This window comes from Sorex fumeus, unplaced genomic scaffold, assembly GCF_029834395.1.
Source record: "Sorex fumeus unplaced genomic scaffold, SorFum_2.1 ptg000098l, whole genome shotgun sequence".
Taxonomy (NCBI): domain Eukaryota; kingdom Metazoa; phylum Chordata; class Mammalia; order Eulipotyphla; family Soricidae; genus Sorex; species Sorex fumeus.
In genome coordinates this window covers 6,573,398-6,854,879 of record NW_026606155.1, presented here as the reverse complement: position 1 = coordinate 6,854,879, position 281,482 = coordinate 6,573,398, and the positions used below count along the sequence as shown (strand labels likewise).

Here is a 281,482-nt window from a genome sequence, read left to right as displayed (position 1 = left end):
CCGGGGAGGGGGCGCGCCGCCGCTGCCGCTGCCGCTTGCTAGCTTCTCTATTTATTTATTATATATATTTTTAAATTTAAATCATATGACCCGCTTCTTTTAAGATGGGTCCAAATCCAGCCAGGATGTTCATTTAAAAAAAAAAGAGAGAGAGGGGCGGGCCCGATGTCTTTCCAGGTAAATACGGGGTTTCTGCTCGGGTCCTTGTGCGCGCGGCTCTGGGAAACGCGCATTCCTGCGGGGAGTTTGCTCCTGGGCGCCGGGGCTTGGGCACGTCCTCCACGCAATTGGCAGGAGCCGGAGAACGCGCTGCTTAGACCCAAGTCGGGATAGATTGACTCGGTCGCAAACGGGGCCACGGATGGGGCTAGCTGATGCACGTGCCTTGCACGTGCCTGGTTGAATCCCTGGCACTTGTCCACCCCCCACCAATACCACCATCACCACCATACCCTGCTCCAAGTCACCGGTTCCTCTTGGGTGCCACTGCCTAGCTGGGTAGCAGAATCCCCGCTGTTACACACACACACACACACACACACCCATCCCCCAAAGAAGTTTGACGTGTCTTGCATCACACGTTCATCTCTAACAGAATGATATGCAGATGGACATACAAAATGCAGCTTTTAAGGGTGGGGGCACTGGGGTCAAGCTGTCCGGGTTCAAATCACAACAGCAACATTTACTAGCCCGGTGACTTTGTGAAACTTGCCTCATCTTCTCTGTCAGCTTTCTCTCTTATAAAACAGTAATGATAGTCTCTCCTCAGTAATCATCTCTCCCTAGTAACTTGTGAGAAATGTTTGTGAGGTGTTAGACCCTATTGGCAATGTCTGTTATTACACAGTATTGTTACCCTGCCTTGTTGTTATTACTGTATTATCATACTTAAGCCCAGGAATCAAACCCCTTGACCCTAACTGACTCCATTACAATCAAATATTTGATTTATTAATGGATTTATTTATTTTGGGTTTGAGTGTTCAGAGCTAATGTGCTCAGCGATCTCCTCGGGTGGTGCTGGGGGGGCTCTATGCAGTTCTAGGAACTGAATTCAGGTTGGTGGTGTGCAGATCAATGCTTACCCACCCAACTTTCTCCCACTAAAGAGTGGTTGATCTTTACTTGCATTTGGTTTTAAGTGATGGCAGCAGAATTTATGATGTAAATTTTCATTTGATTTTTTTCTAGATACCTCTGTTTCTGATTGCTGTTTTTTTTTTTATAATTTGGGGGTTATACCTGGCTGTACTCAGGGTTTACTCTTGGCTCTACACTCTAGGATCACTCCTAGTGGGCTTGGGGACCATATGTGATACGAGAGATTGAATTTGGGTCAGTGGTGTGCAAGGCAAGTATCCTACCCACTGTATTACCGCTCTGACCCCTGGGAAACTTTTTTTTTGCTTTTGGGGGTCACGCCTGGTGATGCTTAGGGATTACAGGGGTTATTCCTGGTTCTGCACTCAAGAATTATTCCTGATAGTCCTTGGATGGAACCCGGGTCAGCCTCATGCAATGCAAACACCCTATCCTCTGTACTATCACTCTGGCCCCCTGGGAAACTTTTTACATAAAGTTTTTACTTACGTTTTATTTTCTGCAAGAATTAGCATATGCTTACTGAGCACATACACCCTTAAATCATAGTTTCGGAACACAAAGGACTTCTAGTGCAGATACGGCCACACTGCTCATCCGTAGTACAAATAAGGACTAAACGATGAGGCTCATCACAGAGTTTTACTGCTGTGGGGAAACAGCCCAGATTGGACATGGGAGTCCGGAGGGATAGTACAGCAGGTAAACAGCGAACCGGGTTTGATCCTGAGCACCACATATGGTCACCAAGCCTGGCCAGAAGCGACCCTGAGAACATTCAGAGGTGTCCCCTCCCCTCCCAATAAATTACAAAAATAAAGGCAGTTAGATTATATATATATATATATATATATTTCTAACAGAAAAAGTTAGAAATATATATAGCACCAATAGGGTTCATAATTGATATATATGGGGGGAGGGAATGGGATAACAGCGTTAGTGCTCAGGGCTTGCTCCTAACTCTGCTTTCAGGGATCACTCCCAGTGGGCTCAGGGAACTATATATGGTACTGGGACAGAGCCTGGGTCGACTGTGCACAAGGTTGTTTAACCTACCCACTCACCTATAGCTCGGGCCCCAATAGAGCAGAGTTTAAATTGAGCACTCTGGGATCACTTTGTGTGAGGAAAGAAAAAGGAGGTGAGGTAAATCTGCTGCCCGAGCCCATGTGCTGCTTATGATGTAGCTGAACACATGTGGCACCCAAGCACATGTGTCCCCCCCTCCCCATCTCTTGAGATGTGTACTTTCATGCTTTCGTATCTAATGCTGTGATGTGTGTAGGGGCTCTCTCCACCCTTGGAGGAGCCCGGGTTCTCTCTTGAGCATGTTACTCTCCACTCTCTCCCACTTTCTCTCCCTCCTCTCCTTCAAAAGCCCTCCAAATAAAATCTGCTTCACTTAAAAAAAAAAAAAGAGGTGAAAATGAGTCACTTTTTTGTCTCCCAAACTAGGAAAATTGAAATCCTGTGTGACTTTTCCCTTTCGCATCTTTAGCTGATCAGGAAGAACGCAGGAATTCCTTCTTTCCTCCCTGCATCTCTCCTTTCCCCTCCCTGCTCCGGCCATTCTGATCCAGACCCTCCTCACTTTATGTGGGATCATTGTGACAAGGGTGGTCTCCATGATTCTGGTTTTCTGCTCTCTCTCCTTGCTAATGCTAACCTTACTTTTCCTATGGGGTCATCACTCGCTCCCAGTGGTCCCCCAAGACTAAGCTATTTTGTCTGGTCTTTAGGGTCTCTCTCTCTCTTTTTTTTTTTTTTTTTTTGCTCAGGGGTTACTCCTGGCTCTGCACTCAGGAATTACTTCTGGCAGTGTTCAGGGGACCATATGGGATGCTGGGAATTGAACCCGCATCTGCCGCGTGCAAGGCAAACACTCTCCCCACTGTGCGATCACTCCAGCCCCTCTAGGGCCTTTCTGAACTGCTCTCAGCCTCTCTAAACTGCCTTATTTGTCTCATCTTTATTTCTCTCTTCACCCCTGCCTCTCTGGTTTTATTAATTAATTCATTGATTTATTGGTGGTTAAAATAGGTTCACATTATTTTATTCATATATTCATTCATATATTTATTTTTAGTTTCAAAAATATTGTATTTGCACATTATACTCCAAAGTTGTTTCCAGGGGGCTAGAGTGATAGTACATGGAGCATTTGCTTTACACACGACTGACCCAGCTTCAATTCCTGGCACACAATATGGTCCCCCAAACACCCCCAGGAGTGATGTCTGAGCGAACAGAGCTCAGAGTAAGCACTGAGCACTGCTGGGTGTGCCCCAAAACAAAACAAAACAAAAAACAAAATTGTTTCCAAAACTGCATTGTGTATTTGTATCTGAGCTCCATGTAGAAAATCTTTTGCTAAAGTAGTGGACTTAGGGGGCCAGAACGATAAAAGAGCAGGTAAGGTGCTTGCCTTGCACACAGCTGATCCAGATTTGATCCCTGGCATCTCATGTGGTCCTCCAAGCATCTGCCAGTAATAAATTTCTGAATGATTAATTGAATAATTCCTGTCTCTCTCCCAGAGCCAGGAGTAACCCCTGAGCATTCCCAAGTAGGACCCAAAATACAAACAAACAAAAAAGTAGTCGACGTAAATCTTCAGAATCATGTGAAACTAATTTTTAACAAACATCACCCGAGCTACATGACTTAGAGGAAACCAAGAAGACTGTAAGGGAAAATTTGAAAGTTCTTTTTCCATAACATTTGACACTACGTGATATATTCTATATGCTACTATATTAGAGAGATTAAAACATATTCATAATACCAAATATGCGTGAAATTACTGCATACATAATAGATACACATGGCATTATATATTCATACCATTATATGTTACACTAATTTATTGTATTAGGTATAGCTCATGTAGCTATATCTTTATAATACTAATTCCTGGCCACTAGTTCCTTCTGCACCCCTTCCATTTGGTTAGGCCCTCTATTCCTCCCCAAGGTTTAATTCAAGTTTCTTTGCTTCCAAGACAACTTTCTAGCCTCCCCATTCCACAGTGATCTGTAAACTTGGCAAGAACTTGAGAATGAATTCATGAAGCCTTCTTTTATATCTCTGAGGATTCCTCAGACACCACTGGGCAAAGAGTAGGCACTAAAATAAAAGTGTTAATTGAATCAGGAAGAAAATGAAAGAATTTTAAAAATAGAAGATGATCATAAAACACAAGCAATGTTGGACAACTAAATTAAACTTCCTCCCTCAGTCCACAAGTGTCATTTGCTGACCAAGTTCTTAAGCTCCAGTTTCCTCTTTATAAATTTCACAGTAACAGCACCATGACAACCCGCTTGAACAACTCTATACTGTGTCAGACATGGAATGATTATGATGGGGGGGGGGGGCGGGAGGGCAAACTCAGCAGTGCTTAGAGGCGCCTCCTCGCTCCATACTTGGGGACTGATCCTCAAAGTGTTTGGGGACACCAGGGATCAGACCCAGGGCTCCCATATGCAAAGCACCTTAGTGGTCAAGCGGCAAACTAGCTCTCGGGCCTGAGATATGGAATTCTTACTGATTGATCATTGCAGGTAATTGATGTCAGTGATTTGAGCAGTTTTCCCCAAAAAATCTAGGTCTCCTGGGGCTGGAGCAATAGCACAGCAGGTAGGGTGTTTGCCTTGCAAGATTCCCAGCATCCCATATGGTCCTCTGAGCATCGCCAGGGGAAATTCCTGAGCGCAGAGCCAGGAATAACCCCTGTGCATCACTGGGTGGACCCAAAAAGAAAAAAAAAGATCTAGGTTTCCTGGGCATCCCCAAATGATGTCCGCAAAAGTAGGGAGGTACGGAGCAAGGGGAAAGAGTGTGTTGCCACCTCCTTAAACAACCTGCCTCAGTCTCCCCAGGGAAGTGGCCAGCCGGGGGATATTGGGGGCGAGGGCAGGGGGGTTCAGATTGAAAAAAGTTTGCTGTGAGCACCTGCTGCCCTGCGTAGATGCTAGTTACCACCAGGACAAGGGTTAGCTGTCAAGCCGCACTTCTGGCCCACTTGATCATCACAGCAAGAGTACTGGAGCCTACCACTCTGCCATGGCCTGAGTCCAGAGGGAGGGATTGCTCTTTGCAGGAAAAGGAAAAGCAGTTCAGACCTCCACCCAGGCATACGGGTCGGCCAGTATCCTAGCGGAAAAGAATTCCAGGAGGAAAGGAATGAAGTGTGAAGTAAAGCAGTTTCATTTAAAGATTATGAGAAGAGAGTGAGAGTGAGTGAGTGAGAGAGAGAGAGAGAGAGAGATGTTTTCAAGAGAGTACATAGGCTTTTCCAGAGAGGAGAAAGTCCTGAATGGCTTTGGAGACAGGCTAAATATTCTCCAAATGGCCTTGGACTGTAGTATTCTGTAGATACAAGAGAGTTAGTCAGGCCTGGCAAGATAGTATAGGAGAGAGAGAGAGAGTGCAGCTGTGACAGCTGTGACCCTGGTTTGAATCCTTGGCACCACATATGGTTCCCTGAGCACCGCCAAGGATTATTCTTAAGCACAGAGCCAGGAATAGCCCCTGAACACCACCAGGTGTGATCCCAAAGCCCAAAAATAAATATATAGTTAATCAGGCTATTGTTATAGAAGAACCTTGAACTTTTGTAATCTTCCTACATGTTTATCACAGAGGTTTTTTTTTTTTTGAGGGGGGGTGGTAGTGTTTTCTGTTGTGTTGTTTTTGTACCATAGTACCTAGCAATGATCAGGGTTACTCCTAGCTCTGCACTTAGGAGTCACTCCCGCAGTGCTCTTGGGACCATATGGGATGCTGGGGATCGAACCCAGGTCAAGCTTGTGTAAGGCCAGTGCCTTACCCATTGTACTATTTCTCTGGCCCCTCTCACAGCCTTTTGTTCCTTCTGAAATTTATTCTCTGCTGAGAGGATTCAGCCTTCCCCAGGGTCAGTGATGGCACAAGTTAGTCTTATTCACCTCAGTTCCTGTAGTCACTAAGTGGGTATGGCCTTCATGCTGTGGGGGGCTATTTTGAGGCTCAACATGGAGTACTTCTTTTCTTTTGGTGGGTGGTATGTTGGAGCATACCTGGCAGTGCTCAGGGGTTACTCCTGGCTCTGTGCTCAGAGGACCATATGGAGTGCTAGGGATCAAAACTGGTTATCTACATGGAAAGCAAACATCTTAACCATCGTACTAGCCTTCTGATTCCATCTATTAGATCTTACTTTTAACTGTTTTGATTTGGGGGCCACACTTGGCTGCGTTCAGGGTTTACGCCTGGTTCTGTGCTCAGGGGTCCTTGTGGCAGTGCTCCAGGGACCTTATGAAGTGCCAGGGATCCGACCAGGAGCTGCTGCATGAAGGCAAGGAATTTAAACCTCGTATTATCTCTTGGACAGAGTAACTTCTTTAAATCACATCTTGGTTTTATTACTTCCCGAGTCTTCATAACCAGTCACCTACCACCCCCATCAGGAAGTTATTTATATGGGCAAACCCATAATCTAGGAGCAACGTAAGAGAAATTTCCTTCCCTTTCTTGCCTGCTAGAAAGAGTGGCAGCTCTTCTGCTGGGCACCTGTGACCCCATCGAGGAGCTCCCACAAAAAGCAATCAGAGATTTCACCAACAAGTGGGTTAATTCTGAAACAACACCAGAGTAGTTTGGAAAGTACAATCTTCTGGTGAGCTAGCCCTGAGTTTCCCCCGGTCCCCCAGATCAAAAGCCAGCACCCCCTCACAGAGCCTTTGGAGTGGCTGCGCCCAGGCAGTGAAGGCTTTCACTAGGGCAAGGAATCCAGTCTGAGACACAGGGCGTGTCGGGTCCTGTTCTTGGCCCTTTGCAAGGTCCTCTCTTTAGCCTCCAGATCTGGTTGAAATAAGGCTTTCGTATGCTAATTTTTACACCGGATTCTTCTGTATTTTCTTAGAGATAGCTTGTAACCAAGCTATTGTACCCCAGAATCTTTATCTCCTGCCACCCCACCCCCAACCCCCAGTGGCGTATTAAACATTTCCTTTCATTGTTTTTTTGGGGGGGTGGGTGGGTGGGGGGAGAGTACCGCCCAGTGAGGTGCTTTAAGAACACATCTAGTCCAGAACCAGGCCTGAGGTACGGAGCTGGGGCTTCTCAATGAAGAGAATTTTGAGCCACTTTCCTAGCCCCATACTATATATTTTCATGTGAAGATAAGTGTTGTTAAATTGATTTGGGGACTGGAGTGATAGTACAGCAGGTAGGACATTTGCCTTGCATGTAGGCGACCCAGCATCCCATACAGTACCCTGAACACTGCCAGGATTAAATCCTGAGTGCAGAGCCAGGAGTAACCCCTGTGCATTGCCGGGTGTGACCCAAAAAGAAAAAAAAAAAAACATTGATTTTAGGCATGAACAGCAATGCTATACCTCTAAAACATATATGAGCTCTCTCTTGTTTATTTTGATTGGGGCTATAACAAAACAGTGCTGTGCTCAAGACTGTGCTTACTTCTGGCTCTGTGCTCAGGGATCACTCAGGGCTCGGGGGAGTGAACCCAGGTTGGCTGTGAGCAAAGCAAGCATATTTTCTTTCTTTTTTTTCTGTTGTACTATCTCTCTAGCCAACAGTCTTATGAACCATTACTTTGGTAAAATAAAACTACTAATTAAAATTCTGAAAAGAAGGCCTGAGAGACTGTACAGGAGGTAAGGCATTTGCTGGACATGCTACTCAGTGGCTGTTACCCTGATACCTGAGTCTCTGGTACCACGGGATGGTTCCCTTGAGTATCCCCAGGGGTCACTCCTGAGCACAGAGCCAGAAATAGCACCTAAGCACCAATGGGTATGGCCTAATCTCTATCACATAAATAAGTAGAATAAAAAGTCGGTCCTGGGCCTGTGGAGATAGCTTACGGGGCTAGTTCACAAGTTCCACCCCTTGGACACAACAGGTTTGACCCCCAGTACTACATAAGAGCGGTCCTGAACAAAGCAAGTGGGTCCTATCCCAAACAAAACAAAAGATAGTCCTGCATTTTAACAGATGCTTAATAAAAGGAGGTAATTATTTTTGTGGCCCTCCCAGCAACGCTCAGAAATCACTACTGGTGGGTCTCAGGACTCTATGGGGAGCCAAGGATTGAAGCTAGCTAGGCCAGGCACATTTAAAGCAACCTACCCACTGTACTATCTCTCCAGCACTGAAATTTTTTATTTTGGTGATGCTGATATTTTCTGCTATTTGGTAACTGATATTTTCTAAAAAGTTAGGAAAATATTTTGGGGGGCTGGGGGGTGGGTGGGTGAGATAGCACAGGTATTAAAAGTGCTTATCTTGCATGTGACAAACCCAGGTTTGATTCCCAGCACCATATATAGTCCCCTGAACACCACCAGGAGTATCTCCTAAGCATACACCTAGGAGTAGCCTTGGACCGCCACTAGCTACGGCCTCCAAACCAGCAGGAAAACAAAAAAGAAAAGAAATTCATGTGGGTCAGGAATATGGTTCAGTAAAAGAGTACATGTCACATACCCATGAAGTTCCAGGGTTGATTCCCAGCACAGGAAAACAAAAGAAAAACAGAGGCAGGGTGGGGGCGGGGGCGGGGTGGTGGTGTGTAGGACCAGAGGGACAGCTCAAAGCACTGACCACAAGTTTTGCATTCCAGAGGCCTGGGTTCAAACTCAAGCTCTGGGGCTGGCGCGATAGTACAGTGGGTAGAGCATTTGCTTTGCACACGGCCAAACTAGGTTCTATTTTTGGTGTCCCGTATGGTCCCCTGAGCACTGCTAGGAGTAACTGCTAAGTGTAGAGCCAGGAGTAACCCCTGAACATCACCGGGTATAACCCCCCCAAAAAATCAAACTCGAGCTCTGAAGTTTCCTCTGATCACTATCAAGAACAAACCCTGAGCACAGAGCTTGAAGGAGTCCCTTTGTACCACCAGTTGTAGCACAAACCAGGAACACATACTCCCCTCCCAAAAAGAGAAAGAAAATATAAATTGTTTTATTTTTTTTTTCTGCGTTTTGGGTCGCACCCAGCGATGCTCAGGGGTTCCTCCTGGCTCTGCACTCAGGAATTAACTCCTGGCAATGCTCAGGAGACCATATGGGATGCTGGGAATCAAACTCAGGTCGGCCGCGTGCAAAAAAAAACCACCCTACCCACTGTACTATCACTCTCGCCCCAAGAAAGAAATTGAAGGAGCTCTAAAAGTATGTTAGCTTGGCAAGCACTCACTATACTTCACTTGATTGCACCCAAATGAATGATGACTGGGGGGTTGGGATAGAGGAAGCCAAGTCTAGAAAGGTAAAATGGCTTTAGTCTTTCAATGTTTACTGTACGCTCTGTCTTCCACAATACACTAGGTACAGTACATTTGCAGCTGCCAAATAATGAGAATGTAGGCAATAATTCCCTAAACATCTGAGAGACTTCCTCAGGACATCAGATAGTGTGTGTGTGTGTGTGTGTGTGTGTGTGTGTGTATGTGTATGTGTTCAAAGAGACAAGAAAATGGAGAAAAGCCTGTCAGTTTCAGCAAATGTGACAGCTGTGACTATGATGCTCAGCATGTAGAAATGGCGACCTAGGAACCAGAGAGCTAGGTCAGGGATTAAGGCATTTGTCTCACTTGCACGCCCTATGTTGCCCCAAGTACTTCTAAGAGTAGCTAGTCACACCAACCCCCACTCCCAGCCCTTGAACACCTGGGGGGGTACGGCTCCCCAACCAAAGGTAAAGGTAAAGGTAAAGGCCCTCCCGTTGATCGTCGATTTACTCGAGCGGGCCCAGTAACGTCTCCATTGGAGACTTTGTTGTTACTGTGTCTGGCATATGGAATACTCTCGGTAGCTTGCCGGGCTCTCTGAGAGGGGCGGAGGTTGGCCATGTTGGCCGCGTGCAAGGCAAACGCCCTACCCTCTGTGCTATCGCTCCAGCCCCCCAAAATATTATAATATTTGGTCCATTCATCCCACATCTGGAAGCCAGATGCTGCAGTGATAACAAGATAAAGGTCAATGGGATGCATGACTCTGGAGGGTGGGGAGATAGCTCAAGGGTTGAAGTGCTTGCTTAGCTTGCAGGAAGCCCAGGATTGCTCCTGGGCGTCACGTGACTCCAGCTCCTCAGGCAGCAACACCCGGCACAGGTCTGAGCCGGGAGTAGCCCTTGAACATAATGGGTGTGGCACACACATGCACACACAAAACAAACAGAAGGGCATGACTGTTTCTAAAGACTCCTGTGAAATGGGCAGCAGTATTGTGGGGAGGGACTTTGCCCTGCCATGGCCCACCTGAGGTCGATCCCTGGCACCCTCTATGGTCCCCTGAGTTCTGACAGGATAGCACAGTCAGGAGTAAGCCCTGAGCACTGCTGGGTGTGGCCCCCAAACAAAACAAAGGAACAACAACAACAACAACAACAAAGGCTCCAGTGAGAAACAGGTAAATGTATAATTCAGTGTGTGGACCTACTTAAGAGTGTCAACTCTAGATAGTCCAGCGGGGAAGGCCTTTGCCTTGCATTTGGACGACTGCATTCGGTCCCCAGCATCCTATTTGGTCCCCCAAGCACTGCAGGAGTGATTCCTGCAGAACCAGGAGTAAGCCCTGAGCATAGCTGGGTGTGGCCCAAAAAGAAAAAAAAAAAGTATAAACTCTAGTCAGCAAACTACTATTGGGTGGGTACACCTGGTTTATCATTGTGATCACATCTGAGAGTGGAAGGATAAATAAAGTTCACCAAGCATTTAAGGAAAAGCAGCACTCCAGGCTGCCGGAAACCCTTCTTCAAATCTCTATCTTAGAGATAAGCCTACCCCTCCTACCTGCCCCTAGTAACCCACTCCCACACCCCTGGGTATCTTGCTAGCATCCTAGCTAAGAGACTGGAATTACCAGGCAACCAGGAGAAGACGAGAGGCTTGGAGGTGTCAGCTAGATTTTCAGAGTTCTCTGACTTCAAACAAATGTTCTTTTCTCTAGAGAGAGTCTAGGACCCTCTTAACAGCGCAATGGTTCACTGAAATCTATTTCTCATTCTGCCTCCTAGAGACTTCCCAAACTTAATTGTCTCCTTTTCAGGAAAAATAATAATAGTAATTATAATTACTATTATTATTCAGTGCTCTCTGTGAAAATCTACTTTTATTTATTTGTTTTTAAAAAGTAATTTAAGGGCTGGAGCAATAGCACAGCGGCCGACCCCGGTTTGATTGCCTGCATTCCATATGGTCCCCTGAGCACCGCCAGGGGTAATTCCTGGGTGCATGAGCCAGGAGTAACCCCTGAGCATCGCCGGGTGTGACCTCCCACAAAAAAAATTCAAAAAGTAATTTAGGGCCACCCCTGCCTATGCTGATGGTGAACCATACAGGGTGCCAGGGATCAAAACTAGGTCAATTGTATGCAAGTCAAGCACCTTATCCACTATACTATCACTTGGGCCCTAGAAGTATGACTTCTTTAAGAAAAGAAAGAGAATGTGAGCCACCCCACCATTGTTTCTAATCAATGACCATCCCTCCTGGATCATTGCAGTGTATCTACCCCACTGACCCACTCCAGGCAGTATTAAACAGGCTGGCTGCATGCAAGGCATCAACCCCTGTATTACTTCTCCAGTTCAAATCTCCTTTCTTAGTGTTAGTAGCACCTGTGACATCGACTGTGGCAAATATAAATTTTGCAGCTGTTCCAGCTTGGGGAACACACAAGCAAACTACGACATTCTTCTCAAACTGGAGTGCTCCTTCCCTGCATTAAGATAATTTTTACAGCCCAGATTTATCTTTTCTTTTGGGGGGGAGATTTTTTTTTAAATTTTTATTCAGCCATTGATTATGCCAATTGAATTGGGCATAAACTCCACAATACTTTTTTTAATTAAAAACATTTAATTGAATATCCATAAGATAGACCATTACAAAACTGTTCGTAATTGGGGTTCAGTCATACAATGATCCAGCACCCATCCCTCCACCAGTGTAGATTTCCCACCATCAATGTCCCCTGTTTTCTTACCACCATCCTCCAACACCCCACTCCCCCATCCATTATGGGTGGCACTTTCCTTCTTGCACTCTCTTTCCTTTTTCTTTTGTGCATTATGGTTTGCAATACAGATACCGACAGGTCATTGTGTTTGTTCAGGGCATTCCGTATTTTGATCAGGACAGTAAAGCTGAAGTAGTTTTTCAATTGGGTGACCGCTTTGAGGTATGGATGTGACTGCCAAGGCTTCCAGAAGCACAGCGAGGTGTTGGAGGTAGTCCATCCTAACACTCAGGAAGCCTGGAGATTTCAGTCACAAAACCCACTTGCCCAAATTTTCTGCAGATTATATCTTGGTGACTGGAGCGATAGCACAGCAGGTGAGGCATTTGCCTTGCACGCGGCAGACCTGGGTTCGATTCCTCCATCCCTCTCGGAGAGCCTGGCAACAAGCTACAACAGGACAGTGCTACAGTGCTACAGTGCTATATCTTGGTGAGGCCCCTCCTGAGATGGTGGAGTCAGGCTGCAGGTTTGGGGGCGATTTTGAATTGTGGAAGCAAGCAGCTGCTGGAGGCTCTGCTTGGGTGGGCACCAGCATAACCTGGCCCCCCTGATTTACCCCAATCTGTCTAGCCATGCAATGGTCCGAGATTAACTGCGGCTTTTGATCTCTTTTGAGCTTTATTTATGGGTCTCTGAAATAAGGCCAATAAATGAGCCTCTATAGATAAGCCGGAAGTGATTTGTGGGCATGGCTCCCACATGCCTAACTTTTGGCCATTTAATTTTTTGGTAAGCCTGGCCCCAAGTTGTTGGGGTCCAGTCAAAAGCACAGCAGCCATTTAGGGGTATCAGGAAGCCTGAAGGTACCATCAGGCTGCTGGTGCACTCGCTCCCGCAGGTATAGGTTGACCTGTGGTGGCCACCATACCCCCATAGCATTACCTTTTTCAAGTTAGAAAAGTCCTAGTCCCCCGATGGCTTTCTCTCAGGGTGTCATCCTGATCCTCCTCGACAGACTGTGACATAGTTTATGAAGCCACATCTCACAGGGAGCACCTGTAATAGTTTTAAACCCTCCACAACACATCAAATGATTGAGGGTTGCCCTGTCTGTGATCCATACCTTTGAATTCTTATGGCCAGGCTGCATCCATGTGCATTTGCTACTCCTTTTTGGTATTTTGTATATACAATGCCAGGGTTAGATCCTGGATCTCTAGCATACAAAGCTTGCAGCTCAGTCCATTGAGCTTATCTCCCCCAAATGCCCTCCTCCCCTCATTTACTATTTTAAGTACAACATTCCTTCAAACTTATCTAAATATGAAGTGACTTGTATCTGTAATGGCAAAAACCACATATTTTACTGTTGGCAAGTCAATAAGTGGGTGGGTCAGTCAAGTGGAAATGATGTGTCAATAAATACTGATGCCCAGTGGAGGTGAGTGTCTTGAGAGCAACGAACGAGCAAGGTTTGTTCATCTTTGAGCTCTGGCTCTTAGCACAGTATCTGGCTCTGGGAAGACATTTAATTTTTAATCAACACACAGTACTATGAACCAAGCATGGTACTAATTGCACCCTCTTGCAATATTAATTTGTCTCAACTTATGAAGGAGAAATTGGTACCACAGTAAGGTTGGGGGAGGGCAGGAGCTGCAAGAGAGGGGAGTTCAGCATGTTGCGGGAGAGAGCAGCAGAGGTGGGATTCAAATCCAGACACTCAGGCTCGTGTGTTGTTTGCTCTCTGTCAGCTGCCTCTCATCAATGTTGAATGAGTGTGTGACCATTGGAGTTATCCAGAGGCATGCTTTGTAATTTAAGTTGGTAATTTATCTTATCCTGAAATATTTAGTCAGCGCCAAATGTCTAGCCTGATGAAAGGAATTTTGGAAACTTCTGGGAGTTCATAGTATTGGTAGAGAGCATACATACACAAACACACACACACACATGAAATTAATATTACACAAGTATATACTGGGCATCTCACGCTAGCTAAATTCCCACATAGCTGTGATTGCAATTTAGAAAGAAAAAATAGTGGTTTATAAAAGATGAAAGGCCATTACACACAGATTTTTTTCACTTTATACATTTATTTTTACAAAGTTGTTCATGATGATTTATTACAGACACTCAATATTTCAACACCAACCCCACCACCATTATTTCCAATTTTCCCAACCACTCTTTAAGGCTGCCCCCGTAGCAGGCTCTCAATAATTTATTTTATATGATTGTTATAATTTGCTAAAAGAATGATCAAAAAATGTTTCCTTAGAAGGAAGTTAGTAATGGCTTTCATCTCCCCCCTCCGCCCCCCGCCGTCCCCCTACCTGCAACACACACGTGCAGCAAAAGCAAGCCAAAGGAAGCAAAAGCATGAACCCTTTGATTCCAAGACTTAGAGCATGAGTGTGATTGATTTTTCTCCCAGACTGAAGTTCATTCCTTTTTGTCCATTTGCATGTCCTTAAAAAAATAAAATGAGATAAAATAAAATAATTCTACAATGTAAAAGAAAAACGAGAAAGAAAAGAAAAGGAAAGAAAAGAAAAGAAAAGAAAAGAAAAAAAAAAGAAAGAAGTTAGTGAACATTGGTGTATCTTACCATGGAGTCATTAAGCCCTTGTATAAGAGATTACTAAAATGTTGTTACAGGTTAAGCGTTCTGTGTTTATATTTTGTTATTGGAGATTGGTTGCCTCCTACCATCGAATGTGGTATGCTACTCCTGATTTATCAGTGTTGCAGAATTTGAGATGTCCAAATTTTTTTCATAGGTGACACAGCTGGAGTTGAATTTTTATCTGGCTGGTGGCCTTGAAGGCCCATGATTCTTTTTTTCATGAACTTTGAAAAAATTTTTTTATTGAATATCATGAGATAGATCATTACAAAGCTGTTCATGATTGGATTTCAGTCATACAATGATCCAACACCCATCTCTCCACCAGCGTACATTTCCCAATTCCCCTTTTCCCCTCCCACCATCCCCCAACATTCCACCCCTCAACCCAAGCCTTCATCTATGGGGGGCACTTTTCTTCATTTTCTCTCTCTCTTTCTTTTCCCTTTTGTGTATTATGGTCTGCAATACAGGTACTAAGAGATCATGGTGTTTGTTCATGGCATTCAGTATTTTTATCCGGACAGTAAGGCTAGTGTAGTTTTTTAACTGTGTGGCAGCTTTGGGGTGTGGACATGACAGCTGAGCCTTCCAGATAAACAGAGAGGTGTGGGGCGGTAGCCCATCCTGACCCTGAGAAAGCCTGGAGATTTCAGTCACAAAATCCACATGCCCGGATTTTCAGCAGATTATACCTCTGTGAGGTCTGTCCTGAGACAGTAGAGCCTGGCTGGGTGTATAGCAGTGATTTTGAACTGTGGAAGCAAGTGACTGTAGGGAGTTCTGCTTTGGCAGACAGCACACTAACATGCCCTCCACCGATGTACTCTGGTCTATTCAGCCTTGCATGGGTCCAAGATTAACTGTGGTTTTTGATCCTTTTTCAAGATTTATTCATGGGTTTCTGAAGCAAGGCTGGTAGAAGAGCTTGCATGGTGGCGCTGGAGTTGGATCATGGTTTGATTCTCAATGGAGGTCCATGACTCTTGCCTATTTACACCTTGTCTAATCTCTTTCTCTTTGGTGGGGTTAGGGTGGGCCACACCTGCTGGTGCTGGGGGTTAGTCCTGGTTCTGTGCTCAAGCCAGTGTTCAGGGCACTATGCAGTGAAGAGAGGGAAATGAGTTGGCTTCATGCAAGGCAGCACCTCAACCCCTGTATTATTTCTCCAGCCCTAATCTCTCTCTCTCTCTCTCTCTCTCTCTCTCTCTCTCTCTCTCTCTCTCTCTAGTATCAGCAGCACCTGAGACTTGCTTGTATCTCATGACAGTGGCAGAGATGAAGAATTTCGCAGCTGTAATGAAGGTTACTCAGTTGACTAGGAGAAAAGATTTTGGGTGGTCCTTAAAGAATCAAGTCAAAGTCTTTTTAGAAAAGGGCAAGGTCTGGCTAAGCTTTTTGTTGTTGTTTTTGTTTTGGTCTTACACCATGAGTATTGGGGGCTACATCTGACTTTGTGCTCAGAAGTCACTCCTGGTGATGCTTGGGGGACCCTATGGTATTGGGGATCGAGTCCAGGAATACTACATTTAGAAGTGCTCAGTTCATTGAACTATTTCTCCAATCTTGAGGAATTCTTCTTCTTCATCTTCTCTCTTTTTTTTTTTGTGGGGGTGGGGGTCAGCTTTTGGGATACACCTGGTTGTGCTCAGAGGCTCTTCTGGTCTCTGTGTTCAGGAATAACCCCTGATGGTGCTCAGAGGACCATATGCAATGTTGGGGATCAAACCTGACTCAGACTGCACGCAAGCTAGTGCCTTACCTGCTGAATTATCTGCCTAGCCCTATGAGAGACTCTTTGAGGACTTCCTTAAGCAGTATTGGCAAAGCCCAATTGGCAAGGAACTGTTAGCCACGTCTAAGGTCCCAGAGTGCCTCCAGACAAGAAAAAAGTCCCACTCACAAACCTACAAGGAAGTGACAGCCTCGATGAACCCGGAAGTAGATTCTTCCTTACTCAACCCCCACCCCCGCATTTGGGCAGAACTCAGCTTGCCTGAATCCTCTACTGTGGCTTGGTGACACTGTGAGCAGAGGATCCAGCTAAGCTACTTTTAGATTCCCAGCTCAGAGAAACCAGATGATCAATGTGTTTGTCTGAAGTTGTCTTGTCCATGAGTGATCATTTGTTAGCAGAAATGGGTAACTTAGACCACTTCTAGCTTGATGGATACGGGAGAAGAACCTCATTCCATGTTTACCTTCATTTCAGGACTTTTTTTGTGATCTTATATAGGGAGAATCAGGCAGCTATTATTGATAGAGTTAGGGATGTCAGGAGTAGAAACCAATCTGGGTGAAGAAAGGCAAAAATTCCGAGTTCCTTTTTGTTGTTGCTGTTGTACCACACCTGGTGGTACATAGGGCTAACTCCTAGCCCTGCACTGAGGAATCACTTCTGGTTGACTCAGGGGACAATATAGGATGTAGGGGTTGAAATCTGAGTCAGCGGCATGCAAGGCAAGTGCTCGACCTGCTTTACTGTCTCTCAGGTCCCAATAATTTTTTCTTTCATTTCTTCTTTATGCACAATATTTTTTATTGAGTCAGACTTACTTAGAAAGATGTGAGGGGAGAGAAAGAGAATGTGTGTGTGTTCAAGAGAGAACATGGCCTTCTGGGGGGGGCGGCGGGGGAAGCAAGCCAACAGAGACATATAGACGTGTAATCGAGATACCAGGCCCTAAGAGCAAGCCTGAAGAATTCCTTTTTTAATCTTTCAGTCCCTTGCCTGACCAAGAGGACTCAGTGCTGATACCCTTGGTTGTAGGTTCTTGGGGATGGAGTGGGGTGGGGAAGGGGCTTCCCACCTTTGTTTGGGTACTCACACACTTGGGGTAGGGAAGGGGTATCTTAATTGCATTTGGTGGCCTAACGGGATGACACAACAAAGCAGTGCTGCTAGGAAACTCTAGGCCTATCCACCAGCCTCAGGACTCCGCCACTTTAAGCTATTTTCCTGGATTCTAGACTTGCCAACTGGGTGGTAAAGTTTAGGTGAGAACACAGCTCTGTTGAAAATGTGGTTATTAACACCCCAGAGGTAGCAACTGAAGTGTGGATAATTAATTCTCCAAAGAGGGAAAGAGGGGGAGAGGAAGAGGGAGAGAGAGAGAGAGGAAGGGAGGGGGGTAGAAGGGGGGGTGGGAGGGGGAGAGAGGCAGGGAGGGAGAGGAAGAGGGAGGAAGGGAGGGAGGGTAGAAGGGAGAGAGAGAGGGGGGGTGGGATGAGAGAGAGAGAGAGAGAGAGAGAGAGAGAGAGAGAGAGAGAGAGAGAGAGAGAGAAAGAGAATACAAGAACCAGTCTGGCCTGAAGCATGGATTAGTTGCGGCGTCAAAGGACTCTGATGAATCGATTCTGTTTCTCTGAATATTCCGCTTCTCCTCCAAGTGTAATTAAAAAGCATCTAACGAGTCAGTCTATTTTGCAGGTAGGACACCTGAGCCGGACCCAAGGGTGTAAATATCTGAGTCAAGACAGTCCAGGGGGCATGGCCCTTGCCTTGCAAGTGGCACCTCCCGGTTTGATCCAACACACCACACAGGGTTGCCCCCGTAAGCACCACCGGGTGTGGTCCTAGCCCGAACCCGCTAAATATAAGGAGGGGAGAAACAATACACCCGGTCAGGCGCTCGCTTTGCACGCAGCCAATCGGGGGTTCAATCCTGTGCACGGCCAGGTGTGACCCATAAACAGAATCCGGGTTCGGGGTATTTCGCGGTAAGCGAAGGCTCACTTCCAACTCAGACCTCACGCCAGAGCTCCAGGAAGCTTCCCGCGGAGTTTGTCCGGACAGGCCTTCATTTTCCCAAGGGGCGACTCAAACGAATGTGTGTGTGTGTATGTGTGTGTGTGTGTGTGTGTGTGTGTGTGTGTGTGTGTGTGTGTTGGGGGGAACGCGAAGAAGAAAAGAACACTTGAAAGGAAGGCAAGAGCTGTAGTACAGCGGCTAGGGCGTCTATCTTGCACGCGGCCCACCTGGGTTCGATCCACGGCATCCCATATGGTCCTCCCCTCGCCCCATCCTCTCCCTCCACCTCCCCAGCTCCGCAACTCAGGGGTAATTCCTGAGTGCAGAGCCACATTCATGACATCACCGGGTGTAACACACAAAGCCAAAAAAAAAAAGAAAAAAGAAAAAAAAATGAATAGAACAATGAGAGCTAGGGCGGGGAGGGGGGGAGCAGAGGAGGGGGAGTGATGTGGCGAGAAGCGCGCCCACCCGCCTCTCTCCCGGCGGCCAGCAGAGGTCGCCAGAGCGCGGGCGGCGCGGTAGCCGCAGCGCGCAGGCGCGGGCGCAGGCGCAGGCGCAGGCGCAGGCGCAAGCGCCGGCGCGCCGGCCGCTGGGGGCGGGTTACGCAGCTCGCGCGGCCTGAGTGGCGGCGGCTGGTGGCTGTGGAGACGAAGCCGGCGCCGGAGCCGCCGCCGCCGAGCGCCGCGCACTCTCCGAGTCCGTCGCCCGCCGCGCAACCATGGAGATCGGCACCGAGATCAGCCGCAAGATCCGGGTGAGGCCCGGCCGGGGCGGCGGGCGGGCGGGCGGGCAGCGGAGCGGGGCCCGGCCCGGCCCGGTCCGGACGCCGCGGCCTGCATTGGCCGCTGGGCGTTCCGGACAGGGCCGCGGGGCCGGCCCCTCACGGCTTCCTCCGCGGGGCGTCGCTGCGGCTGCGGGACCCCCGGGGGGCGCGGGGGGACGCGGCGGGGCCGGGGCTGGAGGGGGAGGGGGCGCCTCCCCGCCCCGCCCCCACCCGGCCTTGGCGGGGGGCCGCGTCGCTCACCCGCGCGCTTTCTCTCTCCCTCCCCTCCTCAGAGTGCCATTAAGGGGAAATTGCAGGAATTAGGAGCTTACGTGGGTAAGTTTGCTTTTTTTTTTTTTTGTTCTTATTATTTCTTTCCAAATTTTATCTATTTTTTTTCTTGGGGGGGGTCGTCTTTATTTATTTATTTTCTTCTTCTGGTCTGTGGATGTCGGGTTGGATAAGAAACGGCGTGCTTTCCTACCTCAGTTTCTCAGTTTGGATGTGGGTGCAGACCCTCCTTTTCCCCCTTCCCATCCTCCATCCTGCCTGCTAACTTGAAGCTCGCTGCGCTCCCTCGACCCCTTCCCCGCCCCGCCCCCCGCCCCCCAAGTCCCTCCTGGTCCCTGTCCCCATCCCCATCCCTGTCCCCCGCCACCGCGGCGGCGGCTGTCTGTGTCCACCTGGGGTTTTCCTGCCAGCGCTTCTGGGCCTTTGGGTTTTTCTCGGCGCCCTCCCTGGAGTCTTTTGTGGCTTTTTTTTTTCCCCCCTCAAATAAGGTTTTGTGTCTGTCATCCTTCCCCCCTCCACCCCCCCAAATCAATTCTTTCTTTAGCATCTTTGTTGCAGAATTATTTACGAATGACAAGTTCCAGCTTTTTCCGGGCTGTTTGCAAACTCCAGTCCTTGGGTCGGTGAGATTTTTGCACCGCCCCTCCCCCTTCCCCTCCCCCCCCTCCCTGTCCCCCTTCCCCGTCCCCCCTTCCCCTCCCCCTTCCTTTCCCTCGCCCTCCGGGTTCCCTCTTTTTCCCTTAACGTGTCCCCTTTATTGCAGTGCGGCCTCCTTTTCCCCCCTGGATTCTCTTAGGATTTAGGTGTTGAGTGTTTGACTTCTGGGCCCGGGCACCGCACTCAGTTCGGACGTGATGTTGGAGCACGCCCGGGACCCCCGGTCTCGGGTCAGAATTCAGTAGAGACTTGGTCTGAGGAAGGAAGGGCAGGGCAGGGCTGGGCAGTGCAGCGCAGCGCAGGTGGGGCATGGGCCTTCCCTAGCAGGAAGCCTGGGAAAGGTGAAAAACCTTTTATATTTTAATAGCTGGGGGTGGGGGGGGTCAGCGATGGATAAGCCCTTTATTTTGGGCCTCAAGGCTTGCATGGTGGGTGGCAAGTCTGGGGCTGGGGAAGGGTGGGAGGAACAGCAGGGACAACCCAGGGGAACACTAGGAGTGGGGATAAAAACCCCAGTTTCCCAGACTAAGGAAACTGAGGCTCTGCGTGTGCTTGCTTACTGAGGCAGATCTTAGGGCTTGAAGGCGCTGAGCATGTCCCCAGGGCTGGCACCTCTTGCGACTGGTACCTAACTGCCACTAATGACAGTGGGTCCAGGTGCCCTCGGGCCCAGGGTCTTCTTTCTCCAGGCAGGTCTGCTTGCAGAGAAATGTGGACAGATGCTTGATATTTGGGGGGGGGGGGGGAGTCACACCTGGCAATGCACAGGGGTTACTTCTGACTCTGTACTCAGGAATTACCACTGGCAGTGCTCAGGGGACCATATGGGATGCTGGGAATCGAACCGGCTCCGCCTCGTGCAAGGCGAATGCCCTACCCGCTGTGCTATTGCTCCAGCCCCAGATGCTTGACATTTTCACTGGCCACTCTTAGATTCTGTAAAAGCGGGTGTGTTGGGTATTTGGCAGACATTTTCTCAAAAGGGAGGAAGGAAAGTATGAATGGATGAATTAATTGTATTGACAAATTGACAAAAATGTAACAAAGTTTATTGCTATGGGGGCTGGGGGAGTTTGGGCTTGATTTGACCTAGTGGTGCTGGGGTGGGAGCGGTCAGAGTGGAATACACATACAAGAGGGGTTAAATCCAGAGTTAAATTATTGGTCCGAAGTTCAACGTTTAAGCAAAAATGAAAATTTTGTAATTTATTTATATATTTTTGGTCTTTCGGGTCACACCTGGTGGCACGTGGAGGTTACTCCTGGCTCTGCACTCAGTAATTACTCCTGATGTGGGTTGGGTGACCTTACAGGGGGGCCCGGGTTGAACCTGGCTCAGCCCCATGCAACGCAAACCCCCACTGTACCATCCATTTGACTTCAGAATTTTGGAAATTTTCTGTGTACCTTCATAATCTTGACACTTTACAAATAACTTTGAATTTCTCCTGCAATTAAAGTGATATTAAGGTGGTTCTACTATGATGTATAGTGAAATGTATCAGCATGCTGCAAACTCAGCCAGTATTTCTTTAAAGACCAATGCATGATGTTACCATTTTGGTTTTGTGCCACACCTGGCTATGGTCCTGGTTACTCCTGGTGGTGTTTAGGGGTACATCTGTGGTGCCTTAACAGAAATAGAACAGGTTTTGACTTCTTGCAAGCTACTGTTTTTGGACCTCACTCTGAGGTGCTCCTCTGGTGATGTAAAAGAGGATCATTTGGGTATAGGTATTGAACCCAGGAGTCTTACATGCAAAGCATGCACTTTAGCCCTTTCACGTTCTCCCTCACACCAACTATCTTTACTCTTTTGATTGGATATTAAACACTTATTCTTTTGTTTTTTTGCCTTTTTTGGGGGGGGGTCACACCCGGCGATGCACAGGGGTTACTCCTGGCTCAGCACTCAGGAGTTACTCCTGGTGGTGCTCAGGGGACCATATGGGATGCTGGGAATCGAACCCGGGTCGGCTGCATGCAAGGCAGACGCCCTACCCGCTGTGCTATCTCTCCAGCCCCTTATTCATTGTTTTTTCATAGGTATTTTTGGTTTAAAATTTTTACTATAAATTCTGTCAATGTAAATCGTGTAACATTTTAACTGAATTAAAAATTGGTATTTTTGTCTTTGTTTTTACACTTGGCTGTGCTCTGGACTTCTCTGCTCTGGGATTGAATCTGACTCTCCCACATGTAAAGCATGTTCTATTCTTTGTAACTATCTTCCTGGTTCTAAATTTTTTTTTTTTAATTGGATCGGGGAGTTAGTTCAAAGGTACTGGTGCTCAGGGGACCAGGGATCAAGTTCATTGACCACATTACAAGGCAAGCACTTTAACCTTTCCAGCCCCATAAATTGATATTTCAAAATTCAGTTTTAGTATCTAATATGGTAAATGGCAATACACATAAATAAGAATTTCTAGGAATTTTCAGTAACGTTGAAGAGTGTAAAAGAATTCATTCTGGTTCGAGAATTGCTTATTTACCACATGTTGGCCACATTTCATAATTGTCAGGATTGTTAGAAAATTTAAGAGATGTAAAACTTGAGCCTCAGAGATTAAAAGTGAAATAGGCTTGAGCCTCCTTTATTCATTCAACATTTGAATGCCAGTTGTGTGCCAGGAACTTGTTTTGGAACAAAATCTAATTCCATGGAAAAACCTTTTTTTAGAATTTTGTGCTTTCGGGAGTCATTGGTGGTTCTTTGAACCATATGGTGCCAGAGGTTGAACCCAGGGCTCCTGCACGTGAAGCATGTGCCCGGCCCTTTGAGCCTCTTTGCACCAGAACTTGAATTCTAGTTCACAGAAGTATGAAAGCATGTTGGTTGCACCTAAAGGTACTGGATAGTCACTGAAGCACAGCTAGAGTGACCCACCAGTATAATGCTGGGAGGAAACACCACTTAACCCCCACTCCAGGCATAGCCCCTGCCAAATAAAACTACACCGATAAAGCCTTGGTTACAAGTTACTGTAGTCCAGTGTAAAAATAATTAGTGAAAGTATGCATTTTATAATTTATAAAGTATTTTCATATATAGTCTAATTTATTCCAGAACACAGTGCGAGAATGGGGATGGCAGATTTCACTTTTTAATTTTTTTTTTTTAGTTGAATCACTGTGAGATAGATCCTCACAAAGCTCTTCGTGTTTAGGTTTCACTTGCACAGAGTTCCAACAACCCATCCCTCTACCAATGTACATTTCCCAGTACCACTGTCCCCAGGTTCCTTCCCATCACCCCCAACTCCCCTTTAATTACTTTTTTTTTTTTTTAAAAAAAGAAAGTGTGCCTGGGATAGAATCTATCTTAATAGATGCTCTCAACGGGACCCAGAATGATGGTACAGCAGCTAGGACATTTGTCTTGCACATAGCTGACCCAGCATTCCATATGCTCCCTCCCAATGCCCCCAGCACTGCCAGGAGTGATTCCTGAATGTAGAGCCAGGAAAAACTCAGCACAGCTGGTGACCTAAAAGCTCCCCACAAAATGCTCTCCACTGCTTGGCCACATCAAAGGGGTCCTGAATGGGTCAAGTAGAGCTGGTCAGGGAGCACATTTAAGACCCTTAAGAACTGGGATCTTCTGGGACCTTGCTTTTGGGGGGGGGATTGATTTTGATTTTTGGGCCATACCCAGCATTGTTCAGGGGTGACTCCTGGCTCTGCACTCAGGAGTCATTACTGGTGGCCTGGGGGAAATCATGGGATCTTGGGGATGGAACTAGGGTCGATGGCATGTAAGGCAAGCTCCCTACCTTCTGTATTATCTCTCCAGCCCAAAGTTTCTTTTTAAAAAGATTATTAAGTTTATTTAATTTGCCTTTTTAGGTCTCACCTGGTAGTACTCGGGTTACTCCTGGCTCTGCACTCAGGAATTACTCCTGGCAGTGCACAGGGGGCCATATGGAATGCTAAGTATCAAACCCAGGTTTGATCCCAGGTTGCAAGGCATGCTATCGCTCCAGCCTCCATATTTTTCTTAAGGCACCATGGTTAACAAAATTGTTCATTACAATTTCTTACATACAGTGTTCCAGCACTGATCCTGACACCATTGTTCCCTTCCCTCCACCATTGTTCCGGTTCCTTCCCATCCCATCACTTCCCAACCCCTTGGCTGGCATATAACAAATTTATTTCATATTACAAAACTTCAAGGAATCGCAAATGGAATTATCAGAAAGGAGTAAAGTCAATTAACATATGCACCTTGCATCACATGTTAGGAAGTTTGTCCTATCTTAAAAAGAAGCTCTGTCAATACTTATTGAAAAACTGGTTTCCAGGCTGTGAATCCCCCAGCCCCTATCATGTAAAACGAAACTTTGTATCCCTTCTTTAAATCTGAATGGATAGAATATCTTGGTGAGGTTTTCATTACTTTGAGCTTTTTACTATATCCTTATGTACTCTTCTGATTTACAGTCTTTTTTTGATCTACTGTATGCACAGGGCAGAGTGTTTGCCTTGCAGGCCGACCTGGGTTCGATTCCTCCATCCCTCTTGGAGAGCTGGGCAAGCAACCAAGAGTAACCCGCCTGCACAGCAGAGCCTGGCAAGCTACCTGGCGTATTCAGTATGCCAAAAACAGTAACAGGTCTCATGAGGGAGACGTTACTGGTGCCCGCTCCAGCAAATTGACGAACAGTGGGAGGGACAGTGCTACAGTGCTACTGTATGTACATCTTTTTTTTTTTTTCTTTTTGGGTCATACCCGCTAATGCTCAGGGGTTACTCCTGGCTTTGAACTCAAGAATTACTCCTTGGGGCTGGAGAGATAGCACAGCAGGTAGGGCGTTTGCCTTCCACGCGGCTGACCCCGGTTCGATTTCCAGCATCCCATATGGTCCCCTCAGCACCGCTAGGAGTAACTCCTGAGTGCAGAGCCAGGAGTACCCCTGTGCATCGCCAGGTGTGACCCAAAAAGCAAAAAAAAAAAAAGAATCACTCCTGGTGGTGCTTGGGAGACCATATGGGATGCTGGGAATCGAACCTGGGTAGGCCGCATGCAAGGCAAACGCCCCACCCGCTGTGCTATTGCTCCAGCCCCTGTATGTACATCTTTTAAGATCTTTGTAAGCTCCTTTTTTTCCATCCTGCTGCTTTCAATAGTCCATCACTTTGTTTTACTTCATTTTGAATTTAATATTAGTTTCTGAAAGTTTTCCTTATGGGGTTTTTGCGGGGATCCTTCAGGCCAATTAGACTTTGGTGCCTGTATTCCTCAATTGTGGGAAAATTTTGAATTAACTACTGTTTCTTCATTACAGCTGCCTTCCATTTCTTCAGGGACTCCTATGATTCTTATATTGTTCTGTCTGCTGTCTGAGCTCACTCAGTAGGTCTGATATTCTGTACTCTTTTTTTTTTTTTTCTTTTTTCTTTTTGCTTTTTGGGTCACATCCAGTAATGCTCAATGGTTACTCCTGGCTCTGGACTCTGGAATTACTCCTGGTGGTGGTTGGGGGACCATATGGGATGGTGGGAATGGAACTCGGATTGTCTGTATGCAAGGCAAACACCCTACCCGCTGTAATATACTATTTCTTCGGCCCCTCAAAATTTTTTTTTGGGTTACATGTGGCGATGCACAGGGATTGCTCCTGGCTGTGCACTCAGGAATTACCTCTGTTGGTGCTCAGGGGACCATATAGGAGGCTGGGAATCAAACACGGGTTGGCCTCGTGCAAGGCAAATGCCCTACCCGCTGTGCTATTGCTCCAGTGCCTCAATTTTTTTTTTTTTAAATTGAATCATAGTGAGATACACATTCACAAAGTTGTTCATGATTGGGTTTCAGTCCTATAATGTTCCAACACCTGTCCCTTCACCAGTATATGTTTCCCATCACCATTATTTTCAGTTTCCCTCCCACCTCCCCCCCGCCTACGTCTATTTTTATGCTGTACCTTTTTTTTTCAAACTTATTTTATAATTTCTTCTCTTTCCCAGTGGTTTCCTTCTCCTCACCTTGGAGCTCTTTGATCTTTTGCTCAGTTGATGCTAATCTACTGTTGAGCTTCTATGAGTTCTTTTGTTTTGGGGCCACACCCAGCAGTGCTCAGGGCAGGCTTCTGGCACAGGGATAACTCCTGGTGCAGCTCAGGTGAGATGGTTCCATGTGGGATGCCAAGGATTGAATCAGCAATACAAGTGTCCTACCTGCTATACTATCACTCTGGCGCCTTCTATTGGGTTTGCTTTATTTTGGTTTTTGGATCACACCTGGTGGTGCTCAGAATTAGGTCTTGGTTCTGCACTCAGGAATCACTCCTGGTGGCGCTAAAGGGACCATGTTGGGGTTCAAACCGGGGTCTGCTGTGTGCAAGGCAAGCACCTTACCCACTTTTATCTGTGGCTCCTCTGTTGAGTTACCTAGCATGCTCTTCATTTCTAATTATAGTTTTCTTAACTTCAGCTCATACTTTCTTGTGCTTTGCTGACTACCTGTGACATTGTTTCTTTGAGCTCATGAAATATCTTCATCTTGGGGTCAATAAAGACATTGGCCATTTACTGAATTGGTTGGTGGAGTCTTCAGTCAGTTTTCAGTCATACTGTTTTCGCTTAATGAGCTTGTTGGGCTACTAATGTGTTTTCCTCATCGGTTTTCTGGTGTCTTCATAGTTAGATCACCTGGAAGATGCTGAGGGATTAGGCTGGAGATTGCCCATCCTCACCAAATGCCTAGAAGCATTGTATGATTTGTTGAGTAGATCTGTATGCAACCGCATAGGCCACCCCAAGTAGGGAGGGGATCTGTCTGCAGTTCAGGAGTAGGCAGCCGCAGCTTCACATGGAGTGGTGGAGCTGCAGGCAGAAAGTCCTGGCAAAGTATCTTGAGAACATGGGCTTCACATTTGTTGTTCCCTAGTGGTCTCGCAGAGCCTGATTCCCAGCTCTCCTCCCTTCCTCATGTTGATTTAGTAAACAGAGGTCACCTTTACATTGTATTTGAAATAAAGGTGAATAAGGATCACAGCTATAACACAGTGGTAGGAAATGTTTTGAATATGTGCTGGGTTCCCGTATCAGCTTCAAAAAATAAAAGTATATGTCATACATTTTGGGCTGGAGCGATAGCACAGCGGTAGGACGTTTGCCTTGTATGCAGCCGGCCGACCGAGCTGGGTTCGATTCCTCCGCCCCTCTCGGAGAGCCCTGCAAGCTACTGAGAGTATTTCGCCCGCACAGCAAAGCCTGGAAAGCTACCCATGACACATTCAATATGCTAAACACAGTAACAGCAAGTCTCATGATGGAGACGTTACTGGGCCTGCTCGAGCAAATCGATGAACAATGGGAGGACAGTGCTACAGTGCTACGTCATACATCTTAATTTTTTGTATTTTGGGGGTACATCTGGCTCAGTGGCTACTCCTGTTTCCATCCTTGGGGGTTGTTCCCATTGGGGTGACCATGCTATATCAGGGATTGAACCTGGGGTTTCCATGCAAGGTTTAAATTCCTGGGATGAGCAAATAATACAGTGGGTACGGTGCTTGCCTTGCATGCCACTGACCTGGGTTTGGTCCCTGGCAACCCCTGTGGTCCCCCAGCATTGCCAGAGTAATTACTGAGTGTTGAAACAGGGGTAAGCCCTGACTACCACTGTTCGTTCCCCCCTTACCCCTCAGCACCTGTAAAAAACAAAGCATACATTTCATCTGAGTTATCTTCCCAACTTAAAATTAATCTTGTTAGAAGTTTTAAATAATGTAGACTTTAATTGTGGCCCTAAGTTTAATTGATGGTGTTGCAGTTTTGCTAAACTAAGCAGTTATAATCTCTTTTATCAAGCATAAAGGTGTGCTTGAGAAATAATTATTTAGAAATATAAACACAAACTAATTGAAAGTTACTATACTTGAGAACTTTTTTTTTTAAAATGTGGAAGCATCTCTGAATTAGTGAACTTTAAAAAACCCAAGACTCTCCCAAGTTTAGTATTATAATTCAAAATATTTAATAACAATTGGGCAGTTATTTCTAATTATTATTTTTTATAAAGCAAATTTTTTGTTTTGGGGCTGTACTTGGCAGTGTTCGGGGCTTACTTCTGGCTCTGCACTCATTGATAACTCCTGGTGGGCTCAGGGGACCATATGGGGTACTGGAGATTGAACCTGGGTTGACTGCGCAAAGCAAGTGCCCTACCTGCTGTCCTATTTCTCGGCCCCTATTCATAATTTTTATCCTTTATCCTTTGGAACGAAGAGAGAAGAAACTTGTTTGGCATAATTCCAGTAGAACTGAGATTTTTCAAGTAAGTGATTTCTAAGCAAAGGAAAGTATTGGGTAAAACCTAAAAATTTTTTTGTATACTTTTCCTTTTTAACTAGATGAAGAACTTCCTGATTACATTATGGTGATGGTAGCCAACAAGAAAAGTCAGGACCAAATGACAGAGGACCTATCCCTGTTTCTAGGGAACAACACCATTCGATTCACCGTATGGTATGTTTCTGAATATTTTAACTTTCAGCCCAAAATTTGAGATGTCAGAATAGGCATTTCTTCTGAAAAAATGTGGTGGATGGGCCATATTCAACAGTGTTCTGGGGCTGTCCTGGCTTAGACGTGATCTCCGGCAGTATTCAGGGGACCATATGCAATCCTGGGGATTTGAACCAGGTTCACGGCCGCTGCCACTGCATGTAAGGCAAGTGCCTTACCCATCCCAGACCATCTCTCCAGTCCTGAAAAAAGGTCTTGACAAATGAGTCAGGATCATTGTGGAGAGGCAGTTGTGGATGAGAGAATACACCTTCTGGAACTATACTGCCAAGAGTGCATCCTGAATCTGCTTCTTGACTTTTTTCTTCATCTGTACATTGGAAAGAGAAAGTCACCTATGTAGAATTGTTGTGAGGATTAAATCTACTAACATATGTAATATGCATGTAACCGTGCTCAGCCCATAATAGTTCTTTAGCATATTAACTATTGTTGAATTTCTTTTGAAAACCTTGTAAACTTTTGCATCTAATCCTTTCTCTAAAATCAGTTAGTTTTTTTTTTTTCCCCTCATCTATTCCTTTCTCTAACGAAAACCAATCACAGAAATTTTTATTTTGCTTTTTGGGTCACACCCGGCTATGCACAGGGATTACTTCTGGCTCTGCACTCAGGAATTACTCCTGGTGGTGCTCAGGGGACCATATGGGATGCTGGGAATCGAACCCGGGTCAACCGCGTGCAAGGCAAACACCCTACCCGCTGTGCTATTGCTTCAGCCCCAATCACAGATTTTTAAAAAATAATTTTTGGGTAGGGTGCTTTGGGCCAAACCCAACACTGCTTGGGACTATTTCCAGCTCAGTGCTTGGATGGGCAGTTTGGTGCTAGGGATCGAACTGGGGTAGCCTGTGTGCAAGGAAACTACTTTAACCTCTATTATTATATGGCACCTTTAGGTATATTTTGGACTAGATTGATGTTCTAAATTGCTTTCTCTGTTGACTTAAAGCTTAGGAGCAGCTAGGTTATTATGGTTAAGATTGCTTAGCAGTTGTAAAAGTGTAGAACTTTTTAAAGGCTTGGTATTTTTAAATTGGCAGCATTGGGGCTGGAGAGAGTCTAGGGGTTAAGGTATTTATGTGCCTTGCATGCTGCTGACCTTGATTTGAACCCCAGCATCGTGTGTTCCCCTGAACACTGCTAGGGGGTCGGGGTCCTGACAATTTAGAGCCTGTGTCCTAGTACTCTGTTCACTTGGTCAAAAATTACTGGGGGTGGGGTTACCCTGGGCAGCCTCTGCACTGTTTGGGAGACAGATTCCCTGCATATTAAAAACAAAACAAAAATAGGCCACTTTGGGGGAAGAGGCTGGGGGTCATGGAAGCAAGAGAAAGAGCAGGCTAAGAAACACATGCAAGGCATGCTTTGCATGTGGGAAGTCTGGGTTGATCCCTGGTACTACTGCAAGACCCCTGGACACCACCAGTGTGACCCCCACCTCCCCAAACAAAGGCAAGTAGAAATTAAGTAGAAATAAATATAATTTTCTATATTCTTTTTCAAAGCACATGTGCTTTTGTATTATCTTTCCAGCCTCCATTTAGTTTTGGGGTTACATCTGGTGTTCTCAGGGCTTACTCCTGGTGCTCTGCTCAGGGATCAGTCATGGCAGGCTTGGGGTACTTTATGGGATACTGGGGATTGAGCCCGGGTAATTGCTCTTACCCATTATATGATTGTCCCAATCCTAATTTTCTTTCTTTAGACCACATCCAATAGGATTGGGCCTCCTCAGCTCCATTGTTATAATGCTTAGGGAACCACGTGATTTCAGGGAGTGAGCCTGACCTCTCTTATGAAATGTCATCTCTTTCTTACTTATTTAATTACAACTGGCACTGTGTTGGAGGTCACTCCCTGCACTGCTTAGGGGACTATGCAGTGCCAGGGATCAAACTGGGGCCTTTTGCAGGCAAAACATGTGCTCAGCTTGTTTGCTATCTCTGTGACCCCTTTATTTAAAAATTTTTGGGGATCTGAGAGTAGTACAGTGGATTGTCATGTACTTGTTTTGCACCTGGCTAACCCAGGCTTGATCCTTGCCACCACTACGGTCTCCAGGCATCACAAGGAGTTATCACTGGGTACAGAGCAAGGAGTAAGCCCTAAGCACTACCAGATGTGTTCTAAAAATCAAATGAACTTTTAGGGCTGGAGTGATTGTACAGTAGGGTTTTTGTCTTGCATATGGCCGACCTGGGTTTAATCCCCAGCACACCATATGGTTCCCCAAGCACCGCCAGGAGTGATACCTGAGTGCAGAGCCAGGAGTAAGCCCTGAGCACAGTTGGGTATGGCCTAACCCCCCCATCAAACTTGTTTTGGGTTTTGGGCCATACCCAGCATTGCTCAGTAACTAGTCCTTACAGAGTTCTTGAAAGCCAGGGATTGATCCTAGGTCTCCTGCATACAGTGCTGTGCTCCATTCCGTTGTAGTCCTGTCTTCTGCCCGGTCCACTTTTTCTGGGGGGAGGGCATCACACACAGCGATGCTCAGGGGTTGCTCCTGGCTCTGCACTCAGGAAGTACTTGTGGCAGCAGTGCTCAGCGTGCTGGGATGCATATGGGATGCTGGGGATAGAACTCTGGTTGGCCGCATGCAAGGCAAACACCCTACCCAGTGTAGTATCACTCCGGCCCCCTGTTCCACGTTCTTTTATGACCTGACTTTCTCTGAAATCATTGCATTGGAAACTTGATGGATTATTTTGAAAAATTTCTTATACAGACGGCTAGTTGAATTTGAATTTAAATGATGCAAGTGATGGTGTCTGTGTTGTATCATATTTCTTTTCCAAAGTATTACTTGACACCAGCCCAAACTATTCTGTTTCTTTGGAGTTCTGTAATAATTATCCTTGGGGAATGGCAATTGACTGGCTTTTAATTTCCTATTGGTGGTGGGAGAGCCAGGGTTGTCACAGGCAATTCTTGTCCAACCTGACTGGTTATTCAGTGGAAAGACTGAAAGTTGTACTGTTCTACGCCCTGTGATGCTACCCAGCAGCTTTAGAGGATCTCCAGGGCGGTACCTGGCAGTACTCAGGAGACTGGTGTCATGGATGAAACCAATATAGCCACCAATATGCCTTACCTCCTTTACTGTCTCTCCAGCTTTTAAAATTCTTTTCTTGGCTTTTTTTTTTTGCACCCCTCTCCCCTTTTATTTTCCCTCCCCCTTTCCCTGCTCTACTCTCTGTTCTTGAGCTCAGCAGGGTATCATGTGCAAGGCAGGTACTCTTTATCACTGAGCTACATTCCTGGTCCTGTGACTGGGTTTTGAGTAAAATGTCATGATTTTCTGTTTTTTTAGGAGGCATGGCCTCTTGGAAGAACTATGAGGCAAATTTATTTTGTACATAAACTAAGATAGGTTATATTATAAGCAAGGTTGTAGTCTGTGTATCCTTATAGCATTAGTTTTGACAATAGTAGTACAATGAAGTGATAGTACATTTTGAGATGATCAGTTTTACACTTTTTAGAAATTAGTTGTCTCAGAAACTATATGATAGAATAAATATAAATTGTACTTATTGAATGGTTTAATAATAACGTGAAACTCAATACCTCTTAGGCATTAAGTACATTTTGTCAGTATATATCTGAAGAATAATTTGGAGTGTCATCACATTTAGAATGGCAGCTGAAATAAAATTTTTCTTTATTAAAAACTTTTTTTTCTTTTAGGCTTCATGGTGTATTAGATAAACTTCGCTCTGTTACAACTGGTAAGATAAAATCTGGATAGTTTGGGAATTTAATATAACTTATGGTTGTTTTCTTTCCAATTTTTTGGGGGGTAAGGGGGGCACACTCTGTAATGCTTAGGGGTTACTCCTGGTGGTGCTAACCCCAGGTAAGCTGTGTCCCTTGCAAACAAGCGCCTTACCTGCTGTACTATAAAGACAGAGGTTTCTAAGGTTTGTTTTTTTTTTTTTTTTTTTTTTTTTGCGTTTGGACCACACCTGGGAGTGCTCAGGGCTTACTCCTGGCTCTGTATTCAGGAATCACTCCTGGTGTACTTGGGGACCATATAGGTTGCCGGAGATTGAGTGGGTTGTCTGTGTGCAAGACAAATGCTTTACTTGCTGTACTACTCTCTGACTATTTTGATTTTGGTCCACATCTGGCAATGCTCAAGATTATTACTAATGATGCTTGGGTTGGAATGGGGGACGATGTGATGCTGGGGATCAAATCCAGGCCTCTTGTATGCAAAGCATGTGCTTGAGCTTGTTCAGGTCTCTCTCTTACTCTAATTTTTGTTTTGTCTTGGGAAGAAAACAACTTTGAAAACAATTTGCGCTTTAAATGAATTTACCTATTAAGATCAGTACATTAAACAAGAGAAGGGTGATTACATCTTTTTTGGGGGTGGTGGTGGGGGTGCCATTGGGCCACATCTGACTGTGCTCAGGGCTTACTCCTGGGTCTGCTCAGGGATCATTCCTAGCAGAGTTTGTAGGATCGTATGTGTTGTTGGAGATCAAGTCAGGGTTGGCTGTGTGCATGGCAGGCACCTTACTGTGCTATCTCTGGCCTCATATCTTAAGAAAATTTAGATGTGTATGAAAGGATGTTTCAGTATTCATATGCTTAAAATTATTTAGAAATGCAGTATTAGTAATACAGTAATTTATTCACCTTATGTATTACTATGTGTGGGGTAATAGTTAACCTTTTAAAATGCGTTGGTAGTACATGTGTTGCTTTTAAATTGGTGATAGTTTAAACATAAAAGAAGGTTTTAGGTAGTAAAAACAGCTTAAAAGTTCTCTATTTGCTTTCTAGATCCCTCTAGTTTAAAGTCTTCTGACACCAACATCTTTGATAGTAATGTGCCTTCAAATAAGAGCACTTTCAGTCGAGGAGATGAGAGAAGGCACGAAGCTACAGTGCCACCCCTTGCAGTTTCTAGCTCTAGATCTGAAAAAAGAGATTCCAGAGTTTCTGCAAGTTCACAGGAGCAGAAAACCACTAATGTCAGGTATAAAATAATGCCTGTGTAAATGAGTGTTGTGTTTGTGTGTGTGTGTGAGAGAGAGAGAGATTGAGAGAGAGATATTTAGTTTTTATATCTTTAATTTGCTGTATTCTGCAGACTTTGGAAGAATTGAAGTGAGGTTGAGCATTTTTCTTTCTTTTTCTTATGGGGCATGGATTTTGGGCCAGAGTTGGTGGGGCTCAGGGTTTGCTTCTAGCTTTGTGCTGGGGGGTTGTGGCAGTGCTTGCAGTACTTTGAGATGCCGGGGATTCACGTAGGCCTCTTATATGCAGTGTGTGTGCTGAACCTGAACTATATCTTTCTTTTTATTGTCTTGGGGAGGGGTCACAGCTTGCTGTGCCTAGGCCTACCTCAGGCCTGGTGCTTGTGAGTTGCTCCTGATGGTGCTCAGTGTGACATCAGAAATTGTGTCACACTTATGAGGGAAACACTTCATCACAGAGAGTCACATTCCTGGTGGACTTCTTATTTTGTTTTGGTTCACACTTGGAGGTGCTCAGTGCTTACTCCTTACTCAGTTCAGAGATTACTCCTGGAGGTGCTTGGGGTATACCATATGTGGTGCCAAGTATCAAACCCAGGGTGGCCACATGTAAGGCAAGCAAATACCTACCTGTTATACTAAGTACTTTTTTTTGGTGGGGGCCATCTCTGGCAGTGCTCAGAACTTAATTCTGGCAGGCTTGGTGGGGGGAACCACATGTGATGCTGGGAATTGAACCCTTGTTGACTGTGTGCAAATCAAGTGCTCTACCCACTGTACTGTCACTTGGGCCCCAGTACTCTTAATCTTGATATAATTTGTGTGTTGTTTCAAATAGACAGAGTTATGATGATGGAGCTGCAACCCGGCTAATGTCAACCGTGAAACCTCTGAGGGAACCAGCACCCTCTGAAGATGTCATTGATATTAAGCCAGAACCAGATGATCTCATTGATGAAGACCTCAATTTTGTACAAGAGAATCCCTTATCTCAGAAAAAACCTACAGTGACACTTACATACAGTTCTTCTCGTCCTTCTATTGAAATTTATCGACCACCTGCAAGTCGAAATGCAGATAGTAGTACTCATTTAAATAGATTTCAATTTCAACAGCAGCAGAACAGTATTCATGCTGCCAAGCAACTTGATGTACAGAACAGCCGGGTATATGAAACAGGACGTTTATGTGAACCAGAAGTGCTTAACAGCTTAGAAGAGACTTACAGTCCCTTTTTCAGAAACAACTCAGAAAAAATGAATATTGAGGTTTGTATGTGCTTTAAATTAGTAAGTTTTATTTACTTTTTGTGGTCCTGTGATTTGAACTCAAGGCCTCACGTATGCAATCACTCTCTGGTGAGCTATACCCCCAACTAAAATTAGTGTTTTTGTTTTTTGCTTTATTTTTTTTTTCTTTTTAAATTTGGACTATACCCAGTGTTACTCAGGGTTTATTCCTGGCTTCCTCAGGGATCACTCTTGGTATTGCTTGGGGACTGCTGTGGTACCAGGTATTTTTTTTTTCTTTTTGGGTCACACCCAGCGATGCACAGGGGTTATTCCTGGCTCATGCACTTAGGAATTACTCCTGGCGGTGCTCGGGGGACCATATGGGATGCTGGGAATCGAACCCGGGGTTGGCTGCGTGCACGGCAAACACCCTACCCGCTGTGCTATTGCTCCAGCCCCGGTACCAGGTATTGATTTGGGTTGATGGCATGCAAGGCAAGTTGCCTACTCAATGCACTGTCTTTCTGGTCAGAAAATTAGCAGTTTTTGATACTTAAATATACAAATGCTCAGTGTACTGTTCAGTAGGTCATCTCAACCAGATTTCCCTTCTATCACTGACTTCTACAGATACTTTATATCTTGATTAGTTTTTTTCTGAGCTATTAATATTTGAGATGGTTTTAATTCCCCATATCATTTTGAGAGAGGTTTTAGGTTGATCTTAGAGGATAGCACAGCGGGTACGGCGTTTGCCTTATACCCGGCTGACCAGGGCGACCCGAGTTTGATTCCTCCGCCCCTCTTGGAGAGCCCGGCAAGCTACAGAGAGTATTTTGCCCGCACGGCAAAGCCTGGCAAGCTACCTGTGACGTATTCAATATGCCAAACACAGTAATGTGTCGACTTTACTGGGCCCGCTCGAGCAAATCGATGAACAACGGGAGGACAGTGCAGTGCAGTTACTACAGTAAACTAACTCCATATTACTAATTTCCTTAGGAGTGTTACATGCTGTTTATAAGGGAATGGAAGGCTCTGATTGCCTAAAAGTTGACTATGGAATACTAATATTTTTTTGAAAGAAACTTGGAAGTATATGTATTTAAAATTTTACATAAAAGTGTATGCATTAGGGTTCCAGAGATAGTATAGCAGGCAGGTTGCCTGTCTTACATGCGGCTGACCTAGGTTCAATTTTCAGATCTCGTATGGTCTCTAGAGGATTGCCAGGAGTGATTCCTGAGTGCAGAGCCAGGAGTAAGCTGTAGGTGTGGCCCCAAATATATATATGTATATATGTGTATATACACATTAAATATGCATAAAGAAAATTAAATCACATAATGAGGGGTTGTGGAGAGAGCACAAGGGCTAAGGCACTTGTCTTGTATGTGAATGATCCTGGTTCACAGTCCTCAGTACCGTGTACAGTCCTCCAAGCACTGCCAAGAGTGACCCCTGAGTACAAAGCCAGATGAGGCCCAAAAAACAAAAATCTTAAATACCTATATACTTTTTTTTAAATTTTTGTCAGCCTTATATGCAAGGAAATAAACATTTTGGGTTTTTTTTTTTTTTTTGGCTACACCCAGTGATTCTTAGGACTTTCTCCTGGCTCTGTGCTCAAGGGATCACTCCTGGTAGGCTCGGGGTACTAGAGATTGAACCATGGTCAACTGTGTGCAAATCAAGTACCCTACCACTGAACCATGGCTCTGGTCAAAAATATAGATTTCTTTTCCCTTTTAATATTTTATTGTTTGTTTTTGGGCCATCTCTGGTGATGCTCAGGGTTTACTCCTGGTTTTGTACTCTGACAAACTCAGGGACCAAATGGAATCCTTTGGATTGAGCCCAGGTCGGCCATGTCCCTACTCTATACTTGGTCTCCAGCCCCTAAAAATATATATGTATATGTAGATACATATTTTTCATGGACCAGAAAGAACAGCAAGTGAGTTGCCTGCCTTGCTTTCAGCCCTCCTGGGTTTCATTCCTTGTACTATATATGGTTCCCTGAGCACTACCAGGAGTGATCCCTGGGTCCAGAGCCAGGAGTAAGCCTTGAGAATCTCCTAGCCAGGTGTGGTCCAGAGCCAGGAATAAGCCTTGAGAATCTCCTAGCCAGGTGTGGTGTGGCCCCCCAAATTTATTTTAGGTATCATGGTTTACAATACTAATGTATAACTACATTAGTATTGTAATTTAGTGTAATTACAGTAGTAATGTTACAGACTAGGAAATGTTTTTATAAAAAACTAGGACATCTTTATAAGAAATTATTCTCTTTGTTCTTAGTATGATTGGGTTTTCTATTTTTGTGGGATGAAGATCTACCTTGGTAGTGTGTAGGAGACTCAGTGCTCATCCCACCAATTCCAGTAGTCAGGCTAGTAGTTTGATCCCTGTAGTGCCAGCTGTTAATTTGGGCTGTGCTTAGGGCCTCCAGGGATGCAATTGGCAATGCTCAAGGGAATATATGGTGTTAGGCGTTCACCGTACTCTTAATACTCTCTCTCCAACTTGATTGGCTTTTCCTTAAAGAGCAGATATATTCTCTGGTAGAACCTGATTGTTTCTGAGTCTAGGTAAGAGTAAATTTATCTGATTGCAGGAAGAAAACTTTCGGAAGAGAAAACTGCCTGTGGTAAGTTCAGTTGTTAAAGTAAAAAAGTTCAATCATGATGGAGAAGAGGAGGAGGAAGATGATGATTGTGGGTCCCGCACAGGAAGCATCTCCAGCAGCGTGTCAGTGCCAGCAAAGCCTGAAAGGAGGTACCTGCCCATATCCATAAATTAGTCTTAAATTCCTGATGGAGTTTTCTGGGGTTCTTAAAGAGAATGTCATGAAAACAAAAAATATAGCAGTGAAAGGCTACTTTCCATTTGAGAAATACTTTCAGTGATGAAAGAAGGACTGCTCAAGAACTGCAGAGGATTTTGGAAATTTGCATGAAGTGGAAAGGAGTTGGATCCAGATTCAATATTTTTTGTAGTTTTTAAGTGGTCATGCCTAGGGTGCTAGGTGTCTTTCATTGATGTGGACCTGATGATTCTGCAGAAGTTTGCATTGCACAGTGTGGACCATCATGTGGCTCCCCCTGGCTGTACTCAGCAGGCCATGCCTTACCAGGGATAAAATTCAGGACTTTGCACATACTAGGTATGTGCTACACCACTTAAGCTGCTACTCCAGTCCCTAGATTCTTTTTGTTTGTTTTAATGACAGAAGTTTCCACTCTGGAGCCAAGTTAGTTTGTGCAAAACCTAAAGGAAGGATAGAATGAATGATTAGCATTTGAAGTGCCCAGATCTAAAATTTAATCACGGTACCTTGACATTTTTTTAGACCGTCACTTCCACCTTCTAAACAAGCTAACAAGAATCTGATTTTGAAGGCTATCTCTGAAGCCCAAGAATCTGTAACAAAAACAACTAACTATTCTACAGGTAAGTAAATTATTATGTTTAAGTTTCTGTAATTCTTTTTTTTTAATTTATTTATTTATTGAATCACTGTGGGAAAGGTTACAAAGCTTTCAGGTTTAGGTCTCAGTCATGCAAATATCAAACACATTTCCCTTTACCAATACTTATTTTTTACCATGAAGAACCCCAATAAAACCCCACCCCTCACCCCTCCCAGTCCCTGTGAGGCAGATGAATTCTAGTTAACACTCTATCTGCTTTGATTAGATTCATTGTTTCAATAAAAGATTCACCACTATTATTTAGAGTTTACCCCCCCTCCCCCCAATCAGACATGCTGAAAAAGCATTGTGAAGTGATTTGCTTTCTACAGCTGGGTTCAAGAATTAAATGTTGGTTTTGGATTTCTGCTATTTTACTTATTGACCCTGGAAGTATTTCTACTGAAAGTCAGATAGTTAAGAAATTGGTTTCTGTGCTCTGGAGTCGTGGCCATGCTGGAGAGCCGCTCGTGGGGGGCAACTGGTGGCCTCGGTAGGGCGTGAAGGGCGGACCGAAGTTTCTGTAATTCTTGAGTAAGCTATAATAATTGCTTTCCACTTTGGTGTGAAATAAAGATGCTGGCGAGATGTCTAGAAAGAGATGAAGTTTATTTTTGGTTTTGGAGTTACATCCTGTTGTGCTCAGGGCTTTCTCCTGACTGCTCAAGGATTACTCCTGGTGGGTCTTAGTAGGGTCCATATGGGATGCTGGTGATAGAACCTGTGTCGACTGCATGTAAGACAGCACCATACATGCTATACTATTGCTTTGGCCCTAACAGCAGTTTTAAAAGGAGATTTGAGCAGTTTGAGAAACTACAGTTGTAAGTGGATGTTCTGTGAATAAGGTATGATAACTATGTCCACTCTAAAATTTATATTTGCACATATTTTATTTAGCTTTTTTTTTTTTCTCTGGGGCTAGGGAGTGGGGACCTGGTTGTGCTCAGGGCTTATTCTTGGCTCAGTGATCAAGGATTAGTCCTGCTGGTACCATATGGTACTGGGGATCTATCCCAGCTCAGCCATGTGCAAGGCAAGCACTCTACCCACTATACTCTCTCAAGCCCCAGGTATTAAATTTTTTGTTAGAGTTTTCAAATTCTTCTTATTTGAATTAAAAATTGAAATTGTTATAGCAAGAAATAAAACTGAAACTTATTTGCTTCTTACTAATTATTGGCCTTTTTACTGAGATGGAGTATAGTTTTTTCTTACCAAGTTTAATAGCTGATTTGTCTAATATCCATATTGATATATTACTACCATACTGTTAAGTGGAGCTTGAGAGCAGGAGGTTGGAATAGGAGCTTTCTTTTGCCAGTCTGCTTTCGGTCTGGTATTATTACACCTCCAGGATCTGTATTCCCTTCCCAACAAAGAAAAAAATTACTGTGATTTAATAAGAGTAATAGCATAAGAGTAACAGCATAAGAAAAAACTAAGTTGCCACTTAGGGCTTTTTCAAAATCATATGTTTAGGCCAAAGGAAGCATATGTTAAATATGACATTCATTTTTGATTTTTGATGATATTAATTGCATTTGCTTTTTTTTTTTTTCCTATATAAGTCTCTCAGAAACAGACACTTCCAGTTGCTCCCAGAACTCGAACTTCTCAAGAAGAATTGTTAGCAGAAATGGTCCAGGGACAAAGCAGAAACCCCAGAATAAGTTCCCCCATTAAAGAAGAGGAAACAAAAGGAGATAATATAGAAAAAAGTCAAGGTAATAATTTAAATGCTTCATTTTCTATTACACTTTTTTCATGAGACATTAAGTATTTTTTAGTGGTATTCATAAAGTGTTATTCTCACTGGAGAAAGTGTGCAACTCGTCCCTGAAAATAAAATGAGAGGGAATCATGAGGAAGGCCTAACACTTTAGAATGAAAAATATCTTACTATGGAAAAATGTGTGCTTTTCTTTTTTTGGTGGAGAGAACCCTGGGCCTCATACATTCAAGGCATGAACTCTACCACTGAGCACCTATATTCCTGGGTGTGGAAATTTTGGGGGTTCTCAAAAGTGGAAAGAATAGCATAACATTCCAGTGAATCCAGTCATTCAGCTTTAATATTTACATTGCTGTTCTGATCTTTTAGCTCTTTCTTAAAGATGTATATAGCTCCCTTGTTTCTTCTCCCCCCCCCCCTTTTTTTTGATTAACCTCATCCATATTCTCTTAAATTTAAGATTTTTTAAAACTGCCCCTTTCTCAGTATCCCGCCTCTGACCTGCCAGACCAGCCTCAGTGTGGTAGTTGCCTTACTTTTATCTCCTTGTGCCTGACATTACAGCCTATCTTTATGCTTCCTCACCCCCACCTGGATCCCAACTCTCCTGCAGGAACATTCTCCTGTGTGTAAAGTATGGCTCATGTGATTTTTATATTGTATTGTTGTGTGCTCCCGCCCATCCCCTCGCATTGCCTGGGACTGGTTCCTTGAGCTTGTTCTTTTGGCAGCTTTCTTAGCTGGCCCTGTCTGCCCAGTTCTTCCTCATTACTCTTCAACCTTTCCTTCTGTTTCCGTCTGAAAAGATTTTCTTCTTTTTCTCTTTTGCTAGGACTTGAATTTAAAAGCCTTGCCAAAACTATGCTTAGTATGTTACTTCTAACATACTTTTATGTTTCTGGAATAACAATTTTTCATTCCTCAACCATCCCCTTTAAATTGTTTTGGGGTTCATCTCACATTTTCTTGTTTCATGAAACCTTCTTCTACCCTTTATTTTTCTGTGCTTTTACAAAACTAGTCTTCGAGGGAAGGAGCAGAGAGATAGCTCAATGGGCTTTGTGCATGCTTGACATGCAGGAGGCCTAGGTACATTCCCTGGCACTGCATGGTCCTCTAAATACTGAGCTGGGAATGACCACCAAGATTTGGCCCCAAACCAGGTGAAAAAAAAGGAAAAATCTTTGAGTACCTGCAGAGGTAGTTCAAGAGAGCATGTTTTGCATGTGGAAGGACTGGGTTTGATATTGGGTACTGCATGGTTCCCTAAGCACGGCCAGGACCAATCCCTGAGCTTTGAGCCAAGAGTAGTCTGACACCTCAAGGTGTTCCACTACTCTAGATCTTTGGCATTTTGCCGTATCAGCATTGTGCACAATTCCAGTCATTAATGTACCTGGGAACAGGAAAACCCCAAACAGCTGAAGGATACTAATTTTAAAAGACAAATGGATCAGTTTGTGAAGAGCAGCTGGGATCTGGGATTTGAGCTTCATATGGATAAAAATTTTTATAAACTTAAGCTCATCATATCAATTTTTAAGGGCCAGAGAGGTAGTCTAATGGGTTGGACACTTGCTTGTGGTTGACCTGTTTTATCCCTGACACTCTAGGTCACCTGAACACCACTAGAGTGATCTCTGAGCACAAAGCCAGGAGCAAGCCCTGACCACAACAGCCGTGTTTTTGGGCCCCAAAACTAAAGTTTCATGATTTCATGAATGTATTTTATGTATTTAAACCCTTTTAGCACAGAGGGTAGGGCATTTGCCTTGCACACAGCTGACTCGGGTTTGATTCCTCAGTCCCTCTCAGAGAGCCCGGCAAGCTACCAAGAGTATCCCGCCCGCACGGCAGCCTGGCAAGCTCTTCGTGGTGTATTTGATATTCCAAAAGCAGTAACAACAAGTCTCACAATGGAGACGTTACTGATGCCGCTCGAGCAAATCAATGAACAATGGGGAGGACAGTGCTACAGTGCTGTTGATTATCTAGAGTATAATACTCATTGTCCTGAAGACCAGAGTAATCATTTATGCTTTTTTTCCTTTTTTTTCTTCTTTTAAAGAATGTGTAACTGACTGACTAAGTAGTGCAAGTATAAGTACCTGCTCCCTCCTCCCCACCGTGTCTGTGTTGGGGCTACACCCAGTGACCAGGCTCAGGGCTTACTCCTGGCAGGGCTCAGGGACCATATACGGATCTGTCACAGCCCGGGTCAGTGGTGCTCTGTGTGCCCGCCCCATGCACTGTTATAAATAAAGTCTTACTGAAACTGAGCATGTTCTTGTACTACAGTCCACAAGTTATTTTACCACATTAATTATCATCACTGATAGTTGCACCTTGTTTTTTTTTTCCTTTTTGCGTCACAGTTGGCAATGCACAGGGATTACTCTTGGCTTTGCACTCAGGAATTACATCCTGGAGGTGCTGTGGTTGCGGGGGGGAAGGACAATATGGGATGCTGGGAGTCAGACCCGGGTAAACCATGTGCAAGGTAATTGTCCTACCTGCTGTTCTATCGCTCCAGTCCTGCACCTTGTTTTTTTAGTATACTTGCGCATTTAAAAAAAAAAAAAAGGTTTTGTGTAATGCTTGGACTCCATTGTTTTTTTAACCATATAAGAAAAAGTCATTAAATCTGTGATTATGCAGTGTAGGACTGTAGTTGTAAAATAATACGTTGTCCACATTATATAAAATAGTATTCTTTGTTGTCTTGTCTTTTCTTAATTTTAGGCCCACATCTGGCAGTTGGGATCACTTTCATGTTAGAATGAGGGAATTATAGGGTGTTGGGGGTTGAACCCCAGGTTTCCTGAATGCAAAGCATGCATGCATTCTGTCCTTTGGGCTTGCTTCCTGGCCCCAGGAAGCATCTTTTAGAGTTACTAGAGCTAGTTAAATTGAAATTCTAATGTTAGAATTACATACTAAGTGGTGTTTTTTGTATGTGTATGTGTCTCTGTGTGTATTGGGTGGTGGGGTGGGGGTACAGGGGGTCAAACCCAGGTTTCCTGAGAACAGGGTATGCACTTTATCACTGGGCCTCATCCTCTACCCCTGAAATGTTGTTTCAGGTCAGAGGGGCTCACACCCAGTGATGTTCACGGGACCAGGCAATGCTGAAAATAAGACCTGTACTGAGCTTACACAGAGTAAGCTTTTGAGCCCTTTGAGCCCCAAATATGGCCCCAAATCTTTTTTTTATAGTGGGAAAACCAGCCAGTAGAGTTCAGTAGAGCACATACTTTGCATGCATGAATCCTGGGTTTGATTTCCAGCATAATAAAAATAAAGAGGGAACCCAGTCATTTTGTGCCTCTGAATACTAAGTCTTGTCCCAGAGGATTTGGGCCTGAGTAATATTTGAATTTTAAATCTGTCATTCAGCTTGTTAGGAGTATGTAGGTTGAGTTGCACCAAGTATGGAACAGGCTAAATACAGTCTCTGGTACATTCTAGGTCAGCAGCCTGAGAATTCTAGATACGGTGTTTAAAAGACAGGAAGCTTTAGGGGTGAACAGCAGTTTGATTTTAATTTTTTTGGGCCATTCTAGGCTTAGTTCTTGTGGGTTATTCCTAATGGTGCTCAGTGTACTATGTGATGCTGGCAACTAAACCTGGATTCACCCTTGCAAAACTTGTGCTCCAGCCCTTTACATCTCCTTGGCCCAGTTGTTTTCTTATCCTCATGGTTGGTTTTATATGAGTGTTTGCCTTATAAAGGTTGATTACACCATAAACTTTTTATGTTTTTTTTTTCCCATTTTGGGTCACCTGGCGATGCACAGGGGTTACTGGCTCATGTACTCAGGAATTACTCCTGGCAGTGCTCAGGGGACCATATGGGATGCTGGGAATCGAACCCGGGTCGGCCGCATGCAAGGCAAACGCCCTACCCACTGTGCTATCGCTCCAGCCCCATAAACTTGTTACATCTTTTTTCATATCATTTTTAAGAGGTTCAAAAAAATTGAAAGAGTGTTAATTATCTTTACATTTGTTTTGGTGTTTGAGTCACACCTAGCAGTGCTTGGAATTTGATTCTGGCTCTGTACTCAGGGATCACTCCTGGTGAGACTTGGGGACCATAAGGTTCTGGGGATTCAACCTAGGCTGGTTTGTGCAAGGCAAATGCCATACCTTCTGTACTATCATTCCAGTCCTATCTTTACATTTATTTGAAATGCAAAGTGACATTCTTGCACACGCCATTAATTAACGTGTTTTTTTTTTTTACTTTTTAAAATTGAATCACTGTGAAATAGACCCTTACAAAGCTGTTCATGATTGGCTTCAGTCATACAGAATTCCAATACCCATCCCTCCACAAGTGTCCATTTCCCAGCACCAGTGTCCCCAGGTTCCATCTATCACCCCCCACCCAAAGATTTATGGTATAGATAAGGTCAGATAGTGGTCAGATTGTTTCTCCCTCCCTTTCTCCCTTCCCTCTCGTCCCCTTCTCTTCCCCCCTGCCTCTCCTTCTCAGGGGTTACTCCTGGCTCTGCACTCGGGAATTACTTCGGCAGTGCTCGGGGACCATACTGGATGCTGAGGGTCAAACTAGGGTTGTCCGGGTGCAGTGCGAACACCCTATCAATTCTGGCCCTTAATTACTGTTTTACAGCTTTGTGACATTTAAAAACTTTTTTCTTTTGGTTTTTGGGTTACACTGGCTGTAATCATGTCTTGTTCTGGTTTTGTTTCTAGTTTTGGTTTGGTGTTTGTTCTCCCCCCGCCGTGGGCCACATCTGTACTGTTATACCAAACTTTGTGACAGAATTTAAAAAATTCTTTTTTTCCTTTTGGTTTTGGGTTACACTAGCTGTGCTCATGACTTGTTTGGTTTTGTTTTTAGTTTTGGTTTGGTGGGTTTTTTTTTCCCTTTTATGCACTACATCCGGCTCTGATCAGGACTTGCTCCTGTTCATGCTCGTGGATTACTGGTGGCTTTGTGTTCATGGATCACTCCTTGTGGGCTTGGGCACCGTATGGGGTGCCAGGGATCAGACATGAACGTGTGCAAGGCAAACATCCTACCTGCCTATGCTAATGTTCTGGTCCCTGTGCTCAGGGCTTACTCCTGGCTCTGCACGTAGGGATAATTTCTGGCTTAAATTTGGGGTTTAAATTTGGGTCTGTTGTGTGCAGGTCCCTGCTGTACTGTTGCTCTGGCCCAAAATTCTACGTATGGGCTTAGGAGCTGTTGAGCTTTCAGTTTTCTCTTCTCTCTTTGGTGATGCATCTTTACTTGCCTATCCACCTCATGATACTTGGGCTATTTTTGTCTTGAATTATTTATTTATTTTGGCATTTTTGATCACACCTGGCGATGCTTGGGGGTTGCTCCTGACTCTGCACTCAGGTATGACTCCTGGTGGTGCTCAGGGGACCATATGGGATGCTGGGGAGTCAACCCAGGTTGGCTGCATGCAAGGTAAATGTCCTCTCCACTGTGTTATTGCTCCGGCCCCATTTGTCTTGAATTATGTCTATCATTGAAAGTTTGTTTTTCTTCTGGTCTTTTCAGTAAGGTTAGGGTGGATTCAAGTAAGGCCCTCGATTCAGTGCTTTGGGCTTCATGCTCCCTCCATTTCCACACCACTGTGCTTGGTCCTCACAGCAATTTAAAATTAATACCTAGTCTGACTTGATTGTCTTTTTTGTCTTTGTTTTCTGATTCATAAATTTTTATTTGTTTATTTTGCTTTGCTGTCAGGAAGGAATTGAACTGAGGACCTTGAACATGTAAAGCTTATGTTTTCCACCAAGCCAAATTACTGGTACTAGCTCTGATTTTAATACCTGCCCTTTTAAGTATTGTAAGCATTAATATTTGCAGTTATAATGAATATCTGTTGTCTAGAAAATTATCAAAGATGCAGAAGCATTTGTAGTGTAACTCATTTGTTTCTAATGTTTAAGAATAGTAATTTATGCTAATAATTTCATTATAAGCATCTTCTTTTCCCCGTTTCTTTTTTTTGTTTGTTTTTGGGCCCCACTGCTGGTGCTCAGAGGTTACGCTAGGCTCTGCACTCAGTAATTAATCCTGGCAGTGCTTGGAGATGCTTGGGATTGAACCCAGGTTTCCTGTGTGCAAGGTGAACACCACCCACTATACTATCCTTCCAGCCTTGTATTAGCATTTTTTTTTTATGTGCATAGCACATTTGGGCCACATCTGATGGTGCTTAGGGATTGCTCCTGGCAGTGCGTGGGAGATCATGGACTGGGAATCAGACTTGGGGTGTCTTGCAAAGTGTATATATTCCTGTCCATTCAGGTATCTCTCTGGCTAGTGCTTTTATCTTTTTTTTTTTTTTTGAAGTAAAGCATTTTATTTGGAGGATTTTTGAAGTGAAGAAGGAAGAGAAAGTGGGAGAGAGTGGAAAGTAAGAGAGACAGAGTAACATACTCAAAAGAGAATGCAGGCTTCTCCAAGGGTGGACAGCGCCGCTACACACATCCCAGCATTTGATAGGAAAGCATGAAAGTATACATCTCAAGAGGGGAGATGCGGGCGACGCATGTTCTCAGGCACCGCATGTACTCGGCCATGCGGGCACAAGCAGCACACAGGCTCAGGCATATGCGCCCAGTGCTTTTATCTTTGACTCTTGTTATTTGGCAGTGTCTTTTCATTTAGGTTTTATAAAGATTTTAGTTGTTGTTCCCCCATGTTCTTTTTATTGTATAATTTTGACTTAATTATTGTGTGGTTAGATAATGTGATCTTATGTATTGTTCTTTGCAAATTGGTAAGACATTGTTTTTCGGGGTGTAGAGAATTTTTTTTTAGCTTTCGGGACCACACCTAGTGGTGCTCAGGGCTCACTCCTAACTCTTTGCTCAGGACTCACTCCTGTTTGGCTCAAGGGATCATATGCTGTTTTAGGAATTCATCCACAGTTGGCTACATGCAAGGCAAGTGCTTTATTCTCTACACTATCCCTCTGGTTTAACAGTCACTTTTTTTACTCTTGTGCATTTCAGAGGAAATGGACTAGAATTTGATGGACTGTAATTGAGATTTCTGAATTAACAGATAGACTCAGCAGTTAGTTGTTCAGGTCTTGGGGTTGCTGAGTTTTTGCACAACTTAACCAGTAATTGAGAAAAGGTCTTGCGGTGTCTCATTGTAATGGAAAATTTTATCTTAATGTTTCCTTCTGACTTTTTTTACTTCAGGTTTTTTGTTTGTGTTTTTGGACCATACCAGGCAGTGCTCTTGGCTCTGTGCTCGTTTACTCCTGGCAGTCTTTGAGTAATATATGGGGTACTAGGGATTGAACCCGGTTAGCTGTGTGCAAAGAAAGTGCCCTGCTCACTATACTTTTTCTTGGGTACCTGCTTCAGTTATTTCTAAATTACAAAGATCTCGGGGGCTACTAGTGGGTAGAGAACTTAGCTTTGCATGTGGCCAACCTGTGTTCTATCCCTGGCATTCTACATGACGTCTTGAGTCCCAACAGGAGTGATTTCTGAGTGCAGAGCCATGCATATCCCCTGAGTATCACAGGATGAGGCCCCCAAACAAACAAAAAAGTAATTCTTAACCTAGGTGTGTACATTTTTGGGGGTGGGATGGTTGTTGTTTTGGGGCCACACCTGACTGCTTAGGGCTTACTCCTGACTCTGTGATTGTGACTCACTCCTGGTGGGCTCAGGGGACTTTGTATAATGCCCAGGATAGAACCTGGTTTGGCTTTGTGCCAGACTGTGTGCCCTACCCATTGTACATGTCTGACCCCAAGTGTTGTACATATTTTTAACTGGCTCTGCACTCAGGAATTACTCTTGGCAGTTCACTGGAAACCATACGGGGTGCCAACGATGGAACCTAGATGGTCACGTGCAAGGAAATGCCTTACCCACTCTACTTTGACTCTTCTATATACAGATATTTAAAGATATATTTTTCTGATGAACCTTTTTTAATTTATGATCAGTAAAATATAACTTAATGTCAGATTTATCTGATAATATAGATGCTTAATAATATTTACCTCAGCTACTTGGTTTTGATGACTTTTTTTTTTTTTTTTGGTCTTTTTGAGTCATACCCATGATGCTCAGGGCCTGGCTCTGCACTCAGTAATTACTTCTGGCAGCGTTTTGAGAGACCATAGAGTGTGCCGGAAATTGAACCTGTGTTGGTCTTGAGTAAGGCAAAACGCCCTACCCACTGTACTATCCCCCAGGCCCTAATGGACTTCTTTTTCCTTAGACTTTAGGCATTTATCTCTTAAATTATCATAGAGCTAAGGGACTGGAAAGATAGTACAGTGGATAGGGTGTTTTCATTGAACCTGCTTTCAATATGGACATCCCATATCTCACATGGTTCCTTGAGCCATGAATTCCCAGAAGTAGTAATTCCTGAGTTCAGAGCCAGGACTAAACTTTCCGTGCAGCTCTTATCTGAGTTTGACTTTTTTTTCCCTTCCCAGCTTTAATCTACTTAACCTCTAAATGTATTTACCTTTCATTGTAGTTTTTCTTGTTTTTTTGCACGAGTTTTGCTAGATACCCAAATCTGGAATTAATAATTGCTCTCAACACCTTGTGTTTATTATTACTCAACACCTTGCATATATTACTCCATTGTCCTCTGGGTTCCCTTGTTTAGTAGACGTCTGTCATTCTAATTGTCTGTCATTCCTTTGTAGGTGATCTATCCTTTTGTCTGGCTGCTTTCAAGATCTCTTTGTCTTTGGTGTTCTGCAGTTTCACTTCAGTATATCTAGGCATGGATATACTTTTATTTTTCCTGCTTGGCATATGATGTATAATGTGTGTACATTTTGAATAAAGTTTTTTATATTAAAATTTATGTTCACTGTAGGAAATTGGAAAGTTAAATCATTATAATACTTGCTAATTAGAACATAACCAAATAGTTTAAAAAAATTTTAAAAAGCAACATGCCTTGCTTCATTCTTTTCACTGGTTCCCTAAGGCCACCACTATTTTGGTTTGTTATTTTTCATTTGAGCCACTCTCGGCTGTGCTTGGAACATTGGCTCTGTGATTCAGGGATCACTCCTGGCAGGCTTGAGGTACCCGATGGAATACTGGGAATTGAACCTGGGTTGACAGAGAAAGGCAAACTCCCTACCCACTATGCTATTGCCCCAAGCCCAGAGACCCACTTTTAAATGCTTCTGTTGATGGCATTTTCCCATGTCTGTAATAATATGCTTGGGCCACTATTTCTTTCATTGTTATTGTTCGTTTTGGGGCCACACATGTTGGTGTCAGGACCCTCTGCTCAGGGGACCATATGTGGTGCCGAGGATTGAACCTGGATTGTCTGCATGCAGCGCAAGCCTCCTACCTGTTGCACTAGCTCTCCAGCTCCTGACCTGTACTATTACAGTCTCCTGGGTCTTTGGTTTCGTGTTGTTCAGTCTTTGGGTTTCCTTTTTTTCTCGTTATTTCCTTTCCAGTAGCTGCTTTGTTTTCTGGGAGGAACCACATTTCGGTCTCCTGATGGAAAGCATGTGCGCTGCTCCTTTGAGCCACCTGCCTGGCCCAGCCTCTGTCCTCTTGCTCTCCCAACTGGTTGCTCTCTCGCTCTGTTTAAGACTTGCTATAGCACTTACTCCTGCCACCACATAAACTTAAGAGTGGAAGGGAATATTACTCCTGGCGGTGCTTAGGGGACCATATGGGATGCTGGGAATCGAACCTGGGTCTGCTACGTGCAAGGCAAATGCCCTGTCCGCAGTGCTATCGCTCCAGCCCCTAGTTTTTATTTTCTTTTTTCTTTTTGGGTCACACCCGGTGATGCACAGGGGTTACTCCTGGCTCATGCACTCAGGAATCACTGCTGGTGGTGCTCGGGGGACCATATGGGATGCAGGGAATTGAACCCGGGTTGGCTGCATGCAAGCTAAATGCCCTACTCACTGTGCTATAGCTCCAGCCCCTAAACATCATGGTTTACAAAGTTGTTCATCATTCAGTTTTGAGCAATGTTTTAGCACCAGTCATACCACCAATGTGACCTTCTCTATAATTCTCAGTTTCCCACCCTGAGAATTTCCAAGCCTGCCCCGTTGGAAGGCATAAATTTATTTTATTGCCTTTTCAACGAAATGGTAAGTGGAATTATAAAAAAATAGTAACAGAAAATTTGTGAAAATTATTTCTCTCAGAGGTGTTAGTAAAGTCGTTGTCTGAGATTTACTGAACTGTTTCTAGTTAAGAAACAACTTTTGTATTTTTTCTTTTCACTTGAGTTTAGTGGACTTCTGTTATTTTCACTTCTAATTTGTTGTGCACCTACTGGAATTTGGAGGTGCTGATCAGGAGCTTCAGAATCTTTAGAACTGGTATGGCTTTTGGCCTGCTCCTCTTCCCACTCGGGCTCCAGAATTTTCAGCCTGAAGACTGGTGAATCTGTGGGTTTCATTGACTTGGCATGTCTTCCGAGTTAAGTCACGAAGCCTGTGAAGCTAGGCTGCCTTACCTGCTCTATCTCTGTGGACCCTCTTGGTGGCTGTTTCACTCTGTCCATATTTGTCCATTATTTTCTGCTTTCAAGAGGTTGGAAGTTTTCATCTATGATAAGTATCCCATCATAGCCTTCATTTCAAAATTAGTGCTATTTCTATTTCTATTTTTTTAAAATACTAAAATACTTTTTTTTTTGGCCTCAGCAGTGTTCAGGGTAGCTTCCAATGGTGCTCACAGGGACTCTGGGGCTGGACTCCTGCAAGCAAATGTGGGGCCAGCACCTTCCAGCCTCTGGAGTCATCTCCCCAATCCCACAGTTTCATTTCATTTTCATTTCATCATCCTGTTATTCATCGATTGCCTCGAGCAGGCCCCAGTAACGTCTCTTTCATCCTAGCCCTGAGATTATATTCAAGGCTCTTTAGGAGAATGAGACCCATCATTGTTACTGGTATTTGGCATATTTGGTACGTCACGGGGAGTTTGCCAGACTCTGCCCTGTGGGCAGGCTACATTTGATAGCCTGCAAGTTTGTCCAAAGTAGGAATGAGATGATAAGATGTCATAAAAGATGTCCTGATAAGATGTTGCAAGGCCGCAAATGCGGCCACGCGGTTCTGGGAGCTGGATTTTATAGTCTCTGAGTCTTGGCCGTTGATGGGATTACACGGTGCCAGGGGGCCAGGTGGTGGGTGTGACCCCCACCTACTGGAATTTGGAGGATCTGGGTGGAAGATGCTCGACTCCAATCCGAGTAGGCTTGGAGATCTCGGCCCCGGAACCCGTGTGGCTTTGTCCCTCTGCCTGTACCTTCATGTGTGCAGAGAGTGGTCTCAGCATGGTGGTGGCTGGTCCTGGAGGTCTTCGGCTGCTGGAGCCCTGGTCGGGCGGGGAGGAAAGCTCAACCCGCTTCCCTCCAAGGGGCTCCGGCGAGGAACAGCCAGGCACGGGGGCAGAAGACTGTGTAATCCCATCAATGGCCAAGACTCAGAGACTATAAAATCCAGCTCCCGGACAAGAATCCCACAATAATTTTATTTTTTCCCATCAAAACAGTACTCAGTGGACCCTGCGTCTGCCTTCAGCGATATTCAGCTGATTGGCAGGGTGGTTCATTGTGCTGCTGCTCGGGCCCAGTGGTATTGGGGCCAGGCAGTACGGGGGGAGGTAGGAATATACAGTACTGGGATTTGAACTCTGGTTTCTGTGCATAGAAGGTAAGTGCCCTGACCAGTGTCTCCAGTCCTGAAATAATGTTTGAAATGTGTACACTGTAGCCTGGGGATATGACTCAGTGCTCTGTGAACTTTTGGCTTACGTTTATGAGATCCTGGGTTCAAACCCAGTATTGCAAAAAAAAAGGGGGGGGGAACAGATGTGGATTCTGTATTTCATTTACGTTAATGTAGTTACTGATAACATATTTTAGAACTTCTGAAAACATGGTGCTAAGGTTAGCAATTATTTCTGATATATATATATATTTTCTTTTTAATTACAGGCATCATGATTTACAGTATTGTTCACAATAGGATTTCATGCACATAAGATTTCAGCACCCTTCACGAGTGTCCTTCTAGGATCCCATCCCCTCCATCCCTTGCCCTTGCCAAACTCTGGATCTTTGATTCTGTGGCTTTTGGCCTTTTTGATAATCTCTTACTGTGCTTTTTTGGGTCCTAGATAAGAGAAGGATCATTGTATATCTGTCCTCCTGGCTGACTTTACTCATCATGGTACTCACCGATTACATCCACATAGTGGCAGATTAATTTTTTAATTTTTATTTATTTTTTGTCTTAAAACTAAAAGTATTCCATTGAATATATAGACTAAGTTTTCTCTCTGTCTGTTTTTAGACACTTGAGATGTTTCCAGAGTTTAGCTATTGTGAATAGTGCTGAAATGAACAGAGTTGGGGGATGTTTTTTTCAACTGACACAGCTTCTGATAATTTAATGCCACAGTGGATACTTTTATAAACCCAGATTGGAAATCGTTGCTGTGGGTGTGTTATGATATGCCCTTTTTAAGTTGTTCATTTTTATGGACTCTGCAGGAAAGGCTAAAAATATACTTATTAAAAATATATGTATATTTATTCACTATCATTTTGAACTGGAAGAACAGTGAGTGATTTGTAGTAAAGACTTTATAGCCAGAAAAGAAAATTTCCTTTTTTTTTCTCTTTACTGCCTTCTATAGAGGGAAGAATTATACTTAAAATATAGTTCTAGACAACTTTTTCCACATGTGTATCTCCTAAAAAGTTAAATTATATGTGTGTGTGTAAATACAATAGGAATCGCACTGTATAACTTGACCTGCTTTATTTTGCTTAATATCTCATTGGAGGAAATAAAATGAAAATGATTATGAAGTAGACTTGTGTACCAGATTGCCCATTCAAGACTTGGTCGCTTACTAGCTGACTTTCACTTTTCTACATCCATTTTTCTTTTAAGTTTTGTACACTTTTTATTCAGCTGGATACTGGACTCAATGAAAGGATCTTTTGTTTTGTGATCTAAGTTGGCCTTGGCATGGTGGGCAACATTTCCAGTGGGCTCCCTTTCATATCCTTGTTTCCTTGGGATTTGCTATTACTTTCCTGCTCTCATTGAAGTTGTGTTTGCTGCCCTCTAGTGGACCGTGGTTTTCTGGTGACACTTGCTTTTACTGTAGACTACAGAAGTCAGGGCTATTTAAAAATTCATTGTGATTCTGAAGCTTTGTAAATTTGAAAAATTTTACCTAACTGTTTGAAAATTAGATGAAACTACAAGTAGAATGGAGAAGTGAATAAAGGTTTTTTTTCTTGCCTTTTTTGCCTTTTGGGTCACACCCGGCGATGTCAGGGCTTACTCCTGGCTCTGCACTCAGGAATGACTCCTGGCGGTGATCAGGGGATCATATGGGATGCTGGGAATCCAACCCAGGTTGACTGTGTGCAAGGCAAACGTCCTACTCGCTGTGCGATCGCTCCGACCCCTGAATAAAGATTCTTACATAGCTTTTAGCACCTTTACTTACTATACAATGGCATGTATTTAATTGGGAAGCAGATACCTACAGATTTTTGTAAGAATTCTAGAAAGGCTAATGGGAATTGTGTATGTCATCTTGCATCTTTTTGTCTTGGACAACTTACATTGTGTTATGTGGTGTTTGGAAGGTAACCTGAAGTAAAAATTACTTTTCTTGGGGAGTCTAGGGTATGGCTCAGTGACTAAAACATACCTGCCTTGCTGCAGGTAAGAGGCCATGCCTTTGATCACTAGTGCCACCCACACGCCTGAATCTTACACTGACAGCTCTGTTGTCTGGGGCCACATGCTGCAAAAGTGTGAGGGGTCCAGTCACTAGCCTGGTGTATGTGACTTCACAGCAGAATTGAGTTATCATTGGCGTGAGCACGGATTGTGTGTGCCACAGTGACTGCTGGTAAGCACTGCAACCAGAATGCATGAGCACCACGACCAAAGGAGTGCGATCCCAGGAGAGCACTTTTGCCAAGTATTGGAGTACCACAACCAAGTGTGTAAGACCATTGGCTATTGTAGCAATAGCAACTGTGAAGAAGAGAAGGGAAGAGAAACAGAAAGAACTTTCTCATGCTTAAAGCCACGGGTAGGTGTTTGTGTTAATGGATTAGAAGACAATAACATTAAGATGAAAACATCCCGCAGATTATTAATTTAATTCAGCTTCTATTAAAATTCTTGTTGACTTTTTTTGAAATGTTGATGAGTTGATCCCAAGATTTATGTGGACATAAAAAAGGGCTGAGAGTAACCAGAGCTGTTGAAATAAATATAAAGTTGGAGCACATATTTCTAAACTTCAAAACCACCTACAGATTTATAGTAATATAGAACTCTCTGGCGCTGACATTGAGTGTACGTAATAACCAGTGGGATAACACTTGATTCCATAATGAACGAATACATTTATTTGTTTTCGGTTTTTTGTGTCACAGCTGGTGTTACTCTGCACTTAATCCTGGCTCATACTCAGGGAATCACTTCTCGGGATTTTGAGAACCCCGTGGCATGCTGGGAATTAGACCTGGGTTGGCCTGTATGCAAGGCAAGTGCCTTCAGCCCCTTGAACCAGTGTATTTATGATCACTTAAGGTTCAGCAAGGCTTGCAACAATTTTTTTTTTTTTGAGCAAAAACTGTTTTCAGTGAACAGTCCTAAGGTAGTTGGTAGGCACATTTTTTTTTTTTTTAAAGGTTGGAGCCCTTGGACCATTTATAGAAGTGAATGAAAAGGTTTTGGGTCACAAAGAATAGTGTTCAGTGCTTACTTCTGGTTCTGCACTCAGGGATTACTACTGGCAGGGCTCATGTTATGCCAGGAATGGGGATTGAACCTGGGTTGGCTGCATGCAGGGCTGCCTGCCCTACCTGCTGTACAATTGGCGTGGGCTCCTTAACCCAGCCATTACTCAGGGTTTCTCTTGGTTTTGCACTCAGAAATTACTTCTGGTGGCACTCAGGGGACCATATGGGATACTGGGGGTTGAACCCTGGCCCATCACATGCAAGACAGGTGCCCTACCTATCAGGCCTCTAAAATAAAATTCTGGGTTTTTTTTTGGGCCACACTGGCAGTGCCTAGGGTTTATTGCTGGTTGCTCTGCACTCAGGAATCATTCCTGGTGGTGCTTGGGGGAAGATATGAGATTTCTGAGACCTGACCCAGGTTAGCAGCTGAATGCAAGGTAGGTTCCCTACCTGTACTGCTATCACTCCGACCCCTAAAATATTTTTTTTCCTTCTGTGCCTATTTGGCTCACGCCCAGCTGTTCCTGGCTCTGCACCCAGGTGGTCCTTGGGACCATATGGGATGCTGGGGATTGAACCTGGAAACCTGGATCCGCTGCATGCAGAGCAAACACTACCTGCTATACTATTGCTCTGGCCTAAAGTAAAATTCTTAAGGAAAATGTATTTAATGCTAATAACTGGGGTAAGGAAATAGTGTCTTCACCAAAAGTATGACAAAAGTCTACTTTTGTTGAAAAAAAAAGTATGGATTATCAAAGAAAAAAGTCATATTGGACTTTATCCAGATTAAAAGCTTTTGTGTTCTAAAGGATATTATGAAGAAAAGAAAACCAACAGAATGGGAGAAAATTCGTATCTGATTAGAGGTCAGGTATCTGAGTATCAAACCAAGATCATGTTTTTTTTTTCCCCATATCTTCAAATTCAGATCATTTCAGTTGAATTCCATTATTATGACCTTTTTTTGAGTAGTAGGGCATATTGGGGCTGTGTCTAGTGGTGGTAATGAGGGCTTACTCCTGACTCTGTCCAGGGGTCACTCCTGGTGCTGGGGGACTGTGTTGGGGATTGAACAAGGGTCAGCAGTACATGGCCAGCACTGTCACCCTCAACCTGACATGTATTTCTTAAGCATCTTGTGATTATGTCTAATTATCTTCCCCGCAAAGGAAATACCAAATATATTGTACACTTTTTTCTGCATTTAAAAAAATAGGGTTTATTTTTGGCGTTTGGACCACACCTAGAAGTGTATGCTTGGGATTACTACTGGCTCTGTGGCTCTGTGGCTGGTGGTGCTTGTAGGAGTACTTGGGATTGAAGCCTGGCTGTGACCCCTGCACTGTCTTTGTAGTCCTTCCTAGACTGTTTTCCAGGAAAATGTTCTACTTGATTTAACAAAAAAGGATTTGAAATAAACTAAATGAAGCTTGAAGTTGTTGTTTAAATATGCTTCAGATGGTAAGTGCTGCTGTCATATGAGGTAGATAATAGAAAAATTCTTTTTGTGTCACATCTCCTTTCAGCCAATCATAAGCCAGAATTGTTTCCTATGTAATAATAGGGTTGAGTGTCTGGAGAGGAGCTTTAAGTAGGTCTTACAGGATACGGAGGGCTATGTATTACGGCTTCTTAGTTGTAGGAAAGAAAACGTTGGTCTGGTTTGTTTAGCATTTTTTAATTTACTTTGACTTTTAGAAATGTATGGCCCTGTCTTTTCAATTATAGGTTTTAAAATCCTCTTCACTCTTGATACTTAAAGTGGCAGCTTAATCACTGCTTTTACTTCTGATGAAACAAGTTAATGGGCTGTAAAGGAAAAATTACCAAATATTAAGGAAAAGAGGTAATTTCATGAAAATGTCTTCAAGGTTTCCATCACCATCTTTACCAATTTTCTTCTCACCAGAACCAGTTGACTTAGGTTCTGTAACAAGTTCCTCATGTGCGTTGAATGAGCTAGATAATATTTCCCATCTTTTAAGGAAAATATCTACTGATATAAATGAAATTAAAGGAATGAAAGCAGCAATTTTGACAGTGGAAGCAAACCTTTTTGATCTAAATGTTAGAGTGTCACAGAATGAAGCAAAGATTTCATCTTTGGAGATTAAAATGAATGAATATTCAACATCTGAATGCAACAGAGAGCTCAAAGACCTTCAAGAGAAAGTAGATTTTGAGTCACAGTCAAGGACAACTGATGTAAAAATAATTGGCTTCCTTAGAAACATTGAGAAAGGTAAATTCTGAGTCTGGGCTGACCTTTAGGTAAGACATATCCTAATTTGGCTCAAGTTCTTACATGGAAGCAGCAGGTCACTGAGAATGTCAATTTTTTATGGACCTTTATAGATCAGTATTGTTGGTCTCTGATTTCAATCTTAAGAGCCTAGAACTGATCAGCATTCTTCCCTGTATATTGTATGTCTCTGAAGATATTTTTTTGGGGGGAGTGGAGAGGCACACCTAGCAGGGGATCGAACCTGGGTAGCCACATGCAAGGCAAGAGCCCTCCCTACCTGCTGTGCTATCTCTCTGGCCCCTCCAAAAAGATGTTTTAAAGATGCACGAGCCTTTAGAGTGAAGCAAAGCTTGAACTGTAGAACAGTCATTCCTGTATCAAATGAAATTATTTAAAAATGCTGTTTTCTTTTTCTTTGTTTGTCTTTGGGATATACCCGCTGGTGCTCGGGGCTTACTCCTGGCTCGGTACTTTTGTCACTTGTGGCAGGGCTCAGGGGACCTGTTTGGGGAGTTGGGACTCTTAACTTGGGTCAGCTGTATACAAGGCAAGTGCTCTACCTTTTGTACTATCTCTCCATTCCCAAAATGGTATTTTCAGAATTTTATCCTCGTTTTTACTGCCTCTCTTAAAAAGATCTGCTGTAGTACTTGAGTGTTTGAACCTACTATTTGGATCAGAAGAGCATTATCCCTGTTACCTCTCCTACATTGTAAGATACTACTATGAACAAATGCCGTCTTTGTTTCAGGTCTGTTCCTCAGTGTATATATACTCTCTTCTTACCCTGATCATTTTGAGATGAATTTTATTTTATTTTTTTGTATACCACTTAAAGAGTAATATAACATTTACAAAGAAAATACCTGGTAAGAGTTGGAATTCATTATAGCTTTTCAGATTTATTTATTTTTGGTTTTGGGTCACACCCGGCAGTGCTCAGGAGTCAGTCCTGGCTCTATTCAGGAGTCACTCCTGGTGGTGATTGGGGACCATATGGGATGCCAGGGATGGAGCCCAGGTAGATTGCGTGCAAGGCAAGCACCCTACCTGCTGTACTATTGCTCTTGCCCCTCGCTTTTCAAGTTTAAAACATATTTTTTTTCTGTGGGGCCTAACAATGTGATTTGGGCCAAATGATAAACTATGAATTGGGCCAGTTGGTACTTGGCAGGGGGAGAAATGGGGCATGCAAGTGCTGGTGTGTATGTGTAGGGGTGGGGCTGGGGGTAGATGTGTGTGATTCTGGAGTTCTTAACCCTACCCCTAAAAATACCTTCTAATGAAATGTAGCAGGACAGAGGTGGCCAGGGTACATACTTATACAGATGCTAGTGCTTGTGAAGCCACTGGAAACAGATACACTAAGAATTACCATGCAAGCATCTTATTAATATTGCAGTATTTGGAACCTTGTCCATCACACCTCTTTGAACATTGTGGTGCAGTACTTTCATTTTCAACTGGCAAGTTAGTACCCAATATCAGCTAAGCAGTGGGAAGTGTGAGCTTTGGAGAAGTGTAACCTATTCGTTTCTCAAAGAACTTACCATCAGATTGAAGGTAGAGAAAGTCAGTTCTGCACTGTTCATTCTTATTTGGCATTATAACTGAGGGAGTATAATCTTGCTAAAGAATTGATATTTATTTACTTCTTTTGCTTTTTGGGTCACACCTGGCGATGTACAGGGGTTACTCCTGGCTCATGCACTCAGGAATTACTCCTGGCTGTGCTCAAAGGACCATGTGGGATGCTGGGAATCGAACCCAGGTCAGCGTGTGCAAGGCAAACGCCCTACCTGCTGGACTATCACTCCAGCCTCAAGAATTGATATTTTAGCTGAGCATCTTCTTATGGGAGATGGAAATGGTTGTTTCCATGCTTTGTTGATAGAGGAACTGAACTGCCTCCCAGAGTTTGTCTTTTTTTAATTCCGCGGTGTGTTGTTTCTTCTAATGCAAGAAAACTGGCATCCTATGGAGACCTGGGATGTCCTAAACTTTACTTTTTGGTTCATTCAGTACGTTTTTGTTTTAGAGAGCTTTGGTCTATAGATGTTAACAGTTTGTGTTACTAAAGATTTTATAAGACTTGTCAACAAGTTGGACCTGACTTTTGGGGAACGTGCTGATTTTGTGTCTTAACCTTAGTGAAGTGTTAAAATTTATATTCTAGGAACTCAGCAGAGGCAATTGTTATCCCGACTGCAAATTGACCCAGTAATGGCAGAAAATCTGCAACTCAGTCAAGGTCGGTAGTAATCTTAAATTTCCGTTGTAATCTAGCATTTTCAGTTGCTCTTTCCATTTCTTACACCTCATTTAATGTATCTTGTATCAATTAGATTCTTCCCTAGAGCCGTAGATTTGTGAAACTATTTTAGTAGGGCTAGGAGACAAGATTTTTATTTTCGTTTGCATTCTGGTGTTTGTATATCCACCTCATTTGAAATTTTTCTTACTTTGACACGATGTCCTCAAATGTGAACTTTTGACTCCGTTTCCTGCTTTCAGAATGGCTTGATGACTTGAGTCTCTCCTTCTGCTTAACTTGCTATTTCCCTAAGCTGCTTCAGTGTCCTAAAGAACAACGTTATTGTCACTTTAATTTCAAATCTCATTGCTAGGACCACACCTAGAACTTATTAGTCTTCAAAAGACTAATGATTTCTCTGTCTTTCTTTTCAACACACAGACATGTATATGGGCTACTTCAGGACTGGAGCCTACTGCCATTGTTCTGTATGTCAGTGCCCAGCCCCTGCTGGTTTCTTGTCTGATGTCTATGGAAGAGAGCCGTTAGATACACGGAACCCTAAATCTTTCTTGCAGTTTCCTCTCCCCTCCCTGCTTTCCAAATAAGTGTTTCACTGAGATGTCTTCCCACTAGGTCAGGCCTCTACCATTAATAGTTCCTGATCTTTTCCCAAAAGCTTTTTGTTTCAGAAAGATGTGATTAACCCCTCAAAGGGTCACCTGTAGATGCCAGGTTCTAGTTAGTGGGGAACACTTCTGGCATTGCATTTGCTTATAACTTTAATTTCTGCCTCTGTTCTGACTTGGCCCTTCTCCCTCCAAGTATTTGTTCTTTACCCTTAGTTTTGCCCGCTCACTTACAGCATTCCAGTTTGTCTTCTCCATAAGACTATTTTCTTTCACAATACTTGGCATTTAAGCTAGCATTAATTGTATCTATTCCATCAGATTTTGTATATTTTTGTTTTCTTTGGTTTTTACTTTTACCCACAGTGCACAGTTTTAAAGCATCAGATAGTTTTATAAGACATGATTACCTTCTTCATTCACCTCCTCCTATCATGTTTTATTTCTGAGGACCTCTTTGTTTCTACATACTCATTATATCTGTTTACATTTTTAAATGAAAGTTCATTTTCATGAGTCATTTTCTTTTTCCTCAAGGATGTTAAAAGTCATTTTAAATGTTTGTTCCTTTGTCCTTTGTTTTGATGATTTTCATGAGTTTTCCTCAGATGTCTGGGGTTGTTTTATTTGAGTGTGGAACTAAAAAGTAGATTATAATCTCAATTGGTGATGAAGTGAAGAACTTTTGACTACATTCAAATATAGGTTGGAAAGGGATCTAGTTTGTGGGCCCCTTATGTGACTGTCTGTAGTCTCTTCACTTAGATTGATGGACTTCTCCCAAGAAAGACTTCTTTTTTTTTTTTTTTTTTCTTTTTGGGTCACACCTGGCGATGCACTCGGGAGTTATTAATCCTGGCGGTGCTCAGGGGACCATATGGTTTGCTGGGAATCGAACCTGGGTCATCCGTGTGCAAGACAAACACCCTACATGCTATGCTGTCTCTCCAGTCCAAGAAAGACCTTTCAAGTCATAGACTGGCTGTAAGGGTTCTGGGATCTTAAGTGGGGAAAGTGACCTGGGGGGCGGGGTACGTACCTCCACTTTAACTACTATAATCATGATTACTTAATCCCATTCCCTGTTTTCAGAAGGATACTTCTGCTTTCAATATGACTGGCATCCTTTGCCCAAAGATCCTTTGTTTTTTGCGTTTTCAAGAGTCTAAGAGAAATCTTTAATTTTCCAAGGGAGAAAATGATCCAGGTTTACCAGGATTTTTGTTTTTAACAGTTTTTCTTATTTCTTAGTTCCTTGGTTGTCCACTCTCCAGTCAGAGACCTTGATGCATTCTTAACCCACCGGCCTCTGCAACACTGATGAATATGCCTTCAGTATAGAGGTCGGGGGTACCTGTGAGGAGCCAAATGAAAATATGATGGAGTTGAGGGTGAACTGCTTCTCCAGCGGGCAATTGCACACACGGCCTATCAGAACACTCCCGGCTTCCACTTTACTGTATGCCTACGCTGCTAGTTTTGTAGACAATTGGAAAATCTCTTGAGTTCTTACTGAATTGCTTCAGTGTTGGCTTAGGATGCAGCTTTTGAAGATCTACTTAGTTTCCACTTAAAAATGTAAATGTTACCTTTTACCTTTTTTTGCTTAGGGCTTATTCCTGGGCCCCCCAGGCATCATTTCTGGCAATACTAGGTTGGGGGGCCTTATGGTGGTGGGGGGTCAAGTTGCGGTTGGTTCCATGCACGGCAAGTTCCTTAACCCTGTACTGTTTGGTGGCCTCATCCCCCTCCCCAGTAGCCCCTGACGTTGCTCACTGTCTCTGTCCTCCAGTTGTTCTTCAATTTGCTTGAGCAGGCCCAGTAACGTCTCCATTGTGAGATTCGTTACTGTGTTTGGCATATTGAATATGTCACAGGGAGCAGGCTCTGCCATGCGGGCCAGATACTTTTGGTAGCTTGCCGGGCTCTCCAGAGGGGTGGAGGAATCGAACCTGGCTCTGCCCAGCTGGCTGCACTCAAGGCAAATGCCCTACCACTGTGCTGTTTGCTCCAGCCCTTTGCTCAGGGACCATATTTGATGGCAGGTGTTCTAAAGTAGGGTTCTCAAGTAAAGTAGGCACCTAATCCCTGTAATTAATTCTCCCCCTCTCCCCCCCTTCTTCCCTGTCATTCCACCCCCCCGGGCTGCATTCATGACCCAAGGGATCACGTTTGTTCGGGTGAGAGGACCTTATGTGGTGCTGGGGCTCAAACCTAGCCTGGCTGTACAAAGAATGTGCTCTGCCTGCTGTTTCACTGCTTCAGCTCCTATTCTTCAACCTTTTTATCCTGTTACCTCCTATGTTTGTTGTTTTTGAGCCACTCCCAGTGGTGCTCAGGGTGCTCTGTACTCAGGAATCACCACTGGCAGGTTCACATGACCTATGGGATTCTGGAGATTGAACCTGGGTTAGCGACATAGAAGGCGCTTTATGCACTGTACAGTCTTTGCAGCTCCCATTTTATGCTTCTTGATCACCTTAAAAAACTAACTTTAGGGGCTGGAGCTATAGTACAGCAGGTATGGTGTTTGCCTTGCATGCGGCCGACCCGGATTCCATCCCCAGCATCCCAGGTGGTCCGCCGAGCACTGCCAGGAGTAATTCCTGAGTGTAGAGTCAGGAGTAACCCCTGAGCACTGCCGGGTGTGACCCCTCCCCAAAAAAAACACCCAAAAAACCTAGCTTTACTGTGTCCAGTTTCAGCATTGTTTACATTCATCCGTTTCGTATTTTCCCAAGAGCTTTGCCTGGAAGAGTAGAGGACAGTGAGAAGTAAGGAGAGTAGGTTGTCTTGGATCCAATTCTGAATTCTGCCTTTGCTCATTTGAATATGGTCATCTTTAACACAGGGAAGATCTTCTTCCTGGGCGCACTGAGGATGTAATGGGAGATGGTAGCACCTAACTACATCTGTTACCTCCAGGCCCCGCTTTCCACTTGTTAGTCCCCCCTCCAAATATCAGCGCTGATAAATTCCTAAACATCTAAGAATCCCACAAAGACTTCAAACCTAATAAATCTAAAATTGAAATTTGTTTCTCTCTAGATTTTTTTAATTTAATCATCATGAGCAACACAATTACAAAGTTGTTCAGGATTGGGTTTCAGTCATACAGTGTCCCAACACCCATGTCCCTTCACCAGTGTAAATTTCTCACCACCTATGTGTCCAGTTTCCCTCCTGCCCCGACCCCACCCTCCAGCCTGCCTCTGGAATGCACTCTCTCTCTTTACCACCCCTCCTCCCCTCCCTCCCTCCCTCTCTCCCTCCTTCCTTTTGGGCATATGGGTTTGCAGTACAGATAATGAAAGGTTATCATGTATGGTCTTTTTTTTTTTTTTTTTTTTGGCTTTTTGGGTCACACTCAGCGATGCTCAGGAATTACTCCTGGCAGTGCTCGGGGGACCATATGGGATGTTGGGGATCCAACCTGGGTCTCTACCGCATGCAAGGCAAACGCCCTAACTGCTGTACTATCGCTCTGGCCCATGGCCCATGTTTGGTCCTTTACCTACTTTCAGCACTTAGTTCTTGTCCGGAGGTTTCTCTTACTTTTGAGTCATTAGCCTAAATTCTTGGCAGGTTAATTTTTCGGTGAACTCAGTTTCGAGATGATGAGCCTGGTCAGAGGCATGGCTGCGATTTTGGAGTGTGGAAATGGTGATTGTTCACTGGGTTCTGTTTGGGCAGGCACTGGACACTGACACCCCCTCCCGCCTGACCCCCCCCCAGGTGCCCTGGATATCTCAGCCATAAGTGGGTGATTGAATTCTTTTGGCTGCTGGTTGATCTCTTTCAAGATTTAGGTATGAGTTTGGAGCAGGGCCAGTAGGTGAGCTTACATGGCCGTGCTGGAGGTGGTTCGTGGGCATGACTGCTGGGGCTTCTTGACGTTTAGGGAGTTGTGGGAAAGTAGCCATCATGACTTTGGGAGAAAGCTTGGTGATTTCAGTGACAAAGACCCGAATACCTAAAATTTTTGGCAGGTTTAGTTCTTGGTGACCTTGGTTTCGGATGATGAAGTCTGTTTGGAGGCATGGCATTTTTCTATCTTTTTTTTTGAAATCAAAGTGCTTCTTAAGGACTTCTTTAAGGAGTAAGAAACTATAAGAAAGTGTTATGAGCTCTCCTTCAGAAGGGAGACTGCCAAGTTGAGATGAGGGTGAGTTCCCCAAGATAATGAATGTACTTAAAAGTTTGTTCTTTCTCTTCTCCTCCATTTCCTCTCATATTTCTCTGAGCTCTACTGCCTTTGGAGGGGAAGAAAGCTAGGTCTCCTAGGGTGGTAGTTGGAAATGCAACTGCCGGTAAATGCTGGTACTGATGGGAAGGTGGATTGTTTTTTCTTTACCTCCTGGTTCTGTTAAAATAGGGTAAGGGGTAAGAATTCTTTGGGACAGGGAGAGGACTGTATTAGGGGCTGCTCCTGACTCTGAGGGGAACATGTGGTGCCATGGATCAAATTCTTTAGACTTCTTTTCTGTATTGCAAGTGTTTTGCCCCTTTGAACTATCTATCCCGTATGAATCTATTTAGTTATTTAATTTAAGAATTTAAGTTTTTCTTTTTCTTTTTCTTTTTTTTTTGGACCCACAGTGCTTGGGGTCACTTCTGACTTACTGCTTGGGAGTCACTTCCTGGGCGACCATGTGGTGCTCGGATTGACCCAGCCTTCAAACTTGCGCATCCTGCATGACAACACATGCTCAGTCCATTGATCTTTCTCCTCATTTAGTGTGATCATTTTCCACATACTGTTTCTCAGAAGTGAGATCAAGGTTTCCAGTCCATTCTTAACACTTTTTTAAAAACCAGTTTTTTTTCCCATAATTTGCATGTAAATTTTTCTTAATTCCTTGTTCCTTCTAGAATCCAAACTCTCTAGCATACACAACATACTTTCAGCCTCATCTTCGTTGCAGTCACCACCTCCGTTCACTATACACACCCCCCACAGCCACACCTCATTTCTCAACATTCTTCCAGTTCCCTGTGTCTGAGGATTTAGAAATGCCTCCAGCTTTCCTGTGCCTTCCTTCACCTGAAGTGCTCTCTCTGTTCTTAAATTCACTTTTCCTACTAGTTTCTTCCTGTTTATTCTTTTAATCCCTCTGCAAGCGCTTTTCTTTGACTCCCCAGCTGGAATAAGTTGTATTCTCTCAGCACCTTGCTTATGCCTGTTCTGGAGCAAACTCTTAGGAAATTTTGTATGCATACACCTATTTTTCCATTAATCCTTTTTGTATTGCACAGTGCTCTCAGGTGTTAAATAAATTTTTGCTCAGTGAAAAACCATGAATGAAATATCCTATGAATTTTGATTTCTGTTACTTCCTGTTCAATAGAATATACAATTGATTATTTTTTGTCAGTTGGGTGGTGGGCATATTGATTGGTATGCCTCTCCATTCTGTCTTCCAGATTTTCGTATTATTGTATTAACGTAGTGAGGTTTGATAGCATGTTGTAAATGATGTGAGCTGTGTTTATTTTCATTGAATCCTGTTTTCTTTGTTGTATTACCTATTTATTGTAAAAATTTCTTTCAAGATAATCTTTATAACCAGAAAGCCATTTGAATCCTTTTCATCAGGATGTATTCTCTGAGTTACTGTTCAAGGTGAAAAGAGATTTAAAATATTTTTTAAGTCTATCAAAAGTTTAGGGAGCATTAGAACGCTATTTCTCCATGGTTTTAGAAAATACTGTTTTTTCAAGTTTATATTGTTAATATCCTGTTAGATGCCTCATAGGGAAACTTGTACTGTAGACATGAAATGTTCGTTATAATCCCTTGATGATAATGTTTTCTACAAGGAAAGGAACACTTTTAAAGATGTTTGACACACAAAAAAAAATGCAGCTGAATAAGTTTCTGAAGAGAATTCCTGAGTAGAACAACTGTAATTTTTCCTTTGAAAATAATTAGAATATATAAAAGATTGACTCTTTTTTTCACATGTGTGATGTCGGGGAATGCGAGGTATATTCAATAGTAAACATTTGTGGCCAATTTTTTTGGCTCAGATTACTATGACATGGAATCCATGGTCCATGCAGACACAAGATCATTTATTCTGAAGAAGCCAAAGCTGTCTGAGGAAATAGTAGTCGCACCACACCAAGAGGCGGGCATGAAGACTGCAGATTCCCTTCGGGTACTTTCAGGACACCTTTTGCAGACACGGTAGATTGTTTCTTTTTCTTGTGTAGCTTATTTGTTTTGATTAGATAGTGCAGGTTAACCATTCGTTTCCAGCTTCCCTCCTTCCCATCCTAATCCCCAGTGTAGACCGCTTTAGTGGTTTAAGAGTTGGGCCAGGGATTGCAAGCCAAGATATATTTTGAAAAAGTCTAGTTCATCTTTCTTATTGAGAAGTCCATTAACCTACAGAGAACTCAGTATGATTTAGCCCTGTTAATATGTTTCTTTTTTTATGCTCACCTAGGAAGTGACATTTTAAAAGCCAGGTGATACAAAATCAGGGTATCTCTAGAGAGAACAGATTAGGTTGGGGTGATTCTTCCAAAATGGACTAAATGTTTTAAAAAGAAATAAACAGACATAATAATAGAGCAAAGAGAACTTCTGGCTATTGTATTCTGATCATTTCTCTGTGACCTTTGAGGAGCAGATGGACTAAGGTCAGGCTTGAGGGGAGATGATGCCACAGTGGTTGACTGTAACCTGGTGGTAGCAGGAATCCACTAATGATCTGCTTGGAAGCTTTACCCAGTCTCTCTCTCTCTCTCTCTCTCTCTCTCTCTCTCTCTCTCTCTCTCTCTCTCAACTCTGGAGAGGCCTCTGAGGTAGTTCAGCTGAAGCACACTTTTATACTTTTAGGCTCAGCTTTTTTTTTTTATGTTTGTTTCCCTAATTCTTTGGTATTTTCTATCTGTCTGGCAGAGATCTTGTACAACCAGATAAACCTGCAAGTCCCAAGTTTATAGTGACGCTGGATGGTGTCCCCAGCCCCCCAGGATACATGTCAGATCAAGAGGAGGACATGTGCTTTGAAGGAATGAAACCTGTAAACCAAACTGCAGCCTCAAACAAGGGACTCAAAGGTCTCCTCCACCCACAGCAGCTGCAGCTGATGAGCAGGCAGCTTGATGACCCAAATGGTAGCTTTTCAAACGGTGTGTTGAGAGCTCAGATTTTACCTTTTCTGGGTGCTGTCCTTGTGCAGGAAACCTTTGACATGTTTCTTTGACCTGCTTCGCTCCTTTGAATGAACGTTAGTGGGAGACCTTGCTTCCATTTGTAATTCAGTAGTGGCCTTTTTCTTCTTTTTCCTGACAGAATATCTGCTTAAATTTGAGACTGTTTCTGTATATATTTTGCAGCAGACTATTATTCCAGCTAAAATGGAGTTCAGCTGTAGAAGCCAAAATTATCTCTTAATTATGCTTGTTATAAAAGTGAACCATCATTCTTAGTGCCTTGTTTGCCTCCCCCCCACCCTTAGAAACTATTTTCCCCCGTGTCACCAATCACTAATACTCTGTTGTCATTGAGGTGACAGGTGAATGAATTTAGAATTAGAATTTTATGAAAGATCTGTGAAAATTAGTGTTGAAATATAAATTTTACATGAACTCAGTTCACTGACTTTGAGGCAGGCAAGCCTTATTATTGTTGCCTCTCTCTCTTTCTCCCTCCCTCTTCCTCCCTCTCACTCCCTTGACCCCCATCTCCCTCTCCCACTCCTCCTTTCTCTCTTTCTCTCTGGGTGTATGTGTATGTTGTGGCCACACTGGTGATGCTCAGGCCTGCTCCTGGCTCTGCAATCAGGAATGACTCCTGGCAGTGCTTGGAGTACCATATCCCTGCTGGGGATTGAACCCAGGCTCTCTGTATGCAGGGCAAGTCCCTTACCCGCTGTACTATTGCTGTGGTTTATGGTTCCCTTGTTGCCAGTGGCAGCTGCAACACTGCTGTTCATTTTCTTTCATGATAGGAAATAATGGCTCCTCACACCTTCTAACATTTCTAGAAACACTTCTTAGGCAGGGGTGAAAAAACCTGAACATTAAGACTGAGTAGTATTAAGAATATCATCGTGGGTTGAGATTTTTCGAAAGCAGTTCTTGGCAGCATTAGGCAAATATTAAATATCTTAGTCATTAAAAATATAAACCAGAGTAGCTGAAGTGATAGCACAAGCTGGTAGGGCACTTGCCTTGCATGCAGCTGACTCCTGCTCTATCCCCAGCACCCTTTATGGTTTCCTGAGATCTGCCAGGAGTGATCTGTGAGTGCAGAGCCAGGAATAAGCCCTGATCACAACTGGATTTGAACCCCCCCCCCCAAAAAAAGAAAAAAGTATAGTCTTTAGGGGGAGATCATGCATGAGTATAGTAACATCAATAATTACTATTTAGAGCTAAACGCTTTTTTTTCTGTTCTGAGTCATTGATGTGATGCATGATTTTGTTTGGTGAAGGGCTTAAAAATTCTAACAAAAGGAAGAAAAATCTGGAGAGGGTGCTTGGGGCTGTTCTAATGTAGTGCATAGTGGGGAACCTTTTGGGATGGGGAATCAGGCCTAGAAGGAGCAGTTTTGAGTGGTCAGAAAGATGGTAAGTACTGTAATAGTCATGCAGTACTGATTTCTTTAATTTTGTTTGGTTTGTGGGCCACTGCTGGTAATGCTCAGGGCTTCCTACCAGGCTGTGCACTTGGGAATCAATCGTGGTGATGCATGGGGGACCATGGCATGCTGGGGATTGAATCGGGTCTGCTGTGTTCAAGGGCGCTTGCTGTATTATCACTGTCCCCAGCAGAGCTGATTTCTTGATTCCTATGTATTTGGTCTAAATTTATGGGAAAATTATGTTTTTTTTTCTTTTTATTTTGGTGGCTTAAGTTTTGTATATCTAGGTTCCAATTTTCTTACAATTATTGTTCGTTGTCGGATGACTACTGGCTGTCCTTGGGGGATGTCTCGGATGGTGCTCTGGTTCAAGGGACCACCAGGCCAGACTTAACGGTAATTTCTTTCTTTCTTTTTTTTTTTTTGCTTTTTTGGGTCACACCCAGTGATGCTCAGGGGTTATTCCTGGCTTTGCACTCAGGAATTACTCCTGGCGATGCTTGGGGGACCATATGGGATGCCGGGGATCGAACCCAGTTCGGCTGTGTGCAAGGTAAACGCCCTACCCGCTATGCTATTGCTCCGACCCCTTAACAGTAATTTCTAGGGGCATGCTAGGGTTGAACCCAAGGCCTCACCCATGCAAGGTATGTGTTGCTACCATTTGAGCAACAAGCCTGGCCCCAGGATCGTAATTTTATTGAAAGGAATATGTTCGTGGTAGGCTTTGTTGGTATATTTGTCATAGCATCGACACAGTAACATGTTAGTAAAAGTTCATGTACAGGGGCTGGAGTGATAGCACAGCGGGTAGGGCGTTTGCCTTGCACGCGGCCGACCTGGGTTCAATTCCCAGCATCCTATATGGTCTGCCGAGCACCGCCAGGAGTAATTCCTGAGTGCAGAGCCAGGAATAACCCCTGTGCATCGCCGGGTGTGACCCAAAAAGCAAAAAAAAAAGGTTCATGTCCAGGCCAAATAAGAACTGTGCTTTGCCCGTTGCGGAGAAAGCCGAGCCTCCTTTACTGTTGCTTTCATCTTTAGTAGCTGTTAAGAGCTAGATGATGCATGAGGCGAGTGACCCTTTCCAGAGATAGCCAGCCAGGTCACATCTCTCTGTTCAGGATCAGTGCGGCTGTGCCAGAGATTGTAGGAAATAGTTTCTACATTGTTTCCCCCAACCATGTAATTGCTTTTGGTGTTTTTCTTCTCTGTTGTTTCATAGACGCATCTGTTTTAAGCCACCCTACAGGCAGTATAGATTTTGTTGCTTGCAGTATAAAGTAAATTTTTCTCTATAAACAGGTACAGAAAATATTGGGGGTTTTATTGGGTTGGGTGGCAAGGTTGGGCACAAAATATGTGGTGTTGGGCTTTGGGGCCAGGGTCAGCAGGATGTAAGTAAGGTTGAGTGCCTTACTGCCTGGCCCCTCTGGCCTCAACGGAAAATGTTGAATTGCTTTATTAAAAGCAAAGTTGGGATGTATCATTTTCATCAGATAAAGCTTTTGTGTGTTTAGTGCTATCTTGCTGGGAGTATCTTAACTACTGGTCTGTTTTCTGGTATTCTTTTAACTTGTTTCAGTTGGCCTGCATTCTCCGGTCCAGGTATGCTGTTGTGTATCCCATGGGGACCCCAGGAGATTTTGAGGGGCCATGGATGAAAATAGAGTAAATAGGGTGGTGGGGCACAGCATGAGATTAGGTGACCAGCCAGTAGGATGGAGGTGGGGGTGGCACAGGAAGTAGAAAAGGTCAGAAGGGGCTGTAGTCAGTAAAAAATTGAGAGACACACCGGTCTAAAGCAGTATTTCACAGGGTGGGTGGCTGATCTGCCAGGAGTTTGGGGAGAAGCACTAAAGTGATAGTAGCCTTGGATGCAGTTGGGGGGCACTTTGTTCACTTAATGTAGATTTCCGGGGGTGGGGGCGGTACTGAGTGGTTTCCGGAAAGGGCACCATAGGCCAAATAAATTGGGAAAAAACACAGAGCCTTTTCTTCCGGAGGGTAAGGCACTTTTCTCTGCATGGTGATATAAACACAACTTGGGTTTTATGGAAACTGTTTCTTCTGGCCCTATCTGGTTTGATTTGAGACTAAAGAAACTTTCTTAAAAAAGTTTTGGGGTGGTGCTTAGGGGCCACTTTGAGCTTGTCATGCCAGTTGTTGGTGGTGGTGGGGTGAGACCTTACATTGGTGAGGGTTGAACCTGAGCCTCTTGCATACCCACATTTATAACCTACTCAATCGCTTTGCTATATCTTATTTTGCTGGGCCTTCCAAGCAGTCAGGAGTCACTCCTGGCAGTGCTCAGAGGCTCGTGTGGTGCTGAGGATTGAACTTGGACCTTCTGCTTGCGAAGTATGCCCCAGGCTTTGTGCTGTTTCCCCCAGCCCCAGCTGCTCGTTCTTTTTAAAACATTATCAAGTAGTAGCTTCTGCTCCTGTCTGCATCTGTGTGTTTTCCTCTCCTGGACATAAGCCTGCGGTTCAAACCCAGGAGTAATATGTCCTTAGAATACTAATTGCTATGCTTCTTAGGTTATTCTTGGTTGCCTGTTTCTCTTGTTTTCACATAATCTTAAAAGGAAGACATTTTCCCTTTTTATAACTGAGGAAACCGAAGTTCACAGTTTGATCTAACATTTGCTAGGTGTCTTATGAATGAGCGCCAGTAAGTTACAGAACCAAATTTGCATGTCTGAACTGGATGAGGCAAGAGATGTGGAGAGATACGGTTGCAAGTGTGATGCTTGCTTTTGTCTGTTACCCTAGCTTTCATGATAACTAGGGCGGGGGTGGGGTGTCTAGAACTTATGACGGGGCACGAATTGTCACCCCTCCTTGTGCCAGTTCTATATGAATTTTATTTTTGGCTTCTTTATTTTAAATTGAATTCTTTGCCAGCATTTAAAATTCATATGTATTGCCTGAAGGTTTGCGGGGCTTTCTGAAAAATGAAACTGTTTGTGTGAAAGTAATTGGCATTCATGTGCATCGTCATGTACTGAGTGAGCTGCTGTGTGCTGTGGGGATAGGGCTGGCTCTTGCCAGTGTTTGAGTCTTCCTCCACCTTAGAACTTTCTACCTTGGGTCATCTGACACCAGCCAGGCTCCATCTGGCTGATCTGCTGAAGCTTACCTTTTGAGGTAAAAATCTTCCCTCCCTCTTTGGATATTCATGTGAACTAGTGCCTTGGATTTGCGAACGCTGTTTTCCTTGAGTAAACGGGAAAATATGAATTTATACTTAATCATACAGTTTGTGTTTATAGAGTTTTTTGGTTTTATTTTTCATTTTTGGGCCACACCGGGTGGTGCTAAGGGATCACTCCTGGCAGGGGTGAAGTGGACCGTGTGCCATGCTGAGGATCAAACCCTTGTTTGTGTGCAAGGCAAACTCCCTTTCTGTCCTCTTGTTTTTTTGTTTCCATTTTATTGACTTCCTGCATTGTCATCTTTCCTCTCTTTTACATTAGTGCAGCTCTAAAAATAGGAATTTGAGTTTTTGGTAAGAATTTTTACTCTATTGGAATCCCACTGTTCATTTACTTCTCTCAGTCAGAATGGAAGTTTACTTCCTAATAATCTTTTACAGGAATTTTTTTATTAGTGTTAATCAGACCCTTAGACCTCGTTTATTTTCTGTGACTGTTGACACAGAAGAAAATAGTTTGAAAAATACATCTTTTTGTTTTGTTTTTGGGCCACACCCAACAGTGCCCAGGAGTTACTCCTAGCTTGGCATTGAGGAATAACTGTTGACATTGCTTGGTTCACCATATGTGATGCCAGTGTGCAAGGCAAGCTCCTTTTCTGTACCTTTTTTGTTTCCATTTTATTGACTTGTGCAAGGCAAGCACTCTACCCACTGAACTATACTGCTCGGGCCCGAGAACTGTTAAGGGACTTTTGTTAGAGGTTCGGTATACTGAATTGATCGTGATTAATGAGATGCTTTTAATTCTTTTCCTCTTACAGCTGAGATGAGCGAACTGAGTGTGGTACAGAAACCAGAAAAGCTTTTAGAGAGGTGCAAGTATTGGCCTGCCTGTAAAAATGGGGATGAGTGTGCTTATCATCATCCGGTTTCACCTTGCAAGTAAGTAGTTGCAAATCTACCCTGGTTTCAGGTTAATTTCTTAATAGTTTATTATGATTTCCTATGGACAGCGCGAGGCAGTGATGCTTTCTCTGACCTTCTCCAGTGGAGCAGATTAATATCCTTGCTTATTGGCTGGTGGGAGATGATGGTAGGAGGCTACTTGTCTCAGACCTATGGAATATATCGAAAGAACAGCTTCCTGAGAATTCTCTCTGTTCAAGAAGAATGGGATATCTGCCCTAGTTTGTATGCTTTGTTTCTAGAGGTATACAGGTATACATTGAGTTTAAGGCATTGGGGGAAAAGTTATACATGAAGAAATATTTTGGACTAGGGTGAAGTTTATCTTTCTAGATGATTTAGTGGAATGAACTTTGGGGGATAGTTCTAGTTTTCGGAATTATTTATTTATTTTACTTTTTGGCTTTTTGAGCCACCCCCAGTGATGCTCAGGTGGACCCTCAGGGGTTACTCCTGGCTCTGTACACAGAAATTACTCCTGGCGGTGTTCCAGGGACCATATCGGATGTTGGAAATCAAACCGGGGTTGGCTGTGTGCAAGGCAAATGCCCTACTCACTATACTATCACTCCAGCCCCGGTTTTAGTTTTCAATTGAGAAAAAAAAATTTTTTTTTAATGTTGTATAGATGAAATCTCTCCTCCCCCCTTCTGTCTTTCATAATGGCTTAGGGATGAGTTGAAAAAATAATGTTGTTTAGGCTTTGGGATAGATTGTCATGCCCTATTTTGATATCAGGCTTAACATTAAGAAATCAAATATTGCTTTGTTCTTTGATATTTCTCTGCTTCTCAAAACCAGTAACATCCCTCTTAAAAAGAGTAAAAATGTGGAGCACGAGTGTGAATAATCTTTCTTTTTTTTTTAATAGAGCTTTCCCCAATTGTAAGTTTGCTGAAAAATGTTTGTTTGTTCATCCAAATTGTAAATATGATGCAAAGTGTACGAAACCAGATTGTCCCTTTACTCATCTGAGTAGAAGGCTTCCAGTCCTGCCTCCAAAACCAGGTTAGTGACTTTGTGAACAACTGCCTTAGTTTTAGTTTGTTTTTTTTTTTTTTTAAGAGTGTAACTGAATTAAAAAGGAACAGTTCTAAAAATCATTCTGCCAGAGTCAGTGTTTTTAAAGCAAGAGGCAAATACGCCAAATCTATCTTAATGTGTTCTGAAGTACTTGCCATGAGTAGTGATCTCCAACTACCTCATTTTTTATTAATTTGTTTTTGTTAAAACTTGTCTGTTTTTATGCTACTTCTGGCATCGAGGGGATGGAAACATGAGAATAGGATTCATTGGACCCAGGACCTCAGATGTGCCCGAAGCATGTGCTCTACCATTTGAGCGGTGTTCTGTCCTGCTCATTGTCTGCTAATATCGGTCCCATGAGCCCTCACTTAATATGGTAATGGAAAACTTTTTGTCAGGTAAATTTAATTAATCTTTGTCTTTTTGTCTCAGTTACGACACCAACACCACCTTCTAATAGTCAGCTCTGCCGTTACTTCCCAGCTTGTAAGAAAATGGAATGTCCCTTCTATCATCCAAAAGTAAGACTTATTTTTTTAACATGAATTTAATGAAAATTTTTGAATTTCGAGATTTAGAAAATCCCTGCAAATTGAAATGTCATCTTGCCCCCATCTGTTGCCTTAAGTGGTCTCAAACTGTTCATGTTGAGTCCTTACCTTGCTAGTGGGGTTTACGTTTCCTCATGCCTTTCGTGGTGATTTTTTTCCTCCGCTCCGATCCCCCCCACCCCGGCTTCATTCCTGAACTGAGACGTGAATAATAGCACTTTTCAGTAGCATCCATATTTGGACTGATGCTTTGTCTGTGGGATTAAGATTAGTTGATATTTCCCCACTTTAGTTTCTCATTGTGTAGGACCTGTCCAAAATAGTAGCGCTGTAGCACTGTCCTCCCTTTGTTCATCGATTTGCTCGAGCGGGCACCAGTAACGTCTCCCTCATGAGACTTGTTACTGCTTTTGGCATATCGAATATGCCACGGGGAGCTTGCTAGGCTCTGCCGTGCGGGCGGGATACTCTTGGTAGCTTTTGGAGCTCTCCGAGAGGGACGGAGGAATCAAATGCAGGTTTGCCGTGTGCAGGGCAAACACCCTACCCACTTTGCTGTCGCTCCAGCCCAAAATAGTAATCACTTGTCTGAAAGGCTTTCTAGTTTTCTCAAACTACAGTTGGGCATAGTAAGTGAAGCTTCTCAGAGATTTGGGCGGAATGTGCAGGGATGACTTGTTTGTTTTTTTGCTTTTTGGGTCACACCCAGCGATGTCAGGGGTTACTCCTGGCTCATGGACTCAGGAATTGCTTCTGGCGGTACTCGGGGGACCATATGGGATGCTGGGAATTGAACCTGTATCGGCCATGTTGGCTGCGTGCAAGGCAAACGCCCTACCCGCTGTGCTATTGCTCCAGCCTCATGACTTATTTTTTGATTGGAGAAAGTTTGTATTGTATGTGAAGGCTCCCTTTGAAGTTTTATTGTTTATCTGAGTAAGATTTCAAGACTTAGTAAATAAGTAACTGATAGAGATCTTACGTATTTTGGGGGGGGTTGGGGGAGGGTGTTAGGAACCACACCTGACTGTGCTGAGGACTTATTCCTGACTTGGTGCTCAGGGATCACTCCATGGGCTCAGGGTATCATTGGGGGTTCCCAGCATCAAACCCAGGCTGGCTACATGCAAGGCAAGTACTACCTGTACAGGCTACACTCTTTGGCCCACAATAAAAATATCTTTTTCCTTGTAAATGTTTGGGTAGGCTGTTTACTGTCATCTCAGATTTGTGTTTATTTGTATTTTGCACCTGCTGAAACACTTATTTATTCAGCATTGTAGATTTAACACGCAGTGTACACGGCCTGACTGCACCTTTTATCATCCCACAATTGCTGTGCCACCACGACATGCCTTGAAATGGATTCGACCCCAAACCAGGTAATACTTAAAATCAGGTTTTGCGTCATTTCAAATACTTTCCTAATTAGTAGTATCTTAGATATATACTAGTTTCGGGGGTGGGGTGGGGAATAACATTTTAGACTCTTTGTTGAATTGTACCAGGGTCCCTTTGGAAAAGTAGTTTATGGCAGGTTAGAATTTTCTACCAAGGCCTTCCCAAGAGCTAAATACTGGTTACAAATCTCAACAGTTTCGTGGATATTACTAATGGTAAAACATTGAAAGCAGTTTTAAATGATTTTTTCGTTTGACTTGTAATTTCAGTTATGTGTTACTACCTTTTATATGTCTGTTGTCTTTTGTTTTAACCTATAGAACAAATACTGTCTGTGTCTGAAAAATACTCAGCTTGCTCTGTTGAGGAATATGGTACATGTGAATGCAAGCAGTTAATTTAAAATATTTTTGTTTTGTTCAGTGAGTAACACCCAGTCCTACCTGGCAGAAGATCATGGAGTTTGAAAGTTTCCATCTGCTGAAAAATACTCTACAGAACTTGTCATATCTTGAAACTTGGAATATATTGCTTTCATAATATGAAGTTTATGCCTATTTGAAGTGTCTAATTTTTCAAGTTTGTAGGTTTATTAAGTGGTTTTAATATTGGGTGTGTTTTGTTTGTTTTGTTTTGTTTATGAAGACAGTCTAAGGAAAAGTTGAGTTCTATTAAAACATTTGAGGTGTGCTTATTACACTGCTGTTTCAGGTATCAGCATTTACAATGTGATATCAGTACTAATATTCTACAGAGAGCTGGCTGCTATGTGTATAAAAAAGAGAGTTGGGCAGTGTCCTTAATTTCACAAGTTGGGCTGCTACTTTGACTTTTCCAAAGTTTCATGTAAAACATAATCGACCATGAAAATAAGTGTCCAGAAGTGCTAAGGCTCTTAAACTAGTTAATCTTTTTTGAGATTAGTTCAAAAAGCATGATAATGTAGGCTTCTCAGGTTGAATGCCTATAAAAGGTTCCCAGTGACTGGTCTCCTGGCCTCCTGAGTGGGGATGAGTGAGGCGGTGGTTTCATATATGGTGAAAACATCTGTAATGGCAAATGCAAAAAATTATAAACAGTTCCTTAAAACTTCTTTCATATACTGTAAGTGTGTATGCTTTTAAAAATTATTTTGGGGAACTGTATTACCATAAAATTACACAAAAGTTTTTACAACTTTTTATACATAAGATATAGAAAACAGATTTTAAACTCACAAGATGATGCCTATACATATGTACTCACGTTCTGAAAAATATTCTCAGAAATAAGTCCACAGAAAATAGTTATTTCCGAAGAATAATTTTTTAATGTAAAATTAGATTTAAAATAGTGTATTTTAAATGGCAGACTGTATAATTTCAGAGGTCAGATGGTGAACTGCTAATTAGGACTGTAATTCTGGACTATTGAGTTAAATATACAGAGTTTTGTGTGTAATTTTAAAAATTGTTAAGGCAAGATGTGTCATGCTTTAGAATTAAATAATATTACTGATTCTAAAGACGATGTAGTATTTTTTTTTAATAAAGCTGAAAGTTGGATAGAAAAGAATAAATTAGTGCAAAAGGGATAAAGATTTAAATATTCTCAGGACTATTTAAATAAAAATTTGTTTCTGTTTTAGTGAAATACTCAAGGGATAATAAAACATGTAAAAGTTCAGAATTTAGAGCATAAAACCAACACTATTTGGTTGCCATTGCTTTTCCATTGGGAGAAGATTTATATACTAAGCCATTTTATAAGTTATGATTTGTTGTGAATTTACAGAGGTCTGAGTGAGATGATACTTCATTACGAAAGTGTATACCATCGAACTAAGGCATTTTGTTCACTCCAGTATCACTTAAAACACTTGGTTTCTCCTGCAGGAGAAATGAAATTCTATTTCCAGAATCTGATTTTTTGTGTTGTTATGTATAAATGGTATGTAGTTACAGAAGATAAATAAATGGGAAATACGGGCTTTACGTTATTTAGTTCAGCCACATTACCAGAAATAACATGCTTAAATCTGAACTCCCACCCCACCCGTCTCCCCAATTAGACATTGCCTGGAAAACACATTTAAGTTTAATCTTATTTCTCAGTTATGGTTAATAAGCAGGGTGAGGTTGACTTGCTTTGAAATGAACCACCATGAAAAGAAGGGAACAAATGAATGTGGCTGGCTGCACACAGCGGGTGGCACCAGTGTGCTTTGGCATGCATTTATTTATATACAGAGTGGGGCTAAAGGCGCCAGAAGTCTCAGGTTACAAATAGTGGAGCTTACTCAAATATCATACACAAAAATAATTATATGGGCTAAAAAAATAAAGGGTAGAATCTATATGGCCTCTCACATATATTGACCTTTTTTAAAAAAAGTTGATGACCTAGCAGCTTAAAACCAGCATGAGTTTTAGTTGTGAACCTATCAACAATGGTTAAGGCTGGATTTATCAGGTTGGCCACTTGGAAGAACAAAAAATGTAGTAGGGCTATCATATCCCTTACTGTCTTATAGTTACAGAGTTTCTACCTGCACTGTTCTGGAAATGGAATGTCTTTAACCAGAAGCTGGCAAATTTGACCCAGAAGGAAAACCTGCTCATAAATGAAGAGTGGTTCAGGGGACATTTTTCCTTAATGACTGACCCTTTATAATATATGTGAATAGATGTGTAATCTTGAATTCTAAATGTTGGCTTAATTTTAGAGAATCCATAATGAAAGAATACCATCTTATATTTCATGCTTCTTAAATCCTTAATTACTCAGAATCATAAAACTGATGAAGATTAGTCACCGATTAGAGTTTCTGTGATACAATACAATTTAGCTACTTCTGTTTAATATTTATAAGATGTTAGACATAGAAAATAGATACAGGAACCAATGTGCCTTGTCAAAACTTTTTTTTTTAACAAATATGAAGGGTTTGTTATGCTACAAAGATAATGCATTAAAATAAAATTTAGGACCTATAGAAGAGCATCAACTTTCACATTTAGAAAAATATATTTTAAAATAGCAGTCTACATAATTTTCAGTCTTCAGGAGACTACAGATAGGCTAAATAGCAAATTCCTGAATGGCAAGTACTGATCTTTGGCAGCATTTAAAGTGAAGAGAAATAAGAATCTAAGAGTTCAGCCCTGATCCACCAGAAAGAAATTTTACCAAATCTGGTAAGCAGACCTGACCTGTGTACTCATTCATTTTGGAAGTCAGCCTATGGAGTGGCCTGCATCTAAAATTTCCCAATAGAAAAAAGAAAATCTATGAAATTTTTAATTCAAGTTGCAGGTTGAACAAAAATGTAGGACCATATCTGAAATACTATTGCTATCTAAAACCTTAAAAAACTACACCACTGAAAACAGCTCATCATACTTATCCATTATTGAGCTATAGTCATACTTTAATTTTCCAATCATAGAGATGACTGAACATCCAAACATAAAAAGATAGCTCAAAAAAGAAAAGGTACCATGAAAGTGATACCGTATCTGTTCCTGAATTAAAATGGCCAGGAGAAATGTCCTTTGGAGAAAGGCCTGTATAAATGCTTAAGCATTATATTCTCCAGTCAAGCTTCCTCATATCTCCTTAGTGAAAATGTTTGCCTTTTAGGACTATGATCCTTTAGGGTAGGGTGATGGTATTTTTCTTTTCCTTGTGTAAACAGAAGGATAAACCATAATAAGCATTGACCGTAAGATATAAATGCTATTAAAAAAAAACTTATGCTAATATGATAAAAATTGCCCAAGTTGGGTTCTTAAGGTTTTGGTTTTTTGAGGAGTGCTTATCCTTTTAATCTCCCCAGTGAGCTGGCCAAACTTGCACAACATTCCCCAGAAACATGGGTGTTGGCTTTCACCAAATATTTGATCCTTCTTGGAAAATAATTCTGGCAGTGTATGGGTTATGGAGAGTTGTCCATTGCTTATAGCCAGCATTATGATGTTTCAGCTCTACTCTTCTGCTATTTTGGGTTCTGGGCATTTATCCCCATTACAATCTTGAGTTAGCACCACTGGACCATGAAGGGTTTGGTTCTGGGTTTTTTTCCTCTTCAAAACTCTGGTCTTCCAAGGTTATTCACGTAGTCTTCTCAGCATCTGTCTCTTTCAGTGAGGCATATGTACACATTTCCAGACAAATAAACTGTAATCAGAGAAAATTTTTTTCATTAGTTTAACAATTTACTTCAGCTTTCAGATTAGACATGTATGAAAAAGTCACTTTTATTCTGTATTACATAGTTTTTGACTGCAAGGGGCCATCTGGTTATGCTGCCTTTTTATGTTAACTAGCTGAGCCCAAAACCTTAAGCCATTGGAGTTAGTGTTGTTGCACTGATCAGGTTACCGACCTGCAATCATCTCCTCCAGCACTGATCACGTGTCGGTCACCAGTGGTAAATCGAATGTTTGTCACATGGGGTGAATGACCCAAGAACCTTTTATGCTTTGCCTGAAAAATAATAAGAAGAAAATTCCAGAATGTTTGATACACAAATGTCAAAATTTCTCACTGGACATCAGCATTTCTATCTTGGGGCTCTGGAGAGAACAAATAAGGAAGATCACAGCCAGTGATGGATGCTGTCTGAGTTACTGGATTGGCACGTAACAAAAATCAGGTGATTTGGGCAGTCAAGTATCTGTAGGTAGTAATGAAGACTTTCTGGTGAAAAGCATTTTTTAAAAAATTTTTATTAGTAAAACACCATGAGGTACAGTTGTAGACTTAAAAATTTTTGTGCTTGGGTTTCAATTATACAGTGATCAAATACCCATCCCTCCACCAGTGCCCATTTGTGAAAAGCATTTTAAACTCGGTAGTAAATTGATGAAAGGTTTATTGGGGGCAGGAGGAAATAACATTTTTAATAGTTTTTATTTATTTTCTGAGTAATGTATTTTAGGAAGCTGGAGGGTATGGTGGAGAGTTAGGAGTCCAAGTAGAAAGTGATTTGGGGGCTGGGGATGCGGCTCAAGTTGGAGAGCACAGATTGGGCTTCAATGAAAAAAGATACATATAATTTTGCTTTTTGAGTCATATCCAGAGATGCTCAGAAGTTACTTCTGGATCTGGACTCAGGAATTACTCCTGGTGTTGCTTGGGGGACCATATGGGATGCTAGGGATCGAACCCTGGTCGGATGCTTGGGGGACCATATGGGATGCTAGGGATCGAACCCTGATCGGACCCACTGTACTATCACTCCAGCCCCAAAATTGATTATTTTAAAGTATGTTTTCAAATCAGGAGATAGTAACATTTTAATCTATTATGTATGTATGAGGGAAGTATTAATGAGTGGATAGTTTTTATTGGGAGTGAAATTAAGACTTATGGGTGTAACCCTTATGGGATATGGCATGAAAGTTCTGAGAGCACATGGTACAGTGAGTAAGACTCCTTGCACACAGCCAACCTAGGTTTGATCCCAGCATCACATATGGTGGCCTGAGCTCAACCGATCCTTGAGCACAGCCAGGTGTTACTCAGCCCCCACAAAAACAAAAAAGTATGTGTCAGCAGTTTCCCTTCAGTTTCTCTTCTGGGTATTTATCTGGATGGAAAAACTGGAAAAGATTTATGTACTCTTAGAGTCATTGCAACTTTATTTACAATAAACAAGATAGGGAAACAACAGAAATGTCTTTGTCAGTGGCTGAATGGGTGGAATGTGGGTGTGTGGGTGTGTGTTTCTCACAGTACAAGAGATTATTTTGTATTTTGGGAATATTAATATCATTTAAAGGGAAAAGTACATTAAATGCTCCTATATATTAAAAATGAGTTTTCTTGGAATAGGACACCAAACACAAACTTACAAATTTTTCAGAACACGGGAAGTCAAATAACTTAACCATGCCAAAGTCATCTCCTGTAACAAGGTTGATTCCTGAATGGGACACACAGGCACAGTTGACGTCTGCTTTCTCAGCATGTCTGGACCAGATGCCCAGAACTTCATCTCCTAGAATGCTAAGGGGAAAGAATGAAAGCAAATCTATAGTAAACAAGTTCACCACACAGAAAAATCGTATTTTGGTAACTGAATTTAAAAAAATAGTATGTAAACTAAATAAGCTCTTTGGTGATACTTGGGATGCTCCTAGTGGGGCTCAGCGGACAGGCAGTGCCAGGATCAGGCACACAGATGTGCTCACTAGTACTGTGTCATCCTCAGCCTGAAGAACCCCTGTATAGTCTCAACTCAAATTTCCTTACCTTGAAAAATTGATAGCATGATATGTTTAATCAAAGGGATTTTAACATGGGCATATCAACTCTCAATACTGCATGACATATTTACCTAGTCCATGTGGCCCAAGTAATCTTGTCAATGGCAGCTTGATCCAGAAGATGTTTTCCTGAAGGCACTTCATAGACATGCCGCTTATAGCAACCAGTGGAGACCTTAATTGTATTAAAATAATTGAGTCCTATTAGGCAAAATTCAGAAGAGGTTTATAATGTACTAATAAGTGCTACTTGGTTTTTATCTTTAGTATTCAAAAGCAAAAGGTAAGTAGAAGAAAGTATTGATAAGACTAGAATTATTTAAGGCTGGAGCAATAGCACAGCGGGTAGGGCGTTTGCCTTGCATGTGGCCGACCAGGGTTTGATTCCCAGCATCCCATATAGTCCCCTGAGCACTGCCAGGGGTGATTCCTGAGTACAGAACCAAGAGTAACCCCTGTGCATCGTCAGGTGTGATCCCCCCCCCACCAAAAAAAAAGAATAGAATTAAAGAACAGTTCATACGGAACAAGTCAGAAGCTTCGATTGCATTCACTTAATGCCAGCATCAAAGCAGAGCTGTTCTAAACTGGTTGGTTAGCCCGTACATACCTGGAGAAACCTGCTATCTGCGGAAAAGTCCATCTGAATGACAAAGCTTGGAATGTCTTTGCAGTAGCTTATTCTGTTAAGGGTGGGGCCTAATGTTAGGTCATAAAAATCCACTGAGTTCTCTCCAGAACCCACTGCCAGAAATCGGGAATCCGGGCTAAATCTGTATATGCAACATAAGAGAGATCAGTCAGACCACATGAAATTGCACAAAACATTTAAGACCAGTAACTCCTGCTCTAGAAAATAAGTAGATGTGGGATATACCTTCCAAAAAGCCCTACCAGACATAACTGATTACATGTACTAATATTTTTACATAGAATAGCTTTGTTTTACTTCAATTTTAGGTGGTTCCTGAATTACCTAATCATCTTTAAAGAAATGTTTTTGAACAGTCAGTACATTAGCAGCTAAGTTAAAAAAAAATCACTGGGATTCTGGATTCTTTTGTAGACGTCAAGGAATGAGGAGTAAGTCACTCTGGGTTATTGCAGGAATGGCACGTTCCTGAGTCATGTAGGAAGAGTTAAGAGACAAGCTGAGTACAGCTCTTGTCTCTGGAGGCCTCTTCCCCCCCCATTGCTGCTGAGGTGGTCCCCCCAGCACTGAAGGGCCCCGGCAGTGACCCACCCAACCTGCTGGGCCAACTATAATCATATGCTGGTGCCTGGGCCTTCGGAGCACTACTTGGGAGTCTCTGCTCTCCAATAAAGCAGCCAATGAAGATGACACGTGGTTTGTCTAGTGACCCTGCAGAGCACGGGGCAATTCAGACTATCTTGCTGTAGCATCTCGAAGTTCTAGGAAGGGTTCACTTGGAAACGGTTTTTACTAGTGGAAGTTCAAGCTTTTGATTGATTCGGCTGCCAATTACTATTATGATCAAGTAGAAGTAAGGGTAACCACTTGTAAAAAACAAAGTTAGGCCCTGAAAAATAAAATTCAAGAAAGGTTTAGTTTTGGGGTCACAGTATATTTATGAAAATTCAGTGAAATTCTGTAATTAAATTACTAGGGGAAATAAACTGCTAGGGAAATTACTAGGGGAAACATTTGGGATTATCACTTTACTTTTCCAGGCTGATAATGTGAAGGGCAGATGTATTCTAATGTGATTATCCATCCAACAGTCCCTTAATACTTTGCATTATAAAGGAATATGGGTGTTTGACTACTTATTCTTAACTTACAGATCCACTGGACATCAACCACAGAGCAGTTTATGATGTGTTAAGCTTCCAAGGGCACTAAGGACAATTACTGATGTGCTAAGAAGTGGTTCTCAAATATAAGCTGGAGCATTTATATAAACATACTAGAAATTACGTTGTTTACTAACCTGATATCATGAATTATACATCGCCTGTCTCTCTTCTTTCCCCATATTTTCAGAGAGCTCACCAGTAAAATAATAAATTCTCCATTTTTCATTCCAATAGCCACCATGTCCCCTTCAGGGCTATAACATACAGTACGAGCAGCATGTCCCAAATTCACTTTGTTTAACATCTTCTGTAAGAGCCAGAGAACTACATTAAGTAGAATACTTATAAGCAACTTTCTCTTCCAAATTCTCAACATGAATCTTTTTTTTTTTCCTTTGTTCTTTGGGTCACACCTGATGATGCACAGGGGTTATTCCTGGCTTTGCACTCAGGAGTTACTCCTGGTGGTCGGTGCTCAGGGGGACCATGTGAGATGCTGGGAATCGAACCTGGATCGGCCATGTGCAAGGCCAACACCCTACCCACTATGCTATCGCTCCAGCCCATCAACACGAATCTTAAGAGCGTTAAGTTTTGTTCTAGTGCTTATACTTTGCAGAAACTTGAACAATTTGTTAAGAATTGTTTGTACCTACTTTATCAGTGATATCCCAGAGTCTCACTGTCCCGTCTTCTGCAGCAGAAAGAAAAAAATCCCTGGAAGGATGTGTTGCCAGTCCCCATATTGGTCCATCCACATGACCGTTAACCAAAATATTACATGCTGCATTTTTCTCTCCAACTTCAATAATTTCAGCATTCCTTGTTCCAACCAGTATCTTGCCCTGAAACAAAGTGGATACTACATTGTCATGCATGGTTGCTCTCTTGCCTATAATAAACGAATGACCCTACTGGCCAGTCAGAATTTTGTAGCTAATCCAGTAGCAAGCCAATCATTAGTCCATGCAGTTTTCTCTTAACAAGAAATGTCCCTCAGGATCATTGGGCTGGATGGTGTCAAAGTACATGTGGGTGAACTTTTAAGTATATGCCAGTGAATTTCCTCTAAGTTAATACTCCTTGCTAGGCCCCGGAGCACTGCTGGGCAGTACTGCATCACTCGGCCCAAGCAGCAAACTGCCATGCCTGCCAGGTGGTCCAGGAATGACCCCTAAAAGATGATAAATGGGCGGAAAGAAAACCCTGTGCTTCCTGGATTCATTTCCCAGCACTGTATTCATTGTTCCTTGTGTAAAACCTAGGGTGACCCTGATGTCCCCTGGAACTACCTGACTCAGCACTAACGAGTGGTCCTCAGGATGAATTAAAAAAAAAACGATGTAAGTTTGCTACTTAACCTAAGCATACTAATGTGTGTGGTTTATAAACAGGCTTATTACTGCAAGTGTACTCATGTTCAAATTTTTCTTGTGTGTGGAATTTCTTCCCCTAGTCACCTGGCTCCTCAAAGAGGGAGGAGAGTTTATGGCTTATATTTATATACAACACCACACCCATCATCAGTGTATCCACCTCCCTTTCAGCATTCCCCCTCTCCCCCGCAATAATTGTGTGGATCAGTTCTGTTGTGTGCCTCTTGCCCTTTGTTGCTCTGTTGCTGTGTATCTTTTAAGTCCCACATATGAGAGATCATTCTGTATCTGTCCTTTTCCTTCTGACTGACTTCACTCAGCACCCCCTAATTCCATCTATGTTGCTACAAATAGCAGGGTTTTGTTCTTTTTTAGAGCTGCATAGTATTTCATTGTGTGTATATATACCACAATTTCTTGATCCATCTGTGTCATTGAGTATTTGGATTATTTCTATATCTTGGCTCCTGTAATAAGTGTGGTAATCAACATAGGTGCACATATTCTTTCAAATGTTCTTGTGTTTTGGGGTAGATGCCAAGGCCACTCACTGTTTAGGTAAGTGTGAATGTAGACAAGCTTGGACAGAGCTGCTTGGACCAAGGTGCTGTAGGAATCAACATGTAATGCAGTCCTGCAAAGAGATCCCAGGGGACTGGAGAAAACTGAATCAGAGGAGTGGAATGAGAAAGAGACTTTTCCCAGGAGGCTCACCACACTAAACACAAGTTTATCTAAATAAACTGTTTAGACTTCTAAAAGGAAATATGTGAAATGAGTCCACTGGTACGGTAGAACATGTCTTTTGTGTGAGGCCCCAGGTTTGATCTTCAACACCACCAAACACTGAAAGGAAAATTCGTGGTACCGGTGAAAAGAAAATGTGAAAGTTTTAATACGGTGTTTAGACAGAACAGCGTCCTCAAGCTGCAACTGGTCACGGGCTGCACGTGTGTCCACAGTGGCATGGCAGAGAAACCCACGGGAAAGGCAGACACAACTGACAAGCCCATTAAGTTTTCTCCTCAAGTTGCAATTGGAATGAGTGTTCAAGTTCAGTTCAACCAAAGAACTTCTTACTTTTCCTCTGCAAACAGAACGAACACAATCTGTGACTTGTCCTGTCTCCAGCCTGAAAGCACGGCAGCGTCTCAGTTCTTGGTCCCATAGTTTAACTGCTCCTCCTTCTTTGGACCTGAGTAAATAACAGCCCAAAGCAAAATAAGCATATATTATTGGGTAGACTCATTTTCTATAGCAATTTTAAGGACTGTTTAAGAAATATTGTTTACAATTTTTAATGAAATGCTTATTTTTCTGCCACAAGCAAACAAGCTATTAAGGTGTCCCAGGTGTAAATACTAAATGTATCCCCAGGTGTCCCAAGATACATGTGTGTATATATATAAAACCAAGCTTCCGGAAGAGAACAAGGCCGAGTTTCCTGCCCCTGCACCTGGCTATCCTCACCTGGGCCCCTTGGTGGAGGGCGGGTTGAGTTTCCCTCTCCACCCCGAGCAGAGCCCCGACAGCTGAAAACTTCTGGGACCCAGCCAAAGCCATGCTGAGACCACTCTCTACATGCTTGGATGAGGAACCGGCAGAGGAACCCAGGTGTGCGGGACCCAGGGCTGAGATCTCCAAGCCTGCTTGGTTCGGGACTGGGCCTCCTCCACCCAGCTCCCCCACCTTCTAGTAGCTAGACAGGTACACCCACCAACTGCCATCCAGAGACTATAAAACCAAGCGGCTGCGTGACCTCTTATTCTCACTCTCAGAGAACCTGGCAGGCTACTGAGAGTATCATACCCACCTATCATGCCTGACTAGGAACACCTGTAAAGGTGATTAGAGGCTGCCCCAAAAGCCTCCATCCGTCTTGGAGAGCCCGGCAAGCTACCGAAGAGTATCCCACCCGCATGGCAGAGCCTGACAAGCTACCCGTGGCGTACTCGATATGCCAAAAAAAACAGTAACAATGATGGTTCCTCATTCTCCTGACCCCGAAGGAGCCCCCAATATGTCATTGGGCTACACTTTTCATGTGACAGGGACGAATGGAGACATTACTGGGCTCGCTCGAGCGAATTGAACAATGGGATGATAGTGATATATATATATATACACACACACACATATATTACATTAAAAGGATGATATAATGGAAATGTTAAGACCAGGTGGTAGAATTATAAATGCCACTCTAAAAATACCAAGTTATTTTAAAGGGCCAAGAGAATCCCCTTCATTATTAAAATAACCCTCTTGGGGCTGGAGTGATAGCACAGCGAGTATGGCATTTGCCTTGCATGTGGCCGACCCAGGTTCGATTCCCAGCATCCCATATGGTCCCTTGAGCACCGCCAGGAGTAATTCTAGAGTGCATGAGCCAGGAGTAACCACTGTGCATTGCTGGGTGTGACCCAAAAAAAGCAAAAAATAAATAAAATAACCCTCCTGAGAATGGGAAGTGTGCAAGACCAGAAGACATGTAACAAATCTGAAAGCAATATATAAAGGCAAAATAATATAACAAGGTTTTTTTCTTGGGAAGACTGAAAAGGTATTTCTTTACTAGTAGAGAAACTTTTAGAGTAAAAATACTGATATACTATATTCTTTATGTGAAAGACAAAGCTGTTTTATTTGTGCTTAATATGATCATTTTAATCCTGTATTCAGGATGAAGATGTCACTTATCACTTATTGGTACATTGCATTTTAACATACATAGGAATGTTTGTAGGAAGTCTTTCAAGAACTGGTTACTTTAGTGACTGGAAAATCACTCAGGATAAGGTGCCACAGACAGATTTTTCTGAGGCCTTTATTTTATCCAACAAGCCTGCTTCATGCAAGAGCAAACAAAGCAAAATGTGAATTGGTTTATAGCATCCTTTTATCCTTTAAAAAATGCATGACAATGCAAAATCTCCTTAGGATAGAGTTTGGAGTCTAGAAGAGAGCAGGTTAGTCTAGATTATCCCTGGTTCACTAGTCACTCAGCACAGGCTTCTAGACATTTTTTTTTTCTTTTTCCTTTTTGGGTCTCACCCAGCGATGCACAGGGGTTACTCCTGGGTCTGCGCTCAGGAATTACCCCTGGCGGTGCTCAGGGATGGGATGCTGGGAATCGAACCCGGGTTGGCCATGTGCAAGGCAAATGTCTTACCTGCTGTGCTATTGCTCTAGCCCCCCAGGCTTCTAGACATTAAGGGAACCAATTCTTGGGGGACAGACTATCTGCACCTCAAAAAAACTGGCACCTGGTTGGAGTTCAGATTTATTTAGTTCGCAGAACAAAAACATGGAAGTGATTTAAGAACCAAAATAACAACAGAAAGCACATAAAAGGCGAAAGGGAAGCCTCAGGAAGATGGGGATCATTCACGTAGCTGAGAGTGAATAGCTGCAAGTCTGTTACCGCATGGTACGAGACAGAAAGGAAGCGGACTCACGGCCTTTCCTTGCCTCCAGTCACAATGAGTCCATCTCGAAGGGTGGTGTACATGGCAAACACAGGCCCGCTGTGAGCTCTGGCTACGATCCTACACAGTATATGATCTTTCCACACACAGACATCTCCACTGATGGTACCTGTAAACGTCAAGTTATTCTGAAAAGGAGTAGGGGAAGGGGGAGATAAACTCATCAAAAGTTCAAGTAGAATTCAAAGCTACTTCTCTAAGTGTGATTTTTTTTTAGGGGGGGGTCACACAGGGTTACTCCTGGCTCATCTGGCTCATGGGCTCTGGAATTACTCCTGGTGGTGCTCAGGGGACCATATGGGATGCTGGGAATCGAACTGGGGTTGGGTGCGTGCAAGGTAAACGCCCTATCCACTGTGTTATCGTTGCAGCCCCTAAGTGCGATTCTGTCTCACCATAAAAAGCATGGTATGGTTGGAGAAACTGAACTTGGATCAGAGACTGACTTGGGTCTAGCTTTGTCAGGGACTTTTTTCTATTGTCTGCTCATTTTCTAGAATGACCTTAGACAAGATTTTTTTAGCCTTTTTATGTATAAAAAGAGGGCATTCATTCTCTAAGGTCTCTTTTAGTTCTTAAATATGATCTCGGTTTATATCATCCATTTAGATTAATTTTTATCAGATGACAAAGAAATAAGAGGCCATCAGTAACAGCAATAAAGGACTAAGAGGAGGAAATCAGAACTGGCTAGGTTTGGTGAAGTCCTAGAATGTTTAGGACTTTGGGGGCAGAGCAGTAGTACAGCAGGCAGGGCACTTATCTGGCACATGGCCAATCTGGTTTGATCCCTGTCACACAATATGGTCCTCTGAGCACCACCAGGAGTGATCTCTGCCTGCAGTCAAGAGTTTTGGGGACACACTGCTGGCTGTGGCCCCAAAACTAAAATAATAAAGCTGTAAGAGTTTTTTAGTCACTTGTGAAATCAGCATTTTCTGTGATTTATCAAAATAGTAAAAGATAGTGCATTTCTGCAATCAATTTAAAATAAGACAAATCTTAAGTGAAAAAAAGTTTAATGACGTGTTCTTGAGCTTGCTTTGAGAATTATAATCCTTATATGAATTTAAGTGGGAAATGGAGAAATCAGTTCTATATCAAGTGCTGATTTTTTTTGTTTCATTTTAGCTTCAATGAAAAGAAAAATGGCTTTAAATTCTGTCACATTTGGATAACAACTGGAATTGTAACCCAGGAGTATTATCAATTCATTCCTTATCTGCAAGTAGAATGTAAATGCTTCAGGAGTAGAAGTTGGAATTTTTTTTTTTTTTTTTTTTTTGCTTTTTGGGTCACACCTGGCGATGCACAGGGGTTACTCCTGGCTCTGCACTCAGGAGTTACTCCTGGCGGTGCTCACGGGACCATATTGGATGCTGGGAATCGAACCCAGGTTGGCCGCATGCAAGGCAAACGCCCTACCCGCTGTGCTATCTCTCCAGCCCCCGAAGTTGGAATTTCTTGACTCTTACCTGGCATAGAGAATATTCATTTCTTTTATTTATTTGGGACAGGGGCTGTTGGACTCTGCTCAGGGGTCACTACTGTAGTTGCTCACAGAACTCTGTGTGGTGCTGAGGACTGAGCCAGAGTCAACCACAAGCAAAGCAAGTTTCTTGCCCCCGTACTCTCTTTTCTGTCTCATACAGAGATGTTTTATTATTCCTGATTTTTTTGCTTTTTGGATGATACCCAGTGATGCACAGGGGTTACTACTGGCTCTGCACTCAGGAATTACCCCTGGCGGTGCTCAGGGGACCATATGGGATGCTGGGAATTGAACCCAGGTTGGCCGTGTACAAGGCAAATGTCCTACCCGCTGTACTATCGCTCCAGCCCCTGGAGAGAGCTGTTTTAAAAGGCGTAAGTGGAGGGGGCCAGTGAGATGTTTCAAAGGCCTAAGTGTATATATGCATGTGGGAATTCTGGACTTGATCCCTGGCACTGGCGTGGTCCTGCAAGCACTACTGGGAGTGTTCTCAGAGCACTGAGCTGGAAGTAGCCCCTAAATATTGCTAGATATCATCTAGAAACCAAAAATTAAAATTAAAAACATATTTTTAAAGATTTTATTATTGAATTACTGTGAGACAGACCCTTACAAAAACTAAAATTCTTTTTTTTTTTTTTTTGGCTTTTTGGGTCATACCTGGTGACGCACAGGGGTTACTCCTGGCTCTGCACTCAGGAATTACTCCTGGTGGTAGCTCAGGGGACCAGATGGGATGCTGGGAATTGAACCCGGGTCGGCCGTGTGCAAGGCAAACGCCCTACCCGCTGTGCTCTCACTCAATCCCCTGAAAAACTAAAATTCTTAATAAAAGTATTAAACTGCACACAACCTAACAGGTTGTATAACAAGAGTCTCACTACTGCCGTTTCACGTTTAAGCCAATTACGGTGAATATTTTAATCTTCAGATTTATTTTCTATAAATGGGTATGAGAATGGATAACTTCGTAAAGAATCTTATATGAAAAAAGTTAATAACATTGTAGCATTTGAATCTTCAGGTTTTTATTCTGGAAAGGAATTAGTGATCCTAAAGGATCTCAAAATATTTAAAAAGTTTGAACTGGCATGGCTGATTTTCAGTGGTCTTATTTTCAAACATTTCTATTTGCTTTTCACTTGTGGCAGTGGTGGTGAACAGAGTTGGCCCAAACTTGCTGTGCTTAGAGGTTACTCCTTGCTCTGTGCTCAGGGGATGGCATGGTACCAGGGAACCAAACCAGGGTTGCAGTCAAAGTGGCCATATACAAGGCCACTAAGTGCCCGCCCTCTCTTACTATATATACCCTCTAGCTTCTTCAAGTCTCCTTCAAGTACTTAAAGGTTCTAACATTGTAATTTTCTTTATTCCAAATATTACATACCTACATGCTTTCTAGATTCTTGATACATGAAGGTCTTACAAAGCCCTGCCACTTCTGGGATTTCAAGGAAAGGGATGTAAACTGTAAACCACAGACAGGAATTGGGGATAGAGGGTCGGGGGACAAGGAGACAGCTCTGGAACATTCTGCTCTTTCCCCTCGCAGGAGAAATTGTCCTGAGCTTCCAACTACATGAACTACATGATAAGCAGTTTGTTAAGATGATAGGAGGAAAAAAGAATACTAACCCACAGACAACCTTAAACACGTTAGAGTTAATTTCTTGACTTATCTTTCATTTTTAGAACAGTGAGAAACTACTAGGAAAACAAATGTTAGGAAGATTAGGGCGGTGATTACAAAATACTTTTGAGAATGGCAGTAGCCCAAGGACTCAAAATATTTTTGGCCACACCTGGCTGTGCTCGGGTTACTCCTGGTGCTGTGTTAAGGATCACTCCGTGCTCAGTGGACCACATGCGGTGCTTGGATTGAACCCTTGTCAGTAGCATGTAAGGGCAAGTGCTTTACTGCTGTACTATCCAGCCCAGGACTCACACATTTCATTATAATCCTCCATGTTCCCTATTAACTTTCATTCCCACTACTGATCTCTGAAAGTACTAGACTTTTTTTTTTTTTTATTCCAAAATTCTATTTATTCAGCGCTTCATCCATCTCCTCTTTCATTGTTGTTGTTAATTCAAAAACACCTTTCCAAGTAAAGTACTAGACTTTGAAAGCTGAAATAATCCATGAATATCACTAACTGGATATATATCCATAAAGTCAACGTTATTGTGTCTTTGGCAAGAAAATTCAAAATAATCCAATACATAAGTTCACAGTTACACTACCACATGCATTTTAAGAGACATACTGCACCAAATGCAACAGCCAGCATGGTCTGCATCCGGGCATCCTCCAGGGTGCTCAGTATCCCCTTTCTGCTCAGCAGAGCCCTTCCTGCCAGTGTCCAGAACTTCACATGTTTCACTCCCACAGAGACAAACTGGGAATCTGAATCCGGTCGGAATTCTGCCACAAAAATACGCTGGTTGTGACCAGCTCTACTGGCAATTTTGGCACCTGATAAAAGATACCATGAAATTATTTAGGTTAGTACAGACAAAGTATGATACGAATTTTAGTCGTTCAAAAGAGTGATTCAAGAGACAAATATGTGTGGGAGCAGGCTGTGTCCCAACCTGGCACTTGCAGTGACAAGTGCGTTAGGGTTAGGGTTAAGGTTGGGGTTAGGGTTCTTGCGGACAGGGTTTGTCCCATATTTTCAGAGTGATATATAGTCAAGGAAAGCGGCATTGTTACTGACGGAGGGCCATTTTAGATTTTAAAAAAAACACATTTCTATGTAGTTTCTATGAGTTTCATTTTTTTAAGTAGATACATAATTTTTTTTTTTTTTTTGCTTTTCGGGTCACACCCGGCGATGCTCAGGGGTTACTCCTGGCTTTGCACTCAGGAATCACTCCTGGTAGTGCTCGGGGGACCATATGGGATGCTGGGAATCGAACCAGGGTCGGCTGCGTGCAAGGCAAACTCCCTACCCGCTGTGCTATTGCTCCAGCCCCCATAATAAGTTTTAAAGTATTAATTACGCTATTGATTTTTTTATACTTAAATTATACTATTTACATTCTTAAGATCCTCTATAAACTAATTATATAATAAGCAATACATACAGTTTACTGAAAGGAAATAGCAGAAGATAATGGAAATGGTGTATGATGCATTGGGATATAGTAACTAATGGTTTCAATGACTGTGGTAAGACAAATATCAGTGAATTCACAATACCGCATAATTCTTATGTGAGTAAGGAACTCAAAGCAAAAAGGAACCCTACCTTCCTGCCATCTCCAGATGGTGACAGTATGTTCTGGGTCTAGCCCCACAGACAGCAAGAGTTTCCCAGTGGCACTGAAGCTGACTGAACACACCCCCTTTGAATGGTAGCATCTGAGGACCGACAGGGTCTGCTTGTTGATGGCATCCCAGATGTGGATAGAAGGAGCGGTAGCTAAATAAAGATGGAAAACAGTAGTTATGGGCCGGAGAGATACACAACTGGCAGGGCATTTGTCTTGTATGTGCCTGTTCCGGGTTTGATCCCTGGCACCAATATGGTTCCCCAGAGACCTATCAGGAGCGATCCCTGAATGCAGAAACAGGAATAATCCCTGAGCACCCGTCACATGTGGTGCAAAAATCAAACCAAAATAAAACTACACAAACAAAAGTTCTAGCAGAAGTACTAGAACTATTTCTATTTGTAAAGCATATGGAGGGTGCTTATCTCTGAAACATAAGAAAAAAGGAAACTACCAAGGTGTACTTAATTTACAAAAAAAAAAAAAAGAAACTAAGGCTTATTTTGATGAAGGAAAAGAACAAAATGCTGGATGTCCTCAGGCTTTTATCCAAATAACCTTGGATAATAACATTAATTCTGATAAGTAAATTAGGCAGTCACAACTTCAACTACTCAAAAATAATATATGTCTTAGACCCGTGTTAAATTTACATGGTTAATGCAGAGTGTATGTTCAAATAGTTATGTCATATGAAGGAGAGATGAAAAGTTGATAAGCCTAAGGCCGGAGTGATAGAACAGTGGGCAGGACACTTGTCTTGCATGCGGCCAGCCTGAGTTCGATCCTGCATCCCATATGGTTCTCTAAGCACTGCCGGGAGTGATTCCTGAGTGTAGAGCCAGGAGTAACCCCTGAGTATTGTGGCCCACCCTCCAAAAAAGAGAAGTAGGTAAAATTGAGAAACACAATAGGCAGGAAATCCCGACTATCTCAAATATACCTCAGCACTGACTAACAGTTATCTGGCAAAATGCTAATTTCCTAAGATTAAAATTTTAATCAGAATTTCATGGGAGAAATAAACTTGCCAGTGTCTAAAAAATAAATGTTTGGTGTTATATTCTTGTGTAACCAGTTCTGGTTGCTTGGTTTTTTTTTCCAGGTTCTCTATATTTGTCCAAGTTAAAAACGCCTATGTTTCTACTGTGTTTATTTTATAAACCGTATTCTGTATAAATTAATAGGCATGAGATCTGGGAATGTGGCTTAGTCAGGTTGGCAAGCCTGAGGCTGTGAGTGTGATCTTTGGTGCTGCCAGTAAGATCTCTGGTGCCAGAGTGTGACCCGACATGGCAACAATGAGAACAAAGGGAGTGATAATAATAATAATAAAATGCCAGCAGCTAATTCAGTAATTCAACATCTAACACAGTTACAGCATAAAAGTCCTTTTAGTAAAGTAACCAAAATCTCCTTGCCTCAAATTATAAATCTTGCAAAAAATAAATGTGAGGGGCTGGAGTGATAACACAGCAGGTAGGGTGTTTGCCTTGCACGCAGCTGACCCGGGTTTGATTCCCAGCATTCCATATGGTTCCCTGAGCACTGCCAGGAGTAATTCCTGAGTGCAGAGCCAGTAGTAACCCTGAGCATCGCCGGGTGTGACCCAAAAAGGAAAAAAAAATGTGATATAAGACAAGCTATCTTAAAATCATGATGCAGGGCCAAGAGAGAGTTTGGGGGTTCAGGCCTTGCATGCAGCCAATCTGGTGCAATACGAGGCACCACACGGTGCCCCAAGCAATGCTGGGTGTGGCCCTTGTGGCCCCCAAATACCAACGCACCAACTGCAGGGCATAGACCATGCTGCACCTCGGGCCCTCTGAGTATGTACCACTTGGGAAATGAAAGAGAAAAAAGATGTGGAAATAAATCCTGATTAGTTTTTAAAGAAAACATTCTAAAAACTTAGACTGTATTATACGCCACATACAATTTATGGTATACAATGATAAACCTGACTGTTCTTCAAATAAAGCAGTTAAACTATATTAAATGAGGGGCTGGGTAGAGAGCTCACAGGGATGAAGAAAATGCGTGCATGCAGGTCCTACATTGGTTCCCTGGCAGGGCATTCTCCCATCCCAATCAGCACCGCCAGGCGTAGCAACTTGGGGCACTGAACCATTCTACAACTGGGCTCTGTCACTGTCACTGTCCTCCCATTGTTCATCGATTTGCTCGAGTGGGCCCAGTAATGTCTCCACTGGAGACTTTGTTGTTACTGTGTTTGGCATATCGAATACATCACGGGTAGCTTGCCAGGCTCTGCTGTGCGGGCGAGATACTCTTGGTAGCTTGCCGGGCTCTCCGAGAGGGGCGGAGGAACAGAACTCGGGTCGGCCATGTTGGCTGCGTGCAAGGCAAACGCCCTACCGCTGTGCTATCGCTCCGGCCCAACTGGGCTCTACTCCACCAAAAACATTAACCAGATATTTATTTATTTTTCTTTTCGGGTCACACCTGGTGATGCACAGACTCCTGGCTCTGTACTCAGGAATCACTCCTGGCGGTGCTTGGGGAACCATATGGGATGCTGGGAATCGAACCCAGATTGGCCATGTTCAAGGTAAACGCCCTACCCGATGTGCTATCGCTCCATCCCCCCCCCCACATATTTAATTTTGAATAGCATATAAAAATGGTCAGACGACTTACACAACTGCAAAAAAAAAATCTACATGGAAATAGACATAAATGCTTACCATGTAATAAGATAGGTTGTGTGTATGTGTGTGAAAGAGAGAGACAGATAGAAAGAGACAGAGAGAGAGACAGAGAGACAGAGAGAGAGACAGAGAGAGAGACAGAGAGAGGTAGGGCGGGAGAGAGACTGACCACACTACTAAGCTTTGGGCATAGAAACAGACATAAAAGCTTACCATGAACTCCATCAAAAAGGGGGAGAAGAAATGAACAGAAACTTCCTCAAAGAAGAAGTTTGAATGGCCAAAAGGCACATGAAAAAATGCTCTACATCATTAATCACCAGGGAGATACAAACCAAAACAACAATGAGATATCATCTCATACCACAGAGACAGGCACATATTCATATGAACAAGAGCAACCAGTGCTGATGTGGATGTGGGGAGAAAGGGACTCTCCTTCATTGTTGGTGGGAATGCCGACTGTTCCAGACTTTTTTGAAAAATAATATGGGCATTCCTCAGAAATCTAGAAATTAGAGCTCCCATATGACCCAGCACTACCACTTCTGGGAGCGTACCTTGGGGATCCAAAAGCACACAGCAGAAACAACATCTGCACTCATATGTTCATTGCAACTCTATTCACCATAGCAAAAGTCTGGAAACAACCTGAGTGCCTGAGAACAGACGTATGGATAAAGAAACTATGGCTCATCTACAAAATGGAATAATATGCATCTGTTTGTGTCTCCCAAAGAGGAGTCGAAAGAGCTATGCGTGGATTATCATGCTTCACTCAAGTGAGAGAAAGAATCCGGAGAGCCAACCTCTGTAGATGATCAAGAATCAGGGACGTTGTCTCATTTGCCAAGGTGTCAAAAATTAGATGGGCTGGACATGTAATGAGATTTGGAGACGACTGCTGGACTAGAGCCATTACCGATTAGATTCCACAGGACGTCAAAAGATCGTGTGGCCACCCACCTATGAGATGGTGAGACTTCTTCATCAAGACCCTGAATGATCAGTTTGAGGCTCTTCTTGTTCCTAGAATGCGCAATCGCTATTGGATTACACTAGCACGTGACAGGGACGAATGGAGATGTTACTGGCGTCCATTCGAGCAAATTGATTAGTAACGGGATGTCAAGTGATCAAGTGATCAAGGGAAAATGAGGTCATGAAATTTGCCTATAAATGGGTAAGACTTGCAGAGTATCTTGCTGAATGAACTGAGTCAAAAGGAAGGGACAGATATAGAATGACTGCACTTCTTCATGGGAATGAAACTAATATCCAAGGCCAGGGAAATGGGCCAGGAGGACTGGTCAATGATTGGCCACTATTGTGGGAGATGGAGGGTAGTTAAGATAGAGGAAGGTCCATTATGACAATACTAGTTGGAAATGATCACTATGGACAAGAACTGAGTGTTGCAAGGTAAAGGGATATCTATGATAACCTTTCAGCATCTGTACTGCAAACTATAATGCCTAAAATGAGAGAGAGAGGGGGAGAGAGAAGGAGAGAGAGGGGGGAGAGAGAGAGACAGAGAGAGAGAGAGAGAGAGAGAGAGAGAGAGAGAGAGAGAGAGAAGTGCCTGCCATAGAAGCAGGTTGGCTGTGGAGGGTTGGCATTAGGGAAACTGGAAACTGGAACTGGTAGTAAATGTACACTGTGAAGGGACGGGTTTTGGAACATTTTGTGACTGAAGCCCAATCATGAACAAGCTTGTAATTGTGTATTTCACAGTGATTCAATTTTAAGAAATTAAAAAAAGGAAAATTACTTCAGTTGTAGCACTATTCATCTATTTTGGTTTGGGGGCCATACCTGCATTAAGGGTTTATTTATGGCACTGCCCTCAGGGACCATTCTTGGTGGTGCTCCGGGGACCATATGAGGTGCTCAGGATCAAATCTAGGTAGGCCACATGCAAGGCATGTGCCCTACCCACGGTACTATCACTCTGGTCCTTGGCTGGAGCCTTATTATTATTATTTTGGCTAGTAGTCAGTGACCTTTGTTTCCTGTAGCTGTAGTTTAAATTTGTTCGGAGCCACACCAAGGAATCGAACCAGACTCAGCTGCAAGTGAGGCAGGTGCTTGAACACCTGTACTCTCTCTCTCTCTGGCCCTCGATTTTCATTTATCTGGAGAAATTTTGTTGCAAGATACTCTTTTCTGTTTGTTTGTTGTGTTTTGTCTTTGGGTCAGATGCGGTTGCACTCAAAGCTTACTCCTGGCCCTGTGCGCAAAGATCAGCCTTGGCGGGCTCGGGAGAATATAGGAGGTGCTGGGGGTTGAACCCAGGTCAGCAGCATGCAAGGTCAGGGTCCTGCCTATTGTACTATCTCTCCTGCCCCGAGACCCTCTGTTTTAAATCTTCTAATTTCCTCACTTGCTTTCCTGCGAGCTGCGAGTACCTGATAGAAACACAGCAAGACTGTCCATGGCTGTTGTGCTCTTCAGCATAGCTACACCTGTCTTTACACAATAACCAGTGTGTTACCATCTACTTGGATAACACTGTAATCCAAACTTGATTGTTCCTTGAAAGTGATTTCAAAGTCTACTTTCCTTTATATCCATTTTATTATATATATGTGTGTGTGTATAAATATATGTATATGTGTGTATATCAGAAACTTATTGAGTAACTTGTTTATCACTGTCACTGTCCTTCCATTGTTCATCGATTTGCTCTAGCGGGCCCAGTAACGTCTCCACTGTGACACTTGTTACTGTTTTTGGCATATCGAATATGTCATGGCGAGCTTGCCAGGCTCTGCCGTGTGGGCGAGATACTCTCGGTAGCTTGCCGGGCTCTCCAAGAGGGGTGGAGGAATCGAACTCGGGTCAGCCATTGTTGATCACTTGTAAGGTAAACGCCCTACTACCTCTGTGCTATCGCTCCAGCCCAACTTGTTTATAAGAGTTTAAATATTTATATGTTTTAGGGGCACCCTGTTAGGTCCCCCACGCTGCCCCCCCCGCCCAGTCAAAGTGCCCATATCCCTCCACCTGCTAAGAATCTTTTCTTTCTACTCCCTGGCCCCTTCCCTTTGGTTACTTCAGTTCTGTCATCTGGGCTTAATGTTCTGTTTTTACTGGACATGGATTCTTTCCTTGCTTTGTTTTTTTCACATACCAAGAGTGAGATTATCTGATGTATACATTTTTGTTTTTGTGACAAAGCAGCTGTGCTCAGGTACTATACATGGTTCTAGGGATCAAACCACCAGCATCCTTGCTGCTGTACTATTTTTCAGACCCCAATCATTTGACATTTGTCTTTCTTCTGACTTGCTTCACTTAGCATGACTCTCTCTAGTTCCAACCATGTTAGAACAGAAGGTCAGGGGTTTGGTCACATCGGAGGTTTTTTTTTTTCTTAAATACATTGTACATTGGGCTAGAGCGATAGCACAGCGGTAGGGCGTTTGCCTTGCACGCAGCCAACGTGGCCAACCTGAGTTCGATTCCTCCGCCCTTCTCGGAGAGCCCAGCAAGCTACCGAGAGTATCTCGCCCGCACAGAAGAGCCTGGCAAGCTACCCATGGCACATTTGATATGCCAAACACAGTAACAATTGTCACAATGGAGACGTTACTGGGCCCGCTCGAGCCAATCGATGAACAACAGGAGGACCGTGACCATGACCGTGACATTGTGCATTTATAGGAAAACTTCTTTATTCACTCATTGTCACTGTTTGCAGATTTTGGCTATTGTAAACTGCACAATGAGCACCAACTATCTTTTTGACCTAGCATTTTTGGGATAGATCTCTAGGAAGAGAATTGCTGGATCACAAGGTATTTTTATTCATCATTTTTTTGTGGGTCCCTCACACATGCAAAGCAAGTTCTTGTTCACTGAGCTACCTATTTTTTTTTCTTTTTGGGTCACACCCGGCAATGCACAGGGGTTACTCCTGGCTCTGCGCTCAGGAATTACCCCTGGCGGTGCTCAGGGGACCATACGATGCTGGGAATCGAACCCAGGTCAGCTGTGTGCAAGGTAAACACCCTACCCGCTGTGCTATTGCTCCAGCCCCCTGAGCTACCTATTTTTTTTGCTTTTTGGGTCACACCCAGCAATGCACAGGGGTTACTTCTGGTTCTGCACTCAGAATTACCCCTGGCGGTGCTCAGGGGAACATATAGGTTGCTGGGAATCAAACCCGGTTGAACACGTGCAAGGCAAACGCCCTACCTGCTGTGCTGTTGCTCCAGCCCCTGAGCTACCTATTTTTAATGTTTGGAGAAATCGCCATACTGTTTTGCATAGAGGCAGACCCAGTTTACGTTTGCAACCACAGTGAATGTGGGGTTCTTTTTCTCTGTCCCCATGAGCAGTTGTGTCAGAAAGAACAGGCCATTCTGAATCGCTGGTATGAAGTGATATCCTATAGTGGTTTTGATTTACGCTCTCCTGGTAATCAGTGATGATGAGCCTTTTTCATGTGCCTAGTTTTCACGTCCCTCCCCCCTTTTTTTGACATGATGGATAGATGCTGTTAAAAAATAAATGTTGTGGAATGGCAACCAAATCTTGTCAACAGTTTGTCACAGTCATTTGTGGACAGTCATGCAGCAGTACTGAGACTGTCACATGTGGTCTCTGGTCAACTGCCACTGTAGCACACTGTGCCCAGAATGAGTGGGTCTAATACAATCTTATCAATGGCTACTGAAATGGGAATCTCATATAATTTCCAAGTGTTATGCAGCTTTATTCTTTTAATTTTCCTCTAAACAGTATAAATTAGTTAAAATTCTATTTAGTTCACTGGCTGGAGGCTAGATTTGGCTCCACTTGGACTGTGCAAAATAGTGGGCTGTAGTTTGCCAAGTCCTGCTCTTGAGCTAAGTGAAGAAAACAAATCCTTTGCCTGCTGTGTTGGATAACTTTGGAGTTAATGCCAACTCAAAAAATCATGCTTTGTACTCTGGATGAGGGGAAGGAAATAGATACGAGTCACTGGCAAATGTTTTTTCCCCCCCCAAAAAACAGGCGTTTTCAAATTCCTATTTCTGGTTTTTGGGCTACATCTGGCAGTCCAGGGGTTACTCCTGGGTAGTGCTTGGCAAACCACATAGAGCTGGAAAAGGTCTAATTATTAAAATAACTAAATGCAACAGGCACAAAAAATTCATGTTATAGCTTCTGAATTCATAAAGCCATGGTCAAAATAAATAGTAAGAATTTTAAATCTTTACATGATCTGTTGGGTTGGAGCCATAGCATAGTGGGTAGGGTGTTTGCCTTGCACGTGACTGACCTGGGTTTGATTCCTCTGCCCCTCTCAGAGAGCCCGTTAAGCTACCAAGAGTATTCCGCCCGCACGGCAAAGCCTGACAAGCTATCCATGATGTATTCGATATGCCAAAAACAGTAACAACAAGTCTCACAATGGAAATGTTATTGGTGCCCGCTCGAGCAAATCGATGAACAACAGGAGGACAGTGCTACAGTGCTACATGATCTGTTGGTGTAATATGTGGAATAATGGGAATGGCACATTAAAAAGTTTTGTGGTGATGAGATATATAAATATATAAATCGCTTAATAGCTGTGGTGGCCATACTAAAACCATCAAAATATGTTAGTTTTAAAAAACCTGCTGCCACTGCAGATTAGGTTCCATCTCATAATACTAAAACAACAGTCTTCATTAAAAAGCAATCCTCTGTAAAAAAATGGTGAGGAGGTATAATGGTGGTGGGATTGATGTCTTAATATTAAATGTAATCTAATATTGTGAACTACCTTATAAAATAAAAAAAATTAAAAAGAAATTAAAAAAAAAGCAATCCTAGAGGCTGGGGCCATACTACAGTGGATAGAGCACTGCCTTGCATGTGGTTCCACATAGGGTCACCCCAGCCTACAGGAGTGAACCCTGAGCACAGAGCCAGGAGTAAACCCTGAGCGCAGCTGGGTGTGGCTCTTCCCCCCCCCAAACAAAAAATAAAACAAGCAATCCTAAATTGGTGTGGACACTTCGAAGAAACCCAGAGGAAAGGCCTGGGGGTGGCGCTATGGGCGAGCCCTCAGTGCAGCGCTGGAACAGCTCTGCAGTAATGGGCAGAGTACCACACCCACAGGTCCAAACTGCCAGGCTGAGTATTTGAGGAGTGACCCCCCACCCCCAGAGCACTGTGGGGAGGACATCCTGTCAGCCACAATTGGGGGCTGGCAATAATAAGCAATAACACCAAAGCAGAAAACAGCTTTCCTTACCTGACATGTCTGCAGAGTCACCTATAACAGAAAACCAGTAGAAAAATAATTATCTGTAAATAACATTAAAAGTAAAATTGCTAAAAACTATCATAAAAATAATGTGTAAATAATTAAATATCACACACAAAACTAATTTCACGGCACTAATTAATTATTTATTAGGCTACTTATTTATACAGACTTATCAGCAGCATTTGAACATGACTTTCAATCTCTGGATCCAAACTTTTCTTCTTAATCAAGAATTATATAAATTGTAATTACTACAACCTTTAAAATAATACTGATATGACTTAAATTGATAAGTCACTTGCTTTGGTTTATAAAATACCCTGATAATCGACACTAGAATTTTTAATGCATCTATACTGACAGGGAAGAACTGCCAAACCTTCTAAATAAAATATCATTATGAAACTAAAAAAAAAAAGTCCCAGGGTTGGAGCAATAGTTTAGCAGCCAGGGCACTTGCCTTGCAAGCACCCCACTCAGGTTTGATCTCCCGCATCCCGTACAGTCCCTGAGCACCACCAGAAGTAATTTCTGACTGCAGAGCCAGTAATTTCTGACTCTTGAGCATCACTGAGTGTGATCCAAAAACCAAAAAGGAAAAAGAAGTTCTTAATTTAGGATACAAATTACCCTACTTAATTTTTTTTAGATGAAACATTCACTGTCTGAATATAAGACTGACAAAAAGGAGATATGAATACCTATGTGTTATATTTGTGGTGGGAATACCTATTAAATAAAAATTTTAGAAGCAATACTGTGTAGTAAGAAGGAGTAATATTTTAGATCTCCACTTAAGATAGATAATTGTTTTCGGCTTTGTTTTTATTTGTGGGAGGGAGGGAGGGTGGGTGCCAAACGTGGCAATGCTTACTACTCCTGGCTCTACACTCAGTAATCACTCTTGTTGATTTGGACGACCATATGAGATGCTGGGAATGGAAACAGGGTGGGCCGCATGCCAGCCAAATACCCTACTCTGTACTATTGTCTGATCCCTGACTGTTTTTGGTTTTGGAAAAGCCTTACATATTCTTATATATTTGTCTCACAAATCACAAATCATCCTGTTATTCGTCGATTGCCTCGAGCAGGCCCCAGTAATGTCTCTTTCATCCTAGCCCTGAAATTATATTCAAGGCTCTTTAGGAGAATGAGACCCGTTATTGTTACTGGTATTTGGCATACTGGGTATGCCACGGGGAGTTTGCCAGACTCTGCTGTGTGGGCAGGCTACATTCGGTAGCCTGCCAGTTTGTCCAAAGTAGGAGTGAGATAATAAGATGTTATAATAAGATGTCGGCCGCACGGTTCCGGGAGCTGGTTTTTCTATTTGTCTATTCTTGTAAAATAGTGATTTCAGGACTTACTGATAACTTAGGTTGGAGTGAAAACAAAACACTTGAACTCAGCAGAGCAGACCACTCAGGAAGTATCACTTTTAGTCCTGCACCTGCTCTGACCTCAAACACGGGGTAGAAAGCATGTCGTGAAGACTGTCTAGAGGACTCGGGCTGTTTGGTGTGGAAAAGTGGCTCTGTCCCTGAGTGTCTACAGGGCTTGAGACAAGAGCACATACAAATAAAGACCTACAATTGTAGGCCTAAATATTTTATTTCTTGATTTTGGTTTTTGGGCCATAACCAGCAGTGCTCAGAGGACCCCATGTAATGCTGGGGACTGAACCCAGGTTGGGGGGCCGGAGTGATAGTACAGTGGGTACTATCATTTGCCTTGCATGTGGCGAACTGGGGTTCGATTCCTGGCATCCCATATGGTCCTCCCCAAGCATTGTCAAGTGTAATTCCTTAGTGCAGAGCCAGGAGTAACCCCTGAAGATTTCTGAGTGTGAATGCAAACGCCAAAAAACAAAACGAACAAAAATTTGGTTATCCCAAATCCAAGCTCCATCACCATCCTCCAGTGAGCAGGTACTGCTTGGCCATCCCTCAAAAGTACTTGTATTGGTTTTACGATTGTTTTAACTTTGCAATTACCACTGGGTGAATGGACTCAAAGAAGAGTCTCAGAGGCCTTATGTAGTTATGGTACAATTTGAACTTAAATGGCTAAACTATTACAAAAGCAATTATTTTAATTCTATGAAATAAATAATTGGGTGGGCGGTATAACAATGGAAGTACTTAGGTGAATTCCTGGCAAAGCTTGGGGGATTGCCAGGATGCATGGTGCCAGGGATTCAAACTGGAGTAGCTATATGCAAGACAGACATCTTACCTCCTGTATTATCTCTTCAGTCTAATCTAAATAATTTTTTCTTAAGAGAGATGTTTGGGCCATGCCTGGCAGTGTCAGGGCTGACTCCTGGTTCTGTGCTCAGTGCTGACTCCTGGAAGAGCTTGGGGGGTCATATGTGGTGCTCAGGATCATATTAGCATTAGCTGCATGTCAGACAAGTGCCTGGCCCAGGATCTAAATAATTTTTTTTTATTCTGCTTTTTGTGTCACACCCTGCAATGCTCAGGAGTTATTACTCCTGCCTCTGCATTCAGGAATTACTCTGGAAGTACCTGGGGACCATTCTGGATGCCGGGGATTAAACTTGGATCGGCAGCCTGCAAGGCAAATACCCTACCTGCTGTACTATAGTGATGACCTTCTAAATAATTTTTAACAAAAAAAATACCGTAAATATTTTTTTTATTTTATTATTATTATTTGCTTTTTGGGTCACACCCAGCGATGCACAGGGATTACTCCTGGCTCTGTACTCAGGAGTTACTCCTGGCGGTGCTCAGGGGACCACATGGGATGCTGGGAATCAAACTTGGGTCGGCCGCGTGCAAGGCAAATGCTCTATCCGCTGTGCTCTCTCTCTAGCCCTACTGTAAATATTTTAAACAGCATTTTGTGTTTTGTATTAAACAAGCTTTAAGCAAACTGACTATTCAGGTCTCTTTAGGTCCACAGAAGACAAACCTTTCCTTGTTTTTTGGTTTTCTCTTGGGTCAACCAATTAGTCACCAGTAGTTTTTCTTATCTGTTTTGTGGAGGGTATATGTGGGGCAAGGCATAGGGTTAACATATATGCTCTAAGGTTCACCTCAGTGCTGCCTGGGTTTGGTGTTTTTAAATTTCATTTAGTTCTATTTAGGCCCCGCCTAGTCCACTGAATTCTCCAGCCCCTGCTGGATTGGGAACTGGAAGGAGAGATACAGGGAGATAACCAGCTATTTCACATTCCCTATGTAGGTACTGCCTTTCAAAAAAAAAAAAAAAGCATGGCAGAAAGAAACAGATTTCCTGAAAGATTAATTATGACTTTGACATTTCTTCACCAAAAGAAAACTACAGCACTAATATGTTGTTTGCTTTGAAGAGAGAGGAAAAACAAGGAGGGCAAAGTTGGAAATAAAGCATATATCCCAGAATTCTATTTACAGAATGTAAATTCCATTACCATAGAGATTTTGTTGGGGGTGAGGATTAATATGCTTGTATCCTTAGCATTGGAACAATACCTCATATATTGTAGGTTCTCAATGAATCTGTTGAATAACAATATATCAATACAAATTAACTGAGCAATAACCAAATGCTCAGAGACCCAATGTAGGTGCTTTCCTGACCAAAATGGTAATATGACCAAGAATCTCACTCCTCATGCAGAATGTAAACGGGACTTGAATTAAAAATAAACAGCACAGAGACTAGACCTATTGTCATATATGCAATGATGGTGTTTTGCATATATAATGTGTAACACTGGTCTAAAGTAGAAAATTGGGGGGCTGGGGAAATAGCTGAAAGGGCTAGTGTGCATGCTTATGGAAGCCCAGGGTCAGTTCCCAGCACCACCCCCACCAGCACTGCTAGGAGCAACAGGCAGGAAGTAGCCCCTGAGTATTGCTAAGTCTGGCCCCCAAACTCAAACAAAATAAAACTAGAAAATTTTCAGAAAAGAGTTATGAAAGGGTTATGACTATAAGCAATCCAGAGAACAAGTTTCTAACTGGTCAATTTAATTCATATATATATATATATATATATATATATATATATATATATATAGGAGTCTACTAAAAGCACAAATGATTTTATTCAAGAAAATAGACAAGAGGAATGCTAGCTTAGCAATCAAGGCACACTAAAGCACTAGTAAACCTAATGATTGAATGACTGTAATCCTTTTTCCATGCTATCAAGAGCGTGAAGATATGACTGTAGTGATCACTGATGAGTAGACAGATCCTAAATAGACCTGCTATTCACTGCGAAGAGTTATGACCTCTGTTATATTTTCAAGAGTCAAAAGAGCAAGATAATCTCTAGCAAGTGACAAATTAGATTAGCCCAAGAGAAAAAGCATTTTCAAGATGGAATTGATTTGCTTCTCTCTCTTGCCCAAGCCTGGCTGGAGTAGATATGCTGCCTAATCATTTAGTCTGGCTACTTTTGGGCTCCTAACACTGACCATTTCCTCCTCAAATTTGCCTTTTCACTTTATATGTTGACAAATTAAACCTTTTTTTCTGATCAGAAATTTCTGTTAAAGAACGATTTCAGTCACAATTAAATACTTCTTTATTTTCTTAATTGTGAACTGCCTGAACCAACTCAAATAGCAAAGTTGAGAGACAGTGAGACAGAGGTACCTGGAAACTAAGAGACGGAAAACTGGACGTGTACTTTATATATACAAGCATTCTCAACAATCCAGATATATATTTTATAAATTTCCTAGGATGCTGAATTAATTTAAACAAGACAACCGGTTCAAATTGTTTCTTTTTAAAAATACAGAAACATACCTACTTGGCCAGTTGCTACTACGTTGATAAATTTGGGGTGTTGATTTACAGTGAGGCACAGAATATCATCATTATGTTCTTGATAAAAACTCTGTGTCCCTACGAAAAAATTGAGAAGTAAACGTAAATAAGGTATAACAGTCAGATACACTCAATCAGGACAATAAGCCACAGTGTTTAACTTACTTGTTGATCTGATGCATATTACTGAGCACTTAATATGCGTTAATCGTCGATTGCCTCGAGCAGGCCCCAGTAACGTCTCTTTCATCCTAGCCCTGAGATTATATTCACGGCTCTTTAGGAGAATGAGACCCATCATTGTTACTGGTATTTGGCATATTTGGTAGGCCACGGGGAGTTTGCCAGACTCTGCCCTGTGGGCAGGCTACATTCGATAGCCTGCAAGTTTGTCCAAAGAAGGAATGAGATAATAAGATGTCATAAAGAAAAGTTCTGATAAGATGTCGCGCGGCCGCATATATATATATAATATGCATATATATATATATAATATGCGTATAACATCCTAAGTGGAGGTGAGAGAGATAGCTCAAAGGGGCTGGAGTGTGGCATGTGGTGGCACCAGGTTGGATTACTGGAATTGTAATATTGCTTATTTGGCCTACTGCTCCTTTTGCAGAGAAAAAAGAACCACTTATTGCTCCCTGGGAAATCTACCTTCTTTAAGCAAGCAAACAGGAAGTTGCAACCAAGGCTACTTCCACACCCTGAACTGTTCCAGCAAAACAATCCTCATTCCTTTCCCCGCTCACCTGGGCAGTAACACCTATTTTGGGAAACACTGGTCTAGAAGCAGTGATAGTGAAGAGACCTTGGCAGACCTGGATCATGCAGAAAATAATTCAGGTAGGTTTGTGCAAAGTTTAAAACAGTGGTGGGAAGTGAGGGCAGGATGACATAAAGGATCTGATTATAAAGAAACTCCAAAAGGCAAAGCAGAAAAAAAAAAAGCAAAGCAGAACAAGACAATTTGTTGCTATTGTTTTGGTTCATATTTGTTTGTTTGGGGGCTACTTCCAGGGATGCTCAGGGGTTACTCCTGGCTCTGAACTCAGGGGGTGCTCAGGGGACCACATGGGATGCTGGGGATTGACCTGGATTGGTCATGTGCAAGGTGAGCGCCCTATTCGCTGTATCCGTTATCCCTGAAAACAAGACAATTTAACATTTAACATATCTAGTATTGACTTTATAATTTCTCTTTAATGTGAAATGTGCTTCGTATTTTCCGGGACTGAGAGCTCACATAAAGGAACAATCAACTAATGCTGGCGTCTAAGTCTGTAGGCTGGGAAAGACTTTCCTAGACTCTGAACACAGAAATGTGTTCTCAGACTGGTGAAAGACCAGACAGTGGGGACTGGAGCAGCTGCCCGGCTCCTGATGCCTTCTCTCTATTTCATCAAAAGAAAGGTGATCTGTAATGCATTGGAACAAATGAAGAAACTACCAGCATAAACATGAAAGTGTTTACATATTCATCCCTTTTCAGTTTAACTTTTTCCTCCCTAATTCTATTCTTAAAGATGTGTGAAGCCTCAAAGAGGATTTTTCTCTGTAAGTGGTTTGTTTTACGTCACACTGCATTTTAATATTATATGTTTTAGGTAAGCATCATTAAAAAAATCAACATGTGTATATACTATAGTAAGCTCATAAATGGTATTTTTAAGTGACTTAAGTCATTAAATCAAAAGTTGCCACTGATTTCTGTAAATTCTGGTAAGATCTTGGAGGAAACCAAAACAGAAAGACCATATTGATCATTATCACTGACCAGAGGTAGGGGATGGTGACTCACATGTTCCACTCTTTACCTACTTAAGAGGAAACTTATTGAAGGGCAAAAATCAGAAATGTCTCAACTAGATAATGTCTCCTTGCACTTCTGGTGATCAAACTGAATGAAGTTTGCAATTATATGGAGTAAAAATATAAAATTACTGAATGTTATTAGTAGGATTAGCACATCAATGGTCATCAGATGAAGTATATTTGCGTTTCAACAAGATAGTTAAACATCAAAAAACATATACATAATAGAATACTACTTGGCAATGAGGAAAGAGGAAATCATGCAATTTGCCACCACATGGATGGATCTGGGGATTATCATGCTGAGTGAAGCTAGTCAAGAGAGATGCAGCCACAGGGTGATCTTCCTCATATCAGGGATATAAAGAAACATAAAGGCATCACACATGCACAAAGGCAACAGAAGCTGTGATCTTCAGGACTGAGTTTACCATGGCAGGGAGATGAGGGTGGGTTGGGAGGTAGACACGAGACAACAGGGGTCAGCAGCCTGTCTGGTGGAGGGAGAGATGCTGGACCACTGCACGTGTGAAACTCTATCACAGTATTGAAATCATGGTCAAAAAAAAAAGTCAAAAGAATGTTCACCTTCCATTTTCCAGTGGTGGGGATTGGGCCCTGGGCTTCATACACACAAGACAAGTGCTCAATTGCTGTGCCATATAGCCTGCCCTTTTATTTTCTTGAATTAAACCCAACATTCTCCTTTTCATTATTATTAGAGGGGAAAAAACATTCCACCATCCATTTTAATGTTCAAGTTATGAGGGGACCAGAATGAAGTCACAAATGATTTCACTATAGAACATGTTTTCTACATACTGTAGACCTTTATTTCTTATAGTGACCTAGAAGAATTTTCTGTTATAAAATCTTTTTCAGCTTGCAAACTGAAATGTTATCAGGAATCTCTGTAACAGGAAATGTGGATGTGCTGAAGCCACTACAATTTATTTATAGTCTTAGCAGATAAGTGAGCAATTCTAAACAGGGACAGGGACAGGGACTCAGGTCTTCCTACCTGTAGCAACATTGTGCAGAATTCCAACGGATGCAGTGTGATATATGATATCATCACCATCATTTAAATAGTGAACGTTATTCCTACAGTCCCTGCCTCGGTAGCCAAAAACAAGCTCCAACACAAGGTCCTATAACAATGATAAAAACATCACATAAAATTTTAAACAAACACCATTGTATTTTCACATCTCAATATTCACCACTACATTGCCATACAGTATTCTGGTATCTTCATTTAAAATTGAGGATGCATCTTTGATCTTTAAAAGTTAAACCAAAATTAAGTTATACTTACCTTTTAATGTAACCTGTGTGGGGGAAACTGAACTGTATTTCATACTTTTCTCTATACAACTGAATAAGGAAAAGGGAATCATAAGTCCATTTGATTCCAAGAATTTGGATCTTAAGCTTTCATCTCTCAAAGATACATTTTGTGTGCAAAAGATTTCGGTGTGTGCTAGTGTCAGCCAAACTATATGGTCTGTATACGAAACTCAGGTTAAATTAAATACACATAATTTACTTTCAAGACTCAAAAAACTATATCTACAATTGGGCAAAAAAGCTAAAAATAAGCATACTCTCACTGATAATTCAGACTAGAGTTCCCGTGGCTAATTCTATTGAACAAGTGATGTAAGTGAAGGAGGGAGAATGGTAATGACCCTCTCCCGGCTTCCTATCTTCATTTCAATTGACTTATTACACTTTATTTTATGCAGCAGATACAGGGATCACAAAGTGCAGGGCGAACTCTGTGCTCACTCAATTATTGTGGTTTTCTTTAGCTGGAGAAAGAATCTTTACTGATCTCTACAGTGAATACATCAGAAGGGTTAACATTTTTTGTTTGTTTTTGGGTCATATCTGGCAATATTTAGGGGTTACTTCTGGCTTTGCACTCAGGAATTGCTTCTATTAGTGCTTGGGGCACTGTAAGGGATTCTGGGGAGTGAACCTAGGTCGGTCACATGCAAGGCAAATGTCCTATCCACTGTCCTATGCTTTAGGCTCCAAACATTTCTGGTTTAGAATAGGCATTTAATCCCCACCTTATAAATTCAAGCCACTAAGCGTCACATCAGAGAGTGTTCATACATATTTCCATTGGAAGTTCTCTAAGATTTAGGGTATTATGTAAAAATTTTTAAAAAATTGGCCACATCTGGCCTAACTCTGCATTCAGAAATTATTCCTGGCAGTGTGCAGTGGGGATCATATGGGATGCTAGAGATCAAATCCGGGTCAGTCACATGCAAGGCAAGTGCCCTCCTCTCAAGGAAAACTTTTTAAAAAACTTAAGCAAAAAAGCTGGATTATCTCATCAATGGCCACAATTCAGAGACTCACTGTCCTTCTCTCTTGGAAGAGAGCATAAAATAACACATGCCATAGTCATGCCGATGGACCCCGTGCTAGGCTGTTTCATTTGGGGTGGGCAGGTGAAGCCCCTCTCCACCCAAAGGGACCCAGCCCTGGCAGCCCAAAACCTCCAGAACTCAATTGCTTTCATGCTCATGGCCATTCTCCACACGTTGGGGCCAAGCCTCACCCAAAAACTTTTTCTTGGGCCGCATGGTCACGTTACCTCCCATGACTAATATTCCAAGAATAGCGCTCCATATTTGGTGGGGTTTAAAGTGAAAAGCAACCAATTTTAGAGGGAAATACATTTTTACAGATATATCTATATCTATATAAAGCACACAAGGCTCAACTTTCAACAACATGTTAGTAATCTCTTATAGAAGGACTTAATGGATCTTGGGTGAAATACAACAATCTTCACACACTTTCCTCTAAGGAAACTTTTCTGGATCACTTTCAGTGGTTTATTCATAGCGAACAATACAAAATGAATTATTTTGGTTTTGCTTTGGGGCAGGGGTTAGGGCTTGAGATGGAAACATCCCAAATATGGTGCTGGGAAGGTGTAATAGTGGTGGGATTGGTGTTTGAATATTAAATTGCAATCAAATTTATGAACTACTTTATAAAAATAAAACCAAAAAAATTTTAAATTGAACAAAAAAAATTAAACAGCATACAAGTCAAAAACTCAGACTTGACCATTTTTATACCCCCCAAGATCATTAAATACAATTATTTTCATAAAACCGTAACAAGCTTTAGATATCTAATAATAAAAGGAAATGGAAATAAATTCTGAAAGCCGCTGAAAGAACATGCTAGTACCAGGGAGCGGGTCTTTCCTCACCTCAATGGGTCGCTTTTTCTTGCCAACATTATTTGTCTGGAGTTTCTCGGGCTGCGGCGGGGCCCTGCTCACAGGGGGCCTGAAACAGGGAAGTGGGATGAGGAAAGGGACCATGACCAGGTATGCTTCCCCTGAATGTTCCCATGGCTCTCCCGAGACAGGTCCTGACACGCCTTCATGGAAACCAGTCCATCCTAGGTCCTCACTAAACTGTACCCACTGGTGTCTTCTAAAGCAGTCAGTGAAAAGAAAATCTTAGAATTTCTCTTTATTCTGCTTTCGACTTTTTCACATATGTTTCAGTGCAATGCCCAAGCATAAATTGTGTATAAATATGCATACAGTTGTTTTGTAAACCGCAGTGCTTGATAGAATGAACCATCAACAAAGTCTGGATTAATGTTGTGAATATCTTGCACACAGCATGTTTTTCAATTCCATCTTTTTAGATTTTAAAAATATTTCTGAGAGCTGTTTTGGGGTGGGGAGAGGGTCACTCCTGATGGTCTCTTGCAGTGTTAGAGATCTTGCCGGGGGTTTCAGCAAGTAAAGCATGCATGTCAGTTCTTTGAGCTATCACGTCAGCCCTCTGGCAACTATAGTTTGGGGGCCACATCCAGCGATGCTCAAGGCTTACTACTGCTTTTTGCTCAGGCATCACTCTTGGTGGTACTCAGGCAATCATATGGGGTACTGGGGTTTAAATTTGAGTCTGTCACATGCAAGGCAAATGTTCAACCCACTGTACTATCTCTCCAGCCCTCTCTGTGAGCTTTATATACTGTTGGCAATATAAATCATGTCTAAGTTTGTATTTAATACCTGTTCTTTCATGCCTTACCTTTGCTTAAGTCTCTAGTATTTCATGGAATCACTATCACTAGCATTTGACAGTCACAAAACATTGTAAACCATGTAATACTCTGTGTAAAATATATTTACTATTAGGCTGGAGTGATAGCACAGCGGGTAGGGCGTTTGCCTTGCACGCAGCCAACATGGCTGACCCGAGTTCGATTCCTCCGCCCCTCTCGGAGAGCCCGGCAAGCTACCGAGAGTATTCGATATGCCAGACACAGTAACAACAAAGTCTCCAATGGAGACGTTACTGGGCCCGCTCGAGCAAATCGATGATCAACGGGAGGGAAAGGAAAGAAAGAAAAAGTGCTGCCTCTAATTCTTCCTGTTCCTTTCTCCTATTTACTAGACAGCTATCAATCTTAACTGCAGAGCAGTTTTCAAGTTTTCTCTTCTCTTTTTCCATCAGTAATCAATGCTCCATTAGGTGCACAGTTTCTGACCTGAGGAATGTAAATATGGGAGCTCTTCAATAAAGCCCAGTTTAATTTTTAAAGATCTGCACTGCGACCAGGGAGACAGTTTAGGGGTTAGGGTGAATGCATCATATGTGACTGACTAGGGTTCAGTCCCAGACATCATATGGGCTTCTGGACACTTCTGAGTGTAGCTCTGGGCATCCCCGAGCATCCTCAGGCAGTTGTGGTGGTCCTTGACACCACAGGGCCTGAGTAGCACTGATCTGCAGTCCAGGTTGGCCAACCATTGTTGGGAATGGCTCCCGGGACCATGAGAAACTTTGAAACTTACAAAATGAACCCCCCCCCCCAAAAAAAACCTCAACAAACAGACAAACAACAACAACAACAAAAACCCCAAAACCACACAGGGAAGTAGGAGAGTAGCTAAAAGTGTTGGAGCACAGAACTGGAGACGCTCCCCCAGCACTACTGGGTATGGCTCAAAAAACAGAAAAGGCAGGGATCAGAGAGCGATTTCAAAAGGCTGGAGTGAATGCTTTACATGCAAGAGGCATGGGTTCGATCCCTAGCACTGCATGGTCTCCTCATTACTGCTACAAGTTTCCCCAAACACTATGCTTGGAGTAGCTCTTGAGCATGGCTAGGTGTGGCTCAAACATTCCCCCATTTTTAAAAAAGGTATTTGGTGAGGGCTGTAATGCATGCTTTGCATGCAAGTGACCTGAGGTTGATCACTTAAAATGCATGATCTCCTGAACATTGCTGGAGTGACCCCCAGAAACCAAACCAACAACTACAGCAGCAACAATAAAAATCCCACATGGAATGGACACTGGTTCTGCCTCCATATGAAGATTTCTCCAAAGGTCAAAAACAGAACTACCATATATGTCATTTTATTCCTAAGTTTCTATCCAAGGAACACAAAAACACTAATTCACAAAAGGATGTATGTGTGCCTACATTCACTTATGTTTAGCGTTATTTATAACAGTCAGGATATGAGAACAACTCACATGCTTTATGACAGGCAAATGGATAAAAAAGTTGAGGTATGAAGACATGATTGTGATTTAGCCATCAGGAAAGATGAAATCTTGCATTTTGTAAGAATATGGGTAGAATTAGAGTGGTCATGCTAAGCAAAATAAGTCAAAAAACCCGAGACAAATACCAGAAGATCTCACTCATAAGTGGCATATAAAAAAGCTGAGCAAGATAATAGGCAGAGTCCAACAGAAACAAATTCTTAGAATCCGCTATAGGATTGAAGTGTCTTGGGGGAAGGAGAGTGGGTTGAAAGGTTATAAATGCAGTGGTCTTCAACCACAGGCTGATGCTGGTCCACAGGTATAGAAATGTTGAGGGATGCTGGTCTAATGGACCATGGTGGAGGGATATGGGTATTTTGATGAGTATGGCACGGTAACATTATACCGCTATACTAACAATTACACTCATGTAATGGGTAAAATGGTACTTTAAGGGTACTTAAAAATAATTTTTAAATAGGGAATATTAATAAAGGAGAAAATAGCAATACTTTAATGGTTTCTATTGGATTTGGCCCTCTTAGTCACAATCATTATTTACATAATAAATAAAATGCCACCTTTATTATTTTCATAACCAACCCCCCACTATTTTTATCACAGATAATATTATTAATTTTATAACTGAAGCTAAATCAATCATGTGTCAATCCCCCATCTTCAAATGTCAAGTTAATACCTAATGTGTAATATTATAAGACATGATATATAACTTTGTCATGATGTAATTTTCTTTGTGGGAAAAACTTTAATTTATAAATAAGCCCATAAAATTAAAAATGACACAAAGGCAAAACAAGGACTTGTAAAACATAGCAAAGACAGAAGATTACCTGGAACCTCTTTTTGGAAGCATATTAAAAAAGGTAAAAGATTATAATACAGGTTTGAATTTAAAACACAAAACAAAATATTTCTGCAACAATTCAGTTTTACAAATTCAATGCAGAGAAGCAATATTGCATGCAAAAGAGGCATTCTTTTATGATTTCTCTGATATGTGGGACTTAAAGGTACACTGCAAGGTAGCAACAAAGGTCAAAGACAACATGAGAACTGATCCACACAACTGAGTTGAGCTGGGGGATTATGAGGGAGGGTCTTGGGGTGCCTGGAAGAAGGGGGCACACTGATGATGGGTATGGTGTTGGAATTATGTGCGCAAGAAACCATTACTAATAGTATTGTAAACCACTGAATCACAAACATTTTTAAGTGCATTGCTTTATTGTGCATACAAAAAGATTTAGTTCACTTCATTAAAGGCAGGGAAGTCAGAAGAAGGCTGACAAAGAATATTAAGTGAGAATTTAACATGTTCTGTATATTGCAAACATTAAAGGCTGCCACTTAAATTTTTAGTGCAATCTTAATTCCCAACAAAATATTAAAATATATCTTTGTTCTTAAGAAATAACAGAAAATATTAACTCACTTAAAAGTTGGTGGCATTGAAAAGGAGAGAGAGAACAAAAGGGAGTGCCCTGCCACAGAGGCAGGGTGGGATGGGGGATGGGGGGTGAGAGGGAAACTGGGATTGGTGGGGGTGGAGAATGGGCACTGGTGGTGGGATGGGTACTTGATCATTGTATAACTGAAACCCAAGCACAACAACTTGTAAGTCTACAACTGTAACTCATGATGTTTCACTAATAAAACAACAACAAAAAAAAATTTCTCTTACAGACCAAAAAAAAAAGAGTTCGTGGCATTGGAGTTGCTATTAAATAAACTGCTGGTAAGAGAGAGTTCAGTGGGCTTCAGTGTATGCTTTATAAGCGGGAGGCCTGAGTCCCATCCCAAGCACTGCTGGGGAGTCTTCTCCCCAGGCACTATCAGGGATGGCCCTTCCTCCGGAAACAACACGCCAACAACACAGAGGAAACTAGGCCCCTCCTAAGAGAACTGAGCGCATTTTCCAGGCAGCCAGTTCAGCTAAGCAGGCAGCCAGCACATCACTCAGGCTTATGATGGCCTAAGGATTCTGCTAGTGCTCAGGCTTACTTCTGGCTCTGTGCTCAGAGGTCACTCCTAGTTGTGCTCAGGACCGTATGTGATGCTAGGGCTCAAACCCGGGTGGGTCATGTGCAATGTCAGTGCTTTAATCCCTGTACTATCTGACCCCTAATTATTTGTTTTTATAAACTTCTGAAACTTAAGGAAAAACTAAAATGAGTATAGAAGCTTGTGAAAAATCATGCGTAAAACAAAATGACCATAAGTCACACACATAACAATATACATAAAACATAGTCACCGCATAACAACACACCAATACCATGTGTGCGTATACACAAAGAGATATAGATATTTCCATATATATGTATCTCCAACTCTTTTGTAGAATTTTTTCCATTTTAGCTTCTTCTTTTTCCTCAACAAATGCAGTTCAATGTTTTGGGAGGGGGGAATCATTAACTTATAAGTACTATAAAGATCAAACAGAATAAAGAGTAAATTTTGAAATAAAAAATGTTTTTTAGTGAAACTTACCTCACTACCCCCTGCCTTGAAAAGGGACAAGAGGGAAAAAAGAAAACATACATGAAAATTTATTATCAACAAAGTATAGCAGAAGTATATATGAAAATTGATTATCAATAATATTTTGTAACTTATTAAGCAGAAGAAAGACATGTCATTAGAGCTCTAAGAAAATACAAAAATGCCTTAATTTTGTTTTGTTTTATTTTTGGGTTACATACAGCAGTACTCAGAGTTCTACTTCTGACTCTGTGCTCAGGAATCACTCCTGATGGGCTCAGGGGACCATACAGAGTGCAGGGATCGAACCTGGATCAGCTGCACACAAGGCAAGTGCTCTACCTCTCTATTATCTCTTCAGCCCCCCAAATGCCTAAATTTTGCTGTACTATTTTGGACAGTTTTATAGAAAAAAAAATCACTGAAATCTTGATTGGCACATTAAAATCGACTTTACTACACAATATTACTAGAAAAAACACAGAATTAAAAAGAAGATCCCCCCAAATATTGTCTTTTTTTTTCTCTTGGATTTTGGGCCACATGTGCTGGTTGCTCAGAAGCTACTCCTGGCTCTGTGCTCAAGAGAAATCCTAGTAGTGTTCAGGGGACAAATCTGGCCTCAAGCATGTCAAAGCAAGTGATCAGTCCCTGAGCTTCAGCCCCTCAATTAATCTGTCAACTGTCATAAGAAATATTTTCCTTTTAGGTATACAAGTTACTGAGTAAGTACTTGTTTTAACTATGTGTAAAATATATGGTGAGAAATTTTTTTTTAAATATGAAAACAGGGGTCAGAGAGATGGCTCTATGGGCTGGAGTACAAACCGTCATGAGGGAGCCCCAGATTTATGCCCAGAATTGCACCCAGAATTGCACGGCTCCTGATCAAGCACCATTATCTGCTATTGTCTGAAGTATGCCCCATTTTTCTGGATGTTTACCCTTTATCAATTCTTCATACCATTTCCTTTCTGAAATCCATGCCATTCGTTGTTCCAATCACAACTTCTCTTCATTGTCAAGTCACCCAGATCAGAACCTTTATTAAAAAGTTCTCTCCATAAAATTGCAGTGCACAAGCACTCATTTTTGAAGAGCTGATTCCACATAAAAAAAGCTATACTAGTGAAAGAATTTGAAACAATTTTCATTCTTGATTAAAGAGACATGTATAGAAAGATATTTTCAAAATTTAATTTTATCTTGGGATCAGAGCAACAGTACAGCAAATAGGGCACTTGCCTTGCATGTGGCCAACCAGGGTTCGATCCCCAGCATCCCATATGGTTCCCAGAGCACCGTCAGGAGTGATTCCTGAGTGCAGAGTCAGGAGGAACCTTTGAGAAACATCTGGTGTGACCCTCAAACAAACAAAATCCAACCATTTTTCTCTTTCTTGCTCTTTTAGTTTTCGAGCCACACCCCACGCGCTCAGAGCTTACTCCTGGCTCTGACAGACTCTGAGACTATATGGGGTGCCAGAGATTGAACCTGCCTCCAAAATTAGTGTCAAATTTTATTATCTCCTATAATTACAATCACGGTCACGGTCCTCTCGTTGTTCATCGATTTTCTCGAGCGGGCCCAGTAACGTCTCCATCGTGAGACTTATTACTGTGTTTGGCATATCGAATACATTACGGGTAGCTTGCCAGGCTCTGCCGTGCGGGTGAGATACTCTCAGTAGCTTGCCGGGCTCTCCGAGAGGGGCGGAGGAACAGAACTCGGGTCGGCCATGTTGGCTGCGTGCAAGGCAAACGCCCTACCTGCTGTGCTATTGCTCCAGCCCATAATTACAATGCATACATTAATAAAAGTTAGCAAGAGAGATTCAGTTAATCATATAGCATCATTCCCTAAACTACTAGCAAAAACCCCAAGTATCACCACCAAAAGTATTTTAGAAACCTATTTACTAAGCAAAGTGCAAAAGTCTACTATTACTGAGTTTTTGTAAAATTTCATGGTTAAATCAAAAATTCCCAGGTGTATTTGCCTACATCTCCTTTTCTGGAGTGATAGCACAGCGGTAGGGCTAGAGTGATAGCACAGCGTTAGGGCTGGAGTGATAGCACAGCGGTAGGGCGTTTGCCTTGCACGCAGCCAACATTGCCTACCCGAGTTCGATTCCTCCGCCCCTCTCGGAGAGCCCGGCAAGCTACCGAGAGTATCTCGCCCACACGACAGAGCCTGGCAAGCTACCCGTGACGTATTCAATATGCCAAACACAGTAACAACAAAGTCTCCAATGGAGACGTTACTGGGCCCGCTCGAGCAAATCGATGAACAATGGGAGGACAGTGACAGTGACTCCTTTCTGGGAAAAAGAAAATCTCAGTGAGTGCCCTTCCTGGAAATCTACTTTCTCTAAGGAAATAGACACCCAATCCCATGCACAGTTACTACTATCCCGTGGCTCATTCCAGCACCCCTCCTCCACAAGGCTTAGTATCTCCTACTTTTAGAAACACTGTGTTGAACAATAAATTCATTTTAAAATACAAATATCTCTTTATTCATCTGTTTTAAATTTGAAAATTACCTCTCATCACTTGAGGGTTCTTTTTGTTGCAAATGAGGTTTGATTCCAAACATTGGGCGAATATTTGTTGATAAGGCTCTGATTGTATAAATGATTTCATTTTCCCTTGTAACATCACTGTCATAGCCTACCATCAAAATATAAGAATTATAAGAATTACTCTAAAGGTTTAATGGGGGAACTTAAATATGATTCAATAAACTTTATTGAATGCAAAAACTTTTGCCTACAAGAATGTCCAACAACATAAAAGAAGTTAAATTTTTAAAACTAAAGGAGGAGATAATATACAATCAGTAAAAATGATGTGGAAGAATATTTAAGGATATGGAAAAATATTTTCAAAGCATTCCTATGTGACATAAGTAGACTATTAAAATAATTTAAATGTTTCATATTTTTGTTAAAAAACAGTGTATATAAATGCACATGCCCATATGGCTATATCTCAACATTTTAATAGAAGTTACCTTCTCTGTGCTTCCATGATGGCTGATAAATATTTTTTGTTGCAAAACTTATTTTCTAATTTTTCCAAAACTTACTAGCAAACTGAGGAAAATAAAAATTCTTGAACCAGAAATTTCAGTATTACAAAATGTATTTCAACAGTACTCATTTTTTTTTTTTGCAGCACACCCAGCGATACTCAGGGGTTACTCCTGGCTCATACACTCAGGAATTGCTCCTGGCGGTGCTCGGGGGACCATATGGGATGCTGGGAATCGAACCTGTGTTGGCCATGTTGGCTGCGTGCAAGGCAAACACCTTACCCACTGTGCTATCGCTCCAGCCTCAACAGTACTCATTTAAAGTATGATTATAAAAATTAAATATGATTATCCTATATTTGTAGATCAAGAATGTATGCCATTAGAATGTGCCAGTTTGGGCTGGAGTGATAGCACAATGGGGAGGGCATTTGCCTTCTAAGTGGCCAACCTGGGTTCAATTCCCGGCATCCCATATGGTCTCCCAAGCACTGCGAGGAGAAATACCTGAGAGCAGAGCCAGGAGTAACCCCTGAACAACGGTGGGTGTGACCCAAAAAGAAAAAAAAAAGAATATCCTAGTTTGTTGTTCTTTAGTCATAAAGTTAATTTTGGTGTTAAACAGACCAAAAAAAAAATCACAATTATTAGCTGCTGAACTGCAGTTTGAGTCAGTTATATTAATTTTGTTTTTGTTTTTTATGAAAATGACGTACCTCCATCTTCTTCAGAATCTATATCGGATTCTTCACTATCACAAGACCTTTTTTCTCGATAGCCCTCCATTTCATTGGTCCAAACCATCAAAGACATATCTGTGCCTCCTAAGGTAACCAGCATGCTGTCATCGTAAGTCCAGCGAACATTTGTGACATGTGTGCTGTGGGCCACATACCTCTTAAACTTCCCAAATTTTCCCTAGAGATGAAAAAAATTTAGACAGCATTCTGAGAATTCTATTCCTGGTAAAATTTCAGTTATAATTTTGGACTTCTTTAATATGTGACACAAAATTAATCAACACAAAGGTATCTTGGGGAAAGTAAAACTGACACTCACTGGAATAAAAAAAATCAATCGCCAGACCTGATGAGGATGGGAAAAACTGCACACTTTCATGTATTACTACTATGATGGTGTAATTTTTCTGGAAAACAACTTGGCATTTTGCATGAAAAGCATAGGGATTTTATGGCTTGGAGTCCTGCCGCACATGCTAGGGAAAAATGCAGCTCAGATAGAGAAGGGAACACCAAGTAAAGGGTGTTGGGAGGATCCTCCCAGGATGAGAGATGCATGCTGAAAGTAGACTATAGACCGAACATGACTGCCACTCAATGCCTCTTTCACAAACCACAGCATCCAAAAGGAGAGAGAGAACAAAAGGGAATGCCCTGCCAGGGTGGGGTGGGATGGGGGGTTGGGGGGGTGGGAGGGATACTGGAAGCAGGTGGAGAATGGGCACTGGTGGAGGGATGGGTACTCGATCATTGTATAACTGAAAGCACAAAAATTTGTAAGTCTACAACTGTACGTCATGGTGTTTCACTAATAAATTTTTTTTTAAAAATGCATAGGGATTAGAGAGATAGTACAGTTGCCTTGCATGCAGTCAACCCGGATTTAATTCTGGGCACATCATATGGCCCCCAACCCACACCAGGAGTGATTGCTAAACTCAGAACTAAAAGTAAGTCCTGAGTACCAACCACTGGTATGCCCCTGCCCCTGACAAAAGCATGAAAATATTCTAGCTTTTAATTCACCAATTCCTTTTGAAAGTATCTATACTAAGAAAATACTATGTGTGCAAAAAGAAAAATTACCATAGTATTTACATATAGCAATGAAAAGTTTCAATGTTCAAAAGGGTAGTAATTAGTATGTGTATCTACGGAAAGTGGAATAGCATGTCTATTGAAACAATGGCTATGCAGACTGTGTTTACTGGAAACAGACACAACTGAGGAAATCAGAATAAAAATATCTATGGATAACATAGTTATATTAACATTACTCTAGTAAAGATTTAAAGTCTCACAAGGGCCAGGAATATTGCTCCATAGTGGGAAGTCTGCCTCATGAGCTGGGGGAGAAGGTAGCTGGGATAGAGAAGGGATCACTATGTCAATGATGGTTGGAGGGATCGTTTGGGATGGGAGATGTGTGGTGAAAGTAGACTAAGGACCAAACATGATGGCTTTTCGGTATCTGTATTGCAAACCATAATGCCCCAAAGTAGAGAGAGTATGGGGGATATTGTCCACCATAGAGGCATGGGGAGGGTTGGGAATGGGGGTGGGGATACTGGGGACATTGATGGTGGAAAATGTACACTGGTGAAGAGATGGGTGCTCGAATATGGTATAACTGAAACTCAAACATGAAAGCTTTGTAACTATCTCACGGTGATTCAAAAAACAAAAAGACATAGACAAGAAAAAAAATTAAAGCCTTGAAAAGCTGATGTCTATTTAAAGCTTTGTCACTTTGGTCTACAACAGACTCAAGTAACTTGGTAATGCTAATGTTTGATATTTTAAATACTGTCCATATTGACAACCTAGGTTTTATTGACATCTAAAAGAAAAATATATCCCAATGTATACTGATTATAAGTACTGATTATAATGAATTTAAAGATACTCAGATGGGGTAATAAAATAGAGCTAAAATACAGTGGGTACGACTGATCAGGTTCAACCCAGGTACCACATAAGCCCCACCAGGAGTGATCCCTGAACACAGAGCCAGGAGTAAGCCCTGGACACAGCTGGGTGTGCCTTGCTGCCCCTTCCTTAAAAAAAAGATATTCATGTGGGCACATATCTGAATTAGGAATCTAAGGATTTTTATCATGTTAACACCTTTTTAGAGGGGTGTTGCCAGGGACCAAACTGGGGGGGGGGCAGGGTTTGTCAGGGATCAAATCCTGAGCCGCACACAGGCAAGGCAAGTGCTCTATTACTGAGCTATACCCACAGCCCAATAATTTCAAAACTTTATTTAAATGCTGATCTTAAACTATTCATTAGTTGAGAGATTTTTAAGACCACTAAATGTCTCGGGATTTGATTATAAAATTTATTTTGTGCGAATTGAAGGCCTAATCTTTTCCAGTAGTTTGAGCAGATGAAAGCTATATGATAATTGAACAGCACAGAGTATCATGGGCTACTCCAAAGACTTTGAAGTTTGGTTTTAGCAAAACAATAGCATTCATCATCTCAAATCAATGTAGTTTGATTTTATATGTATTGTATTCATGGTATATATATTTAGAACATTTAAAGTTTAAAGATAGAAATACAATTTATATTTACAGATAAAGGTATATACTAAACCATAAGAATACTAATTTAAGTTAGTATTAGAGATGGAAGATTTCCTTAAAAATATGTTCACATTTGTCAATATTGAGATAAACTGTATAACAAACAAAACTAAAGAGACAGAGTCATATATTATAATACTACTGCATTAGAATCTACAAATATGTCAACAGGATACATAATTCTGGTTTACGCGGTGGTGGTTTGGTATTTTAACCACACCCAGCAGTATTCAGGGATAACTCCTGGTTCTGTGCTCAGGGATCAGTCTAGGGTTGGCGACATGCAAGGCAAGGGCCTTACCCATTCTCTATACTATAATTCAGGCCCCATAATTCTGAATTTTTCATATTGTAACCTTATGATTATGTAATTTTTAATAATAACAATGAAATGCTATGCAAAGGAATTATTTTAGTTACTGAATAATTATAATATTTAAGAGGGTTAATGAAAAGTGCATACTTTAGCAGGATATCTAAACAATTTCACAAATCCCAAGTCATCTCCAGTAGCAAGAACTGTTTTGTCACTGGTGAGGCAAGAGGCAGTTACATCTGTGACTTCTCCAATTACTGGCCAGATTCCCTCACAGCACAAGCCAAGTACACTTGTCCATGATGCCCAACTAATTTTTTCCACCTATAAAGAAAAATTAATGCTGTAAGTTTATTTTATTGAAGTTGAACAATGAACTGAAATCTGATTTTTTTCTCTGTGTCATTTTATGTGACATAAAACAAAACTTTTAATAAAACAGCTCTATTGTTACTTGTTTTAATTTTGTGGCTTTCTTCTAGTTCCTGTAGAAAAATTTTAATGTGGTATTAGTCAAGATGCTCTGATTACATGGTTACTATGTTCTAGATGCTGAACTTACAGTGATAGGTTATTTCTACTCTTAGAATAACCAAAAAATTTATTCTTATCCTTCACATCTAAACACCTACTAATACAATATAAACATGTTTCCCAATTAATCATTATCAGAAACTACCAATGATTAGAAATCATTATTGAAAATTTACTTAAGTCTCTTTCCTTATTAAACCATTTTCATACTAAATTTGTTTAGCCTCAGTTTCTTGGCATGTCTTGATGTGCCAATAACCTCAGGTAGGAAACTGAATACATTTCTTTCATTCTCTTCCTTTTCTGAGGCAGTGCTCAGGGCCCACTTCTGTAATGCCTGGGAAACCCTGTGGTGCTGAAAATGAAATCCAGGGCTCCTGCTGTGCTCCTAGCCTTTGAGTCTTTCCTCCCTCCTCTCCCACCCACCAAACCCCCTCCACCCCTCTCCCGCTGCCCCCAATAGAAGCTCATCTCTTTAAACAGGAACTTGAAAACAGGTACTTAGGTGCATAGAGCCCAGAAGATCTGAAAACTATGCAGCGCTCCAATCTTCTCCGGCGTGCCTTTTATTTGCAATTGCACACTGACTGTCCTTACAACCTGACAAGGAAGGGCTTGATTCCTTTTTAATACAGCAGCTCTTCCTTTGCCCATTGATGTGGTAAACTCATAAACCAGATAAACTCACAAACAGAATTATTTAAATAATCTGAAGACAGGTTTCACATCGGATTAAGTACTGGAAGGCAGCATCAGTTTTGTAAGCATTCTTAGTCACGTCAGCATTATATCACTATCTTCCTACCTCCACACTGGGGATGGTTTGTTTTTTCCCTCTAGGAGCTTCGAAGAATAATTGTTCTTTAGCACCAGTATTGACTTGTAGAAGCTTTCCTATAAACATATGTACATGTGAAATATAAATACACATACAGTACAATGTTTAACATTCATGGGGAAAATTAAGTGTAAACATAAGAGCAGTTTCTTCTGCAGTCAACTTATAGTAAGAGCCTTTAATATTTAACCACCATATAATTTATTAATGATTGTATTTTTATATGTTCATACATAAGAGCAATTTCTATTGTGCATGTAAAAAAACCTTAGATACATTTTTTCTTTGTTTCTGTTTTTGGGTCACAGCTGGCGGTGTTCAGAGCTTACTCTTGGCTCTGCACTCAAGGGCCACTCCTTGCGGACTTGGGGGACCATATGGGGTGCCAAGAATCATACAAATGTTTGTACTTTTAAAGAAGTATAGGGGCTGCAGCAATAGCACAGTGAGTACGGCGTTTGCCTTGCACGTGGCCAACCCAGGTTTGATTTCCAGCATCCCATATGGTCCCCCGAGTACCACCAGGAGTAATTCCTGAGTGCATGAACCAGGAGTAACTCCTGTGCATCGCCAGGTGCGACCCCAAAAGCAAAAAAAAAAGTACTTTATTGGCTCCACTGTGCCCTGTGCTGTCTCCCTGAGCTCAGGCACAAGTCTTTTCTTTCACCCACTCAGACTGTCTGGGAAAAAAGAGCTCTGATTGCTCATAGGTTTCTACTTCTTGAGAGTCAAAGAGCTTAGGTGTCTGTAATATCCAGGAACTTTTTTTTCCTTTTTGTTTTGACCACAACCAGCAATATTAGGGACTTACCCCTATCTCTGTACTCAGGGTTCACTCTTGGTGGTTCTTGGGGAACTACATGCAGATACAAGGATCAAACCAGAGTTGGCTGCATGCAAGGCAAGAAACTTCATCCTTGTATTCTTTCTCTGGCTCCGTTTCTATAAGGCCACAGCTGGTAGTACAATGAAATTATTCAGGGGAGGGAGCTCGGAAGTTGCTCCTGGATGTAGGGGGACCATGAAGTAGGGACCATGTAGGAGGATGATGCCAGGCATTGAACACAGGCCTAGTGAAGTAAAGGATGTGCTCCAGCTCTTGAATTTACCTCCCCATCCCAAGTTTGTTTGTCTCCAGTTTTGTTTGTGTTTGGGGCCACACCTAGAGATGACCAGTTATATGCAAGGCAAGCACCTTATCTCTTATAAACTTTCTCTTTTTGGTGAGGAGCACTCCTGTTGATGCTCAGGGGTTACTCCTCAATCTGCACTCAGGAATTACTCCTGGGTGTGCTCAGGGGACCACATGGGATATCAGGATTGAACCCAGGTGGCTGTGTGCAAGGCAAGCTCCTTATACACTATCCTATATCTCTGGCCTCTCTTCATTTTAAAATTTTTTTAAAATTTTAAATTTTTTCATTTTTAAATAATACTGCATACCCATGGAAACCACCACACAGAAGAAAAGCTCTTTGACAATAACTGACTCCTAGTCATATTCCTCCATTATACTTTCCCCTCAAACCAAAAGTAACCAACATCTCAAATCTCTTGGCTTTTTCTTTTTAGTCCTTTTTTGTTGTTGTTATTTTAACCGGCGGTGCTCAGAGGTTACTCCTGACTCTACACTCAGGGATTACTCCTGGAGTTGCTTGGGGGACCATATGGGATGCCGGGGATTGAACCCGGGTAAGTCACATGCAAGGCAAATGCCCTATCTGCTGTGCTACCATTCTGGCTACTTGCTTTTTCTTTCATATCAGTTTAATCTGTTAACACTTTAAAAATCTAATCTAGTGGGAAAAATGTATTAATTGTATTTTGGAAAAACTCTGATTTATAGTATTAGATTTATACAGATGACTATAAAAGACAAAAATCTTAAAAACTTTCCATTTAAAAGGCAAGAGAAACAGGATAGGCATGACGGTGTATGCCTTACATGAAGTCAATCCCAGAATATACCCAATGTCTCCTGAGCACAGAGCAAGGAATGAGACCCCTGAGCACTACCAGTTGTGGCCCAGAACCTCTCCTCCCAACATACACCCCAAACTTAGCATTTATTTTATTTTTATTTTATTTTTGGTTTTTGGGGTTAGACCACCTGCATTCACGGATCTCTCCTGGTGATGCTCAGGAGACCATCTACAATATAACCAAACCCAGGTCAGCATGTGAAAGGCAAAATCCCTACCCACTATAATATCACTCTGGACCCAAAAGCTTAGCATTGAAATTACTTATTATTTATCTTATTAAACACTAACATATATCATGTATTTTGCTCATAAAATATTCTTTTTGTAGTTATACAATCATGACTATTTTTGTTTGCTTTTGGGACACACCTTGCAGTGCTCAAGAATCATTCTGGCAAGCTTGGGGGACCATATGGGATGTCGGGGATCAAATCTGAGTCAGCTGCATGCAAGGTCCACACCCTACCTACTGTACTATCACTCTGGCCCCAATTACAACTATTTTTTGAAATTTATTTTACTGACCCAGGTGTGCAACATGCAAGGAATGATATAATCCCTATGGCTGGAGCGATAGCACAGCAGGTAGGGTGTTTGCCTTGCATGCGGTCGACCTAGCCAACCCAGGTTTGATTCTTCCGCCCCTCTCAGACTGCCCAGAAAGCTTCTGAGAGTATCTTGCCTGCATGGTAAGCTCCCTGTGAGGTATTCGATATGCCAAACACAGTAACAAGAAGTCTCACAATGGAGACGTTACTGGGCCCGATCGAGCAAATCGATGAACAACAGGAGGACAGTGCTACAGTGCTACCATCCCTATACTATCTCTCCAGTCCAGAATTACTATTTTGTTTCCCTAAAATAGTCTTACTAAATCAAATAAAACTTCCATGAAGAAGTCAGTTATTCAAATTCTTACCTTTAACATCCCAATCTATGTGGGTTATGTAACTGGTAGCACCTTTGCATATTCCTACTCGTTTACTACTCATCACGTTGTATATGTCTATGAAGCTATCATGGGATGCTACAGCAAGGTATTTTCCAGAACCTACAAGAGAAACATATTTGTTTGACACTTCCTATAGGGAGATAATTCCCAGAATCTATAACCTATAAACATATTGCTTGACATATTCTATCTTTAGAAACAATTGTTTTGCAAGGCCCAGGATTGAATTCAGGCTCTCAAATAGGCAAGATATTGAGCTACAATTCCCTTTTCTCTCCTGTCCTAGAAATATTTTTTTATACTTTAAAACCAGAGTTAATTTTCTTTTTTGTGGCAGTGGGGGTGAAGGGTGTTTCCAAGCAATACTCAGGAGGTCCAGAGGTCCCTCCCAGAGACTCTCAGTCAAGAGACCCCGAGACTGCAGGTGAGGCTTGAGGATGTGGTGCTGCTCGGCATAGGCTGGAGGCCAGCAGCACGCAGGGCATATACCTGATCTCTGTGCTATCTCTCTAATCCTCAAAATTAATTTTCTTTATGTTTTTGTTAGTGTTTTAGTTATAACAAGACAAATGTGTCAAATGACAACCAATATGTCAAATGACAGATGATAACATTAAAAATATATGTCATATAATGAACAAAATGAAACATTAAAAATATATTATTTCTAAAAATGATTATTTTTAAAATAAATATTTTATTTTAAAAATAATCTTTTTTAGGGGGTCTCACTCTGTAGTGCTCAGGGTTGACTCCTGACTCTGCTCAGGGATCACTCTTGGCAGGGCTAAGGGAACCATATAGGATACCCAGGATCAAACCTGGGTCGGCCATGTGCAAGGCAAATGTCCTATATATTATACTAGCACTCTAGCCTCTGAAATATATTTTTAAGTACAGTAATGTAGCTGAAGCGATAGCACAGCGGTAGGGCGTTTGCCTTGCACACAGCCAACATGGCCTACCCGAATTCGATTCCTCTGCCCCTCTAGGAGAGCCCGGCAAGCTACCGAGAGTATTTCACCCGTGCGGCAGAGCCTGGCAAGCTACCCATGACGTATTCGATATGCCAAACACAGTAACAACAAGTCTCACAATGGAGATGTTACTGGGCCCGCTTGAGCAAATTGATGAACAACGGGAGGACCATGACCGTGACCGTGAGTAATGTGGTTAAATTAAAAGCAAATGTCCAACACTATACAATGTAGTTTTGGTACACTTTGCACTTTAGAAAAACACCTCTAATATAATGTGTGTGGTGGGGGAAGGAATTAAACCAATGGAAGTAAATTCTACCTTAGTTTTAGTAAAGTCTTATATTAAAGTAAGTTTTGCCATATATAATGAATGAAAACTGAAGCAAAATCACTGACTTAAAAGCATTAAGAAATAATAATGACAGATAAGTGGAACATGAAGATGTGGTATATATACACAATAGAATACTACGCAACTGTAAGAAATGATGGAATCATGCAATTCTCAACAACATGGATGGAGCTGGAAGACAACATGTGAAGTGAAGTAGGCCAGAACACAAAGTAAACACAGAATGATATCACTTACATGTGTGACTGAGTAACTGGATGAGGGACTGCAATAGTTTAAAGGGGGGGATGCCCAGATCAGCCTTCACCCCAGAGTATAGGGAGAAGAAAGAAAGAAAGAAAGAAAGAAAGAAAGAAAGAAAGAAAGAAAGAAAGAAAGGAAGGAAGGAAGGAAGGAAGGAAGGGAGGGAAGTAGATAAGACAGATAAAAAGCAATGGGGTGGGGGTGGGGAGTGGATGGGAAAGAAGGTGGCAGAAACTTTAAACCCTGGCCAGAGTACAATGTGTCCACTTAGATGGCGGTTCCTGTCTGCAGTAGTCATTATTTTCCTGGGGTACCAATGATCATGGTAAGCTGCATGGAAAGGCCAAAGCGGTAGTGTGGAGTAGTAACTGTTCTGCACAGTCAGCGTGCCCCCTTGCAGGACTCTACCAAGTTTAAGAAAGATCATGGCCCAACCCACACAGGGTGGCTGACTTTCAAGAGAAAAGGCAAGTGCTACAAGGCCCCTTGAGACTTAGACTTGGAATTCTCTGCATGCTGCTTCTGCATTCTGTTAATCAGAGCAAGTTAGCAGACAGACGGCATCCAAGTGTACAAATGTCATCTCTTCAAAAGAGAAAGGGAGATCATTTGTGGACATAGAAGAGCTGTTTGCAGACTTCTTTGGAAACAGCATACTAACACTTAAGAGCCAATCTGCTACCTAAGCACTGCTCACAAGAGGATGTTAGAAGATTTTTCTATCATGCATAAGAGCTTTCCAAATCTTTAGTAAGCTAACTCAAGGATGAGGGTCAGAGAGATGACTTATTAGGCTGGTGTACATGCCTTGCATGCTGGAGGCCTAAGTTTGATCCCTGGCACCACCAGCTGTGACCACCAAACACGAATAAGGAGTAAACTTAGCATTGTCAGGTATTGCCCCCAAACAAAAAAAAATGGCGGGGGGGATTCTTATCTTAAACTTCTTCTTTTGAGAAGGGAAGGAGAGCATCATAAACATCAGGGGAGAAGAGAGCCTGTGGGGGTTGTTTTTGCAATATAATAATATTGTGAGTAGCTTTTCGCTAAGATATTCTTCCTAAGGGCGGGGGGGGGGGGAGAAATTCACCTTGGTCCAAGTGTAGACACACCAAACTGGTCTCAAGAAAGTAAAGATGAAGATGATCAATGGCCCTTGAACAGAGAGGATTCTGGGATTCAGGTGAACAGGACACCATTAGAACAAGGAGATCAAAAAAGAAAAAAAGGGTCTTGTGTTGGCTGGAAAGTAGATGAGTCAATTGGTCAAGTTGACTGGAGCAGCATGTAGTCTACCAGGACTAGACAACTGGGTCTTTTAATTTTCCTCATAGTTTACATTCACACTCCAATTTGGCTGCCTTCTGGGACCAACACTTGTACAGCAGTGACCTGCTGTATGTTCCAATGATAGAGTTGTGATTACTGAGACTCAGGTTACTTGTGAAACTCTATGGTTACTTTCAGGGATTAAAAAATCTCTTCATATTACAGAAGTCATGAAATTTACATACAAGTGGTACTACATGGAAAGTATCACGTTAAGCGAAATGAGTCAGAAAGAAAGGGATAGACATAGAAAGATTGCATTCATCTGGGGAACATAAAGTAACAAAAGAGGAGACTAACACCCAAGAGTGGCTGAGATTAGTACCAGGAATTTTGCTCCATGGCTTGGAAGCCAGCCACACATGCTAGGGGAAAAGGGAGCTCAGACAGAGAAGGGAGCACCAAATAAAGGGTGTTGGGAGGATCCTCCCAGGATGGGAGAAGCATGCTGAAAGTAGACTATAGACCAAACATGATTGCCACTCAGTGCCTCTTTTGCAAATCACAACATCCAAAAAGAGAGAGAGAACAAAAGGGAATGCCCTGCCACATAGGCAGGGTGGGATGGGGGGGATGGGGAGGTTGGAGGGATACTGGGATCCATGGTGGTTGGAAATGGGCACTGGTGGAGAGATGGGTATTTGATCATTGTATAATTGAAACCCAAGCACAAAAATTTGTAAGCCTACAACTGTACCACATGGTACACTCTCACTAATAAAAATTTTTAAAAAATCATATATATAGGCAAATAAAAAAATCTCTTCATATTACAGTGGATAGATGGGAAAGTTAGTGTGGAAATAAGATATTAGTGACTCATTTGACACATGGCTGCATGTCATCAGTGCTGGAGCAGACAGCTGTGTATGGCCAGATGGTGATTTGTCTCCAAAGAGTTCATTGATGAAGTCATGGTGCATCTCTCTGAGAAGATGTTATGGGGAAATGGTTTCATTCCTAAAAAGTAAACTAATGCCCCTTTAGAAAATACTAAACTCTCATGTTGGCCCTTTACAAAAACTTCCTTAGTTACAAAGAAAATTTGACAAAAATTAAGAAATATGTCATCAATAATGGGATATAAATGTTCTTTCCATTTACTAAAAAAAGCCTCAAACTCAAAACAAACAAACAAAAAAAAACATTAAAGAAGAAGGGGTTGGAGATATGGTAAGAAGCTTGGTTCATATCCCAATATTCCAGAAGCACTGCTGGGTGTGGCCCAGAAACTAAAGAATAATAAAGATAATCATCCAATCACTTTTATGTTATCAATGAGAAACTTAAGTTCAGAGGATTAACTTTGGCTTTCATACAAAAAACACAACTGCCACTCAACCAATTATTTTGACCCTGATCCAAATACCAGCGCTTTTACTTCTTACTAAACTGACTCCTTCAGTTGAAAAAAGTACAATTTGAAGATAAACGTGTAATAAAATTTACACGTTGATATATTTACTCACTTCCATACCCAAGTACAAATACAATTTCAGTGAAATCTTACCTGGTGAAAAACGAATATCTGAAATTATGTCTTTTCTGTGGTGAAAGGACACAAGATCCTCCAGAGTATCTGCATTGGCTATTAAGAAACTTCCATCATTAAGACCTACAGCTAAAGCTTTTCCATCAGGAGAAAAACAGCAGCATCTCCCACCTAGAAGACAAAAAGCATATATCAGGCCATTTTATTTCTAAAAATATGCTTAAAGAACTTTTCACTTCAGAGGTTGGAGAGAGTACAGGAGGACGCTTGCCTTGCATGTGGCTTACCCAGGTTCAATCCCCAGATCACTCTATGGTCCCCCAAGCCAGCCAGGATTGATCCCTGAGGGCAGAGCCAGGAGTAAGCTCTAAGCACCACTGGTTATGGCCTCAAACAAACAAACAAAAAATTGAAAAAGAACCTTTAATTTCAAAGAAATTTGATTTATTATGATCTATAATCTATAATTAAAAAAGAGCTCAGGAATGCCAATAATAAAGTTTTTATTAATTGAGATCACAAGCGTGGAATTCTAAGTGATAACGAATACAAACCATTCCTTCTGAATTTAACAAAAACCAGTACTGGGCCAGAGAAATAGTCTAGTAGGAAGTGCTTGCCTTGCACTCAGTCAATTCAGGCTTGATCCCCAAATTCCCATATGGTTCCCTAAGCATTGCAAACAGTGATTCCTGAATACAGAGCCCGTAAGCCCTGAGCACAGCCGGGTGTGCCCCACCCGCCCCCCTCTCCACACATACTCACACAAAAGTACTATTGTTTATTTCAAAATAAATAAAATGGATAAAAATTTAAGATACTTTAATTGGCATAAAAATCAATGACATAAAAATTTAGGGAGAGAAGGAGTTGAAACCACTTCAGTTTTTTTTTTTTTAATTTTTATTAGTGAGACACCATGAGGTACAGTTGTAGACTTACACATTTTGTGCTTGGGTTTCAATTATACAATGATCAAATACCCATCCCTCCACCAGTGCCCATTTCTCACCACCACGGATTCCAGTATCCCTCACACCCCCCATCCCCCCATACCACCCTGCCTCTGTGGCAGGGCATTTCCCTCTGTTCTCTCTCTCCTTTTGGGTGTTGTGGTTTGCAAAAGAGGCATTGAGTGGCAATCATGTTTGGTCTATAGTCTACTTTCAGCATGCTTCTCCCATCCTGGGAGGATCCTCCCAACACCCTTTATTTGGTGCTCCCTTCTCTATCTGAGCTGCCTTTTTCCCTAGCATGTGTGACTGGCCTCCAAGCCATGGAGCAAAATTCCTGGTACTAATCTCGGCCATTCTTGGGTGTTAGTCTCCTCTTTTGTTACTTTATGTTCCCCAGATGAATGCAATCTCTCTATGTCTATCCCTCTCTTTCTGACTCATTTCGCTTAACATGATACTTTCCATGTAGGACCACTTGTATGTAAATTTCATGACTTCATCTTTTCTAACCGCTACATAGTACTCCACTGTGTAAATGTATACCAAAGTTTGTTTAACCAGTCATCTGTTTTCAGGCACTCAGGTTTTTTCCAGATTCTGGCTATTGTAAAGAGTGCTGCAATGAACAAACAAGTGCAGATGTCACTTTCAGTTTTTATTCAATAAATAAGAAATTAAAGGACATCTTTGTAAAAATGCTTTCTCAATGAAAAGAATACGAATGTATAAGCAGAGGGTTTTTTTGTTGGTGGATGGCACAGGAACTTTGGCAGTGGGAGTAGTGAGAATCGCACACATATAGAAGTATGAAGGCAACACCCTGAAATTAAGGCCCTCCCGTTGATCGTCGATTTGCTCGAGCGGGCCCAGTAACGTCTCCAGTGGAGACTTTGTTGTTACTGTGTCTGGCATATCCAATACTCTCGGTAGCTTGCCAGGCTCTCCGAGAGGGGCGGAGGAGTCGAACTCGGGTCGGCCATGTTGGCCGCTTGTAAGGCGAACACCCTACCCGCTGTGCTATCGCTCCAGCCCTGAAATTACATATCTTAAACCAATAATCAATGAAAACATTACAATGAAAACAAATCATTTAAAACATTAAAACAAAAAAATTTAAAAGATACAAATTCAACAAGAGGCCTGGTATGAATAAAGAAACATTCTCTAATATGTCTGAAAATTAAACATGAAATTTATTGAGGGTTGGGGTGCTAGGTTGGTGTGGGGGGCAGTTTGATACTGAGCACTATGTGCCCTGGTGGCCCCTGAGCACTGCTGGCCTGCTATGGTGGCACCAGCATCACTGGGTGCTGGAGAAGTGCCCTCAGATGGGTCTTAGCTTTGACCTGTCCAGGCAGGTGGGCCAAGTACCACTGTGAGTGGCTCCTGGGTCCTGTGAGCATTGTTTGTAGGCACCTTCATCTCATAAGCGAACATTGAACCCAACACATAATTGTGTATGTTAATGTTTAGAGTGTCAACTGAATTCACAGCTTCACCAAGTTTCCTATGTGAACATCAGACATTCATTAGAAAGTACAGGAACTTGGAATGGGAACATCTGGATGAATTCACAAATCCAAGGCTCTTATGTCTGTGGGAATCAGCCCTGCAACGCTTGCACTCCTGGGACGGAGAACAGCCTCAGGCAGGTACCTCATGAAGGGATGTGTGACTTTCTGAAGAACTCTCACAACCACTCTGTCCCTGGTCTTTAACTTCTTTAACTTCTTAGTGTGCTCAAGGGCAGAAATTAGTAAACATAAAAATTTCAATTTGTAAAATGTATCATTGTGGGGACCAGAGCGATAGTAGAGTGGGTAGGGTGTTTGCCTTGCACACAGCCTGCCCGAGTTTGATCCCTGTCATGCTATATAGTCCACAGAGCGCTGCCAAAAGTGATTCCTGAGTGCAGAGCCAGGAGTAACTCCTGAGCATTGCCTGGTATCAACACCCCCCCTAAAAAGTGTACAATTGGGCTTACTATGTTTTAACATTGGGGGAGCACACCTTCACACCCTGATATATGTGTCAGTCTCACCTGTCACAACATATCTCTCATGACTTTGGTTTTTTTTTTTGTTGTTTTTTGCTTTCTGGGTCACACCCGACAATGCACAGGGGTTACTCCTAGCTCATGCGCTCAGGAATTACTCCTGGTGGTGCTCAGGGGACCATATGGAATGCTGGGAATAAAATATGGGTCGGCCACGTGCAAGGTAGACACCCTACTCGCTGTGCTATTGCTCCAGCCATCTCATGACATGTCTTTATCCAGCATAGCAATGTGTGCCTTTTTCTCTGTTATTGGTTTTAAATATGTGATTCCAAATTTTCACTATGAATCTTTAATATCTGGTAGGATAGGAAAGTAGCTGACTTATCTAGTTTCCGGTAATCAAGAGAGTCTTTCCTTCCTGGTGGGGTAACTTGCTGGGGTCTTGGAAAACTGAGTTTCCCCAAAACATCTACCCTCCACCCTCCTTATCCTGGTAATTTCTGACCCATTTTCCCTGGCCTGAAATCTGCACTACAGTGGCTCCAAAATCCTTTGCTTTGCCTAAGTCATAATAGTAACTTTACCCTCCAGGCCTCTATTCCACGAACAACACTGGTTTCTGGCAACTACCTTCAAAAAAGAAACTATGGTACATCTACACAATGAAATACTACACAGCTATTAGAAAAAATGAGGTCATGAAATCTGTCTACAAAGGATGGACTTGGAGAGTATTATGCTGAGTGATATGAGTTATAAGCAGAGGGATAGATACAGAATGACTGCATTTATTTGTGGGATTAAAAAAACAGTATAAAACTAATATCCAAGCCAGGGAAAATGGGTCAGAAATTACCAGGATAAGGAGGGTGGAGGGTAAATATTAAGATACAAAAGGGTGCATTATGTCAACATTAGTTGAAAATAATCACTCTGGACAAGAGCTGAGTGTTGAAAGTAGGTAAAGGGATATATATGATAACCTTTCAGCATATGTGTTGCAAACCATAATGCCTAAAATGAGAGAGAGAAAGAGAAAAAGAGAGAGAGAGAGAGAGAGAGAGAAGAGAAGAGAGATGCCTGCCAAAGAGGCAGGCGGGGGTGGGGGGTGTTTTGGGGTAGGTGGGAAGGATACTGGTAACACTGGTGCTGGGAAATTACACTGGTGGAAGGATGGGTGTTGGGACATTGTATGGCTGAAACCCACTCATGAACAGCTTTTTATTTTATTTATTTTTGCTTTTTGAGTCACACCCGGAGATCCACAGGGGTTACTCCTGGCTCATGCACTCAGGAATTACCCCTGGCGGTGCTCAGGAGACCATATGGGATGCTGGGAATCAAACCCGGGTCAGCCGCGTGCAAGGCAAATGCCCTACCCGCTGTGCTATCACTCCAGCCCCTCATGAACAGCTTTTTTATAAAAAAATTTTTAATTAGTGAAACACCATGAGGTACAGCTGTAGACTTACAAATTTTTGTGCTTGGGTTTCTTTTTTTTACTTTTTAAAAAATTTTTTATTAGTGAGTGAACAGCTCTGATCTCATGGTGATTCAATAAAATAAAAAAAATTTAAAAAAGAAAAAAAAGCAGGTGTGTGTATGGGGTGGGGGAGGAAGCAGAAACAAGATCATGCAGCACCCGTGTATCATGTGTGAGGCCCTGAGTTTGATTCCAGGCACCACATGTCCCCCAAGCTGCACTAGATATGAGGCTGACTTAAAAAATAGCAGATGCTGGGACTGATCAAAGTCTTTCGGTAAAAAATTAAAGTAAATTATCTGCCTTGTCAGAGACCCACTGTCAGTTTCTGTATTCTAATGGAAGTCTACCTCCATGTTTAATGGCATGTTCCAGTCCACATTTTGCTTATTTTTCTCTCACACCTGGTGGTGCTCTGGGGCTACTGCTACCAGCTTGGTATTTAGGGGTGGGAGTGGTGTATAGTGTCACACCAGGTAGTGCTCACGGAACCCTCCGGTGCTGGGGATCTCACACAGTTCCAGTCTATTGAGCTATCACCAAAGTCTGCAAATTTTTTCTTAAAGGACAAGACAGTAAATATTTATAGCTTTACAAGTCAAATAGTCTCTGTCACAAATTGCTTCAACAACTTAACAAGAGTAAATGAACATGGCTGTGACCTAATACTTGCAAAATCTGAAAGTGGGATAAATTTATGGGATGACAACTAAAGAAAGGAATCAAAAGAGCTCAGAGCAATAAAAATGTTGGGGGAGTTTTTCATAACTAACTTGAATTTTCCCACTCATCTAACATGCCTTTCAAAATTATATAGAAATCAGGTCCTTCACGAAATCATTGAAAAATATACTAATGAGCATCTGCACCTGCATCCCTGAAAAGCTCTGTCATTATCCTCTGACGGAGGTCAAGAATGTGAGATTTTTCTGTTAATGTGAGTGCCCTAGTTCAACAAGATAGTACTGGGAAATCAGAGGCTGAGTAGCAGCATTTAACCTAAAAAGACAAGGCAGATAATTTACTGAAAAATGGTAGCAGCTGAGAGTAACAATGTTTTGGTTTGTAGGTTTCTGTTGGCTAATTAATCATGGTGTCTGTGGGAATGAAAAGATGTTTGGTCTATATAACAGAAAAACACTAGATTGACATTTGATCTTCATAATAGGAAAGGCTTTGACCCTGAAATCCAAACACCTGATTTTAATGACCACAATTATTATTCAGATTTTCAACTACTTTTCAGAACTAAGCCAATTCACATGTTTCCCCTATTATCTAAAGTAGAATGGTCGCTTTGCTTATGATTTTGCAGGCTATTTTGGGGTTCGGAAATGATATTATCAACTTACTTGTATGGAAAAAATTTGTGTTACTAAATATTATAATTATCCAAATTATAATCTACCACATTAAATTCAATTGTTCTGATTTTGATGGGGGGGGGGCGGGGAATGTGTACAGGCAGTCTCCAGCTATGTGTGGTTAAGGAATTTACAATTTTATGATGGTTCAAAAGTAAAATATATTCAACAGAAAATGTACTCCAAATTTTGAATTAGGGCATTGTACTTTTACTTTTACACTAAATAAATAACATAATATAGTCAGTATTTTATATATAAATAGGCTTCTGATAGATGATTGTGCCCAACTCTAAGCTAAGTGTTCCAAGCATGTTTAAGATAGGGTATCCTGGGGACTGGAGTGATAGTACAGGGGGTAGGTTGTTTGCCTTGCACACAGCTGACCCGGGTTTGATTCCCAGCATCCCATATAGTCTCCCCTGCCGGTGCACTGCCAGGAGTAATTCCTGAGTGCAAAGCCAGGAGTAATCCCTATGCATCGTCAGGTGTGACCCAAAAAGCCAAAAAAAAAAAAAAAATAAAAAGGAGATAGGGTATCCTAGGTCTGCCTTGAGTAGGTTAGACTATGGTGCTTGGTAGGTAAGTGTTTTAAGTAACATATTTTGAACTTATGAAGGGTTTGTCGGGCTATAACAACAAATGGGTTATGAAGGTTATGATGTAACCAATTATGAGTTGTACTCTGAGTCCTTTGGCTGAAGGGAGGACCAGATCCCATTGAAGAAAGACTCTGTAGCAATGTCACAATTATATAATTTGAATCTTTAATGAATCTGTGATTATCTATTAGAATGAATGTGAACTGAAGAAAAGGAAACATCTAAACATTACTATACATATACAGAGATTACTATACAGAAGCTCTGGATCAATACATTCTTGAGAATACAAAATGCTACAACTGTCTACCAGCAGAAGTGGTGCCTTCTGGAGATCACAGGATAGATGGAATCTTAGGCCATATTTGAATCACAGTGGGCATAGGTGGTCTATATATGCCACCCAATTCCTGAGCTGGGATAGATATACTTGACAACTGAATACTACACGCTGGCTCTACAACTCATGGGGTAAAGGTCATTCCAGTTGAATCAACTAAGTGAAAACCCCTAGAAATTTCTCTACCCAGACAATAAACCAGAAGCAAAACCACCAGCCTATAGATTGCAAAAAGCAGTAAATACTATCAAATATTTGAAATATGCAGAGACTGGGATACCTGTCATAACACCATTTAAACTGACTTGTTTGGTTTGTGCTGAAATCAGATGGATTTAATACCAGTGTATAAGAAACTTAATTAGGTCCTAACTCCAACTGAAGCTTCTCTTCCAGATCTCTACTGGAACAAATGAACACAATCTCTAACATTTTGCATGCAGCTCAATGCCCTAGTTTATGCTTTCATCTCCACACTGATTTGCAAGGGTCACCAGAAGCAGTTTGCTTTTACCTGGCTTGTATCTGCGTACACCTTCAAAGCCTTGCCTCAGGGCTATTTCAACTCTCCTGTTCTCTGCCATAATACAGTCCACAGAGATCCTGATCGTCTTGACATTCCACAACACATCTCAATGGTCCACTACATTGATGACATTATGCTGAATGGATCTGGGGAGCAGGAAGCAACAAGTACTTTAGATGCCTTAGTAAAATATAAGTGAATCAAGAGTGGCAGGTAATCCCCATAAAAATTCAAAGACTTGCCACCTCATTGAAGTTCTCTGGGGAACTAATGATCTGGAATATGTCAAGCTAAACCCTCTGAGGAAAGACAAGATGTTGCACTGCCCATCATCAACTCCATACAAGGAGCAAAGTGCTTGAGTTGCTTCTACTCATCCCATCACTGGTTAAGATTTCCAGCTTCCAGAAGGAACCAGAACAAAAGAAAGCAAGCTTATTTTCCAGTTGGGCATTAGGACCCAGTGGATCTCTGGAAAGCTCTGGAAAGCTCTGGAGCTCTGGAAAGCTCTCTAAGGAAACTCATACTGTAGATATCCCAGATTTGGGAGAAAACCCAGGCTGTCTTTTACAAATGATTCTTTTTCCTTTTGAGAAGCCAATATCTGACTTGCTACTAGGCCTTATTAAAATGTAACTATGAAATATCATGGTTCTTGAGAATATGAAATATCAAGTGACTATGTGTCCTGAGATTCTTCTTTTGAGGGATGAAGAGAAAAGAGTTGGGTCACACCCAGTGCCTCAGGAGCTATTCCCAGATCTGTGCTCAAGAGTGATCCCTGGCAGTGCTCAGGGGACAGTATGTGGTACCAGGGATCAAATGGAAGTCATCTGTATGCAAGACCTTACCTCCTATATTATCTCTCTAGCCTATGCCCTGCGATTCTTTTATGAACTAAAAGCTGTATGTCCAGGCTGGGTTATGCACAATAGTAGTGTATCATCAAGTGGAAATGGTATATAAAAGATAGTCTTAGATCTGGTAACTAATTTGCAAGAACAAGTGGTCCAGAATCCTCCAACAATAATTTCTACTGCAATATCTCTTATTTTTCCCAGATATATTTCTATGGCTTAATATTCAGGGGTATTCCTCATGATCTGTTGACTAAAAGTTTGTTCATGATTGCCACTCAATGCCTCTTTTGCAAACCACAACACCCAAGAGGAGAGAGAGAACAAAAGGGAATGCCCTGCCACAGGGGCAGGGTGGGATGGGGCGGATGGGGGGTGGGAGGAATACTGGGATCCATGGTGGTTGGAAATGGGCACTGGTGGAGGGATGGGTATTTGATCATTGTATAATTGAAACCCAAGCACAAAAATTTGTAAGTCTACAACTGTACCTCATGGTGTCTCACTAATAAAAATTAAAATAAATTTAAAAAAGTATTTTTTGTTTTTGGACCAGACTCAGCAGTGTTCGGGGCTTATTCCTTACTCTGAGAATGATCTCAGGAATCATTCCTGGCAGTGTTTGGAGGGCAACATGGGATTTCGGGGATAGAACCCGGGTTGGCTACATGCAAGGAAAGTGTCCTATCTATTGTACTATTTCTCCAGCTCAGGAATAAAACAATTTCATATAATATGCTGACACCCTTCTGAAACCACTTCAACTCCGCTCTGGGGTAACCCTGAAGGACAGTAAAGGTAAAACTCCCTAGTGGATAGTGCTTCAAGCAATAACTTGGCTTTCTACTTTTATAGTAAGATGACCAGACATACAGATTTATATTGCTACTGCTATCTGTGTCAATAACTAGGGACAGGAAGCTGGAAGACAGATGTGTAGATGAAACTCTCAAACAGGATCTATGCTATGCAGACTTTCATGTCTTAGATTCTGAAATGCTCCCCAGAGGGTATACAACGTATTGGAAGCTCACAATAACAAAATGGACGAAACAATATGCTCCTCAGACAACATTCTCCTTTCTTAAGTAGCTAGTGCTCAATGGACTTATTATGGCAGGACAAAGTCTATACTTGGTCTCAAAACATGGACTTCTCCTTAACAAGGATGATCTTACAACCACAAATCCTGAGTGTCTTGTCTACCAATAGCAGAGGCCAACCAATGTTTGGATAAGGCATCCCCCCAAAAAAACAGCTAGGCACATGGTGACATGGTGCCTACGTAAGTATTTTCCATTTTAAACTAGGCAAAGATTCACCTTCACTAGAACAGGCATGAGTTCTGGACTTGTCTTTGCTTCCCATTATGTTTCTTCTAGCACCACTTCTGGTGGACACAAGGTGCCTTCCTTACCCAACACCACAGAATTCTACCTTTTCATTAAGGAACTAATTTCATATCAAAGGATGAGTAGCAATAAATAGGCTCATGATCATGGTATGAGCTGTTTTTACTATCTATCTCTATCACTTAGAAGAAGCTGCAAATACAACTTCACTAAAAACTAACTTATGGTAGTATTAAAAATATTTCTTTTTGATTTATGGGATTTTTTTACTGATTTTGAACCCTAGGCTATCATCAGATGCTGTCTAACTCAGCCAGCGAACATGGACACAGAGACGGAAGTGCCTCTTCCCCTTGGTATGACTATTAACCAACTTGCACAGATATGCTGGCAATTCTGACTTCTGCTGATTTAGTCCTAGATCCCCAAAGCAGAAAGAATGTTTTCACTGGGGGAAATAATGATGTTTTTATTGAAAAGGAAATGAGACTACCATAGTATTAGGCTCCTTATGCTACTGAACCAACAGGCAAATAGAGGTGTTGTTACTCTTTTGGATAAAGTGATCAATCTTGATTATGAAGAGGAAACTCAGAGGAAACTATAGCTATAACCTAAGGAAATCGTGTGGATACACAGACTTTTCATGGCAAGATGCAAAGGTTTATGGAAACAACAGCAACCAGGAAAAAGTAATCGGTGGAGCTATATTTCAATTCATCTGGTAGTTAAGAGTTCATAGTTAATCGAAGCACCTTAGGTTCTGGCCAAGGACAAAGAAAATGTGGAAGGAAATAGACATTAACATTTGTTGTGAGACTTCCCTTAATTTTGGTTTGTTATTGGGCCACACCCAGTGGTGCTAAGGGCTTACTCATGACTCTGTGCTCCGGGATTGCTCCGGTGGGCTCAGGAGGCCATATGTGGTGCTGGGGATCAAATCCAGGTCATCTGTGTGCAAAGCAAGTGACCTACCCATAGTACTATCCCTCGCCTCCACTTATTTATTTATTTATTTATTAAACACCATGAGGTACAGTTGTAGACTTACTCCACTTATTTCTTAAGATAATAGAATATTCAGTAAGAGTAAGAAAAAAAATTGAGAGTGGTTTAAAGAATCAGCAATGATACAATGGCTGTTGAGAATGTGTGTCTTGTCTTCACTTGTACCAAGAACAGCTCCATTTCTTCAGGTAGAGACTTTTCAAGTAGAACATAAACATAAAGTTAGTTCTGGAGTTACGCTGAAGTGAAAATGCATATAACAAGACGCATATGTGTGTTGACCAAACAAGGGAATCAACTGTACCAGCTATTAATTTATTGCCTCTAAGTTCCAAATACTCTATTCTCTGGGCCTCAGTGAAAACGTTTCTTTTCCAACTGACCCATATTGAGTTTGCCAATTGAGGTTAACAAGTCCAACACAGGATAAGGGGACTCCTGAGTCCTCTTGCTGTGAAATTTTGTTAACGGAGCCAGACAGGGGCATGCAGGGGGCTAGCAGTATTACAGTGGAAGTTCCAACCGAGTCCCCAAGAAGTTTCTCCACTACCACAGTAACTGTCTTGATTCACCAGTGACTCACAGCCTCCATCAAAATACTCAGCCCACACAGCAGCATCCTTCAGAGCTAACAACCTTTGTATTGGGCTGAGTTCTTTCCAGGTTGCGGCCTTGCCATTCAGTTCTGGCTCGCATCCTCTGGCAAGCTTTTTCTCTCTGTAGCTTCTCATTGTTCCTGCTGAGGCGTGAACCTTCCTACAAGCTTTCTCACCATTGATGGGTTCTGAAGGTAGCCCTCCCGTTCCAAGCGTGTCTGAATCCTCTCCAGTTATTTCTTTGATCCTCAGAGAACTAGGAAGGTTAGTAGCTGATTGGTGTGTTAGCTAATTCTATAGTATTTTACACAAATAATCAACCACTGTTTACAAGTTAGAAATTCTTCTTTTTAAAAAAATACAATTTCTCATTTTAAGAAAAAGGGAACCCTTGAGAATTTATGCAGAATAGTATGGTGTTTCCTCCAAAATTAAAAACAAGGCCAGAGAGATGGTTCAAAGGGTGGAGCACAGGCTCTGAGTGCAAGAGTCCCAATTCAATCACAGCACTACTTGGTTCCCAAGCCCTCCCCCCAAAATATCCAAGTATCTATCACTGTATCACTGTCATCCTGTTGTTCATCGATTTTCTTGAGCAGGCACCAGTAACATCTCCTTCGTCCTAGCACTGAGATTTTAGGAAGTGCCACATTCGAGACTCTTTCAGGGTCAGGAGAATGAAACCCATCATTGTTACTGGTTTTTGGCATATTGAATATGCCACGGGGAGTTTGCCAGACTCTGCCGTGCGGGCAGGATACTTTCGGTAGCCTGCCAGTTTCTTCAGAGTAAGAACTAGATAATAAAATTATCTTATATCTCTCCCAGGAGCTGGGTTTTATAGTCTCTGGTTTTATAGTCTTGGCTGTTGATGGGATTACACGGCACCGGGGGCAGTTGGTGAGTGTAACACCTACATACTGGAAGATGGGGGATCTGTGTGGAGGAGGCCCCAGTCCCGATTCGAGCAGGCTTGGATATCAAAGCCCCGGGTCCCGCACACCTGGATTCTTCTGCCGGTTCCTTCATGCATGAGGCTCATCCGAATGTGTGGAGAGTGGTTTCAAGCATGGCTGTGACTGGAACCGGAGGTCTTCAGCTGCCGGGGCTCTACTCGAGGCGAGGAGGGAAACTCAACCCACCCTCCTCCAAGGGGCCCCAGTGAGGACAGCCAGGCGTGGAGGCAGGAGACTCTATCTATATTATACCTATATTGTCATTTTATTCAGTGTTACAATAGCTCAAGGAAATCACTGACTTTTTGAAAATGTGGCTGGCAGTACATAAAAACATAAGGAATTATATTTATCTATTCTGAGCTGGTGAATGAGACCAGTTGTACTTACTGGTTTTGGCATATCGAGTACACAACGGATAGCTTGCCAGGCTCTGCCGTGCGGGCGGAATACTCTTGGTAGCTTGCCAGTCTTTCCGAGAGGGATAGAGGCTTTTGGGGCGACCTCTAATCGCCCTGGTAGGTGTTACTATATTTGAACCCTATCAAATATGGTACGGCAATTCCAGAAGATGGGTATTTAGTGTCTTATGATGTGTCGCGCGGGTCCGGAAAGCGTCCTGGAGTGTGGCGGCGGCTGGGTAGTGGAGGTAGTGTTGGTAGTGGAGGTCTGCCAGTGGGGTATTTATCTGGTCCCGGTAGGGGTAGGGTGGGTCTTCTGTGCGCAATCCGATCCCTGGGTCTCTGGTGGTTGGTGGATGAAGACAAGGCAGGGTAGGGTGGGGCTCCTGATTATAATCCCTTTGTCACCTGTGGTTGGTGGGAGCAAGCAGACAATCTCTGTCCCTAGGTCCGTTGAGTCTGGAGTCCAAGGTCTCAGAGAGTTCCGCTTATCTTGTTCTGTGGGTCTTCAGTTGTGCGTGAGTCTCAGCCAGAGCTGCCACGCGGGTCCGGAAAGTGTCCTGGAGTGTATCTCTTCAATAGCCCTGTCCACTTGCCAACATACCAAATTCCACAGGATGGATATGTCGTTCCCAACGTTCTCCCTTTCGAAATCTGACACACCATTTCATCAGTAAAGAAACGAACAGCACCTGGCCCAGACAAGGTCAGACCTGAACACCTGAAGAACCTGCCGTCAGTACTCATCAATACACTGGCTCGGCTCTTCACACGCTACCTGTCTGAATGCAAGGTTCCATCTCAATGGAAAACCAGCAGGACCGTACTACTGTTCAAGAAGGGAGACATCCATGACATTGGCAACTATCGCCCGATCTGCCTATTGTCTGTCATCTACAAGTTGTTCACTCGAGTCATCCTAAATAGGATTGGCAGAACACTAGATGAAGGTCAACCATGCGAGCAAGCCGGGTTCCGCAAAGGATTCAGCACCATCGACCATATCCACATGATAACCAAGCTCATTGAGGTTTCTCGGGAGTTCAAGATGCCACTCTGTCTAACGTTCATTGATTTAAAAAGAAAGCCTTTGATTCTGTTGAGACAGAAGCAGTCACTGAAGCCCTAGCCAATCAGGGCATTCAAGCCCAATACATCAAGATCCTCCATGAGCTGTATTGCGGATTCACTACCAGGATCTCACCATTCTACAAAGAAGTAATCATTGATGTCAAGAGAGGGGTTCGGCAGGGTGATACCATTTCACCAAAACTCTTCAGTGCCACCCTTGAGAACATCATGCGACAACTGGAATGGGAAGGAATGGGAGTGAAGATAGATGGGCGGCAACTACACCACCTCCGCTTTGCTGATGACATTGTTTTAATAACACCAAACATCAGCCAAGCGGCACAAATGCTTGCCGACTTCGACCGTGAGTGTGGAAAGGTAGGACTACCCAGCTGAATCTTACGAAGACAATGTTTATGAGAAACAGCCTCGTTCCTGACGCCCCATTCGCTCTCAACGGAACGACCATCTCCGAATGCAACAGCTATGTGTACCTAGGTCGAGAAGTCAACATGACAAATGACCTGGCACCCGAGCTGCGCAGGAGGAAGAGAGCGGCTTGGAACGCCTTCAAGAGCGTCGAAGAAATAGCTAAGAGGACGAAGAACCTCTGGCTCCGGGTACATCTCTTTGATTCCACTGTTCTTCCTGCATTAACATATGCCTCAGAGACCTGGGCCCTACGCAAACAGGATGAGAACGCTATTCAGGTCTCCCAAAGAAGAATTGAAAGAGCTATGCTTGGAATATCATGTTTCACTCAAATGAGAGAAAGAATCCGGAGTTCTGACATCCGTCGACGATCAAGAATCAGGGACGCTGTCTCGTTTGCCAAGGTGTCAAAAATCAGATGGGCTGGTCACGTAATGAGATTTAAAGATGACCGCTGGACTAGAGCTGTTACCGACTGGATTCCATAGGATGTCAAAAGACCGTGTGGCCACCCACCTACCAGATGGTCAGACTTCTTTATCAAGATCATGAACGATTGGTTTGAGGCTCTTCATGTTCCTAGAGCGAACAGACGCCATTGGGCTACACTAGCACGTGACAGGGACAAATGGAAATGTTACTGGCGCCTGCTCGAGCAAATCAACTATTAACGGGAAGTTAAGTGATTAAGTGATTCTGGCTGGAGTGACATCACAGCGGGTAGGGCATTTGCCTTTCAAGTAGCCAATATGGCCGACCTGAGTTCGATTCCTCTGCCCCTCTCGGAGAGCCCAGCAAGGTACTGAGAGTATCTCGCCTGCATGGCAAAACTTGGCAAGCTACCCATGACGACGTATTCAATATGCCAAACACAGTAACAATTGTCACAATGGAGACATTACTGGGCCCACTCAAGCAAATCGATGAACAACGCGAGGACAATTTATCTATTCTGAACTGGGGTTCTAGATGAAAGGGAAAAATCAACATGAGAATTCACCAACAGGGATGTTCACATAGTTGCAGTTACACTAATCGCATGACCTATGCAACTGCAGCTAAAGATATTAACTTTAAGTAGTTCTCTCTCTGGGTTGGTGCTGGGAAGGGTATCCCCAGCAGTGCTTGTGGGATCATGCGGTGTAGGCTCTGTACTATCTCTCTGGGACCAATTTTCAGTTATTCTTGATCATAGTGTCCTAAGCACATGACAGAAAGAGATGCAAAATCTCTCCAGAAAAATTCCTGGCAGTGCGGGGCTGGGGGGGCATGTGGTATCAGGGATTAAACTCAGCATATGCTAGACATGTGCTTTACCCTGGAGCCATTTCCTGACCCTACCACCCAAATTTTGAAGAACATAAGCAAATAGATTACCTGGATGAAATTAGTAGGAAAATAACCATAAACATCAGAAAGCAAAACACTGCATAGCCAGATAACTAAATTTTATGTTACTTGTATGGTACAGTTAAGGTAAAGACATAAAACGAAGCAAGGAATAATAGGTTATAAAATGGAAGGCATGGGCATATTACCTGAATTGCAAACCATAATACCCAAAAGGAGAGAGAAAGAGTAAAAGGGAATGTGCCTGCCATAGAGGCAAGGGGGGATGGGGAGGGGATGCAGGGAGGGATACTGGGCACATTGGTGGTGGAGAATGGGCACTGGTGGAGGGATGGGTACTCGACCATTGTATTACTGAAATGTAATCATCAAAGTGTGTAAGTCTGTAATTCTATCTCACGGTGTTTTATTAAAAAATTTTAGGCAGAATCTCCTGCCCCCATGCTAGGCTTTCTCCACCAGGGCCCCTTGGAGGAGAGTGGGTCGAGTTTCCCTTCCTGGCCGAAGCAGAACCCAGGCAGCCGAAAACCTCCAGAACCAGCCACAGCCATGCTCAAGGCCACTATACACACGCTCGAATAAGCCTCACGCATGAAGGAACCAGCAGAGGAACCCAGGTATGCAGGACCCGTGGCTAAGATCTCTGAGCCTGCTTGGATCGGGACTGGGCCTCCTCCACTCAGCTTCCCAGTTTTCCAGTAGCTTGGCAGTCACACCCACAAAGTGCCCCTGGCGCCATGTAATCTTATCAAGGGCCAAGATCCAGAGACTGTAAAATCAAGTTCCTGGAAGAGAGAGATGCAGTATTTCCTGGAGCACGGCCGCATTCATATACTCTAGCCCACTGATGTATCTAAAGAGCACATATGTGTTTGGTTTTAACATTCTTGCTTGTATTCTCTTATATACTATAGCTTAAATTGCTCTAGAATGAAATACAACAACCTTCACACACTTCCCTCTTATTGTGGTGGGAAGATGCTCCCTGGTTGGGTGGGTGTTTGAATATCTGTAATGAATATCTGTAATATCTGTAATGAACTATTGTAAACTACTTTATGAAAATAAAATGTGTAAAAAAATTGCAAAAAAATATAAAATAAATATCTCACAAAATTTTTTTTAAAAAAATGAAGGCATGGGGCTAGAATGATAGTACAGCAACTAGAGCATCTGCCTTGCAGACTGCCCATCAGGGTTTAATCCTCTGCATCCCGTATGGTACCTTGAGCACTACCAGGAGTAATTCTGAATTGCAAAGGCAGGACTAAGCCCTGAGTACCACCAGGCGTGGCCCCAAAACAAAGAAACAAACAAAAAGCACACAAAATAAAAGTGAAGGCAAATTTATAAAGAAAAGTAACATTTTTTAAAAGAGAGAATTATCAAAATTAAATATCTAATAGGTATATGTAGCACTGTCCTCCCATTGTTCATCAATTTCCTCGAGTAGGAGCCAGTAATGTCTCCTTTGTGAGACTTGTTGTTACTGTTTTTGGCATATCAAATATGACACAGGGAGCTTGCCAGGCTCTGTCATGCAGGCGGGATACTCTCAGTAGCTTGCCGGGCTCTCTGAGAGGGACGGAAAAATCAAACGATAGCACAGCAGGTAGGGCATTTGCCTTGCACGTGGCCGACCTGGGTTCGATTCCCAGCATCCCATCTGGTCTCCTGAGCACCGCCAGGAGTGATTCCTGAGTGCAGAGCCAGGTGTAACCCCTGAACATCATTGGCTGTGACCCAAAAAGTAAAAAAAAAAAGTGATCAAAACTAGAGAATAAAAAAAATGTAGGTATCAGATAAAAAGAGCACTTATAAAGAAAAGAACTCAAAAGATCTTAAGAAAATTTTCATATACAGAAAATAGAGACAGAAAATGTGAGATGGGTCAAAGTCTGAATAATAGTATAGAATTAAAAAGCCTATTAAAATTCAGGCTTGATTTTTTTTTTCTTTTTGGGTCACACCTGGCAATGGACAGGGGTTACTACTGGCTCTGCACTCAGGAATTACTCCTGGCGGTGCTCAGGGGACCATATGGGATGCTGGGAATCGAACATGGGCCATGTGCAATGCAAATGCCCCACCATCTGTGCTATCGCTCCAGCCCCACAGCATTGATTTCAATAAAAATTTGGAGCCAGGTATACAATTTTTTTCTTAAAAAAAAAAAAGAGGAATGGGTATTTTATCATTGTATAATTGAAACCCAAGCACAAAAATTTGTTAAGTCTACAACTGTACCTCATGGTGTCTCACTAAAATAAAAATAAAATAAAATAGTAGAGGAAAAAAATTATCAAAGAAAATCAGATGCAGTTGGCAAAAATAAGCATTAAAATCAATCAGATTACTATAAAAACATACTTGGGAGGGGGTATGGTGCCGCCAGCAGGTCAATCTGTACCTGTGAGGCGAGTGCATCAGCAGCCTGATGGCACTTTCAGATGTCCAGATACCCACAAATTGCTGCTTTGCCTTTGGCCAGACCCCAAAACCTTGGGGCAAAGTTTACCAAGCAAGTAAATGGCCAAAAGTTAGGTATGTGGGAGACACACCCACAAACCACCTCTGGCTCAGCTATATAATTGGAGGCAAGGCCTCTCTGGTTCCTGATTGAACTACTTAATGGCCATGATCCCAGAGACTCCGAGACAAATCTCGGAACCCAGTGGCTTTTTGCAGAAATGCATCCTGCAGTAGGTTACTGGTGCCGGGTCACCACGGGTGGGAATAGGTTTTGTGCCTTGGCCTGTTCCCCCTGGTAGCCCAGTGGCCGCCATCCTCCAGAGGTCATTGGACAGTCAGGTTTGGGCCCACAGTAACGAGACACGCAGGGCCTCGCAGAATGGGGGTGGAGATGGCCCTTTCCTCCCCACCCCAACGAGACCCCAAGTCGCCGCCTACGAACACCCTGTCTGGCTCCTGATCAAGCTGCTTAATGGCCATAATCCCAGAGACTCAGAAACAAATCTCAGAACCCAGCAGTTTTTGGCAGAAATGCGTTTGGTCCCTGCAGTAAGTTACCAGCGCTGGGCCACCTCAGGTGGGAATAGGTTTTGTGCCTTGACCTGTTCCCCCTGGTGGCTCAGTGGCTGCCATCCTCCAGAGGCAACTGGATAGTCAGGTTTGGGCTCACAGTGACGAGACACGTGGGGCCTCGTGGGATGAGGGTGGAGCCGGCCCTTTCCTCCCCACCCCAATGAGACCCTGAGTCGCCGCCCACGAACAGCCTCTCTGGCTCCTGATCAAGCTGCTTAATGGCCATGATTCAAAAGACTCAGGAACAAATCTCGGAGCCCAGCAGGTTTTGGCAGAAATCCCTCCAGATTTAATTGTTAAAATTTCAGAATTCCAAAATCGCATAGCCACTACTGTGGCTGCGTGACATCATTAGTTATTCATAACCAGCAATAGAAAACAAATTATCTACTGTTGCATTTTCAGTAGATCTGAGTGCTGGGGTAAAATCCCAAATAATAATGGTGGGTCTGGTGTCGAAATATTGAATGTAATCAAAGTAGAGAGTAACGTGGAAATCATCTGCCACACAGGTAAGGGGAGGGTGTTGGATGGGGGATACACTATTTGGTGGTGGAAAATGGGTACTGGTGAAGGGATGGGTGTTTCATTGTATGACCGAGACTTAAACCCGAAAGCTTTGTAACTGCTCTCACGGCGATTCAATAAATAAAATTATAAAAAAGGAAAAAAATAATACTTGGGATCGAACATCAGTTTTCATACTTGCAAGGCGAAGAAAGCCCCAAAGTTTAGCTACCATGAGTTTTGAATAAGAACATTTTAATACACAATTACACAGAAAAGTTGAAACAGCTGGAAAATATGAACTGCTTATAGACATTAGGAATATAGAATTAGTTCAAGTTGCATATATATATTCTAGTATAAATACTCTGGTATAGATAGGACTATAAAATTGAATTGTTTACAGAAATCCTCACAAGACAACCTTTATTAGTGAAGTCTAATAGTTAATTCTTAAGAAGTTAAGGCAAAAAACCCTAACGGTTTTTGGCTAATATTTAAGTCATCTGACTTCAGTGATTTGGTGACATTAATTCAACTATTATAAACCATACAAATCACTTTGAAGTTATGAAAATCCACCTGCTTTCCCCTTGAATCAATGATAAAATTAAAAGTTAAAATGATTACAAAAAATTTTTCTTTTTTTGGGTTTTTTTTTGTGTTTCTTTGGGGGGAGGGGGAAACACTGTGTGGTGCTCAGGGCTTACTCCTGGCTCTGTATTCAGGGCTCATTCCCAGAAGGATCCAGATGACCATATGAAGAGCCAGAGATCTAACAAGGTTAACTGCATGCAAGGCAAGTGCTCTCCCTGCTGTACTATTGTTACAACCTCCATATTACAGTAAAGACTTTGAAAGGAAAATAATGAACCATGCATTTTTCTACAACCTAATCCTAGAAGGAGTCAGTAATACTCCTGGACAACTTTTCAAGACAAAAGACAGAAAAACCACAGATTCAGGAAACACAACAAATCCTAAACAGGATAAATAAAATCAAACCAGATACAGGTGCAATATTATTAAACTGCAGAACAATGTAAAAGAGACCAGTGGAAACCAGAGAAACAACAAATCTCAATCAAAACCTTCAGCAGCAGTTAAACTAGCACTCAATAATTAAAGTAAAAAATGTACACAAGTATGTGAAGGGCAGGGAGTTGATAACCATTCACCCCAAGTGAACAGTTATCACTTCATCAAGAGTTTTAAAGAAGGGGTCAGAGTGATAGTACAGCAGGTAGGGCATTTGCCTTGCATGTGGTCAACCTGGGTCTCGGGTATCCCATATGGTCCCTCAAGCACTGCCAGGAGTAATTCCTGAGTGCAGAGAGTGCAGAGCCAGGAGGAACCTCTGAGCATCACTGGGTGTGACCCAAAAAGAAAAAAAAAGAGTTTTAAAGAAAAACAATGACAACAAATCATTTTGCATTTTATCAATTTGCCCTCGCCTTATGAACACTATTAGGAAGGCCCATCTACCACCTATTCAGATAAGGAAGCTGAAACATTTCAATCTTTATTAGAGAAACTAAGACTATTTCAAAGAGAAAACAATAAAAGAAATATTAGTCCAAGATGCAAGAATAAGAGGGGTGAAGAGATGTACAAGTGTATAGAGAACAAAGTAAACACTATACAAAACAATAATGGTATCCAGTTGAAGAGAGATTAAAAAGTGAAAAGTGTCCAACATCAATTACTTTTTAAAAAGAGGCTAGTTACTAAAGTTCAAGTCTAGATTATCATTAACATTAGATATTTTGTTAAGTATACAAGTCAAATATTTTACAACAACAGTAGAGAGAGAGAATGGACTCAAACTTTTAAGTCAATTGAAGGAAGCAAAAATAAATTAACTGAAATATCAATTCATATTTTCTACTTTCAATTTGGCCCTGATTATGGCTAGATAATCCTTTTTCATCTTTAGACTCAATCTCATTTTTATTTTATTAAACAAAAATTTTTGTTCTAAGGGTCAGAGTGATAGTACAGCAGGTAGTGCATTTGCCTTGCACACAGCTGACCTGAGTTCAATCCCCAGGATCTCATATAGTCCCCCGAGAACTGTCAGAAGTAATTCCAGAGTACAGAGCCAGTAGTAACACCTGAACGTGCCAGGTGTAGCCCAAAAAATTATACTTTGTTCTACCTATCCATCTATTATTGAAGGTGAACATTTTTTGGTGGCCATATCCAGCAATGCTCAGGGATTACTCTTGGTGGTGCTTCAGGGACCAAATGGGGTGCTGGGGATACAACCAGATCTGCCACATGCAAGGCAAACATCCTACTGGCTGTTCTATCTCTCCAGCCCCCAGTTCAACATTTTTAAAAAGATGTTTACCCCTCGATGTTTTCATAGAAGAAATGGCTGCTCACATTTGTTGCCCATTTTCTGTGCTAGAAAACTGAAAATATTTCTTCAAGTCACAATGCACAACTTTTTTGACTGGCACTTCTTTTACAGTATCTCAATGCTATAAAATAATCTCAAATACTTTACTGAAGTAAGAAATCTGAAGCAATTTGTAAAACCATTCCTCCGCCCCTCTCAGAGAGCCCGGCAAGCTACCAAGAGTATCTTGCTCACATGGCAGAGGCTGGCAAGCCATCCGTGATGTATTCGATATGCCAAACACAGTAACAACAAAATCTCCAATGGAGATGTTACTGGGCCCGCTCGAACCACTCGAGCAAATAGGGAACCAACCAGTGAACCCCAAGTATCTCTGTGCTTAGAGTAGCCTCATTTGTCTTCTACAAATGTTCTTAGTTCTATTTTGGGGGGTGGGCTGAGTTACACCCAGTGCTCAGGGCTTATGTTAGGTACTCAAGGGACCATATGAAGTTTTAGGGATCAAACCGCGGTTGACTTCATGTATGTTTGACCCATTGTACTAGCTCTCTGACCCCCACCCCAATTCTATTTTATCCTTTAAAATTCTTCCTTCTTTTAGGAATCTTCAGAAAAACCCAGGTATGTGGGACTCGTGACTGAAATCTTCAAGCTCGCTCAGAGTGGAATGGGCCTCCTCCCCCCTCTCCCCAGTTTTTCAGTAGTTTAGCAGTCACACCCACAAACTGCCCCTGGCACTATATAATCTCATCAATGGCCAAGATCAAGAGACTCAGAAATAAAGCTCCTAGAAGAGAGCAACACAGCCTTCACTCATGATGTACAATCTGCTGTACAATCGTATTCTAAATTTTAGAATTCCTAGAGGAGCCTCTCATATTCTACACCCACTGATGTACCACGCTTCGGGGGGAACGATTTGGGACTGGGGTGGAAACATTCGAAATACGGTGGTGAGATGGTGCAAGGGTGGTGGAATTGGTGTTTGAATATTAAATGTAATGAATTACTGTGAACAAGTTTATAAAAATAAAATGAAATTTAGAAAACAAACATTCTCCCTTCTTTTAAACTAGAGCCTTCTCTTTTCAGATTTCAAATTATATATAATCCATTGCCGTTTACAAAGGGTTAAAAACTCAGCTTCTGTTTTTTTCCCAAGTTACTCTTTTCTTTTTCCAATGTGATGATGAAAACTGGCTCAAGTATATATGATCAGAGAAGGTGCCCTAAAGCAAAAATTAGGTATAATCAAAGATTTTTCTATAGAGCATGATGAGTAAGCAGACACAAAATAAATGTAAAGTTTTATTTTTGTAGGTGTATACTTTCAAATGCTTCTAATTGCTTTCTTATGTTTGCAAGGATTCAAAAATTGAAAAAACTTGACCTACATTCAAGTATGAGTCTCTTACCCTTTTTCAGTTTCCGGACAGCCAACATACAGTGACTAGGAGAGAGATCCCATATTCTTAAGGTTTTATCATCACTTACAGTAGCACAGATGGGCAGATAAGGATGTGTAGCCAAGCCCCACACCTCACCTTCCATGTGACCCTAGAAAGCAAACAGGTTCAGAGCAATTTAATAAAAAGATAATGTGTAGTCAGAATAAGAATAAAGACAACATTTGATAATATAATGATGGTAACTAATAATGAACAAATCTAATAAAATTTTTGAGACAGACTTTCAAATACCCTTCTATACAACTTTATTAATAATATAAAAAGTTGCAACTCTTTTCCATAAAGGCTAAACCAGATGATATTCCCACCAACAGTGGTTCCTTTGCCCTCACAATCCCACCAGCATTGGTTGCTATTATTCTTTCTGATGTACGCCAATCTCACAGGTGTGAGGTGATATTTCATTGTTGTTTTGATTTGCAATTCCCTGATAAGAGAGGAAGACAGTATGGAGATTTCTAAAATACAAACAAAAAAACCCTAAAAATTAAACTTTCATACGGCCAGTAATTCCACTTCTTGGCATTTACCCAAGGTCCCAAAACACTATTTTGAAAAGACATTGCACTCCTATGTTCACCACTATATACATAATAGCTAAGATGTGGAAATAGTCCAAGTGTCCAAGAACAGATGAGTGGATAAACAGATGAGTGGATACACATACACACACACATATACATACATATATGTACACAGAGAGTGGAGTACTACTCAATAATAAGAAAAAAATGAAATCATATCATTCACTGAATGTGTTTCACAGTATTGATTTCTTCCTCTCTATTTTTTTCAGAAAAATTTAACAAAGGAAATATATATATATAAATTAACATAGAATTCCTTATGGAAACATTAAGTATGATCTAATCCAGTTATTTTATTTTTATTTCTATATCTTATTTATATTTCTATATATTTCTAGAATTTCATTTGAGATTTTCATTGATATCTGAAATATTCAGTAATAATATTTTATCATACTTATTTTTCTAAGTTAGAAACATAAAAAAGAATGACTTCAACTGAAATATTTAGCAGAAAAAAACAACTGCCTTAGGTCCAACAAATGTATTTCAAAGAAATAAAGTTAAATATAAAACAAATGGGACTGTTTAAATTATAACTGATTTTTCTTTCCTCTTGTCTCCTGTTTGGAAGTTAGAAATTAAATAGTGAATATTATTCCATATCGTAACATGTGTTTACAGTTATCTATAAATTTAGTTGTAATTATATTAAAAGTTGGAGTTCAAGTTAACAACTATTTCCCTATCAATTTAACATTATTTTTCACAATTGTCATTTTTTGGGTCTTATGTAAATGACTCAACTGAGAAAAGAATAAAATAATATTAGTATGAAAGGAAAGATAATCATGTTTACATTTAAAATTACCTGAACCAGGAGCGTTACTGGGCCACTTTTATCCACTTCTAATATTTCACCATTCTTTGTGCCAACCAAAATATGACCATGTCCTAATGATATGGCACGTATAGATGGGTTATCTTCTAGGAGAAGACCTGAAATGTTTAATGGATGTATAAAGTTAGTATAAAACAATGGCGAATGTGTTGTCAATGATGCTATTTTAAAATTATTTTTAAAATGTAAACAATCATGTTATTTTTGTGGGGGGCACACACAACAATACTCAGGGATTACTCATGAATTGTGAGTAATTCAAACACCTCTGGGTGTTTCCCAGAGGACCTTATTGGATGCTGAAGATTGAACCCGGGTTGGCTGTGTGTAAGACAAATGCCCCACCCACTGTACTATGGTTCGATGCTCCCTCCATGATGCCATTTTAATAAAAAAAAAGTATCACAAGGCAATTTTCTTATAAACTTAAAGAATTCTAATAAATATACTGCAGTTTCTCCAAGCATAACCTCAAAAGTAAAATCTATACACTACAAATTTATAATTCTATAGAAAACCAGATATGCTACCCTGCTACTAGTCTCTGGGCTGGAGCGATAACACAGCGGGTAGGGTGTCTGCCTTGCACGTGGCCGACCTGGTTTCGACTTTTACACTCCTCTTGGAGAGGCTGACAAGCTACCGAGAGTATCTCACCTGCACGGCAAAGCCAGGCAAGCTACCCATGATGTATTAAACATGCCCAAAACAGTAACAACAATCTCACAATTTGTTGTGAGATGTTACTGGGCCTGCTCGAGCAAATCGATGAACAACAGGACAGTGACAGTGACTATTAGTCTCCAACAGTTTCTATTATTTACGCCTAGTCCACCTCTTGCCTCTCCTGAAGCATGTATGATAATCTAGCTGGAACTTTTAATTCAACTTAAGATAAATTCATTTATATTTACTGTGTCCTAGGCAGACTTAATAACACCATGGCAAGTAGGAAAATCAGCTCTTGCCCTCTAGAACTTATAATAAGGGGAAAAAAGGACTGTGAGAGCAGATGAACGGAATTTAAGGTTGTTCCTCCCCCTTCCCTTCCACCCACCCAGGAAAGGAGAATGGGAGAGAAGAGAACCATCTGAGTAGAAATGTTTGCAATTTGAAAAATTATTATATCGTTACTGTTACTGTGTCTGGCATATCGAATACATCACGGGGAGCTTGCCAGGCTCTGCCATGCGGGTGAGATACTCTCGGTAGCTTGCCGGGCTCTCCGAGAGGGGCGGAGGAATCGAACTCGAGTCGGCCATGTTGGCTGCGTGCAAGGCAAACGCCTTACCGCTGTGCTATATTGTAGGAAAGTGAAGGGGTGAGTTGGAGGAGGAAGAGAAATTACAGGCAAAATAGCAGATAGATAGGCTAGTGTTGCAAGTGATGCAGAGCTTTAACTGAAGGAATACACTGAGAAAAAGAACAAAGGAAAGAAGGGTGGAATGAGAAATTAATCCTTTTCTACAAAGTAAATTAAGTCTTAAATTACCTTTAGATCCTGGGGCCAAAGCAGCTCTTTTAATAGCATAGGTTTTGAGACATCTTTCAAAGGAGTCATCCCAAAGAGCTACTACACCATCTTTTCCTCCAGTCACAAATCCCTATGAAAATAAAAGGTTCACATTAATAAAGCCCTAAAAATGGGGGGACTTTCTGTATACTGAAAACTTCTAGAGAAAGAAACATTTATAACCTAGAGTTCTTTTTTAAAGAATGGAAATCGGCATAAGCTTGTTAAGCTTTTTAAATCATCAATATTGAATCTGTTAAAACTTTTACAGTGACATGAAACATTTTATTCTAATGTTAAGATTGTATAAATTGTTTGTAATCTGGAGCTCTAACTATCACATTAAACAAATTACATACACTCTTCTGACATCTTACAATTCTATTCATTTAAAAAAATGGAAAAGAATAACAGCTACCTCATATCATATACCACAGTGATAATATATCATAGTGATAATATTTAGTGAACTTTTACAACTTTTGACAAAGTGATCGATAATTACTAATTTTAAAGAAAACAGCAGTTCTATTCCACTATGTTTGAGTTTGAACAAAAGAATCTAATAAAGGTAACATAAATCACAATTACTGAGGATCCCAACGAAGATAAAACAATGTTTCTTTACTTGTTAAGACATTCTGTATGCCATCCAAAACTCTTGGTTGAATTTCTACTGCTCAACCTACTTTGATTACTGATTCAGAAGTGACCTTCTTGTAATCTGTTAGGTACTCAGTAAAGTCTAAATAAAGTGAAGTTAAAAGGTGAAAAAAAGACATTCTGTATGCCATGATTACATTTAAAAAATTATATTATAATTAAGTTGCTTACTTTTTCCAGGGCATGCATACTGAACACTGGTCCATCATGTGCTTTAACTGTTTTTACAAGGAAGATATCTCTCCATACACACACATCTCCTGTGGATGTTCCAGAAAAAGCCATCTCCTCAGTCCACCCATACACTGCACACATCATTGTGTCATTTTTCCCCAATGTGCCAACATAGCCTTTTCTTCCAATCAATCCTCCTCCTGGTTCATAAAAATGAATATTAGGAAAGTACTGTCAAGATGTATAAAATTAAAAAGCAGTAAAATTTCTATTACTGTTTGAATTGAAAGACATTAACAGTAAGGAAAATTAAAAAGGAAATATGTATTTCTCGCACTGGTAACTTTGGCAATAATTTGCCCAGATAAGACAGTCATATCCATGGCTGCCTTTAGGTCTAATAAAAAAAAGTGTGTTGTTAAGCAAAGAAGATCGTTCAAGTGGTAGAGCACATGCCTGTTAAGAGCAAGGTTCTGAGTTTAATTCCAGGGCACTATATGCCCCTACCCACTATCAGAACCAAGGGGTGTAGGCCTGGTAACCCCATAGTACCAAAAGGTGATTTGTAAACATTGCCAGGCCAGATCACTGAGCTATGAAGCCCACACATCACCTAGCAGAACATCCCTTGAGGTTCTGAGCATCCTTCAGGGTGACCCCTACAAAAAATATTCTTAGTTTTAATCAGTCCTCACCTCTTTTGCTTTTAACTTTTTAAAAAGACATACTTAAAAATACAAAAATGTATAAAAATTGAAACGGGGCCAGTGATGTGATTGAGTGCAGAACTGAACCCTCATGTTTGTGCACTGTAACAAAATAAAACAAAAATATTATCAATTTATACAAAATTACTACCATAACCAAAACATGATGCCAATCCCATATTCCTTCTTTATACCCTATTCCTCTGAATATAATGCTATTTTCATGAACTCATCTTATTACTGATTTATAAATTCTTATGTAACATGAACTATTTTCCAAGTCTTAAAATTTTCAATAAAACCACTCTACATTCTGTACTTGCCTTTTTCATTAATTTTATGAGGTTTTATATATGTTAATTTGTATCTCCATAAAATTTTAATAACAGTGTAATATTCTATTATATAAATGTAATACAGTTTGTGCACTTTCCTATTAATGGGCACTTCAGTTGTTTCCAAGTTTTTGCTATAGAAAGCAATCATGTTTTAAATATTCTTGTAAGGGCTGACATTCTCTAAGAATACTTACAAGTGGTCAAAGGATATGGCAAAAAGAACAAAATAAGAATAAGGGCGACAGAATCTGCTGTCAAATTGCTCCCAAGTTGATACTCTAATTCTAACTCCTACTAATAGTGAAAGGAGTTCCTGTTTCCCACCTTTCAACACTTGGTAATGTCAGACTGCAAGATGTGAAATACCAACTGAATCCTATTGTAGTTTTAACTGGCATTTCTCTATTAATGAGCTTGTCATTCCTTCTGTTGTTAATTGGCCATCCATGGCAAACTGATATAGTTTACTTATTGTTCCAACTAAGCTCTTTCATTTGTTTATTCAAGAACTATATGTGCCAGGAATAGGCATTGAGGGTAGAGCTGTGAACAAACCAGACAAAATAATTCTCCTCGTTCATGGAGCTTGGTGGTGAGACAATTAATAAATATGACAAGTAAAACATACAGTAGGTCAGATGATGGTGGGTGCTATGGTGAAAATGAAAGCATAAAAAGGATAAGCAGGGGCTGAGTAAGGCACTTGGCTTATGCGAGCCCAACCTGGGTTCAATTCCTGGCACTACATATTTTCCCCCAAGTACAGAGCCAGGAACAAACTCTGAGCATAGCTAGGTGTGGCACACAAACAAACAAATTCAGAACTTGAAAGTTTCACAGCATGTATCTGGGATAGTGGGTAAGATGTTTTTTACTAGTGTCATGCTCGTCTTCTTTTAACTTGGTTTCCAGAGCTTTATACAAAGGGTTCCACTGTGAGACCAAAAAAAGTGGCTGCCAGCACGTCCTTCCCGCCCTGCCAAGAGTTGCCCCCCACGAGCAGCTCTCCGGCACGGCCATGGCCCCAGAGGCACACAAACCAATCTCATAACTATGTGGCTTTTGACAGAAATCCCTCCAGACTTAATTAGTAAAATATCAGAAATCCAAAATCACGCGGCCACAATTATGAGGAGACCTCATATGGTCTTCATAACCAGCAATAGAAAACAAATTATTTCACAATGCCTTTTTCAGCAGGTCTGATTGTTGGGGGAAAATTCCAAATAATAATGGTGCATATTTTGTCAAAATAATGAATGTAATCAAAGTAGAGAGAGAGTTAAGTGGAAATCATCTGACTCACAGGCATCGGGAGAGGTGGGATGGGGGGTATATTGGGGTTCTTGGTGGTGGAAAATATGCACTTGTGAAGGGATGGGTGTTTGATCATTGTATGACAGAGACTTAAACCTGAAAGCTTTGTAACTTTTCTCACGGTGATTCAATAAATAAATAAATTTTTTTTTAAAAAAGTGGTTGCTTCATTGACTACATGGAAGGTGAATTGCATATATTAGAAACCCAAATATGAGAAATTCAAGTTGAAATGCATACCCAATGCTCAGCATTTATGCTTCTATAATTCAATATCAGGTGTATTGTATAACTAATCAAATTTGAGGGGAAAATTTATTTAATTGAAAATCTCTTCATTATAAGGGTCTTTCTTTTGTTGTGTATGTGTGGTGATAGGTGAGGCATTACATCCAATGGTGTTCAGTAGTGAAATTTAGGGTTTTTTTTCTAAGTCAGAAATAATAAGAATTACTCAGAGGGTATTTGCAATTTCAAGTGATTAAGATACTGAAATAAAAATTTTGTACAAATGAATTACAAATGTGAAAATACTTATTGGTCTGTTTTTACAGTCTGCACATGGTGGCACTCAAGGCTTACTACTGACCTTATGTCTAGGGATCACTCCTGGCAGTGCTCAGGGAATTATTTGCAGTGCTAGATTGTTGTAAGCTTGTGTTTACAACCTAAAAGCTACTTGAACTTAGAAAATGTTTCACTAAATGTATACTTTTCAGTTTAATGTACTGAATAGGCACCTTGTACTGGCCCATGGAAACAGATGTGCTGTCAAGGTCTGTTTCTTCAGTGGCAGGAAGTTATAAAGGAGATAAAGAGGGAAAAGTCTTTACCTCCTGCAATAAGAAAATCACAAGTACCTTCTGTGGTGATAACTCAAAGGTTATCCCACATCACTTTATGCATGGGAGACCCATGTTCAATTTCTGGAACCACAGGCTCCCCTGAGCCTCATGCTGAGAATTGTTCCTGAACAACATGAGTATGGCAGAAAAAACAACCCAAATACACACACAAAAATCACAAATAATCTATTATAACTATTGCACACTGAATATTATTAAAAAGAAATGTTTTCAGACCTCAAAAGAATTTTATTCTTTTGAAATTTTGTCCCTTAAAATTAAAAAAAATTCAGTTATTGTAATTTAGGTCACATATTTACAACAGTTTTAACATTTGGCTGAGGCCTTCCACCAATCTCCATATGTTCCTTTCAGTCCTCTTCATCATTCCCTCCTACTTGCTCCTTAGCTTGGTATTCTCAGTTCTGTGATCCAAGACCAAGGATTTGTTATCATTTGATACTCTATTCTCTTGTGTTGTTTCTCTCTGCACCACAGATGAGTGATAACATCCAGTATCCATCCTTCTCTCTCAGTAGCTCATTCTTTTCTAAAATATTTCCTATTTTTACATATTTTAATAGAAAGGCTTAGGTGGCTGAAATTGGTTATAAGCTACCAAAATTTATAAGCATGGATGGCACAGTATCATCTGTGGAAAAGAGTAAAGTAAAAAGTAAAGGCCCTCCCGTTGTTCATCAATTTGCTCGAGCGGGTCCAGTAACGTCTCCATTGGAGATTTTGTTGTTACTGTGTTTGGCATATCGAATACATCATGGGTGGCTTGCCAGGCTCTGCCGTGCGGGCGAGATACTCTCGGTAGCTTGCCGGGCTCTCCGAGAGGGGCGGAGGAATCGAACTCGGGTCGGCCATGTTGGCTGCATGCAAGGCAAACGCCCTACTGCTGTGCTATTGCTCCAATCTTCACAATTTATTTTTAATTTTCGATTTAGTCTAAAAATATGACTAACAAGATGAAAGAAGTTTGAAAGTAAGCTGGTTAATTTTATAAATAAAATAATTTTTGGGGGGTTAGGTGGTTTGGGCCACACTTGGAAGTGCTTGGGGGCTACTACTAGCTTTGTTCAGGGATCATTCCTGGCAGTGCTGAGGTTTGAACCTGGGTCAACAGCCTAAAAGCCAAGCAGCTTAATTCCTGGAGTATATCTCCAGCTCAGTAAAACACCCTTAAGATAAAAAATATCAGTGTAGAAATAAATGGGAGAATCATATAAATTTTGTTTGTTCAAAATGTAACAAGATAGTTAAGAGTCACTTTTGAAAAATTTTATTTCAGATAATTTTAGATTTTCAGAAACGTAACAAAAAAAGTATTGTTTTCAGTTATTTGTTAAAACCAAGAAGCCAACATGTTTGATACACTAGAGTGAACTTCAGAATTTCTTTAGGTATCACCCATATGTATGCAATCTCTTTCCTATTTCTGGATACAATCTAAGATATATCACACGACACATAGCTAAAACAGTAGTTTTAGCTGAAACAGTAGTGATTTCTTAAAATTTCAAAGTTTAAAAAAAAACACTGCTTACCTGCTCTACGCCAAAACTTCATGTGTTTAATTCCAGCTGTAATTAATTTATCAGGCACATAAGGATTCATCTTTACAACAAAAATTTTATCTTTACTTCCTCTGAAATAAATAACAAAAATGTTTTAATTCTAAAGAGAAATTATTTCTACAATAATCTTTCCCCCGTTCCGTACTCTTTCTTGATTACCCAACTGCTGGGTATCTGGTCCCCTCGATTCTCAGGTCTGGGCTACACACTCAAACATTTCACATCTCTTACTGTGTCATTACTTCATTCACTTAAGTTTATTTTTAAGGAGTCACACTCAGTGGTGCTGGGGCACCTACAACCATTCCTGGGCCTATTTGGCCCTGTAGTACAGGCCTAATAGTTTAAGTGTCCAGCCCAGTGCTATGGTGCTGGGGACCAAGGCCACACCCGAAAGTACTCAGGAGCCTTCAGGGTCATACGTGGCCATGTTTGCAGGGGCACGCAGTGTGAGGTACCAAATTCAGTGCCTCAGACAGGCTAGGCATACACTTTACCATGAAAGCTACCTATCTCCCTTGTTCGGTGCCATTATTTTAATAAGTTAACTCTTTCCACTGGAATCCCAAATGAAAGAAACAGTAAGAACTAAACTTCATTTATACACACCCACGATGAAAGCACACAGGAAATACACAAGTTGTGGCATGAATGAGTTAAAGAAATTTTTTCTAGTACTTGGGTGTAGCTTAATCATTCCAAAAAACACAGTACCTCTTAAACTATCTTCAATTTGGGCAATACATGCTCCAAGTGGGTATTTACCTCCCCACATATTGGGTGGTAGTGGTATGCAGTTACTTTGTATATCAATACTATAAAGTTAAACACTATGATAATACTATTCCCTACATTATAAAAATTATTAAAAAATTAAGAAAGCATTCATCTCTGTTTTTTTCTGGGGGGGCCACACTGCACTCTGCACTAAGGAGTTACCCCTGGTGATTCTTGGGGGACCATATGGAATGATGGGGATAGAACCCAGATTGGCTACATGCAAGGCAAATGCCCTATCACAGAATATCTCTCTGGTCCCTCATTTTTAATTTTCAAAGTCTCATTTTAAGTACAAGAAGTTAAAAAATTAGTCTTTGACACTGTTATTTTCTACTTTAAAGAAACTGCTATGGGAGCTGGGTACATTGATGAAGGGTGTGGCAGTGGAATGATGTATACAAGAAACCAATATTGATAGTACTATAAACCATGGAATCGTGATCATTTTTTAAATAAACTTCTATTATTCTTATAATTTTAAAATATTTGCTCATTTTTTTTTCTTTTTTGGGTCACACCCGGCGATGCTCAGGGGTTACTCCTAGCTCTGCACTCAGGAATTACTCCTGGCAGTGCTCAGGGTACCATATGGAATGCTGGGATTTGAACCCGGGTCGACCACGGGCAAGGCAAACGCCCTGCCTGCTGTGCTATCACTCCAGCCCCAATATTTGCTCATTTTAGAAAATTTAGAAAATAAAAAAATCTGAATTATCTACTATAATATTTGTATACCTATATCTTCTTTAACAAAATGTAGCACTGTAGCACTATCCTACTGTTGTTCATCAATTTGCTTGAGCGGGCACCAGTAACATCTCCATTGTGAGACTTGTTACTGTTTTTGGCATATCGAATAGGCCATGGGTAGCTTGCCAGGCTTTGCCATGTAGACAGGATACTCTCGGTAGCTTGCCAGGCTCTCTGAGAGGGGCAGAGAAATCGAACCTGGGATGGCCACATGCAAGGCAAATGACCTACCCACTGTGCTATTGCTGTGTATGTACAATTTATTAGACTTTTTACTGTCCAGTAGTTTACAATACCTCAAAATTCACTTTTCATGTACACAGAAATCTATTTTATTTGGTTTGGTTTTCTTTTGGGGCCACACCTGGAAATGCTCAGGGGTTACCCCTGGTTCTGTGCTTAGGAATTCTGGTGGTACTCAGGGAACCATATGGGGTACAAGGGATGGAACCTGGGTTGGCTGCATGCAAGGCAAATACCCTACCTGTGGTACTATCTCTCCTCCAGTCCTTGTACAAAAGACTTAAGCCAACAGTTAGCTCCAAAATCATATTATATTTACTTTAAAAAATAGGTTTAAGTGCCAGGGAGATAGCTCAAATAACTGAATCCTATGCTTTGCTTGCAAGAGGTCCAAACTTGTTCCTAGTGTACATGGTTTAAGTTCTGCTGGGGGCAGTACCTAAGCACCACCATATGTGACCCTCAAAACGTAAAAGCAACACTATGAAGTGGGTTTATAAGGAGTGAATCTATAAGTGAATTCTGAAATCACTTGTACTTTTTACCAAAACTATACTAATTTGAAGTAATAAAGATAACCATTTTTTTTTATACTAATAAAGATAAAAACAGTTTTTAATTTTGTTTTTTAGGGGTGACATCCAGCAGTGCTCAGGGCTTACTCCTGGATCTGTGCTCAGGGATCACTCCTGGTGGGCTTACGGGACCAAATGGGACAACAGGGATTGAACTGGGTCAGCCGCATGCAAGGTAGGCACCCTACCCACTATCTTAGCTTGGGCCCTGAATTCAAACTGTTTTAACTGAAAAGTGTTGAAGTACAAGTAATTTCAGTATATTGCCAATGTCAAATCAAGTCTTCTTCCTACCTTGTTACTGAGAGCTTCTCTCCTTTCCTCCAGTCCCACAGAACAATGCTGTGGCTATCATCTATTCCAACTGAAGTCAAACGTTTCCCATCCGCTACAAAAATTAATCAGAGAGGCATACTGACAACCATTAGATAAAACATACTTAGTATGCATTCTAAAATCATTTTTCCATGTTAAAAATTTTACAAAACATGTTAAATTTTAAGTAAATATGAATACAGCTATATAATAAGAACCAGAATTTATAGGAGCTGGGGGAGAAGTTTCTTTAAGTCTATAATCTGTATATATTTTCTCTGCTCTCAGTTCCTGTCTCTATCCACCAACTTGGAACAGGGGCAAAGGGGGAATATAAGAAGGAAAGAGGAAAGAGATAGAAAATGAGAAGGAAAAGAAAAATTAGAAGGGTTTCTTTTAATTAAAGTTACCATAAGAACTCATAAAAATTAAAAATGAGAAAAATATGGGTTATACCTACCTATTGCAATTAATACATAGTTAAGGTCAACAACTTTTGTTGTTACTATTATAAAACAACAGTTAGTAACTGTATTAAAAAATTGGAATTATTTAGCTAAGTGATATTAGCCATGCTGATAAATAAGCATGTGTTCATGCTAAAGTCAAACGTTTGTAAAGATTTTAATACAATAAGATATTTGGCACTCTACCATGATTTTTCAGATGAGATCAGGCGTGTTCAGGGTGATATGGCCATGGACAACCATATATTTTTCAAACTTTAATTAGTTCACTATAACTACTAGTGATATTGTTTTTGTTGGCTATTTTAGTATGCCACTCAATTTATTATTATTTATTATTATTTTTTAAATTTTTTTAGTGAAACACCTTGAGGTACAGTTGTAGACTTACAATTTTTTAATTTTTTTTTTGTTTTTTTGTTTCTTTTTGGGTCACACCTAGCAATGCTCAGGGGTCACTTCTGGCTATACACTCAGGAATTACTCCTGGCAGTGCTCAGGGAACCATATGGGATGCTGGGAATCGAACCTGGGTCGGCTGTGTGCTAGGCAAACGCCCTACCGCTGTGCTATCGCTCCAGCCCCGACTTACAATTTTTTGTGCTTAGGTTTCAGTTAAATTTTAGCAGGGCTTTGATTGTATATTTACATTTCCTTTCCTTCCAAGTTCTACTACAGATAATGATATGTAGTAGAATCACTATGTAAAATCACTATGACTTTAGTCAGAGCACACTAATTTACTGGGGTTTGTTTGCTTTTAATTTTTTAAAAATTGAATCAGCATGAGATACACAGTTACAAAGCTGTTCATGATCTAGTTTCAGTCATACAATATTCCAGCACCCATCCCTCCACCAGCGTACATTTCCCACCACCAATGTCTCCCGTTTCCCTCCCACCTACGTGGCCTCCTGGGCCCCCCCAGCCTGTCTAGGCACTTTCTCTCTCTCTTTCTCTTTCTTTCCCCCTTTCTCTCCTTTTGGGGATTATGGTTAGCAATACAGATACTAAGAGGTTATCATGTTCAGGTTTGTTCCTTTACCTACTTTCGGCACACATTTCTTGCCCACAGTAACTGTTTTCAACCATCATTGTATCATTATCATAGTGGTCCCTTCTCTATCCCAACTCTCTTCTTCCCCAGAACTTGAAGCATTCATTTGTGGGAAATAAAAAAAAACCCCACAATATAAGACTAATACTAATACTAATACAAATGCGGCCGCGCAACATCTTATTATCTCATTCTTACTTTGGACAACCTGACAGGCTACCGAATGTAACCTGCCCACACGGCAGAGTCTGGCAAACTCCCCGTGGCGTACCCAATATGCCAAATACCAGTAACAATGATGGGTCTCATTCTCCTAACCCTGAAAGGGCCTTGAATATGGCACGTTAAAATCTCAGGGCTAGGACGAAGGAGACGTTACCGGTGCCTGCTCGAGTCAATCGATGAACAACAGGATGATCGTGATCGTGATCATAAGACTAATACCCAGAGACAGTAAAAACAGGGACCAGGACAATTGATCCATCGTTGGAAGCTTGCTTCAAATGCTGGGGGAGAAGGTAGTTGGGTTAGAGAAAGGACCACTATGACAAAGAGTTGGAAATGATCAATCTGGATAAGAACTGCGTGTTGAAAAGAAGTAAAGAAATAAACATGATATCCTCTCAGTATCTGTTTGTTCTTTGTGGTGCCAAAGACTAAACCCAGGGTTTCATACAGACATGCACTTCATCACTGAGGCCCAGTTCTAATTTACTGCTTCTTAATAGAAAATTGTAATTATTAATGTAAATTTCTGTATCTATCTCTTATCCCTCTTATTCCTAATCTGCATCCTTTCATTGTGGAAACATAGTAGTTAAAGATTTAACCATAAACCAACGGTCACGGTCATGGTCACGGTCCTCCCGTTGTTCATCGATTTGCTCGAGCGGGCCCAGTAGCATCTCCATCATGAGACTTGTTGTTACTGTGTTTGGCATATCAAACACGTCACGGGTAGCTTGCCAGGTTCTGCTGTGCGGGCGAGATACTCTCGGTAGCTTGCCAGGCTCTCCGAGAGGGTCAAAGGAATTGAACTCGGGTTGGCCATGTTGGCCGCTTGTAAGGCAAACGCCCTACCGCTGTGCTATCACTCTAGCCCACCATAAACCAAGGAGATAACATAATCTAAAAGTTATTTTGATAAGCAAGTTTAGAATTGTCACTTCACTGAAATGTTACTGAACAAGAATCTCAATTCTCACATTACTCTAAACATTTTCCAAGTTTACTCTGTGGCTGGAAAACATTAAATGAAATAAAAATTTTCTTAAAGGAGTTACATCCAACTAGCGGTAACTGAGATAGTTACTGATGTTGCAAACACATGTTTTCTGGTTTTGTTTTTGGGCCACATCTGGGTGGTACTCAGGGTTTACTCCTGGCTCTGCACTCAAGAATCATTCCTGGTGATGAGGGGGACCATATGGGATGCTGGGGTTTAAAACTGGATTGACTGCAAGCAAGGCAAGTGCCTTACCTGTTGTATTCTCTCCCCGACCCCTGCAGACACGTTTTTATTTTAATATAAATCTATTTTAATGAGCACCAAAAAGTACACCTATTTGTATACCTATATGCCATCCAGTAAATCCACTATCATCACTGTGATCTGTTAGAACAACAATATGCACATTTGATAAAAAAGGGAAAGGTCACAGCTAAATAACAAGTTATGCAACACCAGTTTTGATGGAAATTGTCTGAATCATCTCTGAATTTTCATTAGTCTTACTAAGAGAGAAAATATCCATACCTGAGAAATCAACAGCACAGATGCCACACTGATGGTAGCCCTTTAATATTGACAATGGTTTAACGGTCTCTGTATCCCATATGTGAATTGAGGGATCCCTACCTACCTAAAAGAGAATTACAAAAGTCATTTCACACAATTAAATGATTTAATATCTTAAGAGAAAACAAAATAGGAAACTTTTGACTTTTTAAAAAATTAATTTACTAAAGAGCCATGAATTACGAAGTTACTGATAGTCATATTTTAGCCATACAATATTTCAACACCAATCTCTCCACCATTGTCAACTTCCCTGCACCAGTGTTCCCAGATTGCCTCCCCACCCCAACCCTCACTCCACCCTCGCCTGTGAACTTGACCAGGCATATTACAAAGTTTCAGTGGTTGCCACTTAAACCTTGTTTTCAATTCTGTTCAATCTATGATTTGGATATATGACTCTCACCCATATCACTGGTATAACTGAAGCCTTGATACTTATTCACCCATTACTTCTCATTTTCTTCTTCCACCCTTGATTTCTTTCCTTCTTTGTCTCCTCTCTAAACACTGAGGTTAAGGATGATCTAAACATCCTCTTTTACTACGCTACATTTCCTCATCCAGTATTTTATATTCCACAGATAAGTGAGATCATCCTAAAACAGGAAACTTTATAATCGCTATCACATCTGCTACTGACATAACAATAAAAAAAGGCAGACATTTTCTCTTACAGTTATTCAAAAGCAAATGTGGCAAGACTTAGAGTTTCTAGGAATGTTTTAGAACCTAGAGCTCCTACATTTTATCCTGTATTGGAGCTGGAGTGATAGTACGGTGGATAGGGCATTTGCCTTGCATGCAGCTGACCTCGGTTTGATCTCTGACATTACACAGGGTCCTTCTGAGCACCACCAGGAGTAATTCCTGAGTACAAAGCCAGGGGCTAAACCCTGAGCATTTCTGGGTGTGGCCCCCAAATCAAAATAAAGAAATTTTTATCCTGTATCACATCAATAAAGAGAATCTTGAGCACCTATTACTGGCAGTATTCCTATATTACTAAGACATTCAGGCAAAATTTGTAAGCTCAGGAGGAAAATAAGTCTTTTCACTTAAACAAGAACACCTGGTAATACGTGATTAAAGATGAGAAGGTGGTTGAGAAAAACTTCATGGAAGGGATGATACTTGAGGTTGGCCTTCAGAAAGTGAGAAGCACTGAGATTATTTTTATTTTAAAATATGTGAGAACTAAGACCTAGAGATAGTGGGTAATTTTTCCATAGCTCACAAGCGGATATGATTGGATTTAAAAGGTAGTATTTGTTATTAGAACACACTCGGGGCATCTCATTTAGGAATGTGGGGAGGAGAGTGAGACAAATTCTCATAAAGTTTCTTCATTCTTGTAGGAGTTAGAAAATTTGAGGGCTGAACAGAAGTAGAAAGGAAGAACTGTCCAAGAGGGGGGACTAAGTAAAAGGCATGAAGATATATCATACAAGTTGAACAAATAGCCCAGAAGCAGAAATATAGTTTACAAGGAGATAAATAATTTTTTTAAAAAGTGATTTGGCTAGATAGGTTTAATTCCTAGGCATAAAACCTAGGTTAATGCCTAAGTTTAATCCCTAATGTTGCATCCTAATGGGTTTAGGCACACGAGGCAAAAAATTATTAATACCACTGAAGAAAATAAAAAAAGTGCTGGTAGCTCTGGAAAATGGCTAGGTGGAAAAAAAGGAAGGCAGGAGACCAGCTGGGTGGCAACATCAATAGTTGAGAAATTATAAAGCACTTTACTGATAGCAGAGAAAAAATAAAACAAAATCGTAACAACAAAGCAAAGATAAATTCAGGGTAGGGAATCTACCTATATTGAGATAAAATAAGGTAGGTAATTTTAGGAATGCCTGGCCACAAAAGTGTGAAGGAGAGTGGAGGACAAGTCTGATCTCAGGCTTAGGCAACCAAGTTAATAATGGTGTCATTTAGTGGTACACAAGGATGAGAGGATTTGGAAGATGGCTAATCTCATTTCTTTCCATTTTATACACTGTATCTAACATGTCCACAAGACACTCGAAGGGTGAACTTTTGGGGAATTGTATATATTCTATAATTAGCTCAATGCTTATATCATATTATTAGTTCCTAATAGTTGCAGCCAATCCAAGTTATTTTTTTGTTTCTTCAGTGCCTATGTTTTCAAGCATTCAATAAATATTTGCTAAATTAAACAAGATTTCCAAGCTATGGTACAATTTGATATACCAGTTACTCCAGTTTAACATTCAAGATACTCCATTTAAATATATATTTAAAATAAAAATATAATGTATCATTTATAAAAAGAAATATAAGATGCCAGGTTACAATTGTTGTTTTATTCCCCCATGTTTTTTTCACTGCCCACCAAACTTATAATTCCTGAAAAGGGGATGTTTGTATTCAAAACCAGAACAGAACAGAATGAAACCACCATTAATATTAGTTAGACAAATTTCAGTAGTCAGATGAAATACTTCAGAAGTACTTTCATTCTCTTTCCCCAGTGGTGCTCAGGAGGTGCTGGGGTCACTCCCAGAGATTCTTGGCCAGCAGCTGACTACAAGGGCACCAGGATGTAGTGCTACTCACACCCTGCAATGCTCAGGGCCTCCTGGGCCATACCCAGTGCTTTTTAGAAGCCTCCAGGGTCACAGCCGCAGTGCTCAGGGAATGGTATCAGGAGCTGAACCACGTTTGGTCTCATGAAAAGCATGTTCCTTAATCTCTGTACTATTTTTCTCTCCTCAACATTTTTTAAAAAACTTTGAAATTTTGTTGTTTCTGTTTTTGGGCCATGCCAACTGATGCTCAAGGCTTATTCCTGCCCCTGAACTCCAGGATCACTCCTAGCAGTGCTCAGGGGACCATATAGAGTGCTGGAGATCAAACCCAGATCAACTACATGCCAGACAATCATCTTATCTGTTGTATTATTGCTCTGGCCCCAATTTTGAACAATTTTAAGAAATCATTTTTTTGAGTAGCCTACAGATAAACAGCTCAGACTGGCTGTGAGATAACACAGCTAAGAAATGAAGAACTGTGAAAGCAAGGAGCAGTGTGAGTTTGTGCCTTGGGAGGAAGGTTTGGAACCTACAGGGCCTGAAGTAGAATTGTTTACACAAAGCCAGAAGCAAAGGAGCTACTGCTTGATGGTAAAGAAAATCAGTATGTCTCTCTGACATAAACATTATTTTGAGCTGAAGGTAATTAAAAGTAGCAAAGTCAGGAAATAATCCACAGTTTTTGCATAAAGGCAAAATATATACACACATTTTATGGGTTTTTTTCCCCCTTTTTTAGTCACACCTGATGATGCTTAGGGGTTACTTCTGGCTCTACACTCAGAAATTACTCCTGGCAGTGCACAGGGGACCATACAGGATGCCAGAAATCAAGCCCTGGTTGGCCGTGTGCAAGGCAAAGGCCCTATCTGCTATACTATCATTCTGGTCCTACACATTTTAAAATTTTATTGAGCTTTAACAGACATACTGTGCAAGTTTTTTGTACAACCTTTTGAGGATATAAATTCTACTTTGGAGCTGGAGAGATAGTACTGGTGTAAGGCACTTGGTTTTGCATGTAGCTGACCCTGTTTTGACCCCTGGCATCACGTATGGTCCCCTAAGTAGCACAAGGAGTGATATCTGAGCACAAAGCCAGGTATAAGCCCCGGGCACTGCCAGGTAAGGCCCAAACCCACCTACCCCTCCTCCTCAATTTTCTTTTTACTGGAAACAGACTTTAATGCAAGGATGACACTACAGGAATTTACAAAACAATCTTGCTCCATTTGTCTCCTCCCGTATCTATACTGTCCCCATGGTGCCATCTTTAGAAGCTTAAAATTGCTTTTCTTTATCCTACCATTTCTCTAAGAAAAATTATTTTTCTTTTATGGGCCACACCCACTCAGGTAAGTGTTCAGAGCATGCAGTGTCGAGTATTACACCTGAATCTCCTGCATGCAGAGCATGTGTTTAGTCAATTTAGCTATCTTTCTGGCTCCCAATTCTCTATAATTTTATTTCTTTCAGTATATTCTAAGTCAAAAAAAACTAAAAAATTGAAACTTCTAAGGTTTTTAAATTTTTTATTCTTTTTTTTTTTTTTGCATTTTGGGTCACACCTGGTGATGCTCAGGGGATACTCCTGGCTCTGCACTCAGGAATCACTTCTGATGGTGCTCAGGGGGCCACATGGATGCTGGGGACCAAACCTGGGTCGGCCACACACAAGGCAAACACCCTACTTACTGTACTAGTCCTCTGACCCCCATTAAAAAATTTTTTTTGGTGTTTTGTTTTGTTTTGGGAGGACACACCAGGCTATGCTCAGACTTAGTCCTGGCTCTGCACTCAGGAATCACTCCTGACTGTGCTCAGGGGCCTATATGGGATGCTGGGGATTGATCACGGGTCGGATGCATGCAAGCCAAACACCCTCCCCACTGTATTATCTCTGGCCCATTTTTTAAATTTACAGTCTGAACTTTATTTCCAGCTCATTCCAAAATGCTCCCTTTATCAAGAATTATAACTTTTTATAAAAAATTGAATCACTGTGAGATACACAGTTACGGAGCTATTCATGACTGAGTTTCAGTCATGCAATGTTCTGATACCCAGTCCTTCACCAGTGTACATTTCCCACCACCTGCTCTGTCCTCCTGCCCCACCGCCTGATCCAATATTTCTCTATGACATACACTTTTCTTTTTCTTCTCTCTCTCTTTCCTCTCTCACTCTCATTTTCCTTTTAGGCACTGTGGTTTGTAATACTGTTACTGAAAGGGTATCATGCGTATCACTTTACCTCCTTTCAGCACTTAGTTCTTGCTCAGAGTGATCATTCCAACTATCATTGTTATAGTGGTCCTTCTCTATCCTAACTGCACACCTGCTCCTGCTTATTGGAAAGCTCTAGCATAGACCAGTCCTGCTGGCGCCCTTGTTTCTGTGTCTCTGACATTTACCACATACTATTTTGGTTTTTTTGTGTGTCCCACAAATGAATGTAATCATTCTATGTTTTCCCTCTCCCTCTGACTGATTTCACACCACATGATACTCCCCATGTCCATCCATTAAGCCACGATTTTGAGTTATTTTTTTGTTGAGGTTTCTCCTGTGGGATGTCAACAAACTTTTTTCTCTTACTAAATTGTATTTTTTTTTAATCAAGATCATGAATGATCGGTTTGAGGCTCTTCATGTTCCCAGAGCGAACAGAGGCCATTGGGCTACACTAGCACACGACAGGGACAAATGGAGACGTTACTGGCACCCGATCGAGCAAATCGATGACTAAAGGGAAGTTAAGTGATTAAGTGAAATTGTCTTTTTATTAAAGAGTCAAGGAAAATCAAAGATGGGTAAGAGACAAAGTGTTGCCTCCCTTCAATGGGCAAACAGTAGTATACTGTGGCCTGAACTCCCTCACATCCCTGACTCACAGGAGTAGAGCACCAATATTTAAATTGGTTTCATTCTAGTAGGTCCTCAGCACTACCTGCCCCCCCAGACACTGATGAATAAGTCCAAGAGGCTCCCAAGCACCACTGGGGTGGTCCTGGTGTTCCCCATTTAAGTGCCATGAGTCACCTAGCCTGGTTTGTCGAGTATCTCAGAGTGGTCCCCAGCCCCCTGAGCATATAGGTCTAACCTATTTGGCCTGATGTTACATACCTGGCCTGTTGCCACATAGTCTTTCAAAGGATGAATAGCCAGGCAGAGAATATCATCATCATGACCCAGGTAAAAGCGCTGTGTGTTTTGCTGTCGATTATAAATGACACCCACTGCTGCCACATGGTATACAATTTCACCAATTTGAGTATAAAACAGATTACTTCGACAATCATAACCTCTGTAACTAAATACAGAAAAAGGTAGTATAAAAATCAATATTCGTATGTTACATGAACAATTCAAACAAAGCAGAAATACAAGTCTTTGTAAGGTTTTATAAATTGTTCTGATTAAAAAGTTTATTTCAAGCTACATTAAGAGAAAAAAGGTGCAGAAAATGTATATAGTATATTACTATTTGTGTGAAAATAATAGCAATTTATAGCAATTGTCTGGGTCAAAGAAATACAATATACAAAACAGAACTTCATAAAAGTAATTTCTATTTTGACACTAGAGGAAAAACATTTTTACTAAATAAATCCTTCTTCAAATCTGTATTATTACTCAGGCAAGAAAATGAGTGCTTGATGAAAAAAATAAAAAGAATTGAATTATAAATTTTTGTTGCTGGGATGAAATGTGAGATCTGTACTACCAGATATTCTAAATGAATACAGAAATGATTTTATCTGAATTAAAAGAAGACGACCAATGGGCCCGAATAATAGTACAGCTGGTAGGGCATTTGCCTTGCACATGACTGACCCAGTTCTAGCTCTGGCATCCCATATGGCCCCCTGACCACCACCAGGAGTAATTCCTGAGCACCCTGAGCATTGCCATGTGTGACCCAAAAAGCAAAAAATAAAATAAAAAGATGGGACAAAATACTCAGGCCAAAGCCACCACAGTATCATTACAAATTAGATATATTTAACTGAGATGATAATAGCTTACGTTTTACTTATTTTCATTTCTTTAGTAAGAGATCCATGTATCCATGTCCATAACTATAATACTAAATTTTCGTGAGAACTATTTTTAAGTTAGTAAGATCTATATAGTGCTTATAATACATCAGTGTTCTAAGTCACTTATTTATCTTATCAGAACTCTAAGTAGGTACTATAATCTCCACTTTAAAGATGAGAAAGAAAAGACACAGAAATATTAGGTGGAGTGCTCAAATTCACACAGCTAGTCAGTGTGAATCAAATTTAAATACATAAGTAAAAAAAAATTTTATACCCATGAATAAAGTGTAATCGAATACTATTTCCTGGAGCCCGGTCTCTTCTTTTAAAAGTACCATCTTTTTGTTTTTCTTTGTATTGCTCTTTAAGCTGAGGTAGATCTTCTTTGTAAACCTTTAAAAATGTAAACAAGTAGACATAATATTAGAATATATATCAATAAAGATATTCACACATTCCTGTAGAATATGGTTACCATTAATTTGATCACTGAATTTTTTGAATAGTCTCATGTAGGAATGTCCTTTATGAAATTTACTTCCTTGGAACAAATAAATTAATATACACTTTCTATATTATCACTAAAAAAGACTTATTTAGTGTTCCAGGGGATGTCTATGCTTCACTGGAAGACATTTTAATGGAAGAATATGAGAGCACATTGTGACAAAATTGTATATGTGAAGGGAGACTTCAAGTACATAGTATTATCAAGTTCTCATTTTTATGAAGGAATAAGTAAACTTTATTTTTTTGTTTATTTTTGGGGCCACACCCAGAAGTGCTCAGGGCTTAAGTCCTAGCTTTGTGCTCAGGGATGACTCCTGGCAGGCTTGGGGGACCATATGTATTGCCAGGGATCAAATCTGTCACGTGCAATGCAAAGACCCTACATACTGTACTCTCACTTTTATTTATTTATTTTGTTTTTTTTGGAGGGCAGTGGGGTACACCTTACTGTGCTCAGGGCTTACTCCTGTCTCTATACTCAGGGCTTACTCCAGGCTCTATACTCAGGGATCACTCCTGGCAGTGCTCAGAGACCATATATGGTACTGGGGGTCAAACTTGGGTCAGCTGTGTACAAGGCAAATGCCCCGCCCATTGTACTATCACTTCAGCCCTTTACATAAGTGTACTTTAACTCAAAAAGAGAAAGAATGCTCCACATTTTTCTGAAAATATACAATAATCAAACATAAAAATAAAAAAATAAACAACAGGGAGAAAGAGAAGAAAATAAACCTTTTTGCAGTGTGTGTGTGGGAGCAGAGTTGGGGAGGATATTCAAACCTACCTGCCGACGGTAGGTGAGCTGTGTTTCTTGTTCAATTTCAGAATCCAATTCTGGAACATCAGACAAATCTGAGTCTGATTCATCACTATTAGAATCAGCCAGACTCTCTGCAATTTTAAAAATGAAATGTTTCTTAAGATTCATTTGCAAAACATACAGTAAAATGAATGATTAAGAACTCACTATGCCAGTCGACATGGAGACAAATTAGAAGACAAGCAAATGACATGATCTATTTAAGTGACACTGACATCAATCAACAAGCTATACTACCAATTACCTTCCTCTCCACTCCCTGAAAACTCCTTTAAAGCTCCTTTAAAGTCCTGCACTGGCTCCCCTCAACAACACTCCAATGACTGCTACATCAAATTTAAATGTCATTCAAATACAAGTGAATATAATCTACAGAAAAATTGAAAGATAGCTAGAAAATAACATGCACCAAATGAAGTGGCTTTTTTTGTTTTGGGGCCACCTCTGGCAATGCTCAGGGGTTACTCCTGACTCTGCACTCAGGAACTACTCCTGGCAGTGCTCATGGGACCATATGAGATGCCAGAGATCAAAGCTGGGTCAGCTGTAAGCAAGGCAAGTTTCTACCATCTGTACTATTTCTTCAACCCCACCTAAAGTGGCTTTTTATTTGCTAAAAAACATAAATTGATGACAGGGAAGATGGACTACCTTAATGAGATCCAAGTAGAAAATGAAAGTTAATTAAATTTATTTTAGATACCATAGTTGAAAACTTAGCTATGTAAAGGAGAATATGTTGTGCTTTATTGTATTATTTACATTTATTTACATAGATTAAAATCATATAACAATAAATAACCACAAAATTAATTTTAATGATTTTCTGATAATTGCATTTGTCATTCTGGGGACTGAACTCGGGTAGGCCACCTGCAAGAGAAACGCCCTATCCACTATATTATCACTCCGGCCCCACATTTGCCATTCTTTTAAGTTCTCTTGTAGAAAGCAAGATGGACTAAAATTGTTAAGTGCCTGCTATGGGGTCTGGAGGGAAACTGGGGATATTTGTGGAGGGAAGGTCACACTGGTGGTGGGATTGGTGTTGAGACAGTGTCTGCCTGATACAACTATATTATGAATAACTTGTAAATTATGGTGTTTTAATAAACATAAATTAAAAAACATATACAGGGGTCTGAGAGATAGTTCAGGTGGTAGAACGAAGGCCTGGCTTTTGCAGAGCCTGAGTGTGATCCCTGACATATGCATGACAACTGCAGCTCCCCAAGTGCCAAAAATGTGAGTACACTACCCAGAGTATGCCAAGTTCAAGAGCCACTGGAAGTGCCCACAGATAACTGCCCCACCCCAGCACCAGTGGGGGTGTCTCCTATTTACAGAATATATTCTGGAGCGATAGCACAGCAGGTAGGGCGTTTGCCTTGCACATGGCTGACCCAGGTTCAATTCCTCCGCCCCTCTCGAAGAGCCCACCAAGCTACCGAGAGTATCCCGCCTGCACAGCAAAGTCTGGCAAGCTACCTGTGATGTATTTGATATGCCAAAAACAATAACAAATCTCACAATGGAGACGTTATTGGTGCCCGCTTGAGCAAATCGATGAACAACGGGAGGACAGTGCTACAGTGCTCTCTCTATATAGAGAGAACACTGTCCCTCCCGTTGTTCATCAATTTGCTCAAGCGGGCCCAGTAAGTTATATATCTATATCTATATCTATATCTATATCTATATATATATCTTCCTCCCAGAGCACAAATAAAAATTGTGGTTAACTGAACTGCTTCTTCACTTATCATTTGACAGATTAAAAGGCAAATATAGGGGCTAGTGCAATAGCACAGTGGGTAGGGTGTTTGCCTTACATGCGGCCAACCCGGGTTCAATTCCCAGCATCCCATATGGTCCCCTGAGCACCACCAGGGATAATTCCTGAGTGCAGAGCCAGGAGTAACCCCTGTGCCTCACCAGGTGTGACCCAAAAAGCCAAAAAAGAAAAAAAAGCAAACATAAGCAGTGAAAACTTTTAAAAACTCTTTTTTTTTAATTTGTTTTCTTGGCCCCACCCAGAGGAGCTCAGGGATTATTCCTGGCTCTGCACTCAGGAATCACTCCTGGCAGGGCTCAGGGATGGAAATTGGATTGGTGCATGTAAGGCAACAGTCCTACCTGCTGTACTGTCTCTCTGGCCCATAGTACCTTTTATTCTTTACCTAAAATACCTGATTCTAAGCATAAAAGATGGAATATTTTTAAATCCCCATGAATAGTAACTATACTGTTAACTTATGAGACTAAATGATACATGGATGGTAAAATCATTTTACTTGGATTATGGATTAGTTACTTGACAGAGAAACTATCCAGGAAGTGTTTATTACTCACCTTGGGGTGCTATGTGAAGAGCATCTTTTAGTTTTCTTTCTGGAATAAATTTCCACTGAAAGACAGAGTGATCTGCTCCACCAATAGAAATAACCCACTGATGATCATGTGACCATCTGACATTCGTAACATGAGCTGAATGGCCAATATATTTTTTAAACTTGGCTCCTATAACAAAAAGTATATATATATAGCTATAAAATTTTAAATGCAACACATACAAAGACCAATTTAAACAATTTTTTGAATTGCTTGAAGTGGTCAGAATCAATGCACACTCTCCCCATCTGAGGAAGTGACACTTTACAGGCAGGAATCAAGACAGTGAACATGTAAGGTACAACAGAATCAGTAGCCTGAGCTTTGGGAAAACTGAACACAAGTATCATATCAATAAATTATGCATTTGAATTAAATTCCTTAGTGGTTCCCAGAATTACCTTTTATTAACTGCATTTTAATTTCAGGCCATCAGTACTTTGAAAACCAAATTCCAGCAAAAGTTTGCTTTTCCTCAGTAGTAAGGAGGCTTCTGTTTTTAAAATCTACAATAGGGAGCTGGAGAGATAGTAAAGTGGGAAGAGCATTTGCCTTACTAGAAGTGACCCGGGTTCGATTCTTGGGACTCCATACAGCCTGTGACCCGTCAGGAATGATCCCTGAGTGCAGAGCCAGGAGTAAGCCCTAAGCACCACTGGGTATGGCCTAGCCCCCTCAAACAAACAAAACAACAAAAGATACAATAATAGTTTATGCTTCGCTCTCTTTTATTTTTGGTTTCCAGGAAACTCAATGTTGATATTAGACTACTGTTGTGTTATTTATGTGGTTTTAATATGGTACTTGTTTTTCTATTTTCCCTCGCATAAATTCCCTATTCATATAATTATTTTCATGTTTATATACTAGTATTTAGAATTTATATGTATTTGTAACTTAAGAACTTTATAGAATAAGGCATGGTATAAATAATTAATAAAACATTTCATTTAATTATTCCTAGGCCTAAGAACAGAATTATTGACATCATTATTATTAAAAGGGATAAGCAAAAAAGAGGTTATATATAAAACAGAGAGAAAATAATCAATGAGAGAATTGTTTTTCTTATACACCTCACTGTTATAAAAAATAAATGTCAAAACAACATATGTTGAAGATATAAGCAAAAACATAATCTCACATGGAAATAAATCAGCAAAAACTAATAGTTGCCAAGTGTAATCTGAATTCATACAATTATTTCAGCAGAATTCTTGGTGGGTGGGGCAGGCAGGGAAAGACCTAAGAAAAATTTCTCCTTGGCTGGGGGATGTATCTCAGAGGTCGAGCCCTTGCCTTAAATGTATGTAGCTCTGGGTTAGACTTCTAGCACCACCAAAGCAAAGAATAAAGAAAAAGTTCAACAAATTAAATAATTAAGAAAAATATAGTTATCACTGTATAATCTAAATACATGAAGTAAAAAAATATGTAATAAGTTAAAGCATAGTATTAGTTCATTTGTAATAGACACAAAAATCATTTTATTTATTTTTGCTTTTTGGATCTCTTCCAGCAATGCTCAGGGGTTCTCTTGGCTCTGAATTCAGGGATTACTCCTGGCAGTGCTCAGGGACCATATGGGATGCCGGGGATTGAACCCAGATCAGTCGTGTGCAAGGCAAATGCCCTACCTGCTGTACTATCACTCTGGTCCACAAAAATCATTTTAAGGTAATAATTTCATAAACAAAACCAAGTATAACAGGACAGACAGTAAGTTCTCAGGTAGGAAAAAGAGAAAAAAGCTAATTATGTTCATTTTTACAAAACTCTTCACTAGATAAGCAGAAATATATTTTATTGTTATTTTGTGCTTTGGGGATCAAACCTGATGATACTTCGGGGCTCCTACCAGCGCTGTGCTCAGGCAAAGGGTAGCTCCTGGCAGTGTTCAGGGGACCTTATAAACAATGCCAGGGATCAGACACGGCCTTCCACACGAAACACATGCACTCAGCTTGTTGAAACCCTCCAGTCCTCACATGCCTGATTTTATTTAGGATTCTTTAGGAGCTGCTCCCAACAAAGCTTGCTCTACTACAAGGCCTGCAGTGTGGAACTCAGGCACTGTGGTTGCGAGCTCCTGCAGCCACCTCAGTGATGCTAAGGGGCCCCCAGGGCTGTAACCGGCACTGCTTGGGGGGCCATAGAGTGCTGGGCTAGAATCCAGGCCTCATATGCTAGGAATGTGCCAGACCACTTGAACTACTCACCAATCCAGTACAGATAATTTAAAATATATAAGCTCTCTTTTGTTTCCTGGCTAATTTTCTGCAAAAACTTAAAAATTTGTTTCTAGCAGAGAGGTTACTTAATTTTGAAAGAAAAGTTACCTTTTCTTAAACAAGGATATCGAAATAATTTTACAGTTCCATAGTCATCAGCTGTAACTAAAACTTGGCCAACATAGTTTCCATCTACTGAATTTATATCATTGATTTCTGAATACTTGGGCCAAATTCCATTTACTTCAAGACCTGAGACACATGTCCATGAAGCCCAATGAACAGCTTTCATTTCTTCTTTACTGGTCACTTCTTTTCCTCCTAAGAATAAATCACAGTCTTACTTTAAGAAGTAATTTGATTTGAAGTTTACTTATGCATAAATTATACTGCTAACAAGGTAGAGTAAGAAAAATTTTAATTTTAAAATTTCCCGTCCCAGTTAAAGGAGAAAAGACAAATAATTAAGAGAATGAAAAGAAGATAAAATTATAACAAGGAACTAAAAAAAAAAAAGAAACCCACTAATTTCAGAGACACACAGATTTAAAAACAATGTGGTTTACTTAGCAGGTTCCCCCATGTGGAGAATAAAACTGAGCCCTATGCCAGGAGGATCACTCCAAGGCTTGGAAGCCGGTATCACATGCTGGGGGAAAAAGCAGCTGGGGTAGAGAAGGGACCACTAAGGGAATGATGGTTGGAGGGCTCGCTAGGGATGGGAGATGTGTGCTGAAAGTAGACTATAGACCAAACATGATGACCACTTACTACTTGTATTGCAAACCATAACACCCAAAGGGGGGAGAGAGAGAGAGAGAGAGAGAGAGAGAGAGAGAGAGAGAGAGAGAGAGAGAGAGAGAGAGAGAGAGAGAGAGAAAGGAAATGTGCCTATCACAGAGGTGGGAGGTGGGAATGGGAGGGGTGGCGGGAGGGATACTGTGAACATTGGTGGTGAAAAACAGGCACTGGTGAAGGGATGGGTACTTGATCATTGGATGACTGAAATGTAATCACAAAAGTTTATAAGTCTTTAACTGTATCTCATGGTGATTCATTAAAAACATAAAAAAAAGGAGCTATCAAAAAAAAAAACACCTGAGCCCTATTATGCATGGAGTTGGGAATGGGTGACCTACCCCCTTTTCCCTGTGCTTCCAGTAGCTTGGCAGTCACGACCACAAACTGCCTCTGGCACCATATAAGCTCATTAATGGCCATGGTCCAGCGACTCACAAATAAATCTCTCGGAAGAGAGCAACACAGAGCAACATGCCACAGAGCTGCCTCCGGACCACAAAGTCATCATTGAGTTAATAAAAAATTAAGTTAACCTCAGCTGTATAACAGTATTTAAAATTTTAGAATTCCCAGAGCAAATTCTCATACTCTACACCACTCATATACCAAGAATAGCAACACTATTTAATGGGGTGTAAAGTAGAAGGCAACCAATCTTGATTTAAAATATATATTTTTTAAATCGAGATTGGTTTAATCTTTAACAACATGTTCGTGATCTCTTATACAAGGGCTTAATGGTTCCAGGGTGAGAAACAACAATCTTCATGCACTTTCCTCTAAGGAGAGTTTTTTGTAAAATTTTTAGCAGATTATTCATCATAAGCAATACAAAATAAATTATTTAGGTCCTGCTTAGGGGCATAGTTTGGGGTCAGGGTGGAAACATTCGAAATGATGGTGGGAAGGTGTAACGGTGATGGGGTTGGTGTTGGAATACTAAATGTAATAATTTATTGGGAACAACTTCATAAAAATAAATTAAATGAAAAAACAAAATAGCCCCACCCCAAATCCATCCCTATTAAAATTAAGCTACAATTCAATCATGATCATGTAACTTTTTTTTCCCACCTCCCCACCCCTCTCCCCTCATGTAACTTTTAAGAAAAGGGAAACACTGTGAGAGGAACAAAGCTGAGGAAAAGATAGGAGTGAAAAGAGCAATGAAGAAAGGACAAGGATTTACTTAGATGTGAAGATGTTATTCCATTATACACACAATGTTAATAAAAACTTTTGGGAAGATGTATTAATGTATGTCTCTAGTCTTATTCAATAAGCTTTTGGCAAAGCAATAGTGAATTCAGTGAGCATAATACTAAGTAAAGGACCGAGATCTCATATTTTGATGATTCTGTTTTATTTATCCATTTAAAAATATTTTACAGAAAATCTGATTTACAAATTTAGTTTGTCAGCTATCTTCTTATATTTGAAAAACTCTGTCTAAGATAACCACAGGGAAAAAAACCTTACAGTCACACATTTATAGTTAATTATGCTTAATTTGTTCCTGCCACCAAAAAAAAGTCATTTTAAATATGGACATCCATTGGGATTTTACCTTTCAGAATTCACGTGACACAGAATTTAACATAAACTAGTTGTCTAAGATCCTTCAAGAAAAAAACCTTTAATTAAAATATATAGGATGTTGGGGCTGGAGTGATAGTAAGGGGGTAAGTGACACAGGTGGTCCCAGTTCTATCCCTGGCACCACATGGTCCACTGAGGATTGCTGGGTGTACACTTAGAGGCTGTTGAGCTGTGTCCCTGTATGTCCATAGCACTGCAGGGCACAAGCAGTATCACAACCACTGTTCGGCTGGCAAAAATGGCCAAAAGTAGCCCCCCATGTCTCCTTAGGAACACTACTTAGGAGATCCTCCCCACCCCCAAAAAATCCCAACAGGATTTTAATAGGACAGCCTGATAGAATTTATCACACTGTCCGAAAGATTAGCTCAGATCTTATTTGATTTTCTGTAATCAAAGGTAACTTACACTCTGCTTCTAGTAAAGTTCTAAAATATTTAAGCATTATAAATCCATAAATTATACAGAATTTATTAGAAAAACTTACCTGGCATCCTATAAAAAAGTCTTTTACCATTTCCATCATTAGTTTGTAAATATTTACTGTCTGAGGACCAGTCCAGATGAGTGATGAAACTAAGTGATCCAACACATTCCCCACATTTTTTATAACGCTGAGCAACTCCATAAATATCAACTGAGCTGTCATTGCATCCAACAGCGAGGTAAGTTCCGTCTGGTGAATATTTTAACTCATGAATCGCTTCTTTCCTATCTTTAATATGTACAACTTCTGTCATGTCTCTGTAAATACAGAAAATGAGCTGTTGAAAACAGTTACAATAGTTTTTAAAAATGTGCCTAAATTAAGTATAAGAGTGAATTAGATGTTCAAAAATCACGAAGTCAAAATGATACATAATGCTAATACAGAAATATTTTGCTGAACATAAATATAAAAAATGAAATATGTTGGAAGCACAGAAAATTGTAGAATTCCAGAGTCTAAGTTACTTTATTTTTAAGTATTTTAGAGATTCTGATTTATTTCTGGAGGCATATGATAAAAGAAATAAAGTCATAATTTTAGAAAGTTCCTAGATACTAACTTTATGAAAAATACTCAAATCATGTATGATTTTCAACTCTTTTTGCAAATGAGTTAACTGTCATAATCAGAAAATACATTCAAAGACAACTAAAGGAGGAAATGATTTATAATACTTTGACAATGCATTTGAATGCATATATTTATAAAGCTACCACTAGTTACTTTCATATCAAATTCAACCTTTTCAAAAAGAACACAAATTTTTTTCCAATTATAGACCGTGTCAATTGGTGAAGTTAAACATTATTTTCTTATTTTCAATGCTTTGTAACAGAGCTTCTAAAAGGATACAGGTACTACTGTTAGCAGTCACACACATAAAGGATAAACACTTAGTTCCATTATCATTGAATTCCCAAAGTTCTTAAGTTGATTAGAAGTAAAAAAGGTGGCAGCAGGAGAAAAAGAGAAGAAAAAAAGTGAGGATCCCTATTTCCAATTAGTGACACAGGTTTTTTTTCTTTCCCACATAAAGTTTTGTGTCTCCATCTAAATGGCCCATGTATCTAAATACAAAATCAGCAGTTTTGTATTTGTAACCATTTGGATGTTTCTCAATAGGTCTCTAACTGAACAATGTAAGTAGATTAAAATGTCTTCAAGAAATAATAACTCTTAATATAACTATTTTAGGCACTAGGGATCCGCAGATAAACTCCCCTTCTGTAAGAGATGAATATAAAATAGCTATACATTAAAAGTGCCCAAAAGCTGTGAATTTATGTAAAATATAAGATAGAGGAAGGTACAATTTAAAAAAATAGTTGGAAATGATCGCTCTGGACAAGAAGTGAGTGTTGAAAGTAGGTAAAGACATATACATGATACTCTTTCAGCATCTATATTGCAAACCATAATGCCCAAAAGGGAGGGGAAAAGGAGAGAGAGGGGGGTGAGAGGGAGAGAGAGAGAGAGAAAGAGAGAGGGAGAGATGTGCCTAACACACATAGAGGTAGGCTGGGGTGGGGGGAAGTTGAGGAGTGGGGAGTGGCAGAAAAAAGGAAGATATTGGTGCTGAGAAATTACACTGGTGGAGGGATGGGTGTTGGAACATTGTATGACTGAAATCCAATCATGAACAACTTTGTGACTGTGTATCTCATGGCGATTCAATAAGAGAAAGATTTTAAAATTTACAATGAAAAAACCACAAAAAACAAAGAACAAGTAAATGTGAGATTAAAACCCAGGGCACTCAGAGATGTGAGACAATTGCTTTATATTCCTAGTATCTAAAATAACCACGTTTAATGGGTTATGTGGTGGTGGGAATTCTTTTCTTTATTTTTATTTATTGAATCGCCGTGAGAACAGTTACAAAGCTTTCAGGTTTAAATCTTGGTCATACAATGATCAAACACCCATCCCTTCACCAATACACATTTTCCACCACCAAGAACCCCATCCCACCCCTCCCCCAGCCTGTGTGGCAGATGATTTCCACTTTACTCTATTTTGATTGCATTCAATATTTCGACAAAAGACCCACCATTATTATTTGGAATTTCCCCCCAACAATCAGACCTGTCAAAAAGGCATCATTAGATAATTTGTTTTCAGTTGCTGATTATAAAGAGCATATGATGTTGCGCAGCTGCAATAGCAGTCATGTGATTTTGAATTTCTGATATTTTACTAATTAAGTCTGGAGGGATTTCTGCCAAAAGCTGCTGGGTTCTGAGATTGATTTGTGTGCCGCTGGGATCATAGCCGTTCAGGAGCCGAGGAGCCATTTGTGGGAAGCAACTCTTGTCGGGTCTTGTTGGGGCAGGGGAGAAGGGCCGGTTCCACCCCCATCCCATGAGGCCCCGCGTGTCTCATCACTGCCGGCTCGTACCTGACTTTCCAATAGGCTCTGAAAGATGGCGGCCACCATGCCACCAAGGGGAAAAGGCGAAAGGGACAACACCCTTTCCCACCCGGGGTGGTATGGCATAGTAGCTTAATTCACAGTCCAGACACACTTCTGCCAAAAGCCACTGGCTCCCGAGATTGGTTTGTGTGCCTCTGGGATCATAGCTGTTCAGAATCCAGAGGAGCCATTCGTGGGTGGCAACTCGGGGTGTGGTGGGAATTCTTAGGTGTATTTTACATGCATTTTATTTATTTATTTTAAAAATGTTTTATTAGTGAATCACCATGGGGTACAGTTACAGACTTAGAAACTTTCGTTCTTGCATTTCAGTCAAACAATGATCGAGTACCCATCCCTCCACCAGTGCCCATTCTCCACCACCAATGATTCCAATATCCCTCTCACACCCCCACTCCATCTCCCCACCCCCCACCCCGCCTCTGTGGCAGGGTATTCCCTTTTGTTCTCTCTTTCCTTTGGGTGTTGTAGTTTGCACTAGAGGCAATGTGTGGCCATTGTTTTCGATCTATAGTCTACGTTCAGCTCGCATCTCCCAACCCGAGCTGGTCCTCCAAATACCCTTTACTTGGTGGTCCCTTCTCTATCTGAGCTGCCTTTCCCCCCAGTTTACATGCATTTTAAATTCCTGGTTGCACAACAATATAACTTCATTTAGGTTTGGGGCCAACAGCTGCTTGTGCTCAGTTATTACTGATTCCTTGCTGGGGGTTTCTCTTTGTGCTGCTTGGAAGACCATACAGTGATAGGGTTGGAACCAAGTGATGGGGTTGGAATCCAGGCCTCCAGCATGAAAAGCAGATACTCCAGTCCATGAACTATCAGTTGAGCCCTTTAAGTATATTTAACACTACTAAATTTTACACAGAATTTAAAAGGGGAAAAAAATTAGAGGGTTCTGGATTGGACAAATGGTCCTGCCATTTATTACACTAGAGAAGAAAATTTCTAAGTTCTTATTCTTGTAAATGTATGTGGATCTATAACAAAATTTTAATAGCTCTACAGACTTCAAGTGAATGAACTGTGCTATAATTTAACATAATATGTTAACAGCTTTAACAAATACTTAAAGCCTTTTTAATTGCCCTACCTGAATAAAGTAAAAGATGTAGGCATTAACACAAAACAAAATCGTAAGGCTGCATACAACAAGAAACCTATGTAGCTCCTGTTAACAATTCAATGGCAAAGTATCATTATTTAAAAATCAATATTGGGGCTGGAGCGATAGCACAATGGGTAGGGCGTTTGCCTTGCATGTGGCTGACCCGGGTTCTACTCCCAGCATCCCATATGGTCCCCCGAGCACTGCCAAGAGTAATTCCTGAGTGCAGAGCCAGGAGTAACCCCTGTGCATCGCCGGGTGTGACCCAAAAAGAAAAAAATCATTAAGCAGCAGAAAAAAGAACCCCAATTTATAGCTCAAAATTAAATTGAAAATTTTTTGATTGAAATTCTGTGATTTATAATACTGCTAGTGCACATAATTCCAGCACTGCACACACCACCAGTGAATCTACCTCTCCCAAAGGATCCCAATGCCCTTTTAAGATTTCATTTATTTTTTTTAAGATTTTGAATATGATGTGAGGTAGGGAACTAATTTCTTTCTTATTTTTTATTTGTTTTGCATGTGGCTAACCAACTTTTCCAGTGCCAGTTTTTGGAGAGGCTGTCCTTGCTCCAATTCATGCTCTTGGCTTTCTTGTCATAAGTTAATTGATCAGACATCTGAGGGTTTACTGCTGTCTAGCTCAAGATTTTAGCTATTAATCTACTAAATAATATCTAGCCACACACCAAGATTTTTTTCCTAAGCAGACCTATCTTTTTATTTTTATTTATTATTTTTAATAAATAATATTAAATTTCGCATGAGCAAAGTCCCACGCATGAACAAAGTCCTGGAACCCAGGTAATACGGAACTTTGTGATCTTGCACTTTGGGTTCAATGGGGCCGGGAGCAGAGATCCTCTGCCTGCTTTCCCCAGTCTCCGGCGACCCAGGGAGCATACCCATAAGCCATCTCCTGCTGGGCCAGATAATCTCCTCATCGGCCACTCTCCAGAGCTCATGGCCTCTTCTCCCAGAAGGGAGCATAAAATGAGGCCACCATAACCATGCCAATGGACTCCATGCCAGGCTGTTTTCACTCGGAGCGCCCCAGAGTGGGGTGGGTGAGAGCCCTCCCCAGGGAGCCCCAAGGGACCCAGCCCCAGCAGCCGACCTCCACTACCCAACCGCTGCCATACTCCAGGCTGCTTTTCACATGCTCGGACTGAGCCTCACACACAAGTGAACATATTCCTGAACACATCATCATAGAGGAAAATAGGGAAAAGTATGTATATATATGTATATATATGTACATATATGTATATATATATATAGAGAGAGAGATCCTGGCAAGCTACTGAGAGTATCATGCCCTCACAGCAGAGCCTGGCAAGCGCCCCGTGGCGTATTTGATATGCCAAAAACAGTAACAATAACAGTTCTCATTCTCTGACCCTGAAAGAGCCTTCAATCATTGGGAAAGGCAAGTGAGGAGAGGCTGCTAAAATCTCAGGGCTGGGATGAATGGAGATGTCACTGGCACCTGCTCAAGTAAATCAATGAACAACGGGATGACAGTGATACAGTGATTATTTTTAATTTTATTATTAGTATTTTTTATTGAATTACTGTGAGATAGACCCTTACAAAGCTGTTCATGATTAGATTTCAGTCATACAGTCTTACAACACTCATCTCTCCACTAGAGTACATTTACCAGCACCAGTGTCCCAATTTCCTCCCATCACGCCTACTCCACCCCTAGCCTGCCTCTATGGCAGACACATCTCTCATCTTTGTCCTCTCTCTCTCTCTCTCTCTCTCTCTCTCTCTCTCTCTCTCTCTCCTCCTTTCGGGCATTGTGGTTTGCAATACAGATACTGAAAAGTTGTCTTGTATATATCTCTCTACCTACTTTTAACAGTTCTAAACCAAGATTTTTGAATTAATTTTCTGATATATTCTTCATATATATTCATATTACATGAAACTGGAGTGACAGCACAGCAGGTAGGGCGTTTGCCTTGCATGCAGCCAACATGACCGACCCGAGTTCGATTCCTCCGCCCCTCTTGGAGAGCCCGGCAAACTACCGAGAGTATCTCGCCCTCACGGCAAAGCCTGGCAAGCTCCCCGTGAAGTATTCGATATGCCAAACACAGTAACAACAAGTCTCACGATGAAGACGTTACTGGGCCCGTTCGAGCAAATAGATGAACAATGGGAGGACCGTGACCGTGATGAAATTAGGGAGAGGTAAAAAGAAATAAGTAAATAGAATAGTACATATTTCTTCTCACTTATTAGAAAATTTGTTCCTATGTTTATACTATTACCATACCTTACTCTAAGTACAGTGAATGAGCCATCCTTCATTCCAAGAGCAAGATGAATTCCATCTACATTTACAGCTGCACAACGAATTGGTTCTTCCATATTACACCTTGCTATTAGTGCATGATCTACTAGGCTCCATATCCTGTAACATTTAAAGTAAAAAAAAAGTAGTTAACCAGAGTATGCTTTAAAACAATATTCTACAAAAAGACTTAGTTTTGTTTTATCAAGATTTTCCTGAGAATTTTTGTATCATGTTCATCAGTTAGATTGGTCTGGAGTTTTCTTTTCTTTTTTTTTTTTTTGGTAATATCCAATTTTAGCATTTTAACTGTATCTTTTTGGGAAACTAATTCTTATCCATGAAAAAAAAACAAGAATATAATAGCATTAATTTTCCTCATCATTGATATTTAGGATAGATGGCCACAAAAGTAAAGATAAATCCAGACAATATAGTGTGGTATGTGTGGCATATACTATATGTAATACTCACAAGCATATATGTAATCTTCACCTAAAGACACACTTAAGAATATGCAAATTCAGGAACTAGAAAGAAGTAACACAGGATGGCAGGCCTACCTGTTATATGACCCTCTAGGTATTGTTGGGTGTAGTCAGTGCAATGTGCTGCTAAGGTCCTGTGGTCTCCTAAACACAGCTCAGGAGCAGCCCCACCCAAGAATATATAAATTAAGTCTAATTAGAAATTCACAACAATAAAAAGCAGAAAACACTAATTATGTAAAAATTAACTCTGCTTCCAAAACTAAAGGACAAAAACAAAATCTACAAAGATTTGTTCATTTTTGAAGCTAAAACAAAACTTTCGTATATCAAAATTTGTGGTATATTGCTAAACTAGTATTTAAGGGGAAGTTTAAATGCAGATACTAAAAAATCAATGGCTGCAACTTAATGAGAAGACATCTGACTCAAGAGATTAGGAAAAGAGCATTGAAAAAAGGCCTATATTTTTTTTTTCTTTTCCATAATTTATTACTGTTATTTCTTTATTTTTTTTCTTTCCCTTTATTGTATTTTATTTTTTTTTAAGTTGTAGATTTACAATTTTTTGTGCTTTGGTTTCAATTATACAATGATCAGATACCCATCCCTCCACCAGTGCCCATTTTCCACCACCATGGATAATATCCCTCCCACCCCCATCCCCCCATCCCCCCTGTCTCTGTGGCAGGACAATCCCCTGTGTTCTCTCTCTCCTTTTGGGTGTTGTGGTCTGCAAAAGAGGCATTGAGTGGCAAACATGTTCAGTCCATAGTCTACTTTCGACATGCATCTCCCCTCCTGGGAGGATCCTCCAAACATCCTTTATTTGGTGCTCCCTTCTCTATCTGAACTGCCCTTTCCTCTAGGATACCCGGCTGGCCTCTAAGTTATGGAGTAATCCTCCTGGTGCTGATCTCAGCTATTCTTGGGTATTAATCTCTTACTTTGTTACTTTATATCCCCCAGATGAATGCAATCTTTCTATGTCTATCCCTCTCTTTCTGACTCATTTCGCTTAGCATGATACTTTCCATATTGTACCACTTGTATGTAAATTTCATGACTTCATCTTTTCTAAGAGCTACATAGTACTCCATTGTGTAGATGTACCAAAGTTTCTTTAACCAGTCATCTGTTCTTGGGCACTCAGGTTTCTTCCAGTTTCTGGCTATTGTAAAGAGTGCTGCAATGAACAAACAAGTGCAGATGTCACTTCGACTATACATTTTTGCCTCTCTGGGATATATTCCCAGGAGTGGTATTGCTGGGTCAAATGGGAGCTCAATTTCTAATTTTTTGAGAATCGTCCATACTGTTTTCCAGAAGGGCTGAACCAGTGGACATTCCCACCAACAGTGAAGGAGTGTCCCTTTCTCGCCACATCCACGCCAGCATCGGTTGCTTTTGTTCTTTTGAATGTGGGCTAGTCTCTGAGGTGTGAGATGGTATCTCATTGTGGTTTTGATCTGCATCTCCCTGATGATTAATGATGTAGAGCATTTTCTCATGTGCTTTTTTGCCATTCGGATTTCTTCTTTGAGAAAGTTTCTGTTCATTTCATTGCCCCATTTTTGGATGGGGTTGGATGTTTTCTTCTTGTGGAGTTTAACCAGTATTTTGTATATCCTGGATATCAACCCCTTGTCAGATGTGTATTCGGCGAATATAAAAAGGCCTATATTTTTGTAATAGCTGTTTGCTACTGCTTTGTAAGAAAAAACATTTTTATGTTATATTACTATCCAGAAAATTAGCTAAAACCTTTCTAATTTCACAAATGTCTTCGTAATTTCTTTTTCATTTTCTACTTATAAAATCCTAATACCTACAATGACTTATCTATTCCTTTCTACTTCAAATACCCATATGTATATGTCTATGACATATTTAATGATGCAGATTTATATTTCTCTAAATATATGTCTCTCAAAATATATACATATAAATGCATAAATATTCTTACTATGCTGGCAAAAACTTCTAGTCTATACTTGAATGTCGTGATGAAAAATAAGATGAAAATGGGTGACTTCTTCCTGAATTATTAAAATGAAAATTACAATGTTTAAGTTTTAAATATTGAAGATTTTCTATGCTGGATCACAGAGGTCAGAAAACCATAGCCTGTTAGTCAAACTGGATCCACAGCCTATTTTTTCATATAAGTTTTTAAGGTAACAGATTCATTCTTTGGTATTTATTCATTCTCTTGCCTTCTCTCCCTGGCCACTCTGCCCTCACCTTTTTTTTTTCAGTGCTGGGGATCAAGCCCTAACCTTCACACTAACAAGTTAAATAAGACAGGAGAAAATAAAAGAAAATCAAAACTTCAATATCCACCAAAAAGTTCCATGAAAACAGTCCCGTTTGTATGTATGTTATCTCTAGCTGCTTTCACACTACAGACACAGACCTGAATTACTGAGTTACTGAAAAAGAGAAGGAATATGATGTTCACAAAACACTGCAAATTTCAGTGACAAGGTTGTAATTTGACAGATTTTTTTGAGTACTACATGTTTATCTGATGGAAAGATTCCATGTCCTATTTCTAGTATATATCCATTATTGTCAAAGCAATAAAAGGAAAGTGAAGTTTTGAACACTGCATTTTAAAGGCACAGTAGAGATTATATTGTTATTTAATTGAGTGTTGAAGCACTGTGTCTATTAGTCTTACAGGTATTCTAAAGTAATACAAATAATATTAACATTACCTAATCAAGTACTCCTCCGTGTGTGTGTGTGTGTGTGTGTGTGTGTGTGTGTGTGCAAGGCAAACAACTTATACACCATACTATTTCTCTAATTCTCATCATAGTTTTGTGTCACAGGAAAGCAATACTTAGAAAATTTAAAACAAAGTACCTCATCACAGCAAAATTTCTTACAAATTTAAAAAACAAAATATGAGGTTTCACCAAAACTAAGTTTAAATGGCTTGTTTACTAGTCAAACAAGAAAAGCAATTTATTGGTAATGGATTAATTTTGGATTGCAGCAGCTAAAGAAATGTCCAGAGAAAATAAGTTTTTGGTTTTTTTTAACAAAACACTTAATAGAACTTTTATATATTTCTAGATTTTTATTAGTGAAACACCATGAGGTACAGTTGTAGATTTACAAATTTCTGTGCTTGGGTTTCAGTTATACAATGATCGAATACCCATCCCTCCACCAGTGCCCATTCTCCACCACCATGGATCCCAGTATCCCTCCCACCCCCCATCCCCCCACCTACCCTGGCTCTGTGGCAGGACATCCCCCTTTGTTCTCTCTCTCCTTTTGGATGCTGTGGTTTGCAAAAGAGGCACTGAGTGGCAATCATGTTCGGTCTAAAGTCTACTCTCAGCATGCATCTCCCATCCTGGGAGGATCCTCCCAACACCCTTTATTTGGTACTCCCTTCTCTAATCTGAGCTGCCTTTTCCCCTAGCATGTGCGGCTGGCCTCCAAGCCATGCAGTTAACCTCCTGGTACTAATCTCAGCCACTCTTGGGTGTTAGTCTCCTATTTTGTTACTTTATGTTCCCCAGATGAATGCAATCTTTCTATATCTGTTCCTTTCTTTCTGACTCATTTCGCTTAGCATGATACTTTCCATGTAGTACCACTTGCGTATAAATTTCATGACTTCATCTTTTCTAACAGCTACATAGTACTCTACTGTGTAGATGTACCAAAGTTTCTTTAACCAGTCATCTGTTCTTGGGCATTCAGGTTTTTTCCAGATTCTGGCTATTGTAAACAGTGCTGCAATGAACAAACAAGTGCAGATGTCACTTCGACTATACTTTTTTGCCTCTGGGATATATTCCCAGGAGTGGTATTGCTGAGTCAAATGGGAGCTCAATTTCTAATTTTTGGAGAATCGTCCATACTGTTTTCCAAAAGGGCTGAACCAGTCGGTTTTCCCACCAGCAATGAAGGAGGGTCCCTTTCTCGCCGCATCCGTGCCAACACCGGTTGCTTTTGTTCTTTTGGATGTGGGCCAGTCTCTGTGGTGTGAAATGATATCTCATTGTTGTTTTGATCAGCATCTCCCTAATGATTAACGATGTAGAGCATTTTCAGAGAAAATAAATTTAAGATTAAATCTTTCAATGAGAATAGCTGCTCAAAGAGTTAAGGGTTTTGGTACCATACTGGCAGCTCATTTAAAAGCAAGGCAAATAATTTTGAGCACCCTTTCCTTGAATCTATTTTTTGCTTTTTTGGTCACACCCGGTGATGCAAAGGGATTACTTCTGGCTCTTCACTTAGGAATTACTCCTGGCGGTGCTTGGGGGACCATATGGAATGTTGGGAATCGAACCCGTGTTTGCCACGAGCACGGCAATCGCCCTACCCGCTGTGCTATTGCTCCAGCCCCCTTCCCTTGAATCTTGATGAGTCAACAGCTGTTCCTTATACTACTCAGTTTTTATTTTAAGTGATGAAGTATTCATTTCTATGAATAATAGGGATGAATTAGCCTTGGGGTAGAAAACTTTTAGACATCAAGAAAGTACAAATCCAGTGCAATGCAAAGTTGGAATCAGACTTTAAAAATATGTAAAAATATGTAAGAATGACTCAGACAAGTTTACAAAGCTTGAGAATATGTGAGGTGTTTAAAAATCTGTGATTGTTCATTGCCATACTATTTTTAGCAAGTATTTTTCAAAGACAAACACATAAACAACAACAAAAAGCTCTACAGGTTTTTAAAATAATACTCTGAATGGCAAACTTCATTTGTTCTTGTGGATTTGTTCGTTTACTCAGTTTCAGCTATTTGTTCTTGTGGATTTGTTCATTTGCTCAGTTTCAGCTCTGTGAGATTATCACCGTAAAAAGCAGAAAAATTTTGATTTTGTCTTACTGCACAGCAGCTTGAATGTATAACAGTGGAACATTTTTATTATGTGATTTTGATCAAAGAGCCAAGACGGAATCTTTCTGAACTGGAACTGCCTTTAGCTACTAACACTAAACAGCTTTGGAAACTAGCTTAGGCTACATATTTGGTACTGTTTCTCAATGAACTGGGTCTAAAACTATCAAGCAGACCTTATGTGTGAAACTTAAGCTATGTAAAGCTATTTGGAAAACAAAGGATACTGTTTAAATAACATCAAGCTACTGTATTCATTTTCTACTTTATCAAAACTTGAAACAAGCTTCTGCAGTGAAAAAAATGTGCACCAAAACCAGATGATTGAATCAAAGATGTCTGCACATCATACATTTGACAGAGTTATCCAAAATAAAGAACTCATAAATCTCAACAACAAAAAACCACAAACAACCCAACTGAAAAATCAGCAGGAGATCTTTATCATCTTTAATTCTCAGGGAAATGCAAATCTAAACTACAATGAGGTATCACCAGACGCTGTGAGAACGGCAGTTATTCAAGAGGATAAACACACTACACGTTGGAGAGGAGGTACAGGGGCAGGAGATCTTGCACACTGCTGGGAATGGTTCGACCAATGGAAAACAGTATGGCAGTCACTCAAAAAAGTAAAAAAGAGGGGCTGGAGAGATAGCACAGTGGGTAGGGTGTTTGCCTTGCACGCAACCGATCCGGGTTCGATTCCCAGCATTCCATATGGTCCCCTGAGCACTGCCCGGAGTAACTCCTTAGTGCAGAGCCAGGAGTAACCCCTGTGCACTGCCAGGTGTGACCCAAAAAGCAAAAATAAAATAAAATAAATAAAAAATGAATAAAAGTAAAGAAGAACCATATGATTCAGTTATCTCACTTCTTGGTATTTATCAAAAAAATTTTGATGTGTACCCCCAGTTTATTGCAACATATTTTACAGTAAGTATTAGAAACAATCTAAATTCCCATTTATGAACATATTAAAATGTGATATATCTCTATACAGATATACATGTGTGTACATACATTGAGTATTAATCAGCTATTTAAAAATTAATTGCCATTTGCAACAACATTTCTAACTACAGGGTAATGTAGTCAGAAATAAGTCAGATGAGAAAGCACAAAAATGGTTCGATTAAATTAGTGGTTACTGATGGTACAACTATATGGTGAAAAGACAAAACTTATTGGTAAATTTAATGCTGTATACACACACTGATTTAAAAAATACACAATTGAAATATAAATACTGTTATAATGCAATGTTACGTCAATTTTTTATAAAGAAATGTAAAATTTAGACCCCACCCTAGACCTATTAAGTCCAGTTTTCTTGGGATTGGGTGTAAAAGTTTTATATTGAATCACCATGAGAGGTACACAGTTACAACACTTTCATGATCAGGTTTCAGTCATACAATGTTCCAACACCTATCCCTCCACCAGTGTAAATTTCCCACCATAAATATTCCCCATATCCCTTCTGTCACCACTGCCCCCCACCTCAGCCTGTCTCTGTGGCAGGCACTTTTCCTCTTACTCTCTCTCTACTTTGGGGCATTATGGCTGCAATACAGATACTGAGAGGCTATTATGTTTGGTTCTTTACCTACTTTCAGCACACCTCTCCATCCAGAGCAATCCCTCTAATCTTCATTGTCATAGTGTTTCCTTCTCTATCCCAGCTGCCCTCACCCCCAGCACATGAGGCAGGTTTCCAACGGTGGACTGGCCCTTGTTTCTACTGTCTTTGGGGGTGGGTCTCATAAAAGTCTACTTTAAATAAACATCCTGAAATATCTTAAACTCAGGGAAACATGATTATTAGTCATACTTATATAAATAAGAATTGACAGCATTATTGTGCTTTTCAGTAACTTGGTGAAATTCTACTTGTCTTAGAATAGAATACTACCAAATGTGTGGGTCCACAAAACAGATATTGATATCTGGCCTTCCTTCTAAAGATAACAATTCATTTTAACACAGGAAAAATTAATAAAATTATCCAAAAATTAATAAAATAAAAATATGAATTTTCCAAAGGTCTATTTTCTTTTGATATTCATGGTTGTATAATCAAACACTCCATTCTTCCATTCAAAACAACAACAAGCAAGCTATCTATTCCCAAACTGATTTGCACGGAATATATTTTTCAGAGCATAATTGATAGTTCAAACAGTGTATGTATTCTACTACATTTCTTGGGTGATCCCCGATCTTTGCTTTTCATACTTCTGCACCAGGAGAAAGGTATATATGCAGAGCTCAGGTTTATTCACTAAAAAAGTGTCCACAGAAGAAAATAAAATAGCTTTGGCCTGCTGTTGCTCCTAAGTTTCCTTTATTCTCTCACCCTGCTCCCCACCTTTCCCATATAAACAATTTGGTTGAACAGGGGGCCAGAGAAATGGTACATGTAAGGCACTTGCCTTACATGAGGTCAACCTTGGTTTGATCTCTGGCAACCCATTTGGTCCTGAGTGCCACCTGGAATAAGTCCTGAGCACAACAAGGCAAGTCCCCAAAACCAAACCAAAACCAAAATATTTGAACAGTTTCATACTAATTTGACTAGTTATGAAAAAACATTTTCTATTTATACATTACTATTATAATTTTTAAATGTGTTTGATGACAGGGATTAAATAGGGCCTAACACTTGCCAAGTGAGTGCTTGACTGCTAAGGTGCATCTCTGACTTTTTGAACATTTTAACGATGATTTATATTTTAACCAGTATGTTTAACTTTTAAATAAGAGTTCTTTCCAAATAACTTGCTCATCAATAACATAAACAGAAGTACAAGAAATTGCTTCTTAAAAAGCAAATTATCTTTTCAACATCTATCAGGCACTGGCAATACCAGGTCTCCTAAAATGTAAAGAGTTATAAATAGTTCTGAGCAAATCACAAAACTATGAGTAAAATATAACCCACTGCAAGTTTCCATAGGGTACAGAGCTATGGTCTCCCTTTTCTCATAAAATTGAGAAGCACAATTAATAAATGGCACTGATAGCATATCACACACACAAATCAGTACTTATCTGGTAGTAATTAAGTTGTATTACCATCATTTTTATTATTATTTTAGTACAACAGATGACATATGCAAAGCATGAGCTCTACTATTCAGCCACATCCCTAACCCACTTTATTAAACACTAAAAAAAAAAATTTTAGGCACCCTGATTTATAGTATTGTCAATCACAGGACAGAAACTTCAACTGAATGATCTTTGTGAGGCAAACTTTTAAATTTTACTACTGGCTTACAATGTTATAAAATCCAGGAAATAGTTTCACACTTTCATATAGCATATATTTAACTGCAGTCACCAGAGCCAACTTACATTTTTAAGAGAAAAAATCTTGTAAGGATGGTTTTTCTAGGAGAGAGAGAACAAAAGGGAATGCCCTGCCACAGAGGCAGGGTGGGACGGGGGGACTGGGAAGTGGCAGGGATACTGGGATCCAGGGTGGTGGAAAATGGGCACTGGTGGAGGGATGGGTACGTGATCATTGTATAATTGAAACCCAAGCATAAAAATTTATAAGTCTACAACTGTATCTCATGGTGTTTCACTAATAAAAGTTTTTAAAAAGTATAGTTTTTCTTTAATTTTTTCTTTAATTTTTTTAAATTAATTAATAGTTTTTCTTATTTTGTTTTGTTTTCATGTTATACTGAGCAGTGCTCAAGACTTACTCCTGGCTCTGTGCTCAGGGATCACTCCTGACAGGGCTTAGGGACCATGTGGGATGTCAGGGATCAAACTTGCGTTTGTCACATGCACAAAGCACCGTACCAGCTGTACTTTTGCTCTGGCTCCCTTTTAAGTAGTTTTTAATTCTATTAACGTTAAGCACTGAATTATTCTGTTCCTTTGTTATACTACAACTGAATACAAGTTAAATATAAGTAGCACTGTAGCACTGTCCTCCCGTTGTTCATCGATTTGTTCAAGCGGGCACCAGTACTGTCTCCATTGTGAGACTTGTTGTTACTGTTTTTGGTATATTGAATACACCACGGAAAGCTTGCCAGGCTTTCCCATAAGGGCAGGATACTCTTGGTAGTTTGCCACGCTCTCCAAGAGGGGCGGAGGAATAGAACCTGGGTCGGCTGCGTGCAAGGTAAACGACCTACCTGTTGTGCTATTGCTCCAGCCCAAATATAAGTGTTTTAATATTTTTCTATGTCTATGTCTATCTAAAGACAAATTCTAGCCTATAAAATTACATTATGATGCCTTACCTTACTGAACGATCATCACTTCCAGTCACCGCCAAGGGTTTAGTAGGATGAATGGCAAGTGCCCAAAGTTCACCTTCACAATGCCCTTGCATAATCAGGAAAGGTTTATTTCGTTCATGCACCACAATTTCAAAAATTTCGCTGTCCTGTGTTCCCACTAGAATGTGGTCACCTCGCCAACAAACACTCCTCACAGATAAACCTAGTAAAAAGTAAACTGTAATGAGATTCTGATATGCCTAAAATTAACTTTTGTTCTTTTTATACTTTAGATTTAAGGTGAAATAATACACATGCTCTTCATATTAGAGAGTGCACATACTCTCTAACACACATTTTCTTCAATTATCTCTACTGTTTTCTAAATGGAATAGTTCTCTTTCCATGTACCAAACCTCTACTTATCTTTCAAATGAGACCCTCCTTTCTAGACAACTCCAGTAATAATCTGACCCATCCCCTCAGCCAGTCTCACGGCAGTCTGCATGACTGAAGCAGAACTTTCAGGCTTGCACGGTTTGGCTGAGAATCGCTGAGAGTGGCTCCTGGGCACCAGGAGCCCTGCTTGGGAGACCCCCCAACCTCACCACTTCCTTCAACCCTACATACACCAGAAAAGGGCAAATATTTTGTGAAATTTAAAATATAATGGCAATTGATAAAACAAACAAAACAACTACAAATTAACAGATGTGTATCAGTCATGTTTCTAAATGTTTTATACTTACTTCACTGATGTACTTTTTATTTTTAGACCATACTCAGTGTTGGTGGGGGGCCAGTCAGTTTTATTCTACCTTTATATGAATAAAATTAGATAGTTTTATTCACCCCATTGTATAGCTGAGGTCAAATATCTAGCCCAAGAACACATCAATTAAATATAGCTTAAATATAGACCCACAAAATTTGTAACTCTACTTGTATAATAAAAAAGTACTAGTAAATAATATATATTATAGTGAAAGATTGTTTAGGTACATCTATTTAAAAAATCTTATTGTGATGGATTAGAATAAAGAAAAAAACATGCCTATAAACATTTTTAACACACTTTATTTTTAACAATTTGGTAAACATTTATTTAGCATTCTAATAGTAAAACATTTGTAAGTAACTGCTTTCACATTTTTCTGTAGGTTTGATTATAAAATGGTCGGTAGTCATATAAAAGAATTCCTATCAACAGTAAACTTAGACTCTTTTTAGTCAAAATTTCTCCCTATAACAGGATTTCAATGAAATATATACAGTATAAAGGGACAAATATAAGTCTCATTTACAAGATATAATTACTAAAATAAACACTGGCACATTTAGAGTTTGCCTAGTAATGAGACACATCTTTTGGCCTTACCTTTATATCCCTGATCTGTTTCCCTGAGATCAATCACAGTAATTGGCTTAAAAGTTAAATCCCAAAGACGAATACAGCCATCTCTCCCACCAGTAGCAAAGCCTTCTTCACAAGCATTCATGCTAAATATTCCTGCCTAAAGAAGAAATAAACAATATATACTTAAAAGAAATCTTACAATATCAAAGTAGAAACATACTTTAAAATATTTTGATGTAACAAAAATAAATCAGAAAAAAACAAAAATGCAGAAATAAAAAAAAATCACCAACCTAGTATTTAATGACATGGGCATAAATTTAAAAAAATTAGGGGCTGGAGATGCCCCCGCATGTAGGAGACCATGAGTTTGATCTCTAGCAGCTCTAAAAAATAAAATCATACACTAACTAATAAAAGTGAATTAGATATGCTTGAATTTCTCAATGTAAACATAAAATGGAATATATTAGAAAAGTCAGAATAACATTTATGCAACTTTGGGTTCTGAGAGGTTTTTCTTATTATATCACATGCTATAAAAAAAAACTGGGGCAATAGCACAAGATTTAGGAGGTCATTTTTCTATGTGTCTGACCCTGGTTTGGTCCATGGCACTACTTTGCCCTTGAGCACTACCAAATGGGTTTCTGGTGATCTTCAGCACTACTGGGCCCAAATGTCACCACATCCTTGGCAAGTGCTCAGAAGTGCCCCGCCCCCAATTTATTTTAGTTGGTATCACATGTGGTGGTGCTGAAGGGCTGTGGGGGAAGGGTCAGCTGGGTGGAATGGGTCTGAGGTGGGGGTCCAATACTCTGGCACCTTCTTGCTGGGAACAACACCAGGGACATGTTTGGTGATGCTTAGGGTCCACCAGGGCTGGAGTAATAGTACAGCTGGTAGGGTGTTTGCCTTGCATGCAGCCAACATGGCCAACCCAAGTTTGATTCCTCCGCCCCTCTCAGAGTGCCTGGCAAGTTACCAAGAGTATCTTGCCCACACAGCAAAGCCTGGCAAGCTACCCATGACGTATTCGATATGCCAAACACAGTAACACGTCTCACAATGTTACTGGGCCCGCTTGAGCAAATCGATAAACAATGGGAGGACAGTGATACAGTGATACAGGGCCCACCAGGGCTATCCTTAGTAGCGCTCAGAGGACTCTACAGTGCAAGTCCCCAGACCCTAGAGGAAAAGAATTAAAAATTTTCATATGCCAATAGATTTTATAAGCAAAAACAGATTGGGGAAATACTTATAATATATAATATATAAAGTGTATTTACAATATATATGAAAATGCTAATATTTCTAATAGACTACTGAATGATAAAAGGAAAATATCTATAACAATTAAAAGGGCAACAGAAATTATTTTTAAAATTCAAACATCTGATCAAGGGACTGGAGCAATAGTACAGCAGGTAGGGCGTTTGCCTTGCACACAGCCAACCCACGTTCGATTCCCAGCATCCCATATGGTCCCCTGAGCACCACCAGGGGTAATTCCTGAGTGCAGAACCAGGAGTAACCCCTGTGCACCACCAGGTGTGACCCAAAAAGCAAAAAAAAAAATCTGATCAATATCAGAATTTCATAAAATTAAAAAGAAGTTACTATTTTCAACCAGAAGACCAGTAAACATTTAAAACAGTGGACACATTCTACACTGAAGAATATGAAAAGAAATAGGAAATTTCACAACCTTTGTGAAAAAGAGTCTGGTATATCTGATCTTTAAGAATTTTGCTTAGGTTGGAAGCCTGCCACAAGTGTTTTGGAAGCGGAGGGCAGTTAGGATAGAGAAAGGACCACTATGACAATGATAGTTGGAAACAATCACTCTGGACAAGAACTGAGTCCTGAAAGAAGATAACCTTTCAGTACCTGTATTGCAAACCATAATGCCCAAAAGGAGTCGGGGTGTGGGGGAGGGTAAGAAGGAAGAGCGACAGACAGACAGACAGACAGACACAGACACAGAGACAGAAACAGACCGAGAGACAGAGACAGAGAGATATAGATAGAGGAGAGGAGAGAGAGAAAAACACAAAGAGAAACAAACAGAAAGAGACAAAGAGACAGAGGAGAGGAGAGAGACAAACAGAAAGAGAGAGAGAGAGAGACCACAGAGGCAGGCAGGTGGGAGACAAAAGTGAAACTGGAAATATACACTGGTGAAGGGACAGGTGTTGGAACATTATATGGCTGAAACCCAATCATAAGTTTGTAATTGTGTATCTCACAGTGATTCAATTAAAATAGGCGAACGCCCTACCCGCTGTGCTATCGCTCCAGCCCTACTCGATATGCCAGACACAGTAACAACAAAGTCTCCAATGGAGACGTTACTGGGCCCGCTCGAGCAAATCGACGATCAACGGGAGGGCCTTTACCTTTACCTTACCTTAAAATTTTTATTTCACTTATTTATTTTTGCTAAAATCAAGTCCTTCTAAGTGTTTTTTGTTTGTTTTTGTTTTTGGATTACACCCAGCTGTGCTCAGGGTGTACTAGCTCTACCCTCAGGGATCATTCCTAGAGGGGCTCTGGGGCCATCAGTGGTGCTGGGGATTGAGCCCAGGTCAGTTGCCTGCAAAGCAAATGTCCTACCCACTATCACTCTGGCCCCTTAGGTGGTTCTTTACTACATCTGGGACTTTTCTACATGATGTCTCACTATGTATAATGTGACAACTCTGTTCCCTAGCTCCTTCATATGTGAGGGATCCAAATGTTAAAAAGTCCAGATCAGGGGCTGAAGCGATAGTTCAGCGGGTTTGCCTTGTACTTTTGCCTTGCATGTGGCTGACCTGGGTTCGATTCCCAGCATCCCATAGGGTCCCCTGAGCACTGCCAGCAGTAATTCCTGAGTGCAAAGCCAGGAATAACCCCTGTGCATTGCCGGGTATGACCCAAAAAAAAGTCCAGATCAAAAAACATTCAATTACAGACTTTCCCCCCATTCTGATAACTTACCTACATGAAAAGCTCATGAAGAACAAAAATTAAATTCATTTGCCACTCACTTAATGAACCAATGATACTAAAATCAAAAGGCTATTTTGTGTTGTAACAAAAAATTTGAAGCAAATTTATTTCTGGCTGCTAAGAGGACAGGCTAACCCAGGTCAGCCGCATGGGTGGTGGATGGGAAAGTAGGAACGTTGGTGGGGGAAGGTCACACTAGTGCTGGGATTGGAAACAACTGTGGTAAATCAAGGCGTTAAAATAAATTTTTTAAATTAAAAAGCTGTATTTCCCCCCAGAGCTGTCTCCAAATTTTCCACCAAATTAGTCATATGATCACTAGCTTTATTCAAATTGTAATTACTTGAACAGGATATTAATTATATTAATTTAATAAATATAAAATTTTATTTATGTATTACATAGTATTTCTTCATTGAAACCTTAAAACTAAATATACAAATTCAGTTAGAATAACATTTTTTAAGCAAATGAATTTCATTAGAATGCTAAATAATAGCAATTTTTGTTCTAAGACACGTTAAGTAAACAGTTAAGATCTAAAGGTGCTTAAAAAAGATTTTGAAAGGAGGAGGAAACAAGAGCGAAAGAAAGTCTGGTGCTGGAAATGTACACTGGTGGGGCTATGGGTGTTGGAATAGTGTATGACTGAAATCCAATCATGAACAGCTTTGGAGTGGTCTATCTCACAGTGATTCAATAAACAAATAAAAAAAGATCTAAAGGTGCTTAATATGTACTTAAAATATACTTACTGTATGGGCTCCTTGTATAGTTCGTATAAGATTGATTCCTTTCCAAACATATATATCCCCATTGAGTGCACCAGAATATGTTAATTCATCTCTTGCACAAGCCAGGCAAAGAATGGTCTGAAGGTCACCAGTCTTACCAAAGACCCCACGTTTTGGGGTTAGAGCATTTCCACATAAACTCCAAAACTAAAAGGTACACGGTATAAATTACAAAAAGGTTTATAAAATAAAGTAAAACGTTTCTAATACTATGATACTATATTAAAGCATTAGAGACAAATTATTTTAGAAATACACTTATACTAGTAGCATTCACTGTTCACATCCTTATCCTAGTGCTGTCCAGAACTATGTTACAGAAGCTAAGCCTGGTTTCAATTCTTATCTGTAGAAATTATAAGGTTGAATTTTAAAAAGATACTATGTCTCCCTTAGTTTCTTTATATCTCTGAAAAAGTCTACACTACACAAAATTTATATTAAAATGTTTGGAACAGATAGGCAATGATAATGAAGACACCATTCATAAGAAAAAGGACCAAACCAAGAATTCAAACTGATGGAGGCAGTAAGGATAAAAAAATAAAGTAACATATTGCTATGATGAATATTTTCAAAGATGAGCAATTCCCTTACTAGCAAAGCTTAGCAGTACATTTGAATGATTATTCATTTTTGGAGAAATATAGGGGAGTCAAAAATAAATCTTCATGAGATATGAAAGATTGTTCTTTTATGTGGATTGAGGTAAATATAGTTTTCAGGGAAAATAAAAATAAAAGATAAAAAAATAAAATGAAATGAAAATTAAATTAAAAATTAAAAATAAAAATAAAACAAAAGAGTAGTTTTTAGGGAAAATAAAATATGGGATTGGTGGAGTTCATGCCCAATTCAATCAGCCTAATCAATGGCTGAATAGGGAGCAATATTCCTACATTAAAATAAAAAAAATTTAAAATATGGGATAGGACAAGGATTTGAAGTAGTTCCGTTATGGAGAACTACTTCAAATATTTCTCCATATAAAGAAATTTGATCCAAAGTATAAATTCAGTCTCATAAGTCAACTGCCATTTAAAATAATAAATCTGTTGATATTGTGTAAAAATCTTAGCTTATCCTTAAAGTCATAGTTAGTCATAATAAGACTCACAGGTCTTATTATACAATCTGAAGCTTTAAAGAACTGAAAACGATGGTGTTCATTCATTAAAATAAGGGATGAAGGTTTTAGTAAATAAAACTTAGTAATTTTTACATCTCAAAAACTCCATGAATTTGTCGTTGTTTTGGAGCCACACCCCGCTGTGTTCAGGGTTTATTCCTGGCTCTGTGCTCAGCAATCATTCCTGGTGGAGCTGGGGAATCATATGGGATACCAGGGCTTGAACCTGGGTTGACCATATGCAAGGTCCCTCAAATCCATGAATTTCTATGGATAAGAGGAGCTGATTCTGGGGCTGGAGTGATAGTACAAGTGGGCAGGGCCTTGCCTTGCATGTGACAGACCCAGGTTTGATCTCCGGTATCCTTTATGGTCCCCTGAGCACTGCCAGGAATTATCACTGAGCACAGAGTCAGGAATAAGCCCTGAGCACAGCCAGATGTGCTCCACTTCCCCTCAAAAACAGGAGCTGGTTCTTTTTCTTTCAGTAAACTCCAACTTCAATCTATTGTTTTCTTTTAGATAGGGGATTCACTGCATGGTAGAATCATCAGGGAGAAATTATAAAAATGGTATGACTGGGCTCCTACAGAGATAAACTGAGACCATCTCTCCAGAGTAAAACCCAGGTACCCAGTGATTTTTATGCTCAGTGAGAGTTAAGAACCATTACCTTAGAATCCAGACCAGTGCTGCCCAAAAGAACTTTCTGTGATAACAGATGTTGTACAGCAGAGCAGCAACTACAGAATTTGTGGCAGTTATACATTCAGATAGGACTGCCAGTGTGATTACCGTGATGTTAAAATAATTTAATTTAAATTGATCTAAATAGTTACACATAGCGAGGTGCTACTGTACTGGCTGGAACAGGTCTAGATTATTTCTGGGACTAGATTTCCTCACATACTGCCTGCAAAAAGAATTATATACTACTATTCACTGCCTCTACCAAAAGAGAATTTCCACTCAGCAAAAATAATTGCGAAGATGAGTTTTTTTTTATTTGGCAATATTCAGGGTTTACTCCTGGCTCTACACTCAAGATTCAATTCTGGTGGAATTCAATTCAATATGGGATGCCAAGAACTGAAACCCGGTCAGCCACATGCAAGGCAAGTGCCTACCAGCTGCACTATAGCTCAGGCCTCTTTGTTGGTTTTTTAAAATCTGATATTATACCTTTAGTGAAGAGGTTCCCAAACTTATCTGCATACTGCCCCCTTTACAGAAACAAAACTACTTAGCACTCCCTGGAAATTCATCTTCTTTTAGCAAACAAGCAAATAACAACAAAAAAGCATACTCTAAATGCACCAGCGGCTAATGCTCCACTCCCATTGTTTCAGAAACCCGAAGGGACAGTGACACCCACTTTGGGAAACATCACTTTAGCTTTATTTGCAATCAAGAAAAGCAGTAAGATTCCCTTATTAATTGATTTTTAAATAACGCATTAACCACTGTATCCAGTACATACTTGATGAACAAGATTAAAGACTTCTAACGTTACAGCGCTTATACTATGTGTCTTAAACCTTAAATAGAAGACTCGCTGTTGCCCTAAGCACCGCTGTGCATGCTTCCCTCTCCAACACCCAAATAAACAACAGGAGACATACTGTTAAGTATGTTTTTCAAATTGAAGAGGCAACACGAATCACCTGTCAAAGTAGTACCATAATACCAAAAAGAAAAAAAAAATGCAGCTAAAGTTAAAGAAGCTTAGGAGAAAACGTGGATGGAAGTGCGCATGTTAAAAGAAAAAATGTGAACTCAGAGAGATGATTGATCCCAGTTCCAACTATCATGTAGAGAGTCACTCTTTCCATGTTCTCACTAAGTTCATCGAGTTTCCTACTCTGATATTTTATCTTATGATTGAAACATGAAGGAACAAGATGAACACATAAAGCTATTTCTATAAATTCCTTTATGGAAGCAAATATTTTATTAATTCTCAATTCATATCTATACCCCTTATGATACCCGAAACATAGTAACTATATAATAAAAATATTAGACTGAATATATGAGCACAAAAACACTGACATTGTAAAACTTAAGTTTGGTCAAAATCTTAAAACTATATGAAATTGTAAATAATATGGTATATGCTTAGCTGTGGAGAATAAGTAAATAGGACTGTTATAAAACAAGACTTTTCTAGTACCTTTATATGCTTTACACCACAGCTGACAAGTTTATTTGGCTGGTACAAATCCCAAGAAATATCAAATATCTGTAAACAAATAAGGGCCATGGTTAAAACAGTTATTTTTCAGAATCATGTAATACTCTTGTCTAAAAGATTAACAGCCCTAATGCTTTACCTAGCATAAAATTATGTCTATCAAAAATAATCAGAATAATACTCTTTAAAATATAAGAAATAAAACAGCTATGAAAATAATAAGGGAAAAACCTATTGTTCCTATGAACTTTATGAAGCAACTAGTAGAATGGAAAGTAACAACTGTATATTTGTTTATTTATTTGTTTGTTTGTTTTTGTAGTGCTAGGGATCAAGTCCAGTGCTTCACACATATGAGACATGAGTCACTCTACCAACGATTCATATTCCTGTCCCTTTATTTTCAATAATTTTTTTTGGTTCAAAAGTTGCAATCTCTCAACAGAGTCAGGGCATGAAGACAGGTGACTGCACTTTCTAAAAAGGAAAGAGACTAAACAGAACATAGACTTAATACATATAATTAGAAATAGAGAACACTTCTATGTTGTTTTGTATTACATAGTACTCACATATTGGACTCAAACATTTTTATTTCAAAGCAAAAATTCTAAGGTCAAAAAATATTAACAAATTCAAATTTTGGAGATACTCAGACTTCATTCTTTTCTAATATCCCATAAATTCTAAATATATACAAACAATTTTTGTTAAAAAGAAAACTAAAAAAAAACCAGTTGAAATAAAATATGCATTAGAAATATGTTCCTAAGTAATAAAAGAAAATGAATATTTGAAAAATAATTTCATAGTATTTAAAAACTTTAACATAGGGCTGGAGCGATAGCACAGCGGGTAGGGCGTCTGCCTTGCACGCAGCCAACATGGCCGACCCGAGTTCGATTCCTCCGCCCCTCTCGGAGAGCCCGGCAAGCTACCGAGAGTATTTGATATGCCAGACACAGTAACAACAAAGTCTCCAATGGAGACGTTACTGGGCCCGCTCGAGCAAATCGATGAACAACGGGAGGGCCTTTACTTTTACTTTACTAACATAGTGTCTTTTTTATAAGTAGATTTTAAAATACTTAAAATAAGGGCTGCACTCAGCAGTATTCAGCGCCTGAGGATAGCCCTTGCAGTGATGCTGGCCCAGTGGGTGCCATGCTCTACCTGGTGCTTAGATCAGGAGTACACAGCAGGTGCTCAGAGGCCCAGGTAGTGCTGGGGATCAGACTCTGGCCTCCTGCATGCTAAGCCACATCCCCACTATCTGTACCAAGTTTCTCTGTCACCTGCCTGCATTTATCACCAAAAATGCTTATTACCTCTAAACATGTATAAAATGACACTTTTCAGTGATAATGAAGAAATAATACATCTTACAAATCAATGTTTTGCAAATTACCATAATATAGATTATATTTAAAAACACATTGATGTACCTATACGTTTAAACATGTAAGAAGGAACCAGGAAGATAATGTAAAGAGTTACAGGGCATGTATGTACTAGGTCCAAAATTCAATCCCATGGCTTCCTCTTCCCCATGGTTCACTGGGTATAGTCCTGGTGGGCTCCAAACACCACCCAGGTAACCCTCTGGGCCCAATACCACTGAGATGACGCAGAACTGAACTCTCAGACCACCTATTGCTGTGTGTAGTTCCCAGGCCTCTTGAGCATGGCGTGAAAGTCATCATTCCCACCCCCAATCTGATGACACCATCATTCTTTCAGAATATTTGGTCGATTTACTAAGTCCTATCCTACATACAAATACATGAAATGATTTGATCTAAGTAAGCAGAATATAACAGAACTAATAAGCTATACTAGTACTTTAATAATCACCTAAATTGTAGGTGAGAATATAGCAAGTTTTCCCAAAATGCAATAGACACAAAATTGTTTATACAATTTTTAGAGATTCATAGATTGTTTCCAAATAAAGCCATTATATCCTGTGCTGGTTTGTTAGGATTTTAAAACACCACACATAAAATTAGACATAATAAAAAGCTTATGATAAGCATTTTAATATGTTTATAAAAGTAGTATAACAATAAATTTAAAAAATGACTACAACGTGTTCTTTATGCTGATTTTATATAATTTGGGTATGAAATATAGTTCAACATGGTTTTCAAAGTAAAAAAATGTTAGGAATCTAGATTTTAAATTTATACATTTACATAAATTTTCACCTTAACTATAACACATACATATGTAACAAATTAGTGACAAATCAAACTAAAGAGACTCTAAGCATAAACCATTCCACTTTTAAAATGAGGTTTAATTAACATAACTTATTGTTTTTTGGTGAAGTGATAATGGACTCAAAGTTCTGTGCTAACACTTTACATTTTAAGTCATACTTCTAAATACAACTTATTCTAAAATCTTAAGAGTATTTACAACTGTGCTTTAAATTTCTAATTACATACAAACAATCTGGTAGTAACAAAACTCAGAAATATAAAAATCCTCTCACTTTCCCATTCAGTACCCAGCAGAAACCCTAAAAGGAGACAAATACTTACTCTATCTGTGTGACCAGGAGCCATAGATAACATTTTCCCTTTTTTCCAATCCCAAACACAAACCGCATTTTTTGAATCAAGTCCCACTGACACCAAGCGCTGAATTATGTCCAAGAAGTTCAAGAAGGAATAAAAAGGCAAATGAATCAAAGAGAACCAAATTATAAATGGCAATCAAATTCCACTCATTGTACATTATAAAATTCAAAGCTTACAATAATATTTTATGAACCTAATAGGAAAAGATTAGATGCATTCCTCTTGCTAATATTTGCATATATGAAGAGTTCTTCACATTAAGTAGTAGAATAGAGGTTACCATTTCTAATTTACAAAATACTCTATCTTTCATGTCAAAAACTATGAAAAGTAAATAAACTGTAAATACAATTTCATTCTATTTTACTTTGTTTTATAGGGTCTCCCATGCAGTGTTTAGTAGGTCCCTTCCAGGGATTTTCTGCCAACAGGGTGAGCAGTTTACCACAAGATCCAAGTATGTGGTACCACTCAGGCCCTGTGTTGTCGGGATTAGTCATGCCTCCAAGCTGCACCCAGTGGTGTTTAGGGGCTTCCAGGGCCGCACCTAATGATGCTCACAGGACTATGTAGTGCTAGTACTCAAAAATCAGGATTGGGGGCTGGAGCGATAGCACAGCGGGTAGGGCGTTTGCCTTGCACGCAGCCAACATGGCCGACACAGGTTCGATTCCCAGCATCCCATATGGTCCCCCGAGCACCGCCAGGAGCAATTCCTGAGTGCATGAGCCAGGAGTAACCCCTGAGCATAGCCAGGTGTGACCCAAAAAGCAAAAAAAAAAAAAAAAAAATCAGGACTGGCAGCATGCAGGTCATGTGCCTTAATACTTCTACTATTTCTCTGACCCTTAAAACATCTTTTTAAATGCACCATTGAACTGTCAAGGAATTAAAATCTAGAACATAAACTGAAGTGATTCCCTTGGGTAATCCTAGAGACTAAGAGAACTCTTTCATTCTCTTTAACTCTCCGTAAGTCTGATTTTTATCTTATAAGCTGAATAAGAATAGGAGATAAAGTTAAGGTAGTGATGTGAAATGCAGATTTTTGACTAAAGAAGTGATTCTCTCTGAGTAATGGAAAAACAAGAAGCCCTCTTTAGAATTAACCGTCCCACTCCCAGCTCAAAGAAGGGATGGCAATGAATGAGGGGCAAGAAAAACCTCCCTGAAAAAAATTTTTGCGATCCCTGGGGATGGCTCAGGAAACACTTCCAGTATGGTGCTCAGGTGCTCTCCTGGTTGTCTTCAGGGGACCAAGTGATGCCAGGATTCTAACCCAAGCCTGCTGCATGCAAAGCCTGCAAAGTCTGCTGAGCTCTCTCTCTGATCCCCTCCCTAAAAACATTTTTGTTTCTTTTGGCTTGGGGGCCCACCCAGCGATGCTCAGGGCTTACTCCTGGCTTTGCACTCAGGGATCAATCCTAGCCAGGCTTGGAGGACTGTATGAGGTGCCAGGGATCAAACCTGGGTCAACTGCAGATAAGGCATTAAATTTTATAGCCACAAAAAAGCTTCACATAATTATAGGGCAAAAACCTATAGTAACTATGAACCTTTCAAGTGCATTTTTTCAGGAACAGAAATGGAAATTAAGATAAGGGAGTTCAAGAAATATAAAAGATACATCTGGTCAAGAAGGAGAAAATATTAGTCTAGAATTATCCCCTTAATCAACAATAATATTATATTATACAAAAAATATATAAAACAAATAGTTCCAGACAAACTTAACAGAAAATGAAGCTGGTGAACCTGAGACTGGGAGAAATAAACAAGATGAGCCCAGACTTGAGCTGGAGCTATAGTACCGCGGGTAGGGTGTTTGCTTTGCATGCAGCCGACTTGGGTTCAATTCCTAGCATCCCATATGGTCCCCTGAGAACCTCTAGGAGTAATTCCTGAGTGCAGAGCCAGGAGTAACCCCTATGAATTGCTGGATGTGACCCAAAAAGAAAAAAAATGAGCCCAGACTTCATCTAGGAACAACTGTGACATTCATCACAAAAGGTAGACTCCAACCAACTTGTTGATTTAAGAAAGGAGAGCAAGTAGCTCAGAGAGTCTAAGATGGCTAGAGAAGCCTAGTTTTTGTTTCTTTGTTTGGTTTTGGGGCCAAAACTGGCAGTGCTCAGGGCTTACTCATGGTAGGGCTCAGAAGACAATATGGGGATCTGGGGCCAAACTCAGGTTGACTGGCAAGCATCCTATCCATTGTACTATATTCAGTACCTAGGACTAATTTCTTGACTACTGGAAAAATAGAAAAATTAAAATTTAAGTGTATGATATATGACATATAGAGAGATGCCTCTCTATTGGTATCTATGTATCTATATATCTATTTATGATATTCAAAGGGTGTTGTAAAGTCATTAATCTAGAAAATCACCTGTCACTGTCACTGTCCTCCCATTGTTCATCGATTTGCTCAAGCGGGCCCAGTAACATCTCCATTGTGAGACTTGATGTTACTGTGTTTGGTATATCGAATACATCAAGGGTAGCTTGCAAGGCTTTTGCCGTGCGGTCGAGATACTCTCAGTATCTTGCCGGGCTCTCCGAGAGGGGCGGAAAAATCAAACCTGGGTCAACCAGGTCGGCCGCGTGCAAGGCAAATGCCCTAAAAAGGCTCCTCAGAAAAACTCTTAAAAATACTAAGAAAAACTGATATTTAAGCGTACAGAAAGAAAAGAAATCCTCTAAAGATAACTAAGAAGCAATAGAGAGAGAGAGAGAGAGAGAGAGAGAGAGAGAGAGAGAGAGAGAGAGAGAGAACAAGAAGCCCTAAATTCCTTCCAGATCCTAATCCCAAACAAAACCTTGATTGTTTCCATTAATTGATTTAGAAATATTTTTAAAAAGTTCTATCAGACTAGGGGGTATGGTGCCACCAGCAGGTCAATCTGTACCTGTGAGGCGAGTACATCAGCAGCCTGATGATGCTTTCAGACTTCCAGATACCCCAAAATTGCTGCTGTGCCTTTGGCCAGACCCCAAACACTTAGGGCAAAGTTTACCAAGAAAGTAAACGGCCAAAAGTTAGGTATGTGGGAGACACACCCACAAGCCACCTCCGGTTCAGCTATGTAATTGGAGGCATGGGCTCTCTGGTTCCTGATCGAACTGCTTAATGGCCATGATCCCAGAGACTCAGAAACAAATCTCAAAACCCAACAGCTTTTGGCACAAATGCGTCCAGTCCCTGCAGTAAGTTACAGGCGCTGGGCCACCTCAGGTGGGAATAGGTTTCGTGCCTTGGCCTGTTTCCCCTCGTGGTCTGTTGGCCACCATCCTCCAGAGGCCACTGGACAGTCACATTTGGGCCCCCAGTGAACAGGGCCTCACGGGATGAGGGTAGAGCCGGGCTTGTCCTCCCCGCCCCAACGAGACCCCAAGTCATCTTCCACGAATGGCCTCTCTGGCTCCTGATCAAGCTGCTTTACAGCCATGATCCCAGAGACTCAGAAACAAATCTCAAAACCCAGTGGCTTTTGGCATAAATGCATCCGGACCACACAGTAGGTTACTGTCGCCGGGCCACCCCAGGGGGGAAAGGGTGCTGTCCCTCCACCTGCTCCCCCTTGGTGGTTCGGTGGCCACCATCTGCCAGAGGCCATTAGATAGTCAGGTTTGGGCCCACAGTGATGAGACATGCGGGGCCTCATGGGATGGGAGTGGAGCCGGCCCTTTCCTCCCCACCCCAACAAAACCCCGAGTCGCCACCAACAAACAGCCTCTCCGGCTTCTGATCAAGCCGTTTAATGGCCATGATCCCAGAGACTCAGAAACAAATCATGGAACCCGCGGCTTTTGGCAGAAATGCATCTGGTCCCTGCAGTAGATTACCAGCACTGGGCCACTCCAGGTGGGAATAAGTTTCATGCCTTGGCCTGTTCCTCCTGGCAGCCCAGTGGCCACCATCCTCCAGAGGCCACTGGACAGTCAGCTTTGGGCCCGCAGTGATGAGACCCATGGGGCCTCATGGGATGGGGGTGGAGCCAGCCCTATCCTCCCCACCCCAGCAAGACCCCAAGTCGCCACTCACGAACGACCTCTCTGGCTCTTGATCAAGCTGCTTAACGGCCATGATCCCAGAGACTCAGAAACAAATCTCAATACCCAGCGGCTTTTGGCAGAAATGTGTCTGGACCCCGCAGTAGGTTACTGTTGCCGGGCCATTCCAGGGGGGAAAGGGTGCTGTCCCTCCTCTGGCTCCCCCTAGGTGGCCTGGTGGCCGCCATCCTCCAGAGGCCATTGGGCCCTCAATGATGAGACACACAGGGCCTTTCCTCCCCGTCCCAATGAGACCCTGAGTCGCCGCCCACTAACAGCCTTTCTGGCTCCTGATCAAGCTGCTTAACGGCCATGATCCAAGAGATTCAGGAACAAATCTCGGAATCCAGCAGGTTTTGGCAGAAATCCCTCCAGATTTAATTGTTAAAGTTTTGGAAATTCAAAATTGCGCGGCCACTACTGCAGCCACGCTACATCATATATTATTCATAACCAGCAATAGAAAACAAATTATCTACTGTTGCCTTTTCAGCAGATCTGAGTGTTGGGGTAAAATCCTAAATATTAATGGTGGGTCTGGTGTCAAAATATTGAATGTAATCAAAGTAGAGAGAGAGAGTAATGTGGAAATCATCTGCCCCACAGGTAGGGGGAGCGTGTGGGATGCAGGTATACTGGGGTTTTTGGGGATGGAGAATGGGCACTGTTGAAGGTACGGGTGTTTCATTGTATGACCGAGACTTAAACCCAAAAGCTTTGTAACTGCTCTCATGGTGATTCAATAAATAAAATTATAAAAAATGGAAAAAAAAGTAAGGTGGAGTTTATGCCCAATTCAATCAGCTAATCAGCGGCTGAATAAATAGCAGTACTCATACATTAAAAAAAAGTTCTATCAGACTAAATACTAAAAAGAAAATTATCCTAATACATATCTAGAAGTATCTCTTTAGTTCCTGCAATTGCAAACTACATTCAAATACTTAAAAATTACATTAAAAAATATTCCAGTGGGGGAAGCCTTTATGTGTTAAATTTAGATACTGTTACATTATTATAAGGATAAAGCACATGTTTTGTCAAACATTCAGGAAATAGTGGTGTAAATAATGGTCAATTTGTAGAACAAGTCATTAGAAGTTAATTTCTAAGAACAACAGGATAGCAGAAACAGTAACAGACAAGGAGAAACCTTAAAAATAATTTAATAGTCACCAGAGATATATCTAAGTATCAGAAATTACTAAAAAGGTCCTTGGAACAAACAGTGAACTCCTCCAACCTTCCTCCCTTCTCCCTCCCTCCCTCCTTTTCTCCCTCCCTCCCTCCCTCCCTTCCTTCCTTCCTTCTTTCCCTCCCTCCCTCCCTCCTTCTTCTCCCACCTCTTTCTTCTTTTTTTGCTTTTGGGTCACACCTGTCAATGCACATGAGTTACTCTTGGCTCTGCACTCAGGAATAACTCCTTGCTGTGCTCAGGGGATTATATGGGATGCCAGGGATTGAACCTGGGTGAGTCTTCTGCAAGGCAAAAAGGCAAACACCCTACTCGCTGTACTATCGTTTGATCCCCAACTCCTCTAACATAGCGGGTAGGGCATTTGCCTTGCACATGGCAAACCCGGCCGACCCAGGTTCAATTCTTCTGCTCCTCTCAGAGAGCCCGGCCCTCATGGCAAAGCCTGGCAAGCTACCCATAATGTATTCTATATGCCAAACACAGTAACAACAAGTCTCACAATGGAGATGTTACTGGGCTCGCTCAAGCAACTCGATGAACAACAGAACAGTGACAGTGACAATTTTCTTTGTAATGAGACACTAAAAGTCAAACATAGACTTAAATTACCTTACTTTGTAACTGAATATAATCAAGAAAATAGGTGTAAAAATGAATACTATTTTTAGTTCATTCTACATATTAACAGACTTCTATAACATATTTTGTAAAATACAAGAGCTGCATTTTTTATATTTTATAAACAATGGCTACATTTTCAAGACAAATATAGTAAAAAAAGTTAAATTTCTCCACCTTTTACTCCTTCTGTTTACTATATTTTCTAACTTTTAGTTTCAAATTCAATTCAAATTTGATATGAATTTGTTTAAATAGCCTTTTCAGGCAGTAATTATTTTCACAAAGGCAGGCTTCTATTATCAAAATGGTATTCAATCCACTTAGAAAGCTCTGGGAAAAAGAATATTTAGCATTACTATCAATTGGGAAATAAATTATTTAATAAATTTTAATTGATCAGTTATTTCAAGGTAAAGGTAAAGGCCCTCCCGTTGATCGTCGATTTGCTCGAGCGGGCCCAGTAACGTCTCCATTGGAGACTTTGTTGTTACTGTGTCTGGCATATCGAATACTCTCGGTAGCTTGCCGGGCTCTCCGAGAGGGGCGGAGGAATCGAACTCGGGTCAGCCATGTTGGCCGCTTGTAAGGCAAACGCCCTACCGCTGTGCTATATTTCCTAGTTGGTATTTCACACACAGTTTATAGGCCTTAGTGAACTGTTCTAAAATAAATTTTCTCCTTGGTGCATTTTCTCCTCGTAATTTCTGAGATACTCTGAACTTAATCTTCAATCTGTAGCAGTTTGTTACAAGCTTTAACTGTAATTAAAATGGATGAATACTTCTGAAATATAAATAGCCTCCTAAATTCCATTTTTGGGAGTCATTTGAGCATTGTGGTTAAAAACATGAGCTTTGGAGTATAACTGACCTGGGTTCCCGTTCTGGCTCCATTTACTAGCTGTGTAACCTGGGGGAAGTTATTTAACCTCTCTAGTCTCAGTTTCTTTATCTGTAAAATAGAGATAATAATATCTATTTCATAGTGTTGTTGTGACGATTAAAGAGATAATGTTGGCTTAGCACAATGCCTGATTTCACTATGTGTGCAATTTGTGATAATGAAATACTCTACCAAAGATTTATAAGTTACTTAGCATAATAAAAATGAGAGGCTTTCAATTATTAAAATTTTGTCTGGGCATATGCTTTCTTCTGCATATTTATGAAAGAAATTCCTCAGCAATGTGATTTATTACACTTAGAAAGGGCAATTTTTTAATTAAGAAGACAATATTAATATTGAATGTATACAGACAGTTAAAATATCTTGAATTGCATAACATCTTTGGCAAATGATTTTGGTTTTTTTTTTTTTTTTTTTGCTTGTTTACTGGGCCACACTCGGCAGTATTTAGGGCTTACTTCTGGCTGTGTGCTCAGGGATCACTGCTGTGGTGCTCAAGAACATAGGAGGTGCCAGGGACTAAACCAGGGTTGGCCACATGCAAGGTAAATACTTTACATTTTGTACTATCTCTCTAGTCCAGGCAAATAATCTCAAAAACAACTTTGCATGTTTCATTAAATTTAATCTCTGGTGAAGTAGGCAAAGTATACGATTTTCATCCTCTTAAGAAAATAAATCAAAAATAAATCAAATTCTTATATGTGGAGATTAAGGAATTTGGAAAATAAGAACAAATAGGACATGGAATTCAGCATCATAATAGCAGTGACTGCCACACAGGTTTATTATATTACTAAACCTGTAAGAAGCATATTTTTCACCAAATATATAACTTTCCAGTTAAGGTTTTATGTATTCCTTACCAGATTCTTGCCACTAAATCATATTAATCTATGTTACTCAAGCAATTCCTCAGAGTTATAAATAAAACATCTATTGGTTATGATTTTCAAAGGAAAAGAGCACATTGAATCTGTTTCTTTAAAGTCTGTATCTACAAAATTAATTTTACAAATTGAAAACCAAGTAAGATTTTTCTAAAAGTCAAAATGATTATTATACTGACATACTACCTTCAAATGATTTTAAAGTATAATTTTAAATTAAAACTCCAAGGATCATAAATGAATCATATATGCATAATTCAACTTCTTAAAATTTCTTAAATATGTTCTAGGTATAACAAGTTCCACCACAGTACCATAAAAAGCTCTTGCCTTATTTAAGATTTTTAAAATCATTCACTAAAAACTGGCAATAATTCAGGAATTTTAAGTGGAATTATAATTATATCCTTTGTAACTCTGACTTTATATAAGATAGCTCATTATGGTATCTGTCTATTTTCAATAAATAGATATTATTTTAATAGAAGCCCTTGACTGAAAATTAAAATATATATAGGTTTTACTATTCATCTGACCTATTAGTATGCACTACCCAGAAAAGAATTACATGCAAACAATTTCTAAATAACCAGAAAATATTCCACTGAGTTAGAATCTCTACCTTTCATTCCTCAATTAATTCAATAAAAAATTTTACACACAATAAGAATGTTGTTATTAACTTTACTGTTGTTAATATTGTTATTACTGTTACTGTTTTTATTTTCCTAACTATATTAATCACCTAATCCATCTCAATCCTTGGACAAACAAATACTTTTCATCAACTGTTTTTAATTTTAATACTGAAATATTTTCAACCATTTCTTATAGTACACATTTTAAAAACGTATTTTTACAAAGGCAGAAAAAAAATCACAAACCTGTCCATCTAAGTCGAAAGCTAAGCAAGCTACACCATGTGTATGAATATCCTTTAGAACTGATATGGTCTGCACAGTATATGAATCCCAAACACAGATATAAGGCTCTTTCCCAACTTGTCCTGTTGCTACCAATACTCGTTCAGGATGCAATGCAAGGCTGCAAAATAAACATATTAAAAGACTTAAAATTGCTTATAGAATTTTTAATATAATTTTTGTATATGTAATATTTATACAAACCAATACAAAGATAAGCTTTCATCATTTAAATATTTTGTATTAAAAATAACTTATGTAAAGATTCATGTTAACATATCAAAAATACTGTGATAGCTACAAACAAACTTCGTAAGACCTGTAGTATTATATAGTATGTGGACACTTCTAGAGAAAATAACTTTACAAGGCATCAGCAAAACACAGTAAGAAATTTGCAGCAATCCTACCATATGTCACTTTTCATCTGGTATTCATCTGTTTTTTAAGTCTTAAGTATCTATTTTTTAAGTTTTAAGTATTTTAAGTCTACTTCATTTTATCCATTTATTGAATAACATTAGACCCAATCTTAAGTGTCCATAAATAGCATTATCACTCCTCCAGTAGTATTAATACTTAAGATTACAAATCTCATTTAAAGAAAAAAAACCTTTATCCATAACACACAGAATGGATATTTAAAAACAAAGTAAAGACCTAACAGTAAAGACTGTATAAATCAGCAGGTCAGTGAACGAATATAAACTACCCCTTGATAAAATTTTCTACAAATAAATTTAGGACATTAAATTCAAATTTTGTTTGGGGGCCACACCAGTGGTGCTCAGGACTTACTCCAGGGAACACTCCTGGCAGAGAACCATATGGGGTGCAGGGGATTGAACCCAAGTCAATAGCATGCAAGGCAAGCGCTCTACTGCTATACTATGAACCCTACTATATACAACTGGAAGGATAAAAACTTAACATCAGTGTGAAGGATAAACCAAAAGATGCTAAGTTATGAAGGTATTAGATCACAATCAACTTGATTTGGTATAAAGAGTAAGCAAAAGGGAGGAGTTTAAAATGACTCTTGTTTGGCTTCTGTCTTGGAGTGGTATTCTAAAACTAGGGCATGCTAAATGAGTAACTAGTACGAAGAAATTACAGTGGGAGTGGAATACTGTTTCAACATATGAAAATAAATCCATGTTATGTTTATAATAATGGACAAAACTCCCCTCATGTGTTTATCTAATAGAAACAGAAATGGAGAAAAATCATTTCACAAAGGTTCAATTATTTGTATTATAAAAACAAGTAACAAGCTAGGAACTGAATGAAGAGCATTTCCTCAATCTGATAAAGGGCATCCATTAAGATAACACTAAATTTTCCACTAAAGACCTAAAAGTTCTCTAAGTATAGGATCAAGTCAAGAATGCCAGCTCTTGCCAAATTAGTTCAAGAGGGCACTAGATAGTCTAGCCAGAATAGTCAGTAAAAAAAGAAAAAGAAGAAAAAAAAAGAAAAGTAAATTATCTTTACTTGCTGATGACATAATATTTTTTAAAGAAAATCCTGGACTGGGGTGACTCACAGGGCAAGAGCACATGCTTTGCACATGGAAGTGATCCTAATTCCTGTAGTATCCCCTGAGTACCACTTGGTATTGCCCCTAAAATAAACAAACAAAAAATCCAAAAGAATTCACAATGAAGTAACCAAATAAACTATGTGGTGCTGACAACCCAGAAAAAAGTCAAAATGTTTATGTCAAATGACTTTCAAAAGGGCTATGTCAAGAGAATTGTATAGTTGAAAGTGATTTTTTTTTCAATAGACTGTAAGGGACATCTGAATTTTCACATGAAAAAATGAACATATTTTTAAAAAATTAACAAAATAAATTCAAAATATGAGGAGCTAAAATGGTGAAACTTTTAGAATAAAACAGAGGCATTCATTCGCCCTCTCCTCTCTGGAAAGAAAGATGGTGGCCACATGGGAGCCTTGTGGACAGCAGGTATGAGCCGGGAGTGTGGGGGCGACTAAAACCTCATGGGAAGGGGGGCGTTTCGGTCCGCCCTTCACGCCCTACCGAGGCCACCAGTTGCCCCCCACGAGCAGCTCTCCAGCACGGCCACGACTCCAGAACACAGAAACCAATTTTGTAACTATCTGACTTTCAGTAGAAATACTTCCAGGGTCAATAGGTAAAATAGCAGAAATCCAAAACCAACATTTAATTCTTGAACCCAGCTGTAGAAAGCAAATCACTTCACAATGCTTCTTCAGCATGTCTGATTTGGGGGGGGGGGTAAACTCTAAATAATAGTGGTGAATCTTTTATTGAAACAATGAATCTAATCAAAGCAGATAGAGTGTTAACTAGAATTCATCTGCCTCACAGGGATGGGGAGGGGTGGGGGGTGGGGTTTTATTGGGTTCTTCATGGTAAAAAATAAGTATTTGTAAAGGGAAATGTGTTTGATATTTGCATGACTGAGACCTAAACCTGAAAGCTTTGTAACCTTTCCCACAGTGATTCAATAAATTAAAAAAAAACAAAAAAAACCCAAAAAAACAGAGGCATTATTCTTACTAACCTTAAATAAAACAACCATTTCTTAGATACGACACACAAAAAAGTAAAAAAAAAAGTAATGATCTTCATTAAAATGAAACAATTTTAATGTTTCAAATGAAACATCAAGGACAACTCAAAGAATGGAATAATTCATAAAGATAATAAATTTTCTGAGAATACAAAAAATTCTTTTATTATTGAATACAATCACGGATCATGGTCACGGTCCTCCCGTTGTTCATCGATTTGCTCGAGCGGGCCCAGTAACATCTCCATAATGAGACTTGTTGTTACTGTGTTTGGCATATCGAATACGTCACAGGTAGTTTGCCAGGCTCTGCCGTGAGGGCGAGATACTCTCGGTAGCTTGCCAGGCTATCCAAGAGGGGCGGAGGAATCAAACTCAGGTCGGCCATGTTGGCCGCTTGTAAGGCAAACACCCTACCGCTGTGCTATGGCTTCAGCCCATTGAATACAATGGAAGCACAATTTTATTTTTTGCTTTTTGGAGCAATGCTCTGGGATTACTCCTGGATCTGTACTCAGGAATTACTCCTGGAGGTACTTGGGGATCATACGGGATGCTGGGGATTGAAACTGTTTCAGCCGCATGCAAGCAAGTGCCCTACCTGCTGTACTATCACTCTAGTCCCTGCACAAATATTTTTTTTAAATGTAGGAGTACTGCTATTTATTCAGCCACTGATTAGCTGATTGAATTTGCACAAATATTTTTTAAATGAGCAAAGAATCTGAAAAAAATTCTTCCCAAGGAAGATATACAAAAGTTACATAAAAAGATGCTCAGCATCATTAGTCAATAGAAAACTGCAACTGCATCAAAAGAGGACTGAAATTCAGAATCTTAATGACATACCATTTCCATAAAAGATAAAATTATCACATAAACAATTTGTGTTTTAATTTTTAATTAAGTATTACTAAGAAGGGCTGGAGCGATAGCACAGCGGTAGGGTGTTCGCCTTACAAGCGGCCAACATGGTTGACCCGAGTTCGATTCCTCCGCCCCTCTCAGAGAGCCCGGCAAGCTACCGAGAGTATTCGATATGCCAAACACAGTAACAACAAAGTCTCCAATGGAGACGTTACTGGGCCCGCTCGAGCAAATCGAGAAAATTACTAAGAATGTTGAGAACTCATAACTGTCATAGTCGTATGTGGGATTGTTAAATTGAGGAGCCACTTTGGAAAACATCAAAAAGCTAAACATAGAATTACCATAAGATCTAGAAATTCTACTCCTAAATTCTCAAGAGAAATGAAGATGTACGTCCACACAAAACATACACAGAAATGTTCATAGCAGCATTATTTATAATGGTCAAGAATGGAAATGTTCTCCCAACTGATGATGAAATGGTAAGTTAAAGATGGTATATTCATGCAGTGAAATACTATTTAGGAATTTAAAAAAAAATGTGAAGTAGAGATACATGACATGCTACAACATAGAAAATCCTTCAAAAGCTTACATTAACTGAAAGCATACATATAATGAACACATATTGTATGAACCCATTTTTATGGTATGTTGAGAACAAGCAAATCTATAAGGTCAGAAAAAGGTTGTTAGCAGCAATGATAATGGAGGAGCCAGGTAATCAAATCAGTTATTTATATACATGATTCTATTGATTCATAGGACATTTGCCATCTTATTGTCTGGTCACACAAATCCTCATTACATAGGGTGTAACAAATCAGACAGCAGAAACAGATAAGGGGTGGAGACACATTTATACCTATAAGTTTAGGTCACTGGACAGGGATTGTTATGTTGGGCTGTAATCTCAATCGTGGTGGTAGCTGTTGTTGAACTTCTATTAAACTCATTACTTCTGCTGCTACTGAGTCCATCAAAAAGTCAGTGATATTTTTTCTCATTATCCATAATAAGTTGAAGTCAGATATGCTATAATCCATTTTGGAAAGCCATTCAATAGGTACAATAGTAGTAATGTATGAAGAAATTTTTCCAAAGCAAGAAAGGGGCTGTGCAAATAACCCTGAAGGATAAAACTATATATGACGACTCTGGAGCTACATATTCAGTCCCCAGCCATACCCACATGAGATTAGCAGAATCCCTCCTAGAGTTCAGCGAACATCCAGATAAGGCCTACTGAATTGAGAATCTCCTCGTGTCCATATTCTTATTTCTTTTGAGAAACCCTTCCACTCATTTGCTCTCTATCCTTTTGCCTATCCCCTTCAAGTACTTCTCTTTGATGCCCAGAATAACCCTCCTAAAAAGGTAACTTCTGTTTGGCCACCACTCATCACAGCTGGAAATATCTGTTAGGTTAATCCCATGTTATGTTCAAGTTGCCCAGACAGGTTAATCCTTTCTGTTTTGGGTTTTTGTATGGTTTGTGGCCAAGCACTAATACTTTCAAGCTGTTTTTCCCTTATTCCCTTTACATATCACTCTGTACTGATGACTTGTCCCTGAAGTACCTCATAAAGTCCTACAGATTGGGTGGTCAGATCTCCCACTCAGAGCCCTCCAGGAAGCTGCTGAGTCTTTTTTTTTTTTCCCCTTTATTTTATTTTATTTTTTTTAAAGTTGTAGATTTACAATTTTTTGTGCTTTGGTTTCAATTATACAATGATCAGATACCCATCCCTCCACCAGTGCCCATTTTCCACCACCATGGATAATATCCCTCCCACCCCCATCCCCCCATCCCCCCGTCTCTGTGGCAGGGCAATCCCCTGTGTTCTCTCTCTCCTTTTGGGTGTTGTGGTCTGCAAAAGAGGCATTGAGTGGCAAACATGTTCAGTCCATAGTCTACTTTCGACATGCATCTCCCCTCCTGGGAGGATCCTCCAAACATCCTTTATTTGGTGCTCCCTTCTCTATCTGAATAGCCCTTTCCTCTAGGATACCCGGCTGGCCTCTAAGTTATGGAGTAATCCTCCTGGTGCTGATCTCAGCTATTCTTGGGTATTAATCTCATACTTTGTTACTTTATATCCCCCAGATGAATGCAATCTTTCTATGTCTATCCCTCTCTTTCTGACTCATTTCGCTTAGCATGATACTTTCCATATTGTACCACTTGTATGTAAATTTCATGACTTCATCTTTTCTAAGAGCTACATAGTACTCCATTGTGTAGATGTACCAAAGTTTCTTTAACCAGTCATCTGTTCTTGGGCATTCAGGTTTCTTCCAGTGTCTGGCTATTGTAAAGAGGGCTGCAATGAACAAACAAGTGCAGATGTCACTTCGACTATACATTTTTGCCTCTCTGGGATATATTCCCAGGAGTGGTATTGCTGGGTCAAATGGGAGCTCAATTTCTAATTTTTTGAGAATCGTCCATACTGTTTTCCAGAAGGGCTGAACCAGTCGGCATTCCCACCAACAGTGAAGGAGTGTCCCTTTCTCGCCACAACCACGCCAGCATCGGTTGCTTTTGTTCTTTTGAATGTGGGCCAGTCTCTGAGGTGTGAGATGGTATCTCATTGTGGTTTTGATCTGCATCTCCCTGATGATTAATGATGTAGAGCATTTTCTCATGTGCTTTTTTGCCATTCGGATTTCTTCTTTGAGAAAGTTTCTGTTCATTTCATTGCCCCATTTTTGGATGGGGTTGGATGTTTTCTTCTTGTGGAGTTTAACCAGTATTTTGTATATCCTGGATATCAACCCCTTGTCAGATGTGTATTCGGTGAATATCCTTTCCCATTCTGTAGACTGTCTTTGTATTTTGGTCACTGTTTCTTTGGAGGTGCAGAGAAGCTGCTGAGTCTTTTATCTTTCTCAACTGGTCTGTACTGGTTTATAGTCTGGGGTTGGAAAACTCCATTTGTTCCATACCAGATCTATATTTTCACTTCAACAATAAAAGCTAATGCTTGCCTTTATAGTCCTTATAAATTCTTTGCCAGGGATACACACAAACCAGATGGCTCCATAGCTTTGATACCTCTGGCTCCTGAACTGGGACTTATAATTTGCTAAGTGTAACTTATCAATAAGATAAGTTATGCTTCTCCTCTTGATTTCATCTGATGCTTCTCCAGAGGTGTTCACCCAATAGGTCAAATATACAGACTGCAGCAAAGTCAGCAAAATGCAGATTGTTGAGTCTCCACATTTATGTGGAGCTGCCTCTGTTAGATGATGAGCAAAACAACTTCTTTCACACTCAGTCTCTGATCTCATCCCCCAAGTGCATTCTCTGGGGGCCTGATGACATCTGTTCAGGCCCATGGTATACAGGGACAGCTTGTTCATGGGATTCATGCCTTAAGGTTTTCACCCACTCAGTGTCATCACACCACTGGGTTTTTCACCCACTCAGCAATGGTGCTCTGCTGCACGTCACTGGGTTTTCATCTATTTGGCAGTGTACCACTGGGTTTTCACCCACTTAGTGCTCTGGCCCATGGAATACAGGAACACCTTACCCATAGGATACATGCAATTAGGTTTTTACTCACTCAGCACTGACAGGGCTACAGCTTGGTGAGAGGTAGGACATTTCACCACCACTCTTCTTCTTATGAGTTTCTGATGGGGAACTTCCAAATAGCCTCACTTGATAAATCCTCAAATGTCTATTAAAAAACTGGGGGAAATTTGACTCAGTCTCTGAGGAAAGAACACTCCAATTTTTTAATGCATTAAAGCATGGCCAGAATATAAATTGCAAGTCTGGAAACATGGTCACAATAGGAATGTATAAACTACAATAGTTTGGGAACTGAATCAGTTCTGCAGAACAAAAAGGGATATGGAGTCCCCTATGTCCAACTCTTCTTTGCCTTACATAAAAAGCCTATATGAGGGGCAAGAGTGGTAATACAATGCATAGGGCATTTGCCTTGTGTAAGCTGACCTGGTTTTGATCCTTGGCATTCTATATGGCCCCCAAGCCATGGCTAGGAGTAATTCCTGAGTGCAGTGCCAGGTTTAACCCCTGAGTATTAATGGGTGTGGGCCAAAAGCCAAAAAGAAATTAAAAAAAAATTTAAGCCTACATGAGGAACCAGAGTGATAGTACAGCAGATAGGTGTTTGCCTTGCATGTGGCTAACCCATGTTTTGAACCTCAGTGTTCCATATGGTTCCCCAAGCACTGCCAGGAGTAATTCCTGAGTGTATAACCAGAAGTAACCCCTGAGCATCACTGGGTATAGTCCAACCTGTCTCCAACCTCTACCCCTAAGGGGGGAAAAAAGCCAACATGAAATTCCAGGATTGCCAGATGGATCTGACTTTATTGACAGTTGCTAAGACATGACTCTGAGAAGCTCCCTCTCTATAGACAAGTATCTCCACAACCTGACAAGCCCTTCCATCTGTAGGTTTCTGAGTAGTCATTAGCTGACCACTCAGAAGTCTAGACTCAATTGTTAGGCTCAGAAAAATGACTAATGGGTTACTTGAGCAAAAAGTTGAATCTGTTTGCCACATGACAGCCTAGTTTCTCACAAGTAGTGGCTTGCCACAGCTTCTGCCATCACAGGAGGCCTTTAAATTTGGGAGAGCCCTTAACTCTATACTCCTCCTTAAATAATGCCTCTTCAAGAAAACAAGGGCAACCTTAAAATGACTAATAGCCACCTCCTCAGATTATCATGTTCTTCTTTTGAGAATTCCAGATACTGTTTTGTTCACAGATGGCAGTTCTTTTATAAACAAGGCAACTCCAGAGCAGTAGTAAAAAGCAGTGCTCTGGCCTAGCTAGCTGAACTCATAGTCATGTCCAGAGTTCAAGTATGTCAGTATCTACATCGACTCAAAGTATACTTTTTGGTCTTACAGGAACATACTTTCATTTGGTAGGAATGGGAATTTTTGACCCCCAAAATAATTCCTATTAAGCACAGCTTTCACATATTTAAACTATTAAAAGTTATACATCTGCCTAAAAGGATTGAAATCCCATATTTCCAGGGTCACCAACAAGACAATAGCAAGGTGAAACTAGGAAATAAAAGACATCAGAAGTCACTTAATCACTTAATCACTTAATCCCCGTCATTCATCGATTTATTTGAGCGGGTGCCAGTAATGTCTCCATTCATCCTGGTTGTGTGCTAGTGTAGCCCAATGGTATCTGTTCGTTTTAGGAACATGCAGAGCCTCAAACCGATCATTTAGGGTCTTGACGAAGAAGTCTGACCATCTTATAGGTGGGCGTCCACGTGATCTTTTGATGTCTCGTGGAATCCAATCAGTGATGGCTCTAGTCCAGAGGTTGTCTGTAAACCTCATTACGTGTCCAGCCCATCTGATTTTTGATGTCTTGGCAAATGAGACAGCGTCCCTGATTCTTGAGCGTTGACGAAGATCAGAACTCCGGATTCTATCTCTCATTTGAGTGAATCGTGATATTCCAAGCATAGTTCTTTCGATTCCTCTTTGAGAGACCCGAATAGTGTTCTCATCCTGTTTTCGTAGGGTCCAGGTTTCTGAGGCATATGTTAATGCAGGAAGAATAGTGGAATCAAAGAGATGTGCTCGTAGCTGGAGGTTCTTTGTCCTTTTAGTTATTTCTTCAATGCTCTTGAAGGCATTCCAAGCCGCTCTCTTCCTCCTGCGCAACTCAGGTGCCAGGTCATTCATCATGTTGATTTCTCGACCTAGGTATATATAATTGTTGCATTCGGAGATGGTGGTTCTGTTGAGAGCAAATGGAGCGTCAGGAACAAGGCTGTTTCTCATAAACATTGTCTTCGTAAGATTCAGCTGTAGTCCGACCTTTCCACATTCACGGTCAAAGCCGTTCAGCATTTGTGCCGCTTGGTTGATGTTTGGTGTTATTAGAACGATGTCATCAGCAAAGCGGAGGTGGTGTAGTTGCCAACCATCTATCTTCACTCCCATGTTTTCCCTTTCCAGTCGTCGCATGATGTTCTCGAGGGTGGCACTGAAGAGTTTTGGTGAAATGGTATCACCCTGCCGAACCCCTCTCTTGATATGGATGATTACTTCTTTGTAGAATGGTGAGATCTTGGTAGTGAATCCGCAATAGAGCTCACGAAGGATCCTGATGTATTGAGTTTGTACGCCCTGATTGGCTAGGGCTTCCATGACCACTTCCGTCTCAACAGAATCAAAGGCCTTCTTTAAATCAATGAACGTTAGACAGAGCGGCATCTTGAACTCCCAAGATACCTCAATGAGCTTGGTTATTGTGTGGATATGGTCGATGGTACTGAATCCTTTTCGGAATCCAGCTTGTTCACATCGTTGTCCTTCATCTAGTGTTCTGCTAATCCTATTCAGGATGACTCGAGTGAATAGTTTGTAGATGACAGACAATAGGCAGATTGGGCGATAGTTGCTGATGTCGTGGATGTCTCCTTTCTTGTATAGTAGTACAGTCCTGCTGGTTTTCCATTGGGATGGAACCTTGCATTCAGACAGGTAGCGTGTGAAGAGTCGAGCCAATGTATTGATGAGTACTGATGGTAAGTTCTTCAGGTGTTCAGGTTTGATCTTGTCTGGGTCAGGTGCTCTTTGTTTCTTTACCGACGAGATGGCATGTTGGATTTCGGAAGGGAGAACATTGGGAACGACATATCCATCATGTGGTATGTGGTATGTGGGCAAGTGGATGTGGCTATTAAAGAGATCTGAGTAGAAGTCATGAATAATCTTCTCCATTGCCCTTCTGGAAGATGTGATAGATCCATCATGATGTCAGAGGGCAGTCATCTTGGTTTTGTAGTTGGTGAAGGACAGGCGGGCATTACGAATGTTTTTCCCAGATTCTGCTGCATCTACCAGTACTGCTGCTCTCCTGTTTTTGAGGTCATCCTTGATGGCTTCTCTGCACTGTTTTGCCAGTTCGGATGTTCGCTTGTGGTTGCCTGAGGCACGTGCCAAGCCACGTTGGCGAATAAGTTCAAGAGTGTTTGAAGAAAGACGGTTTTTTGTGGTTATCTCTCTCTTGGCATTCCTTGCACAATCATGGAGGTGCTGAATCATTCGATCGTATTCCTCATCAATGTTGTCAATGACGGCATCTTCCCATGTTGCCGCAATAGAGCCAAAGAGCTCCCAGTTGGTGGTTGTTCTGGGAGTCCTCTTCTTAAACCTTGTATTCTTTTCTCCTCGTTCTGTGAGGTAGAATTTTGCACGAAGAAGACGGTGGTCTGATCCTGTTTGGAATTTTGGGACAACAGCAACATCGGTTAGGCAAAACCGCCGATTGAATATGATGTGGTCTATTTCATTGTGGAACCGTCCATCGGGAGACTCCCATGTCCAACGTTTAGATTCAGCCTTTTGGAATAGTGAGTTACCATGGAAGGTTTTGGTTGACATGATGAACTCAGACAGTCTGTCACCCTGTTCGTTCCATTCCAGGCCATGGGTTCCGATGTGGAGTTCATCGACTGATCTTCTTGGTCCTATCTTGGCATTAAAATCACCGACAATGATCTTGTAGAAAGTGTGATCTTCTTTATAGAACTTCTCCAGCTCCATGTAGAATTTCTCAGTTTCTCTTTCACCATAACTGGATGTTGGTGCATAGACAACAAAGATAGAAACTGCCGGTAGTGAGCCACATTTATTCAAGTGTAATCGTCCGATTCGGGTTGTTAGGCATTCAAATGAATCAATGCTCGTGACTAAGTTTGTGTTGACAAGGATACTGACACCACCGACGCCTCTTTTATCACATGTTCCAAGGAACAGTTCTTCTCCAGTGTCGAAAACAGCATGATGGGATTGATGTCTTCTCGTTTCGGTCAGACCAATGATGTCGTACTTGATCTTTCGTGCTTGTACCATAAGGTCTTCAATGGATGCAGCAGATGCCAGCGTACAAGCATTAAAAGTACAGACAATCATTTTTGTTTTTCTGCGTTTTGGCAGCCTATGTCTGCCTTGGTGTTTTATCAGCCTCTCCTTCCATATCCTTCTCGACTCTGCATATTCAGGGTTAGGGAAATGAGATCCATTTATTACTGGATTTGGCATATCAATTTGGTCTATTTGGCATAGACTACGGATAGCTTGCCAGGTTCTGCCGTGCGGGTTGGATAATCCCTGTTGTGATAATCTCTGGATCCTGGCCGTTGTTGGGGTTACACGGCAGTTGGAGGGTGTAACTGTCTAGCTACTGACAGGTCCAGTCCCAAACCGTGTAGGCTTGGAGATCTCAGCCCCGGGTCCCACACACCTGGGTTCCTCTGCCAGTTCTGTTATGTCTGAGGCTTATCCAAGTGTGTGGAGAGTGGTCCCAGTAAGGCCTTGGTTGGGGCCTGGAGGTCTTCAGCTGTTGGGCCCTGGCGAGGATAGTCAGACACAGGGTAGGAGACTCTGCCTTGTGCTCTCCCGGGAGTTTGTTGTGATAATCTCTGGATCCTGGCCGTTGTTGGGGTTACACGGCAGTTGGAGGGTGTAACTGTCTAGCTACTGACAGGTCCAGTCCCAAACCGTGCAGGCTTGGAGATCTCAGCCCCGGGTCCCACACACCTGGGTTCCTCTGCCAGTTCTGTTATGTCTGAGGCTTATCCAAGTGTGTGGAGAGTGGTCCCAGTAAGGCCTTGGTTGGGGCCTGGAGGTCTTCAGCTGTTGGGCCCTGGCGAGGATAGTCAGACACAGGGTAGGAGATTCTGCCTTGTGCTCTCCCGGGAGCTTGTTGTGAAGTAAAAAAGAAAAATTAGTCCAGAAAACACAGCTGATGCAGTTCTTGGTCTTTGTCCCTCAACCACATCGCGGGAAACCTTTCCCTCCATATAGAGGAGGTATGACTTGGGATATTGACAAGAGGATATTAAGAGAAGGATAGACAGATCTGGAAGGGTAACACCCTGCCAACCTCTGCTATGGAAGGCCATCAAGGGTTTACATGAATCCTGTCATTTTGAGAGAGATAAACTCTGTATCCTTAGTTGTTTTGTCTTTACCAGCAATGGAATATCTAAGATTCGGGATACGGTTTGTCAGAGCTGAAATCTGTATTTACAACAACCCACAGGAAGTTCAGTCTCCCAAATTAATCAGCAGTGTATAACGACATGACACATACTACACAGAGAAGCAGCAATTAAATTTTACTCAGCTGACCCCATAAGATAGGTTCAAGTACTTGCTGGTTGTGATGGACATCTTTACCAGATGGATAAAGGCATTCCTCACCAAGACCAAAAAAGAACAAGGAGTAACTAAGGTATTTCTCAGGAAATAATTCTAACATTTGGGCTATCTTACAGCTTTCAAATAAACTTCTTTCACTGCAGAGAACACAGCAGGTGGCCAATGCTCTGGGAAATAAGTAGCATTTACATTCTGCCTGGAGACTTCAATCACAAGTAAAAATGGAAAGAGTAAATATACCTTAAAGACACAAATCAGAAGGTTAAGTCAGGAAACTTCTCAAAATTGGTGACATAGCTTCAAATGCACATTACCTTTTCCACTGGCTTGACTCTGAGTCTCTTCAAAGTGGGAAACCTTCGTCTACTCTGACCTGACTCTGAGTATTCCTTGCTGCGAAGACATACTCTCTTCTTTTGCTCATTTCAACAGGTTTTAAAATATTCCCTGAGCCTAAGTGTGTGCCTGGAAAAATTTATCACCCCACAAACCCTGGCACTGGTTAAAATTAACCAAGGTGGACCACATTCACCAGAATTACAAACTCTCTGAAAGGGCATGTTTCCAGTCTTCTCTCAACTCCCACGGCATCACTGTCCCTGGGATTCCAAGCTGTATTCTTCACTCTTGGGTGAAGAGGTGGATTGGTTCCTCACATAGGGCAGCTAAGAACTATGGCAGTTCTTTATCAGGGGAGAAAGAGGAACCCTGACCCCAACACTGACCACAAAGACAGAGTACAGCAATCCCAACCTCAGACCTAAAGTAAACCTATTCAAAACCTCCCATAAAGTATATGAGCAAGGACCTCATCTTTAAACTTCTAAGTATCACCTACATCCCCACTTTTAACTTGTGCTCACATAAAAGGCACCTCTTTTTTGGTGGAGATGTATCCTCCACTGTTTTACTATCATTCCTGGGATCTCGAATTATAATGATTTCTTATTTTTGTTTGGCCATACCTGGCAGTGCTCAAGAATTAATCCCTGGCTCTGTGCTCAGGGATCACTCCTGACAGGACTTTTATTCAAGCACTTTATGCACTGTACAATCAATCTCTCTAGCTCCAATTCTAACCACTTTAACCTTAATATTTGTTTCTTGTCTCAGAACTATATTTGTCTTCCTCAGAGTCCAAAAACTCCAAAAACATCCTGTTCCTTCAACCACTTTAACTAACAGCTCTTTCTTTTTTGTTTGGTTTTGTTCTGGGTGAGAGGTGGGGAGGAACACCTGACTGTGTGTAGGGCATACTCTTGGCTCTGCACTCAGAGATCACTCCTGGCAGGTTCTGGGTAATGAAGCCAGGTCAGTTGCAAGCAAGGCAAGCGCACTGCTGGCTGTACTACGTCTCTAGCCCCTATAGCTTTCTTCTTACCCATGAACAGGTGCTATGTTTCCATTTTCCTGTGTCCTCTTTTATTCCTTTTAGTAGTGTTTTAGAGAAGTTTCTCGGGGGTTCCTTCTGACCGACATACCCTACATATATCTTCCTCGGCGGTGTCCATGTTGGGGGGGGCGGCGGTGACGCAGCCGCGAGGGGCCGCGGCCGGGCCGGGGCGGGGCGGGGGGGGGGGGCGCGGCGGGCGGCGGCCGCGGCAGGTGCGTGAGCTCAGGTGCGGGCGGGCGGCGGGACAAAGAGGGACAAAGCCACGCGGGTTTCGGGGCCGAGACCTCCAAGCCTACTCGAATTGGAGTCGAGCATCTTCCACCCAGATCCTCCAAATTCCAGTAGGCGGGGGTCACACCCACCACCTGGCCCCCTGGCGCCGTGTAATCCCATCAGCGGCCAAGACTCAGAGACTATAAAATCCAGATCCCGGACGAGAACAGTGCAGTCTTCTGCCCCCGCGCCTGGGTGTTCCTTCCCGGAGCCCCTTGGAGGGGAGCGGGTTGAGCTTTCCTCCCCGCCCCGACCAGGGCTCCGGCAGCCGAAGACCTCCAGGACCAGCCACCACCATGCTGAGACCACTCTCCGCACACATGAAGGTACTGGCAGAGGGACAAAGCCATGCGGGTTCCGGGGCCGAGACCTCCAAGCCTACTCGAATTGGAGTCGAGCATCTTCCACCCAGATCCTCCAAATTCCAGTAGGCGGGGGTCACACCCACCACCTGGCCCCCTGGCGCCGTGTAATCCCATCAGCGGCCAAGACTCAGAGACTATAAAATCCAGATCCCGGAACCGAGTGGCCGCATTCACGGCCACGCGACATCTTATCAGAACTTTTTTTTATGACATCTTATTGTCTCATTCCTACTTTGGACAAACTTGCAGGCTATCGAATGTAGCCTGCCCACAGGGCAGAGTCTGGCAAACTCCCCGTGGCGTACCAAATATGCCAAATACCAGTAACAATGATGGGTCTCATTCTCCTAAATAGCCTTGAATATAATCTCAGGGCTAGGATGAAAGAGACGGTACTGGGGCCTGCTCGAGGCAATCGACGAATAACAGGATGATGAAATGAAATGAAATGAATGAAGTAGTGTTTTATTAGTTTCCTTTGTATAGATCTTTCACCTCTTTTGTTAAGCTGATTCCTTATAGGATAACGTTGGTTTGTCCTTTCTGCCTTGCCACAGGGAGCTTTAGATTTACTGGGTCACTCTCATCACAGTGCTCCCATTCTTCTGTGTTTATTTGTAACCTCTTTCTTTGTGCTTTGCATCCTGAACTGTTCAATTACCTATGTCTCCTAATCAGATTTTGTTAACTTGTAAATATTGCTTTTCTCCTCTTCTTAAGTCCTTTGCATAGTTACTTCAGAGCAATGTCCTTTTTGTATAGATACAGAAAGAACAGTTAATGCTGTGCTTTTGTAACTTGGGAGTTAACTGACTCCGAATGATACTCACTTCTGGGCATCTGTTCTCTCAACTTAAGCCTTAATTGCCCTTACTTCCTAGCACCCCAAAAGAAGGGTCCCAACAAGGAACTAGATGGACCCAAGACAAGCTGTGAGTTACTCTGGCAATGAAATGGGCAGGCAAAGTGCCATAACATTTAACTATAAGTTAAGAGCATGGTCATAGACAAATTCTGTCATGATCCAAAAAGTAACTTCTAGATTAGGACCCTGCTAGGGTTAGGAAAGATCAATCTGTCCTGAGCACTGTAGTCTGAGATCTATAGTGTGATGTCCCCTGGAGAGCCATCCTATAAGCTTAATGTATCTCTTACTGTGTTGATACAAAATAACTAACATTAAGAAGTAGAATTAAGATATTAAGTTATTCGATTAAAGGAGAGGTGAAACACCCCAAGTGGTACTTTGCCCTTGAGCTGAAGAAGTGCTTTCATGTGTTGATTTTGCTACCAAATAGCTGTTGTGGCTACCCCCAATGCTGGGAGTTGGAGAGAAACTAGGGCAGCGAGTGGGGAGATGAGCAGGAGAGACAGGAAGAGATAGGAATGAGGAGCAGTGTGAGACTAGAATAGGGAACTTAATAAGGCTGAAGCAGGTGCGTGGGGAGAATGGAATAAACAGCAACTGATCACCAACCAGCCTGGTCCTCATTTTCTCCTTCGTCTGCCCATGGCACTGGCCGTCCTGGGTGGGGAAGTGGAGACCACCAAACTCAGATGGCCAGAGAGAGCCTCGGGGCTTCCCTAGCCACCTGTTGATTACACAATTCCTTAACAGGAATTGCACTTGCTTTTCTGAGGCACAATTGTGAACAGGATTTAAAAAATTTCTCTCCCTCCTATCATATTGTTTACACATAGAAAAACCATGGATTTCTGCATATTGATTTTGTAGTCTGCCACTTTACTATACCTATTGTTCCCAGGAGATTTTTTTTTTGAGAGCCTTTGGGGCTTTCTTAGTGTCTTGACTTCTTTTCCTATTTGTTTTGCTCTTAATATCTTTTTCTTGCCTAATTGTTATGGCAGGCTGGAGCGATAGCACAGCGGTAGGGCGTTTGCCTTGCACGCAGCCAACATGGCCGACCCGAGTTCGATTCCTTTGCCCCTCTCAGAGAGCCCAGCAAGCTACCGAGAATATCTCGCCTGCACGGCAGAGCCTGACAAGCTACCCGTGATGTATTTGATATGCCAAACACAGTAACAACAAAGTCTCCAATGGAGACGTTACTGGGCCCGCTCGAGCAAATTCATGAACAACGGGAGGACGGTGACAGTGACAATTGTTATGGCAAGAACTTCCAACACCATACTGAACAGTAGTGGTGAGAGTGGGAATTCTTGTCTTGTGCATGATCTTAGAGGAAAGGCTTTCAGTTTTTCACCAGAGTAAAATGTTTGCTGTCGGTTTGTGGTAAATGGCTTTAGCTATGTTATACAAAGTTCCTTTAATTCCCATTTAATGATAATTTTTAAAAAATTTTAGTCAGGGGCTGGAGTGATAGCACAGCAGGTAAGGCGTTTGCCTTGCACGCAGCCAACCCGGGTTTGATTCCCAGCATACCATATGGTCCCCTGAGTACCGCCAGGAGTGATTCCTGAGTGCAAAGCCAGGAGTAACCCCTGTGCATCACCGGGTGTGACCCAAAAAGTCAAAAAAATTTTACTTAGTCACCATGAAATTACAAATTTATTCATGATTGGGTTTCAGGCATAAAACATTTCAACACCAATCCCTTCACCAGTATCCATTTCCCTACTGAGAGCTTTTATTATGACTAAGTGTTGGCTCTTGTCAAATATTTTCTCTGCATCTACTGATATTATCAAATGACAATTATGTTCCCTTGTATTGAGATGATGCCTTAGATTAATTAACTTGGTTGTGTTAAATCATCCTTGTATCCCTCGGATGAATCCCACTTGGTTACGGTGCATTATCTTTTATGATGTGTTGTTGAATTCAATTTGCTAGTATTTTATTGAGGATCTCTGCATATATGTTCATCCAGGATACTGGTCTGTAATTTTCATTTTTTTTTTGTGCTGTGTCTGTCGTCTTTAGTATCAGGGTAATGTTTGTATCATAGAAACTGGCAGGGTTTCTATTTCTTTCATTTCCTGAAAAAGCCTAAGAAGGTCTGGCAGGAGCTCTTCTTTTCTTTTTTTTATGCATGATTTTATTTTATTATTATTTTTAGTGAAACACCATTAGGTACAGTTGTAGATTTACAATTTTTTGTGCTTGGGTTTTGATTATACAATGATCAAATACCCATCCCTCCACCAGTGCCCATTTTCCACCACCATGGATAATATCCCTCCCACCCCCATCCCTCCCATCTCACCCTGCCTCTGTGGCAGGGCAATCCCTTGTGTTCTCTCTCTCCTTTTGGGTGTTGTGGTCTGCAAAAGAGGCTCTGAGTAGCAAACATGTTCAGTCCATAGTCTGCTTTCGACATGCATCTCCCCTCCTGGGAGGATCCTCCAAACACCCTTTACTTGGTGCTTCCTTCTCTATCTGAGCTGCCCTTTCCCCTAGAATGCCCGGTTGGCCTCTAAACTATGGAGTAATCCTCCTGGTGTTGATCTCAGCTATTCTTGGGTATTAATCTCCTATTTTGTTTCTTTATATTCCCCAGATGAATGCGATCTTTCTATGTCTATCCCTCTCTTTCTGACTCATTTCGCTTAGCATGATACTTTCCATGTTGTACCACTTGTATATAAATTTCATGACTTCATCTTTTCTAACAGCTACATATTACTCCATCGTGTAGATGTACCAAAGTTTCTTTAACCAGTCATCTGTTCTTGGACATTCAGGTTTCTTCCAGTTTCTGGCTATTGTAAAGAGTGAGGAGCTTTTCTTTAAAGGTGTGGAGAGCTCTCTAATGAAGCCATCTGGGCCAGGGCTTAGTTTTAGGGAAGACTTCTGATTATCATTTAAATTTCCTTTATAGTAATTGGTCTGTTTGTGTATTCTTGGGTAAATCTTAGGAGGTTATAGAAAAAAAATTTATCCATTTCTCCTACATTCTTTCATTTCATGGCATAAAGATTTTCAAAGTAATCCTTGATGATATTTTTTAATTTCGGTGGTATGTGCTGATGTCTCTCTTTTCATTTCTAATGCAGTTTAAGGGTTCTCTCTCTTTGTGAAACTTGCTAAGGGTTTGTTGATTTTGTTTCATTTTTCAAAGAACAAGCTCTTGGTCTCATTAATCTTCTGAATTTTTTAAAATTAAAATACATTAATTTCTGCTCTAAGTCTCATTTCCTCCCTTTGGCCTGTTTTTGGATCCTTGTGTTGGTCCTTTTCTAGCTTCTTTTTTGTTATTTTTCTTTTTGTTGTTGCTTGAGGGCCAAATCTAGTGATACTCAGGGATAACTGTTGGCTCTGTGCTCAGGAATTATTCCTGGTGGTACTCAGGGGACCATATGGGATTCCAGGGATCAAGCATACCAGATCCACCACATACAGGGCAACTGCCTTACCCACTATACTATTGTTCTGGCCCCCTTTTCTAGTTTCTTCATCTGTGCAGTTAGATTATTTACGTGAGTTCTTTCTTTTTTCTTTTTTTAAAGGTAGGAGTACTGCTATCTATTCAGCCACTGATTAAGCTGACGGAAGCAGGCATGATCTTTACATTGCTTCAAAAAAAATTATTTTTTTCAGCACGTTAGCACTGTTGTCCCATTGTTCATCGATTTGCTAGAGCGGGCACTAATAACATCTCCATTGTGAGACTTGTTGTTACTGCTTTTGGCATATCAAATACACCACAGGTAGCTTGCCAGGCTCTGCTGTGTGAGCAAAATACTCTCGGTAGCTTTGCCAGGCTCTGACAGGGATGGAGGAATCGAAGCTGGGTTGGCCGCATGCAAGGCAAATGCCCTACCCACTGTGCTATTGCTCCAGACCATTTTTTTAATCTTAAATTTTATTTTCATAAAGTTATTCACAATAATTGTTTACATTCAATATTTCAACACAAATCCCACCATCATTACCCCTTCCCACCGACACTATTTGAATCTTCCCACTGTCACCCCAGCCTGTCCCTTAGGCAGATGCTAAATAATTTATTTTGTATTGCTTGCCATGAGTAGTATGAGATGTCATGCAGCTATGAAAGTGGCTGTGCACTCCTGAAATTTTTAAATTTATAAATATTTGGGATCCAGAGGCATCTCTGTGGCATACTGGTCCCTTCCAAGATTTGTTTGTGAATCTCTCAATCATGGCCGTTAATGCACTTAACTGACACTCAGAGGCAGTTCTTGGGCATGACTTCCAGAAAACCAGAAGGGCAGGGAGATGGGGAAGATCACCCATCCCCAACTCCATGAAGCCTAGAGTTTTCAGTCACTAGTCCTGCATATCTGGGTTTTTCAGCAGATTCATTCTCATGCATGGGGGCAGGGGAGGACGAGGACCAGCCTGTGAAGGTCGGCCATGAGTGTGGCAGTGGTTGGGTTCTGGAGGTTTGTGGCTGCTGGGGTTCTTTTGGGGCAGACAGAGGGACACATCTGCCCCCCTCCTAAGTGCCCCAATAAAATCAAGCTGGTACGGGGTAGGGAGACATCTCTGTGGTGTGCTGCTCTTTTCCAAGATTCATTTGTGAGTCTGTGAATCATGGCCATTAATGCATTTAAATGGCCTGTTTTTGATCTCTTTCGAGATTTATTTATGTGTTTCTGAAGCAAAACCAATAAATGAGCTTGAGCCGGAAGTGGTTTGTGGGTGTGACTCAAACATATCTAACTTTTGGCGGTTTAATTTCTCAGGAAACTTGGTACAAAGTTATTGGGGTCCAACCAGAGGCACAGCGGCAATTTAGGATATCTGGAAGCCTAAAGGCACCATCAGGCTGCTGATAAACTTGCCCCATTGGTACGGGTTGACGTGCTGGGTGGCACCATACCCCCACCTTTTTTCCTTTTTACTATATACTTGCATTCCTATAAACTTTTCTCCTAATGCCACTTCTGTGTCACACATGATCTGGTAACTCATATCTTCATTCTCATTTGTTTCTAGGAATCTTGATTTTTCTCTTTACTCACTGGTTGTTCAGTGGTGGTCTGTTTAATTTCCAAGTGCTTGAGTTTTTTCTCCATTTCTGTTTTTGATTAACTTTTATTTTTTCATGTCTCATCACTTGATCACTTGACATCCCATTACTCATTGATTTGCTCGAACGGGCACCAGTTACGTCTCCATTCGTCCCTGTCGCGTGCTAGTGTAGCCCAATGGTGTCTGCTCATTCTAGGAACACAAAGAGCCTCAAACCGATCGTTCAGGGTCTTGATGAAGAAGTCTGACCATCTCATAGGTGGGTGGCCACGCGATCTTTTGACGTTTCGTGGAATCCAGTCAGTAACGGCTCTAGTCCAGCAGTCATCTCCAAATTGCATTATGTGTCCTGCCCATCTGATTTTCGACGCCTTAGAAAACGAGACAGCATCCCTGATTCTTGACCGTCAACGGAGGTCAGAACTCCGGATTCTTTCTCTCATTTGAGTAAAGCGAGATACTCCAAGCATAGCTCTTTTCAATATCCCTCTATTGTCTTTGGGTCCACAGGGTCTCATTTGATAGGCCATCTGTGAATCTTAAGGATACTTCTTTGTATGTGATTTCCTTCCTTGATCTTCTTGCTTTCAAAACTCTATCTTGGCTTTAGTAATTCTGATTAGGATGTTTTATAAAGTATTTTTATTTAGGTCTCTTTTAGCTAGTGCCATTTGAACTTCTTGAATCTGGGTGCAGGCACTCTTCAAGTCTGGGATCTTCTCAGTTATGATTTTCTTGATTATTTCTTCATCAGAGTTCCTCTGAGATTCCAATTATTTTGTTACTTTTGAATTCATCACAAAGTTTTCTCATCTGCTGATCATTTATTTTGAGACTTCATTCCATATTCTGCTGTTTTCTAGATGTTTTCTGCATCCCATCTTGAAGTTCACTGATTTTATCCTCTGCTACGATATTATTCTGCTGCTAAGGCCTTCCATCAAGATTTTCATTTTACCTATCAAATTCTTTAGTTTTCTTATTTCTGATAATTTTATCACTTTATTATGTTTTACTGGTTGTCTGTTAAACAGTACTGTAGCACTATTTCTTTGAGCTCAGTGAACATCCTCAAAATTTCCTCTCTACACTCTTTATCTGAAAGGTTATATAGTTGAGTCTTGAGGACTACTATCTTCACTTAACTAACCATGGTGGGTTTCAGGATTCTGCACTGCTTTCCATTGCACCTGCTAATTCTCTGTGAATTTACTGCCAGAGTCCAACTGAGTTTCCTGCATGTTATAGAGAAGGGCATACTGTATAGCTGTGCTAGCAGCTGCATGTATCTAGGGGGTCCAAAGGTACTCCTGCTGCTGTAGGGAGAGGTACCCTTGCAGATCCTGTGACATTCAGAGGTCCTTGTTGGGTGGTGGTGCAGGGAGAAGGAGCTGGTGGGGGCTTAAGATGCTGTAGTAGTATAGCAAGATAGTGGGGATTGGCACACTTTTCTGAGCCATCTGCAGCATCCAGAGGTGCCTAGGTACTGCTTCTTTGGCTTTGAGTCCATATACAGCCAAGATCAAGGCTTACTACTGGCACTGTGTCAGGGATCAGTCCTGGAAGTGCTGCGGGGGGGAGGGGGAGGCTATGGGGTATCAGGAATCAAACCAGGTTAACCATGTGCAAGACAACCCACTGTATTTCTCTGGCCCAATATATGCTTTCCTAACAGAATCCCAGATAAAGCAAGCTGATGGAGTGGGTCTTAGATCCACACCTTTAGGAATCAAAAAGCACTCTTTGAAAATACTCACTTCACTGGATTTCCACAACCGCACACAATTCTGATTTTCTTCCTGCCATTCTGGACATGACTGGCCATATCTTGGTTGGTTGTTTTTCATTTCCTTTATATTTAAATGGTGGACTGCCTCAATATTTTTTTTTTAGTTATACTCAGCTGTACTTAGGACTTCCTCCTGGCTCTGCACTCAGGGATCACTCCTGGAGAAGCTCAGGGTATCATATGGAGTTCCTGGGATTGAACCCAGGACAGCTGCATGCAAGGCAAGTGTCCTACCCAATGTACTCTCTCTAGCACACTAGAATCCAGTAAGGGGTATCAGGGTCCTTGGGAGAGGGAGGTGAGTACACTGATGAAGAGGTGTGTTGGAATTATGAACATGACAAACCAATATTAATAGTACTGTGAACCATAGAATCTCAGTCAATTCAACAATTTTTAAAAAAACTTTTCAGACCCACTTTTTATAGTCCTTCCTTCAGTTATCTCATTTTGTTTTATGACCTTAAATATTATTTATAAGGGACAAGTGCAATAGTACAGGGTAGGGCACTCAGGTTTGATCCCCAGCATCCTATATGGGTCCCCATATACTGCTAAGAGTAATTCCTGACTGCAGAGCCAGGAATAACCCCTTAGCACTGCTGGGTGTGGTCCCCCCAAATTATCTATAAGACAGACTGATAACACCCAAATTTATACCAATACAACTATTCTACCTGATTTTCACCAATATTTCACACATACATTCAACTGTCCAAGTTACAACCCCATTTGGTTATCCTTTAGTATCTCAAATAGAACATTCTTAAAACAGAACTCATAATCTTCTCTTTATCCACCCAAAGAAAACAAAAACTAGTAACTGACAATGTTATTCTTTCAGCTGCTGTAGCTAAAAACTGCTATCATCATTGACCTTTCTTTTAGGCCACAATATATCTTATCCATCAGTATATTATGCTTCCTCAATCTTCCAATTACATTTATTTCATTAACACTCTGGCCCAATCCAAAACTATTTATCTCTCAATTAGAATACCATAGCTGAGTCCTAAATCTTATGTTTCCAATCATGTACCTCTCTCAGTCTTCTCTCGAGGGAGGAGCCAAAGTGACTTTGGTTAAGTTATTAAGTGTAATTATGGAATTAATTTGATTAAATTCTTCCAAAAGCCTCTAGTTTCATGCAGAAAACCAAAATCCTTTCAGTTGCTCAAAAAATCCTATACAATCTTCCCTAGCACCATCTCTTCATTAGATTTCACTTCTCAATTTCACCAAAATTCACAGCTCTTCATGACATCTTTCTTTTTTTCTTTTTGGGTCACACCCAGCAATGCTTAGGAGTTACTCCTGGTTCTTCACTCATGAAACACTCCTGGTGGTGCTCGGAGGACCATTATTTGATGTTGGGAATCGAAGCCAGGTTGGCCGCGTGCAAGGCAAATGTCCTACCCGCTGTGCTATCATTCCAGCCCAAGACATCCTTTCTTACTGTTCCTCAAACACATAAGAAATTCCTCTGTAGTGTTCGCACTTGACAATTATTTTACCTGCAATGTCTTCCTTCCCTCAGATACTCACACTGCACATCCCTTCAAGTCTATTACTTATTAATTCATAACTAAACTCTTCCTAATATTCTCAATCTCTATATAAAATGGAGAGAATGTTTCATGGAGTATTTTTATTTGGGTCTCTTTTAGCTGGTACCATTTGGACCTGTATCTCTCTATATCTCTAAAACTATATCTCTCCTGCATATAAAATTATGCATGTAGTATATACATAAAATGCTATATGTTATTTACACTATATATTTACATGTATATGAATATACAATTATTTTGTATCTTCCTGATCAAGTTTCATAAAGTGTGAGTATTTGGGTGTTGAAGAGAAAGCTCAATAGGATAGAGTAAAGCCTTGTACACAGGAAGGCTGGCTTCAACCCCCAGCACAGCACAGTCTCCAGAGCACCCCTGGGAGCACCCCTCGACATTCTCCCTCCAAAGGTTAAGTACTTCATTTTGCTCACTAATGTCTATCTAGTGTTAAAATAGTTCCTGAAAAGTAATAATAAATATTAGTTGAAAGAAGTAACCAAAAATACCTATTTCTACAATAATTTGTATTCTCAACACCACTTACAGTGTCTTAAGTTAGGAATGACCAACTGTGGCAACTGATGATAAAACAAAATTTATGAGAACAGATAACTGACCTACTGACCACTGGATAGGTAGCATGTGTGGGGATTAGGGGGTAAGATCCTGTAAGAGCTATTCTGGTGAGACAGAATGTACCCAGTACTGATTGGGAGAAAAGAACTTAACATAGTATAAACCACTCTTTAAATATCTGGGGGGGGGGGGAAGCTTTCCAAGCAGTGAACAGGGGCCACTCATGGCAATACTCAGCAAATTGGGCCAGAGAGTTTAATGCAAGGACCTGAGGTGTGGAACCCTGCTTTGGGGTCTGAACAGTGCCAGGAACTCCCAGAGCCATCCAAGAAGTGCTCCAGTCAATTTTTCTTTTAATATGAGACTACATATGTTATACCTTTCCAAAATACTCATTTACCTTAATAACTGACTCTCTCTGTTTTCCTTTAAGACTCAGCTAAGAAACTGTATTCTCTAAGAAATATCATTGTAGACTGTTATACCAGGGTACCACACCATGGATACACTAGCGGTAGCCCTAGAACACAAGAGTATTCTAAGATTTCATTTGATTTTTTGTTTGGGGCCCAAGTCTAAAAAGCTCAGGAGCTACTTCTGGTTGTACTTCAGGGACCATGTGGTGCTGAGGATTGAACCAGAACATTCTGCATGCAAAGCATCTACTTTATCTACTGAGCTTTCTCACTCTCTCTCTCCCTCCCTCCCTCTCCTTCCTCTCTCTCTCTCACTCACTCTCTCTGATGATTTTATATGATTGTTCACTGTGTCTTTTGTTTGGTTTTGGGGTCACAGCTAGGTATGTTCAGGCAAACTCCTTGCTTTGTGCCACACCTAGGTATGGTCAAGGCTAACTCCTTGCTTTGTGCTCAAAAATCACACTCGGTTGGGCTCAGAGGGCCACATGTGATGCTGGAGATTCAACTGTGTTGGAAATGTGCAAAGAAATAGTCTCTTTCCACTGTACTATCTCTCTGGTCACTTGGCTGTACTTAAAACTGTGAATATTTAAAAAAAGCCACAACTCTGAATATATCAAGGCACCTTGCACAAAGAAAATGTGCAATGAATTTCCTTGATTGTTAAGAGTGGGCTGGGGGATCACGAGCCAGAGCCAGAGCCAGAAGGAGTAAGGGGTTCCAGATCGGAAGCAGAGAGAGAGAGAGAGAGAGAGAGAGAGAGAGAGAGAGAGAGAGAGAGAGGTGAACAGGGATGAGGATGGAATAAACAGCATCTGATCAATCAACCGGCTTGGCCCTTGCTTCCTCTGCCGTCTGCCCCATGACCCGGGCCGCCCCAGCTGGGTGAGCAGCCTGTGTACCCCCCAAATTCGGGCAGCAAGGGGGAGAACCGTCGGGCCTCCCCCTGGCTGCCCCTCGAGATTTTATACACTTGATGAGTAAGAAGACCTTGAACAAATGGTAACTTATTAGTTTCTAAGAATTTGTTATTATAAATTCTTTTCTTAATTCATACTTTTCTTAGTTTACATACAAAACATTATATTATAGTAGTCATCTACATACGTAATACAAGACAACAAATAATAAATAAACTATTTTATTTATTATAAAATAATTAAGGGGAATTATAATATAAATCTAAAATTATGCACTTTCCCTAAATAAATACATTTTTTATATATTGATGATAAATTTTAAAGTATTGTAGTTAATCACAAATTTTTCTGTATGGATCTCTTTATTCCATCCCTTATAAAGTATTTGAAAAACAGAAAAATAATTATTTTGATATACAAACACAAAAAATGATATCTTAATGAGGGAACAGAATTATTACGTAGTCTATGAAAGCCAAGCTACCCAATTTAAGTTACATATATCTATATATACACATTTCCCCAAATTTGTATTTATTCTAATATTTTCTGAAATATTGCTTCAAAGTAACTATATAATGTTTAGGAAAATTCTGATGTGAGATTTGAGGAGAGGATTTATAACCATTTCTCAAACTGCTTATGTTAAGAACTGTAGTTCTGTGTATGATGGCAACCAGACTTGCAGCAGGCTTCTCAAAACATTAGCTGGGGCACTTTTAAAAAACACAGATTCCTCAGTTCCAACCTTAGTGGTTTCTGAAGAAAAAAAGAGAGAAATTTTCAAAAAATCTCTTCAGTGGTTCTAATGATCTTGCAAATTTGGGAAATACTGATCATAGATCTGGAAATACTAAGTTGACATGTGGCTTTGTAATAATTCTTGCACACTTTAAAAATTGCTATCTCAGTGCTGGAGAGAATACAGAGGGTAAGGTTCATCCCAGGTTCAATCCCAGCACCAAATTCAGTCCCCCACACCCAATCAGGAGTGATAGCTGATCACAAAGAAAGCAGTCCCTGGACATGGCCAGGTGTAGCCCATAAAACTGGGGAGAAAACTGCTATCCCGAATCCATGGGGGAAAAAAAAATTGCTCCACCATGGAAACAACATATATTCTGAACTGCTTTTCCAACTACAATTTTGACAATGTATTGAATGAAGTTTCCATACCACAAACACAGAGCAATTAAGAACCACTTTTACTGGATTCTGGTAAGGCTTGATCAGTTTTCTGCTTAAGCGCACCACCTACAGAAATCAATTTTGAAAGGGGGAAAGGGGAGAACACCACCTACGACAACTAAAGAAAAGAGCTACTACAATTTTCATTGTCTTTTTAAAAAGTCATTTATAGACTTTTGAAGAAATGAGTAATTATTCTTTAAACTTGAAACCATATAATATGGTATATATTTTTCAAAGTATTTCCAATGCATTATATCATTTAATCTCATCATTGTCTGGTGAGATGTTTTCACCATTTTGAGAAAAAACACACTTCAGATTCTATTGTTTTAGCTTCAAAATACCTAAGTAGTGTTAGGCATTTCAGTATATAGGTTAACTTGCAAAAGAAAACTGTTCTCAGCAACAAAATTCATCAGTCTAATTCCACCCGTGTTTTTTTTTCACTAGTGGTAAATATTTGAAAATTGGTATGAACAATCAGTACTTCAAGAACAAACTTGTCAAGAATGTGTAGATGGTAATAAAAATAAATTTAAAAAATAATTTAAAAAAAGAATGTGTAGATGGGAAGTAACTAGAAAATAAAATTTGAAAGTTACGGTATTATTTGAGAAAATATCTGGCAAAAATGGTAAAATATATTTCAAACTACATATATCTATTTTACACTAAAGCTGACTGTAGTCTAATATATATTTTATAAGTTAACATTTAACCTGGAAGTTTTAAACTTAAATGTTAAATGTTAAACTTAGGTTAAATCCTAAGAATTGGGGCTGGAGAGATAACACAGCGTGTAGGGCGTTTGCTTTGCACGCGGCTGACCCGGGTTCGATTCCCAGCATTCCATATGGTCCCCCAAGCACCGCCAGGGGTGATTCCTGAGTGCAGAGCCAGGAGTCACCCCTGAGCATTGCCGGGTGTGACCCAAAAAGCAAAAAAAAAAAAAATCCTAAGAATTTTATTGCTACAACTTGAAAAACAGAGAAAAATTTTAAAATGACCCTAAAGTCCATGTATTCTTACGGTGAAACTAATTTCTTTTTTTCCCCCTGCTTTTTGGGTCACACCCAGCGATGCACAGGGGTTACTCCTGGCTCATGCACTCAGGAATTACTCCTGGTGGTGCTCGGGGGACCATATGGGATGCTGGGAATTGAACCCAGGTCGACCGGATGCAAAACTAATGCCCTACCTGTTTTGCTATCAGTCTAGCCCCAACAGTGAAACTAATTTCTATATAAATCAATCATCAGAATTAAAAAATATAACTAAAGGATAGGGGCCGGAGTGATAGTACAGTGGGTTGGGTATTTGCCTTGCACCCGGTCCACCTGAGTTCAATCTCCAGCATCCTATATGGTCCTCCAGCAGAGCCAGGAGTAATTCCTGAGTGCAGAGCCAGCGGTAACTTCTGAGCACCTCCTGATATGCACCAATCCTCCCCCCTCCCCGCCCCCACCAAAGAGAACTAACAAATAAATTGCTAGAGATGTATATATAGATACTTGGTAAAAGGAAATAAGCCAATTAAAGTTATATAGATAAAACAATCATTTGGCACCATCATTGGAAATCCTAGATGACAGTAAGAGGACAGAAGGATTGGTAAGTAAATGCTACACTGGTCATGATTTAGTCTTTGTGAACCAGTCTAGCCCTTCAGATTTTCAAAAACCTGAGGACAATGAACTCCACATTCTGACCAGTCTTAACCTCAGAGTAAGTCATACTTAACGAGTAAATTTCACCTACCTTTCAAGCAAATAAGGAAATAAACCAGAAGAAAAATTAGTACTGAATTTTTATAACTAGGGTTAACATTACAACATTGTTTTCCACCAGGCATCATATTTATAAGTATTATACTTATGTATACAATGAGACATGTTGAAAACTTACTGGAACAATTTCTACACATATTTAAAACACTAAATTGGGTGGGTGGGTGGGAATGGAAATGTTTGTACATTTACCTGATCTATCTATCCATCTATCTATCTTTTCACACACAAAAAAGACTGATCTGTTTGAAAGAAAATTCCAGAGCCTTTTGATTTCCTAGTTTATAGTCTACATTAAATTTTTGCTACCAATTTCAAATTGCTAGAAGATCTAGATTTTACTAACCTATAATAAATTTTCAGAAAACCTTTTGTTACAAATTATTTTAAGGATGAATTATTCATAAAATCATAAGTATGATAAAATAAAGAGTAATTCATTGAGATATATGTATGAGTTGTACCACTGTAAGTTCTAAACAAAGACAAAAATATTATCTTCCTCTAATTTACTGAAACGTAACTATAAAAATTCAAGCAGCAAGACATATAACAACACAGTTAACGATTACCGGGAGAAAAAAAAAACAGCATTTACCCTCACTGAATAAACCATATCTAGTTTGGGGAGGCCTTAGTTATCATGTTGCTCTCAATTATCAAGGAATAAAAACAACAGAAATGTACTATGAGAAGGCTTCAAAAATCCTTTGCACCTACCCGCTAAATGAATTCAGTGTAACAGACTTATCTTGACTAGGATTTCAATCAAGGTTACCTCAACTAGGTAAAGATACTATCCCCGATACTATAGAAGAACTAACAGATGAAAAAGAGACTGGAAATGAATGAGGAAGAGGAGTCAAATAAAGGGTAAATTCTTTTCTTGGGGTGATTAAAAGTTACAGTAATACTAGCTGAGTGATTTTTTTAAGTAAAAAAAATTGCACTGTTATAATAGCTCAGCAACACTGACTTCCTAAAAAAACAAGAATGCTAACTTGAGAAAAACAACTTGTTAGCTTTCCTTCCAAAACAGTGTTATCTCTACAACCTAGAAAAACTCCATTGTTCCAAAAAAATAAATAAAATAAACCCAAGAACTCCAAACAGGGCCTCACTGTCTGGTCCACAATCTCCAATTTTAGCTTTCCTTTTCTTTATTCCATCTTTCCCTACCTTTTCTTTGCCCTAGGCCTCCATTTCTCTCTTGTAGATCTTATAGGACAGGGATATAAAATAGGACAACTTTGTTACTGGTGGAACTTAAGTACTAGAACTTCTCACCTGCTAGACATCAGGCAAGATACGACATTGAAATGCCCACTTTTAAACCCTCCGAACATAAATAAGAGAATAAAAGTGAGTACCCGAAATCCAACCCTAGACTGTGCTCAAACAAACGACTGCAAGAGAGAAACAGTCTCAAAACGTTCTTAAATGTTTTCTGTTGGGGCCAGGGCGTTGGTACAACAAGGAGGGTGCTTGCTTTGCACTGGGCCCACCCGGGTTCCATCCCTGTCATCCCATTTGGTTCTGAGCTCCAGCCTGCCAGGAGCAATCCCTGATTGCAGGGCCAGGAATAACCCCTGAGCATCCCTGGATGTGGCTCAAAAAAGAAAGAAAAGAAAAGACACAAAAAATATGTTCTCAAGGGAGAAAAAAGCTCATACAAACAAAGCAACTCATATATGTTCTCTGTCAAGGACAAGAAGGAAGGAAGGAAGGAAGGAAGGAAGGAAGGAAGGAAGGAAGGAAGGAAGGAAGTTAGTTGTGCTTAAGGTAGTCATCAATGGTTTTGGATAACTTCTGCACCTTTCAACTTGATTTATCACAAAAGTTCTGCCCTGATTGAAATTTTCATTTCAAATACACCGCTCATTAAAGAAACAAAAACAAGCAACTGGGACGAATTTCACAACCATCCAAGGAAGAACTCTCTCCTTTCGCCTTTCTCTCTCTCCCTCCCACCCTCTCTCCCTCTCTCTTTCTGTCCTTCTCTGTCTCCTTCTCTTTCTCTCTCCTTTCTCTCCTTTCTTTCCTTCCCTCTCTCTTTCCTTCTCTCTTTCCCTCTTTCCTCTCTTTCTTTTTCCTTCTCTTTCCCTCATCCCTTCTCTTTCTCCTTCTCTTTCTCTCCTCTCTCCTTCCCTCTCTCCCCCCCTCCCCTTCCCTCTCCCCGTCCCACGTGATTTAAGAAATAAATACACGGGTAAACTTACTTGGGAGTATCTTTACAAGGGGGGGCCCTGACAACAAGCAATCAGCAGCATCCTTTTTTTCAGCTGCTACAAAGCTGAAGCCTGACCTCCCCGCCACTGCCCCCCACCCCTACCCCGACCCCCACTCCCACCCCTACAATTGGGGCGTGCACAACTGAAAGTCCAACGAACTGCCCTGAAGGTGGCTGAGGGATTCTGCTGCTGACAGACAGGGAACTCACGACTCCGGGCCAGGAGGGGGAGGACGCTCGAGGGTGTGCCACCAGGGCGCGCGCCCCGGGACCAGCGGCAACCGGGTGAAGGACAGCCCGGCCCGGGTCCGAACCCCGGGCCACGGGGCGAATTCGGCCCCATCAGAGCCTCGCCGGGTTCGGGAGGCTGAAAGTGCTAAGAAGCGTTCGGGGGAAAGCGTCTCTTCTTGCATCGTGCGGGTGGACAGACCAGGGGCAGCGGGCGGGCACCCCGAGGGGCCGCGGACTTGGTGTGTGTGTTTGTGTTCGTGTGTGTGTGTGTGTGTGTGTGTGTGGAGGGGGGGGGGTCTTCCCGACCTGTGGGAGAGTAGTCCGGCTGCGCGGGATGGGAAGTGGGGGGCGGGGGAGGGGGGCAGGCGAGGCGTCTGGTCCGCTGTCCCCGGGGGGGCGGCGCGCAGGGTCCGCGGGAGTGGACGACGCCCCCCACCTCCTCACCCCCACCCCACCCCCACCCGGTCCCCGGGGCTACCTGATGATGTCGTCGCTGTGGCCCCGGTAGAACTTCTGCCGGTGCTCCCGCGGGCTGTACACCACGCCGACGCCCGCCACGAAGTACACGATCTCCTTGGCCGCCGTGTAGTAGAGGTTGTTGCGGCACTGGTGGCCCCGGTAGCCGTACACCCACTCGAGCCGCAGGTGGCAGCCCGGGGCGCTGCGGGCCGCCATGTCGGGGCGCCCACCCGCCCGCCCGCCGGGGCCGCTCGGCAGCGCCGCGTCCTCTACGCCGCGCCGGGCAGGTGCATGGCGCGTCCGAGTGGGGGGGGGGTGGGGGGGGCGCCGCGGCCGCCTTAGCCCACGGGCGTGAGGAGAGTCCCGGCGGCGAGGCAGGGCATGCCGAGGGCGGCCGCGCGCGCGCGCCGGCCGGCCGTCAGGTGAGGGGCGCTGAAGCGAGGCGCGCGCGCTGAGGAGAGATTGGGGGGGGGGGGCACGCGCGCGCCCGTCCGCCCGCCCGCCGCCGCCGCCGCGTCTCCTGCCGCCGCAGCGCTCGCCGAGGCCCGCCTCCCGCCTGACAGCGGCCGCCCGCGCAGCCAGCCCGCGGCTCTCCGCCCCGGTCACCTGCGGCGCTCGCGCCCCACCGCTGCCGCCGCGTCGCCCGAGCCCCGCCGAGCCCGCGCCGCGCGCGCCCCCGAGCCCGGCCGAAGAGGCGGCGCGCGGCCCCGTGCGGCCCCGCCCCCTCGCCGCGCGCGCGCGCTCGGCGACTGCTCCCCCTCCCACCCCCCCTCCTCTAAAGCCGCGCGCGCTCAGAGCGAGCACAGCGAGCTCGGGACCCCGACCGCGGCGGGACGGCCAACTCCCGCGCGCTCCTCTTTTCCTTCCCTCTGGCCCGAACGCAAGGGAGGGGGGGCTGCAGGCGCCCCCGTTCGCGTCCTGCGCACGCTAGGAAGCCCGTCACTTCTGGGAGACCCTTGCTGTCCCTTGCAGCTGCTGCTGGGGGCGCGGGGGAGCGGGGGGGGGGGTCTTCACGCAGCAGCAGCGCCTGCACCCGCCCGGCTCCGGTTATGCCTGGGAGAATGGGCACCAGCCTGCTGCCTCTTTATTCCCATGGTGTGTGTGAGAGAAAGTGTTGTCTGTTTTTCTGACCTCTTCGCAGCGCTCGCTACAACGCGACTTTGGGGGAGGAAAATCCTCCCCCCCCCACCCCCCCAATGCGCGTGCATTTGGTTGATCTCTATAGGTGACCTCCAGTCTGAAAGTAAAATTCAGATCAGACAGATCCGGTTACTGAGTAAAATAGCAACTCTGTCCGATTTTTTAAAAAGAAAGGAAGAAACGGTATTTTTGTGTATGGTCTACAAAGGCTTACTATGTCTTGCATTTTAGGGATTGTGAAGTAAGGTCTTTTGAGCATTGTGGACTCGGAGAACGGGTCTGCAACCAAAGCACTGGGTTCCAGTCCAAGTTCGTTGCCCCCCCTACGTATTGTTTTTTTGTTCGTTTTATGGGGTCCCCATCCAGCGGTTCTAGATGCTCAGGGTCGCCTGTGCGTTCCTGGTTCTGCAGTGGTCTCACCAAGCCTTGTGGTTCCAGGGTTCAAACGTGGACTGACACTTCCATCATTGCATAGGCAGTTTTGTTAAACTTCCTACCTAGTTTTAATTTATTTAGTATTGGTGGCTTGGGGGCCACATCCAGCAGTGCTCAAGGCTTACTCCTGGCTCTGTGCTTAGGGATCACTCGTAGTAGTGCGAGGGGGACCATAAATGGTGCTGGGGATTGAACCAGGGCACACCTTATGCATGGCCGTGCCCTCTGTTCTGTCTCTCCTGTTCCTTGAGATAGAACCCTTACCTGGTTTTCAAATGCCCCCTTTCTCAGGAGTAGAAACCAAGATTTACTAATACCTTTAGAAATCATCAAAAATTCACAAATGGGGCCGGATAGATAGTACACCAGGCAAGGCCCTTCCTTGCCTTGAAGGCAACTGACCTGGGTTCAATCCTTAGCATCCCATATGCCCCCTGGAGCACCACCAGCACCCCTGAGCACAGAGCCAGGATTAAGTCCTAAACACAGGTGGGTGTGGCCCCAAAGCAGAAACAAATTCATAGAAGGAAAGGTTTTAGGTACACGATGATGCCACAAGATTTGCAATTAAAGTGAACTCATACTATATGCATCCTCCCTGGCTTAAAGCTGCTGTTTGGGTTTCTCTGGGAATTATGAAAATCCAGAACTCTGACAACAGCTGGAATAAATCAGCATTCTTTCAAGAAACATGACTGCCCAAAGGTGATGGTCCCTTTGGGAGGTGAGGGCATACACAGTGCCCAACTCCCTTTGCTTAGCCCTTAGGGCTATCTTCCAGGCCCCAGGTGATGATTTGGGTATGTCACCCCTATCTGAGATGGATTTCCCCCTCTCTATCTTGTGGAAGATATAAATTTCCAGCTTGCAACAAAAGGACAGCTTCTCAGAGGAAGGCATTTTGTACAAATGTCATGAAAAGGCAATGCTGAAGGAGTGAGTAGATTCCATGAACTCTGCCAGGAAACTGAAGCAGAAATTAAATCCACTGTAGTTTGTAGTAATCACCTATCAGGGTGCTCAGGAATAACACAATTCCTAAAGCTTTTAGGTATCCTCCCATTTATTATTATTTTGTTCTGATCCAGAGTGATTAGCTGTAAAGCTCTTATAAAGAAAAGACCCTCACTTGTCTGAATTTCTGGGAGACAGCCAAGAATTAGAAGAGTTTGGTAAGCAAGACTGGGGGGAGATATGTATGCCCATGCCATAATTATCCTTTTGCTCCGGATAACAGAAATCACTGTAGAAAGAAAAGAGGGATGAAGACCCTTCTAGAAAGACATTAAAAGTAAAAAAAAAAAAACTGGGACCCATGGTGGTGGAAAATGGGCACTGGTGGAGGGATGGGTACTTGATCATTATATAACTGAAACCCAAGCACCAAAATTTGTAAGTCTACAACTGTACCTCATGGTATTTCACTAATAAAAATTTTAAAAAAAACTAAACAAACAAGACAAAAGCCTCCTCACATACAAGAAGTAGCTCTGAGACCATTAAATGTTCTGGGAATTGGAGGACCCTGGAAATGGCACTTGTAATTTCTCTGTCACTGGTATTTACTTTCAGAAGTAGTAATATTTACTAATAGTGAGTTCCTTGAAAAATCATGGTAAAAGTTTGATTATTAAAATTTTAACAGCAAACTCAAAAAATATTATATTTTATTGCTATACGTTTGTGGTATCTTACTGGTTGCATATGCTTTTAGAGTAAGGAAAGCTTTTTTTCTGTTTCAGAATTTTCAGTTCAATATCTCATGGACCTTGTGATTTGTATGTAACTACTTCTATTAATAACATATTTTAATAATTTATTTTTCCATTATCATATTTTCCATTGTGATTGTTAATGACCCAAGGGTAGAGTATGAAGCAAAAACATTGATAATTAAACCAGGCTCAGTTTGAGACTTGAAAGGCCAGGCTTAAGTGCAAAGCTAGCAGAAAATGAAACATTTATGAATACAAGGGCAAGAAATAAAGCTGATTAGTTCTCACCTCTGTAACTTTATATAATTCATCGTTACTAATATCATACCAGTAAACTTGGTCAAAGTTTCACTGCTAGATATGGTTTTATCCTGTTTTTTACTTTTTTTTTTTTTACAGCTAGATATGGTTTTACCCTCTTCCCTTTAAAACTAATGAAAATAAGGATCTGGATAAAAATGCTTCCCAAATTCACTCATCATTAGCACTGTAGCACTGTAGCACTGTCCTTCTATTATTCATTGATTTGCTGGAGAGGGCACCAGTAACATCTCCATTGTGAGACTTGTTGTTACTGTTTTTGGCATATCGAATACGCCATGGGGAGCTTGCCAGGCTCTACCACATGGGCGGGATACTCTCAGTAGCTTGCCGGGCTCTCCAAGAGGGACGGAGGAATCGAACCTGGGTCGACCACGTGCAAGGCAAACACCCTACCTGCTGTGCTATCACTTCAGCCCACTTATCATTAGATGAACAATCATTTGGTATTCAATATATACCCCAAATTATTTTTTGTTCTGTATTTCCTGCATTTTGAGTTTCTAATATGGATTTTTATATTTTGGACATTTGGAATATTTCTAAAATTCAATAAAATAATAAACTATTTGTTGGCAACCAATTTTAGTTACTCATTGATCAACAAAAGGAATATATGACAAGATATATAAGACATAAAAAAACATATTTAGGAAGGTGCTGGAGAGATAGTTCAGCAGTTTAGGGTTGCCTTGCATGAGGCTAAACTAGGCTGGGTCTTTGGCACCCCACATAAATCCCCCAGCCAGGAGTGAATTTTGAGCACAGAACCAGTAGTAAGCCCGGAGTACCACTCAGTAAGACCTCCCCCCTCCACCTCCTCAAAGAAAATAGAAGTGGTATAGTTTTAAGACTGTTTTATGGTGGTCTGGAGAAATAGTACAGAGGGCAAGAACGCTCATCTTGCATGCTGCCCTCCTGGGTTCAATCCCCAGCATCCCATATGATCCCCTGAGCACCACCTGGAGTGACTCCTGAGTACTGACCCATGAGTAACCCCTGAACATCACCAGCTGCAGCCCCCAAAGAAAATAAAATTGTTTGATTTTATTTTGTTTTTTGGTTTGGAGGTCACATCTGCTGGGCGATGCTCAGGGGGAAACACATATTACTTTTATCATGGAACTCTGTGTGTGTGATGCCAAGGATCCATTGCAATCTAGGGTTGCAAGCATGTTAGGCAAGTGCTTCATGCTTCACCACTGAGTCACCTCCCCCAACCCCATCACATGGTCACTTCTAACTGAATTGACAGTTGAGACCTATTCTCTGTGAGGAAGAAAAAAAAAACACTAGCCCCAGAATCTAAGCAAGTAAAGACAACAAATGTTCTGTCCAGCCCTAAATTTCCAAATATCTTTTTTATTTGTCACACCTGGCGATGCTCAGGGGTTACTCCTGTCTCTGCACTCAGGGATCACTCCTGGATCCAGTGCTTGGGGGAACATATGGGATTCAGGGCTCAAAACTGGTCAGCAACATGCAAGGCAAATGCCATACCCGCTGTACTACTGCTCTGTCCTCCCAAATATCTTTTAGATAGCACTGCACTGTAGCACTGTCCTCCCGTTGTTCATCGACTTGCTCAAGTGAGCACCAGTAATGTCTCCATTGTGAGACTCGTTACTATTTTTGGCATATTGAGTACGCCACGGGGAGCTTGCCAGACTCTGCCATGCAGGCGGGATACTCTTGGTAGCTTGCTGGGCTCTCCGAGAGGGACAGAGGAATCGAACCCAGGTCAGCCGCGAGCAAGGCAAATGCCCTATCTGCTGTGTATGTGTGTGTTTTTTTTAAATTGGGAAAAAATTTAAATAACAGAAATCTAAAACCTGTCTTCCTCTACATGTACACACCTTGCTATCTTCTTTCTCTATGAACTTTAGAATTGTTCCAATTAGGCAGGCTGAAATGTTAGGGGGTTGTTTTGGCTCCTGCATTTCTCTCCCTTCCCAAGTCCTTTGACTCTCTTTATGTTTACCCCTAGACTCCATCTCCTTTTGTGCATACTTATTCTCCTAGATCCTGTTTTCATAGTTCAATTCCAATTCTAATAATATTTCAACTATATTCTGCAGCCCCAGTCACCTGTAAAAATTACGTGACTGCTCGTACACCTGCTTAAAGAAAAAAATTTTCTAAACAACTGACATCTTTTTTTTTTCCCTTTATTTTATTTTATTTATTTTGAAGTTGTAGATTTACAATTTTTTGTGCTTTGGTTTCAATTATACAATGATCAGATACCCATCCCTCCACCAGTGCCCATTTTCCGCCACCATGGATAATATCCCTCCCACCCCCATCCCCCCATCCCCCCTGTCTCTGTGGCAGGGCAATCCCCTGTGTTCTCTCTCTCCTTTTGGGTGTTGTGGTCTGCAAAAGACGCATTGAGTGGCAAACATGTTCAGTCCATAGTCTACTTTCCACATGCATCTCCCCTCCTGGGAGGATCCTCCAAACATCCTTTATTTGGTGCTCCCTTCTCTATCTGAACAGCCCTTTCCTCTAGGATACCCGGCTGGCCTCTAAGTTATGGAGTAATCCTCCTGGTGCTGATCTCAGCTATTCTTGGGTATTAATCTCATACTTTGTTACTTTATATCCCCCAGATGAATGCAATCTTTCTATGTCTATCCCTCTCTTTCTGACTCATTTCGCTTAGCATGATACTTTCCATATTGTACCACTTGTATGTAAATTTCATGACTTCATCTTTTCTTTTTTTTTTTTTTTCCCCTTTATTTTATTTTATTTTTTTTAAAGTTGTAGATTTACAATTTTTTGTGCTTTGGTTTCAATTATACAATGATCAGATACCCATCCCTCCACCAGTGCCCATTTTCCACCACCATGGATAATATCCCTCCCACCCCCATCCCCCCATCCCCCCGTCTCTGTGGCAGGGCAATCCCCTGTGTTCTCTCTCTCCTTTTGGGTGTTGTGGTCTGCAAAAGAGGCATTGAGTGGCAAACATGTTCAGTCCATACTCTACTTTCGACATGCATCTCTCCTCCTGGGAGGATCCTCCAAACATCCTTTATTTGGTGCTCCCTTCTCTATCTGAATAGCCCTTTCCTCTAGGATACCCAGCTGGCCTCTAAGTTATGGAGTAATCCTCCTGGTGCTGATCTCAGCTATTCTTGGGTATTAATCTCATACTTTGTTACTTTATATCCCCCAGATGAATGCAATCTTTCTATGTCTATCCCTCTCTTTCTGACTCATTTCGCTTAGCATGATACTTTCCATATTGTACCACTTGTATGTAAATTTCATGACTTCATCTTTTCTAAGAGCTACATAGTACTCCATTGTGTAGATGTACCAAAGTTTCTTTAACCAGTCATCTGTTCTTGGGCATTCAGGTTTCTTCCAGTTTCTGGCTATTGTAAAGAGGGCTGCAATGAACAAACAAGTGCAGATGTCACTTCGACTATACATTTTTGCCTCTCTGGGATATATTCCCAGGAGTGGTATTGCTGGGTCAAATGGGAGCTCAATTTCTAATTTTTTGAGAATCGTCCATACTGTTTTCCAGAAGGGCTGAACCAGTGGACATTCCCACCAACAGTGAAGGAGTGTCCCTTTCTCGCCACATCCACGCCAGCATCGGTTGCTTTTGTTCTTTTGAATGTGGGCCAGTCTCTGAGGTGTGAGATGGTATCTCATTGTGGTTTTGATCTGCATCTCCCTGATGATTAATGATGTAGAGCATTTTCTCATGTGCTTTTTTGCCATTCGGATTTCTTCTTTGAGAAAGTTTCTGTTCATTTCATTGCCCCATTTTTGGATGGGGTTGGATGTTTTCTTCTTGTGGAGTTTAACCAGTATTTTGTATATCCTGGATATCAACCCCTTGTCAGATGTGTATTCGGTGAATATCCTTTCCCATTCTGTAGACTGTCTTTGTATTTTGGTCACTGTTTCTTTGGAGGTGCAGAAGCTTCTTAGTTTAAGATAGTCCCATTTATCTATCTCTGTTTTCACTTGCTCGGCCAGTGGCGTGGCATCTTTGAAGATACCATTAGCTTCAATGTCATGGAGGGTTTTGCCAACTTTATCTTCAATGTACCTTATGGTTTCTGGTCTGATGTTGAGGTCTTTAATCCATTTTGATCTTACTTTTGTACATGGTGTTAGGCAGAGTTCTGAGCCTATTTTTTTGCATGTAGCCGTCCAGTGATGCCAACACAATTTATTAAAGAGACTTTCCTTACTCCACTTCACATTACTTGCACCTTTATCAAAGATTAGATGAGCACATGATTGAGGAGAGATGTCAGTGTATTCAACCCTGTTCCATTGGTCTGCAGTTCTGCCTTTGTTCCAGTACCATGCTGTTTTAATTATTACTGCTTTGTAGTACAGTTTGAAGTTCGGGAGGTTGATTCCTCCCATTTTCTTTTTCCCAAGAATTGCTTTAGCTATTCGTGGGGGCTTATTGTTCCATATAAATTTCAAGAGTGTTTGCTCCATTTCTTTGAAGAATGTCATGGGTATCCTTATAGGGATTGCATTGAATTTATACAATGCTTTCGGTAGTATTGCCATTTTGACAATGTTAAGTCTCCCGACCCATGAGCAGGGGATATCTTTCCATTTCCTCATGTCCTCTTTTATTTCCTGAAGTAGCGTTTTGTAGTTTTCTTTGTACAGGTCCTTTACTTCCTTAGTTAAGCTGATTCCTAGGTACTTGATTTTCTGGGGCACAATTGTGAATGGGATTGTTTTTTTCATGTTGCTTTCTTCTCTCTCACTGTTTGAGTATAGGAAAGCCATGGACTTTTGGGTATTGATTTTATAGCCTGCAACTTTACTATACGAGTCTATTGTTTCTAGGAGTTTTTTGGTGGAAGTTATTGGGTTCTCTAAGTAGAGTATCATATCATCTGCGAATAGTGAGAGCTTGATTTCTTCCTTTCCTACCTGAATGCCCTTAATATCTTTTTCCTGCCTAATCGCTATTGCAAGTACTTCCAGTACTATATTGAACAGCAGTGGAGAGAGTGGGCATCCCTGTCTCGTTCCTGATCTTAGAGGGAAGACTCTCAGTTTTTCCCCATTGAGGATGATGCTTGCTGTAGGCTTGTGGTAGATGGCTTTAATTATGTTGAGGAAGGTCCCCTCTATACCCATTTTGGCTAGGGTTTTCATCATAAAGGGGTGCTGGATCTTATCAAATGCTTTCTCTGCATCTATTGATATGATCATATGCTTTTTATCTTTTCTTTTGTTGATATGGTGGATTATGTTGATTGATTTCCGAATGTTAAACCATCCTTGCATCCCTGGGATGAATCCTACTTGGTCATGGTGTATGATCTTTTTAATGAGTAGTTGGATTCTATTTGCTAGTAGTTTGTTGAGGATCTTTGCATCTGTGTTCATCAGGGATATCGGCCTGTAATTCTCTTTCTTTGTGGTATCTCTGTCTGCTTTTGGTATCAGTGTGATATTTGCTTCGTAGAAACTGTTTGGAAGTGTTTTTGATATTTCAATTTCGTGGAAAAGCTTAAAGAGCATTGGGAGTAAGTCCTCTTTAAAGATTTGGAAGAATTCACTAGTGAATCCATCCGGGCCAGGACTTTTGTGCTTGGGGAGACTTTTTATTACCATTTCAATTTCCTTGATGGTGATAGGTCTGTTCAGGTATTCCAGGTCTTCTTGGTTCAGCCTTGGGAGTCTGTAGGAGTCTAGGAATTTATCCATTTCCTCGAGGTTTTGATGTTCCGTGGCATAAAGCTTCTCAAAGTACTCCCTGAGGATCCTCTGAATTTCTGTGGTTTCTGTTGTAATGACCCCCTTTTCATTTCTGATTCGGTTTATTAGGGTTTTCTCTCTCCCTTTCTTTGTGAGTTTAGCTAGAGGCTTATCGATCTTGTTAATTTTCTCGAAGAACCAGCTCTTGGTTTCATTGATCTTTCGGATTGTTTTCTGGGTTTCCATCTCGTTAATCTCTGCTCTGAGTTTTATTATTTCCTTTCTCCTGTTCGGGTTGTGCTCCTTTTTTTGGTCCTTCTCCAAGCTCTTAAGCTGTGAGGTTAGGTTACTTATGTGTGCTTGCTCCTTCTTCCTGAGGAATGCTTGTAGAGCTATAAACTTTCCTCTTAACACAGCCTTTGCTGTGTCCCATAAGTTTTGGTAACTCGTGTTCTCATTTTCATTCGTTTCTAGGAATCTTTTGATTTCCTCTTTGATTTCCTGTCTAATCCACTCGTTGTTCAATAGTGCACTGTTTAATTTCCAGGTGTTTGATTTAGTTTTCTGTTTTTGTGAAACAACTGACATCTTGAAGCCTCACATGTGCTTCCCGCCCGACTGACACATTTCTCATCCAGTACCTTGCCACCCTATAACAGATATGGCGATCAAAGTCTAAGTATCAAAATATTTATTAAAGCATAATTTAGAACAATGGAAATATGGAAACTTAACTGTGCTGTCACAGGGACAGCTGTAAGTAATGGCTTCTGCCAATACGTTTTTTTTTTAATCACAAAAGATTGAAAATCAGATTTTTCAGCACATTTTCAAAGTGTTGAAAATGCCCCTGGTAGAATACAAAAATATTATAAAAATCAGAATACAAAAAATGGCTTTAGTGTATTTAAAAAAATTCCCTTTCCCCTTTCCTGTATGGCTGCTGCTCTTGTTGGAGTTGCCAGGGGTGCACATGGACTTGGCATCGTGTCCTCAAGGACTTCCAGGTCAGATCATCGTGCTTGCACCTATGGACGCCGTGTCCATTGAGGTTTATACTCCTTTAGTTGGGGGGGCTTGCCCACGTGTTTGCTGGAGGTCACACTCTTTGTTGCAACACACAACTTAAGGTAGTGCTTTCCCAGAATTTTTTGCAGTGCTCACTTCATGAGAGTGAGAGCTCTGGTACTCACAGACCTTTTTAGTTGTGGTGCTTGGCATAGATTGCATCTCTTTTTGTGATGTTTGTGCAATCTGTAGTGTGACCAGTGATTGCTTGTGGCACTGGGAATCACAAGTAGTAGGTACTAGGCACGAACAGCAGAGCTGCCAAGATCATGCCCTGCACATGTTGGGCACCAGAGATTTGAACTCTTGACCATAAGCTTGCAAATCAGGCACCTCTAAACCACTCTGATATTCCTTAAGATCATGTGAAATGTTTCTATCAGTTCTGAAGAATTTTAAAAGCTAAAAAAGGAGAAGCTGGCGAGATAGTGCAATGTTTAAGGCACTTGCCCTGCACACGACAGAGCTTGGTTGAATTCTCGCAAGTATATGGTCTCCTGAGCACTGTCAGGGAGTGATTCCTCAGAACAGAGTCAGAACATAGCTAGGTATGGCCACCCAAAACACCAAAAATAAATATTGAAAGAAAATATATCAAAATGTTAACAGTTCTGTAATATGAGGAATAGTTTCTACACCAGTATTGGTATGTTTTCTATGTTCTTTAAAGTACACTTGTAAAAAGATGACAGCATTTTAGTTTCTCAGAGTTTCTCATGGTAAGGAATTGTATTTGGAAAGAAATACCCAAATGTGTGCTTGGCACAGAAAATGAGATCCCAAAGCAGCTGAATGTAGGCAGAAATGTACTGCATGAAAAATGAGAATTTGTGGCTCGAGAAAGAGGGAGGAATAAAGTCAGCAAGACGGCTGCAAGTTTTGCCATGTAACTCTCTTCAGAACTTTTCAAATATTAAATTGTTTTGGTTGGTTTGTTTGTTTTGGGCCATACCCAGCAGTGCGCAGGGCTAAGTCTGACCTCTGTGCTCAAGGATCACATCAGACAGACTCAGGGGATCATATGGGGTGCTGGGGATCAAGCCCCGGTTGGCCATAGGCAAGCAAGTGCCTTATTCATTGCACTATAGCTCCAGCCCTCAAATATTTAAAGTTTTTAGCTAATGAGATATTGGTTTGTTCTTTATTTTGACTCTGGGCCACACTCATAGGAGCTCAGAGATTACTCATGGCTCTGCACTCAGGGATCACTGCTGACCCAGGCTTGGGACACCCTGTGAGGTGCTACAGATCAAACCTGGATCATCTGCATGCAAGGAAAGCACTCTACCTACTGTACTATCTCTCTAGCCCTGGTTGTTGTTGTTTTAATGAGAAATGGGACTTCTTAAGTTGATGTAGATGGAAGAGCCAGTGATTAAGAAAGAGTAAGAAAGTAATCATAAACATTAGAGCTTTTGCTATCTTCGCTACTAAAATCAAATCATTCACCTCTGAGATCAAATTAAATAGTTCTTGCAAGGAAAATGAAAGTCAGGCTAATATAATAGCGCACCCTACCAAATGGGAGAAAGTATTAGCACACAATAGCCAGACAAAGGGCTAATATACAAGATAAAAAAAGCATTCAACAACAAAATTCAACAACATAAAAACCAATGATCCCATTAAAAATGTGAGGAATAAAGGATTATAAATTTCCAAAGAGGCCAATAGGCATATGAAAAAAGTGTTCATGTCATTTTCATTAGGGAAATGCAAATCAAAACAACAGTGAGCTATTTCACATTGGTGAGAATGGCATATAGCAAAAAAAAAAAAAACTGGAAACAACTGGTATTGGCGGTGATACAGTGAAAAACAAATACTCACTGTTGGTAGAAATGTCCTCTGGCTAAGCCTCAGTGGCAAGCATCAAACATCATAGAGCTTCCTCAAAAAAATAAATAAATAAAACAGAGCTTTCATATCTCTCAGTGATTCTACTTCTTAGCATCTATCGCCCAAACACAAAAATCAGTTAAAAGATCTATACCTGTATTTACTGTATAATAGCCAGGATATGGAAACAAACCAAATGTCCAAGATGAACGGGTAGAGAAGTTTCACTGTATATATACACAAGGGAATACAATGCAGCCATAAAATGAAATCTTGCAGGTTGCTACCACTTGGCTGGAAGTAGAGGGTATCTTTTTTAAAAAGTCAAAGGGATAAGGACAAATCCTAGATGATTTTACTCAGCGATGGAAGATAGAAAGACAAAATAAGGAAATAAACAGCACTGAACAATGACAGACCTTAGATTGGTCTTGGATTACAAAGCTGAATGACAAACAAAAGGCGAGGCATAGAAAGGAATGAAGAAGGAACTAGAGGTGACATGGGAACAGTGGGAAAAGTCATGGGTATGTGGGTGGCGGTGGGGTGCTTTGGACATCAGTACCATAAACCTTAATGCTCTTGTGACCATGTTACTCAAAATATTTTTTAAAAAACAAAGAAAGTGAACTTGTTAGGAAATAGTATCTTTGTAGGTATAATTAGTTATGTTAGGTCCTATTGGAATGGGAGGAGGGGGCAAATCCCTTGAGTTGGATTAAAGAAAGGGAGAGGCAGGGCTGGGAATGGAGGCACCCCACCACCACCTCCCCTGCCCCCACCAGGGAAAGTGTCCCGTAAAAACGAAGCATGAGAGCAGCATGGCAGGGAAGTCCAGAGGATGATCACAGCCACTAGAAAAAGACACAGAACAACTCCCTGCCAGCCCTGAGAAGGAACCAATGCTGTTGCCACTCTAGCGCAGGTTTTGCTGCCACAAAATAAACTTTCTGTCATAGAAGCCGCTCTGTGAGAGGTGTCTTCTGAGGGAAGACCTGACAAAGGGATGCAGACCTTTCCCTGCCTTTTACTACTGACACCCCTCCACATTCTACTCTCATGAGCTTTCCTTTGAGTTCCTGGAGTATTTTATGAAAGCATATGCGCTTCTGTTGTAGTTCTGTTGTATATGAAACTTTAGGAAATCATTTCTGCTTCTCCAGAAATAGGTAAACACATGCTGGCAAGCATGTGTTTGGAGAGTATGTGTTTACCTGTTCGTTTTTTTTTTAAAAGAGCATCTGGAGTTCTCTTTTCATTTAGTCACTACTGCAGTCTGTGTCCTCTAGACAGCTGAAGCAATGACTCAGGCCCTGTCGTTTAGTTGGGGAGAAAACCCTGGACCCCAAGACTGAGGGAAAGGAGGGAAGGAATTATATGCATGAGAAACCATTATTTATAGCATTGTAAACCACAGAATCTCAGTGGTTTAATAGAATGAATAAACAAATCAAACCTAGGAAGCAATGGGAAGTGATGCTGCTGCTTAGTAAGAATTTTCAAGAGGCTGGGGAGATGGTTCAAAGGACTGGAATCATGTACTTTGCATGGAGGAGACCTGGGTTCAATACCTGGCACCACATGGTCCCATGAGCATTGTTTAGGAGTGACCCCTTCCCCCTCCTCCCCCAAAAATAAAAGATGACAAATTTGGAGCATGGTGACAGACACTGGTGCAGATAAGACCTGACCTTGCAAAGAAGCCCAGAAGCAAAGCCTCAAAAGAGGGAGTATCTGGGCAAAGTTGGCAAGAATAGGGTGTCAGCAGCACCGGGTGTTTGGCCTTGGGCCTCGTTCAACCTCCTAGTCACATGAGAGCCCTAGACACAGAAACTGTCACATATGCTTAGCAAGTCATCCTAACTGCAGCATCTATCCTTGATTGGGATTCAACCAGGGCAAAGCACAGTTGGAGAGGTGATAGCCAATAATGCAAAACTTTTTGTGATTGGACCATCCTCTTAAGCTGAGACCCCCCCCCCCCCATAAAATGTGTGTATTTGGCAAGTGAACATGTATCAGCTGCTCTCCGTGGGTGTTTCTCCGCACGGCCATTATCCTTCACCCCACGTCTACCCGGATCCGGTGTGCAATGTGTCCGGGTATCGTTGGGGAAAACTGTTCCCCAAAAGACAAAGACAAGGCAGTCCATTGGGCAGGCACACAGGAGTCCCTCCATGGGTCTGTTTCCTGGCAGGAGCTGCTCCCTAATTCTGAGCAACATGCAACATGCACTACTGCAGTAACAGTGAATACAGCATAATGTCGTGAAAGAGAAAGCGGAACACTGAAGGGTGAGGACAGGTTGTATTTAGTAAGAATGCCATAAAGAGGGTCAATCTCAGAAACTGAACTCAACTTCCCTGGAGCAAAGGGATGCAGACTTCAAAAGGCTGGGCTATCAGGGACAGTGCCGGGGGTCTGTGGGACTGGACATGTAGATTTCTTTCCTCCCACACCAAACTGCATTCAGCTGGTAGATTGACACCTCCGATGGCAGAGGAAGGAGGGAAAACACAGGTTTCCCAGCTTCCTATAGAGTATCTTTGAGAGGGCATGCAAGGACCCATCCTGTACCAGGTTTCAACTATTCTGGGAATAGTTGACTCTTGTGGCAGTGCTGAGCTCTCTTATCTGAGCATTTCTCAGCTCTCTGGGATGAGTCATCCCAAGAATCCCCCTCTACAGCAAGAGTTTGCTGTCTTTGTGCAGGGTTTGGACAGAGTTGTTGGATGCCTATAGCTTTGCATTCTTGTAACAATGGGGTCTATCACCATTCAAGAAAACTCTGGGCCTGGAGATAGTGTAGTAGTTAGGGTGCACGCATAACCTGGGCCTGAACCCCCTATACTACATGGTCCTCAGCATTGCTGGCTGTGGCCCTAGAGGGCAACCCTACCCTTTCCTCCAAAGATGTAATAAGCATATCCTGACCTTAGATGAACAGACAAAAACATGAATAATTTGTTGCTTTTAACAGAACACTTTTGGGGACATCATTAATTCTACTCAAACTGCAGGAAGCCACTGTAGATGTTCACATAAATAAAAAAATATATATGATACACTTTTTATACAATAGTGAATATTCTGTGATTATTGTGGCCTTATTTTCAGTTACTTTAGCTGTCAAATGCTTTTAAACATATCACCAAATTGTCTGCTATTTGAAAGCATGCCACAGAAAGGGAAAGGTTGAGAGGCACCACCATAATCATTCGTAAACAGAAATTACACGCCCACCTGTGAATCACTGAGCTTGGTACTATGGAGGGATAATCAAGGAAAATTAACTCACAATCTTTCAAGAATGTATGTGTGAAAGGGGAAAATGAGATATATTATATATAGACATATATCTTGGAAAATAAGTAAAAGTATAAAAACAAATAAATTCTATGTGTATGTAGACATATTATAATACAACTTAATAACACAAATTTCAGAGTAAACATGATTTTTCCCCCTTCCCTTGGTTGCCACCTTTCTATGACAAGTTAATACACGCCTCCCTGTGGTTCTGTTTTTTTTCTTCACTTTAGATGTGTAATGTGCCAAGTGCATAATAATATTTAAGGGAGGCACATGTCACACAAATGTGTGAACACCCAATCATCATACTTATAAACCTGAAAAGGATCCCTGTTTTATATTAATTGAATCAATGTGAGATACAGTTACAAAGCTGTTCATGACTGGGTTTCAGCCAAACAGTATTCCAACACCCAGCCCTTCACAGTATGCATTTTCCACCACCAAAGTCCTCAGATTTTCTCCCACCCGTCCCTCATTGTCCCACCACCATAGTCTGCCTTTATGGCAGATCTTTTCTTCTCTTTCTCTCTCTCTGAGACAGTATCATGCAAATCACTTTACCTTCTTTCAATACTCAGTTCTTTTCCAGAGTGACCATTTCAAACTACCATTGTCATAATGTTTCCTTCTCTGTCCTAACTGAACTCCCTTTGCACCTTGGTGGCAAACTTTCTTGGTAGACCAGTTATCTTGGCCCTTGTTTATACTGTCTTTTGGTATAATTTACATTCTTTGTGTTTTTTTAAAAAATATTCTGCAAATGAGTGCAGTCATTTCTATGTCTGTCTCTCTTTCTTCCTTTGACTCATTTCACTCAGCATGATACTCTCCATGCCCATCCGTGTATATAAAAATTTTATGACTTTATTTTTCCTAATAGTATTCTGTTGTGTAGGTGTACCATGGTTTCTTTATTTTAAAATTTTTATTTATTTATTTATTTATTTTTATTGAATCACTGTGAGATACAGTTACAAAGCTTTTATGTCTGAGTTTCAGTCATACAATGACCCATCCCTCCACCAGTGCACATTTTCCACCACCAAAATCCCCCAAATCCCCAGTATCCCTCCCCCCACCCAATCACAACCATTCCCTTCTGTGTGACAGACAATTTCCACAATACTCTCTCTCTACTTTGATTACATTCAATATTGTGACACCAGTCCCACCATTATTATTTGGAATTTTCCCACCACCATTCAGATCGGTCAAAAGGCAATGGTAGACAATTTGTTTTATATTGCTTGTTATGAATAGTACATAATATTGCATGGTCGCAAGAGCGGCCACGAGTTCCTGTAATTCTAAAATTTTAATGATTAAGGTCTGAAGATATCTCTGCATTGAGCTGCTCGCTTCCAAGATTCTTTTGTGTGTCTCTAGATCATGGTCATTTAGAAGCTTAATAAGTAGCTGGGGGCAGTTCGTGGGCATCATCTCAGAGTACCTGGGGTGGGGGGCAGTGAGGAGAGGGACCAGCTCCTCCTCTGTCCCAGGAGGCCTGGCATTTGCTGCTACTGCTCCCACATTGGGTTCTGTAAGATGGCGGCTGCTGGGATTTATAGGGGGCAGGTGGAGGGACAGCACCTGCTCCCGTCTGGAGTAGCCTGGTGAAAGTGGCCTATTGTAAAGTCCAGCGGCATCTCTGCAGCAAGTTTCTTGGTTCCGAGATTAGTTTGTGTGTCTCTCTACCATGATTTCTTTATCCACTCATCTGCTCTTAGACAGTTGGGTTGTTTCTGGATTCTTGCTACTGTGGATAGTGCTTCAATGTTACCTGTGGGTTTTTCACATGTGCTCAGTGGGGATTGCACTCCTTATTGTGGTGCTCACCTGAGATCACCGTGATGCTCATACTCTTGCTCATAAGTGGTCCAACTCCTGGCCTTGGTGCTCAGATGTCTTTCCTTGTGCTGCTTACACATGCCTGGCCATATGCCAGAGATCATACACTGTTGCAGTGCTGTGGCAGTGATGGTAGGGAGTGGGGGGGGGGTCCACATACAGCAGAGCCACCAATAGTATGCTGAGTGCATGTGGGTGGCACCAGGATCAGACTCACAAGCTCATGCTTGCAAGGCAGGAGATTTTAGTCATTCATCTATCTCCAAGGGCCAAAGAAAAGCTTTTTTGAGGAGACTATACCGGGCAGTGCTCAGGGATGCTTGGTTGCGCCAAGTCTACATCCATGGTGCATAGGGAGCTGGGAGCAAACAAAGGACCTCACATATGCAATGCATGTACTCTATTATTTGAATCACATCTTGGCTCATTAATTATTCTAATGTTTCTTATCTTGAATTGGTATTCATATAAAATACCATTCAAACAATTTATAAGAGGTTGAAAAACATGGCCATAGAGCAGGTCTTATTGTAGGTAATGGGAACATACAATTATTCAATACTAATAAGCTTAGTTGTCTTCCTTCCATGTCAGTGGCTTAATGTACAATTAATAAAGTGACAGAAAATAAGCTCGGAAGCTTTTCCAAAGCAAGTCATTTCCTCTTGTTTTCATCCTCAAAGGCAAGGGCTTATACTTCTAATCTTACTTTCTTCATTCTAGATAGGACTTATATAACTGTATTTCAAACTCTATGAATACATGTTGTGGCTGAATTTTCATTCAACATATATGTATTGAGTACTTACTTTATATTAGCCTAAAGGTTTAAACGTTGGGCACGTTGGAATGGATTAGTCGAAATCCTTGACTTCATGGAGCTTCTATTTTAGTGGGAAAACATCATGAATACACACACACACACACACATATATGTATGTATATATATATATATATATAATATATATATATATCCCATCAACGGCCAAGATCAGAGACTATAAAACCCAGATCCTGGAAGAGAACAGCACAGAGTTTCCTGCCCCCGTACCTGACTGTCCTCACCGGGGCCCCTTGGATGGGAGCGGGTTGAGTTTCCCTCCCCGACCCCACCAGGGCTCCGGCAGCTGAAGACCTCCAGAACCAGCCACCGCCATGCTGAGACCACTCTCCGCACACATGAAGGTACCGGCAGAGGAACAAAGGCATGCGGGTCCTGGGACTGAGATCTCCAAGCCTACTCAGATCGGGGCTGAGCATCCTCCACCCAGATCCTCCAAATTCCAGTAGGCGGGGGTCACACCCACCAACTGGCCCCCTGGCGCCATGTAATCCCATCAACGGCCAAGACTCAGAGACTATAAAACCCAGCTCCCGGAAGCGCGCGGCTGCATTTGCAGCTGCGCGACATCATATTATCTCATTCTTACTTTGGACAAACTGGCAGGCTACCGAATGTAACCTGCCCACATGGCAGAGTCTGGCAAACTCCCCGTGGCGTACCCATTATGCCAAATACCAGTAACAATGATGGGTCTCATTCTCCTAACCCTGAAAGAGCCTTGAATATGGCACTTTTTAAAATCTCAGGGCTGGGAGGAAAGAGACGTTACTTGGGGCCTGCTCGAGGCAATCGACGAATAACAGGATGGTTGTGATTGTGAAAAGTAAAGGAGAATAAGGAGATGAGAAATGAGGAAGTATATGTGGGATATAAAGAAACATAAATGGGGGAACAACAAACACTCGAAGACAATGGAAACAAAAGACATGAGAACTGGTGTTCAGTAGGATAACATGCCACTTGAGGGGATAGGATGGGGTTGGGGGTTTAGATGGCCCAACGCCTATGGTGAAGGGAAGTATTTAACTGGGAGGAGGAGCTGGTGTTGAAAGGTGATAAAATGTTATGTATAAAATCCTATCAGAGCAGTACCATAAGCCACAGCGCAGACTGGTGGTGGGGAGGGAGAGGCTAAGCATTGGTGGAGGGAAATGGGCACTGGTTTCTGTGTTGAAACATTGTATGCCTGAAACCCAGTCATGAATACTTTGACACTTCACCTTGACTCAATAAAAAAGGAAAAAGAAAAGAAATGAGGGGCATAAGAGAGAGCACAAAGGTTAGGGGCTTGCCTTGCACTCATCTAACCCAGGTTTGATTCCTAGTACCGCATGCGGTCTGCTTAGCACTGCCACAAGTGATTTCTAAATGCAGGGACAGGTGTAAACCCTAAGCACAGCCCGGTGTAGCCCAGAAACCATAAAAGAAAAGAAAGGAAGAAGAAAGGAAGGCAGGAAGGCAGAAAGGCAGGAAGGTAGGAAGGAAGTAAGAAGTGAAGCACATGAAAGTAGACTATAGACCAAACATGATTGCCACTCGTTGCCTCTTTTGCAAATCACAACACCCAAAAGGAGAGAGAGAACAAAAGGGAATGCCCTGCCACAGAGGCAGGGTGGGATAGAGGGATGGGGGGTAGGGTGGGAGGGATACTGGGATCCGTGGTGTTGGGAAATGGACACAGGTGGAGGGATGGGTATTTGATCATTGTATAATTGAAACTCAAGCACAAAAATGTGTAAGTCTGCAACTGTACCTCATGGTGTCTCGCTAATAAAAATTTAAATAAATAAATGTTTAAAAAATTAAAAAATTTTAAAAAAAGAAAAGAAGTGAAGCACAAAAAACATAAACATTGAAATGAAGATGTTGGGGTCTCAGCAGCCAGCCTGAGACTTTGACCAAATCCCCTGCCCCTGAAAGCAAGACTGGCCCTGTTTACAGAGGCTCAGGGGCTTGCTCCAGTACTCCACCCATGTAGGCACTCTGGTTGAGGATGAAGGGCGTAAGAGTTACCATTTATCTGAGTTGATACACCCTGTCCTGAGAGTTGGAGGTGCAAATCATTAACTAACATCTGTGCTGAGCCTGACGAGGTAAATATGATACAAGTGGATTGCCCCCTGAAATGCATGTATAAAAACCCCTTTGTAGAGCTAATAAACAGATTGCTGATTGACCACCAGCTTTCCCCACTCCACGTGGTTCTCTGAGGCGGCTGAAATCCGTGGTGTGTAGAGGGCCAGGACAGAGGCGTCTCTCCTGCCCACTCCCTCTCCTATAGGGAGTAAGTCCGGCGACCAGGGGATGGTACTCCAGTGTGCCAGGGTTGACTGGCCAGGACCCCGACACTCAGATAAATCATGCTACTCCAATGCATATTTTTTTAATTTGAGAAAAAGGGAGTGAAATCGCTCTTTTCTTTATATTGTGGGGAGGGGCTGTCATAACCCTTCTTGTGGTGCTTACAGACACCGTGCTGTGATATGGTTGGAAGTCATTTGTGTAATCAGGAATTACAAACAAAGCTATCAGGCTCAAACAGCAGTGCTACCAGGATCACCACACTTTGTGTAGAGGGGACACTGGGATTTGAACTCATAACCACAGGCTTGCAAGACAGGTTCCCGAAGTCCTCACACTCTTCTTGCAGACCCCGAGGTTGCATTTTGAAATGTGACATTTTTGAGGAGGTATTTCACGTGTGTATGCCTTGGGCAGCAGCACAGTCTCCCATGCATAGAAGAATTCAAGCTCTGCTGTCTTGAAATGCTTAGGAGGAAGAGGTTCAACATTTTTATTTTTCACTGAGTTCTGAAAATTATGTGACTAATCCTCATGTCTGGGGGTGACTACTCTGAGGAGGCAATTTTGGTGAAAAGGACATGAAGGAAAGGAAGAAGCAATTCCCATGAACATCTGGGGAAAAGCATTCCTGGTAGGGAGAAGAGTCAGTGCAAAACATCTGAGATGTTATACTGTTTGATCTATTTAAGGAATAGCACAGACGCCTTGGTGACTTGGGTAGTATGAGTCAATGTCAAGTGGTATTAAAGGAAATCAGAGAGATGAGGAAGACCCTGTAGGAACTTTCAGACCCAGAGACTCATTTCTTAAACTGGGTATCATTCATGACTGAATGTAGCGCAAAGGGTCATGAAAATTTTGACAAGAGTAAAAAAGTTACTGAATGCTTAATGACCCCAGATTAATTTTAAATCAACTGCATAATGCCGGTGAACTGTTTCTGGCAATACTGGCCTGCATTTCATTTTTCAGGTGTAAAGGGGTTGCAAGCAGAACAAATTCTGTTTGTCAATATTGGAAGGATTTTGAGCAGAGGAGTGATATGGACTGACACAATATCTTGAAAGGCTCATTTTGGCTACTCTAATGCAATGTCAGTAAAGGGACAGACTAATACAAAGGTCCCAAGGGTTATGGTGATCATTACACAGAAGATGAGGAGAGTTGGGGCAAGGTGTTTGTTTTAGATCATTTCTTGGTGGCAGATTTAACTGAATTTACTGGTGACTTTTGGATGGATGTGTTAGAGAAAGACGGGACAACAGACATTTAATGTTTGGGGGCCTGGACAGCTGAAAGAATCAATGTGGCATTTCTCAGATTGGAGAGACTTCAGAAAGACCAGGTTGTGTGGTAAACGGAGGAAATGAAAGGTTTTTTTGTCTCAAGCCTGCGGTGCCTATTTGATGGTGCAGATGTTCACCATCTGTTTCTTATGAATCTAATGAGGGTAAGGAGAATATACAAAACAGATAAGTGATATTTAATGTGTGAGACTGCATCAGACATCTTCAGGAGTAAACCCTGATGGGCGAGCTCCTAGAGCGAAATACTGGGTCTTGTGATTTTAGACCTCAATGACAAGACAAAGCCATAATGGATAATAAGAAATAGGAATTTCAGGAAGAGAGCTTAGTCTACAGGGCCGAATTCTGCTGAATGAGCAACTGTGACTGGTAACTGGACTTGGAAAAGTGGAAGAATGCTGTCAACTCATAATTTTTACTGTGAAAACAATGGTGGTCATCGACTCAGGTTTATCTTACACCTCTCAAAGTTCAGGGAACTTTGAAAATATGTTAACGCCAAGGACTTAGCTTCCAAGTTTCAGACTAAGGTGTGTAGTACAAGGCTCAGGCATTTGTATTTTGTAAAAGCTCCCCAGATTCTAGTGGGTAACCAGAATGGGGCATTTAGGTTTAGGTGAAGCAGTTGTCTCTACTGATATTGAAACAATGCTGCTCCATAATGCAAAACAAAAAGTTAAGTGTAGAATAAAAATGTTGCTTTGTACAGATATATAGAATATATTTGTATAGGATAATTCTGCAGGAATATATTCTGCAGGAATAGGTAAAAACATAGAGAATTAATTTAAGCCAGGCTTAAGAATTGGTATGTAACTAATTTGAAAAGGAGAAAGAAGAAATTTCCTGGACTGTGTAATGCTTATTAAAAAGAATAGTAATACACATGGGAATGGAGGTGGGGAAGTAGTATAAATAAAATATCATAAGAATATAACATGTTTCTTTGCTGAATAAAAATAATTATTGCTTTAATTTTTACTGTTTATGGTTCAAAAGGAAATGTAGCAATTCTTCATATGTTTATATTTTGAGTCATGAGTTATAAAAGTATTTTCTGGCATATAATTTGTTTACTTTATTCCTGACATCTTTTGTTATGTAGTTTACAGTTTGTTATGTAGTTAAATAAGTCAGTCTTCTCAATGTTGACTTTTGAGTTTCTGTGTGTGTTTGGTGAGGTTTTACTGCCCAAGCGGACTTTTAGATTGTTTCTTTTAAGTTTTGATTTCTTTTGCTTCTGTAATTTGATTTAAGCAGGAAGTATTTATTTTTGAACACTGGTGAGGATGACTCAATGTTTTTCCCCTCAGAAAGAAAACTGTTTCCTATACAATCTGTTGAAAATATATCATTTCTCACTACTTTGAAAGACCATGTTTATCATACATCAAATCATCATATATATGCTTGTTGGATAACACTGGGTTGTCTTTGATCCTCTCTCAGGGAGCTTAGGTCTACTGAGTTTCTCCCACAACAGTGCCCCTGAGGCACATCTAATTCTATCAAACACTCATAATCCTATATTGCTTTTCTCTTTAGTTTATGTCATTTGCATGGTTTATTTAGCAATGTCCTTTTTGTATAGACACAGAAAGAGAGTTCATGCCATGCTTTGTAACATGGGAGTTTATTGACTCCAAAATAATATTTACTCCTGGGCATCCATATTTACTTGACCTAAGCCTCAGTTGCCCTTAGTTCCTAGCACTCCAAAAGCAGGGTCCCAGTGAAGGGACTGGATGGACCCAGGGCAAGTTGTAAACTATCCTGGAATTGAAAGGAGACAAGAGACAAGACAAACTTATTACCATAAGTATAAGTTAAGAGTAGTCATGGAACAAACTCTGTTATGACCCAAAAAGAAGTGACTGATTAAGGACTCTGCTGGGGTTAGGGAAGACTAACCTGGTCTGAGGACTGTAGTTTGTGGTATATAGTGAGATGTCCCCAGGAAGAGTCAAACTTAAAGCTTAATATTTCTTTTACTGTGTTCATACAAAATGACTAGAAATATTATAAGAAGTAAATTTACTGTGATTGTTTAAATGGATTACTAACTGAGGAAAGGAGAAAGCAATACACCTGGGTGGAATTCCTCTCTTGAGCAGATCTCCTTAGTAATATGGAGTGTGAACCCTCAGATGAGATTTTGTCCTGGAGTTAATCTCCTGAAGGAGGGGCTTTACCTCTGTTTGTTATTATGACAATGTTCAACCCCACCTATGTGTACCCCCACCCTTCATGATTTCTATATAAATATTCTGTAAGGGGAAAGAGGAGAGGATGAGAACTGCTATTTTGGGACTTTGGGGACTATAAGAAGAACTGATGATGACGATAATTGGAAGTAGAGGACTATGAGACTATGATGAGATAAGGAAGAAAAATAACAAGGTAGAGGATTTTGCAGTCTGCGAGGCTAGGATGATGGAACTATGATGACGGACTATGATCAAAACTATGACTATGATTGCGCCGTAAGGGGAGAAATTGGACTATGCTGAGGAGGAGAGAGAAATAAACTGACCACTGACAAGCCAGGGGCCCTCTTTCTCCATTCCCTAGGTCCTTCATCCATCAACCATTGTTGTCCTGCCTGGGGAGGCAGCTCTCGGCTGCCAAATGCTCAAGTCCTGTGTGCCCCCACCTTTTTCACATATGCTGGATCCATTTTCAGGATTCGCTATACTAATTCATTGATCTGTTTATAAAGCTGTTCTAGTACTATACTGTTTTGTTTACTATACCTTTAAGGTAGGTTTTGATATCTTATAAAGCAACTCTGTCACTCTGTTTCAAAAAAATTGGGAACTGTTTTTCCTGATAAAGATGAGATTCCACCCTCCAGGTTACTGAAAATACAACAAGCAAAGAATAATTTGAATAGAATTGCAACTTTTCACTGTTTACTCATCCTATCTTGGAACGTGGTATTTATATTTCTCTTTCTATGTACATCAGTAAAATTTAATATGCTAATGTTGCAGAAATGAAGATTAGAAATTCAATGGTGGGAGAAAAAATGCATTTGTCAGTTTTGTTTCTGTAACAAATACCCAAACATCTTATAACCCACATCTTCTTCCTGTGCATGTTACATGATTGTGGTTGTGGGTCACATACAGTGCTGAAGCTTGATTGTGTTTTTCAACACATATCTTCTTATTCTAGGATTCAGGCTGTACAAGCAGAGTGGGGAAAGCAAAAGCCAACCATCCACACAAAAGCATATTTTCCTACTCATAACCCATTGGCATAGACCACAGATAGTTTGCCAGGCTCTGCCGTGCATCTGCCCATCTTCCAGAAGGGCAATGGAGAAGATTATTCATGACTTTTACTGAGATCTCTTTAATAGCCACATCCACTTGCCCACATACCACACACCACATGATGGATATGTCGTTCCCAATGTTCTCCCTTCCGAAATCCAACATGCCATCTCGTTGGTAAAGAAACAAAGAGCACCTGGCCCAGACAAGATCAGACCTGAACACCTGAAGAACTTACCATCAGTACTCATCAATACATTGGCTCGGCTCTTCACACGCTACCTGTCTGAATGCAAGGTTCCATCCCAACGGAAAACCAGCAGGACTGTACTACTATACAAGAAGGGAGACATCCACGACATTGGCAACTATCACCCAATCTGCCTATTGTCTGTCATCTACAAACTGTTCACTCGAGTCATCCTGAATAGGATTAGCAGAACACTAGATGAAGGACAACCATGTGAACAAGCTGGATTCCGAAAAGGATTCAGTACCATCGACCATATCCACACGATTACTAAGCTCATTGAGGTTTCTCGGGAGTTCAAGATGCCGCTCTGTCTAACGTTCATTGATTTAAAGAAGGCCTTTGATTCTGTTGAGACGGAAGCAGTCATGGAAGCCCTAGCCAATCAGGGCATACAAACTCAATACATCAGGATCCTTCGTGAGCTCTATTGCAGATTCACTACCAAGATCTCACCATTCTACAAAGAAGTAATCATCCATATCAAGAGAGGGGTTCGGCAGGGTGATACCATTTTCACCAAAACTCTTCAGTGCCACCCTCGAGAACATCATGTGACAACTGGAATGGGAAAGCATGGGAGTGAAGATAGATGGTCGGCAACTACACCACCTCCGCTTTGCTGATGACATCGTTCTAATAACACCAAACATCAGCCAAGCGGCACAAATGCTGAACGACTTTGAACCGTGAATGTGGAAAGGTCGGACTACAGCTGAATCTTATGAAGACAATGTTTATGAGAAACAGCCTTGTTCCTGACGCTCCATTCGCTCTCAACGGAACCACCATCTCCGAATGCAACAGTTATATATACCTAGGTCAAGAAATCAACATGATGAATGACCTGGCACCTGAGTTGCGCAGGAGGAAGAGAGTGGCTTGGAATGCCTTCAAGCGTGTTGAAGAAATAACTTAAAGGACAAAGAACCTCCAGCTACGAGCACATCTCTTTGATTCCACTGTTCTTCCTGCATTAACATATGCCTCAGAGACCTGGACCCTATGAAAACAGGATGAGAACGCTATTCGGGTCTCTCAAAGAGGAATTGAAAGAGCTATGCTTGGAATATCACGATTCACTCAAATGAGAGATAGAATCTGGAGTTCTGATCTGCATCAACGCTCAAGAATCAGGGACGCTGTCTCATTTGCCAAGACATCAAAAATCAGATGGGCTGGACACGTAATGAGGTTTACAGACAACCGCTGGACTAGAGCCATCACTGATTGGATTCCACGGGACATCAAAAGATCACGTGGACGCCCACCTACAAGATGGTCAGACTTCTTCGTCAAGACCCTGAATGATTGGTTTGAGACTCTGCATGTTCCTAGAATGAACAGATACCATTGGGCTACGCTAGCACGCAACCGGGATGAATGGAGACGTTACTGGCACCCGCTTGAGTAAATCAATGAATGACGGGGATTAAGTGATTAAGTGATAACCTATTGGTTACATGGCCAACTCCAAAGTTAGAGGGGGCAGAAAAATCACAGGGTTAAGGTGAAGATTTATTTGTGTGTTGCTCCAAGTAATCCTCAGAGAGCCATGTGGAGCTAAGGCCTCCCGCATATGAAGCATATGCTCCACCCTTTGAACTCTCTGTCACCAAGAGATTGAGGATGTTTAGCTTCTTGCAGGGAAGGGCTGAGTGAATAATGGGATAATAATACAATCTGTCACCATATCCCGAAGAAAAAGAAGCATATGCAGTAGAATTAAAAAATTCTATAAATGTGCATTGATTTCATAGCCTGCCACTTTACTGTACAAGTCTATTGTTCCTAAGAGAATATTTTTTTGGTGTGTGTGTATTTTTAGGATTTTCTAAGTATAGCATCGTACCATCTGCATATAGTGAGAAGTTGACTATTTTTCTGATCTGGATGCCCTTAATATCTCTTTCTTGCCTAATTGCTACAGCAAGGCCTTCCAATACTACATTAAATGGTAGTGATAAGAGTGGGAAACTGTGTTTTGTGGATTTTCTTATACAAATAACAAATTATATGAGAAAGAGAAAAAAATTTTAAATCCCATTCACGATTGTGCCTCAGAAAAGCAAGTATCTGGGAATTAGACTGACAAAAGATGTAAAAAACTTATAAAAAGAAAAGAATTAAAAGAATTAAATTACTAAAAGAATTAAGAGAGGACACAAAGAAATAGAAATAGAAACACATCCCTTGTTGATGAATTGGAAGCATTAATATTGTCAACATTTCAATCTTGCCCAAAACATTAAACATAGTTAATACAATTTCTATAAAAATATAAGGTAAAGGTAAAGGCCCTCCCGTTGATCGTCGATTTGCTCGAGCGGGCCCAGTAATGTCTCCATTGGAGACTTTGTTGTTACTGTGTCTGGCATATCGAATACTCTCGGTAGCTTGCCGGGCTCTCCGAGAGGGGCGGAGGAATCGAACTCGGGTCGGCCATGTTGGCCGCTTGTAAGGCGAACGCCCTACCCGCTGTGCTATTGCTCCAAGACATGTTTAAAGACATATATCAAATCTGTTGAAATGTATACGGAGTAATTATTCCCTGCCCCAATAGCTGAAGAAATCCCAGGAAAAAAGAATATGGTAGGCTTTTCCCCCCTCACCTTCAAGTTATACTATGAAGTGGTAGTAATCAAAACGATGTGGTACTAAAATAAGAACAGATTCTCAGACAAATCACTGAGAGTCCAGATACAGTTCCTCAGGTGTAATGCCAGTTAATCTTCAATAATGGTACAAAAAAAGTATCAAGTGGAACAAAGAAAGCCTTTTTAACAAATAGTGCTGGTCTGGTCTAGAGAAAACTAGTCAGTCACTTGTAAAAAAAAAAACCCCAAAATGGAAAAATGGACCCACGTCCCTTTCTAACACCATACACTGAAGTCAATCAGAAATGGATATGAGGGGCTGGAGCGATAGCACAGCAGGTAGGGCATTTGCCTTGCACGCAGCCAACATGGCCGACCCAGGTTCGATCCCCAGCATCCCATAAGGTCCCCCGAGCACCGCCAGGAGTAATTCCTGAGTGCATGAGCCAGGAGTAACCTCTGAGCATCGCCGGGTGTGACCCAAAAAGCAAAAAAAAAAAAAAATGGATATGAGGTCAGAGATACAGTACAAAGGGTCAGGCAATTTGCCTTCACGTGACTGACTCTTTGATCCTTGACACCCCACATTTGATTCTCCAAAGCCACCAAGGTTGATCCCTGAGCATACATATAGGAGTAAGCCCTGAGTACTGCTGGCTCCAAAACAATAAAACAAAATAAATAAAATAAAAAGGATTATAGACCTCGATAGTTATTCTGTGGAGCTGATGACTCTTCTGGACTCCCTCTTTCTTTCTCTCTCACATCCACCTACTAATGAATGCTATAAAGGTAAACTGAGTGCTGTTACTGACTTGACAGTAAGAGAGGACCAAGGACAGGGACTATGGAAGGATGAGATAAAGATGCAGAGGTTCTTAAAATGAGAATTATTTCATTTCATTTTATAAGAAAATAGAGGTATTGTGTTTAATTAAGTAATTAAGATTACCAAGTGTTAATATTTATAAAAATATTAGTTTACACATCGATCTTTAAACTCATTTAATGGCCCACCATTTGTATTATTAAGTTTAATATTATTGGAACCAAAAGAATTCAGCAAATCTCCCAGTTATTATTTTTATTTTGAAATATTATATATTATATTATTTACTTATTTTTGGTTTGGTTTGTTTGGGGACCTTACGTGGTGGTGCTAACTCCTGGCTTTGTACTCAGAGATTACTCCCTGCTATGCTCAGAGGAACATATGTGGTGCTAGAGATCTATCTGGGGTTAGCTAGATGCAAGGCAAGTACTTTAATCCGCGTACTATCTCTTTGGTTCCTTTTTCAATTAAAAATCTTATTATAGTTTAGGTAACATGGTTGCTATAGTATTAGTATTGATGATACTTATATGGGCTGGAGTAATAGCACAGCGGGTAGGGCATTTGCCTTGCACGCGGCCGACACAGACGACCGGGTTTGATTCCTCCGCCCCTCTCGGAGGGCCCAGCAAGCTACCAAGAGTATCTTGCCTGCATGGTAAAGCCTGGCAAGCTACCCGTGACATATTTGATATGCCAAACAC

The 281,482-nt window shown here is 41.3% G+C and overlaps 2 protein-coding genes and 1 non-coding gene across 11 annotated transcripts; 1 reads left to right on the top strand and 2 right to left on the bottom strand.

Moving 5' to 3' along the window:
- Positions 1–19,050: 19,050 nt before the first annotated feature.
- On the top strand, positions 19,051–77,251 carry ZC3H14 (zinc finger CCCH-type containing 14). Of its 9 annotated transcripts, none has more exons than XM_056133707.1 (17): positions 19,051–19,220; positions 19,523–19,565; positions 28,541–28,655; positions 32,409–32,449; positions 33,513–33,708; positions 34,548–34,977; positions 37,559–37,719; positions 38,294–38,394; positions 39,986–40,141; positions 59,338–59,412; positions 66,075–66,234; positions 66,955–67,187; positions 72,625–72,745; positions 73,641–73,777; positions 74,228–74,316; positions 75,622–75,728; positions 76,171–77,251. In XM_056133707.1, the coding sequence occupies exons 1-17, from the start codon at positions 19,185–19,187 to the stop codon at positions 76,175–76,177; spliced, it is 2,208 nt and encodes a 735-aa protein (XP_055989682.1). In that variant the 5' UTR covers positions 19,051–19,184; the 3' UTR covers positions 76,178–77,251. The 9 variants fall into 9 exon arrangements, with proteins under 9 accessions (XP_055989682.1, XP_055989681.1, XP_055989684.1 ...); XM_056133706.1 differs by having other exon boundaries at positions 34,545–34,977; XM_056133709.1 differs by lacking the exon at positions 59,338–59,412.
- Positions 77,252–79,733: 2,482 nt separating this feature from the next.
- EML5 (EMAP like 5) lies at positions 79,734–252,279 on the bottom strand. The gene is made up of 44 exons (XM_056133752.1): positions 252,002–252,279; positions 220,192–220,351; positions 211,598–211,696; positions 209,031–209,099; positions 205,690–205,875; positions 201,959–202,094; positions 200,602–200,803; positions 190,952–191,089; positions 185,114–185,370; positions 182,335–182,547; positions 179,957–180,124; positions 177,569–177,675; positions 176,546–176,664; positions 175,352–175,538; positions 169,623–169,728; positions 166,322–166,415; positions 163,650–163,750; positions 158,887–159,089; positions 158,032–158,143; positions 156,510–156,637; positions 155,058–155,199; positions 132,451–132,603; positions 128,004–128,135; positions 125,067–125,155; positions 123,875–124,051; positions 120,794–120,995; positions 119,587–119,713; positions 117,051–117,065; positions 115,391–115,399; positions 112,226–112,304; positions 110,003–110,132; positions 107,143–107,241; positions 102,356–102,376; positions 93,427–93,600; positions 92,440–92,648; positions 88,651–88,808; positions 86,273–86,387; positions 84,473–84,661; positions 83,951–84,123; positions 82,609–82,771; positions 82,070–82,173; positions 81,585–81,738; positions 80,114–80,214; positions 79,734–79,905 (listed from the first exon to the last, which is right to left on the bottom strand). The coding sequence occupies exons 1-44, from the start codon at positions 252,196–252,198 to the stop codon at positions 79,869–79,871; spliced, it is 5,934 nt and encodes a 1,977-aa protein (XP_055989727.1). The 5' UTR covers positions 252,199–252,279; the 3' UTR covers positions 79,734–79,868.
- Positions 252,280–267,739: 15,460 nt separating this feature from the next.
- Positions 267,740–267,843, bottom strand: LOC130042261 (small nucleolar RNA U13). Its single transcript, XR_008795194.1, has one exon. It is a non-coding gene; the product is annotated as a small nucleolar RNA U13 (small nucleolar RNA).
- Positions 267,844–281,482: the final 13,639 nt, after the last annotated feature.

Bases quoted from the DNA above. Each gene is read 5' to 3' on its own strand.
- EML5 (XM_056133752.1), bottom strand. From the start codon at position 252,198: ATGGCGGCCCGCAGCGCCCCGGGCTGCCACCTGCGGCTCGAGTGGGTG. The intron at 163,751-166,321 runs GTAGGAAGAAGA...TATTTATTTCAG, and splicing joins GAGAAGCTCTCAGTAACAAG to AGGAAGTAAAGATAAAATTT. The intron at 107,242-110,002 runs GTAGGAAGACCT...ATTTTTTCGTAG, and splicing joins TCTGCACAATGTTGCTACAG to GGACACAGAGTTTTTATCAA.
- ZC3H14 (XM_056133706.1), top strand. From the start codon at position 19,185: ATGGAGATCGGCACCGAGATCAGCCGCAAGATCCGG. The intron at 32,450-33,512 runs GTAAGATAAAAT...TTTGCTTTCTAG, and splicing joins ACTTCGCTCTGTTACAACTG to ATCCCTCTAGTTTAAAGTCT. The intron at 74,317-75,621 runs GTAAGACTTATT...TTATTTATTCAG, and splicing joins GTCCCTTCTATCATCCAAAA to CATTGTAGATTTAACACGCA.